Source organism: Mobula hypostoma, chromosome 10 (assembly GCF_963921235.1).
Source record: "Mobula hypostoma chromosome 10, sMobHyp1.1, whole genome shotgun sequence".
Lineage (NCBI taxonomy): Eukaryota > Metazoa > Chordata > Chondrichthyes > Myliobatiformes > Myliobatidae > Mobula > Mobula hypostoma.
This window is the reverse complement of record NC_086106.1, coordinates 131,931,980-132,220,337: the sequence shown is the minus strand read 5'-3', so window position 1 is coordinate 132,220,337 and position 288,358 is coordinate 131,931,980. Positions and strand designations below refer to the sequence as shown.

General features: G+C 42.8%; 1 protein-coding gene across 1 annotated transcript; it reads left to right on the top strand.

The window, feature by feature from the left end:
• Nucleotides 1–66,717: 66,717 nt before the first annotated feature.
• Nucleotides 66,718–268,536, top strand: LOC134353176 (tripeptidyl-peptidase 2-like). Its single transcript, XM_063061169.1, has 29 exons — nt 66,718–66,880; nt 79,302–79,430; nt 83,114–83,209; nt 97,290–97,394; nt 98,082–98,206; nt 100,374–100,537; nt 103,104–103,258; nt 104,698–104,774; nt 118,676–118,803; nt 134,344–134,443; nt 149,947–150,095; nt 154,194–154,309; nt 154,910–155,081; nt 156,565–156,722; nt 161,172–161,248; nt 167,258–167,364; nt 169,918–170,072; nt 174,423–174,539; nt 182,148–182,248; nt 188,574–188,670; nt 209,388–209,525; nt 223,954–224,198; nt 227,899–227,977; nt 234,905–235,053; nt 238,576–238,663; nt 241,030–241,160; nt 252,085–252,295; nt 264,364–264,483; nt 265,683–268,536. The coding sequence occupies exons 1-29, from the start codon at nt 66,725–66,727 to the stop codon at nt 265,770–265,772; spliced, it is 3,735 nt and encodes a 1,244-aa protein (XP_062917239.1). The 5' UTR covers nt 66,718–66,724; the 3' UTR covers nt 265,773–268,536.
• Nucleotides 268,537–288,358: the final 19,822 nt, after the last annotated feature.

Below are 288,358 nucleotides of genomic sequence, written 5' to 3'. Positions count from 1 at the left end.
CAAGGGAGTTGTGGAGGGAGCGATCCCTGCGGAAAGCAGAGGTGGGGGGGAGGGAAAGATGTGCTTAGTGGTGGGATCCCGTTGGAGGTGGCGGAAGTTATGGAGAATTATATGTTGGACCCGTAGGCTGGTGGGGTGGTAGGTGAGGACCAGGGGAACCCTATTCCTAGTGGGGTGGCGGGAGGATGGAGTGAGAGCAGATGTGCGTGAAATGGGGGAGATGCATTTGAGAGCGGAGTTGAAGGTGGAGGAAGGGAAGCCCCTTTCTTTAAAAAAGGAGGACATCTCCCTCGTCCTGGAATGAAAAGCCTCATCCTGAGAGCAGATACGGCAGAGACAGAGGAATTGCGAGAAGGGGATGGCATTTTTGCAAGAGACGGTGAGAAGAGGAATAGTCCAGATAGCTGTGAGAGTCAGTAGGCTTATAGTAGACATCAGTAGATAAGCTGTCTCTAGAGATAGAGACAGAAAGATCCAGAAAGGGGAGGGAGGTGTCAGAAATGGACCAGGTAAACTTGAGGGCAGGGTGAAAGTTGGAGGCAAAGTTAATAAAGTCAACGAGCTCAGCATGCGTGCAGGAAGCAGCGCCAATGCAGTCATCGATGTAGCGAAGGAAAAGCGGGGGACAGATACCAGAATAGGTTTGGAACATAGATTGTTCCACAAAGCCAACAAAAAGGCAGGCATAGCTAGGACCCATACGGGTGCCCATAGCTACACCTTTAGTTTGGAGGAAGTGGGAGGAGCTAAAGGAGAAATTATTAAGAGTAAGGACTAATTCCGCTGGACAGAGCAGAGTGGTGGTAGAGGGGAACTGATTAGGTCTGGAATCCAAAAAGAAGCGGAGAGCTTTGAGACCTTCCTGATGGGGGTTGGAAGTATATAGGGACTGGACATCCATGGTGAAAATAAAGCGGTGGGGGCCAGGGAACTTAAAATCATTGAAAGGTTTAAGAGCGTGAGAAGTGTCATGAACATAGGTCGGAAGGGATTGAACAAGGGGGGATAAAACCGTGTCGAGGTATGCAGAAACGAGTTCGGTGGGGCAGGAGCAAGCTGAGACAATAGGTCTGCCAGGACAGGTAGGTTTGTGGATCTTGGGTAGGAGGTAGAAACGGGAAGTGCAATGTGTGGGAACTATAAGGTTGGTAGCAGTGGATGGGAGATCCCCTGCTACATATTGGCGAGACCCGACACAGACTGGGAGATCGTTTTGCTGAACACCTATGCTCTGTCCACCAGAGAAAGCAGGATCTCCCAGTGGCCACACATTTTAATTCCACATCCCATTCCCATTCTGATATGTCTATCCACGGCCTCCTCTGCTGTAAAGATGAAGCCACACTCAGGTTGGAGGAACAACACCTTATATTCCGTCTGGGTAGCCTCCAACCTGATGGCATGAACATTGACTTCTCAAACTTCCGCTAATGCCCCACCTCCCCCTCGTACCCCATCCATTATTTACTTATATACACACATTCTTTCTCTCTCTCTCCTTTTTCTGTCTCTCCTTTTTCTCCCTCTGTCCTTCTGACTATACCCCTTGCCCATCCTCTGGGTTTTTCCCCCTCCCCCTTTTCCTTCTCCCTGTGCCTCCTTTCCCATGAGCCTCTCGTATCCCCTTTTGCCTATCACCTGTCCAGCTCTTGGCTCCATCCCTCCCCCTCCTGTCTTCTCCTATCATTTTGGATCTCCCCCTCCCCCTCCCACTTTCAAATCTCTTACTAACTCTTCCTTCAGTTAGTCCTGACGAAGGGTCTCGGCCTGAAACGTCGACTGTACCTCTTCCTAGAGATGCTGCCTGGCCTGCTGCGTTCACCAGCAGATTTGATCTGTGTTGCTTGAATTTCCAGCATCTGCAAAATTCCTCATGTTTGCCAGTTAGTGAGCTAATTGGTCATTGTAAATTGTCCTGGACTAGGAACTGTACCGCTTTGGACAGTATCTAAAAAAAAACAATTTTTGTCAGAGCTGAGATTTCACAATATTAATTGCAAAATTTTACCAAAGTTGTGTTTTGAAAAACAAATCCAACCTTTTCTGTGAAGGTTGCAGAATGTGATGCTTGTCTGAGACAGAAATCTGCGAGCTGATCAGTAACCCTGTAATTAGTGGTGTGGTAATGAGCCAGTTGGCAGGTACACATAGCAAGCTTAACTGGTCCCACTTTGATAAACGATTGAACAAAGAAACAGACTGCTAGCGAGAGGCATCGTTAAACCACGCACGATTTATCTCTTGGAGCTAGATGAAAGCTAAGTCTTTAGTTTTTGTTCCTACCACAGGCCAATTTGAAATGTGGAAGGATATTTAACCTTTGATAGTCCTTCTTCTTCTGAAGCCCATCACTCCTCCTGGAGCATAGGCTGCCGACAGTAGTTTGCTAGAGTCTTCGGTCCTGGGCCGAAGTTTGATCAGCCCTGTGGCTTCCATTTTCACCACACGACTTCACACATCTTCTAGGCGAAGATCTTTCCCCTCCTAGTGATGAGGTTTCTGGAGCTTCGGTTGACAACAGGACAGGATTGCTCGTCCCGTACCCAACACACTTCCTTTTGTAGCCAGGCTTGGCACCATCCATGGCAGATAGTTCTGGGCTTATTAAATTTCTTCACCAGTGCCAAACCTTCTCAACATTCATTCTCATTCAGTTTCTTCAGGTCAACAACAAAACTAGGCTGGAAATTGGAGTGAAGACAGAAACAGCTGTGATGATGAGGCAGATATTGTTCATGACTCAACACAAGAGATTCTGTAGATGCCGAATTTCAGAGCCAGACACACAAAGTGCTGGAGGAGCCCAGCAGGTCAGGCAGCACCTATGGAAATGAATGAGCAGTCAATATTTCAGGTAGAGATCCCTCATCAGGACTGGAAAGGAAGGTGTAAAATGCCGGAATAAGAAGGTGGGGGGAGGGGAAGGAGGACAAGCTGGAAGGTGATAGGTGAAGGCAGGTGGGTGGGGGAGACGGATGGTGAGAAGCTGGGAGGTGGAAAAAGTAAAGGGCTGGAAAAGAAGGAATCTGATGGGAGAATGATTTAGCTTCGAGAGTGATTCATGGGAGAAAGGGAAGGAGGAGGGGTACCAAGGGAGGTGATAGGCAGGTGAGAAGAGGTAAGAGGCTAGAGTTGGGAATTGAGGAAGAGGGAAGTAGACGGGGGGGAATTACTTGAGGTTGGTGAACTCAATGTTCCTGCTATCAGGTTAGACGGAATGAAACGTTGCCCCTCCAACCTGAGAGTGGCCTCAGTCTGGCAGAAGAGAAGCCCATGGAGAGTTATGTCGGAGTGGCAGTGGGGATTGGAATTGAAGTGGTTGGCCACTGGGAAATCCTGCTTTTTAGCGGATGGAGCGAAGGTGCTTGACAAAGCAGCTCCCCCGCCGCCCCCACCCCCAATCTACAGTACATTGGGTATGTCATCCTTCCAATCTGAGAGAACAATCGTCACTGGAATCACTCTTCTCTGCTGTCCTCTACTGATCTGAGCAGTTGCTTTAAACAATGAGTTACCCATGGATATACGATTGCATCAGTCAGATTGGGCTTTACTGAGACACCCAATGTCCATTACTATGCAAAGCAACAATACAGATGTTCATTTCTGTTTGCATGCTCTTTATTCGCTTGGTCACCACATCCTGAATTGCAGGTAGATCGCACTAAAGCAACAAACCAAATTGCCAGAAGAAAATCAAACATGAATACAGTTGAATGTAAACTGAGATGTAGTTCATAAGACCATAAAATTCAAGATTCAGGATTGTTTAAGTTATTTTCAGTACACAAATGTAAAGGAGAACCAAATAATTGTTACTGCAGATCCAATGCAGCACAAAAAAACACAACAGGATAAACAACACAATTATTTTAAAAACTCAATAAATATAAATACATAAGATAGCTTATTTACAGAGACTGATGGGACGTCCATAAAGTGACACTAGACACAGGAGTGTCAGTACTTAAGGTGACTGATAGGAAATGATAAAGTAGTCATGGTGGGGGTGGGTTGGAGGGTGGAGGTATTGATCAGCCTGACTGTTTTTGAGTCTGGTGGTCCTGGAGTGGATGCTATGTAGCCTCCTCCCTAATGGGAGTGGGACAAACAGTCCGTGAGCAGAGTGGGTGGGATCCTTCATGATGCCCTTTTCTGGCACATTTCTGTATATGTGTCCTTGATGGCAGGTTGACGGGTACCAGTGATGCCCTGGGCAGGATTGTGCACTCGTTGTATTGTAGCCGTAAGATCATACGACATAGGAGCAGAATTCAGCCATTCGGCCACCAAGTCTGTTCCCTCATTTCATCACGGTTAATTCATTTTCCTTCTCAACCCCATTCTCCAGCCTTCTCCCCATAACCTTTGATGTCTTGACTAATCAAAAACCTATCAGATTCTGCTTTAAATACACTAAGTGACTGGGCTTTCATAGCTGTCTACAGCAATGAATTCCATAGCTTAACCAGCATCTGGCTAAAGAAACTCCTCCTCATTTCTGATCTAAACAGACGTCCTTTTATTCGGAGGCTGTGCCTTCCAGTCCTGGACTCACTCACTACATGAAACAATTTCTCAAGGGCAGCTTCTATCCCACTGTTGAATGGATCTCTAACATGATAAATATGAACTCCTGATCTAACATGTACATTATTGTCTACCATTTTCTCTGTAACTGCAACACTTCATTAGTGTGGAGGAATGTAGGGATCTTGGGGTCCATGTCCATTAATACCTCAAAAGTTGCTGCACAAGAAGACACAGAGTGTTTTGGCCTTCATTAGTTGGGGGTTGCATTCAGGAGCCATGAGGTAATGTTGCAGCTCCATAACACTCTGGTTAGACCACACTCAGAATATTGTGTTCAGTTCTGGTCACCTCATTATAGGAAGGATGTGGAAGCTTTAGAGAGGGTGCAGAAGAGATTTACCAAGATGCTGCCTGGATTAGAGAGCATGAGGATAAGTTGAGTGATCTAGGCCTTTTCTCTTTGGAGTGAAGGAGGATGCAAGATGGCTTGATAGAGGTGTATAAGATAATAAGAGGCATAGATAGAGTGGCCAGCTAGTGCTTTGTTCCCAAGGCGGAAATGGCTAATACAAGAAGGAATCATTTTAAGGTGATTGGAGGAAAATATCAGGTGGATGTCAGAGGTAAACTTTTTACACAGAAAGTGGGGAGTGCATGGAACGCCCCAACAAGGTGATGGTAGAGCCAGATACATGTAATGTGGTCAAACTGCATTTGGAGAATTCTGAGCAGTTTTGGGCCCCTTACCTAAGAAAAGGTGCTGATATTGAAGAGGGTCCAGAGAAAGTTCATGAAAACAATCCCAGGAATGAAAGGGTTAACTTGTGAGGAACATTTGATTGCACCAGCCTGTTTTTGTTGGGAGTTTAGAACAATCAGGGGAGATCTTACTGAAACCAATCAATTGTGGTGAGGACGTTTCCTACAGTATAGTGGGAGGGCCTAAGGTCAAAGGGCACAGCCTCAGAATAGCAGGACTTCCATTTAGAACAGAAATGGGGAGGAATTTCTTTAGCCAGAAGGTGGTAAATCTGTGGAATCATTGCCACAGATGGCAGTGAAGGCCAAGTCTCTTGGATAGACCTGTGGACTGAACTCCTGCCTCAGCAAGGACCTGGACCCATTGCAGTTTGCCTATCGCCACAATAGGTCAACAGCAAATGCAATTTCATTGGCTCTCCACATGGCTTTAGACCACCCGGACAATACAAACACCTATGTCAGGATGCTGTTCATCGACTATAGCTCAGAATTTCAGAATCAGGTTTATTATCACCAGCATGTGATGTGAAATTTGTTAACTTAGCAGCAGCAGTTCAACGCAATACATAATCTAGCAGAGAGGGAAAAAATAAATAAATAAAATAAAACATAATAAATAAACAAGTAAAACAATTATGTATATTGAATAGATTTTTTTTATGTGCAAAAACAGAAATACTGTACTGTATATTAAAAGAAGTGAGGTAGTGTCCAAAGCTTCAAAGTCCATTTAGGAATCGGATGGCAGAGGGGAAGAAGCTGATCCTGAATCACTGAGTGTGTGCCTTCAGGCTTCTGTACCTCCTACCTGATGGTAACAGTGAGAAAAGGGCATGCCCTGGGTGCTGGAGGTCCTTAATAATGGACACTGCCTTTCTGAGACACTGCTCCCTGAAGATGTCCTGGGTATTTTGTAGGCTAGTACCCAAGATGGAGCTGACTAAATTTGCAACCTTCTGCAGCTTCTTTCGGTCCTGTGCAGTAGCCCCTCCATACCAGACAGTGATGCAGCCTGTCAGAATGCACTCCATGGTACAACTATAGAAGTTTTTGAGTGTATTTGTTGACATGACAAATCTCTTCAAGCTCCTAATAAAGTATAGCTGCTGTTTTGCCCTCTTTATGCCTACAACAATATGTTGGGACCAGGTTAGATCCTCAGAGATCTTGACACCCAGGAACTTGAAGCTGCTCACTCTCTCCACTTCTGATCCCTCTATGAGGATTGGTGAGTGTTCCTTCATCCTACCCTTCCTGAAGTCCACAATCAGCTCTTTCATCTTACTGTCATTGAGTGCCAGGTTGTTGCTGCGGCACCACTCCACTAGTTGGCATATCTTCACCTGGAACCTACCATCCTTCCCAACCTCCCCCCACCTAATTTACAGGGCCTCTGCCCCTTCCCCCTACAGTCCTGATGAAGGGTTCCGGCCCGAAACATGGACTGATCTTTTCCACGGATGCTGCCCGACCTGCTGAGTTCCTCCAGTGTGTTGTGAGTGTTGCTCTCACTCCTGTACGCCTTCTTGTCACCACCTAAGATTCTACCAACAATGGTTGTATCATCAGCAAATTTGCAGATGGTCTTTGAGCTGTGCCTGGCCACACAGTCATGTGTATACAGTGAGTAGAGCAGTGGGCTAAGCACATACCCCTGAGGTGCGCCAGTGTTGATCGTCAGCGAGGAGGATATGTTACCACCAATCCCCACAGACTGTGGTCTTCCGGTTAGGAAGCCGAGGATCCAATTGCAGAGGGAGGTACAGAGGCCCAGGTTCTACATCTTCTCAATCAGGATTGTGGGAATGATGATATTAAGTGCTGAGCTGTAGTCGGTGAATAGGTGTTTGTGTTATCTAGGTGGTCTAAAGCCGTGTGGAAAGCTATTGAGATTGCATCTGCCGTTGACCTATTGTGGCGATAGGCAAATTGCAATGGGTCCAGGTCCTTACTGATTTAATACCATCATTCCCACAACCTTGATTGAGAAATTGCAGAATCTGGGCCCTGTACCTCCCTCTGCAATTGGATCCTCAACTTCCTAAGCGGAAGTGCATAACCTGTTTGGATTGGTGATAACATATCCTCCTTGCTGACAATCAACTCTGGCACATCTCAGGATGTGTGCTTAGCCCACTGCTTTACTCTCTGTATACACATGAATATGTGGCTAGGCATAGCTCAAATACCATCTATAAATTTGCTGACAATGCTACCATTGTTGGTAGAATCTCAGGTGGTGACGAGAGGGTACACAGGAGTGAGATATGCCAACTAGTGGAGTGGTGCCACAGCAACAACCTGGCACTCAACGTCAGTAAGACGAAAGAGCTGATTTTGGACTTCAGGAAAGGTAAGACAAACGAATGCATACAATCCTCATAGAGGGATCAGAAGTGGAGAGAGTGAGCAGTTTCAAGTTCCTGGGTGTCAAGATCTCTGAGGATCTAACCTGGTCCCAACATATTGATGTAGTTATAAAGAAGGCAAGACAGCAACTATACATTATTAGGCATTTGAAGAGATTTCGCATGTTAACAAATACACTCAAAAACTTCAATAGATGTACCGTGAAGAGCATTCTGATAGGCTGCATCACTGTCTGGTATGGGGGGGCTACTGCACAGGACCGAAAGAAGCTGCAGAGGGTTGTAAATCTAGCCAGCTCCATCTTGGGTACTAGCCTACAAAGTACCCAGAACATCTTCAGGGAGCGGTGACTCAGAAAGGCAGCATCCATTATTAAGGACCTCCAGCACCCAGGGCATGCCCTTTTCTCACTGTTACCATCAGGAAGGAGGTACAGAAGCCTGAAGGCACACACTCAGCGATTCAGGAATAGCTTCTTCCCCTCTGCCATCTGATTCCTAAATGGACATTGAACCCTTGAACACTACCTCACTTTTTTAAATATACGGTATTTCTGTTTTTTGCACATTTTAAAATCTATTCAATATACATATACTGTAATTGATTTACTTAGTTATTTATTTTTATTATTATTTTTATTTTATTTATTATTTTTTTCTCTTCTATATTATGCATTGCATTGAACTGCTGCTGCTAAGTTAACAAATTTCACGTCTCATGCCAGTGATAATAAACCTGATTCTGATTCGGAAGAATGGAGAGCTATGTAGGAGGGAAGGGATAGATGGTTCTCAGAGGAGGCTATAAATTCAGCACAACATTGTGGTCTCTTCTGTGGTGTAATGTCTGTGTTTAGATTACAGGGCCCAAGGACCTGCAGGCAGAGTCAACAAGCAGAATTTAAAATTCAAAGTTATGTTTAAATGGGTGCATCTGTGGTCGGGTAACTTCTGCACAGATTGGTCTGATTAGACAACTTGGAGGGTGGTTGAAGGTTCAAAGTTCAAAGTTAACTTATTATCAATGTAGATATCTACGAATGTCACCACCTGCAATCCTGAGATTCATTTTCTTGTGGGCAATGACAGTAATTACAAAGAAACACAATAGAATCAATGAAAAACTGCACACAAGATGGACAAGCAACCAATGTGCAAAAGACAACACATACATAAAGACAAAGAACCCAGAAATGATCATAATAAATAAATAAACAATAAATATCGAGAACACGAGATGAAGATTTCTGGAAAGTGAGTTCCTAGGTTGTGGGAACAGCTCAGTGATATGGTGAGTGAGGTTGACTGAAATTATCTGCTCTGGTTCAAGAGCCTGATGACTGAGGGGTAATAGCTGTTGCTGAACCTGGTGGTGTGGGTCCTGAGGCTCCTGTACCTTCTTTCGGATGGCAGCAGTGAGAAGGGAGCATGGCCTGAGTGGTGGGGGTCCGTGATGGTGTATGATTCTTTCCTGTGACAATGTTTCATGTTTTTGTGCTCAGCGGTGGGGTGGGCTTTACCCGTGATGGACGGGCTGTACCCAGTACTTTTTGTAGGGTTTTCCTTTCAGGAGCATTGGTGTGTCCATACCAGGCTGTGATACAATCGGTCCATGGTCAGGTATCTTCTGTGGAGATTGGTCTGATTATCCAGTTGGAAGCTGGATACATCACCTTTGGAAGCACCTGCAGTTTGTCAGCGTTTTTGAATGCTAATGTTCCAGGTTAGAGAAGTTCAGAACAAAATGAGTAATTTTCCTTATGTCAATATTTATAATAGAATACAGCAGCAATGAAATTTGCCAGCGCCAGAGACAGAAATGTAGTAGCTAATGTAGAGTTAGTTAATTTGAACACTATGCACTCCATCTCAATCACATTATTAAATGGCAGTGCCACTGATGTGTGCAGACGTTAAATCATGCCAACAGCCCATGGATTTTCAAAACCCAAATAATTTCCACACTGCTAATTTCTAAAAAAAAATTAAGACATTAAAAAAGACATTAAGTCTTTACAGGGTATTAATACCTTTTTTTCTTCTCTTGGGTGAGACAGTAACAAGGTCACATCTGTCCACACTGATGGAACGTTCCTGATGATACTGGTCTTTGGATGAACTGTGGAGTTCTCCTGGCATTCTGTACAATTTTTATCCCTCAACCAACATCTGCAGCAGATAATCAAGGCATCCACTCAGCACCGTGAGTGGGATCTTGCTATGCATGCTGAGTTTCTTACAAGTCACAGGACAGTGGTTGGGGCGACACAGTAATGTAGTGGTTAGCACAATGCTTTACAGTTCCACTGACACAGGTTCAATTCCCACAGCTGCCCGTAAGGAGTTGGACATTCTCCTCATGACCATGTGGGTTTTCTACGACAGTGCAAGGACGTGCCAGTTGATAGGTTAATTGGTCATTGTAAATTGTTGGAGGTTATTGGGAGGTGTGGCTCGAAGGCAGAAGGGTCTACTCTGCGCTGTATGTCAATAAGCAAACAAACAAATAAATAAATAGTGTATATTGGAACTGCTTGCTGTCATAAAGTGACTCTATTTCAATGTCACAGTTCTGCACTTGGACCGATTTCTTCATTTAAAGTCAGAGTCAAAGTGAATTTATTATTAAATTACATACACACACAACACACTGGAGGAACTCAGCAGGTCGGGCAGCATCCGTGGAAAAAATTGGTCAACGTTTCGGGCCGGAACCCTTCGTCAGGACTGAAGAGGGAAGGGGGCAGAGGCCCTATAAAGAAGGTGGGGGGAGGGTGGGAAGGAGAAGGCTGGTAGGTTCCAGGTGAAAAACCAGTAAGGGGAAAGATAAAGGGGTGGGGGAGGGGAGCAGGGAGGTGATAGGCAGGAAAGGTGAAGAAGGAATAGGGGAAAACACAATGGGTAGTAGAAGGAGGCGGAACCATGAGGGAGGTGATAGGCAGCTGGGGGAGGGGGCAGAGTGACATAGGGGTAGGGGAAGGGAGGGGGAGGGAATTACCGGAAGTTGGAGAATTCTATGTTCATACCAAGGGGCTGGAGACTACCTAGACGGTATATGAGGTGTTGCTCCTCCAACCTGAGTTTGGCTTTTCTTCCTTTTTTTACTTCCCACCCTCCCCCCACCCTCTTTATAGGGCCCCCTCCTCTACATAGCAAAAAATAGTGGGAAGTTAGTGATTAGGAATTTTTAAAAACCAATAGAAGACAACTAAAAAGACATAAGGAAGGAAAAGATGAAATATGAAGGGAAGCTAGCCAGTAATATCAAAGATGATATCAAAAGTATACTCAGATATACAAAAAGTAAAAGAGCGGTGAGAGTGGACATTGGAGTGCTGGAACATGATGCTAGAGAAGTAGTAATTGGGGACAAGGAAATGGCAGGCAAAGTGGACAAATATTTTGTGTCAATCTTCACTAGTAAAGCGTGTCAAAAAAGATAAGAAAGTGTTATTGCTATTACTAAGGAGAAGCTGAAAGGTCTGAAGGTCGGTAAGTCCCTTGGACCAGATGGACTACAACCCAGCACTCTGAAAGAGGTAACTGCAGAGATTGTGGAGGCACTAGTAATGATCCTTCAACCATCCCAAGATTTTGGAATGATTCCAGAGCACCAGAAAATTACAAATGTTACTCCAGTCTTTAAGAAGGGAGGGGGGAGGCAGAAAAAGGGAAATTATAGGCCAGTTAGCCTGACCTCAGTGGTTGGGAAGATGTTTGGACTCCATTATTAAGGATGAAGTTTCAGGGTACTTAGAAGCACTTGATAAAGTGGGTCAATGTCAGCATGGTTTCCTGAAGGGGAAATTTTCCCTGACAAATCTGTTGTAATTCTTCGAATAAATAACAGGCAGGATAGACAAAGCAGAGTCATTAGATGTGGTGTACTTGGACTTTTAGGAGGCCTTTGACAAGATGTTGCACATGAGGCTGCTTAACAAGATAAGAGCCCATGATACTGCAGGCAAGATACTGGCATGAAGTGTCAGGAACAGTTATCACCCCTCAGTCATCAAGCTCTTGAACCAGGGTGGGATAACTTCACTCAACTTCACTCACCATCATTAAACTGTTCCCACAAACTCTCGACTCACTTTCAAAGACTCTTACATCTCCTATTCTCAATATTCATTATTTATTTATCTATTATTATTATTATTTATTTTTTTATTTTGTATTTGAACAGTTTGTTGTCTTTCGCACATTGATATTTGTCCATCTTGTTGGGTGCGGTCTTTCATCCATTCTTTCGTGGTTCTTGTACTTACTATGAATGTCCACAAGAAAATGGATCTCAGGATTGAATATGGTGACATTTATGTACTTTGATAATAAATGTCACTTTGACCTTTGAAGATTGGCTGACTGTAGGGAGGCAAAGAGTGGGAATAAAAGGAGCCCTTTCTGTTTGGCTGCCAGTGACTAGTGGTGTTCCACAGGGGTCAGTTTTGGAACTGCTTCTTTTCCTGTTATATGTCAATGGTTCAGATGATGGAATTGAAGGCTTTGTGGCCAATTTTGCAGACAGGTGGAGGACCAGGTAGTGTTGAGGAAGCAGGGAGTCTGTAGCAGGACAGAAAGGTTTGGAGAATGGGCAAAAAGTGGCATATGGAACAGAGTGCACTGAAGTGTAGCGAAGTGCAAGGTCATGTTCTTTAGTAGAAGGAATAAAGACATAGGCTAATATAAAATATAAAAATCTGAGGTGCAAGAGAACTTGGGAGACCTTGTACAGAATTCCACGAAGGTTAACTTGTAAGTTGAGGCAATGGTAAGGAAGGCAAATGCAAGGACTATAGTATAAGGACTATAGTTGGTCAGACTTTGTTCGGAGTATAGTGAGCAGCTTGGTGCACTTTGTTTAAGTAAAGATGTGCTGGCGTTGGAGAGGGGCCGGAGGAGGTTTGTGAAAATGATTCCAGGAATGAAAGGGCTGAGATATCAGGAGCATTTGATAGCTCTGGGCCTGTACATGCTGAAGTTTAGTCTTTTCTATAAATGACTGTGGTTATTTTACTAAAATTGTAAGTTTTTCAACTTACTTGGTTACATTAATCAAAAACTAATATTTGTTATTCTCAAATCGTAAGTATTATTATTTTTAGTATGCTATGGTGTCGACAAGAATAACAGAAGAAAAATTAAATGCTTTGAAGAACAAAGCTTGTATAAACTTTAAGGTAGAATGGTTTTTGTAACTCATATATACTGACCCATTATCCTCATAACAAAAACAAAAATAAAAATTGGTGACTTTTTAAAATATCAAGATAGGATACATGGGCATTTGGGAACCCATGGCCTGATTAGGGAGAGCCAGCAGGGCTTTGTGCATGGCAGGTCATGTCTTACCAACTTGACTGAATTTTTTGACAAGGTAATGAGAGAGGTCAATGAGGGTGGGGCAGGTAATGTTGTCTGCATGGATTTTATTAATGTATTTGACAAAGTCCCTCATGGGAGGCAAATCCAGAAGATTAAGATACATGGAGTCCGCGGTGAATTGGCTGTTTGGATTGAGAACTGGCTTGAACATAGGAGGTGGAGGGTAGTGGTTGAGGGACTTATTCAAACTGGAGGTCTGTTATTAGTGGTGTTCCACAGGGATCTGTGCTGGAAGCTCTGCAGTTTGTATTGTATATAAATGACCTGGATTAAAATGTCGATGGGTGGGTTAGTAAACTTGCGGACAACACCATGATTGATGGAGTTAGACTATAAGGTCATAGGACATAGGAGCAGAATTAGGCCATTCAGCCCATCAAGTCTGCTCTGCCATTCCATCATTGGTGATCCTGAATCCTACTCAAATCCATATGCCATATACTTTCTTGCCATATCCTTTGATGTTCTGACCAGTATGAAACTATCAACTTCCGCATTAAATATAGCCGCATTCTTGGCCTCCACCGTAGTCTGTGGCAGAGAATTCCACAGATACACTACTCCCTGGCTAAAAAGATTCGTCCTAACTTCTGTTCTAAAAGATCACTCATTAATTTTGAGGCTGTGCCCTCTTGTTCTGGATACTCCCACCAGAGGAGCCATCCTCTCTACATCCATCCTGTCTAGTCCTTTCAACATGCAGTAGACTTCAGTGAGTTCCCCCTGCATGCTTCTAAATTCCAGTGAGTACAGGCCCAAAGCTGCCAAACGCTCATGTGTTAACCCCTTTATTCCTGGAATCATCCTTGTGAACCTCCACTGGACTCTCTCCAATGACAACACATCATTTCTGAGATATGGAGCCCAAAACTGTTGACAATATTCCAAGGAGTTGTGGATAGTGTAGAAGACTGGCAAAGAATTCAGCACGATATAGATCAGTTGCAAATATGAGCTGAGAAATGGCAGAAGGATTTTTGCCCAGATAAATGTGAGGTGTTGCACCTTGGTAGGGCAAATGCAAGGAGGCAGTACATTGTTAAGAACAAGATCCTTAACAGTGTTGTTGAGCAGAGAGATCTTGGGATCCAAGTTCATATCTCCTTGAAAGTGGCTACACAGGTTGATAGGGTGGTTAAGAAAGCTTATGGAATGCTTGTTTTTATTAGTCGAGGCACTGAGTTCAAAAGTCAGCAGGTCATGTTGGAACTTTATAAAACTTTGTTTTGGCCACGTCTGCAGTAGTGCGTACAGTTCTGGTTGCCCCCTATGAGAAGGACGTCGAGGCTTTGGAGAAGCGGCAGAACAGGTTTACCAGGATGCTGTCTGGTTTTGAGGGAATGTGCTGTCATGAGAAGCTGAATAGACTCGGGCCAGTTCCTGTGGAATGTCAGAAGCTGAGGGAAGATCTGATAGATGTTTACAAGTTTCTGAGAGGTATGGACAGAGTGGACAGGGAGTTTCCGTTTCCCAGGGTTAAAATATCTAATACCAGAGGGCATTGAAGGTGAGAGGGGGTAGTTTCAAGGGGGATGTGAGGGGTAAGTTTTTTACTCAGCGAGTGGTGGGGGCCTGGAATGTGCTGCCTGGGTTGGTGGTAGAGGCAGATACATTAGGGGCTTTTAAGAGACATTTGGATAAGTACATAGATGTAATGAAGATGGAGGGATGTGGATATGTTCCAGGTACGAGGGATTAGTGTTTGGGTGTTTTTGATTTGCTTTTCAGCTGATTTGGCACAACATTATGGGCTGGATGTCCTGTTCCTCTGCTGAACTATTCGATGCTCTAGGGGCAAATCTGCAGATGCTGGAAACACAAAGCAACACACACAAAATGCTGGAAGAACTCAGCAGGTCAGGAAGCATCTATGGAAGTGAGTAAACATTTGAGGTTTTGGGCCAAGATCCTTCTATCCCGGAACGTCGACTGTTTACCCTTTTCCATAGGTTCTCCCTGTCCGGCTGAGTTCCTCCAGCATTTTGTGTGCGTTGCTGTGGTTAGACCAGAAGATATAGGAGCAGAATTAGGCCATTTGGCCCATCGAGTCTATTCCGCTATTTCATCATGTTGATTCATTTTTCCTCTCAGCCCCAATCTCCTGCCATCACACCGCATCCCTTCATGCCCTGACAAAACAAGACTCTTTCAACCTCTGCCTTAAATATACATAAGGACTTGGCCTCCACGGCTGCCCATAGCAACGAATGCCATGGATTCACCACTCTCTGGTAAAAGAAATTTGTCCTCATCTCCATTCTAAAAGGACGCCCCTCTACTCTGAGGCTGCGTCCTTGGGTCTTACACACTCCCACCAGAGGAAGTATCCTTTTCACATCCACTCTATCAAAGACTTTCACTATTCAATAGGCTTCAACGAGGTCACTCTTCATTCTTCTAAATTTCAAAGAATACAGGCCCAGAGCCATCAAACACTCTTCATATGATGAGCCATTCAATACTGGAATCATTTTTGTGAACCTCCATCGAACATTCTCCAGTTTCAGCATATCCTTTCTAAGATAAGGGGCCCAAAACCCAAGTGAGGCCACACTAGTGCTTTATAAAGTCTAGGCATTATGTCCTTGCTTTTATATTCTCGTTCTCTTGAAATGAATGCTAACATCACATTTGCCTTCCTCACCACAGACTCAACCTACAAATAAACCTTTAGGGAATCCTACACAAGGACTCCCAAGTCCCTTTGCACCTCTGTGTTTTGTATTTTCTCTCCATGTAGAAAATAGTCAACCCTTTCATTTCTTCTACTGAAGTGCATGACCATACACCTCCTGACACTGTATTCCATCTGCCATTTCTTTGCCCATTCTCCCAATCTGTCTAAGTCCTTCTATAACTTCTCAACTTCCTCAAAACTATCTGCCCTTCCACCTATCTTTGTATCATCTGAAAAGTTTGCAACAAAGTTATCAATTCCATCATCTAAATCATTGACATAAAAAGTACAAAAGAATCAGTCCTAACACAGATCCCCGTGGAAAACCATTAGTCACTGGCAGCCAACCAGACAGATAGATATATAGAAACTTTATAGAAATTACAGTGTCACAGCAGCATTACAAGTTAAAAAAGTTAAAGTCTGCCCCGAGCCTTGTGGCCCATCAGGCCGGTGCTTATGCCAGTTTCTGTGGTGTGAAGCGACTGAATTTACGAGACTCCCCTCACCCTGGATAGGACGCCAGTCTATCGTGAGGTTAACCCCCAGCATTTGCTGGTACCCATTTTCAGCTGGGTGGACTGGAGCAGTGTGTGGTTAAGTGCCTTGCTCAAAGACATAACACGCTGCCTTGGCTGAGACTCGAACCCACGACCTTCAGATCATGAAGCCCAACACCCTAACCACTTGGCCACATGCCACACGCAGCATTACAAGTGCACAGATATAAATATTAGAAGAGAAGTAAAAAAGAATAAAAAAAATAAGTTATTTCAAGTAGTCTAACAGGAAGGGGTCATCACTTCCCCAGCTATAGGTTGATTCATCATAGAGCTTAATGACCAAGGGTAAGTCTGACCTCATATAGAAACATAGAAACATAGAAAATAGGTGCAGGAGTAGGCCATTCGGCCCTTCGAGCCTGCACCGCTATTTATTATGATCATGGCTGATCATCCAACTCAGAACCCTGCACCAGCCTTCCCTCCATACCCCCTGATCCCCGTAGCCACAACGGCCATATCTAACTCCCTCTTAAATATAGCCAATGAACTGGCCTCAACTGTTTCCTGTGGCAGAGAATTCCACAGATTCACCACTCTCTGTGTGAAGAAGTTTTTCCTAATCTCAGTCCTAAAAGGCTTCCCCTTTATCCTCAAACTGTGACCCCTCGTTCTGGACTTCCCCAACATCGGGAACAATCTTCCTGCATCTAGCCTGTCCAATCCCTTTAGGATTTTATACGTTTCAATCAGATCCCCCCTCAATCTTCTAAATTCCAACGAGTACAAGCCTAGTTCATCCAGTCTTTCATCATATGAAAGTCCTGCCATCCCAGGAATCAATCTGGTGAACCTTCTTTGTACTCCCTCTATGGCAAGGATGTCTTTCCTCAGATTAGGGGACCAAAACTGCACACAATACTCCAGGTGTGGTCTCACCAAGGCCTTGTACAACTGCAGTAGTACCTCCCTGCTCCTGTACTCGAATCCTCTCGCTATAAATGCCAGCATACCATTCGCCTTTTTCACCGCCTGCTGTACCTGCATGCCCACTTTCAATGACTGGTGTATAATGACACCCAGGTCTCGTTGCACCTCCCCTTTTCCTAATCGGCCACCATTCAGATAATAATTTGTTTTCCTATTTTTGCCACCAAAGTGGATAACTTCACATTTATCCACATTAAATTGCATCTGCCATGAATCTGCCCACTCATCCAACCTCTCCAAGTCACCCTGCATCCTCTTAGCATCCTCCTCACAGCTAACACTGCCGCCCAGCTTCATGTCATCCGCAAATTTGGAGATGCTGCATTTAATTCCCTCATCCAAGTCATTAATATATATTGTAAACAACTGGGGTCCCAGCACTGAGCCTTGCGGTACCCCACTAGTCACTGCCTGCCATTCTGAAAAGGTCCCGTTTATTCCCACTCTTTGCTTCCTGTTTGCTAACCAATTCTCTATCCACATCAATACCTTACCCCCAATACCGTGTGCTTTAAGTTTGCACACTAATCTCCTGTGTGGGACCTTGTCAAAAGCCTTTTGAAAATCCAAATATACCACATCCACTGGTTCTCCCCTATCCACTCTACTAGTTACATCCTCAAAAAATTCTATGAGATTCGTCAGACATGATTTTCCTTTCACAAATCCATGCTGACTTTGTCCGATCATTTCACCGCTTTCCAAATGTGCTGTTGTCACATCTTTGATAACTGACTTCAGCAGTTTCCCCACCACCGACGTTAGGCTAACCGGTCTATAATTCCCCAGTTTCTCTCTCCCTCCTTTTTTAAAAAGTGGGGTTACATTAGCCACCCTCCAATCCTCAGGAACTAGTCCAGAATCTAACGAGTTTTGAAAAATTATCACTAATGCATCCACTATTTCTTGGGCTACTTCCTTAAGCACTCTAGGATGCAGACCATCTGGCCCTGGGGATTTATCTGCCTTCAATCCCTTCAATTTACCTAACACCACTTCCCTCCTAACATGTATTTCGCTCGGTTCCTCCATCTCACTGGACCCTCTGGAACAGCACAGTTGTCTTCGTCTCTGTTCAGCCAAGGTGGCATGTAGAGGGTGAGAAACATAGTCCAGAATTTCCAGGACTTTCCATAAGGTCCTTTGTTCTCCCAGAGACTCCAGTATGGCCAGTTTGACAGGCAGCCTTTCTAATCAGTTTATTGAGCCTGTTGGCATCACCCGTGTGTGAGGCCCCAGTGCTGCTGATAGCCGTGTCTGACACAGAGCTCTGATGCCGTGCAAACTATCAGGCAGTCCATTATCCAGGATACAATGGAAGTGCTAACCTTCATTGAATGGAACTTTTCCCCCAGCACTGAGGGCTGTATTCCCACTCTTTGTCGCCTGCCAAATCAGCCACTGCTTTATCCATGCTAGAATCTTACCTGTAATACCATGGGTTCCTAAGTTGTTAAGCAACCTCGTATGTGGCACCTTGTCAAAGAATGGAAGTTAGATTAGTCAAAACGACATCTAAACCAGAGAATCCATAGAGATCCAGTTACCAAATTACGCAGACAGATTAAATGTGGAAATTTGTGCATGTTAACCGAAACCCCAAAAGGGCGTGACAGTACACTGTTAAGGGGAAGAACTCTAACTGATGTGGTCAAAGTGGTAATGGATAACATCTTCACAATTAAAATTAATGCTTCTATGCATTTAATGCAAAAAATTCATGGACATGTAGCCATTTGTTGTTTCTGAGATAGTTAAGACTGGTTCAATTAAGACATTCACTGATATGTTGAGCTATGAGTTTAGAACAAAAGAATTTGAAGAATTGTCAATTCTTCTTGACAGTGCTGGAACATTTCAAGCTTCTTGTGCTGACTACGTACATAGATTCAGTCCAAAGAATTCAATCAAGTGTAAATCCTAGAAGACTACAAGTGGAACATTTGGATGAGCTAATAAGGATTAAGATGTATCTGTCATCTGGATGCACAATGTATCTGGACTGTCTTCATAGACAATTGTTGTTGTTGTTCCTCTCCGTGCCTTCTGGTGCATCAGGCAGCAACTTTTCTTTAGCATTTTTGATCTGTTTCTTATGAGGCCAAGTTACTAGCTTGACGCTCCACCCAGCACGGATAGAAAGCGTGCAAGGAGCCGGTCAAATTCAACCCCGGACCACTCACCTCGAAGTCCAGAGCAGATGCCACTACAACACCGGCTAGACTGCAATAAAGACAGGTGAGAGAAAATATACAAAACCTTTCAATTAATTCAGTTTTCATTTTAAGTATTCATAGTATGCATATTACAAAAAGAATGTGTAGTTTTCAGGCCGTGTAAGAAGTTCCTGTTCAGAGCAATGGTTGGTCCATGCAGCTGTAAGGGCTGCCCAGCACAATCCTCACTGATTAGGTTTGATGCAAAACAGCTCATTTCTCTGTATGCTTGATGTTCATTTGACAAATAAAGTTCATCTTTAATCACACTGTATGATCTACGTTGCAGGGAAGGAGCGCTTTAGCAGAACATTGTGGGCATGTTGGCAGCAGAATGTGTGGCAACACTTGTGGGCTGCCACCCCACCTGCTGCTGTCTGGCTCCTCAACCATGTGCCCTCTACCCACTGACCCTACCTTTGTATTCTGCTTTCTGCCTGCTTCCTTTCCACTCCCGATGAAGGGTCTCAGCCTGAAACATCGACTATTTATTCATTTCCATAGATGCTGACCGACCTGCTGAGTTCCTCCAGCGTTTGTATGTGTTGTTCTGGATTTCCAGCATTTGCAGGATTTCTTGTGTCTATGTCTCTGCTGCTCTGAATGCTTTGTCACCAGGCCCATGTATTCGAAGAGGGCTGCTGACAATATCTTTCTCTCCAGCTGTCTCTCATGAGTTCCCGCGGCTGACAAAAAGGGAATGCCTCAAGAAGGCAGCTTCCATCCTTAGGGATTCCCATCGCCATCTTCTCATTACAGGGCGGAGTACAGGGCTACGGTAGGAAGCTTTGTCACATGGTGTGAGCAGAATTATCTGCAGCTTAATGTGAAAAAGACTAAGGAGCTGGTGGTAGACCTGAGGAGAGCTAAGGTACCGGTGATCCCTGTTTCCATCCAGAGGGTCAGTGTGGACATGGTGGAGGATTACAAATACCTGGGGATATGAATTGATAATAAACTGGACTGGTCAAAGAACACTGAGGCTGTCTACAAGAAGGGTCAGAGCCATCTCTATTTCCTGAAGAGACTGAGGTCCTTTAACATCTGCCGGACGACGCTGAGGATGTTCTGCGAGTCTGTGGTGGCCAGTGCTATCATGTTTGCTGTTGTGTGCTGGGGCAGCAGGCTGAGGGTAGCAGACACCAACAGAATCAACAAACTCATTCGTAAGGCCAGTGATGTTGTGGGGATGGAACTGGACTCTCTGATGGTGCTGTCTGAAAAGAGGATGCTGTCCAAGTTGCATGCCATCTTGGACAATGTCTCCCATCCACTACATAATGTACTGGTTGGGCACAGGAGTACATTCAGCCAGAGACTCATTCCACCGAGATGCAACACCAGGGCACCATAGGAGGTCATTCCTGCTTGTGGCCATCAAACTTTACAACTCCTCCCTTGGAGGGTCAGACACCCTGAGCCAATAGGCTGGTCCTGGACTTATTTCCTGGCATAATTTACATATTACTATTTAACTATTTATGGTTTTATTACTATTTATTATTTATGGTGCAACTGTAATGAAAACCAATTTCCTCTGGGATCAATAAAGTATGAGTATGACTATGTCATTACTACCTTCAGTAAGGACAGGATACTGCAGACACAATCTCTGCATGTTGGGAACAGCTTATTCCCCTCCACCATCAGATGTATTCTATTATGAATATTGACAAAAGGAAAATTAATCATCTTGTGCTAAACTTTTCTAACCTGAACATGAGCATTCAAAACACTGACAGACTTCAGATGCTTCCAAAGCTGATTTTCTCCAGCTTCTGAGCTGGCTGATGAGACAGATCTGATGCACTATCAATTACTCCAAAAGACTAGAAGTAGAGTAAATACTGAAAGGCTTTTATTAACAGTAAAATAGACCCACGTCCTTGCTGAGTATCTGTCCTGGACTGAGGGAGGAGCAGTGACACAATCGCCTTTATTCAGGGGTCTGTGGGAGGAGCCACAGGGGCAGTCAGCAGTGGGGCGTGTCCAGACAGGTAACCCAGTTACAACACATATATATATATGGTTTACCACAGTGCCAGAGTAAGCGTAGCAGTTCGCGTAACACCAATACAGCCTTGGGGCATCAGAGTCCTCAGTTCAGTTCCGACGTTTCCTGTGAGGGGTGTATGCTGGCACAGGAATGTGTGGCGACATTTGTGGGATGCCCCCACACACACACATCCCTAGGTGTGTCAACTGTTAACACGTGACAGACTTCACTCCACATGTCCATGTAGATGTGATAAATAAATCTGAACCCGAAACCTTGGCCCAGTCATTGCCCACAAGGTATTGGGTCTCTGGTTGGGAAGTTTCACAAGGGTGGCATACCTGATGATGCCACAAACAGAAGTTAAAGGCAAATCTCTTACCATCTCTTCTTTCAGTTAGTCCTGACGAAGGGTCTCGGCCCGAAACGTCGACTGTGCTTCTTCCTATGGATGCTGCCTGGCCTGCTGCGTTTCACCAGCATTTTGTGTGTGTTGCTTAAAGAGGCAGTAGCGGTTAGTGGAGCTGTAAGGTAAAGGACATCCTCCACGTAGAATGCGCGGATTTCCCCCTGGTGCTCTGGTTTCCTGTCGGGTGCCAGGTAGGTTCATTGGTCATAGTAAATTGTCCTGTTGATTAGGTTAAGGTTAAACCAGCATTGTTGCGGGGTGTGGGGACAGCGCAGCCCGAAAGTCCAGAGAGCCTATTTTGCACAATATCTCTAAACCGGTACATAAAATAAAATAAATCTGATGAACAATGGACTAATGAACACTACCTCAATTCTATTTTGTTCTCTTCTTGCACTATATATTTATATAAATACTCCTGATTGTAATTTATAGTTTTTTATGATTATGTATTGCATTGTATTGCTGCCACAAAGCAACATATTTCATGGCATATGCCAGTGATATTAAACCTGATTCTGAATGTAATTCTGACATGTAATAAATGTCCTCATCATCCTGGCCACAAGCACACCAGAGACCAGCACTAATTCAAGAACCCCCTGCTAGACAAGTCTTTGTGACGGGTAAATACAGATTGCACTAGGAAAAGATGCAGTTGTTTGAACAGTGCTCCAAGAAGATCATAAAATACCATGGTATAATTTCTGACATGTTCAGGATCTGCAGCTCGAATTACTGCACCAACACAATCCCAGCAGGCACATGGATTGCCATAACAATGTAGTTCAGAGTGTGAGTGTAAAAGCTGAAGCTAATTTTCCTGAAAATGTTTATAACTTTTAAGTCTTTAAAAATAATGTAATTTAAAACTTCAAAGTAAAAGTCATTTCTGTTCCTTTCTGCTCTCAGTAGTCAGTTTGTTACATACCATCTGTACCACCTGTACCTAACAAAGTGGCCACAGTTTATGTCCGTGGTCTTCTGCTGCTGTAGCCCATCCACTACAAGGTTCAACGTGTTGTGCATTCAGAGATGCTCTCCTGCACACCACTGTTGTAATGCATGGTTATCTGAGTTACTGTCAGATTGAACCTGTTATGCTTTGTAACTCCAAAACATAAACTAACTGAAAGAAAAACACAGAACCAGGGATAAACATGTGTACTTTGTTTTTACTTTAGTGTGTACTTCATTTTTACCATGTCACTTATGATGTGGTGGTGTAATGACGTATGTACAGGGGTACAGGAGCCTTAGGTCACACGTCACCAGGTTCAGAAACAGTTATTACCCTTCAACTATCAGGCTCCTGAACTAGAGAGGTTAACTTCACTCACCTCAACACTGAACTGATTCTAATAACCCAAATTGAATTTTGTAATCACAAAGAATGCTTAATCAAACAACATTTTTTCCGTATTACTGGAATATTAATGAAATATAAATACACAAAAGAACCAGTCTGGCCATTCTCCTCTGACCTCTGTCATTGACGAGATGGTTTTTCACCCACAGAACTGCTGCTCACTGGATGATTTTTTTGTTTTTTGCACCATTCTCTGTAAACTCTAAAGACTGTTCTGTGTGAAAATTCCAAGAGATCAGTAGTTTCCGAGATACTCAAACCATCCTGTCTGGCACCAACAATCATTCCGCGGTCAAAGTTACTTAGATCACATTTCTCCCCCACTTTGATGTTTCGTCTGAACAACAACTGAATCCTTTGACCACGTCTGCATGCTATTTATGCATAGAGTTGCTGCCACATAATTGACTGATTGGATATTTGGATTAATAAGCTGGTGTACAGGTACACCTAATAAAGTGACTACGGAGGGTATGATATTTACAGTACTGAGATTCTGAGGGTAAAATCAATTGATTATATGGACAGCCCTTTCTGTTTTGAACACTTCTCTCTCCCTTCAGCAAAATAAGAATAAATTCCCATTCCTAAAAAGTGGTACTTGGACCCTTCTCCAACCAGAGGTTGTTGGAAACACTTTAAATTCCTTGTTTGTACAATATCTGAGGATGTGTCCTGCGATCAGTATGGAAATGCCATTACAAATAGATGGCACAACAACACCTGTACTTTCTCAGAAGCTTGCGTAAATCCAGCATGTCATCAAAAACGTTGACAAGCTTCTATAGATGCAGGGTAGAGATTATACTTCGATGTTGCAGTGTTCACCGAGCTGGGAGACCATTCATCACCAGTCGAGGTGACATCCTCAGTGCACAGTTGTTGGTGTTTCTCTCTGGGTGTTTACATAGCCCCCTGAACACATTTATAAGGAGCTCTGCCACAAGAAAGCAGCATCCATCATTAAAGACCCCCTTCATCCAGACCATGCTCTTTTCTCGCTATGACCATTGAGCAGGGGTACAGGAGCCTTAGGTCACACGTCACCAGGTTCAGAAACAGTTATTACCCTTCAACTATCAGGCTCCTGAACTAGAGAGGTTAACTTCACTCACCTCAACATTGAACCAATTCCATAATCTACTGAGGCACTTTCAAGGACTCCACAACTCGTGCTCTCAGTGATATCTATCTCCCTATTTTTTATTTGTACGATTGTCTTCTTTTGTACATTGTCAATCTTTGTTTATGTTCATTTTTTTGTTAATTCTATTGTATTTCTTTATCTTCCCGTAAATGCCTGTAAGAAAATTAATCTCGGTAGTGTATGGCGACATAAAAATAAATTTAATTTCAACTTGGACTTTGCTTTGTCCCACAGTAATGGCTCTGGAAATTAGTCAGATATTCAGCAGCTTATCATGAGGCTGAAATACTCTACAAATTACCACAAATTACGTCATTGAAGACATTTCTGTCTGCTTCTGCCAATCATAGACTTGCTGCATTTGCACTTGAATAGCTCACAGATATTGATACAGAAAGTTAGGGCTGGTACTTAACATAAAGATCTCCTAATGATGCTTAATGTCTCTGCATTATTTCAATGGCTGCGTTTCAATAAGGGAAGAAACGAAGCTGTGGTGTCTCTTTCTAACAGATGATATTCTATCCTTAAAGATCGAAGCATTCACATTTCAATTTCTGTTTTTCTGTAAGACCATAAGTCAGGAGCAGAATTAGGCTATTCAGTCCATTGAGCCTGATGTGTTTGGTTTTTCTTTTTGTGTGGGAGGAGGGAATTTTGTTTGGTTTTTGTGTGGGAGGAGGGATTTGGGGGGTTGATGTGCCAAATCTATTTTGTTCGTTTTTTGTGCGGGTGAAGGGAATTGGGGGTTGATGTGCCTGTTCCGTTTTTGTTAATTTTTTTTGTGTGGGGAAGTTTTGATGATCATGCTGCCTTTCTTTTCTTTCTTGGTTTCAAGGCTACCCAGAAAATTGAAGAATTTCAGAGTTGTATACTTAATAATAAATTACCTTTGAACCTTTGAGTCTGTTCCATCACTCCATCATGTCTGATTTACTATCCTTCTCAACTTCATTGGCTCTTATGGACTAGATCAGTGTTCCCAACCTAAAGTCCAGGGACCCCTTGATTAATGGTAGGGGTCCATGGCATAAAATAAGGTTGGGAACCTTTGGTTTAGATGTTGTTTGACCTGTTGAGAGTTCCTGCAGCAGCTTGACTTACTGCTCCAGATTTCAGCATTGGCAATCTCTGGTGTCCCTCAGTCCCGAGGCTCTGCCTTGATCTCCAACACTCTCTCTTTCATAATATTAGAAAGTGATGGTGATTACACCCCTGGCTCTCATCCTGCTCTGCTCCATTTATCTCAGTGAATAAAAATAAATAACTATTCATCCACAGACAGTTGTTTATTACACATTATAATTGCACTTCACATTGTTTAATGGAACTCACATTAATTATTACTGCTTTGTTCTTTTCGAATCATTTGGACTTTGTTTGTATATTTCTTGCTAATTTACTCTGTGGCTTTCTTTCCTCCCACACAATCAGAGGTTTGGTCATTTCTTGCAGATTCCAGTCTTCTGCCTCATCATTCTTCCAGAAAATATTGTAAGCCTGATCTTTTAAATCTGCTATCCCTAACCTCTGTAGCCAGCCATGGATGGGTCACAATGTTCAATGGAATTTTATTTCTTAAGTAGTTGAAATTTTATTTAGAACACTGAACAGTATAGACAGTAAGGGCCCTTTTTTCCCAAAATGTCATGCCAACCTTTTAACTTATTCAGTCACCAATCTAACCTTTCTCTCCAACACAGACCTTAACCATTCATTTTTCTTTCAGCCATGTGTCAATCTAAGAGTCTCTTAAATGCCTCAAGAGACCCAAATTGTTGAGAATCCTGAAATATTTCTTTACTAACCAACTTACAAATTATTTGTAATCATCAAACACTTTCAAAGAATACTTATTGATTTATTTGTATCTCTCCTGAATTGTCATAATGTTATCATATTATGATCACTCTTCCCCAAGCAAATCCTGATTATGAGATTACTAGTTAACTCAGTTTAATCTAGCGAACAGAGATAAGTGAAATTCTAAAATAACTCCTTTCACAAATGATTACCAAACTCTACCAACTCCCATATTGTAGCTGAAACACATCACCTGTCCAACCAACTGTTTTCATTTCATATGAAAGTGTGGCAAATCTTTGCCTTAATGCCACCACATTAGGAGGTGGAAGAGCTCGAGGACTGGTGCCAGGCAAATAATCTCTTCCTCAATGTCAACAAGACAAAGGAGATGGTTATCAACTTCCAGAGAGCTGGCACCACTGACACCCCTCTCTACCTATATCGGCGGCATATCTCACACAAGTTCTCATGGTCCCAGAACACATGCTACATAATCAGGACAGCTCACCGATGCTTCTGCTTTGTGAGGAGGCTGAAGAGAGCTGGACTATGCACATTGATATTCACATCCTGCTACAAGAGCACAGTGGAGAGCATCCTAACCAGCTGCATCACTGCATGGTACGGAAACTATACTGCAGCAGACAGGAAGGCTCTATAACATGCAATCAAAGCTGCCCAACACATCACTGGCAACAGCCTACCTACCATCAAGGGCATGTGTGTGGAAAGGTGCAGGGAAAGGGCCAGTAAAATCATGAAGGATCCAAACTACCACGTTCATGGACTGTTTGTCCCACTCTCATCAGGAAAGCAATCACCACCCAACACTCTCTCCACCCACTATCACCACCCTCCCCCTCCCCCTCCCCACCCATCTCCCATCAACAATGACCAACCTCCCATTGCCTCTCCATTACCCATCACCCATCAGCCATCCATCATCAGTACCACTCCAAATCCTCACCCATCACCCATCACCCACCCTCCCTCTCCCCACCCATCACCCATCCACAATCAACACACCTTCCCCCTTCCCACCCATCCCCCATCCTCAATCACCACCACCCATCCTGAGCTGGATAATTGGTGGCAGATCCCATCTTGGCAAGACTAGAAGCGAAAGCTGCTGTCCTCAGTCAGACTGAGAGGCATCGACCACAGAGGAGTTGGGCTGTTGTTGTGTTTTTATGGCTTATTGATTGGACTGAATGATTTCTATTGAATGTTTGTGGAGTTGTCTGTTGTCTATCCTTTTTACGACCATAAAGCAGTGGAACAGAAATAGGTCACTCAGCCCACCCAATCTGCTCTGCAATTCCATCATGGCTGATTTATTATCCCTCTCAATCCCCTTCTCCTGCCTTTTCCCATAACTTTGGACAACCTAACAAATCAGGAACATTTCAATAACAGGTCAAGGCGAGGAAAGTTACCTGGGAAGAATGGGAATAGGAGGAGTGTGTGTGAGGCCGATTTTCTGTGCTCGGTGTCAGATGTGGGAGGTCCTGGAGTCTGCCAGCCTCCCAGACGGCCATATCTGTGCCAGGTGTGTCGAGCTGCAGCTCCTTAGGGACCGGGTTAGGGAACTGGAAATGCAACTCGATGACCTTCGTCTGGTCAGGGAAAGTGAGGAGGTGATAGAGAGGAGCTATAGGCAGGTAGCCTCAGGAGACAGAGAAGTGGGTAACAGTCAGGAGAGGGAAGGCCAGGAGTCAGATACTAGAGAGAACCCCTGTGGCTGTCCACCTTAACAATAAGTACTCCTGTTTGAGTACTGTTGGGGGGAAGCAACAGTGGCTGCACCTCTGGAACAGAGTCTGGCCCTGTGGCTCAGAAGGGTAGTGAAAGGAAGAAAGCAGCAGTAGTAGGGAACTCTATAGTTAGGGGGTCAGACATTAAGAAAAAGGATGTGTTGGAGCTTTTGGAAAGCATCAAGTTGGATAAGTCACTGGGACCAGATGAGATGTACCCCAGGCTACTCTGGGAGGTGAGGGAGGAGATTGCTGAGCCTCTGGCAATCATCGATGGGGACTGGAGAGGTTCCAGAGGATTGTAGGGTTGCAGATGTTGTTCCCTTATACAAGAAAGGGAGCAGAGATAGCCCAGGAAATTATAGACCAGTGAGACTTACTTCAGTGGTTGGTAAGTTGATGGAGAAGATCCTGAGAGGCAGGATTTATGAACATTTGGGGAAGCATAATATGATTAGGAATAGTCAGCATGGCTTTGTCAAAGGCAGGTCGTGCTTGACAAGCCTGATTGAATGTTTTGAGGATGTGACTAAACACATTGATGAAGGTAGAGCAGTAGATGTAGTGTATATGGATTTCAGCAAAGCATTTGATAAGATACCCCATGCAAGGCTTATTGAGAAAGTAAGGAGGCATGGGATCCAAGGGGACGTTGCTTTGTGGATCCAGAACTGGCTTGCCCACAGAAGGCAAAGGGTGGTTGTAGACAGGTCATATTCCGCATGGAGGTCAGTGACCAGTGGTGTGCCTCAGGGATCTGTTCTGGGACCCTTTCTCATCCTAATTTTCATAAATGACCTGGATAATGAAGTGGGGGGATGGGTTAGTAAGTTTGCTGATGACACAAATGTTGGGGGTGTTGTGGATACTGTGGAGGGCTGTCAGAGGTTACAGTGGGACATCTATAAGATGCAAAACTGGGCTGAGAAGTAGCAGATGGAGTTCAACCCAAATAAGTGTGATGTGGTTCATTTTGGTAGGTCAAATATGATGGCAGAATATAGTATTAATGGTAAGACTCTAGGCAGTGTGGAGGATCAGAGGGATCTTGAGGTCCAAGTCCATAGGATGCTCAAAGCAGCTGTGCAGGTTGACTCTGTGGTTAAGAAGGCATAAGGTGCATTGGCGTTCATCAATCGTGGGACTGAGTTTAAGAGCTGAGAGGTAATGTTGCAGCTATATAGGACCCTGGTCAGACCCCACTTGGAGTACTGTGCTCAATTCTGGTTGCCCCACTACAGGAAGGATGTGGAAACCATAGAAAGGGTGCAGAGGAGATTTACAAGGATGTTGCCTGGATTGGGGAGCATGCCTTATGAGAACAGATTGAGTGAACTCGGCCTTTTTCCTTGGAACGACGGAGGATGCAATGGTGACTTGATAGAGGTGTATAAGATGATGTGAAGCATTGATCGTGTGGATAGTCAGAGGCTTTTCCCCAGGGCTGAAATGGCTAATACGAGAGGGAGTAGATACAGAGGAGGTGTCAGGGGTAGGTTTTTTACGCAGAGAATGGTGAGTGTATGGAATGGGCTGCCGGCGACAGTGATAGAGTTGGAAATGATAGGGTCTTTTAAAAGACTCCTGGATAGGTATATGGAACTTAGAGGATTATGGGTAACCCTAGGTAATTTCTAAAGTAAGTACATGTTCAGCACAGCACTGTGGGCCAAAGGGCCTGTATTGTGCTGTAGGTTTTCTATGTTTCTGTGAATCTATCAGCCTCCACAGCTGCCTGTGACAATGAATTCCACAGATTCAGCATCCTCTGGCTAAAGAAACTCCTCCTCATCTCTGTTCTAAATGGACACCCTTCTATTCTGAGGCTGTGCCCTCTGGTCCTGGACTCCCCCATGACAAGAAACATTCTCTCCACATCCACTCTATCCAAGCCTTTGCAAAATAGTTACAACAATAGATGCTTTACACAAGCTGATTAATGCATTTTATTTATAAATATCTCAACTGTTAGAAACATAGAAAACCTACAGCACAATACAGGCCCTTTGGCCCACAAAGCTGTACTGAACATGTCCCTACCTTAGAATTACCTAGGCTTACCCATAGCCCTCTATTTTACTAAGTCCATGTAGCCATCTAGGAGTCTCTTAAAAAGCCCTATCGTATCTGCCTCCACCGCCGCCGCCGGCAGCCCATTCCACACACTCACCACTCTGGGTTGAACTCCATCTGCCACTTCTCAGCCCAGTTTTGCATCCTTTTGATGTCCCGCTGTAACCTCTGACAGCCCTCCACACTATCCACAACACCCCAACCTTTGTGTCATCAGCAACTTTACTAACCCATCCCTCCACTTCCTCATCCAGGTCATTTATAAAAATCACAATGAGTAGGGGTTCCAGAACAGATCCCTGAGGCACACCACTGGTCACCAACCTCCATGCAGAATATGACCCATCTACAACCACTCTTTGCCTTCTGTGGGCAAGCCAGTTCTGGATCCACAAAGCAATGTCCCCTGTTAGTAAATATTTTTAATGTCAAAAGCACTCACAAACATCCATTGACATGAACAATTCAAAGGTTCTGACAAAATGAGGGGTGTTGCCGGCTGACAGAGCCGTAGTGTGATTGCTGAATGGAGTGGAGCCTTTGCTGAGTGGTCTCTGGGCCCCACTGGGTCGTACCACAGGACTGCGGGCTGGGCTCCCCAGGGACACTGTGAGGGGAGACACGATGGGGAATTGCAGGTATGTGGTACAGTGATCAGCAAAGCAATGGAAGTTCCAGCCACTGCAGCCTCAGATAGTTTAATCCAATTCTCAGAGCAATGGCCAACTGAAGAGCTCCTACTGACAAGACACAGCCAGTTAATGCAGACCTTGTAGAATGAGGCTTAGCTGAGCTGGCCTCTGCATAGATTTCTCCAGTGTGATCCCAATCTCCTCTGATCGCTTCTGAATTCCTTTAGTGCAAATCCTTATCTCTTTCCTGTGGTGGGAATTTGGGAGATAAGATATATTTTTATCAGAGCGTTCCCATCTTCCGTTCAAGGTGATCCGGTACACGAGTGTAAAGGAGAATGAAATGTTGTTACTCCAGATCCGATGCTGCATAAAAAACACAATAAGCATAAGAACACAATAGATATAAATACATAAGTTAGTTCATATACATAGATTGATTGTATGTCCATAAAGTGATATTAAGCACAGAATTGTCCATATATATGTGATTGATAGGGAATGATAAGGTAGGTGTGGTCGGTATTGTACATGTGTAACATTTTAAAATCACACCAACTACTTGCCAGCATTTATAGATCCAGGATAAATATTTTATTATAATATGGTGTACAAGAATAATTAAATGTATGAGGGAAAAGAGGATGTTAATGGCACAGCCTTCAGCTGGATACCAGCCTGATGTGCCTGATCTGAAAGCCTCTGGTTTGGAGATGTAGGAATAAAGAGGCAAGCTGGTCATGTCCCCGCTCAGAGCCCGAAAAGAGCCTCACAGTCCATGCTGAAACCATTTAAGCTGCCTACTCCCATTGGCCTGCACTGGGACCAAAGCCCTCCATACTCCTACCATCCACGTACCTATCCAAACTTTGCCTGAATGTTGAAATCGAGCTCACATGGACCACTTGTGCTGGCAGCTCATTCCACACTCTCATGACCCTCTGAATGAAGACGTTTTCCCTAATTGTTCCCCTTAAACTTTTCACCTTTCACCCTTAAGCATGACCTCTGGCTGTAATTCTACCCAATGGAAAAATCCTGCTTGCTTTTACCCTATCTATACCCCTCATAATTTTGTATGCCTCTATCAAATCTCCTCTTGATCTTCTACTTTCTAAGGAATACAGTCCTAACCAATTCAATCTTTCCTTATAACTCAGGTCCTCTAGACACGGTGGCATCCTTGTATATGTTCTCTGTGCTCTTTCAACCTTGTTTACATCTTTCCTGTAGGTAGATGACCAAAACTGCACACAATACTACACATTAGGCTTCATCCCATCTTCTGTACTCAGTATATTGATCTATAAAGGCCAATGTGCCAAAAGCTTTCGCTACGACCCTGTCTACCTGTGACGCCACTTTCAATGAATTATGTATCTGTATTCCCAGATAAATTTGTTCTTCCACACTCCTCAGTGCCCATGTAAGACCTACCCTGGTTGGTCCTACTGAAGTGCAAAACCGCACACCTGTCTGCTTTAAGTTCCATCTGCAATACTTCAGCCCGTTTATCCAACTGGTCCAGATCCCTCGCAAGTCATAATAGTCTTCCTCACTGTCCACTACACCCCCACTCTTGGTGTCATCCACAAGTTTGCTGATCCAGTTAACCACATTATCATCCAGATCATTGATATAGATGACAAACAACAATGGACCCAGCACCGACCCCTGCAGCACACCATCAGTCACAGGCCTCCAGTCAGAGAGGCAACCACATACTACCACTCTCTGGCTTCTCCCACAAAGCCAATGTCTAATCCAATTTATTACCCCATCCTGAATGCTGAGCATCTGAGCCTACTTGACCAGCCTCTCATGTGGGACCTTGTCAAAAGCCTTACTGAAGTCTATGTAGACAACATCCACTGCCTTGTTTTCGTACACTTTGTACTCCCTCGAAAAATTAGAAAACCATAGAAACCATAGAAACTACAGCACAGAAACAGGCCCTTTGGCCCTTCTTGGCTGTGCCGAACCATTTTCTGCCTAATCTATAGGATTGTTTAGATATGACCTACTGTGCACAAAGCCATGCTAACTATCGTTAATTAGACCATGCCTATTGAGGTACTTGTATATCCAGTCACTTAGAATACCTTCCAATAACTTTCCCACAACTGATGTCAGACTCACTGGCCTATAATTTCCTGGTTTCTGTTTAGAGACATTTTTGAGGCGGATAATGAAGTGGCGGCGAGGAAGACCACCCCTCCTCCAGATGACCAGGTGCTGTGTCTTACCATGGCCGATGTAAGGAGAACCCTGTGCCAGGTCAACCCACGGAAGGCTGCTGGACCAGACAATATTCCTGGCAGAGTGCTTAGAGGATGTGCAAACCAGCTAGCAGAGACTCTCACTGACATCTTCAACATCTCCCCAAGCAGCAAGAGCGTTCCTACATGCTTCAAGGCCGCCACCATCGTCCCCGTGCCAAAGAAGTCTTCAGTATCCTGCCTCAACGACTACCGTCCTGTTGCACTCACATCCATCATCATGAAGTGTTTCAAGAGGCTCGTCATGAGGCACATCAAGTCCCTGCTGCCCGCCTCTCTGGACCCCCTGCAGTTCGCGTACCGTCCCAACCGTTCAACAGACGACGCCATTGCCATCACCCTCCACCTGGCCCTAACCCACCTGGACAAAAAAGTCACGTATGTTCGAATAACACACATAAAAGTTGCTGTTGAACGCAGCAGGCCAGGCAGCATCTCTAGGAAGAGGTGCAGTCAACGTTTTGGGCCGAGACCCTTAGGGTCTCAGCCCGAAACATCAACTGTACCTCTTCCCAGTCCTGACGAAGGGTCTCGGTCCGAAACGTCGACTGTACCTCTTCCTAGTCCTGACGAAGGGTCTTGGCCTGAAACGTCGACTGTACCTCTTCCTAGAGATGCTGCCTGGCCTGCTGCGTTCACCAGCAACTTTTATGTGTGTTGCTTGAAATTCCAGCATCTTCAGATTTCCTTGTGTTTACGTACGTTCGAATGCTGTTCATAGACTTCAGTTCAGCATTCAACACAATCATTCCTCAGAAACTGATTGGAAAGCTGAGCCTACTGGGCCTGAACACCTCCCTCTGCAACTGGATCCTAGACTTCCTGACTGGGAGACTTCAGTCAGTCGGGATTGGAAGCAGCAACTCCAACACCATCACAATGAGCACGGGGGCCCCCCCAGGGCTGTGTGCTCAGTCCACTGCTGTTCACTCTGCTGACCCACGACTGTGCTGCAACACACAGCTCAAACCACATCATCAAGTTCACCGACAACACAACCGTGGTGGGTCTCATCAGCAAGAGTGATGAGTCAGCATACAGAGAGGAGGTGCAGCGGATAACGGACTGGTGCAGAGCCAACATCCTGTCTCTGAATGTGAACAAAACAAAAGAGATGGTTGTTGACTTCAGGAGGACACGGAGCGACCACTCTCCGCTGAACATCGACGACTCCTCCGTAGAGATCGTTAAGAGCACCACATTTCTTGGTGTTCACCTGGCGGAGAATCTCACCTGGTCCCTCAACACCAGCTCCATAGCAAAGAAAGCCCAGCAGCATCTCTACTTTCTGTGAAGGCTGAGAAAAGTCCATCTCCCACCCCACATCCTCACCACATTCTACAGAGGTTGTGTTGAGAGCATCCTGAGCAGCTGTATCACGGCCTGGTTCGGAAATTGCACCATCTCGGATCGCAAGACCCTGCAGTAGGTCAGCTGAGAAGATCATCAGGGTCTCTCTTCCCGTCATTACAGACATTTACACCACACGCTGCATCCGTAAAGCAAACAGCATTATGAAGGACCCCACGCACCCCTCAGACAAACTCTTCTCCCTCCTGCCATCTGGCAAAAGGCAACGAAGCATTTGGGCTCTCACGACCAGACTATGTAACAGTTTCTTCCCCCAAGTCATCAGACTCCTCAATACCCAGAGCCTGGACAGACACCAACCTACTGCCCTCTACTGTGCCTATTGTCTTGTTTATTATTTATTGTAATGCCTGCACTGTTTTGTGTACTTTATGCAGTCCTGGGTAGGTCTGTTGTCTAGTGTAGTTTTTGTGTTGTTTCATGTAGCACCATGGTCCTGGAAAATGTTGTCTCATTTTTACTATGTTCTGTACCAGCAGTTATGGTTGAAATGACAATAAAAAGTGGTTTAACTTGGTTTGACTTGACTTTACTTAAACAGTGGAACAACATTGGCTATCCTCCAATCCTCTGGTACCTCATTCTCTTTCCTGGTAAATTCCTCAAAAAACTCTATAAAGTTGGTTAGACGCGACCTACCATGCACTAAGCCATGCTGACTATCCTTAATCAGTTCATGTTTATCCAAATACTTATAAATCCAGTCCCTTAGAATACCTTCCAATAACTTTCCCACAACGAATGTCAGACTCAGTGGTGTATAATTTCCTGTTTTCTGTTTAAGAGCCTTTTTTAAACAGCCAACAACATTGGCTATCCTCCAATCCTCTGGTACTTCTCCTGTGGCTAAGTGATATTTTAAGTATCTCTGCTAGGGCCGCAGCAATGTCTGTACTTGCCTCCCATAGGGTCCGTAGGAACACTTTGTCAGGCCTGGGGATTTATCCACCCTGATTTGCCTCAAGGTAGCGAACAGTAATCTGTACAGGGTCCATGAAGTTGATGCTGCATCGCCTCACTTCTATAGACTCTGTGTCCCTCTTGCAAGTAAATACGGATGCAAAGAATACATTTAAGATCTCACCCATCTGTTTAGGCTCCACACATGGATTACCATTCTGGTCTTCCAGAGAACCAATTTTCTCCCTAGTAATCCTTTTGCTCTTAACATTGCTGTTGAATTCCTTAGGATCCTCCTTCACCTTGTCCGTTAGAGCAACTTCATGACTTCTTTTAGCCTTCCTAAGTATTGTCTTGCATCTCTTGTAGACCGTAAGCACTGTGCTTGTTCCTACTTGTCTATAGCTGCTACACACCTCCTTTTTTCTCTTAACCAGGGCCTCAATATCTCTTGAAAAGCAAGGTTCCCTGCACTTGTTATGTTTATCTTTAATTCTCACAGGTATATAAAAGGTGTGTAATGTTTCATTTTTGAAGGCTTCTCACTTCCCTTGTACACTTTTGCCAGAAAACAGACTGTCCCAATCCACACTTGCCAGATCTTTTTTGATATCATCCAAATTGGCCTTTTTCCAATTTAGAGTCACAAAAGCAGACCAGATCTATGTTTTTGCATATTTACTTTGAAACTCATGGCATTGTGGTCGCTGGACGCAAAGTGTTCCTGCACACAAAGTTCTGTCACCTGCCTTGTCTCATTCCCTGATAGCAAATCCAGTATCACATGCTAGCTCATTGGGACTCCAATATACCGATGAAGGAAACTTTGCTGAACACAGTTGACAAACTCTATCTCATCTAGTCCTTTTACAGTCTGGGAGTCCCAGTCAATATGTAGAAAGTTAAAATCACCTGCTATAACGACCTATGTTTCTTGCAACAGTCTGCAATCCTTCAACACATTTGCTCCTCTAAATCCCTTGGACTGTTGGGTGGTCTGTAATAGAGTCCCATTAACATGATCATATCTTTCCTATTTCTCATTTCCACCCATAATGCCTCTCCAGTCTGACCTGATGGAGCACTGCTGGGACATTATCCCTGAGAAGTAACACCACCCCTCCTCCTTCAATCCTTCCTGCTTTGTCAGGTCTGAAACAATAGAACCCCGGAATAGAGAGCTGCCAGTCCTGCCCCTCCTGCAACCAAGTCTCACTAATGGCTCCAGTGTCGTAACTTCAGGTGTCGATCCAGGACCTGATTTCATCTGCCTTTCCTACAATATGACTTGCATTGGACTATGTACAGCTCAGGACACTGTCACACAATGCTCAACTTTTTGATTCCTCACTTTGAGGTCTTCCCAACATCTGTCTCCACAATCTTCCCACCGACTGTTGTGGCACTCGGGTTACCGTCCCCCTGCAACTCTAGTTTAAACCCCATCATTGCAGCATTGCTAATCATTGTTTTTCAACACCAACATTAAAATATCGCTTAATAAATGCTAAACAGTCATAGGGTCATAAAGCACTAAAGAACAGAAACAGGCCCTTCAGCCCATCTAGTCTGTGTTGAACAATGGTTCTGTCTGTTCCAATTGACTCTGGACCATATCCCTTCATACTCCTCCCAGCCCTTATCCAAACTTCTCCGAAATTTTGCAATTGAACCTGCACCCTCCACTTCCGCGGGCAGCTCGTTCCACACTCAGACCACCCTCTGGAGAAGATCCCCTTCCGGTTCCCGTTAAATATTTCACTATACACTCTTAACATAGATCAAAACACCTAAGATGTATTGAAGATTCACACGGAGACTTTGCAAGTCCTATTAGACAGTCCTGCAACCAAATCAGTTCCCTCACAGTTAAATGTGGGTATGGATATCAAGATCCCAAATTAAAAGTTTGTGCTTTGAATTGAGAAGCCAGTATGGATTTGTTAAAGCTAAACAGTGTCTGACTGAACTGGTGGCGATTTTTCAAGAAGTTACATCAAAGGAAGTGATCAGAGCAGCATTTCTACTCTGAAGAAATATTGCAAAGGTCTGTCTGCTTCTGTCACATAATGATGCTGAAAAACTAATCTACATCTTTAGATTACTACAGCGCATTCTTTATTGGCCTTCCAAAGCAATCTATTGACAAACTTCAACTCGTTCAGACTTTTAACCAAACCAGGATGAGGGAAAATATCACCCCCATCTTCGCTACTCTGCATTGGCTTCCTGTATCTTTGAGAATTGATTTTAAAGTTCTCTTACTTGTTTTTAAAACACTCAATGGTCTGGGACCAGAGTACGTCACAGAATTGTTTTCATTTTATAATTCTGCTTGAGCTTTCAGGTCTTCTGCTGATCTCTTAAATGTAAACAATCTCCCTCGAAAGTTAATTGGCAGGTCGGCTTTTTTGAACTACCTCCTAAACTGTGGAATTCAATGCCTAAAACTATAAGGGATGCAGGCTCAGTTGTCACTTTTAACCGTCTGGGGGAAGAAGCTGTTTCCCACCCTAACAGTCCCTGTCCTAATGCTACAGTACCTCCTGCCTGATGGTAAGGGGTCAAACAGGTTGTTGGACGGCTGGGAGGGATCATTGACAGTGTTAAGGGCCCTGTGTACACAGTGCTCTTGATAAATATCTCTGCTGGGTGGAAGAGAGAGAAGTCAACTGGTCAGGGTGAAATCACTGATGGTCATGATCATCCTGAGCAGTAGACAGTGAGAGCGCTGATTTATGAAACGGAAAGCTGCTGTGGGTGCATTAATTGAGATCACTGAATTGTTTTGGCATCAATATTCCTCACCTCATCATCAGTCACAGACTGGAAGCATTCCCATTACAAAGGCCAATACAACAGTGTGTGTGAAACAACAATAGCTCAGAGCCACCATTCATCTATAGAAGATTAATTTTCTGATGTCATTGCAATGTAATTTATTTGATAAAATGGGAGAGATATTTCACTTCATGCTGATTCTCACTAATGTTTTGATTTTTCCTCGCATTAATAATGATTGAAATAGTAATATATTTTATATTAAGGCCCGCTGTCGGTCGAGTTCGACCATAGCTGTGGCATCCTAGCTGTCACAACTCAGTATGCAAGCCAGAGCAGTACAATATGGAGAGCAAGCTGTTGCCCATGCAGGCGGCCGCCAGCTCCCCCCTCCACACAGCTGATGAATCCAAAGGATCGGCAGAGGCTGATGCAAGTTGGCACCAGTGGCATCGCATGAGTTGCCAGCCAGCATTGACCTGAGGGACTCCAGCTCTGAATTTTTCCTCAGGGTTTACTCCTGAAGCCTTCCTCATGAATGGGTACATCAGAAGACATGGGAGGGTTGAGATCAGAGACCCACCTGCCCGCAGCAACTGGTTTTAAGGCGTCAGTAGCCCACTTTTCTCCTGTCGGTAGAAACAGAAACAGCAGATATATTAATAATATTGTAAATTAGTATTTTATACATTGTGATTATTTTCCATTTTGGGATCTGGGCTAATGAATGATGGTCTTTGCAGATAACATGATGGTATGTGGATGGTGTAGAAGGTTGTCGTGGGTTACAATGGGGCATTGATAGGATTCAGAGCTCTGTTGAGAAGTGGCAGAAGCATTTCAGTATAGAAAAGTGTTTGGAAGATCAAACTTAATCAAACCATAGCAGTATCAAGGAATGGATGGATCTTAGGGTCCAAGTAGCAATTGATAGTGTGGTTAAGAAGGCATATGGTGTGTTGGCCTTGATTTGTCAGGGGATTGAGTTCTAGAGCTGAGAGGTAATGTTACAACTCTATAAAACCCTGGTTAGTCCACGCTTAGAGTATTGTGTTGAGTTCTGTTCAGCTCATTATAGGAAGGATGTGAAAGCTTTAGAGAGGGCACAGAGGAGATTCACCAGGATGCTGCCTGGATTAGCGAGCACATCCTATGAGGACTGGTTGAGGGAGCTAGACCTTTTCTCTGTGGAGCGAAGGAGAACGAGTGGTGACATGATAGAGGTGTACATGGTGATAAGAGACAGATTGAGTGGATGGCCAGCAATTCTTTCCCAGAATGGAAATAACAGAAAAATGGAGCAAAGGATGATGAGAGGTAACTTGATTGAGGTGTACAAGATGATAAGAGGCATAGATTGAGTGAACAGCCAGAGAGTTTTTCCCAGGGCGGAGACGGCTAATACAAGAGGACATAATTTTAAGGTGATTGGAGAAAATTATGATGCAAGGGATGACGCAAATGACATATTTCACTGTGTCTTTTGATGTATATGTGACAAGTATAGCTAATCTTCTTCAAATCCTCTTCCAGGCAGCATCCTGGTGAACCTCTTCTGCACCCTTTCAAAGTCTTCCTATAATGGGACAATCAGAAATGAATGCAATTCTCCAGATAAAGTTGCAACAAACCTTCCTGATCCTTCAAGTTTAATTATCATTCAACCATACATGAATACCCATGAATACAGCCAAACAAAGCAGCATTACTCTAGGACCAAGGTACAAAATGCTGTATGAACAGTCATACACAGTATAAAGCACATATTGGACATCTAAGAGGGCAGGCACATATAAGATATCAGTGAAATACAAACACACAAAAATATATCATCCAAGACACTGAGTCTATGAATGTTGCGGCAGTCTGCAGTCGAGCACAATACCACTTCTCTTCTGCCAGGCAGACTCTGGGGACAGCACTGACTTCGGCGTTGATGCCAGTCCACACCGACTGCAAAGCCTCTCTCCTGGGCAACTGTACGCAGGCAACACTGCAGCTTGAAACATTGACCTTGCTGTAACCAAGGCCACTCAGCTGCCCAGCCATCCACCAACAAAGCAGTGAATAGGACCTGCAGCGTTCCACGCGGACAATGTTCAACAGGGTCTCTCAATCACAAGAAAGGTAACTATGGCGACTGCTTGCTGGAAGACTGCACACCGGCTCTGCGAACCAGTGCCTCTCTGATCCAGGCAGCAGCACAATCCAAACCAAGTCCAGCTCCTTCAGTTCCTCTGCCAACGAGCAACTCGCTGAAGGGGGAGAACTGCAATAATGTCAGTTCTTAATGAACAGCAGGGTCTTTTGAGTGTAAAAAAAAATTAAAAATGACAATAACACTTCTGGTTGTCCCTGTAGAAGCCACTGCAATCAAACATGCCATCATCTTACTGAATGTCCTTCTTGTATGTGTGTTCTTGAACTCAGTACCTCAACTAATAAAGCAAGCAAGCCATATACCTCCTTTACCAACCTCAGCATTGATCGTGCTGGGTAGCACTCACATCTACTGAGATACCAGCAATGTGCTGGCATTGGAGAGAGTCCAGAGGAGGTTCATGAGAATGATCCCAGGAATATGAGGAGCCTGGAGCCAGAAGTACAGCCTCAGAATAGACGGCCATCCCATTCGGACAGAGGTGAGGGAAAATGTCTTTAGCCAGGGGATGGTGAATCTGTGGAATTCATTGTCACAGACGGCTGTGGAGACCAAGTCATTGGGCATTTTTAAAGTGGAGGTTGATAGGCTCCTGATTAGTCAGGGTGTAAAGGTTATGGAGAGAAGGTGGGGGAATGGGGTTGAGAGGAATAATAAATTATACATGATAAAATGGTGGATTAGACTCGATGGGCCAAATAGCTCAATTCTGCTGGAATGTCATTTGTTCTTATGGTCTCATTTAGAAATATTTGCAAGGTAAATAAACCACCATACCTCGATATAAGTTATCTAAAGTTATTGCTTTAACACAAGTAGAACTGCCTGCACAAAGGCCAGAGTTATGATGGAAATTACTTTCTGCCGTATGATAGCATTATACAGTGTAGTCATATCAGGTCAATAGAATAACTTCATGTTCATTGGTTCCTTAAGATTGACATAGCTGTGAGGGGGGTAGTGGAGATAAACTCCCACCATCTACGTAATGCTCCCGACGGCGTGCATCTCCAATAGCCTCTGACAACTGTCCAGCTCCTGGTCTTCACGCGTGGCTTAGCTTCGAAGCAAGGCGGAACCATTTCTACTGGCACTTTAAAACCGGTTGCTCGGGGCTGACGTGGCTCAGCCGCTCCGTTGTCAGCAACACTTGCGATGCTGCTGGTGCCAAACTATTGGTTTCTGCCACTCCCTTGGGTTTATCAGCTGTGTGGAGAAGGCCCTTAATAATGGACACTGCCTTTCTGAGACACCGCTCCCTAAAGATGTCCTGGGTACCTTGTAGGCTAGTGCCCAAGATGGAACTGACTAGATTTACAACCTTCTGCAGCTTCTTTCAGTCCTGTGTAGTGGCCCCTCCATACCAGACAGTGATGCAGCCTGTCAGAATGCTCTCCATGTTACATCTATAGAAGGTTTTGAGTGTATTTGTTGACATACCAAATCTCTTCAAACTCCTACTGAAGTATAGCCGCTGTCTTGCAAACCCTACCAGAGTTGACGTGCATCTGATGTTGCCTCCAACCTCTCTCGGAATTGTCTCTTCACTCTTGAAATAGCCCTCCACAAGTCATACTTGGTTTTCTTGTAGAGATCTGGGTCACCAGACTTAAATGCCACAGATCTGGCCCTCAGCAGACGGCGATCCTCCTGGTTCATCCACAGCTTTTGGGGAGGATTGTACAGCAAGTTTTCATAGGCACACATTCATCCACATTGGTTTTTCTGTGCTTTCCTTGTCCATACCTTCTTGGTCCTCACTACTGGTGCTGCAGTCTTCAGTCTCTGCGTATGCTCAGGGAGCAGAAGAGCAGACAGGTGATCAGACTTTCTGAAGTGTGGGTGTGGGACAGCTCAGTAAGCACTCTTGATTTAGCGTAACAGTGGTCCAGTGTGTTGTTTCCTCTGGTACTACAAGTGATTTGTTGGTGATAATTGTTTAATAACTTTTTCAAGCTGGCCAGGTTAAAATGCCCCAAGATGATGGTGAAGGCGTCAGCGCGCTGTTTCGTGCATGTTGATCCTATTACTCAGATCTTCTAAAGCCTGTTTGACACTGGCCAGAGGTGGAATGTACTCCACTGCCAAAATGTATCTCCCGGGGTAGCTACAATGGCTGGACCTTAAATGTGAGATATTCCAGATCTGGTGAGCAAAATTGGGACGTCACCGACGTATTAGTAGACCATGATGAGTTGATCATGAGGCAGACACCTCCACCTCTGCTTTTGAGAGACTCAACAGGCCCCTCTTGATGGTATATAGTGAACCCATCAATCTGAATTGCTGCCTCCGGTATGGAAGAGGTTAACCAGGATTCCATGAAGCAGAGGACACACGCTGCCCTAATGTCCCTCTGATACAGCAGCTGAGCTCTGAGACCAACTCATCCTGCAAGTTAACCTTTAGGGACTCCTGCACAAGTACTCCCATGTCCCCTTGCACCTCTGATTTTTGAATTTTCTTCCCATTTCATCATAAAGCTTTTGGCACATTGGCCTTCATAAAGTAAAAGTACTGAGTACTGAAGATGGAATGTCATGTTGAAGTTGTAAAAAATATTGGTGAGACCTAGTTTGGAGTATTGTGTGCAGTTTTGGCCACTTACCGGCAGGAAAGATGTAAACAAAGTTGAAAGGGTACAGAGAAAATTTACAAGAATGTTACCAGGTCTGGAGGACCTGAGTTATAAGGAAATATTGAATAGCTTAGGACTTTATTGCTTGGATTATAGAAGACTGAGAGAAGATTTAATAGAAGTATACAAAGTTATGGAGGCTATAGATAGGGTAAATGTTAGCAGGCTTTTTCCACTGAGGTTGGGTGGGACTACAACCAGGGGTCATCAATTAAGGGTGAAAGGTGAGAGGTTTAAAGGGATCATGAGAGGAAACTTCTTCACGCAGAGGGTGGTGCAAATGTGGATTGAGCTGCCAGTGCAAGTGGAGCATGTGAGCTTGATTTCAACACGTAAGAGAAGTTTGGATAGGGACATGGATGGTAGGGATACAGAGGACTATGGTCCCGGTGCAGGTCGATGGGAGTAGGCAGTTTAAATGGTTTTGGCATGGACTAGATGGGCAGAAGGGCCTGTTTCTGTGCTCTACTTTTCTATGACTCTATTTAGACAATAGTCCATGCGTTTATACCTTCTACCAAAGTTCATGTCCGTACACTTCCCTACACTATATTCCATCTGTCACTTCTTTACCCATTCCCCCAATCTGTCTTTCTGCTTCCTCATCACTACCTTCCCCTCTACCTTCTGTATCATCGTAGCATCTGTAAACATAGCCACAAAGCATTATCCAAATCATTGACATATAATGTGGGAAGCGGTCCTAACACAGACCCCTTTGAAACACCACTGGTTATCGACAGCCAACCAGAGTAGTCCCTCTTTATCACAAACAAGAGACATTCTGCAGACGCTGGAAATCTGAGCAACACACAAAAATGCTGGAGTAACTCAGCAGGTCAGGCAGCATCTATGGAAAAAAGTACAGTCGACGTTTTGGGCTGAGACCCTATTCCCAGTCTTTGCCTCTTTCCAAGCAGCCAGTGTTCTATCCATGCTAGCATCATTCCTGTAATACCCTAGTCTCTTATCTTGCTAAGCAGCCTCACGTGAGGCACCTTATGCCATCTGCACAAGTCCACGTGTGCACAGGTGTAGTGCAAGACGTAGCTACATTACAGGCACTGCGCAGCAGATAAACAACATTCATGAGAAAAACATCAGTTCAACATAAATTGCATGCAATATTTTGCCAAGAAGAACTTAATTAGAACAAAGAAGTCAATTTTAGTGCAAAGTGATCAAAGTGGTCATAGTGTTGCTAGAATGTATTTTTAGGTATTTATTAGGGTTGTAACAGATGGTTCAAGAACCAAATGGGTAAAAGAAAGTTTAACACAAGTAGTGTTCACCAATCAATGTCGTAAGTACAGACAACTGGCAAAAATTTTAGTAACTTAAGGGAGGACGGGATGAAAACTTGTCAGGAAATAAAATATCTTTTCCCCTGTTAGTGAGTTCTCCCAATGGATCCTATCTGATAGGATAGAATCTGATCCCTCAGTGGATCCTATCTGATAGGATAGAATCTGATTTCTCAGTGGATCCTATCTGAAGGATAGAATCTGATCTTAGTGGATCCTATCTGAAGGAACAGAACCTGATCACTTAGTGGATCCTATCTGAAAGGATAGGATCTGATCTCTCAGTGGATCCTATCTGAAGAAACAGAACCTGATCACTTAGTGGATCCTATCTGAAAGGATAGGATCTGATCTCTCAGTGGATCCTCATTGTTTACCATTACAGATGTTGATAGCCCGCCGGTGTTTTCACAGTGTTCTGCGTCCTCATTTACACTTCCTCTTTCATTTATATTGACATTCGTCACACCCCACAGTCACATGATAATTTGCTTTCAGAACCTTGGAAGATTGATTTTCAAATCCTCACAATTGAATTAAATTGACTTTATTTCTTACATCCTTCACATACATGAGGAGTAAAAATCTTTACGTTACGTCTCTGTCTAAATGTGCAATGTGCAATCATAGTAATTTATAATAATTTATAATAAATAGAACAGTCAATGTAACATAGAATACACTCAAATCAGTGTGACTTAATCAGTCTGATGGCCTGGTGGAAGAAGCTGTCCCGGAGCCTGTTGGTCCTGGCTTTAATGCTGTGGTACCATTTCCCGGATGGTAGCAGCTGGAACAGATTGTGGTTGGGCTGACTTGGGTCCCCAATGATCCTTCAGACCCTTTTTACACACCTGTCTTTGTAAATGTCCTGAATCATGGGAAGTTCACATCTACAGATGCGCTGGGCTGTCCGCACCACTCTCTGCAGAGTCCTGCGATTAAGGGGGGTACAGTTCCCATACCAGGCAGTGATGCAGCCAGTCAGGATGCTCTCAATTGTGTCCCTGTAGAAAGTTCTTAGAATTTGGGGGCCCATACCAAACTTCTTCAACCATCTGAGGTGAAAGAGACGCTGATTAACTTTACTCACCATATACATTTACGTGTTTTTGGAATTTGCTGTGGTGTATTGGTCAGGGCACGGCTTGCAACAAAAGCAACTTTCAACAATTATAGCATTCAACAAGAATAAAGAAGTATATTCAAGATTGTTTATTGATATTGTTCAATATATAAGTGTAAAGGGGAACAAAATAATTGTTATTCAGGATCAGCTTCAGTACAAGAACACAATAAATATAAATATAAAGCAATCCTATAAATCAGAATGTACACGTAGCTGTTATATACACAGACTGATTGTATGTGTGTGAAGTGACACTGGGTGATGTGGATGTAGTGGGTGGTGGTGGAGTGGCTTAGTGGGTGGATATGCTGATCAAGACAGATGTATATAAAAAATTATTTATAAGTATGGATATGGAATAAAATGTGCATAAATACATACACAGCAGCATGTAATTACAATGTAGAGGTAAACAGCACAACATTATAGGTAGTGGTTTAATGTGTTTCAAGTGCAGTGCAGTAAGTGAGGTAATAGAGAGGGGTGGGGAGGCTATCTAGAATGATTGATCAGAGTAACTGCCTGGGGGAAGAACCATATCTATAAGATGGTGTGAAGTTTCCATTTTCATAGCCCTGTAGAGCTTTTCAGAAGGAAGCTTTAAGAAAAGGCAGCTGGCAAGGTGGGTCGCGTTGTCCTAGACACATGCAAGTCCTAGAGTGATGCAAGCCTGTAGCCAATGGCCTTTTCTACTGCCCTGACCATTTGCTATAGTTACCAAACATTGCGTGAGGATGCTGCACCAAACCAGACAGTCATGGCTGATGGGAAGATGCTCTCTACAATGGTAGCGTGGAATTGCGCCAGTATGTTCTGGGAAAGGTGGAATTTTACCAACTGCCATAAACAGTCCATCCTCTTCCGAGTCTTTTCGTTAATGAAAATTATATGGTTCTAATAATCACTGGTCCAATAGTATGGCCTGTACAACAATTCTAGTATGTCTTTATTATCCTGTGAATGCCCGCAAGAACATGAATCTCAGAGTTGTACATGGTGACATATATATACTTTGATAATAAATTTACTTTGAACAAGGCTGTGAATCGAGTGAGAATTAGCAAGCTCATTCACTGTTACAAAAATTAACAGGAACTGCTACTGTAAGAAGCTGACCTATTAGACTAAATTTAACACAATGTAAAATTGTTCCCTCCACCACAGATCTGAGCTAAATCAGAGAAACTCCAGCGCGGATTATAATTTTGATCAATGTGACATCCAGCCAATCAGCTTGCAACCTGGCATGTTAACCTTTCAATCTATTGCAGCAGAAAATAAAATTGGCAGGTGCTAATGGACGGAAAAAGATAGTTGTTTAAGAGTGTGTATAATGGGGCACTTACAAAGCAATGTTTACAATATTTAATTATATGTTTACTTGTGTATTGCCAATGACAGGACTGTTGTTGGCAAAGTCTCAGATGGGGAGGCGTAGGTGAGTGAGATATGTCAGCTGGTCAAGTGGTGACACGATGACAACATCAGTGAGACCCAGGAATTGATTGTGGACTTCAGGAAAGGGAAGTCAGGAGACCTCATTCAGGGTTCAGTGGTGGAAAATATGAACAGCTTCAAGTGTTTGGGAGTCAACATCTCAGAAGATCTTTCCTGGGCCCAACACATTTCAAGATGGTACTGGCGATGTATGATGATATTTTGCGGGCAGCTCACAAAAACTGCTAGATATTCCACGAGATATACTTCTGAATTACAATCACTGCAATCTGCAGCCTGTAATTCCCCTCTAAGAAACGTATCTTTGAACCGTCTAAATTGGGGTCCCCAACCCCTTTTAAGCCCTTCCCATTAGGTGAGGAGCCAATAAGACCCTGGAAATGAACTAGTGATTTTACGGATCAGAAGAGATGGTGCTGGGATGGATTAAAGTGTCAATGCCCTAGAGTGAATAACGGACTGGTGTTAAGCCCCTCTGCTCTGTTCAAACCAAGATCACCCATCAGGCCTATCCTGTCTTCTTGTGTTTGACCAGTCTCCCTCTCTTCCCACTATTACCATCAGTTGGGAAGTGCTGGAGTCTGGAGTCCCACACCATCAGCTTCAGGAACAGTTGTCCCCCGACAACCATCAGGCAGGAGGTGCAGGAGTCCTGGGGTCCCACATCATCAGGTTCAGGAACAGTTGTTCCCCTACAACCATTGGGCTCCTGGACCAGTATGGATGGCTTCACTCTCCTCAGCGGTGAACTGACTCCACAGCCTATGGATTCATTTTCAGAGATTCTGCAGCTCAAGATCTCTGTGTTAATTGATTACATTTTTTTTTATTAATTGCACAATTTATCCTCATTTGCACCTTGGTTCAGATGGTTCCATTTACTATCAGAGAATATATACAGTATACATCCTGAAAAACAGAAGAACCCCAAAGTCCCCTCTCTCTCCTCCTCCACCCATTCAATGGAAAGCATCAGTACCCACCACCCTCCAAGCAACAGCAAGGCCCCCAAAGAGAGACCATGATCTGCAAAAACTATTGATTACCTGATAGTTTGACAGGCTACACACTCTCTCTCTCACTAATTAGGAAAAGAGAGTTGTCACCCATTTCTGAGTGAAAGTGGAGACCAACCAACAGTTGCTGTTACGAAGTTACAGCCTGCTGCATCACTTTTTATTCCGAGATTCTCTGACTCGAGAATCGGCAGCAAACTCTCAGCTTGTATTGAGAGCATCCTGAGCAGCTGCATCACTGCCTGGTTCGGAATTTGCACCATCTCGGATCGCAAGACCCTGCAGCAGATAGTGAGGTCAGCTGAGAAGATCATCAGGGTCTCTCTTCCCGCCATTACAGACATTTACACCACACGCTGCATCCGTAAAGCAAACAGCATTATGAAGGACCCCACGCACCCCTCATACAAACTCTTCTCCCTCCTGCCATCTGGCAAAAGGCACCGAAGTATTCGGGCTCTCACGACCAGACTATGTAACGGTTTCTTCCCCTAAGTCATCAGACTCCTCAATACCCAGAGCCTGGACTGACACCAACCTGCTGCCCTCTACTGTGCATATTGTCTTGTTTATTATTTATTGTAATGCCTGCACTGTTTTGTGCACTTTATGCAGTCCTGGGTAGGTCTGTAGTCTAGTGTAGTTTTGTGTTTTTTCTTATGTAGATCAGTGTAGTTTTTGTATTGTTTCATGTAGCACCATGGTCCTGAAAAACGTTGCCTCATTTTTACTTATGTTCTGTACCAGCAGTTATGGTTGAAATGACAATAAAAAGTGACTTGACTTGACTTGACTTGGCAGCAAACTCTCCCCACCATTGAGAGAGAGAGAACTTGACAACAGAGACCTCGGTCCACAGGATCCATCGCCATGAAATGCTGATGTTTCTTCCCTGCGACGCCTCATTTGGTGCAACCGGCCTGCACAGGACTGCACCCCAGCGTCTTCCGTACTGGGCCTGCAGAATATCAGAAGATGACCAGTCGGTCTGTGAGCTCTAAGAGTGAGAGCTCATCCGCTGTGAAAAACCATAGCTTGAGTGCCGTTGCAAATCAGGGACTTCGATAGAGCCCCAACCACCTAGAAAAGGAAAAAAAGAGACATTAAAGAGAGGAATTTACGCTGTTTCCGCAGATGAGTTTGAAGAAGCAGGCATTGGGTGCCATCCTAGTTCTGCCTCATTGGGTATTTGTCAATCTATGTTTTATTGGTTCTATTGTAGAGTATTTCTTTGTTTTTCTGTGGGTCCCTCAGGGTTGTATACAATATACTTTGATAATAAGTTTACTTTGAACTTTGAACTTTTAACTTGAGTTTCATGTAGTCATGAATAAGGCACAGCAGCTATATTTCATTTGGAATTTGAGGAGATTTTGTATGTTATCAAAGACTCTAGCACTGGATTTGCACATTTCTACTGGTGTACCTTGGAGAGAACACTTTGACTGGTTACATTACTGTCTGGTATGGCGGGGCCACTGCAAAGGATCGGGGGGAAAAGCTGCATAGGCTTGTAAACTCAGCTGGCTCCATCATAGGCACGAGCCTCTCCAGATTGTGGACACCTGCAGAAGGTGGCATCCAGCATTAAGGACCCCATCACACAGGATATTTCCTTTCCTCATTGCCAGCATGAGGGAGGAGGTACAGGAGCATAAAGACACACACTTAACCTTCCTCTCTGTCATCAGATTTCTGAATTGTCAATGAACCCCTGAACTCACTATTCTGCTTCTGCATTATTTAGTTATTTTTGTAACTTATGGTAATTCTTGTGTTTTGCACTGTGCTATTGCAAAAAACAACAAATTTCACAGCAAACAACAGGAATTCTGCAGATGCTGGAAATTCAAGCAACACACATAAAAGTTGCTGGTGAACGCAGCAGGCCAGGCAGCATCTCTAGGAAGAGGTGCTGCCAAATTTCACAGCATATGTTCCATAGCGGTTAGCGTAATGCTGTTACAGCCCAGAGAGTCTGAGTTTAGAGTTCAATTCCAGTGCCATCTGTACGTTCTTCCCGTGAGTGCGTGTGATTCCTCTGGTGCTCCTGTTTCCTCTCTGTCCAATGACGTACCAGTTAGTAGGTTAATTGGTCAGTGTAAAGTGTCCTGGTTAAATCGTGGGTTGCTGGCTGCACATCTCAGAGGAATGGTAAGGTCTGCTCAGCCCTGTATCTCTCAATAAATAAACAAACAAGTAAATAGGTAGTTAGATAGATAAACTCATACCTGATTCTGATTCTGTCTAATGTTGGCATGACTACACCTGTGGCCCCCAGCAAATCCTCACAGAGTGCTGGTTGTTGATGCAAAATGACTCATTTCACTGACTGTTTTGAAGTTTTGATGTACCCCGTGACAAATAAAACTCATCTTTAATCTCTAATCATAAAAATATGTCCTGTGGGAGACTGGCATTAAGATGAAATAATAGCAGAACATTTGAACAGTCCCATCGGGCAGCGGTGCACCTATAAAGTTGACAACTGAGACCCCACTAGCATCAGTGTTTGGATATTTGTTGGTTATGCTCCCTTGGAAGTACAGATAAAGTAATAAACCTACAGAGAACAGTAAAAACCACCAAGAGGATCACCAGGGTCCCCCAACCCTATATTTGTGACATTTAGGCAGGAGGAGAAGATGGCGGTGCGACGCAGCGTGCGCAGCTCTCCAGTGAAAGGATATCGTATTTGTAAGTAGGATGCCGTGCACAATTCTGATTTGATGGAGACAGACGTGAGAAGCACAGAGGAACATCTGGAGAAACTTCTGAAATGCCTGGTTTGCTGCCGCTGCTACTGTGCGATCGAATCTCTGGAGGGAAGGCCCCAAAATCCTCGGCTTTGCCTGCTGCTGGCGGCTGGCGGCTGGGGCTGGGGTCGAAGCGTTCGGTAGAGATGGCGCTCAGTACCCGGTGTCAGAGGGCTGATCGGAACTCGAAGTTTTCGGACGACTCAGAGTCAGACTGTGGTCGGGCAGGGCAGGGAGAGTTTTCTTCCTTCTCCCGTCTGCGTGAGATGTGGGACTTTCGAGAGATTTTGAACTTTTTTACTGTGCCATGGCCTGTTCTTCATCAAGTTATGGTATTGTTGCACTGTTGTAACTATATGTTATAATTATGTGGTTTTTGTTAGTTATTCAGTCTTGGTCTGTCCTGTGTTTCTGTGATATCATACTGGAAGAATATTGTGTGATTTCTTAATGCATGCATTACTAAATGACAATAAAAGAGACTGCATGTCCTCATAATCTAATCTAATCTAATTTACCAGGAGTGTTGTAGACAGAGGGCCCAAAGCATTGCTGAGGATCCCTACCACCCATCCCACAACCTCTTTGACCCACTACCATCAGGAAGGAGGTACAGGAGCATCAGGACTAGGACTGCCAGACTGGGTAACAGCTTCTTCCCTCAGGCTGTGAGACTAATGAATACTTTGCCATCACCGAGGTCTCGTCACTAAGACAGCGAGCTGTTTACTAAACTGTTTACCTGTGCTGTGCACTACATGCATTTTGAATTATATTTATTAGCTTATTTGTGGTGATATTTTGTTTAATGTTCTGTGCATGATATATGTTTTTGTGTGTGCACTCTGGTCTGGAGGAACATTGTTTTGTTGAGTTGTATATATGTACAGCCAGATCACAATAAATTTGAACTTGAACTTGAAACCTTTGGAATGAATGGAAGGAGCAACCAATTGTAAAGGTCAGTCCAGGGGTTCCCCACATGGGATCCACGGACCATTTGGTTAATGAAACAGTTCCATGGCATAAATAAGGTTGGGAACCCCTGGTCTAGTCAGATATGGAGATATCTAGTTAGCCAGGGAAATGCAGTACAAGAAATTTGATCTTGAGTAATTCAACCTGATGAGACAAAGGAGAATAACACACACAAAATGCAGGAGGAATTCGGCAGATCAGGCAGCGTCAATGGAGAGGAAGTCAATGTTTCAGACTGAAATCCTTCATCAGGACTGGAAAGGAAAGTGGCAGAAGGGAGACAAATGAGAGGAAACATTGTAATTACACTCAGGGGACACTTTATTAGACACCTCCTGTACCTAATAAAGTGGCCATTGAGTATATGTTCGTAGTTGTCTGCTGCTGTAAGCCATCTGCTTCAAGGTTTGACATGTGGTGCATTCAGAGATGTTCTTCTGCACACCTCTGTTGTAATGCATGGTTGTTTGAGTTACTGTCGTCTTACTGAGAGCTTGAACCAGGTCTGTATCTACTGGTTCTCCTCCGACCTCTCTCATTAACAAGGTGTTTTTACTCACAGAACTGCCGCTCACCAGATGTTCTTGTTTCTCACACCATTCTCTGTAAACTCCAGAAGCTGTTGTGTGTGGAAATCCCAGGAAATCTGCAATGTCCAAAATACTCAAACCACCCCATCTGGCACCAATGTTCATTCTACGGTCAAAGTAACTTAGATCACATTTCTTCCCCCATTCTGATACTTGGTCAAGACAACAACTGAACCTCTTGCAACACACATAAAATGCTGGAGGAACTCAGCAGGCCAGGCAGCATCTATGGAAAAGTGTACAGTTGATGTTTCAGTATGAGACAGGACTGGAGAAAAAAAATGAGGAGCAGATTTAAAACATGGGGGATGGTAAACACAAGGTGTTCAGAGAATCTCTCTCTCTCTTTCTCTCTCACCCCCCTTCTCCCCCTTCCTTCTCCAGCCCCCCTCCCCCCCCGTACCTCCTCCTTAATGGTGGCAATGAGGAAAGGAAATACCCTGTGTGATGGGGTCCTTAATGCTGGCTGCCACCTTTTGAAGATGTCCACAATCTGGAGAGACTCGTGCCTATGATGGAGCCAGCTGAGTTTACAACCCTATGCAGTTTTTTTTTTCCCAATCCTTTGCAGTGGTCAGATGCTGGAAATTTTAGAGCAACACACACAAATGATGTAAGGTGAAAGAAGCCAGAATAAGATTAATAGAGGGGAGGAGTACCAGCTGGCCGATGATCGGTGAGAGATGAGTGATCTACATTAGTCCTGACGAAGGGTCTCGGCCTGAAACGTCGACTGCACCTCTTACTACAGATGCTGCCTGGACTGCTGCGTTCACCCGCAACTTTGATGTGTGTTGCTTGAATTTCCAGCATCTGCAGAATTCCTGTTGTTTACATTAGTCTTCATCAAGGAATACTGCTAGAATCTTCACGAAATAACTAAACTTTATGATATTATGATATTTCCCCACTGATGCTAGCTCCACTTAACCAGATTTATTTTCCTCAAGCAAGTCCAGCATCACCACCTTCCTCAATGGGACAGATCAAGAAAGTTCTCCTGAAGACAACTCTCATCTCTCCCCTCTGTTATGCCTGTTGCTGTCCCTGTTCACATTTGGAAGCTGCACATTATCAAGTTTTACAATTTCCTTGCAAATTTCCTCATTGATAGCTCTACCAGTAGTTACAGACCTACAGATGGTCACAGAAGTGTAATGTTTTCCTTACTTCTAAACAGGTGGTTTCTGTCCTTGAATGTTCCTGGACAGATAGATATACACACATACATTGTACTGCTCTTCTTGTGTGTCAAGTAGAAAGTACACAAGTCAGCAGTAAGCTAAACTCTACTCAACTGAACATGGGAGTCAGGATATAGCGTCCAAGCTCCAGGTGCTTTATTGGGCAGTACTCACAGAAATAATTGAACCAGAGAAAAACAGAGAGAGAAATAGAAATGTACCATAAGTACTTAATGGAGCAAAATTATGACGATTAAGTCTCAATTTCATAAGAAATCAGAAATATATAAAACTAGAGTTACATGCAAAGTTTTCAAAAACATACACAATATGAATAAACAACAGTTTAAAGTATGCAGGAATATTAATATCATATAGGCATTCCTTAAATTACCAAGTGATTGACCCAGATCTGGGCCGTACCCTCCAAATATCCGGACCTGCCTCTTGGTTTTTTGCACTACCTTACTTTCCATTTTTCTATTTTCTATTTATGATTTATAATTTAAATTTTTAATATTTACTATCGATTTGTAATCCAGGGAGTGGGAAGCGCAGAATCAAATATCGCTGGGATGATTGTACATTCCAGTATCAATTGTTTGGCGACAATAAAGTATAAAGTGTGGTATACCGATAATCAGGAATAAACTTTTACATAATATTAACATAAAATATTGCTCAGCTGGTGTCTATGAACTAGACACTTACAGATGATGACTTCTATGTCACAAATGAAAGAAAAACAGCATAGGATTATGCACACGTGGTTCCGTCTGAATGAAAAACGATTAAAAAACAAAAAATGGCTGCCTTCCTGTTGTGGTCCAAAGGGATTTCAAAATAAAAGCCAGCAGGGTTATTAGTTAACAAATAAAAGCCTCAAACACACACACACACACACACACACACACACACACACAAACGCCCCATCTCCTTCTGTCGAGGAACCAACTAGAGAGCAGGCTATTCTGGACTGGGTTTTGAGCAATGAGGAAGGGTTAATTAGCGATCTTGTCGTGAGAGGCCCCTTGGGTAAGAGTGACCATAATATGGTGGAATTCTTCATTAACATGGAGAGTGACATAGTTAATTCAGAAACAAAGGTTCTGAACTTAAAGAGGGGTAACTTTGAAGGTATGAGACGTGAATTAGCTAAGATAGACTGGCAAATGACACTTAAAGGATTGACGGTGGATATGCAATGGCAAGCATTTAAAGGTTGCATGGATGAACTACAACAATTGTTCATCCCAGTTTGGCAAAAGAATAAATCAAGGAAGGTAGTGCACCCGTGGCTGACAAGAGAAATTAGGGATAGTATCAATTCCAAAGAAGTAGCATACAAATTAGCCAGAGAAAGTGGCTCACCTGAGGACTGGGAGAAATTCAGAGTTCAGCAGAGGAGGACAAAGGGCTTAATTAGGAAGGGGAAAAAAGATTATGAGAGAAAACTGGCAGAGAACATATAAACGGACTATAAAAGCTTTTATAGATATGTAAAAAGGAAAAGACTGGTAAAGACAAATGTAGGTCCCCTGCAGACAGAAACAGGTGAATTGATTATGGGGAGCAAGGACATGGCAGACCAATTGAATAATTACTTTGGTTCTGTCTTCACTAAGGAGGACATAAATAATCTTCCAGAAATAGTAAGGGACAGAGGGTCCAGTGAGATGGAGGAACTGAGTGAAATACATGTTAGTAGGGAAGTGGTGTTAGGTAAATTGAAGGGATTGAAGGCAGATAAATCCCCAGGGCCAGATGGTCTGCATCCTAGAGTGCTTAAGGAAGTAGCCCAAGAAATAGTGGATGCATTAGTGATAATTTTTCAAAACTCGTTAGATTCTGGACTAGTTCCTGAGGATTGGAGGGTGGCTAATGTAACCCCACTTTTTAAAAAAGGAGGGAGAGAGAAACCGGGGAATTATAGGCCGGTTAGCCTAACGTCGGTGGTGGGGAAACTGCTGGAGTCAGTTATCAAGGATGTGATAACAGCACATTTGGAAAGCGGTGAAATGATCGGACAAAGTCAGCATGGATTTGTGAAAGGAAAATCATGTCTGACGAATCTCATAGAATTTTTTGAGGATGTAACTAGTAGAGTGGATAGGGGAGAACCAGTGGATGTGGTATATTTGGATTTTCAAAAGGCTTTTGACAAGGTCCCACACAGGAGATTAGTGTGCAAACTTAAAGCACACGGTATTGGGGGTAAGGTATTGGTGTGGGTGGAGAATTGGTTAGCAGACAGGAAGCAAAGAGTGGGAATAAACGGGACCTTTTCAGAATGGCAGGCGGTAACTAGTGGGGTACCGCAAGGCTCAGTGCTGGAACCCCAGTTGTTTACAATATATATTAATGACTTGGATGAGGGAATTAAATGCAGCATCTCCAAGTTTGCGGATGACACGAAGCTGGGTGGCAGTGTTAGCAGTGAGGAGGATGCTAAGAGGATGCAGGGTGACTTGGATAGGTTGGGTGAGTGGGCAAACTCATGGCAGATGCAATTTAATGTGGATAAATGTGAAATTATCCACTTTGGTGGCAAAAATAGGAAAACAGATTATTATCTGAATGGTGGCCAATTAGGAAAAGGGGAGGTGCAACGAGACCTGGGTGTCATTATACACCAGTCATTGAAAGTGGGCATGCAGGTACAGCAGGCGGTGAAAAAGGCGAACGGTATGCTGGCATTTATAGCAAGAGGATTCGAGTACAGGAGCAGGGAGGTACTACTGCAGTTGTACAAGGCCTTGGTGAGACCACACCTGGAGTATTGTGTGCAGTTTTGGTCCCCTAATCTGAGGAAAGACATCTTTGCCATAGAGGGAGTACAAAGAAGGTTCACCAGATTGATTCCTGGGATGGCAGGTCTTTCATATGAAGAAAGACTGGATGAACTGGGCTTGTACTCCTTGGAATTTAGAAGATTGAGGGGGGATCTGATTGAAACGTATAGGATCCTAAAGGGATTGGACCGGCTAGATGCGGGAAGATTGTTCCCGATGTTGGGGAAGTCCAGAACGAGGGGTCACAGTTTGAGGATAGAGGGGAAGCCTTTTTGGACCGAGATTAGGAAAAACTTCTTCACACAGAGAGTGGTAAATCTGTGGAATTCTCTGCCACAGCAAACTGTTGAGGCCAGTTCATTGGCTATGTTTAAGAGGGAGTTAGATATGGCCCTTGTGGCTACAGGGGTCAGGGGGTATGGAGGGAAGGCTGGGTTCTGAGTTGGATGATCAGCCATGATCATAATAAATTGCGGTGCAGGCTCGAAGGGCCGAATGGCCTACTCCTGCACCTATTTTCTATGTTTCTATGTTTCTATGTTTCTCCTTCCTTAGAGCTAGTTCTCTTCTTTATCCAGGAGAATTTCAAACATGTTTCTACACTTTTAAAACACTGTTATTCCCAAGATATTACAGTCCCTTTTTAGGAGTTATGTTATTCCAACTGTTCTATTGTAATTCACAGAACATCGTTCTTTCACCTTATTAGTTTGCACTTGGATCTTTGCTGTCTTTAAATTTATGTTTCATTGATTGGAAGAGATTTGTTGTGGACTGTTTAATATCCTCAGTATAGCAGCCATCAAGAGTTCCAAATTGCTCACTCTTTCAAGATCTGAGGATGGATGTTTTTTCTTGTCTCCTTTGAGATTCGTTACTACTCTCACTGGGGCTAGACAAAGTTATCACCATCTGTATTAATAGACCAGCAATTAGAGTGCAGGGTAACATTCATCTAGAAATGCACTACCAGGTTTTGATGAGCTAAACTGGAAGAAATTATTTCTGCTCATTGTTAAGCTGATAAAATTCAAGGGAGAGATGTCGACATTAATAAACCACTTTAGCTCTTCATTGTTTATGGCTTCTCATACCACAGATGCTGAGTGCTTCAATAGTTTGTGTTTTTATTGTAAATTTCCAACACCTGCAGATTTTTAAAATAATTTTATTTACTTCTGAAATACAGTTACACCAGTGCAGTGTTTCAGGGTTGCTTGTTGGTGGTACTAGAGATTCAAAATTCTAAATTGTTTAATCTCATTTCCAGTACTCAAGTGTAAAGGAGAACAAAATAATTATTACTCTGGAACTGATGCAGCACAAAAACACACAATAAGATAAAGAACATGTAGCCTGGGGAAAAGTACACACTCAGGACCACAAAGACTTTATCGGGTTTTAATTCTTTTATCGGTTTTCGACGTTTAAGTGCCAGAAGAGAGTCTCAAAATAAAACGAACGAATTTAGAACCAGTTCTTGCCGTTACAATCTCAATTTAACTTTCGACCCATACCCTTGTGTATTGTCAGAATTGTGTATGCAGTATGGGTGTATGGGGTGTCAGGGAGGGGTAGCACCTCTGGTGGGAGAACATGTCGTGTCCTTTTCAGGGCGGTTAGTCCACCTTTGGTCCCCACCTGGCACTCAGCTCTCACCTGTGGCTCCCCGTAGCTGTTTGCATGCGACAGCGGCCACACCCCGGGCAATGGCTTCGACAAGCCGGCTAAACCGGGTGAGGGTAGCCGACGGGTCTCAAACCCTCGGTGTGATAGGGAGTTGTCTATCCCAGCATGTGAAGACAGACTCCGGCGGATTGAGCGGACGAGACCAATGGAAGGTCCAACGGTCAAGAAGGCGGTCTCTGCAAGCATCGTGGAACATGTAGAGCAGGACAAGACACAGAAGACGTCCTGGTCATCCACTGCGCCTAGTCCCATCTCCAGCCGTCTAGACTCTGTCTTGCCACTGGATCCAGATGGGAATTGGGAAGAGAGAGTGAGGCTGACGCTGCGCAACTCTCCCTCACTTAAATCCAAATCACGCGCTAGTCTCAACTCCATCATTATGGTGTCGAGGTCCTCATCGACGCCAACGATGGACGAACAACAACAACAGTACGCAGTATAAAAATACCAGAACTAATACTGTACTAATACGGTAGAAATACGGTACAAATACGGTACCGGCAATCCTGAAGGAACACAATACAAACAACATTAGAATCCCACCCACCCTGCATCTTATACATAACAGTGAAAAATGTAAGCGAATACATCTCATCTAAGACGTACACACGTGCTGAACTTCCAAACAGAGACTAAACATTCACGTTACACTGTTACATGCACAATCAGTCCTGATACAATAAAGTTAGACAAAAGGTACACTTTGGCACAACTTTTACAAGGCATTGCCTGGTAGTTAAATTACAGGCAGACTGACCTATTTGGATGGTGAGGAACTTGGTATAAACCACACTACCTAGCGTTGATTTCTTCACTCGTGGAAATCTAAAGCATCCACATGTAAAACATGGCAAATTACCAATATTCTCGATCTGCCAACAAGTATAAACGAATTCACATGAATATTGTCAATTAATGCTCACCTTTCCTCACCATGCCCAGCACACTCTGGGAAGAACCCAATTCCAACGCCTTACCATGTCTTCAGCAGAAAGCAAAATGTTCTCCTCACTATCCTGCGCGTGCGTAATGACATCACTGTCTCCCTTAAAGGCACAGACAACTATTCCAGCATTACCCGGATGGATGCCAAAGTACACTTTTAACGATACTGAATAAGATCCGACGGTCACCTGGTTACAAACATGATGATAAAAAACAATAAATATAAATACATAAAATAGCTTCTATACACAGATCCATAAAGTGATGTTAGGCACAGGAATGTCTGAACATAAGGTGACTCTGACAGGAAATGATAACGTAGTGGTGGTGGAGGACATTGAGAGGTACAGGGTGGTCCTGGGTGGAGGTGTTGATCAGCCTTACTACCTGCGGAAAGTAACTGTTTTTGAGTCAGGTGGTCCTGGAATGGATAAAACATAGCCTCCTCCCTGATGAGAGTGGAACCAACAGTCCATGAGCAGGATGGGTGGGATCCTTAATGATGTTACTGGCCCTTTTCTGGCAACTTTCTGTATATACAGTACGTCCTTGATGGCGGGTAGGCTGCATTGGGCAGTTTTGATGACTCGTTCAAAGAATTATACTGCAAGGAAATGGACTTTTTCAGCCCAAATCCCCCAGTTAGTATTACTGTAAACCATTGGTAGGATCTGCTGCTTAATCTTGGCAAAGTATGTGTGGGAACTCTCCATTCACATCCCAAAATAGTTTCAATAATGACGACTTCAAATTGTCAATTATTATCATGTTTGGTCTTCAGAATCAAAATCAATTGGGAATAAGTTGGGGAATTAGTTGTTTTGCAGCAAAAAGAGAGCAATACATAAAATATATTCTAAATTATAACAAGAAATATATTTTTAAAATTAAACAGGTGCTGCAAAAAGAAAGCAAAAATAGTGAGACAGTGTACATGGGTTCATTGTCTCTTCTAAAATCTGATGGTGGAGGGGAAGAAGCTGGTCCTGAAACATTGAATGTGTGTCTTTAGGCTCCTGCACCTCCTACTTGATGGTAGCAATGAGAAGAGGGTATTGATGGGGGTCCTTAGTGATGGATACCACATTTTTTGAGTCATCACCTTTTTAAGATGCCCTGAGGGGGGTAGAGTGCCCATGTTGAAACAGACTGAGTTTACAACTTTTGACAGCATTTTCTGATCCTGTGCAACAGCCCCTCTGTACCAAATAGTGATGCAACCAGTCAGAATGCTCTCTGTTGTACATCTGTAGAAATTTGCAAAAGTCTTTGGTGACATACCAAATCTCCTCAAACTCCTAATGAAATGTAGACAGCAGGGCTTCACTTCCAGATGAGCTCAATGTTCACTTTGACCTTCAAAACATGGAGGAACCATCACAAACTCCCACACCACCCAATGGTCCTATGATTTCAGTCTCTGATGCCACCCAATGGTCCTATGATTTCAGTCTCTGATGCCAACAAGCTGTAGCCTTCAGGAGAGAGAGCTTACGAAAAGCATGGGGCCCAGATGGGATACCTGGCCAAGTACTAGAGACCTGTGCTGGTTAACTGGCTGGTGTGTTCACTGAGGGTCTTTAACTACTCACTTCGGCAGTGTGAGGTGCCCATCTGCTTCAAGCAGGCTTCAATTATACTGGTGCCCAAGAGGAATGTGGTGACCTGCCTCAGTGACTATTGTCCAGTGGTACTTACATCCACAGTGATAAAGTGTTTTGAGAGGTTGATGATAATATATATCAACTCATGTCTGAGAAGTAATTTAGATCTGCTCCGTTTTGTCTACCAGAGCAGCTGGTCCACAGCGAATGCCAACTCATTGGCTCATCACACAACTCTGGAACACCTGGACAGTAAAGGTGCATACATCAGGATGCTGTTTATTGATTTCAGCACAGCATGTAATACCATCATCCCCTCAAAACTAACCAATAAGCTCCGCGAACTTGGCCACAATACCTCCTTGTGCAGGATCCTGGATTTCCTCACTTGTAAACCCCAGTCAGTTCAGATTAGCAACATCTCCTCTATGATCTCCAAGGCTGTGTGCCTAACCCCCTGCCCTACTCACTATACACCTATGACTGTGTGGCCAAGTACAGCTCTAATGCCATATACAAGTTTGCTGATGACACCACTGTTGTGGGTGAGTCAAAGGTGGTGATCAATCAGCACACAGGAGGGAAATTGGAAATTTGGCTGAGTGGTGTAGTAACAACAAACCTCTCACTCAATGTCAGTAAGACCAATTAACTGATTGTAGACTTCAGGAGAGGGAAACCAGAGGTCCATGAGCTGGTAATCATTGGAGGAGCAAAGGTGGAGAGGGTCAGTAACTTTAATTTCCTGGGTGTCACTATCTCAGAGGACCTGTTTTGGACCCAGCACATGAATATAATTTCAAGGAAAGGATGATAGCTCCTCCACTTCTTCAGGAGTCTGTGGAGATTCAGCATGTCATCAAACAAACTTCTTTAGATGTGTGGTGGAAAGTGTGCTGACTAGGTGCATTACGGCCTGGTCTATTCAACTCACTGCATCACAGGTTAAAGCCTCCTGACCATTTAGCACATCTACATGAAATGTTGCTGTGGAAAAGCAGCATCCGGTATCAAAGATCTCACCACCCAGGCCATGCTCTGTTCTCGCTGTTGCCATCAGGAAGAAGGGATAAGTCCCTCAGGACTCACACCACCAGGTTCAAGAACAGTTAATAACACCTCAATCATCAGGCAGTGAACCAAAGGGGATAACTACTCTTGCCCCATTATTGAAATGTCCTCACCATCAATGTACTCATTTTGGAGGACTCTTCATCTCATCTCATGTTCTCAATATTTAATGCTTATTTATTATTATTATTATTATTTCTTCTTTTTGTTTTTGCACAGTTTGTTGTCTTACGCGCTCTGGTTGAATGCCCTGTTGGGTGGTTTTTCATTGATTCTCTGATGGTTATTATTCTATTATGGATTTATTGTGTACACGCTCAAGCAAAAGAATCACAGGTTTGGATATGGTGACATAGATGTACTTTGACAATAAAATTTACTTACTTATTTCATCTCTTCTGCCTACACAACGTCCTTGTTCTTCCATTTTCCTCTCATTTTCAATTCAATTCAATTTATTCATGTGCCTGTCTAAACATCTCTTAAAAATCCCTAGTGTATTTTCCTCCACCAACACCCCCCCAAGAGATGCATTCCATGTACTTAGCACTTTCTGTGTAAAAACATGCCTCTCCCATCACCTTAAATGCAAGCTGTCTGGAATTAGACATGTCTAACCTATCCGTGCCTCTCATAATTTTATAAACCTCCATCAGATCTCTCCTCAGCCTCCATCACCCCAGAGGAAAAAAATCCAAGTTTGTCCAACCGCTCATTATAGCAGATGATCTGTAATCCAGGCAAATCCTCTTCTGAACCCTTTCTAAAGTCTTGACATTCTTCTCACAATGAGGTGACCAGGACTGTATTGCAATACCCCAGATGCGGCTGAAGTAGAGTTTTCTAAAGCTGCGGTATAACTTCCTGACTTTACGCTGTGGAGGTAAGGCAATAGTTGCTGTTTTGGACCAGGAACTGCTTTTTGACCGGAGGCATTGACCATCCCTCTGCCTGACCCACTGAGTTTCTCCAGAAGGCTGCATTTTGCTTCAGATTACAGTCACTTGTGTTTCAATTCCAAAACGTTGAAAATGAGGCTACTCCCACTTCTTGTCATGTTCTGAGTTCCCTGACCAATTACAAGCCCACAGACAGAGTGATCATTACTAATGGAATACTGTTCTTAAAAATTCTAACATGGTTTTTAAATTTCACTCATTTTTTGAGAGATACAGCGCTGACACCAAGCCGCACCACCCAGCAACCCACTGGTTTAACCCTATCCTGATCATGAGACAATTTACAGTGACTAATTACCCTACTAACCAGTACATCCTTGGAATGTGGGGGAAAACGGAGCACCCAGAGGGAACCCATGCAGACATGGGAAGCAAAGTACAAACTTGCTTACAGAGGACACTCGAATTGAACTCTGAGCTCCGACGCCCCAAGCTGAAATGGTGTTGCGTTAACCACCACACTATTGTGGAATCCTTTATAATTGATATGTATCTTATTAATTTTACTCCACAATTAACTCTAACTCATTCTTTGCATGGTGTACGGAAGGAATATTGGTGAAATGGTCGATTAAAAATTCCATTTTAACACGCATATCACCGGGTGACAAATTATATCCTGTTGCAGGATTCCAACACAAAATATCAATTACTATTCCCCACAGATGTTGCTTGTCTCACTGAGTTCCACCATCAGTGTGTTTATTGCTCCCGATTCCAGCATTTATAGTCTTTCGTATTTCCAAATTATATCAAATATTTAAATCTTCACTATTAAAGCGGACAAATTGTTAGATTTGTTTTAAAGATGGAGTGATACTTTTTCAATTGTAAAGCAAGATCAGCCTTCTGAAGAGTGAACCGTCAGAAAACATCTGGCCTGGTGCAGATCAGCTGGCAGGGTATCTTCAGACATTTTAATCTCTTCCTGCTTCAATTTGTGGCTCCCGTCTACTTTAAGAAGACCACGATCGTCCTGGTCGTCATCATCATCATTATGTGCCGTGTTGTATGACATGGGCGATCGTGGTCTCACGACCATGATTGTACGTGGAAAATTCTGCAAAAGTGGTTTGCCATTGCCTTCTTCTGGGCTGTGTCTTTACAAGATGGTTAACCCCAGCCATTATCAATTCTCTTCAGAGATTGTCTGTCTGGTGTCACAGGTCACATAACCAGGACTTGTTATGGCAAGACTTTCATATGATGAAAGACTGGATCGACTAGGCTTATACTCGTTGGAATTTAGAAGATTGAGGGGGGATCTTATTGAAATATATAAAATTCTAAAGGGATTGGAAGGCTGGATGTAGGAAGATTGTTCCCGATGTTGGGGAAGTCCAGAACGAGGGGTCACAGTTTGAGGATAAAGGGGAAGCCTTTTAGGACCAAGATTAGGAAAAACTTCTTCACACAGAGAGTGGTGAATCTGTGGAGTTCTCTGCCATAGGAAACAGTTGAGGCCAGTTCATTGGCTATATTTAAGAGGGAGTTAGATATGGCCCTTGTGGCTACGGGGATCAGGGGGTATGGAGGGAAGGCTGGTACAGGGTTCTGAGTTGGATGATCAGCCATGATCATACTGAATGGCGGTGCAGGCTCAAAGGGCCGAATGGCCTACTCCTGCACCTATTTTCTATGTTTCTAAGTTTGTGATATGCACTCGCTGCTCATCCACCATCTGCCCCAATGGCTTCACAGGACCATGATCGGGGGTGGGGGGAGAGCTGGGGTGTCGATGCTAAGCAGGGTGCAACACCTTCCCCAAGGGTAACCTGCAGGCCAGCAGAAGGAAGGAGCTCCTTACACCTCCTTTGGAACAGATGTATCTCCACCCCACCACCCAATCCTTCTGGTACCTGAGCAAGACAATAAAATGTCCCTTAACAATGATAGCCCAGTGGCTCGGACTTCTACCATCATGACCTGTTTTGAAAGGATATACAGTATTTCTGATTTTGCACATTTTTAAAAAATCTATTTAATATACATATACCATAATTGATTTACTTGTTTATTTATTATTATTATTTTATTTTTTTTCTCTACTAGATTATGTATTGCTTTGAACTGCTGCTGCTAAGTTAACAAATTTCACATCACATGCCGGTGATAATAAACCTGATTCTGATTCTGTTCATTGTAAGCAGCCTCCCCTCCATTGCCTCGGTTTCCACTTCTCACTGCCTTACTAAAGCAGCCAGCAAAATCAAAGATTCCCACCCGCCCCATCTGGCAGAAGGTACAAAAGCCTGAAAGCTCATACCAACAGACTCAAGGACAGCTTCTACCAGCTGTTATAACACTATTGAAGGCTTCCCTAGTCTGATAAGATGGGCCTCACAATTAACGTTCCCTCTAATTTGTAATGACTAGAGTGCGCAAAAATCTTGTGCTGTGTGATTTTTTGCCCAGTGATAACATGTGTGCACTAAATTTTATATACATATGGAGGTATTCATTTTAACAGCTAGCAAAACACCGCCAATAAGGACTTTACTCTCCTTTGGGTTTGATCATTTTCGCTCTCGTTCATTTGCACTCTCACGAAACATATGCAGCAGGTAATGAAGGATTTTCTCACTGAAGTTTCAGCACACTGACCGTATGTGGTTTGTTAAATGATGCTTTACAAAGTCAAGTTTCCAAATATCACTCCACTTCTTCCCACTTGCAAATTCTTCAGCAACTTTTGCATCGTGGCAATACACACAGGTAACACCAGTTTCTGTCGTATACATAAATATTTCTTGTAGATGCACGTTCCTGACCTCGTGAGCTTTCGGTGCAGGAGTTTTTGCTGTTTCATTAAGCCATTCTATTCTAAATGAACTAGCAGTTCTTTTGTGCTTCATGACCTTTGCTTCTTTGGAATTCGAAATAGTGAATCAATAATTTCTTCAATGAAAACATTATAAATAAGCCAGTTCTGAAATCTACAGACAACTTATTGCAAACTCCACATTGTCAACCCTGTTCGTATCAAAAACCAAGAAAGGAAATGTGATTGTGTGCAATTGTAAAATATACTGAACATGCCAACGAGTTAGAGGGTGACAACCTTTTGTGCGCAGTTTAAATTCCTCTGTGTGGTGGCAGCAAAAGATGTGTGTGTGCACACCTTAAAGGGAACATTACCTACAATCTATATTGTGACCTTGTACCTTATTGTTTACCTACACTGCACTCTCTCTGTAGCTGCTACACTTTATTTTGCATTGTTATTGCTTTAACTTGTTCTACCTCAGTGCAGTGTGTAATAAAGTGATATGTATGAAAAGAATGTCAGACAAGATTTTCACTGTATCTTGGTATTTTTGACAATAATAAACCAGGGCCAATTTCATCAATTGCATATAGGTTCAAAGGTTTATTTGTTATAAAAGTATATGTCTATATACAAGTCTGAGATTCATCTTCTCCAGATAGCCATGAAACAAAGAAAGAACATGAAAGTAATTCGGAGATAAACATCAAACCCCCCCCCACTGCACAAAATGAAACAGCAATCTGATTGTCAACTCCCAAACCCCCTCCCATGCACCAAACAGAATAAGAAAATTGACCCCTCAAATCCCCTCCCCCCTGCACAAAATGGGAAAGATGCCACAAAAAAAACACAGAATGTAAAAACCATAGTTCTGAAAAAGCCCACAGTCCATAAACGGAACAGTCTAATGCATAAACGCAGAATCACGATAACATCCTCTGACATCATTGAAAGAAAGCTGGATATTCTCTCCATCGGTATCTGCCATTATCAATATGGTATGATTCAATTGTTATGAAAATACTATCTCATTTGTGTAAGTATGAACAATGTGAACAGGGAAACCAACTAATATCAGTTGAGGATTAACGCTGGCCCAGAAATTCCAGTGGGCACTCCTGCCACACACTCTCCACTATCCCCGATCCCACTTGACTCAGCCGCCCATTGTCATCTCCTCTCCCCGTCTCCCCATTCCCTCCCCTATTGCCCCACTCCCTCCCCTTTTGACCCATTCCCACCCCTCCCTTCTCTATTGCCCCACTCCCTCCCCTTTCTACCCATTCCCACCCCTCCCCTATTGCCCCACTACCTCCCCTTTCTACTCATCCCACCCCTCCCCTATTGCCCCACTCCCTCCCCTTTTGACCCATTCCCACCCCTCCCTTCTCCACTATTGCCCCACTCCCTCCCCTTTCTACTCATTCCCACCCCTCCCCTATTGCCCCACTCCCTTCCCTTTTCCCCATTTCCACCCCTCCCCATTCCCTCTCCTATTGTCCCACTCCCGCCCCTTTCTACCCATTCCCACACCCTCCCCTATTCCCACGCCCTCCCCTTCTCCCCACTCCCACCTCTGCATTACCAATCCATCCCCTTCTCCCCACTCCCTCCCCTTCTACTGCATTCCCCTCCCTTCCCATCCCTCCCCTCCCGTTTCCCCCTCCCCGAGGCCCCGCCCCAGTTGCCATGGCGCTGCCCCGCGGAAGTGACGTCAGGCAAGGCGCGATGGCGGCGAGCAGCAGTTTTCCGTTTCAGGGGCTGTTGCCCAAGAGGGAGACCGGCGCGCTGTCCTTTCTTAGCCGGCGGCCCGAGAGTGACGGCCGCGGGGTACTGATCGCCGTGCTTGACTCGGGGGTGGACCCGGCGGCGCCGGGGCTGCAGGTATCACAGCTGCGGGGGTGGCCTTTGCCCCATCCTCACTGTCTTCCTCCTTCTACCCCCACCCTCACCCTCTCGTCACTATTCCACCCCGCCCGTGCCTCCCCACCACCACCTCCTTCCTCTGCTCTCGCACCCTCTGCTGTGCAAGCTTCACAGGGTGCAGAGGAGATTCACCAGGATGCTGCCTGGATTAGAGATCGTGCCTGATGAGGGCAGGTTGACTGAGCAGAGCTTTCTCTTTGGAGTGAAGAAGGGCGAGAGGTGACTTGCTAGAGGTGTACAAGATGATAAGAGGTATAGATAGAGTGAATAGCCAGAGACTTCTTCCCGGGGTTTCAGTGGCTCATATGAGGCAGCATAATTGTAAGGCGTTTGGATGAAAGTAAAGGAGGATGTCACAGGTAAGTTTTTCATAAGAATTTGTTAAATGTCCCAAATGTATCTGCCTGTAGCTGGTAGAGCATTCCACTCATTAACTACTCTCTGTGTAGGCACTTGCAGGATGGGAAAATGGAGGGCAGTGGTAGGAGGGATGGGCTACATTGATCTTAGTGCAGGTTCAGCACAACATTGTGGGCTGAAGGGCCTGTACTGTGCTATAATATTCATTGAACTGGAATGACTTGTCCATTGTGGGCTTGTTACTAGAACAGCAAGCTATTTACAGTTTACCTGTGCTGCACACTATATGCATTTTATTAACTTTCTGGTAATATTTTGTTTTCTGGGCTGTGTGTGATGTAGGATTTGTGGGTGCACCATTGTGTGGAGGAATGCTGTTTCATTTGGTTGTATACATGTACGGTCAGATGAAAACAAGTGAACTTGTCAGCCCTTTGAGCTGAACAGTCACTTCCAGTGAGCAGATAGGTTTGCCAGTGCAGAATGACAAGAACATTAACAAGGAATTAAACCACACTTTTGTTGTGTTCATATAAAACATGTGGACCTGATTGCTGACATTAATTTACAAAGAAGGCAATATGAGCCTCACTGTGTCAAGAGGGTAAGAGTACACCATCTGTGCTTATGATCGCACTAAGAATGCTTATCTTGACCCGGAATAGTGGGTCGCTGGAAATCGATTTGGTCCATTTATTTCCCTTGCCTGGCTGTGCCTGAATTCAAGACTCTGACAAGCCATGAAAGCATGCAATCACTAGAAAATGCACAGCTAACTGGCAAACCCCCAGGACTTGCAGGTGATTTGTCTGCAGTGATTTACTGTAAGACTTATAAACAGCTGAGTTTGTTTGACACAACTATCATTTTTGAGGCTTTTAAGTGTTGTTAAGTGACAAAGAATGCTAACTCCTGTGCCTGCAGATGGCAGTACCCAAATTGTTTTGACTTCAAAAAGGTAGCATCGATCATTAAGGACCCCCACCACCCAGAACATGCCCTCTTCTCATTACTACCATCAAGGAGGTGGTACAGGAGCCTGAAGATACACACTCAACAATTCAGGAACTGCTGCTTCCTTTTTTTGCTCTCTTTTTGTACTCTTGCTCTTTTCACTAAAATTAATTTATATATTTTTTTGGTGTAATTTTTGTATTTTTTCATCATGTACTGTTGCCGCAATGAATCCCAGAAGTTCCTTCAGGAACATAAGGTGTAAAAGAGAGGTGAGAGTGGATATTGGACTGCTGAAAAACAACGCTGAAGAGGTGGTAATGGAGGACAAGGAAATGATGGATGAACTGAATAAATATTTTCCATCACTCTCCACTGTGGAAGACACTAGCAGTACGGTGGATGTTTCAGGTATCAGGGGTCATGAAGTGTCTGAAGTTACCATCACCAGGAAGAAGGTTCTTGGGGAAATTGAAAGGTCTGAAGGTAGATAAGTCACCTGGACCAGATGATGTACGCTCCAGAGTTCTGAAAGAGGTAGCTGAAGAGATTTTGGAGGCATTAATAATGATGTTTCAAGAATCACTAGATTCTGGAATGGTTTCAGAAGACTGGAAAATTGCAAATGGCACTCCACTCTTCAAGAAAGGAAAAATTATAGACCAGTTAGTCTGACCTCAGTGGTTGGGAAGATGTTGGAGTCAATTGTTAAAGATGTGATTTTGTGGTGCTTGAAGGCATATGATAAAATAGGCTGTAGCATGGTTTCCTCAAGGGAAAACTTATGTGACAAATCTGTTGGTCTTCTTTGAAGAAGACTTTACTGGTGAGGCCTCACTTGGAGTATTGTGAGCAGTTTTGGGCCCCTTATCTTCGAAAGGATATTCTAAAGCTGGAGAGGGTTCAAAGGAGGTTCACCAAAATGATTCCAGAATTGAATGGCTTGTCATATGAAGAGTGTTTGATGGCTCTGTGCCTGTATTCACTGGAATTCTGAAGAATGAGAGGTGACCTAATTGAAAGCGATCGAATGGTGAAAGGCCTTGATAGAGTGGATGTGGAGAGGATGCTTCCTATGGAGAGAGTCTAAGACCGGAGGACACAGCCTCAGAATAGAGGGGTGCCCTTTAGAATGGAGATGAGGAATTTCTTAAACCAGCGAGTGGTGAGTCTGTGGTATTTGTTGCCACAGGCAGCTGTGGTAGCCAAATCTTCATGTATATTTGAGGCAGAGTTGACGGATTCTCGATTGGTCAGGGCATGAAGAGGTACCAGGGAAAGCAGGAGATTGGGACTGAAAGGAAAAATGGATCAGTCATGATGAAATGGCCTAATTCTGCTCCTAAATCTTATGGTCTTAGTACAGGTGTTGTGCTCACTGGAGAAAAGTTTCACTGCCATTTTTGATGTTAGGTTTGGCGTTTTCGAAATTAATGGCCTGCAAAACCTGCCACAACTGTTGTCTGTCCAGTGATCCCTAATTTAACATGGAATTGCCTTTTTGTGGGATCTGATTTAACATGGAATTGCCTTTTTGTGGGATCTAATTTAACATGGAATTGCCTTTTCATGGGATCTACGGGAACTACAGATCAATGGGTTTACTGAACACCGTTAGGATACATCTTTAGAGTCTTTCAAAAGCAGAGATAGAGGAGTATGCCTCATGATCAACTCTTCTTGATGCACAAATATATCAGTGCTGTCCCAATTCTGCTCACCAGACCTGGAATACCTAGCAGTTAAGTGCCGTCCTTTTTACCTACCATGGCAGTTCTCCTGGGATCATTTTGGTAGCAGTTTACATTCCACCTCAGGCCAGTGTCAAGCAGGCTTTAGATGATCTGAGCAATGGGATCAAAATGCACAAAACAGCACACCCTAACACCTTCATTGTTTTGGGGGATTTTAATCAGGCCACTCTGAAAAAATCACTAAGCAACTACCATCAACAGATCACTTGCAATACCAGAGGAAACAACACACTGGACCATTGTTAAACCACCATCAAGAATGCTGACCGTGCTATTCCACACCCTCACTTCAGGAATTCTGATCACCTGGCTGTACTTCTACTCCCTGAGTACAGGCAGAGACTGAAAACTGCAGCACCAGCAGTGAGGACCAAGAAGGTATGGACAAGGGAAACACAGGAGCTCCTACAGGACTGCTTTGAATTGGTGGACTGGACTGTATTCAGGGATTCATCTTTGAACCTGGATGAGTATACTGCAGTTGTTACCTACTTCATTAAAACCTGTGTGGATGAGTGTGCCTACAAGGACTTACTGCACATTCCCAAACCAAAAGTCGTGGATGAACCAGGAGGTACGTCATCTGCTGAAGGCTAGATCTGTGGCATTCAAGTCTGGCAACCCAGGCCTGTCCCAGAAATATGATTTGCGGAGGGCTATTTCGAGGGTGAAGAGACAATTTTGAAGGAGGCTGGTGGCAACATCAGATGCACGACAACTCTGGCAGGGCCTGCAAGACATTACTTCCTACAAAGCGAAACCCAATAGCATGAATGGCAGTGATGCTTCACTACCAGATGAACTCAATGCCTTCTAGTCCTCATTGAAAGGGAGAACACAACTACAGCTGTGAAGATCCCTGCTGCACCTGATAACCCTGTGATTTATGTCTCAGAGGCCGACGTTAGACTGTCTTCAAAGAGAGTGAACGCTCACAAGGCGGAGGGTACTGATGGAGTACCTGATAAGGCTCTGAAAAACTGTGTCAACCAACTGGCGGGAGTGTGCAAGGACATTTTCAACTTCTCACTGCTACAGGCGGAAGTTCTCACTTGCTTCAGAAAGACAACAATTATACCAGTACCTAAGAAGAAGAATGTCAGCTGCCTTAATGATTATCACCTGATAACGCTCACATCTACAGTGATGAAATGCTTTGGGAGGTTGGTCATGACTGGACTGAACTCCTGCTTCAGCAAAGACCTGAACTCATTGCAATTTGGCTATCGCCACAATAGGTGCAATCTCAATGGCTCTCCACACGGCTTCAGATCACCAGGACAGCACAGGCACCTATGTCAGGATGCTGTTCATCAGCTGTAGTTCAGCATTTAATGCCATCATTCCCACAATCCTGATTGAGAAGTTGCAGAACCTGGGCCTCTGTAACTCCTGCAATTGGATCCTCGACTTCCTAACTGGAAGACCGCAATCTGTGCGGATTGGTGATAACATATCCTCCTCTCTGATGATCAACACTGACACACCTCAGGGGTGTGTGCTTAGCCCACTGCTCTACTCTCTCTATACTCATGACTGTGTGGCTAGGCATAGCTCAAATACCATCTACAAATTTGCTTACGATGCAACCATTGTTGGTACAATCTCAGGTGGTGACGAGAGGGCGTACAGGAGTGAGATATGCCAACTAGTGGAGTGGTGCTGCAGCAACAAACTGGCACTAAATGTCAGTAAGATGAAAGAACTGATTGTGGACTTCAGGAAGGGTAGGATGAAGGAACACATACCAATCCTCGTAGAGGACTCAGAAGTGGAGAGAGTGAGCAGTTTCAAGTTCCTGGGTGTCAAGATCTCTGAGGGTCTAACCTGGTCCCAACATATCGATGTCATTATAAAGAAGGCAAGACAGCGGCTATACTTTATTAGGCCTTTGAGGAGATTTGGCATGTCAACAAATACACTCAAAAATTTCATTAGATGTACTGTGGAGAGCATTCTGACAGGCTGCATCACTGTCTGGTATTGGGGGGGGGGGGGGGGTGGCCTACTGCACAGGACCGAAAGAAGCTGCAGAGGGTTGTAAATTTAGTCAGCTCCATCGTGGGTACTAGCCTACAAAGTACCCAGGACATCTTCAAAGAGCAGTGTCTCAGAAAGGCAGCGTCCATTTTTAAGGACGTCCAGCACCCAGGGCATGCCCTTTTCTCACTGTTACCATCAGGTAGGAGGTACAGAAGCCTGAAGGCACACACTCAGCGATTCAGGAACAGCTTCTTTCCCTCTGCCATCCAATTCCTAAATGGACATTGAACCCTTGGACACTACCTTGATTTTTTTGTTAAATATATTGTATTTCTGTTTTTTTTTTGCAGGATTTTTGATCTATTCAATATATGTATACTGTATAAAGTATATTGAATAAGATTTATTATTATTTAAATTTTTTTGCTACTATATTATGAATTGCATTGAACTGCTGTTGCTTTGTTAACAAATTTCATGTCACATGCCAGTGATAATAAACCTGATTCTGATTCTCATGTTTTGCTGGAAATTTCATCTGATAATGATCAAGTCAAGTTCAAGTTTGTTGTCACCTGCAACGATTCAAGTCAAGTTCAAGTTTACTGTCATCTGACTGTAAATACAGTATTTTGTTGTCACCTGCAACGATTCAAGTCAAGTTCAAGTTTACTGTCATCTGACTGTAAATACAGTATTTACAACCAAATGAAAAATGTTCTTCTGGATATGGTGCACCAACAAAACATCTTTCATACACAGCACATAAAACAAAATATTACCGCAAATAGTTAATAAAATATAATTCAAAGTGCAGTAGTGTGCAGCACAGGTAAACGGTAGATGCCTCATTGTCCTAGTGATAAGACCTCAGTGGTGACAGGGGATTCATTAGTCTCACAGCCTGAGGGAAGAAGCTGTTACCCAGTCTGACAGGCCTAGTTCGGATGCTCCTGTACCTCCTTCCTGATGGAGTGGATCAAAGAGATTGTGGGATGGGTGGTAAGGATCCTCATTACTTTCTCAAAGAAAATCAGTCAAGTTATAACATAAAACCTTATTAGAAACTAACTTGTAAAAACTTGTTATATCCCTCTCCTTTTTGGAATAATAGAGAAAAGAATTATAGAAATGTGTGCCCAGAAAATTAGCCGTTTTGACCTACCTTATCCAAGCCAACCACGATGCCTAGTAACGCTAATTGCATTTGTTCGCAATAGGCATGTGTCCTTAATGCCTTTCCTATCGAAGAATATGTCAAAATGCCTGTTAAATGTAGTAAGCCATTGGTTAACAATGTCATTAAACATTTCAGTCACTTGGCATTCAGGTTGAGGGAGTAGTTAGACATTGGCTTGGCAGTAGAAACAGAGGGTGATGGTAGGTGTGGCAGTGATTGGTGCTTAGTCCATTGTTTGTCATCTATATCAAAGATCTGGATGATATTGTGGTAAACTGGATTAGCAAATTTGAGGATAGCACTAAGTCTGGGGGTGTAGAGGACAGTGAAGAAGGTTATCAAAGCTTACAGCATGATCTGGACTTGATTGCCTAGAGTGTAGGAGATTAAGGGGAGATTTAATAGAGGCATACAAAATTATGAGGGTTAGATAGGGTAAATGCAAGCATGCCTTTTCCACTGAGATAAGGTGGAACTACAACAAGAGGTTGTGGGTTAAAGGTGAAATGCTTAAGAGGAACATGAGGGGGATCTTCTTCACCTAGATGTTGGTGAGAGTGTAGAACAAGCTGCCAGTGCAAGTGGTGGATGTGGGTTCTGAGTACATGAATGGGAGGGCTGTGGTCCGAGTGCAGGTTGATGGGACTATGCAGAGTGATAGTTTGGCATGGAGTAGATGGGCAGAAAGGGTTTGTATGCTGTAATGCTCTATGACTTAGTGCTGCACTATTTTTTTCTGGCAGAGCCAGAGAAGATTGAAAAGTTGTTCGCAAGAGTCACGGAAATTTCCTTCCTTTCTTTGAACAACCTGATTGCTGCTTTATCTGGGTTGGGTGATTTATTCACCAGATACTTCCTCTTACAGAGTTTCTGCTATTCAATGTATCATTCTTGTCATCCGCAACTGCGACTTTGGTACCATCTCCCATGTTTCCAAAGACAACTGTATCGTTTTCAGATTTTGCTTAGGTTGTGAACCCTTACTGTTAACTCCAGGGTAGGAACCCCCTGGCTGAGATCGATGTGGTGGGAGTTATTGGGTAGATTCATGGTGGCTCCCCTAATTCACCAGAAAATACTGGATGGAAAGCTTCCAGGGGAGCATGAAGTTTACAAAATAACCCAAGATATCGGTGACCTCCCTTTCTGAAGCAGAACCTCAGGATCTGGAATTGATACACACAAAACAGAGCAGATTACTTTGTCTCCAGATGGCAGCAAGTTTTTGCTCAACACATTTGAAATTACATTTACTATCAGAGTATGTACTATATATCATAGACAACCGTGAATTCCATCCTTCTGTAGACAGTCACAAAGCAAAGAAACGGTAGAAAACACATAAACCCCACACAACAAAGACTGTCAAATATCCAGTGTGCAAGAACATCAACTGCAGAGTCCTAAATATTAGTCACCAGCCATTGAGCCAGTTCAGTGCTGAAGCGAGTGCCAATAGATGCAGGCCACAGCTACTGAGACAGTTTAGCGCTGACGCGAGTAAAACTTCATGAAGTGGTGAACTGAACACACGATTGTCCTTTGTCAATGGCTTCGATGCTTAAATGGCTAAACATCTGTTTGTTTTCCGCTGTCGGTCCCAGGTCCCACCGCTCCCCCCCCCCAACATTTAGTCACAGGGCTATTTGCCATGTGATTTAGAACCAGATTAGTTTATTGTCACGTACTTCAAAGGGCAGTGAAATTTCTTGCTCACATGAAGCAATATACACAACAATCAATACAGCAACAATAAGGACAAAACAGTGAAATTGTGTGAGGTACTGTAGAGCAAACTGGAATGCTGCAAAGCAAAATGCTAATGGAAGAGCTCCATCCATTCTGTGCTGAGCTATTAATCTGCCTACTCCAATCGATCTGCGCCTGGACTATAGCCCTCCATATCCCTCCCATCCATGTACTATCCAAATCTCTCTTAAAAGTTGAAATGGAATCTGAATCCACCACTTTCGCTAGCAGCTTGTCCCACACGCTTTCCACCTTCTGAGTGAAGAAGTGCCCTTTGTGTTCTGCTCAGACATTTCTCCTTTCGGCCATAACCCACTAACACTTGTGGTCTTTGCAGAACAGTTGCCATACTAAGCTGTGATGCAACCAAGTAGGATGGTTTCTGTAGTGAATCTGTAAAAATGGTGAACCCTTGGGGAAATTCCATATTTCTTTAGTCTTCTGAGGTGGACATTGGTGAGCTCTCTTTTGACCAATACGTGCATGTGGCTGGACCAGGACAAGTTGTTGGCCATGTCTACACCTAGGAGCAAAACTCAACCTCCAACTCAGAACCATTGATACATATGGGATATGGTACTCCATTTGCTGAAGTCAATGATCAGCTCTTTTCATGTTGTTGACATCAAAGTATGTATATGTCACCATATACTTCACTGAGAATCTCTTTTTTGCAGGCATTCACAGTAGATACAACGAAACACAATAGAATCAATGAAGAAGTATATCGATATTGAGGGAAAGTTTATTGTCTTGGCACCATGCCACAAGATACCCCCCCTCCCCTCTTGTGACCCTGTTCCTTCCTGTTCTGCATCTCATTGTTGTTTGAGATCCTGCTCACCACTACGGTGGCACAATTTGCAAACTTGAAATTGGAATGGGAGCAGTATTTGGCCACCCTGAATGTATAAGGGAGTATTGTAGGGGGATGAGGAGACAGCTATGAGCAACGCTGTGGTTGTGTTTGTAGGTAATTGTAGGTGTTGTTGCTTATCATTAATGGTTGCAGTCTGTTGGTGAGCAAGTCAAGAATCCATTTGCAGAAAAGGGGTACCAAGTCCTAGGTTTATGAGTTTGGAATTATGGTATTGAAGGTGAAGCTGTAGTCAACGAATAGGTGTCTGATGTGGATGTCTATGTTATCTAGATGCTCCAGAGATGAATGTAGGTCCAGGGATATGATCCTGCCATGGACCTGCTTTCGCAATTGACGTATTTCAGAGGGTCTAGATGACTGCGTCGATGTGCGCCATGACTATCCATTTTGTGCTTGCTTCCTCTTGAAACAAGTATGCCCCTCTCTAAACTCTTCTGATCTTCTACCCTTCCTCTCAGTGGGGAGAGGTGCACAACAAAGTGCAGATACCTATTTAACTTTTCCTGCTGCACTGTGGTTTTGATTTGAGTCGGCATGGAGTTTTGCTTTCCATACAGTTGGGGTTGAATTTTCTGGGGAGTACTTGGTTTATGGTTTATTTCTGGAGGATGGACAGAAGAAATTTGCAGACATGCCTTTCATTCACATGTACAGTAAGCACTCATCTGCGGTTTACAAACAGGTTTCGATATTAGACGCACTGCTTCTCATTAGCAATGGAAAATTCCATTTGGAGTATTTACTTACAGCGTAATACAGTGTGAAATAAGTCCTTCTGGACCTTTGAGCTGCACAGCCCAGCAACCCCTGACAACCCCGATTTAACCCTTACCCAATCACAAGACAATTTACAATGACCAATTAGCCTATAAACTGGAATGTGTTAGGAGTTTGGGAGGAAACTAGAGCACATGGGGGAAACCCACCTATTCCATGACAAGGACATATAAACTCCTTACAGAGAATGCTGGAATTGAACTCCAAACTCCGACATCCTGATCCATAATAGCATCAAGCTAACTACTATGCTACGTACCATTTGTGACAGATTTGTTGTATGAATGAGTGTTGTATGGAGGTGATGAAGTGGGTCAATTTCAGGATGAAACTTATTGCATACGGTCCACAGAACAGTGTATTGCTCATTTTACCCCCTACTATAACAGTCTGCAAAATGTCACCCCAAAAACAATAGTTAGAATGTGAATCATACATAACTTAAATCACTGCATCTTTATTCAAATTATAAACACTGTTTTGAACTTTTAAGTCTATTTAATAGAAAGTTATGGTCAAACTTGTCCCAGTACAATGCTATTAATTATTGTCTGCTCAGGAGTAAGATAATATGTCATTAAAGAGCAAGTGCTAACCTTGTAGCAAAGTAGAAAAAGAGTTTGGTGAGTAACGGTGTTTGGGTGCATCATCAGCTCGTCTGTGGGTTGAAACTGAAGATCGGAGCACTAAGGTCGATTGGAAGTCCAGAAGTCGAAACATTATTATTTTAAATAAAGTTGAACCTGAATTTGATAGGCTTGAGTATCTTATTATTTGAATTTACTGAAGTCATGGCTTTCTAATGATAGAGATTTATTTGGCATAAATGTAGAAGTCCTGTTGTGATGAAATGTCTCACCCAAAATGTAAGTGTTCCATTTCGCTCCGTAGATGCTGCCTGACCCGCTGGATTCCCACAGCATTGTACCTCCTTTTGCAGCTGGGTGCTTGACTTCCTCATTATCAGCAGACCTCTGAGTGAGGGTTGGTAACAACATTTCATTTGAACTTCAACATGGGCACCTCAACGCTGTGTGCTTAGCTCTCTGCTATACATGTTTAAGCATAGCTCCCATGCCATCTTCTAATTTGCTGATTGTTGGATGACTCACAGGTAGTGATGAGTTGGCTAGGATAGGTCACCTGATGCTGCAAAACTCAAAGCTAGCAAAACTAAAGTGATGATTGTTGACTTGAGAAAGAGGACGAAATGTACCTGTCTTCATTTTGGATTGGCAGTAAAAAGTCAGCAGCTTTAAATTCCTTGACATTGCAGTCTGGTATGGCATTTCAAATGTGCAGGAATGTATGAGAGGGCAGAGAGTAGAGCACTTTCATGGGGCACATTCCTTCTCATTGGTAGTATCATCAGTGGGCACTGCCTCAAGAAGGCAACATCGCTTCTTGGCCTTTTGGCCAAGATCAAGTGTATCTATCAGAAAGGTCCCCCAAATCTGGACCATGCCAACTTCTCGCAGCTGCCATCGGGCAGGAAATACAGAAGCCTGAAGTACATGCATCTATACAGTTCTTGAACCAAATGTTTCTTGTGAATGCTACTTGTCTGGTGCCTTGTACCTGTCTTACTGCAAGAAAGTATTTCATTGCAACTGTGCATACGTATACTTGTGTAGACGATAGTAAACTTTGATATTTTGTGGGTTGCTCCAGATTTCCAGCATCTGCAGTTTCTCTTGCTTCTCCAGAATAACCTCCTTTTGGTAAACCAGTCTAACGATCAATTCACAGAGAATGGTATTCAACATACTGTTAAATTTTGATAGGAAAACATTATTTTGTGTGCTTGCCAATGTAATCCTATAACACGTCAAAGATTTGAAGGTCGAGACTGGTTTTGCAAAAAATTAGTTTATTAGAACAAAAATTTAAAGTCTAAGGCTATAGATTTTGTGGATTGTATAGGATATTAAAGTTCAAAATAAATTTATTATCAAAGTACATATATGTCACCATATATAACCCTGAGATTAATTTTCTTGCAGTATACCCATAATAGAATCATAACCATAATAAAATCAATGAAAGACAGCTTGGGCATTCAACCAGAGTGCAAGAGACATGAACTGTGCAAATACAAAAAGAAAGAATAATAAATAACCAATAAATATCAATAACATGAGATGAAGAGTCCTTGAAACTGAGTCCATTGGTTGTGGGAACATTTCAATAATGGGGCTAGTGAAGTTGAGTGAAGTTATCTCCGTTGTTTAAAGAGCCTGATAGTTGATGGGTAATAACTAACCCTGAACCTAGTCATGTGAGCCTTGAGCTCCTGTACCATCTTCATGATGGCAGCAGCAAGAAAAGAGCATGTTTTGGGTGGTGGGTGTCCCTGATGATGGATGTCACTTTCCTGCGACAGTGTTTTGCATAGATATGCTCAACAGTGAGGAGAGTTTACCTGTGATGAACTGGGCTGTATCCAGTATTTGTAGGATTTTCAGTTCAAGGGTATTGGTGTTTCTATACCAGGCTGTGATGCAGCCAGTCAATACACTCTCCACTACACGTCGATAGAAGTTTGTCAAAGTTTGAGGTATCATGCTGAATCTTGACAAACTCCTAAGGAAGTAGAGGTGCTGTCCTGCTTTCTTATCATGGTATTCATTTTTCTGTATGGTTGCTTGTGAAACAGTTCACATCTGTATTTCAGATCTTGGGAGGACTGAATGCGAATGAATTGTTTGATTTGCTGACTACATTTTTTTATATATTGTTCAGGTGACAACGGATGGAAAACCAAAGATTATTGACTTCATTGATGCTTCTGGAAGTGGTGATGTGAATACTTCCACTGTTTTAGAAACTAAGGATGGTGAATTGGTTGGTCTTTCAGGAAGAACCCTCAAGGTATCAATAATAAAATATCAATGTTCACTTCTGTAGTGTGTAGCTTTTGCACAGACATTGCTCCAGTACTGCCTCGTTTGAATTGTGAGAAAATCCTTGACAATGCTGCAACTACATCAGTTTCCATTGCATGTATTACTTTCATCTTATGGTATAATATGATTAGGAATAGTCAGCATGGCTTTGTCAAAGGCAGGTGTTGTCTTACGAACATGATTGAATTTTTTGAGGATGTGCTAAACACATTGAGGGTAGAGCAGTAGATGTAGTGTATATGGATTTCAGCAAGGCATTAGATAAGGTACCCCATGCAAGGCTTATTGTGAAAGTAAGGAGGCATGGGATCCAAGGGGACATTGCTTTGTGAATCCAGAATTGGCTTGCCCACAGAAGGCAAAGAGTGGTTGTAGACGGGTCATATCTTCATGGAGGTCAGTGACCAGTGGTCTGCCTCAGGGATCTGTTCTGGGACCCCTTCTCTTCGTGATTTTTATAAATGACCTGGATGAGGAAGTGAAGGGATGGGTTAGTAAATTTGCTGATGACACTAAGGTTGGAGGTGTTGTGGATTGTGGCTGTCAGAGGTTACAGCGGGACATCGAAAGGATGCAAAACTGGGCTGAGAAGTGGTAGATGGAGTTCAACCCAGGTAAGTGTGAGGTGGTTCATTTTGATAGGTCAAATATAATGGAGGAGTATAGTATTAATGGTAAGACTCTTGGCAGTGTTGAGGATCAGAGGAATCTTGGGGTGCGAGTCCATAGGATGCTCAAAGCAGCTGCGCAGGTTGACTCTGTGGTTAAGAAGGCAAATGGTGAATTGGCCTTCATCGACTGTGGGATTGAGTTTAAGAGCCGAAATGTAATGTTACAGCTGTATAGGACCCTGGTCAGACACCACTTGGAGTACTGGGCTCAGTTCTGTTCACCTCACTACAGGAAGGATGTGGAAACTATAGGAAGGATGCAGAGGAGATTTTCAAGGATGTTGCCTGGCAAGTGAACTTGACCTTTTCTCCTTGGAGCGGTGGAGGATGAGAGGTGACTTGATAGAGGTGTATAAGATGATGAGAGACATTGATCGTATGGATACACATACTTTTTCCCAGGGCTGAAATGGCTGGCCCGAGAGGGCACAGTTTTAAGGTGCTTGGAAGTCATTGCAGAGGAGATTCAGGATAAGATTTTTACACAGAGTGGTGAGTGCTTGGAGTAGGCTGCTGGAAACGGTAGTGGAGATGGATATGATAGGGTCTTTTAAAAGACTCCTGGGTACGTACATGGAACTTAGAAAAATAGAGGGCTATGGGTAACCCTAGGTAATTTCTAAAGTACATGTTCGGCACAGCAGTGTGGGCCAAAGGGCCTGTATTGTACTGTAGGTTTTTAATATTTAAATTATTAAGTGATTTTTGATCAGATTGCTTATTGCTTTGCAGGAAGTATAGGAATTTGATTTATGTTCAGAATTGTAGAGTGGTTAAATTGCTGTGCAGTTAGTATAGTAACTTATATTTATGTTTGGAATTCTATAGTTTGTTTGAATTTCTGTTGTTCCATTCTGTGTCACCCTGCCTGCGCTTGATAAAATTAAACTGTATTTCATGCATCTCTATTGATTCTGCACCCAAGGCGCAAGCTGAAGATCATGCTGTTTGGTGACCGTTTTTGCAATTTGAATTTTCAAAATTTTATGCTTTTATGGTTTGAGACTTCACAAGATCTGGAAAATGTGCAAGGAATATATTTTTAAATTTATTAATTCTCAATTAATTTTGCCTATTTCCCATTTTCAAGTCTTATGCATTTGGTGTATGATGGTGCATTTGGAAACAGACTGAAGTTCAGTAGTCAGCGCGGTAAATGCTGGATTAAGTGTGCAGTGTTCTACAGAATTTCTTGCCATCTTCCAGTATGAAACAGCAATGTATCACAGTTTGTTATGGTAGGGTTTTTGTGCACAGCTTGCTGAAGAATCAAGTTCGTTTATCGTCGTTCAACTGTACATACAGTGGCATGCAAAAGTTTGGGCACCCCTAGTCAAAATTTCTGTTACTGTGAATAGCTAAGTGAGTAAAAGATGAACAGATTTCCAAAAGGCAAAAAGTTAAAGATGACACTAATATTTTAAGCAAGAAAACTTTTTTATTTCCATCTTTTACAGTTCCAAAATAACAAAAAAGAAAAAGAGCCCAAAACAAAAGTTTGGGCACCCTGCATGGCAGTACTTAGTATCACCCCCTTTGGCAAGTATCACAGCTTGTAAACGCTTTTTGTAGCTAGCTAAGAGTCTTTCAATTCTTGTTTGGGGGATTTTTGCCTATTTTTCCTTGCAAAAGACTTCTAGTTCTGTGAGATTCTTGGGCCGTCTTGCACGCACTGTTCTTTTGAGGTCTATCCACAGATTTTCGATGACATTTAGGTCAGGGGACTGTGAGGGCCATGGTAAAACCTTCAGCTTGCGCCTCTTGAGGTAGTCCATTGTGGATTTTGAGATGTGTTTAGGATCATTATCCTGTTGTAGAAGCCATCGTCTTTTCATCTTCAGCTTTTTTACAGACAGTGTGATGTTTGCTTCCAGAATTTGTTGGTATATAATTGAATTAATTCTTCCCTCTACCAGTAAATGTTCCCCTTGCCACTGGCTATAACACAAGCCCAAAGCATGACCTTTGCTCATTGCGGCCAAAAAGTTCTATTCGAAAGGTTGAAAGGAACATCTAAACAAGCCTGATGCATTTTGGAAACAAGTCCTGTGGACTGATGAAGTTAAAATAGAACTTTTTGGCCGCAATGAGCAAAGGTATGTTTGGAGAAAAAAGGGTGCAGAATTTCATGAAAAGAACCCCTCTCCAACTGTTAAGCACAGGGGTGGATTGATCATGATCTGGGCTTATGTTGCAGCCAGTGGCACGGGGAACATTTACTGGTAGGGGAAAGAATGAATTAAATTAAATACCAGCGAATTTCATCACACCATCTGTTTAAAAAAAAAGCCGGAGATGAAAAGAGGATGGCTTCTACAACAGGATAATGAATCTAAACACACCTCAGAATCCACAATGGACTATCTCAAGAGGTGCAAGCTGAAGGTTTTGCCATGGCCCTCACAGTCCCCTGACCTAAACATCATCGAAAATCTGTGGATAGATCTCAAAAGAGCAGTGCATGCAAGACTGCCCAAAAATCTCACAGACCTAGAAGCCTTTTGCAAGGAAAAATGGGCGAAAATCTCCCAAACAAGAATTGAAGGACTCTTAGTTTTCTACAAAAAGCGTTTACAAGCTGTGATACTTGCCAAAGGGGGTATTACTAAGTACTGCCATACAGGGTGCCCACACTTTTGCTTTGGGCCCTTTTTCTTTTTTGTTATTTTGAAACTGTAAAAGACGGAAATAAGTTTTCTTAAAATATTAAAGAAATGTGTCATCTTTAACTTTGTGCCTTTTGGAAATCCGTTCATCTTTTACTCGCTTAGCTATTCATAGTAACAGAAGTTTTGACTGGGGTGCCCAAAATTTTGCATGCCACTGTATGTATATAGCTAAATGTTCCTCAGGAACCAAGGTGCAAAATATACTGCATGCAGCACATAAAATAGTATTAATAGATAATATGTAAAAGTTGTAGAATGCTGTGTATTCTTTAGTCTTTGCACTGACTACTGTTTATCTTTTGATTTAGATACCATCAGACTGGATCAACCCTTCAGGGAGATACCATGTTGGTATCAAGAATGCCTTTGATTTCTATCCTGTGCCACTCAAGGAAAGAATTCAGGTAAGAAGACTAGATTCCCTAAGTAAAGTCTGGATAGCACAGTGCATCTCTGCAGCAAATTTTGCAATTAGACCAGTTGAGTCAGCTATCAAGGGAGATGCTTATTCAGGGTTTCAGTTACAGAAGTTTTTCACTGGGGGCTGGATTGGACAATTGGGGAAGTGGAGTATTTGGAACATATTGTTCTCTTGCTTTTATTATGGAAAATAGAGAACAACTTGCATTTATATGTCTGTAGCATCACAAGGTGTTTTATAGAAATAACACGCATGAAATGCTGGCAGAACTCAGCAGGTTGAGCAGCACCTATGGAGAAGAATAAACAAGCGCTGTCTTGGGCCAAAACATTGACTGCTTATTCTTCTGCATAGATTCTGTACGTCCTGCTGAGTTCCTCCAATGTTTATGTTTGTTCCTCTGGATTTCCAGCATCTGCAGCCCCTTTTATTTCTTAGGAATGTTTGCAATGGAGTTTGATATTAGCCTGTGTGGACTAATTGTCAGGATAGGGTGGCCAAAAGGACCAGGGGAATGCAGGCACGTTAGGATGTGGGGATCTAGAGTGCTGCATGCAATCCAGCATGTGTGTGTATTACTTGTAATATTCCTCATCCATGGATGATGTGAGCCTCTCACTACAGAAACAGTCCCTCACTAGGGTTGAGATCACCTTCAGCATTATTAAATAGTCATTACTACATGGAGTCTCATGTTGAGGAGCTGTGTCAGGTGTAAATTACTTGCTCTTGCAACCACTTGAGTGCAAACACATTCCAACCTGACACCAAATCCATCAGTTATTTACTTTCATTGTATCCCCAATTCAAACCCTAATGTGTTCCCTTTTATTTATTCAAGATTCAAGACTTTTTAATGTCATTTCCAATACACAAGTGTAAAGGAGACAAAATAATTGTTACTCCGGATCTGATGCAATACAAAAAAAACACAATAAGATAAAAAACACAAACACGAGGAAATCTGCAGAAGCTGGAATTTCAAGCAACACACGTAAAAATTGCTGGTGAACGCAGCAGGCCAGGCAGCATCTATAGGAAGAGGTACAGTCGACATTTCGGGCCGAGACCCTTCGTCAAAGACCACGATAATAGTAAAAAAAAAACCCATAATAAATATAAATGCATAAGATGGCTTGTATACATTAATTGTATGTCCATAAAGTGATGCTAGGCACAGGAGTGTCTTTTCATAAGGTGACTCTGACAGGAAGTGATAAAGTAGAGGTTGTGGATGGGTGGGGTAGTGGGTGGAGGTGTTGATCAGTCTTGCTGCTTGGGGAAAGTAACTGTTATGAGTGCTTTATGCTGGGAGTGGATATAGGAAGGCCTCTGAAAGTACACTATATGTTTAATGTCATGTGAATCATTGGGATTATTTCTCTCCTGAATTTTCCTGAGATCCATTTTCTTGTGGGTATTCACGGTAAGTAGAAAGACAATAGTAAACACAATAGAATCAATGAAAAAACCAGCATACAGGAGGAAGATTGAGAATCTGGCTGAGTGGTGCCACAACGAAGACCTCTCTCTCAAAATCAGCAAAACCAAAGAACCGATTATTGACTCTAGGAGGAGGAAACTAGAAGTCCAAGAGGCAGTTTTTGTCAGTGGATCAGTTTTGGAGAGAGTTAGCAACTTCAAAGTAAATATACTTGTTTAGCAAGCTACTAGAAAGGCAAATAGATAGTTAACCTTTATTTCAAGTGAATCAAGACTCCAGAGTGATTTATGGAGATCACATTTATGTGTGGTTTTGGTCTCATAACTTGACAATGTCCTCTTGCAGATTATTGATATTAACTTGAGAATGCCCTGCTAGAGTCAGCGCAGTGTAGGTCCACCATTTTGATGCTTGTAATCGATGGTGAAGCGAGATTGAGGAAGGCTGGCCAATGTCAATGATCATTAGAGGATAGTTTTGACATTTTCCTGGGAGGGGGGAATGACTAATATGAAGGGGCATAATTTTCAGGTACTTGGAAGAAAGTTAAGTCAGAGGTAGGGCTTTTACATAAACAGTGGTGAGTGCATGGAACTTTCTGCCAGAGTGGTGGCAAAGGCAGATACATTAGGGACATTTATGAGATTCTTAGATTGGCACATGACCCTGTTTCTGTGCTTTTATTTTCTATGAGTATGATTCTATGGATGAAAACAAAAAAATGGAGGGCTATGGTTAGACTGATCTTAGAGTAGGTTAAATTGTCGGCAGAATATCATAAGCCAAAGGGCCTTTGCAATACTGAACTGTTCAATGTTAAATGGCAAGAAGGATTTAATGTGCTAATTCATTAGAGGTGGAAAGTTAACATACTTCTTGAGCGAGCAAGTAGGAAGGCATTTAGACAGTTTACCTTAATTTCAAGTAAAGTGAGACTGGAGTGATTTACAGAGGTTTTCTTTTCTTTTCTATGTGTGGTTTTGGTCTTCTAGCTAGAGAATACTTCTGGAGTCGGGGCAATGTAGATCCATCATATTGATTCTTGTAATGGGGTGGTGAAGAGAGATTGAAGATGGCTGGCCAATATCAATTTAAAAGGTGACTTTTATCCAAGTTCAGTTGTCATTCAACCATACATAAAATACAACCAAAAGTACAGCACAGAAACAGTCCTTCAGCCCACCTAGTCGGTGACAAAAGCATTTAAGCTGCCTACTCCCACTCCCATTGAACTTCACCAGGACCATAACCCTCCATATCCCTACTATCCATGTACCTATCCAAACTTCTCTTAAACATTGAAATCGAGCTCACATGCACCCTTGTGCTGGCAGCTCATTCCACACTCTTATAACCCTTTGAGTGAAGACATTTTTCCCTCATGTTTCCGTTAAACTTCTCTAGTTTCAACCTTAACCCACGATCCCTGGTTGTAGTTCCATCCAACCTCAGTGGGAAAAACCTTGCATTTACCCTATCTAAACCCCAGATAATTTTGTATACTTGTCATATCTCCTCTCAATCTTCTATGTTCTAAAGCATACAGTCGTAACCTATTCAATCTTTCCTCCAGGCCCAGCAACATCCTTATAAATTTTCTCTGCACTCTTTCAACCTTGTTCACCTCTTTCCTGTAGGTGACAAAAACTGCACAGTATACTCCAAATTAGGTCTCATCAACATCTTATACTACTTCAATATAATATACCGTCTTCTGTACTCAGTATATTGATTTATGAAGGCCAATGTGCCAAAAGCTTTCTTTATGATCCTATCTATCTGTGACACCACTTACAATGAATTATGGACCTGTTTTTCTAGATCCCTTGTTCGACCACACTCCTCCGTGTCCTACCGTTTACTGTGTAAGACCTACTCTGGTTGGTCCTACTGAAATGTAAAATCTCACACTTGTCTGCTTTAAATTCCATCTTTCATTTTCAGCCCATTTTCCCAGCTGATGCAGATCCCTCTGCAAGCCATGATAGCCTTCCTCACTGTCCACTACATGCCTAATCTTGGTGTCATCCACAAATTTGCTGATCCAATTAACCACATTATCATGCAGATCATTGATATTAATGACAAACAACAAAGGACCCAGCCACGATTCCTGCGAGTCCACCATTAGTCACAGGCCACTCTGGACTCTCCCACAAAGCCAATCTCTTAATTCATTTTACTTCCTCATCCTGAATGCCAAGTGACTGAAACTTCTTGAATGTCCTGTTATGTGGGACTTTGTCAAATGCATTACTAAGGTCTATGGAGACAACATCCACAGCCTTGCCTTCATCCACTTTCCTGGTAACTCCCTTGAAAAATTCTTTAAGATTGTTTAGACATGACCTACCATGCACAAAGCCATGCTGGCTATCCTTAATCAGTCCATATCTCTCCAATTACTAGTATATATCCGACCCCTTAGAATATGATCAAATAACTTTCCAACAGCTGATGTCAGACTGACTGACCTACAATTTCCTGGTTTCTTAGAGCCTTTTTTAAACAGTGGAACAACATTGGCTATCCTCCAATCCTCTGGCACCTCTCTTGTAGCTAAGAATGTTATAAATATCTCTGCTAGGGTCCAGGCAATTTCTGCACCTGCCTCCCTTAGTGTCTGAGAGATCACCTTGTCACGCCCTGGGGATTTGTCCATCCTGATTTACATCAGGGTAGCAAATACCCCTGTAATCTGTACAGGGTCCATGAAGTTGATGCCTCTTTGCCTCACTTCTGTAGACTCTGTATCCGTCTCCTGAGTAAATATAGATGCAAATAATTCATTTAAGATCTTTCCCATCTGTTTTGACTCCACATGTTACCAACTAGTCTTCCAGAAGACCAGTTTTGTTCCTTGCAATCCTTTTGCTCTTAACATACCTGTAGAATACCTTAGGATTCTCCTTCATCTTGTCTGCTGGAGCAACTTCATGCCTTCTTTTAACCTTCCTGATTTTCTTGTGTTCTCTTGCATCTCTTGTACTCCATAAGTACCTCATTTGCTCCTACTGGCCTATACTTGCTATACACCTCCTTTTTCTCGTAACCAGGGCTTCAATAGCACTTGAAAACCAAGGTTCCCTACACTTTTTAACTTTACCTTTTATTCTGACAGGCACATACAAGCTTTGTACTATCAAAATTTCGGTTTTGAAGGCTTCCCACTTTCCAAGTACACCTTTGCCAGAAAACAGCCTGTCCCAATCCACAAATGCCAGATCATTTCTGATACCATCATCTGGGAACAAGGTGTAAAATACAGTGCCAATAGTTACACACAGCACGAAGTACTGTCGCGTGACCAGCAACAATGAATATATATTTGAGTCAGGTTTTATAAGCAAACATCTATTAAACTCTGCTCACCAATAGCGAAAAGTATTCAAACGACTAACTTAACCGGAAGTTAACGGCTATACGGCAAATCTTGAACTGTTCTTAAAGTGGTAAATTCAAACGCAGTCTTAAAGTGGTAAATTGGAACACAGTCTTAAAGTGATTTACACAGTCAATAAGGAGAGACTTCTCTGGAAACAGATTTTCTCGAAGATGTGACCTTACTGCTGCTTCTCCAAAGGATTCCGGACGAAGGAAATAAAACAGCTTAAAGGAACTGACCTTTTCCTGGCGAATGAACACTGCAAAAAACCTTCCTGATCTTACAGGGGTTGTCTCCGATGCAGGTCACTATTTCTGAACTAAGATTCAATAAGGTCAATCCTGTATTAAACTGCCGAACGACACCAACTTTACTCAATCCTTCAGGTTCCCGTACTTTAATAAGATCTTCACTCTCCAATACTAGACTTACAATAGAAAGTAAAACTCCACTTTAAAATGAAACTGTGTCATGAGACGAATACGCAGCATAATGGTGTAACTGATGAATTAAACAACAAACTAAACTGTGTAACAACAGGGGTTTCCAGTTACATACCTGTTGAGAACATGTCATCATGTGACCTCACACTGGCGGGAAAATTGCGTCACCCCACCATCACAAGACCCATTACATCATACTCACAAGATACTCAATTACCTCATGGTCATAAGACAGTTACAAGATACCCACAAGGTATGTAACACCTCCCTCCAAAAAAGGAAAATTTTGGTCTTTTATGAGCAAAGTTTTAACAACTAACTGTTACAAAAAAAATACAAATGTATAAAATCTACAACATACACAATATACACAGTATTATCATACAGCACCTTGCAAACTAATATACGATAGGAGTGTTACAAATGTTAAAATACCACTCCATAAAAAAATTTACATTGTACATTCAACATCTAGTTAGACGGTCAGCAATCACATTATCTTTACCTTTAATATGAGTTATCAAAATATTATACTCCTGTAACATCAAACTTTGTTGCTGAATTGGAGTTTGATTTATTTCCTTAACCATTTTCTTTAACTGAGCCTGGAACTACAACATAACCAAGGTAGGTTACCGTGGCATGACCAAATTCACTTTTAGCTAAATTAATAGTTAAGTTAGCTTTTGAAAGCTTTTCAAATAGTTTTTCCACCGCAGTAATATGTGCTTCCCAAGTATCATTTCCTGTAACTAAATCATCAATATAGGCATCTGCATCTTTTAACCCATGAATTACAGAATTAATCATCCTCTGGAAAGTACCTGGTGCATTCTTCATCCCAAAGGGAAGAACATTATATTCATAAAACCCAGATGGGTTTACAAATGCAGAAATCTACCTCTGTCCATCAACGGAACACACCAATAACCTTTTAACAAACCAATCTTTGTAAGAAACTTTGCTTTTCCCACTTTATCCACACGATCATCCATTCTAGGGATTGGATACACATCAGTTTTTGTCACAGCATTCACCTTCCTGTAATCTGTGCAAAACCGAATACTATTGTCTGGCTTAGGCACCATAACACATGGAGAACTCCAATTCGAATTAGAAGGACTAATAATATTATTCTCTTACATATTCTTAATTTCTTGTTCAGCAAGTTTACATGATATGGATGTTGCTTTGTGGGTTTGGCATCTCCAACATCTACATCATGTGAAGCTACTGTGGTTCTTTTAGGACATCTGGAAATAAATCTCTATATTTAAAAATTAACTACTTCATTTGCTGCCTCTGCTCTGGCTGTAAATGAGCTAATTTCTCATCAATATTTTCCAGAATTGTTGAGTTTGGTAACCTGGCAGAAATAATGTTGGGTTTAAAATGAGTTTCAGATGAATCATCCATTAGGTTCCCAGTGGGATCAGACTCATCATTACTGACCACAACAGTCATAGCAGCGGACTGTTTCTCATAATATGGTTTTATCATATTTATATGACAAAGCTATGTTGGCCTTCTTCGGTCTGGTGTTTTTATCACATAATCCACATCATTAACTTTAGATATAACCTCATAAGGACCATGAAATTCAGCTCGTAAAGGGTTCGTTTGCACTGGGAAAAGAACCAACACCTTATCTCCAGGCTTAAATGACCTAATTCCATCTTCCTTATCATACCAAGTTTTCATTTTCTCCTGAGCCGATTTTAAATTTTCCTTAGCTAAGCTACAAGCTTTATGCTTTCTTTCCTTAAATTTTAAAACATAATCCAACAAATTAGTATGTACCTCTTTATTAATCCACTGTTCTTTTAACAAGGCCAAAGGTCCTCTAACTCTATGCCCAAAGACAAGTTCAAAAGGACTAAAACCTAGGGATTCCTGCACTGACTTCCGGACTGCAAATAGAAGTAAATGTATGCCCTCATCCCAATCATTTTCATTTTCCACACAATACGTCCTAATCATAGTTTTGAGGGTAGAATGGAATCTCTCCAAGGCTTCTTGCGATTATGGATGGTATGCAGGCGAGGTAATCTGTTTTGCTCCCAGTTTATAAACTATCTGCTGCAACAATCCAGACATAAAATCACTACCTTGATCAGATTGTATTTCCTTAGGCAACCCAAAGTAAGTAAAGAATTTTATAAGAGCCTTTATTAGAGTTTTAGCCATTATATTCCTAAGTGGTGTTGCCTCTGGAAACCTAGACGCTGTGCACATGATGGTCAGCAAATATGCCCAGTTTTGGTTTTTGGCAATGGGCCTACACAATCTATAATAGTTTTTGAAAATGGTTCACCAAATGCAGGAATAGGTTGCAGTGGGGCCACTGGAGTAACTTGATTAGGTTTACCCACAATTTGGCAAGTATGACATGTTCTGCAAAATGTTGCCGTATCTTTTCTTAAACTAGGCCAGTAAAAATGTTTAAAAACCTTATTCAGTTTTCTTCACACCTTGATGGCCACCCAAAGGCATACTATGAGCCATAGTTAAAATCTCATTCCGATAATCTTTAGGAACTACTACCTGGTGAAAAACTTTCCATTCCTCACTTGCAGGAATTGTAAGTGATCTCCACTTCCTCATTAATACTCCCTTCTCAAAATAATATCCTATTGACACCCTCTCAATTTCACTATCTGGAAGAGCTTGTTCCTTTAATTTGATAATCTCAGGATCTCTACTCTGCTCTGCTATCATTTCCTTCCGAGATAAAGACAAATCTTCATGGTCAGACTTACTACAAGAATCTTGATCAAACAATGAAGGTAAGAAAGTTTCTGACACTTCCTCAAAATTCGAATCTCTCGTTGAACAGTCAAGGGCAACAGGCCCATCCTGCACATCAATCTTTTTAGCCATAGCTCCGGTTACAACACAGGAGGAATCCGTGTTTGAAATCCATCTTTGGTTCCTCAGAAATATGCTTTATTGTCAAATGCACTTCAGGAAGAACTTGTCCATCTGCTAAGTCATTTCCTAACAATAAAGAAACATTATTCATGGGTAAACTGGCTTGTAGTCCTACTTTAACAAGTCCTGTAACTAACCCTGACCTTAAATTTACTTTATGCAAATGTACAGGCATAAGGGCACTCCCAACACCTCATATATAGTTTACCTCATTAGTGTCAGACTTATCACTAAAGTTTAGAACACTGTCTGACATAAGTGACTGAGAAGCTCCACTATCCCTAAGTATTTTTATTGGCACTGGAGTGGATCCCTCTTTCAAGGATACAAATCCATGGGTTATAAAATGATCATATCCCCTCTTAACTTGGTCAGACTCTGTCAAAGCTTCATTTGTATTTGTCGAACCCTGTGGATTTACGGGTATTTCAATATGTTGCACACAAGCATCTGGGACTGCCTCCTTCTCCTCCTTCTTCAATCGGAAACAGTTAGCTATTATGTGACTAGGTTTCTTACAATAATTACAAATAGGACCAAAATGTCTTTCCTTAATGTGTTTCCCTTCATCCTTATCTTTCTCACTAACTTCTGATTTAATTTATGGTTTACCTTGACTCTCTGTGCTGTTTTTCCTTTTAAAAGTTCTACCTGAAGGAAATATACTCCTGTGGTTTAAAGCATACTCATCTGCTAATTTAGCAGACTCCTGCAATGTAGCAGTGTCCCTCTCATTTAAGTATGTCCTTACTTCAACAGGGATGCTCCTTTTAAATTCCTCCAATAAAATCAACTCTTTTAAGTTATTATATTCCCCATTCACATTTTTAGAAGAAACCCATCTCTCAAATCACACAGATTTATCGTAGGCAAATTCCACGTAAGTTTTTTCCACAGATTTCTTCAAGCTTCTGAATCTTTCTCTATAGGCTTCCGGAACCAGTTCATACGCTTTTAGTATATGCTGCTTCACGATATCATAATCAAGAGCTTGGTCAGCAGTTAAAGCTGTATAAACTTGTTGTGCCTTGCCTCTAGTTACACTTTGTAACATCACTGGCCATTTATCTTTCGGCCACCCTGAAATCAGAGCAACAGTTTCAAAACATTGGAAATATTTGTGCACTTCTGCTTCATTAAATAAATGGAGGAGCCAATGTAACTTCCCGACTAGCAACAAACTGTTTCCAAGAACCAGAGGACAGATTCTCCATCTTTAATTTCAACATCGCTCACTCAAACTCCCTCTTTCTATCTGCTTCTCTAGCTTCGAATTCCTTCTGTTTATTTGCAGCTTCTAACCGACTTCGTTCCAATTCAGCTTCTAATTGTTTCTGTTTTAAGTTAGCTTCTACTCTAAGCTTTTCTAACGCTACCTGTTCCAGGTGCAACTGGATCGCTGCTTTACTTACAGGGAACCTATCTAACTCCGCTTCATCAAAAACTCCCGAATTTATATATTGTTCTGCGATTTTCCTCTGAATTACCGGCTTTGTTGTAACCTTCGAAATTCCTTTAAGGTCCAACCTTCTAGCAATCACGGATACATCATCCTTTTTTGCCTTCCCTAATAACTCCGGGTCTGGCGATGCCATAAACTCGTCGATATTCATTGCTGCGGAATACCACCCAAAGACCAATCAAACCAAAGGATCGGGTATTTCCCTTTTCCAAATCAGATTGATAACTCAACAAGCACTTAAGCTCAAAATCAGAACAATTCAGGACAAGCCCCCAATTTTGTCACATGACCAGCAATAATGAATATATATTTGAGTTAGGTTTTATGAACAAACAAACATTTATTAAACTCTGTTCACCAATAGCAAAAAGTATTCAAACGACTAACTTAACTGGAAGTTAACAGCTATATGGCAAATCTGGAACAGTTCTTAAAGTGGTGAATTCGATCACAGTCTTAAAGTGGTAAATTCGAACACAGTCTTAAAGTGTTACACAGTCAATAAGGAGAGACTTCTCTGGAAACGGATTTCCTCGAAGACTTGACATTACTGCTAATTCTCCAAAGGATTCATGATAAAGGGAATAAAACGGCTTAAAGGAACTGACCTTTTCCTGGCAAATGAACACTGCAAAAAACCTTCCTGATCTTACAGGGGTTATCTCAGATGTAGGTCACTATTTCTGAATGAAGATTCAATAAGGTCGATCCTGTATTAAACTGCCGAGCGACACCAACTTTACTCAATCCTTCAGGTTCTTGTACTTTAGTAAGGTCTTCACTCTGCAATACTAGACTTACAATAGAAAGTAAAACTCCACTTTAAAACAAAACTGCGTCATGAGACGAATACGCAGCATAACAGAGTAACTGACGAATTAGACAACAAACTAAACTGTGTAACAACAGGGGCTTCCAGCAGGACTAAAAAGAAACAAGACCTGACAAAGGGCGGATGAGCTCTTTGTGAGCCAACGGCCATCTTCCGTGGAAGAGGTTAAAGCCTCACCACGTATCTATGAACTGTATGCTCTGCACCTAGTTAGAAGAGACATGATGAACTTGGGCGCTGCACCATGTGCCTGGACCTGCCCAAGGCCACCGCCTAAGGAAGGGCCGAGCTTGAAGAAGCGGCCATTGGCTGGAGGCCGACACGGCCTCGGGCTCAATTTCAGCGGCGGGCGGTGCTAAGGCGGCCAGCGAGAACAAACTGGAGGAGAGGCTGTACTCAGTGCTGTCACAAGATCGAAGAAGGTGGAGGTGCATAGCCGCCAACCCCTGTTGAGAACATGTCATCACGTGACCTCACGCTGCCAGGAAAATTACATCACCCCATCATCATAAGACCATTACATCATGCTCACAAGATACTCAATTACATCATGGTCATAAGACAGTTACAAGATACCCACGAGGTATGTAACAGTACATATAGTACATATAATTACAGTAGCTCCCTTGCCGTCAGTCCTGCCAGTGAACTGGACTTGTAGTATTCTACTTTAGCAATGTCCAACAAGGTCTTGCAATCTCAAGAAGCACATCCGAGACGATCATTTGCACCATTTGTTGGACTACCCAGTGCCTCCACCGTCCTCCTTGGGTGGCTGTAGCAGGCAGCAACATGGAACCCAACAAATCCAGTTTCACTGCTATCAAGCAACTCGTTGATGGGTAGACCTTCATTACATGTTCTTAATATCCAGCAGTCTCTTGCAATTGTAAAAAAAATAGTAATGGGTGAAAAATTACACCTTTGTTTGGGCCCAGAATGACTGTTGTGACCGAGTGCACCATTTTCCTTGAGCCACATATTCATTAAATTGATTTAATAAACCAAATTGGCAGTATACTGTGGAGGATGAATTGCATGCAAAATAGTATTCCAGAGTAGTATGTGAGGAGCCAGCAAAAAAATACATCATGTTTCATTTTGTGAGGAAAGGTCACTGATGATCTGGCAATTAAGGCATTTTGAGGGAATAGTAATTATGATCCAATTAAATCTTGCACTAAGGTTTGAAAACATTTGAGCAACACACACAAAATGCTGAAGGAACTCAGCAAGCCAAGCAGCATTTATGAAAAAAGTACAGTTAACCCTTTGGCAGGACTGAAGAAAAAATGCTGAGGAGTAGATTTAAAAGATGGGGGAGGGGAGAGAGAAGCACAAGATGATAGGTGAAACCTGGAGGGGAAGGGATAAAGTAAAGAGCTAGGGTGTTGATTGGTGAAAGAGACGGAAGGCCATGGAAGAAAGAAAAATGGGGGAGGAGCACCAGTGGGAGGTGAAGGGTGGGCAAGGAGATGAGGTGAGAGAGGGAAAAGGGAATGGGAATTGGTGAAGTGGGGGGGGGGAATGTGGGCTCTTACTGGAAGTTTGAGAAATCGATGTTCATGCCATCACTACCCAAACGGAATTCAAGGTGTTGTTTCTCCAATTTAAATGGGGCCTCCTCACGACAACGGAGGAGGCTGTGGATGGATATTTCGGAATGGGAAGTGGAATTAAAATAGGTGGCCACTGGGAGATCCTGCTTGATCTGGCGGACAGAGCATAGATGCTCAGCAAAGCAGTGTCACAATATACAGGAGGCCACATCAGGAGCCCCAAACTCAGTAAATGACCCCAACAGACTCACAGGTGAAGTGTCGCCTCACCTGGAAGGACTGTTTGGGGCCCTGAATGGTGGTAAGGGAGGAGGTGCAGGGGCAGGTATAGCCTTGTTCCGCTTGCAAGGATAAGTGCCAGGAGGGAGATCAGTGAGGAAGGACGATTGGACAAGGGAGACGTGTAGAGAGCGACCTCTGCAGAAAGCAGAAATTGAGGGGGAGGGAAAGATGTTCTTGGTGGTGGGATCTCTTTGGAGGTGATGGAAGTTTCAGAGAATTATGTGCTGGACGCGGAGGCTGGTGGGGTGATAGGTGAGGATAAGAGGAACCCTATCCCTGGTAGGGTGGTGGGAAGATGGGGTTCTCCCACATGAGGCCTGCGAAATAATGATGCCCAGGATCCTGAATGTTGAAACAGTGCTAACTGCAGAGATGGCGAGTGGGTAGAGAGGAGAGACATTTCTCTTGAAGGTGAAAAACATCTCCGTGGTTTTGAGGCTCTTTGTTCCAAGTTGTTGTGATTGTACCAGGACACGAACTAGTTTACTTCCTGCTGGTACTTGGATTAATCATCTTTGGTGATTAGACAAATTAAGGGCCGCATCATCCAGAACAAGTCCTCTTCTCATTGCTACCATTGAGGAAGTAGATTTCTGAATGGACAATGTCCCCACATACAATATCTCACTAATTTTTTCTCTCCCTTTTTGCTCTACTTATTTAAATTTAGTTTATATGAGAGAGAGGGAGAGATTTCTTATTGTAATTAATATTTTTTATTAAGTGTTGCAGCAGCAAAACAACAAATTTTGCGACATATGCCAATGATTTAAACCTGATTCTGATTGGTCCAATGACAGTGGTGTCATCCTCAGACTTAATCACTTGTGTAATTATACATGGGTATTATTTCATTAAGACTGTCAATGAATCTTAAGGCTAGAAATTATGAAATAATTATGTATTTGGCCAGTCTGTTTTTTTGCACCGCTAGTTGGTATTACAAGGTTTGTTTTTATACATTAACAATATTTAGGCATTGTCGGAGAGTTATAGAACACTGTAGAACAGAAATAGCCCCTTCTGCCCATCCAGTCCATACTGAACTATTATTTTGCCTAGACCTATCGACCTGCACCGGGCCATAGCCCTCCGTATCTCTCCTATCCATGTACCTACCCAAACCTCTCTTAAATGTTAAAATCGACCCTGTATCCACCACTTCCACTGGCAGCTCGTTCCACACTCTCACCACCTTCTGAGTGAAATAGTTCTCCCTATGTCCCCTTTAAACTTTTCACCTTTCACCATTAACCTCTAGTTCTAGTCTTGCTCGCTCTCAGTGAAAAAGGCCGGTTTGCATTTACCCTATCTATACCTCTCATAATTTTGTATACCCCTATAACAAATTTCCCCTTATTCTTCTACATTCTAGGGAGTAAAGTCTTAACCTATTCAATCTTTCCCTATAATTCATCAACATTGTAAACTTTCTCTGCACTCTTTCAGTCTTGTTTACATCTTTCCTGTAGGTAGGTGACCAAAACTGGACACAAACTTGTTCTAAGCTATATCTTTCTTCCCAGTGGCATAGGACAGTTTATAGAGTCATAGTCATAGAAAAGTACAGCACAGAAACAGGCCCTTTAGCCCATCTAGTCCGTGCCAAACCATATAATCTGCCCAGTCCCATCAACCTGCACCGAAGGAACATGCATATTTTCCCCCTGATGCTTTTGTTCTTTCATGCCCTAATTTTGTGCCTTTGCCCACCTTTGCAAACAGCAAGAGAGACGGGAGAAGCGATGGGATCCTCTTCATCGTGTGGCTGTGGCAGAAGCACACCGAAGGCTGACGGAATTCAACAAAAACACCGCAACTCTATCTCAGGTAGGGTCGATGTACGTAGATCCCTCAGGGCTGCCGCACAAGTTGATGGGTGGTTAAGAAGGCATATGATGTGTTGGCCTTCATTAGTTGGAGGATTGAGTTCAAGTGCCATGAGGTAATGTTGCTGCTCTGTAAAGCCCTAGTTGGACCACACTTGGAGTGTTGTGTTCGGTTCTGGTCACCTTGTAATAGGAAAGATGTGTAATCTTTAGCGAGGATGTAGAAGAGATTTAGGAAAGCAAAGTACAGTGGATTCCAGTTAACTGAGCCATCATTAATTGGGGCAGCTGCTTATTTGGGATAACTATTAAAGAACAAAGACTAATCGAGAAAATAGTTGGGATTCCCTTTGTTTATTTGGGACACGATGCTGCTTAATTGGGGCAGGAGACCGTTGACAAACAGTTTCTAACTAATGTCAGACTATACACTTTTGTAGTTGTTAGGTCTTACACCGTGCTTAGAATGAACGGTTTTTAAATAGCGTCAGTCGCATGTGGCTATGTACGTGCTTCTGTTTATTTATTTCTGCCTTGAGCTTGACTACTTTGGTAAAAAGAGAACTATACATTCTCCTTCAGTCTCTTCCAGGACAGGGGTCTTTTACCCTGACATCATTCCAGAGGGTAGAGGATTGTTTTGCAATTTGAGTGCTAATATCTCACCTTGGAATTGGACTTTCAACAGGAAGAGAAGCTGATACAGGAAGATCTTCAGTGCCAAATTGATCAGTTGGATATACAAGAGAAGAAATATTCTGACCTTGGACCTGTATATGACTGCTTGGTTTGGCATGATGGAGAGAGTTGGAGGTGAACTCATTTTACGTCATTTCTGATGCTAGGTCATTAGACCTTTGTATGTTTTATTTGACACCATACAATTCTGACAGTTACAGCCAAGTTCTGAAGAACAATTTGCATTTCCCAATATTGAAATTATGCCTTATTTGAAATTCTGATTAAATATTTATTTTCAGTAATGACTCAGAGCACATTTTTTAATAAAAGCTAATTACAATAACTTATCTAATTATTATGAAGAATTGACTTGGAGGCAAAGGAAGTTCACGTAATTGCAGCAACATATCTTCAGAAGTTGTGTCACAGTTCTAAAAGAGATTACCAAATTTAAGTGAACTTTGTGATTGAATTGTGTGGACTATAAGACACAAGTGCAGAATTAGGCCATTTAGCCCTTTGAGTCTGCTCTGGAATTCCCACGTGGCTGATTTGTTATCCCTCTCAACCCCATTCACCTGCCTTTTTCCTGTAACCTTTGACCCCTTACAATTACAGAACTCTTGACCTTCGGTTTAAATATACCCAATGACTTGGCCTCCACATCCATCTGTGGCAATGAATATCACAGATTCATCAGTACTATGTGTATGTACATATTACATTTACACAGTGCTGTACGCTAACCTTACTTATGGCTTACTCCAGATTCACCCTGTGTTTACATGAGACAGTGGCGTTAATGACAATATCCTGATTGCCCAGTGAAAAGTCAGTTTTGATGTGAATAGACAAATGGGACTGCCTGCCTGGGAAACACAGTCAACATGGATGAGTTAGGCTGAAGGGCCTGTTTTCATAAGGCCATAAGACATGGGAGCAGAATTGGGCCATTTAGCCTATCGAGTCTGCTCTGCCATTCAATCATGACTGATCCTTTTTTTTCCTCTCCTCAGCTCCACTCCCCGACCTTCTCCCTGTAACCTTTGATGCCGTGTCCGATCAAGAGCCTATCAAGTTCTGCCTTAAATACGCCCAATGACCTGGCCTCCACAGCTGCCTGAGGCAATAAATTCCACAAACTCACCACCCTCTGGCTAAAGAAACTTCTCTGCATCTGTTTTAAATGGATGCCCCTCATTTGCCACTTTCTTACCCATTTTCCTAATCAGTCTAAGTCCTTCTACAGCCTACCTGTTTCCTCAGAACTACCTGCCCCTCCACTAATCTTTGTGACATCTGCAAACTTGGCAACAAAGCTATCTATTTCATCATCTAAATCAATGATATACAGCATAAAAAGAAGCAGTCCCAACACCAACCCCTGCGGAACATTACTAGTCACTGGCAGTCAACCAGAAAAAGATCCTTTTATTCCCACTGGCTGCCTCCTACCAATCAGCCAATCCTCTAACCATGCCAGTAACTTCCCTGTAATAACATGGGCTCTTAACATGGTAAGCAGCCTCATGTGTGGCACCTTGTCAAAGGCCTTCTGAAAGTCCAAATGTACAATATCCATTGCACCCCCTTTATCTATCCTACGTGTATGCTTCTCAAAGAATTCCATCAGGTTCGTCAGACAAGACTTTCCCTGAAGGAAACCATGCTGACTGTGCCCTATCTTGTCCTGTGTTACAAATACTCCATAACCTCATTCTTAACAATGGATTCCAACTTCTTCCCAACCGCTGAGGTCAGGCTAACTGGTCTATAATTTCCTTTCTGCTGCCTTCCTCTTCTTAAAGAGTTGAGTGACATTTGCAATTTTCCAGTCCTCTGGCACCATGTCAGAGTCCAATAATTTGAAAGATCCTTACGAATGCCTCCACCATCTCTACTGCTACCTCTTTCAGAACCCTAGGATGCAGTTCATCTGGTCCAGGTGACCTATGTACCTTTGGGTCTTTCAGCTTTTTGAACACCTTCTCCCTTGTAATACTCACTGCACTCACTTCCCTTCCCTTATACCCTTCAACATCTGGCACAATGAAGTGTCTTCTACAATGGAGACTAATGCAAAATTCTCATTTACTTCATCTTTCCATGCTGTAATTCTCTGACTCTATAAATCTTTGGGCACCTCCTTGATCTAATCTCTTTCAAATTTAAAGATAATCTTCATTGTCATATATGTATTGAAATATACAGTGAAGCATGTCATTTGCATCAACAGCCAACACAGTCCAAGATGTTTATCCTTTTGCTTCTCTCATTTTTTTTCTCTCCCTCTTGGTAGAGCTTGTCTTGACACCAGTGAATGTGGAAACCTGAGTAGCTGTCGAACTCTAAGGAGCTACAAGGAAAGCTATGAATATGCACAGCTGGGTAAATCAGAAATGCTGAATTACTCCATCAATATTTACGATGATGGCAACACTCTTTCCATTGTCACAAATTCTGGTAAGCCTGCAACAGAAAGGAATTTATTGTTTTTTTTTAATGTACAGAAGTAAACCATCCCCATGCTTCCAATCTACAGAAAACAACCCTTGGAATCGCTTGAATTAAGATTAAGGATGTTGTATCCTGATGTGTTAGTGATCCAAAGGTTCTTCAGAAGTTGAGAAAGGGGCATTAAACAAGTTCAAGTTTATTGTCATTTGAGGTACATATATACTACCAGAAAAAGCAACGTTCCTTTGGACCACAGTGCATCCACAAAACATACATCGCACAGCAGATAAAACAATATTACTATGAATAAGTTAATGAAATACAATTTTAAAAGCATGTAGTGTGCAGCACAGGTAAACAGTACAGTAAACTGTAAACAGCTCAGTGTCCTAGCAACGAAACCTTGGTGGTGGCAGGGTATTCATTAGGCTCACAGACTGAGGAAAGAAGCTGTTACTCAGTCTGATGATCCTAGTCCTGACGCTCTTGTATCTCTTTTATGAACTTTGCTAAAAACTTGTTGCTTACGGCTGTTTTATTAAATGCCGCAAAAACAAAAAGCAAATGAGAGAGAACAAAGAAAAGATAAAGGGAAAGATCAATCATGGCTGTCAGCTACTCAGACAGAAATTCCAGTGATAACAATTATTCCTTAAAATAGCCAGATTCCAGTGCGTGACACCTGCTACTGAAAACTAAGAAACTTCCAGAAAAATACCGAAGGAATATATCATAATTTCTGGAAAATTTACTGGACAATTGCACAGGTGTCATGGTAGCACAGCAGTTTTCACAATGTTTTTGTAGCTCAGGGCATTGGCGTTCATAGTTGCAATGTCATTTGTAACGAGTCTGTACGTTCTCCCTATGGAATGTGTGGGTTTTCTCAGGGTGCTCCAGTCTCCTCCCACAGTCCAAAGATATACTGGTAGGTTGTTAATTTGGGGATTGTAAAGTGTCCTATGAATAGGCTAGGGTTAAATTGGGTGTTACTGGGTGGTGCAGCTTGTAGGGCCTGTTGTTCGCTGTATCTCAATAAAAAGGTAGGGTATAAAGGTGATTATATAAAATTACAAGCAATCATTGGAAATTAAACTGCAATTCGACACCCAACCCAGCAAGATTATAAGGATATAATCTCACATGCAACACGTTGTTGTGATCATTTGAAAGGGCTTTGCAAGCGTCGTCAGCAGTAACTTTCACTGAGAATGAGATGTGTACCTGAGAAGGAAAAAGGTGTAAGTCATAAAGAAACTGCTTGGGGAAGCAGGGTTGACTGAACAACTCTATTGAAGTATAAACAGAGGAGAATCTGCAACGTTTGTGTGTGTGGGTGTGTGTGTATAAAGGCCTAGATAGATGATGATGATGACATTAACTCAGACCAAAGGCCAGCGTCGGGCATTTTTCATGCCTTACAAGGTGCGGAATGAGAGACTGTCTGGCGTGTCACTCCACACACAGACATTTTGCAGTACAGTATGTTTCTTTATTTTACGAGGTGGAGTTGTGAGCTCAACAGTCAACCCGGCACGGATGGAAAGCATACTCCGAAACGGCCCGATTGGATTCGAACCCAGGAACCTCCGTTTCGGAGTCCGGCACTGATGTCACTGCGCCACCAGCCGACAATAGAGTGACTTTGAAAGGATATTTCCAGTAATGGGAGAGTAGAGTTTAGCACAGCCTTGGGATACAAAGATGACCCTTTGTAACAGAGAAGTGGAAGAGGGTGCCAGAGGGTGGTGAATCTGTGGAATTCATTGCCATGTACGGCTGTGGAGGGCAAGTCATTGGGTGTATTTAAAGCAAAGTTTGCTAGATTCTTGATTAGTAAGAGCGTTAAAGGTTTTGGGTAGAAGCTAGGAGAATGAGCTTAGGAGGGATAATAAATCTGCCATGATGGAATGGTGTAGTTCAGCCATGATGGGGCGAATGGCCTACTTCTGCTCCTATGTCTTCTATTAACTCTACTAAAGTGCTGTGGAAACACAAAGGAGTGCAGATGCAGGAATCTAGATATAAACTAAACTACTGGCATAACTCGTGCTGATTGTTTTGTGGTGGATCCTTGCCGCCCATCCCATGATCTCCTTGACCCACTACCATTAGGAAGGAGGTACAGGAGCATCAGGACTAGGACTGCCAAACTGGGTAGCAGCTTCTTCCCTAAGGCTGTGAGACTAATGAATACCCTGCCATCACAGAGGTCTCGTCACCAGGACAACGAGGTGTTTACTGGATTGTTTACTGTTTACTGGTGCTGTGCACTACATGCATTAAACGTATTTAATGTTTTAACTTATTTAACTTATTTGTGGGTGCAATGTGGTCCAAAGGAACGTTGTTTTGTTTGTTTGTATGTATGTACAGTCAGGTAACAATGAACTTGACACAGGGTCTTGACCTGAAATATCGAATATCCTTTTGCTTCCACAGATGCTGCTTGATCAGCTAAGTTATTCCAGTAGTTTTGTTGTTCTACCAAATTGCTATTTTTTCACAGGATGGGATGAAGGTCTTGCTAAATGATAGTATGTAAAAGATGTTTTATTTTACATATGAACAGGATCCCATGGGACACATGTGGCTGCAATTGCTGCTGGGCACTTTCCAGAAGATCCAGAGAGGAATGGCGTAGCTCCTGGAGCCCAGATTTTGGCCATTAAAGTGGCTGACTCCAGGTTAAACACGATGGAAACTGGGACCAGCTTAATCCGTGCCGTGAGTGACCTTCTCTTAAAGCCCATGAAGTGATAGTGAAATATAGCACAGAGGCTGTTTGGCCCATCTAGTCCATGCTTTAAACCATATAAATTGCCTACTTCCATCGACCTGCACCGGGCTATAGCCCTTCATATCCCTACTATCCATGTGCCTTCCAAACTTCTCTAAATGTTGAAATCAAGCTTGCATGCACACCTTGTCCTGGCAGCTCATTCTACACTCTCACCACCCTCTGAGTGAAGAAATTTTCCCTCAGGTTCGCCTTAAACTTCGCACTTTTCATCCTTAACCCATGGTTATAGATCCACCCAACCTCAACGGACAAAGCCTGCTTGCATTTACCCTATCTATACTATCTACTACAGTTGATGTCAGAAATTTGCATACACCTTGGCCAAATACATTTAAACTCAGTTTTTCACAATTCCTAACACTGAATCCTAGAAAACATTCCCTGTCTTAGGTCAGTTAGGATCGCTACTTTATTTTAAGAATGTGAAATGTCAGAATAATAGTAGAGGGAATGATTTATTTCAGCTTTTATTTCTTTCATCAGTTTCCCAGTGGATCAGAAGTTTACATACATTTTGTTAGTATTTGGTAGCATTGGCTTTAAATCGTTTAACTTGGGTCTAACGTTTTGAGTAACCTTCCACAAGCTTTTGACAGTAAGTTGCTGGAATTATGTTCCATTCCTCTGGACAGAACTGGTGTAACTGAGTCAGGTTTGTAGGCCTCCTTTCTCTCACACACTTTTTCAGTTCTGCTCACAAATTTTGTATTGGGTTGAGGTCAGGGCTTTGTGATGGCCGCTCCAATACCTAAAACTGCTTTTTTGAGGAATAGAGAGCATGTCTGTAGGGTGAGTACTTTGTTCTGGGTGTCAGATGTGGTAGTGCTGGGAATCTTTCAGTCTCCCAGATGGCCACATTTGCACCAGGTGCACCGAGATGCAGCTCCTGAGAGACCGTGTTAGGGATCTGGAGCTGCGACTTGATGACTTACAGCTTATTAGGAAAAGTGAGCAGGAGATAGATGGGAGCTACGGGGAGTAGTCAACCCCAAGGCTGCAGGAGTTAGACAAGTGGGTGACTGTCAGGGAAGGGAAGGGAAGAACTCAGATACTGTTGAAGTCAGAAGTTTACATTCACCTCGGGGTCCTCCAGTTTCTTCCCACAGTACAAAGACATACCAGTTGATTGTTGTAAATTGTCTGGTAAATTAGGCTAAGGTCAAATAGGTGTGTGGCAGGGCAGCATGTGGGTCCTGAAGAGCCTGTTCTGTATTGTATCTCTAAATTAATAAATTATGACTGGCATTGTAAAGTCTCCTGCTAACCACTGTGCCACCCCCTCTATACTCAATGTTGCAATAATTAATAACACATAATTGTGTAATATGTAAATTGAGCTTCATGTTAATCCTTCACTTTTCAGATGATTGAGGTGATCAATTACAAGTGTGACCTTGTCAATTACAGCTATGGTGAATCAGCTCACTGGGCTAACTCTGGGTAAGTGGAAATCAATTGTGGCCTACACTGGTCTCAAATGGACATATGCTAAACTCTTTAACGTGCAGTGCCATTGACAAATTAGTTATAGCAACAGGAAGCTCTTAAGCTGCGAATCTCCTTTTCTGTTTATGGAGCTATGTCACCATAGTTCTCGTCCATCCATTATTATTCAGTACGGAGCCCATATGCAACATCCAGTTTGGAAATGGGCTGTACCACCAACCAGGCAATGTTGATATTGCTGCTCTGATGCCCCTTCCTCTATATGAATATATTTCTCTGTTCCTTCCTCTCTTGACTGTTCAGCTTCTCCTTAATTGTATCCAATTGTATTGGTTTATTGTGGTCACATGTATAAAAATCAGGTTAATATCACTGGCATATGTCATGAAATTTGTTTTGCAGCAACAGTACAGTGCAATACATAGAGTCAGAGAAGGGTACAGCACAGAAACAGGCCCTTTGGCCCGTTTGGTCCATGCCAAGCCATTTCAACTGCCTACTCCCATCAACCTGCACCGGGACCATAGCCCTCCATACCCCTACCATCCATGTACCTATCAAAATTTCTCTTAAATGTTGCAATTGAACTCACGTGCATCACTTACTCTGGCTGCTCATTTCACATTCTCACAACCCTCTAAGTGAAGAAGTTTCCTCTCATGTTCCCCTTAAACTTTTCACCTTTCACCCTTAACCCATGACCTCTAGTTGTTGTCCCACCCAACCTCAGTGGAAAAAGTCTGTTTGCATTTACCATATCTATTCCCTCATAATTTTATATATCTCTATCAAACCTCCTCTCAATCTTCTAAGTTCCAAGGAATAAAGCATTAACCTATTCAATCTTTCCTTATAACTTGGGTCCTTGTAAGTTTTCAATGTACTCTTTCAACCTTATTTACTACTTTTCTGTAGGTAGGTGACCAAAACTGCATATAATACTCCAAATTAGACCCAACATCCCATCCCTTTATTCAATACTTTGATTTATGAAGGTCAATGTGCCAAAAGCTTTATTTATGACTCTGTCAACCTGTGGCATCACTGTCAATAAATTATGGACCTGTATTCCCAGATCATTTTGTTCTACCATACTTGTCAATGCCCACTGTGTAAGACCTACCCTGGATGGTCCTACCAAAGTGGAACACCTCGCACTTGTCTGCATTAAATTCCATTTGCCATTCTGCATTGGCCATGTAGACATAAAATGGCATGCAAAAGTTTGGGCACCCCTGGTCAAAATCTCTGTTACTGTGAATAGCTAAATGAGTAAAAGATGACCTGATTTCCAAAAGGCATAAAGTTAAAGATGACACATTTCTTTTATATATTAAGCAAGATTACTTTTTTATTTCCATCTTTTACGGTTTCAAAATAACAAAAAAGGAAAAGGGCCCGAAGCAAAAGTTTGGGCACCCTCCATGGTCAGTACTTAGTAGCACCCCCTTTGGCAAGCATCACAGCTTGTAAACGCTTTCTGCAGCTACCTATGAGTCTTTCAATTCTTGTTTGTGGGATTTTAGCCCATTCTTCCTTGCAAAAGACTTGTAGTTCTGTGAGATTCTTGGGCCGTCTTGCATGCACTGCTCTTTTGAGGTCTATCCACAGATTTTCGATGATGTTTAGGATCATTATCCTGTTGTAGAAGCCGTATGTGTGTATGTATATATCTTTTCATCTTCAGCTTTTTTACAGATGGTATGATGTTTGCTTCCAGAATTTACTAGTATTTAATTGAATTCATTCTTCCCTCTACCAGTAAATGTTCCCCGTGCCACTGGCTGCAACACAAGCCCAAAGCATGATCGATCCACCCCCGTGCTCAACAGTTGGAGAGGGGTTCTTTTCATGAAATTCTGCACCCTTTTTTCTCCAAACATACCTTTGCTCATTGCGGCCAAAAAGTTCTATTTTAACTTCATCAATCCACAGGACTTGTTTCCAAAATGCAACAAGCTTGTTTAGATGTTTCTTTGCAAACTTCTTACGCTGAATTTTGTGGTGAGGATGCAGGAAAGGTTTTCTTCTGATGACTCTTCCATGAAGGTCATATTTGTGCAGGTGTTGCTGCACAGCAGAACAGTGCACCACCACTCCAGAGTCTGCTAAATCTTCCTGAAGGTCTTTTGCAGTCAAACTAGGGTTTTGATTTGCCTTTCTAGCAGCAATCTTACGAGCAGTTCTCTCAGAAAGTTTCTTGGTTTTCCAGACCTCAACTTGATCTCCACCGTTCCTGTTAACTGCCATTTCTTAATTACATTGTGAACTGAGGAAACGGCTACCTGAAAACGCTTTACTATCTTCTTATACCCTTCTCCTGCTTTGTGGGCATCATTTATTTTAATTTTCAGAGCGCTAGGCAGCTGCTTAGAGGAGCCCATGGCTGCTGATTGTTGGGACAAGGTTTGAAGAGTCAGGGTAGTTATAAAGCTTTGAAATTTCCTTTATAATATTTATAAAGCTTTGAAACGATGATTGTGAACAAGCCGTAGCCCTAACAAGCTAATTAAGGTCTGAGACCTTGGTAAAAGTTATCTGAGAGCTCAAATCTCTTGGGGTGCCCAAACTTTTGCATGGTGCTCCTTTCCTTTTTTTCACTCTAAAATTGTACAAAACAAAAATAATACACTAATCTTGCTTAAAATGTTGAAAAAAATGTTTCTTCTTTAACTTTATGACTTTTAGAGATCAGTTCATCTTCTACTCACTTAACTATTCACAGATTTTGACCAGGGTGCCCAAACTTTTGCATGCCACTATACGTATGTGTATTATGTATATATTTGGGAAAAGTAGTGCAAAAACAGAGCAAAAAAATGGCAAGATGGTGTACATGGGTTGATTGTCCTTTCAGAAATCTGATAGTGGAGAGGAAGAAGCTATTCCTGACACATTGGCTGTGTGTCTTCAGGCTGCTGTACCTTCTCCCTGATGGTAGCAGTGAGAAAAGTGCATGTCCTGGGTGATGAATGTCCTTAGTGATGGATGTACCAAGGTACAATGAAAAGCTGGTCTTGCATGCTGTTTAAATAGGTAAATTCATTACACAGTGCTCTGAGCTAGAGCATGGTAAAACAATGACAATGCAGAATAGAGTGCGGAAGCTACCGGAAAAATGCAGTGCAGGTAAACAAAGTCCAAAATATAACAAGGTAGAATGTGAGGATGTGTCCATCTTGTCATACAAGAGGTCTTTCAGGAGTCTGATAACAGTGGAATAGAAGCTGTCCTTGAGCCTTGTGGTGTGTGTTTTCAGGCTTTTAAGTCTTCCCAACAGCTCCTAACAGCTAAGTTTCATGCATGACATTGTCCTTTCATATTGCTTAAGTCATAGTGAAGTAACCTGTGCTGCAAAGTACAGTAAGCATAAAACTTGTTTGTTTTCAGTGGCCTTTTCTTTGATAAAGTCTGCTCAGTGTGTCATAATTTTAATTGCAGATAGGAATCAGCCAGTTAACTGATGTTTAGTATTTCAGCAGGTTGGCAAATTAACGAATGTTAGCAAAATAAATCCTCACATTCCTGTTAACTGAAGGGCTGTCTGCAGAAATGGTAGACTAACCAGAAATGTGAATGAAATTAACCTCTCATGATGTTTTTGAATGGAGGCCAGTGTCATCACATCTGACTTTTCCTTTGAGATTTGCTACTTATGGTGAGAGGCACTGTCTACCTCTGCCTACTAGCCAGACTCGCAAAGTGATTTTATATTCATTTTACTGCACATGCACCCTGCCAAATGATTATGGTTGAACTGTCCCAAGCTTCATCGCCCCTTCCTGCCAGCTCTCCATAGTGCTCAATGCTCAATTACTCAACATATAGTGAATACAGCCCAGTCTATCATGGGTAAAGCCCTCCTCAGCGTTGAGCACATCGACATAAAGTATTGTCGCAGGAAAGCAGCATCCCACCACCACGGGTGCCTCAGGACTCACTGGGTTCGGGAAGCTATACTCAGCCATCAGGCTCTTGCACCAAAAGGGATAACTTCACTCAACTTCACTCGCCCCATCAGTTGAAATGTTTCCACAACCTATGGAGTCACTTTCAATGATTCATCTTATGTTCTTGATATTGCTTATTGATTTATTGTTATTACTTCTTTTGTTTTGTATTTGCAGTTTGTTGTCTTTGTCTCACTGGTTGAACACCCAAGTTAATGCAGTCTTTCATTAGTTCTATTATGGTTGTTATTCTATTATGGATTTCTTGAATATGCCACAAGAAAATGAATCTCAGGGTTGTATATGGGCGTGCGCACACACACTTACTTTTTTCACGACAAAACCCTGTTATATTAAAACTGATTCAGAGGCTGTGTCCACTATATGTTGAGTAATTGAGTATTGAACACTATGGAGAACTGGCAGGAAGAGGAGATGAGGCTTGGGACAGATCAGCCATGATCATCTTGAATGGTGGAACTGAATCCCTGCCCACTTTCATGTGCGTTGTCTGACAGTACGTTCCCTAGTGTAAATGATGCCTCTGTTCTCAGACCAGTGGTGGGTCTCAAGCAGTAATTTTGGGACTTTACTTAAGTTCCAAACTTGCTGATTTGAGGCAAAGGTTCACTTTTCTGTACATAATTGTTCACAAAATCCAGGTTTTCAAGTCATTGCTGACAATCCATTCTAATCATCAATTAAACTGTCCTTTATTCTTCTAGGGATGTGATTATATTATGTGGCTAGAACAAAGAAACTTAAAAAAATTTATAGGTTTGCATCTTACTCATAATTTTCTTTCTCACTGAGCTTTGAAAGCTTGGATGTTTTAATCTCTGCCTTTTTAAGTCACATTGATGTAGCTGAGGATCAAATCCTCTTCATTGTTTTCCCTCTCAACAGCATCTGAGAACCTGAAAATAATTTTTTATCTATTTTGATTTCCACCTATAAACCAATCCTCTGTTGTGCTCAATGTGCTGTAATTTCATGTGACACTTTATCAAATGTTTTTAAAAAATGCAAAGGAACAATGTTTTTTTCCTTTTTTAATTGATTTCACTCTTTTCTAAGAAAAAAATCTCCCAGTCTCATGCCTATTTATCTTTTCCTTTCACCCTGCCCCTCATTTAAAATAATTTATTTCACATTCATAAACATAAATGTCAATGTTTTCCCAAGCTAACCTTGTTTCTCACTTTCATCTTTGCTATCTTTAATACAGTTCCATTTGAAATACTTCCCGCAATTCTCTTGTAACTGATATAGTAATTACTGCCAGGATAACCACAAATTGTTATCTGACCATTCATCTCACAACTGAAATGTTGGAGTAAAATGCACTTACGGGTGTACTGAAAGGGGGAGGGGGGAAGCCCAGAGGATGGGCAAGGAGTATAGTGAGAGAGACAGAGAGAGAAAAAGGAGAGAATGAGTGTATGTACATATCTATATCTATCTATCTATCTATCTATATATATATATACACACACACACACACACACACATATATATATAATATATTACATGTATTATATATATAAAATAAATACCCTCTCACTATACTCCTTGCCCATCCTCTGGGCTTCCCCCTCCCCCTTTTCTATCTCCCTCGGCCTCCTGTCCCATGATCCTCTCATATCCCTTTTGCCAATCACCTGTCCAGCTCTTGGCTCCATCCCTCCCCCTCCTGTCTTCTCCTATCATTTTGGATCTCCCCCTCCCCCTCCCACTTTCAAATCTCTTACTAGCTCTTCCTTCAGTTAGTCCTGACGAAGGGTCTCGGTCCCGAAACGTCGACTGTACCTCTTCCTGGAGATGCTGCCTGGCCTGCTGCGTTCACCAGCAACTTTGATGTGTGTTGCTTGAAATTCCAGCATCTGCAGATTTCCTCGTGTTTGCGTTTATAGGATTAAATGCCTGTGGGAAGAAGCTTTTAAGATCTTATGAAGCCTTTGTTTCAATAGCCCAATAGCACTTTCGAGAAAGGAGCTTTTCGAAAATTCATCTTGCTGGGTGTGTAGCATCTGCAATGAATCTTCCTGTGTGCTTCTATGTCCTGCATTATTGTAGACTGCAGCCAATAATAGTTTCTGCTGACCTGATAGTTTGCTGTATTTTTCACATATTGTGAGTTGAAGGAAGTGAGCCCCTGGTGAGCAAAGGAAAGGCTTTAAAAGTTACTTCAAATCCCTCATAAATCCAACGTTACATAGCAGAAATCCAACGTTACATCTAAAAACTGGGAAGACATTCCACTCAATAGATACACCTAGAGGAAATCTGTTTAAGAGGAAGCTGCACTGTTTGAGAACCATCTCCACTCTGCTGCAGTGAATAAGTGGTAGCTGTGAAACGAAAGGCTGAACAACCAAAAGACCCAACCACTAACCACAGCCACAACTTACTCTTGCCCACATGCACCAGAATATGTGGATCCCGGATCAGCCTCTACAGTCACCTGAGGACTTCTCAATAGACAACTCCTGAGGAGAACATCATACTTAACTTGAATGATCGCACTAGTATTACTACTACTACTGTGAGAGGATGCTGCACCAAACTAGTCTGTAAGGAGCTTGTAAGTTCATTGCATAACAATGTGGATTTCCTTCCAAATTCCAAAGATGTACAGGTTAGAGATAGTAAGATGTGAGCATGCTATGTTGGTGCCGGAAATATAGTGACACTTGTAGCTTGCCCCTCAGCACAATCCTCAGACTGTGTTGGTCATTGATGCAAATGATGCTGTATGTTCTGATGTTCCACCGTACATGTGACAAATAGAGCTAATTTTTAATATTTATCCTTTGGATTCCATAGCACAATCCCTGACATACACCACAATTCTTCTTTTTATGCTCTTACCTATTTACTTTGCCCAATCAACATGCAAGTTAAAATCTTACATGATAGTTGCGGTTCCTGTCAAACATGCCCTAGATATTGGAGACACAAGAGAGTGCAGATGATGGAATCTGGAGCAACAAACAATTTACTGGGAGGAATTCAGTGGGTCAAGTCGTGTCTTTGGTAGTGGGATGGTGCTCGAGAAGGAATTGTCAACCTGCATCAGAGGCCTCTGTGGGCCTGCTGGCATCTGTACTGGGTTAGGAGCTACATAGTAGGGGAATTGAGGGTTATGGGGAAAAGGCAGGTAGATGGAGCTGAGCTTACGGACAGATCAGCCATGATCTTATTGAATGGCAGGGCAGGATGGCCTGCTCTTGCTCCTATTTCTTATGTTTTTTTTAAATTTAATTTTTATTTGGATAAGGAATTCACAATTATCATGTACTTTTTTCACACATATAACCTTTTCCATTTTTTTATATGTACAAAACCACAATTATTTATACATTCTTAAGTAGACATTGAGATGATATAAAAGGAAAATAAACATTTAAATAGATAATTATGTACTGTGATAAATCTAACCTATTAGGCTAAGTAATGAAATTAGTTGTTAAGAAAAATGGTAATAATAGTTTCCATACAACCCTTCTGGACCATTTCCACTGGTCCAAAATGTTGCATACAAGCCTATATACCAACCATTGTAGGTGTTTATATCCCAATTTGTTCGTGCTTGTTCCTGCCCGCAGACATAATTATCCAATCCCTATGTACTTATTTACTTAATTTTTTCATTTTTTTTTATCCCTTTCCCAAATCTTTCCCTTTACTTGTGTTAATTCTCTATTTTCCAAAAAAAAACAACAAACATTTAGACTAGGGGTGCTTACGTTAGCAATATTACTGTGTTGATGAGAAGAGCAATATAAATCATTAGGAGAGTCATCTAAAGTCTGCTCGCATTGGGGTTATATATTCAATCCATTTATTCCAGATTTGATAAAATATGTGAGTTTAGCCTCCATAGTGTTTTCCTCATTTTCCTTTCCAGGATTAGAGACATAGAGACTGGGCTATGATCCGACAGATCAATTGTTGCAATATTACAGTTTTTTATCCTGAGTCTATCTGTATTAAAGATAAAGAAATAGTCTATCCTTGAATAGGCTGAATGAGGGAAAGAGTAATATGTATAATCTTTACTAGTAGGGTGTAATTCCCTCCAGACATCTATAATTCCCAACTCCTCCATCAATGAATTCACTTTCCGAGTCAGAGGTTTATTCTGAGTAACTATTCTTGAAGAATCTAATATAGGATTTAATCTAATATTAAAATCCCCTCCACAAATTACTACCCCTCGAGAACTGACCATTAGGTCAAAAATGTGTCTATAAAATGACCATTCACTACCTGGAGGAGCATAAACATTCAGCAATGTTATTTCTGTACCTTCTATTCTTCCTGTGATTTTTACAAACCGTCCTTCTTTGTCTCTAGTCTCTGAAATATGTTCATAATTAAGAGTACTTGATATTAAAGTAGCTACCCCTCTTTTGTGACTCAATTTATATGATGAATAAAATACATGCTTAAAGCCCATTCTTTTTAATTTTCCATGTTCAGATTGGCTCATATGTGTTTCCTGGAGGAAAGCTATTTGTGCCCTCTCTTTTTTCAATTTAGACATAATCTTATTTCTTTTAATTGGATTCAAAACCCCATTAACATTATAGGAAATTATTTTTACCAATTCAGTTTGCATTTTTCTCTAGTAGAAAAAAAGCACTCTCCTTTTCTAACCAAACAGCAATCCCTTCTCAACAGTAAACCAAGACATATAACCACACCCTAGACATTTCTGAACGTATAACATATGAAAATTTTCCCCGACTTCCCACAGTGAGGCCTGAGCACCGACCCGCCACAGTTCAGAGGGATAGCCTCTATCTTCACCCTGTGTTAGAGGGCCCTCAGCAGTTTGAATAATCATAAGAGAATTTTCTCCTATTTATGTCTCAACCATATTGCTATCATTCAAGTTATTCCGCCTAGTTTATTTTCAGTTACCAGTTTTCATTTTACTTTTAAGTCCGATTTACTCTTTTCAGTCATTTCTCTTAATTAATCTGATTCTCTGTACATTCGCGTCTGAATATTTGCAGCTTTTCCTTGTAGTTTGACACTCTGGTTCGAGTGGAGCGTCCTCGCCCCACTAACTGCCACGACTTCAGCCGAATCATCTCCAGTAGCGACTCCGGTTGGGTGATAACTTTAATAGGTAGTCCCCGGTCCGCCAGGTCCGACGTTGCCTCTTCCACCGTAGCGTAAGTTTTTGTCCCTTCGTCGTAAAAGACTCTCAGCCGAGCTGGATACAGGGTCTGGAATCTGATGTTGTTTTCCTTCAGGACTCTCCATGTTTCCGTATATTCCTTCCGTCTGGCAAGAATCCCCGGTGCGTAGTCGTGGTCTAAACTGATTTTGCAGTTGTTCCACGTGAAACCTTTCTTTTGCCATGCTCTTTTAAGCACCTCTTCCTTCGTTCTGTAATTGAGAAATCTGATCAGAATCGATCTGGGCTGGGCGCCTGCCGGAGGCTGTGGTGCCAACGCGCGGTGAGCCCTTTCTATCTGTAGGTCTTTTGCGGCCGGTATATCAAGGTTCTCTCTCAGCAGCTTCTCTATGAAGGGAATCATCAATCCGGGTTTACCTTCGGTTCCTTCGGGAACTCCGTAGATCCTCACATTTTCCCTTCTCGAGCGGCCTTCTTGATCTATTAGTTTCCACTGGAGTTGGTCTTGTAGCTCCAGCATTTCTGCTATCACTTCCTCGGCGTTTTGTAGCTTCTCTTCAATTCCAACAATCCTCGCTTCGGCTTCATCTATCCGCGAGTTAGTTTTTACTATTTCTCCTTTAATATCTTCCAGCTGTTTGCTGTTATCTTGTCGGAACTCACGAATCTCTCCGAGAATCAAAGACAGAGTCACCGATTCCCCCTCATTATCTCCGTCCTGGCTTGCCATGGGAGAGCTAGGCCCGTCGCCTTGCTGCATCTCTTTATGTTTATCAGCTTTCGAAGCAGACTTTTTATTCTTGTTCTTAGACATCATCCTTGCCCCTTTTATTAATATAGTTATGCAATATTAAGTATTTGTCTAAATTCGATTTTGGGGCAGTTTACCTTCTTTTTTGTCGAGAGACCTTTTCCTTACGCCGCCATTCCCTTGATGACCCGGAAGTCCCCCCCCCCCTATTTCTTATGTTCTTAACCCCTCCCATTGGTACTGCCCTTTGCTGTTCACTCAGTAGAAGATAAGCTGGACCAGGACAAGATCCTATGCACTATCAATTTTCAGGCAATGCCACTGAGGGCCTTGGGCTATATTATTTTTTTTATGACTTAATGACTGTATGCTTTTCTCCTGTCATAACCGTATGTGCTGTGTGTTGCTGGTACTGTGCTTTGCACCTTGGCCCCAGAGGAATGCCATACCATTTGGCTTATTCACATATGGATTAATGATAGTTGAACTTGAGCTAACTCCATATACTCACCTCCTCCACCCTTTGCCCTATTTTTTTCATATTTAGTTCAAAGACCCATTTCGGATTTAGGATAGGCATTGGATATCTTGAGTTATTTGTGACTGTATTTCTGCTACTGTAACAATAAGTGCTATGTGCTCTGTGCTGCTGGTACTTTGTTTTGTACCTTGGCCTCTGAGGAACACTTTCATGTGGCTGTATTCATGTATGGTTGAATGACAAACTTGAACTTGATCGTGGGAACAAATTCCACAGATTTACCACCATCTGACTAAAGTAATTTCTCCGCATCTCAGTTCTAAAAGGATGTCCTTCAATCCTAAAGTTGTGCCCTCTTGTCCTTGAATCCCCTACCATGGGAAATAACTTTGCCATTTCTAATCTGTTCAGACCTTGTAACATTTGGAATGTTTCTATGAGATCTGCCCTCATTCTCCTGAACTCCAGGGAATACAGCCCAAGAGCTGCCAGACGTCCCTCATACGGTAACCCTCTCATTCCTGGAATCATTCTCATGAATCTTCTCTGAATTGAGTCTGCTCCGCCATTCAATCATGGGCTGATCCTTATAGAGCCTCAACATCACATCCCAGCTCTTATATTCTATACCTCTAGAAATGAATGCCAACATTGCATTCGCCTTCCTCACAACTGACTCAACCTGCAGGTTAATCTTTAGGGTATCTTGCAGAAGGACTCCCAAGTCTCTTTGCATCTCTGCATTTTGAGTTCTCTCCCCATCTAAATAATAGTCTGCCCATTTATTTCTTTTTCCAAAGTGCATGACCATACACTTTCCAACATTGTATTTCATTTGCCACTTCTTTGCCCATTCCCCTAAACTATCTAAGTCTCTCTGCAGGCTCTCTGTTTCCTCAACACTACCTGCTCCTCCACCTATCTTTGTATCAGCGGCAAATTTAGCCACAAATCCCTTAATACCGTAGTCCAAATCATTGACATACATCGTAAAAAGTAACGGTCCCAACACTGACTGCTGTGGAACTCCACTTGTAACCGGCAGCCAGCCAGAATAGGATCTCTTTATTGCCACTCTCTGGTTTCTGCCGATCAGCCAATGCTCCACCCATGCTAGTAACTTCCCTGTAATTCCATGGGCTCTTATCTTGCTAATTAGCCTCATGTGTGGCACTTTGTCAAAGGCTTTCTGAAAATCCAAGTACACCACGTCTATTGCATCTCCTTTGTCTACCCTGCTTGTAACTTCCTCAAAGGTTTGCAGTGGGTTTGTCAGGCAGGATCTTCCTTTCAGGAAGCCATGCTGGCTTTGATATGAGTCACCAGCTTCCTCTCATAATTCACCTTTATCTTCCGAATGACCTTCTTTGTTTCCTTCTGCAAGTTTTTAAAAGCTCCCCAATCCTCTATCTTCCCACTGCCTCTGGCTTCGTTTTATGCTCTCTCCTTTGCTTTGACTTTGGTTCTGACTTCACTTGTCAGCTACGGTAGTGTCCTTCTTCCCTTTGATAATTTCTTCTTATTTGGAATATACCTGTCTTGCACTCCCCTCATTTTTCACAGAAACTCCAGCCATTGTTGCTCTGCTGTCCTTCCTGCAAATATCCCTTTCCTGTCAACTTCTGCCAGTTCCCCTCTCATGCCATTGTAATTTCCTTTATTCCACTGAAATACCGATACATTAGATTTTATTTTTTTCCCTCTCAAATTTCAAAGTGAACTTGATCATATTGTGATGCCTGTTCCCTCAGGTTCCTTAACCTTAAGCTCTCTTATCACCTCGGGATCATTGCACAACACCCAATCCAGCACAGCCGATCCCCTAGTGGGCTCAACAACAAGCTGTTCTGAAAAGCCATCCCTTAGACGTTCTACAAATTCTCTCTCTTGAGGTCCCTAACACGGTCTCTCAGGAGCTGCATCTCGGTGCACCTGGAGCAGGTGTAGCCATCTGGGAGACTGGAAGATTCCTAGGACTCCCACATCTGACACCCATAGCAAAATACTAACACTACCAACATGCACTCTAATCCCTCAAAAAAAAACAAAAAGCAAAGTCCACTTACCCACTTACCTTGCCTGAATGAGCCAAAGCCTATCAATCCTACTCCCTCCACTGGCCTACTCCCAACAACTGGCCTCCCCGACAATGGACGCTCTGCTTATCCCTTCGGTACTTTTATTTAGTTCGTCGAGCTTAGCTGCTGCCGCTGATGGGCCCCGCACAATGGACTAACGCCCGCAAAGCTCTCGTTTTAAATCACCGCCTCTGACCTGCGTGAAGTACTCGTTCGTCGAGCTTAGTTGCCGTCGCTGATAAGCCCTGCACTTGCCTCCCATAGAGTCCAAGGGAACACCTTGTCAGGTCCTGATGATTTATTCACCCTGATTTGCCTCAGCGTAGCATACATCTCCTCCTCTGTAATCCGTGAAGTTGATGCTGCTTTGCCTCAGTTCTGTAGACTCTGTATCTGTCTCCTGAGTAAATACAGATGCAAAGAATGCATTTAAAATCTCTATCTGTTTTGACTCCACCCATGGATTACCATTCTGGTCTTCCAGAGGACTAATTTTGTCCCTTGCAATCCTTTTGCTCTGAACATATCCTCTTCACACTGTTACCATTGGGAAAGATTTTTAACTCTACCTCACTACTTTTTTTATTTTTGTTTTTTTGCGCTACTTACTTTAACTATTTAATAGACACACATATATGCGTGTGTGTGTATGATTTTTTATGTACACACACACATATTTAATGTAACTCAGCATTTTTCTATATATCAGTTTTTTCTCTATATTTATTTATCATGTAATTCTTTGTACTGCTGCCATAAAGTTAACAAATTTCATGACATATGCCGGTGATAATAACTCTGATTCTGATATCTGTGGAATCCCTTAGGATTCTCCTTTACCTTTTCTGCTCGAGCAACTATGTGTCTTTTAGCCTTCCTGATTTCTTTCTAAGTTTGGGAATGTACAAACTCCCATAGGGTGGGAATTAAACCTGGATCAGTGGTGCTGTACATTGTTGCACTAACCATCATGCTACTGTGCAGTTCTCCGAATGGTTGTGATGTCGGGAGATGAGAATTGTTCACACAGTGACCTGAAGTGTAGTGACTGAAGCAGCAGTGGAAGTAATTTCAGCTGCAACTTCTAATACGAAATTGGGTCAATATAACAGGAGAAATTCTGGGGATTGTAGTAGTAGCAGATGGAAGTGGGATTAATTGAGACATGCCATCTTATTACTATCCTCAGGGAGGAGGTACAGGAGCCTGAAGGCACACACTCAATATTTTAGTAATGGCTCCTTCTCCTCCACTGTCAGATTTTTGATTGGACAATGAGTTCTACCTCATTTTTTTCCCTTTTTTTTTGGTTTTCTTTCTGCACTATATATTTAATTAATTTTTTTCGGATATATTTCTTATTGTTATTTTGTACTGCTGCTGCAAAACAACAAATTCCATGATGTACTCCAATGATATTAAACCTGATGCAGGTGACACTGAACCTGTATTGATGATGTTGGCTTTCTAATTTTTCATCCAGGAGGATATGCAAGGTGATTGAAGAGGCGGTTCTGAAGCACAACATTACCTTTGTGTCCAGTGCTGGCAATAATGGACCCTGTCTGTCCACAGTTGGTGCTCCAGGGGGTACTTCCACGTGTATCATTGGTAAGTTCGAGAACATCGTCGTTGGTTGTCAGTTGTATCTGGCTATGACGGAGGAACCTGTGCAGGAGAATATTTAAAATGGAAAAGCAGTTGCACTGGGGCAGTTTCACTCTCTCGACCTTGGAAGTCTGGGTGCAGTGGATCCGGGTAGTCATTACAACTGGGATCTTCCTTTATTGCTGCAGATGGCCATCGCTGCTTCTTTGCCTTTTCATGCCCTTTGCTCACCACAAAGTATTGCAGAACTGCCTTCCTAGCCATTGGATCTCTCCAACCAGTCCGCTGGAGCTGATTTCACATGCTAGGACAGGCATGACCCTATCTCACCGGGGTGTGAGGTCCGCCAGCGACCTTCACCTGGTTTAGTCCGCCTGTCAAAGAAGTGTACTGGGGTGTAGTCGCTGTCACATGCAAGCAGCTACTTGGAGCCACAGGTGAGAGTTGAGTGTCTGGTGCGGCCCAAAGGTGAGTGAGCTGCCCCAGAGTGGACATGACAAGCTCCTTCGCCAGAGGTGCTACCCCAACCTGAATATCGCATGTACCACAATTGTGAGAATAGACCTCATTAAACTGATCAGAATAACTCACTTTCCTAAAGTAGTTTTATATTTGCTTTCCTGGTTTGAGTTGACACACTCAGCTTTTAAAGTGTTTCTGCTGCTGTTAATTTCATCTTCTACGTGCTATGGGACATTAATAATTGGACATATGGCAAATATAGTCATTGATACGTACAGTGAAATGTGTCAAACGTTGACTGATAGTTTCCACGGATGCTGCCCGACCTGCTGAGTTCCTCTAGTGTGTTGTCAGTGAAATGTGTCGTGTGTGTTAATGACCAGCACAGTCTCAGGATGTGCTGGGGTATCCTGCAAGTATTGCCATGCTTCCAGCACCATCATAGCATGCCCACAGGTTATTAACCCTAAATGTCCTGTCTTTGGAATGTGGGAGGAACCCAGAGCACCCGGAGGAAATCCATGTAGTCTCAGGGAGAACATACAAACTCCTTACAGACACCAGCGGAAATTGAACCCCAATCAGTGATTGCTGCCACTGTAAATTTGCTTCTTGGTGTAGAAGATCATAAGACATAGGAGCAGAATTAGACCATTCAGCTCTTTGAGTCTGGTCTGCCATGCCATCGTGATTGAATTATTATCCTCCTCAGTCCCATTCTCCTGCCTTCTCCCTGTTACTTTTGATGCCCTTGCTATTCAAGAACCTATCGACCTCTGCTTTAAATATACCCAATGATTTCGTTTTCACAGCCTGTCTGTGCCACTGAATTCCACAGATTCGCGATGCTCTGGCTAAAGAAACTTATCTTTATCTCTGTTCTAAATGAACATCCCTCTATTCTGAGGCTGTGCTCTCTGGTCCTAGACTCATCCATGATAGGAAACATCTTCTCTATGTCTACTCTTTCAAAGCCTTTCAATATTTGGTAATCCTGTCCTTGTCAGATATATTGTCATGTACCTCCTCTGGACCCTTTCCAATGCCAGTACATCACTTGTATATGATGCCCAAAAGTACTCACAATACTCTACGTGCAGTCTGTCATCCTTGCTTTTATTTTCTAGTCCTCTCAAAATGAATGCTGGCATTGCATTTACCTTCCTTACCACTGACTCAAATTAACTTTTAAGGAATGCAGCACGAGGACTTCCAAATCCCTTTGCACCTCTGATTTTTGAATTTTCTGCCTATTTAGAAAATATTCCACGCCTTTATGCTCTCTACTGTAACTGTACACTTCCTGACACGAATCCATCTGCCACTTCTTTACCCATTCTCCCAGTCTGTCCAAGTTCTTCTGGAGACTCCCTGCTTCCTCAACACCACGTGCCCTTCCACCCATCTTTGTATCATCTGCAAGCATGGCCACAAAGACATTGTCATCTGGTTAATTGGGCTGTCAGTCAATCGGGGTAGCTGCTTATTTGTGAAAACAGCTGGGGTTCCCTTTGTTTAATTGGGACACTATGCTGCTTAATTGGGACAGGAAAATGTTGCTGAACAGTTTCTAACAAGTTCAATTTTAATTGCCATTAACCATATGTGAATACTCATGAATGCAGCCAAATGAGACAGCATTACTCTAGGGCCGAGATACACTGTACCAACAGTCACTCACAGCACAAGGTGCAAATAGCACAAACAAGACAGCAAACATGTATAAGATATCATTAAATTAAAGTCACACAAAAAAAATTTATAGTGCATGACCCTGAGTCCATGAATCTTGCAGAGGTCTGCAGTCTGACCCCTGCAACACTTGGCTTGTCTTCTGCCGAGTGAACACTTGGGGGCAGCACCAACTGCAGCTTGAACGCGGCACCTGTGGTGGAGTGCACTGACCCCTCTCTCCTGGGCAGCTGCAAACAGGCAGCACTGTGGCTTGAGGCTTAGTCCTTGCTCTGGCCAAGGCCATGCAGCTCCCCCACTATGCCCCTGCCATACGCCAGTAATGGGACTTGCAGCATTCCTGATTAATAATGTCCAACAGGGTCTTGTGAGTACGAGAAAAGTGACTTATGATGATCAGTCGTTGTTAGACTGTATATCACCTTCATGTACCACTCCTCCAATGCCTCTCTGATAGAGGCAGCAGCAAGATCTGCACCTTCACTTTCCAGCTCCTTCACTTCCTCCACCAATGAGCAACTCCTGCAGTATTTAAGTTCTTAATGTCTGGTAGTGTTATGTGATCATTAAAAATATATTTTAAAAGGACAACAAGACCTTTGATTGATCCTGTAGAAGTCTGTGTGAATGTACACTCTGCCATCTAAGGAGGATCAGACCTGTGCACTTGTGTGGTGGTTAGACACTACACCATGCTTAGAGCGAACAGTTTTTAATAGTGTCTGTTGTGTGGGTTTGTGTTCAAAAAGCAATGATTTTTGTCGCTGATAGTTGGCGAGAAATAAGCAGCAAGACATTTCAGAACTGTTTTGCTCACTGCAGTTTCAAACATTCAGACTTGGAGATACCAGAAATGGCTGGGAGTGAAACATAGAAACATAGAAAACCTACAGCACAATACAGGCCCTTTGGCCCACAAAGTTGTGCTGAACATGTCCCTATCTTAGAAATTACCTGGCTTACCCATAGCCCTCTATTTTTCTAAGCTCCATGTACCTATCCAAAAGTCTCTTAAAAGACCCTATCGTATCTGCCTCCACCACCGTTGCTGGCAGACCATTCCACGTACTCACCACTCTCTGACCCCTGCTATCTCTTCTGTACCTACTGCCCAGCACCTTAAACCTGTGTCCTCTTGTGGCAACCATTTCAGCCCTGGAAAAAAGCCTCTGACTATCTACATGATCAATGCTTCTCATCATCTCATGCACCTCTATCAGGTCACCTCTCATCCTCCGTGGCTCCAAGGAGGAAAGGCCGAGTTCACTCAACCTGTTCTCACAAGGCATGCTCCCCAATCCAGGCAACATCCTTGTAAATCTCCTCTGCACCCTTCCTGTGGTTTCCATATCCTTCCTGTAGTGAGGCGCCCAGAACTGAGCACAGTACTCCAAGTGGGGTCTGACCAGGGTCCTATATAGCTGCAACATTACCTCTCGGCTCTTAAATTCAATTCCACGATTAATGAAGGCCAATATACCATATGACTTCTTAACCACAGAATCAACCTGCGCAGCTGCTTTGAGTGTCTATGGACTCGGACCCCAAGATCCCTCTGATCCTCCACACTGCCAATATAATATTCTGCCATCATATTTGACCTTCCAAAATGAACCACTTCACACTTATCTGGGTTGAACTCCATCTGCCACTTCTCAGCTCAGTTTTGCATCCTATCAGTGTCTCGCTGTAACCTCTGATAGCTCTCCACACTATCTACAACACCTCCATCCCTTGTGTCACCAGCAAACTTACTAACTCATCCCTCCACTTCCTCATCCAGGTCATTTATAAATATCACGAAGAGTAAGCGTCCCAGAACAGATCCCTTTGCCTTCTGTGGGCAAGCCAGTTCTGGATCCACAAAGCAAGGTCCCCTTGGATCCTATGCCTCCTTACTTTCTCAATAAGCCTTGCATGGGGTACCTTATCAAATGCCTTGCTGAAATCCATTTACACTACATCCACTGTTCTTCCTTCATCAATGTGTTTAGTCACATCCTCAAAAAATTCAATTAGGCTCGTAAGGCATGACCTGCCTTTGACAAAGCCGTGCTGACTATTCCTAATCATATTATACCTCTCCAAATGTTCATAAATTCTGCCTCTCAGGGTCTGTTCCATCAACTTACCAACCACTGAAGAAAGACTCACTGGTCTATAATTCCCTGGGCTATCTCTACTCCCTTCCTTGAATAAAGGAACAACATCCGCAACCCTCCAATCCTCCAGAACCTCTCCCTGATTCAACGATCATCACCAGAGGCTCAGCAATCTCCTCCCTCGCCTCCCACAGTAGCCTGGGGTACATCTCATCTGGTCCTGGCAACTTATCCAACCTGATACTTTCCAAAAGCTCCAGCACATCCTCTTTCTTAATATCTACATGCTCAAGCTTTTCAGTCCGCTGCAGGTCATCATTACAATCACCAATATCTTTTTCCATAGTGAATACTGATGCAAAGTATTCATTAAGTACTTCTGCTATGTCCTCCGGTTCCATACACACTTCCCCACTATCACACTTGATAGGTCCTATTTTTTTACATCTTACCCTCTTGCTCTTCACATTCTTGTAGAATGCCTTGGAGTTTTCCTTAATCCTGCCTGCTAAGGCCTTCTCATGGCCCCTTCTGGCTCTCCTAATTTCCTTTTTAATCTCCCTCCTTATTAGCCTTATAATCTTCTAAATCTCTAACATTACCTAGCTCTCTGAACCTTTTGTAAGCTTTTCTTTTCTTCTTGACTAAATTTATTACAGCCTTTGTACACCACGGTTCCTGTCTCCTACCATAACTTCCCTGTCTCATTGGAACGTACCTATGCAGAATTCCACACAAATATCCCCTGAGAACATCTGTTCCCAATTTAAGCTTCCAATTTCCTGCCTGATAGCCTCATAATTCCCCTTACTCCAATTAAATGCTTTTCTAACTTGTCTGTTCTTATCTCTCCAATGCTATTGTAAAGGAGGTAGAATTATGATCACTATCTCCAAAATGTTCTCCCACTGAGAAATCTGACACCTGACCAGGTTCATTTCCCAATACCAAATCAAGTACAGACTCTCCTCTTGTAGGCTTATCTACATATTCTGTCATGAAACCTTCCTGAACACACCTAACAAACTCCACTCATCTAAACATCTTAAAATCTCCCATCACGACAACTCTGATATTATTACACCTTTCCAGGATCTGTTTCCCTATCTGCTCCTCGATATCCCTGTTACTATTGGGTGGTCTATAAAAAGAACCCAGTACAGTTATTGACCCCTTCCTGTTCCTAACCTCCACCCACAGAGACTCTGTAGACAATCCCTCCGTGATGTCCACCTTTTCTGCAGCCGTGACACTATCTCTGATCAACAATGCCACGCCCCCACCTCTTTTGCCTCCCTCCCTGTCCTTTCTGAAACATCTAAAATCCGGTACTTGAAGTAACCATTCCTGTGCCTGAGCCATCCAAGTCTCTGTAATGGCCACGATGTCATAGCTCCAAGTACTGATCCACACTCTAAGCTCATCTGCTTTGTTCACAATACTCCTTGCGTTAAAATAGACACAACTCAAACCGTCCATCTGAGCGCGTCCCTTCTCTATCACCTGCCTATCCTCCCTCACACACTGTCTACAAGCTTTCTTTATTTGTGAGCCAACTTCCTCTTCCCCAGTCTCTTCAGTTCGGTTCTCACCACGCAACAATTCTAGTTTAAACTCTCCCCGGTAGCCTTAGCAGACCTCCCCGCCAGGATATTGGTCCTCCTTGGATTCAGGTGCAACCCATCCTTTTTGTACAGGTCACACCTGCCCCAAAAGAGGTCCTAATGATCCAGAAATCTGAATCCCTGCCCCCTGCTCCAATCCCTCAGCCACGCATTTATCCTCCACCTCATTCTATTCCTATACTCACTGTCACGTCGCACAGGCAGTAAACCGGAGATTACTACCTGTGCGGTCCTGCTTCTCAACTTCCTTCCTAACTCCCTGTAGTCTTTTTTCAGGACCTCTTCCCTTTTCCTACCTATGTCATTGGTACCAATATGTACCATGACCTCTGGCTGTTCTCCCTCCCACTGCAGGATATCTTGGATGTGATCTGAAACATCCTGGACCCTGGCACCTGGGAGGCAAACTACCATCCGAGTTTCTTTCCTGCATCCACAGAATCACCTTTCTGACCCCCTAACTATCGAGTCCCCTATCACTACTGTCTTCCTCTTCCTTTCCCTACCTTTCTGAACCACAGGGCCGGACTCTGTGCCAGAGGGACGGCCACTGTTGCTTCCCCCAGGTAGGCTGTCCCCCCAACAGTACTCAAGCAGGAGTACTTATTGTCAAGGGGTACAGCCACTGGGGGTACTCTCTAGTACATGACTCTTTCCCTTCTCTCTCCTGACTGTTACCCACTTGTCTGTCTTCCATGGCCCTGGTGTGACCACCTGCCACTCCTCTCTATCACCTCCTTGCTCTCTCTGACCAGGCGAAAGTCATCGAGCTGCATCTCCAGTTCGCTAACTCGGTCCCTTAGGAGCTGCAGCTGGACACATCAGGTGCAGATATGGCCGTCCAAGAGGCTGGGAGACTGCAGGATCTCCCACATCTGACACTGAGCACAGAAAACTGGCCTCACACACATACTATTTCCTGTCCACAATTAACACAGGTAGACCTACCTCGCCTCGTTACTGCGTAAGCCTGTTGAGCCAAAGCTCTACCACTCTGCTGCCTGCTGGATATGGCGGTCTTCTTTTTAAACTTCTCCTGCTCTACTGGCTGACGTCACGCGCTTGCGCAGTCTTGCCTCTCTTTTACCCCGAGTAGTAAAACTGCTTTTGCTCCGGAAATCCTTAGCCGTTCACTCACAGCTTTCTTGCTCCGAATCAAAAATTAAGCAACTTCACTACTCCCATCAGGCTAGGAACAATGAAGGCTTTGAAGGTATCAAAATCATCTCGAATGTTAGTGAGGATTTGGAACTTGCAAACATTGGTAACTTTGTATGAAAGCAGTCCATTATCTGTATTAGGTGTCTGTGCTGATTTTACTTATTTACAGTCAATCAAAGGAATACATTGAATTCCTTCATCAGTAACTATTAGGAATTAATACTCAGTCTTTTAGTAGTATTTGTAGTGTTCTAATTTGTTTTGAATATCATTTAACTACATAAACTTTTAGTTGGTTAAACTGTAGTTTGTCTTTTTAATGCCTTTTTATCTCTTTCCGTGAAACAAAATGCACTGGTCCCAAAGTGTCTAATTAACCAGAATCCACTGTGTTCATTAAGCAACATGCTCTGCTCTATTTCAACATCTGAAACAACAGATTAAAATTCAGAAACATCAGTCGTCATTGTGGCTATCCCTCGAAACATCTGTATATCTACAGTGGCATGCAAAAGTTTGGGCACCCCTGGTCAAAATTTCTGTTACTGTGAATAGCTAAGTGAGTAAAAGATGACCTGATTTCCAAAAGGCATAAAGTTAAAGATGACATATTTCTTTAGTATTTTAAGCAAGATTACTTTCTTATTTCCATCTTTTACAGTTTTAAAATAACAAAAAAGGAAAAGGGCCCGAAGCAAAAGTTTGGGCACCCTGCATGGTCAGTACTTAGTAACACCCCCTTTGGCAAGTATCACAGCTTGTAAACGCTTTCCGTAGCCAGCTAAGAGTCTTTCAATTCTTGTTTGGGGGGTTTTCACCCATTCTTCCTCGCAAAAGGCTTTTAGTTCTGTGAGATTCTTGGGCGGTCTTGCATGGACTGCTCTTTTGATGTCTATCCACAGATTTTCGGTGATGTTTAGGTCAGGGGACTGTGAGGGCCATGGCAAAACCTTCAGCTTGCGCTTCTTGAGGTAGTCCTTTGTGGATTTTGAGGTGTGTTTAGGATCATTATCCTGTTGTAGAAGCCATCCTCGTTTCATCTTCAGCTTTTTTTTACAGATGGTGTGATGTATACTTCCAGAATTTGCTGGTATTTAATTGAATTCATTCTTCCCTCTACCAGTAAATGTTCCCCGTGCCACTGGCTGCAACACAAGCCCAAAGCATGATCGATCCACCCCCATGCTCAACAGTTGGAGAGGGGTTCTTTTCATGAAATTCTGCACCCTTTTTTTTCTCCAAATATACCTTTGCTCATTGCGGCTAAGAAGTTCTATTTTAACTTCATCAGTCCACAGGACTTGTTTCCAAAATGCATCAGGCTTGTTTAGATGTTCCTTTGCACACTTCTGTCGCTGAATTTTGTGGTGAGGATGCAGGAAAGGTTTTCTTCTGATGACTGTTCCATGAAGGTCATATTTGTGCAGGTGTTGCTGCACAGTAGAACAGTGCACCACCACTCCAGAGTCTGCTAAATCTTCCTGAAGGTCTTTTTCAGCCAAATGGGGGTTTTGATTTGCCTTTCTAGCAGCGATCCTACGAGCAGTTCTATCGGAAAGTTTTCTTGGTCTTCCAAACCTCAACTTGACCTCCACTGTTCCTGTCAACTGCCATTTCTTAATTACATTACAAACTGAGAAAACGGCTACCTGAAAATGCTTTACTATCTTCTTATATCCTTCTCCTGCTTTGTGGGCATCATTTATTTTAATTTTCAGAGTGCTAGGCAGCTGCTTAGAGGAGCCCATGGCTGCTGTTTGTTGGGACAAGGTTTGAGGAGTCAGGGTATTTATAAAGCTTTGAAATTTGCATAACCTGGCTTTGCCTAACGATGACAGTGAACAAGCCATAGCTCTAACAAGCTAATTAAGGTCTGAGACCTTGGTAAAAGTTATCTGAGAGCTCAGATCTCTCGGGGTGCCCAAACTTTTGCATGGTGCTCCTTTCCTTTTTTTCACTCTAAAATTGTACAAAACAAAAATAATACACTAATCTTGCTTAAAATGTTGAAAAGAATGTTTCATCTTTAACTTTACGACTTTTAGAGATCAGTTCATCTTCTACTCCCTTAACTATTCACAGTAACAGAAATTTTGACCAGGGGTGCCCAAACTTTTGCATGCCACTCTATATCTGTCACCTCAGTAGGCTCCAACCTTATAAGTAGAGTCTGTTGAGATAATTAGGGAGAAACTACAGATAGTGGAGTCTGGGATTAGGGCACCGAGTTGTAACACGTAAATACTGTTACTTCATGGTAAAGTTTATAAACATTCTACGAAGGATGATTAAAGTTGAAATCCTCTCCCTTAAATTCACGTATAGTTGATTAGTTTTAAATATTATTCCAATTGGCTTTTTGGTTTGGAACAAAAAAGGAAGAGAGATGACTTGATAGAACTTACAAGATGATGAGAGACATAGATAGAGTGGATAGCCAGAGACTTTTCTCCACCAGGGTGAAATTGGCTAATATGAGAGGGCATAATTTTAAGGTGATTGGAGCAGAGTATAGAGGGGATGTCAGATGAAGGCATTTATACACAGAGTGTGGCAGATATATTGGGGACATTTAAGAGATTCTTAGAAGCAATTGGATGATAGAAAAATGGAGGGATATGTAGAAGGGAAGGGTTAAATTGATCTTAAGGTACGTTAAACAGTTGGCACAACATGTGGACCAAAGGACCTCCACTGTACTGTAAGGTTCTATGTTCATTCTGAAATTGATGGATTTTGCTCTGCATACATGCGATTAAGGGATAAGGGGAAAAGACGAGAATATGGAGTGAGGTGACAGAGTTGCCTTGGTTTTTCAATGTGGTCCGGTTGCTGTTCCTACAAAACAACACTGAAATACTTCTATTATATCAGGACTTGAGGACCTGAGTTATAGGTAAAGTTTGAATAGGTTGAGACTTTATTCCCTAGAGCATACAAGAATGAGGGAAGATTTGATAGAAATATAGAAAATTATGAGGGTATAGATAAGGTAGGTATAAGCAGGCTTCCTCCACTGAGGTTGGGAGATACTAGAACCAGAAGTCATGGGTTAAGGGTGAAAGGTGAAATGTTGAAGGAGAACATGAGGGGGAGCTTTTTCACTCAGGGTGGTGAAAGTGTGGAATTCAGTGCCAACAGAAGTGGCAAATGTGGTTTCAGTTTCAACATTTGCATAGGTACAAGGATGGGAGAGGTATGGGTGGGGGGGGGTCTATGGTCGAGGTGCGAATCGATGGGCTTGTTTCTGTGCTGTAGTGTTCTATGATTCTTTATGTTGTGATTGTGGTAGCCTAAATACATTGAGTGGCAAATGTCAAGATTATCTGTTTTCAGTGATGCTCACTGAGAAAGCAGGAGGGATAGGAAATTTTGGCATTATGTTTTACACATCACGGGTGCAGTAACTCAGCCAGAAATTTTAAAACATCCTGAGCAAATGGTGAATCAATTTGAATATAAATCTAATCTGTCAACTGGTTGCAGCTCGTCAGTGGAATCCAATTTTCACTCATGGACCTGCAGGGAAGGAAACGTTGTAGCTACCTGGTCTGCCCCAAATATCAAAGAAAACAGATTACTTGCTTGTGAACATAAGGGTGAAGGTTACAGGCAGCACTGCGAGTGCCCCATCCATGGAATGTATTGCCTGAGATTATAGTAGAGGTAGATGGATATTAGGGACTTTTAAAAGACGTTCAGATAGGCGCATGAGTGTGAGAAGAATGGAAGGATATGGACATTGTGGATCAAAAGGCCTGTTCCGGTGCTGTACTGTTCTACAGGGATATTGTCAAGTATTGTTTGACTCCAAACCAAACTATGTTAGGGAAGGTGCCAAAGCACTTGGTCAAAGTTTTGTTAAGGGTGAAGAAGAAGACAGAGGTAAAAAGTGAGGGAAAGTATTTCAAAACTTTAGACTTGGGTATCTGATGGCATGGCTACAGTAGTTCAGCAAATAAAACCATAAGACATAGGAGCACAATAGGCCATTCAGCCCATCAAGTCTGCTCCACCGTTCCATGATGGCTGATTCCTGGATCTCACTCAACCCCATATATCTGCCTTCTCACCATATCCTTTGATGCTCTGACTGATCAGGAAACGATCAACTTCCATGTTAAATGTACCCACAGACTTAGCCTCCACCACAGTCTGTGGCAGAGCATTCCACAGATGCATTACTTTCCACAGATTCCACAGATTCATTACTTTCTGACTAAAAAAAAATTCCTCTACCTCTGTTCTAGAAGGTCGCCCCCTCAATTTCAGGGCTGTTCCTTCTGGTTCTGGATGCACCCACCATAGGAAACATCCTCTCCACATCGACCCTATCAAGTCCTTCCAACATTCTGTAGGTTTTAATGAGATTTAACATTCTTCTAAATTCCAGTGAGTACAGGCCCAAAGCTGCCAAATGCTCCTCATATGTTAACCCCTTCATTTCCATAATCTCCCCTCGTGAACCTCCTCTGGATTGTCTTCAATGACAACACATGCTTTCTGAGATATAGGGCTCAAAACTGTTGACAATACAGTACTCCAAGTGGGGCCTGACTAGTGTCTTATAAAGGCGCTCAGTATTATTTCCTTGCTTTTATATTCTATTTCCCTTGAAATAAATGCCAACATTGCATTTGCATTCCTTACCATAGACTAAAACTGTAAATTAACCTTGTGGGAGTCTTGCATAAAGACTCCTAAGTCACTCTTGCACATCTGATGTTTGAACCTTCTTCCCAGTTAGATAATAGTCCACGCTATTGTTCCTTTTACCAAAATGCATTATTATACATTTTCCAACACTGTATTCCATCTGCTACTTTTTTGCCTATTCTTCCAATTTGTCCAAGTCCTGCTGCAATCGCATTGCTTCCACAGCATTACCTATCCCCCCACCTATCTTCATATCATCCATAAATTTTGCCAGAGATCTGTCAATTCCATTATCTAAATCATTGACAAACGATGTGAAAAGTAGCGGCCTCAAAACTGAGCCCTGACGAACACCACTGTTCACTGGCAGCCAATCTGAAAAGGCCCCTCTGCCTCCTGCCTGTCAGCCGTTCTACTATCCATGCCAGTACCGTTCCTGTAACGTCATAGGGTCTTGTTAAGCAGCCTCAGGTTTATTATCACTGGCAGGTGGGATACTAGAACCAGAAGTCATAGTGAGGCAGTGTTCAAGGATTCAATGTCTATTTAGGAATCAGATGGCAGAAGGGAAGGAACTGTTCCTGAATCGCTGAGTGTGTGGCTTCAGGCTTCTGTACCTCCTTCCTGATGGTAACAGTGAGAAAAGGGCATGCCCTGGGTGCTGGAGATCCTTAATAATGGAAGCTGCCTTTCTGAGACACCGCTCCCTAAAGATGTCCTGGGTACTTTGTAGGCTAGTGCCCAAGATGGAGCCGACTAAATTTACAACCTTCTGCAGCTTCTTTTGGTCCTGTGCAGTAGCCGCACCGCCCCCCCCCCCCCCCCAACGCCCTATACCAGACAGTGATACAGCCTGTCAGAGTGCTCTCCATGGTACATCTATAGAAGTTCTTGAGTGCACTTGTTGACATACCAAATCTCTTCAAACTCCTAATGAAGTATAGTCACTGTCTTGGCTTCTTTATAACTACATCAATATGTTGGGTCCAGGTTATATCCTGAGAGATCTTGCCACCCAGGAACTTGAAACTGCTCACTTTCTCCACTTTCTGATCCCTCTGTGAGGATTGGTATGTGCTCCTTCGTTTTAACCTTCCTGAAGTCCACAATTAGCTCTTTCGTCTTACTGACGTTGAGTGCCAGGTTGTTGCTGCGAAACCACTCCACTAGTTAGCATATCACACTCCTGTACGCCCTCTCGTCACCACCTGAGATTCTATCAACAATGGTTGTATCATCAGCAAATTTATAGATGGTATTTGAGCTATGCCGAGCCACACAGTCATAGGTATAGAGAGAGTAGAGCAGTGGGCTAAGCAAATGCCCCTGAGGTACACTAGTGTTGATCATCAGCAAGGAGGAGGTGTTATCACCAATCTGCACAGACTGTGGTCTTCCAGTTAGGAAGTCAAGGATCCAATTGCAGAGGGATGTACAGAGGCCCAGATTCTGCAACTTCTCAATCACCTTAACAAACGCCTTCTGAAAATGCATGTAAATGACATCCAGTGCCTCTCCTTTGTCCAGCCTGCTCGTTACTAACAGATTTGTCAGGCAAGATTTCCCTTCACGGAAACCATGCTGACTTTGACTTCATCTGATGCTGATTTTATCATTAGTCTCCATCCTGCACCTAGTGAACTATTTCCAGAAACTTGAGCCATCCCTGCTCTGCTGCCAGACCCGCCAGTATCCTTCTCCATTCCACTTGGGCAAGCTCCTCTCTCGTGCCCCTGAAATTCCCTTTATTCCATTGTGATACAGATACATGTGACTTATGCTTCTCCCTGTCATACTGCAGTATAAATTCAATCATATTATGATCACTGCCTCCTAAGGGTTCCTTTACGTTAAGCTCTTTAATAAGATCTAGGTTATTACACAAAAACCCATCTAAGATAGCCTTTCCCCAAGTAGGCTCAAGCACAAGCTGATCTAAAATGCCATCTCATAGGCATTCAATAAATTACTTCTCTTGTGATCTGACACCAACCTGGTTTTCCCAACCCCTTGCATGTTGAAGTCCCCCATTACAATTGTGTCTTTACCCTTATTACATGCCTTTTCCAGCTCCCTTTGCATTCTTAACCTCACATCTTGGCGACTATTTGGAGGCCTATATATGATTCCCATAATTGTTCTTTTTTTACCCTTGCAGTTTCTTAACTCCACCCACAAAGATTCAACATTCTCTGACCCTCTGTCACCTCTTTCTATAGCTGTAATTCCATCTCTTACCAACAGAGCCACACTACCGCCTATGCCTTCCTGTCCTTTTGTTACAAAGGCTCCCAACTATGGCCTTCTTTCAGCTACGACTCAGTGATGCCCACGACATCATACCGACCAGTCTCTACTTGCACCACGAGTTTGTCCACCATATTCCAAATGCTATGGACATTTAAATACAGCATCTTCAGTCCTGCTTTCTTCACCCTTTTGAATTTTGCCTCTGTGGAACAATTTAACTCTGTGCTCTGTCTGCATTTGCACCCAATCATTGGCCTGTCCTTCCTTCCATCCACATTACATCTGTCATCTACATGTAAACCTGCTGTCTCATCCTCAGCTCCATCATACTGGTTCCCATCCCTCTGCCATTTCAGTTTAAACCACTCCCAACAGCTCTCGTAAACCTGCCCATAAGAGTATTGGTCCCCATCAGATTCAAGTGCATCCCATCCCTTTTGTACAGATGCAGCCTGCCCCAGAAGAGGTCACAATTATCCAGAAATCTGAATCCCTGCCTCCTGCTCCAATTATTGAGCCACGCATTTATCTGCCACCTCATTCTCTTCCTATCCTCACTGTCGCTTGGCACAGGCAGCAATCCCGAGATTACAATCCTTGATGTCCTGCTTCTCAGCTTCTTTCCCAACTCCCTGTATTCTGTTTTCAGAGCCTTCTCCCTTTTTCTGCCTATGTTGTTGGTACCAATATGTATCACGACTTCTGACTGCTCACGCTCTCTTTTTAGGATATTGTGAACGTGTTCAGAAACATGGTGGACCCTGGCACCTGGGAGACAAACTACCATCCGTGTTTCTTTTTTGCATCCACAGAATCACCTATTTGTCCACTAACTATAGAGTCCCCTTTTACTGCTGCCATCCTCTTCACTTAGGGTCAGGGATTTTTTACTCCTCAAGTATATTAAGGATGTAAGTAGTAAAGTCAATTCAATTTCCTACCTTTCTGAGTCACAGGACTGAACTCAGTGCCACGAGGGATGACCACTGTTGCTTCCCCCAGTTAGGTCATCCCCAAAATGGAGTACTTATTGCTGAAGGGAACAGCCACAGGGATACTCTCCAATATCTGACCTTCTTCCTTCCCTCTCCTGACAGTCAATCATCTATCTGTCTCCTGTAGTCTTGGGGTGACTATCTCCCTGTAGCTCCTGTCTATCACCTCTTCACTTTCCCTAACATGCCGAAGGTCATCGAGCTGCAGTTCCAGTTCCTTAACACGGTCTCTAAGGAGCAGCATCTCAATGTAGCTGATGCAGATGTGGCCATCCGGGAGGCTGGTAGTCTCCCGGAAACCCCACATTTGACACCGAGAACAGAACACTGGCCATGTAGACATACCCCTATTCTCTCAAGAGTTAAATAAGAAAAAAGAAATAAGGAATAAATTAAGGAATAGAATTGGAATTAATCAAATCTCCAGCAACAGATCTTGAATGGTAAAGGAAAAATGAAATTAAAGAGACAGTGAAATTTGAACAGGCCGAGGTAAATTTTTAAATCAAGTGGCATATCCATCTTTGATGAAACTGTTGATCCTCTCTCTGAGCAGTGTTAAGATTATTGGAAATGATGGTGCCTAACTTGTGTTATTAGGTGTTGGTGCATACGTCAGTCCAGATATGATGGTGGCCGGATACTCTATGCGGGAGAAGTTGCCAGCTAACCAGTACACGTGGTCATCAAGAGGACCTTGGTAATTGCTTATTATCCTTCCTACCTTGTGTTGAGTAACAATATTAGTGTGATCTCTCAAGTTGAGTGGGATGTTCTCCAAAAGGGGTTGTCTATTTGTGGGTCTTCAGATGGCCATAACAATCCTATATGCTAAAAGGTTTTCTCAGTAATAATGTGTTGACACTCAAAGGAATTATACTCTCAGTGGGCACCTGATTAATGCAACTATCTGATCAGCCAATCATGAGGCAGAAACTCAATACATAAAAGCATGCAGACATGGTTAAGAGGTTTAGCTGTTCAGACCAAACATCAAAAAGGGGAAGAAATGTGATCTAAGTGATTTTGACCATGGAATTATTGTTGGTGCCAGACAAGATGGTTTAAGTACCTCAGAAACTGCTAATCTCCTGTGACTTTCATGCATAGCAATCTCTAGATTTTACAGGGAGACAAAACATCAGTGAGCTGCAGTTCTGTGGGGGAAAAAATGCCTTTTTAATGAGAGGTCAGAGGAAGATGGCCAGACTGGTTCAAGATGACGAGGCAACAGTAGCTCAAATAACAGTGATGTGTAGAAGAGCATTCTTGAATGTACAGCACATTGAACCTCTAAGTGGATGGGCTACAGCAGCAGAAGACCACGAACATACACCCAGTGGCCACTTTATTAGGTACAGGAGGTAAAGTGGCCACTGAGTGTATTTTCTAACTAACTTGTAGCTGAGCTAGAGAGAACACAGGAACACAACAGCCATTTTATCCCCTCTAACTTGTTCTGCCATGCAATGAAATAACTGATCCTTGTCTCACTCTTTGTTTAAGTTCGGTGGTTTTTACCCCGTCCAACAAAAAATATCACAAAATATTTAGCTTCCAGATTTTTGAGATGTCTTCTAGATTTCTTCTATTTTTTATGTTTACCATAGTGGGGGAGTCTAGGATCAGAGGGCACAGCCTCAGAATACAAAGACATCCCTTTCAAACAGAGATGAGAAACAATTTCTTTAGTCAGAGGCTGGTGAATCTGTGGAATTCATTGCTTCAGATGGCTGTGGAGGCCAAGTCGTTGGGTATATTTAAAGTGGAGGTTGTTAAGTTCTTGTTAGTAATGGCGTCAAAGATTTACGGGTACAAGGCAGGAGAACGGGGTTGAGAGGGATAATAAATCAGCCATGATTGAATGGCAGAGCAGACTTGATGAGCTCAATGGTCTAATCCTGCTCCTATGTCTTATGTCATATGCTTCCTCATATCGTCAATACATTTTGTTATCTCCTTAAAAAATTTAGTTGGTCAGACTGTGGGGTGCAGATGCATTGTGCTGGACACCAGAATCCTCTTGCTGTTAGAGCTTAGGTACAACATTTAGACACAGTATTTTTACTTTATCATCAGCCTCTGAATCTGTTTCCAATCTGCGGGCAATCAAATAGTACAGTTGGGTTTAATTCTGTTTACCCAGTCCATGCTGACTGTCAGGTGCACTCCTTAGGAAGCTGCATCACTGCATGGTACAAGACAAGAAGGCTCCACACTGGGTAGTGAAAACTGCCCACTGCATCATCGGTGCCAGCCTTCCCACCATCAAAGAGAGATATATATATAGAAAGGTGCCGAGAAAGGGCCAGTAACATCATGAAAGATCCCACCAACCCTGTTCATGTGCTCATGGACTGTTTGACTGTTTGTCTCACATTCCATCGGGGAGGAGTCTACATAACATCCACACCAGGGCCACCAGACTCAAAAACAGTTACTTTCCCTAAGCAGTAAGGCTGATCAACACCTGCACCCACTAATTCCACCACTACTTCATTAATTCCCGTCAGTCACTTTCTGGACATACAATCAATCTATGTACATAAGCTATCTCATGTATTTATATTGTGTATTTTATTGTTATTATTATTGGGTTCATATCTTTTGTGTTTTATTGTGCTGTATTGGGTCTGGAGTAACAATTATTCATTCCCCGTATACTTGTGAACTGGGAATGAGATTAAGCAGTCTTGATCCTGAATCTCATGCTGTTATCTTGCAGCATGGCAGTTTGTGCCCTGCAGTAATTAAGACATTGACTCTTCGAAAGACACAGTAGGTAATGAAGAATAAGGCTGAGAAAGAAAATGAAGATCAAACAAAAGAATGGTCGTGAACAGCAGTGATCCATTGTTTGTAGATCCAGACTAAGCTTAAGTATTAAGCTTAACCCAAAGGATTAAAAAAAATTGTTGTTACACCTGAGTTAGAACACAGAACATTACAGCCCACGATGTTCCGAACTTTTAACTTCAAGGTCATCTAACGCTTCCCTCGCACGTAACCCTCCATTTTTTTTTATCATCCATGTGCCCATTTAAGAGCCTCTTAAATGTCTCTAATATATCTGCCTCTACCACCACCCCTGGCAGGGCGTTCCATGCACTTAGCATTCTCTGTGTAAAATATAGTTAAATGTGTTGTTGGCATCAATAACCACATCTCAAGGATGTGCTGAGGGGCAGCCTGCAGGCAGTGCCAAGCTTCTGATGCCAGCATAGCATGTCCTCATCTTACCAGCCCTGACCCATGCATCTTTGGGATGGGGGACGAACAGGAGCCTCCAGAGAAAACCCACATGGTCACAGGGAAAACGTAGAAAATTCTTTGCAGACGGTGGCAGAATTCAACAAGGGTCACTGTCGTAGTTGAGCATAACGCTAATCCCTATGCTACTATGTTGGGCATGACAGCCACAACAGGCCACTCTTGTTTGGTAAACTTGCTGGAATTTTCTGGAGTAAACAGAGGGTACTCCTTCAGTGGATCTACGATGGGTGCTTTGTTTCATGTAGCAGACAGCATCTCCAACAACAGCATCCTCTCTTACCTACTTCTGACAAAGAATCTTTCACCTCGCGTATCATGATTAGCGCTTCCCAAGGGTTCCTTTACCTTAAGCTCTCTAGTCAAGTCTGGTTCATTACACAACACTCAATTCTTACTGTGGACCTGGAGAGGCCACTGCATCTGAGCATGTCACTTTCTTATCAGAATTTCTTACTGGATTATCCAATAGGAAGGATAAATGAGCTCGCATCCGGATGACGACCAGTCAAGGAAGCTTGATCTTATTGAGCATTTGCAGGGTTTAATTGCAGCCTGCAGCTGAGTGTGGATCTCACTTGGGTAAGTCCGCATCTTGGACACCTCCAACAGATGATGCCTCAAAATATGGCATCTGTCATTGAAGGCCCCATCACCTAGGACATACTCTCTTCTTGCTGCTACCATTAAGTAGGTGGTACAGGAGCCTGAAGACACACACTCAGCATTTCAGAAACAGCTTCTTCCCCTCCACTAGCAGATTTCAGAATGGACAATGAACGCATGAGCACTTCTTCATTATTTCTTTTTGTGCCTCTTATTTAATTTATTTAATGTATGTGTGTGTATGTATGTATATATATATGTGTGTGTGTATATAATCATATCAAAAGCACTCTCTCCCTTCCCCGCATCCCCAGAAGTTTTCATGTTTTAGTGTTTTACAACATTTGAATCACAGTGGATTTAATTTGGCTTTTTCAGACACTGATCTACAGAAAAAGTCTCGTGTCAAAGTGTAAACCGATCTCTACAAAGTGATTTAAATTAATTTTAAATATTACTCTGAGCACCAGTGCCCCATAAGGCTGTGTACTCAGCCCCCTGCCTTACTCACTGTACAGCCAGGATTGGTGTAGCCAAGTTTCCATTGAACTCAATATATAAGTTTGCTGATGACACAACAATTGTAGGCCGTATCTCGGGTAATGATGAGTTTGAGTACAGAGAGGAAATTAAGAACCTGGTGGCATGGTGCGAAGACAATAACCTATCCCTCAATGTCAGCAAGACGAAGGAATTGGTTGTTGACTTCAGAAGGAGTAGCGGACTGCACAACCCCATTTACGTCGGTGGTACGCAAGTGGAACAGGTCAAAAGCTTTAAATTCCTCGGGGTCAATATCACAAATGACCTGACTTGGTCCAACCAAGCAGAGTCCACTGCCAAGAAGGCCCACCAGCGCCTTTACTTCCCAAGTAAAGAAATTTGGCCTGTCCCCTAAAACCCTCACTAATTTTTATAGATGCACCGTAGAAAGCATTCTTCTAGGGTGCATCACAACCTGGTATGGAAGTTGTTCCGTCCAAGACCGGAAGAAGCTGCAGAAAATCGTGAACACAGCCCAGCACCTCGGACTCACTTTACACTGCACGCTGTCGGAGCAGTGCTGCGTGGATAATCAAGGATATGACCCACCCAGCCAACACACTTTTCATCCCCCTTCCCTCCAGGAGAAGGCTCAGGAGCTTGAAGACTCGTATGGCCAGATTTGGGAACAGCTTCTTTCCAACTGTGATAAGACTGCTGAATGGATCCTGACCCGGATCTGGGCCGTACCCTCCAAATATCCGGACCTGCCTCTCGGTTTTTTTTGCACTACCTTACTTTCCCTTTTCTATTTTCTATTTATGATTTATAATTTAAATTTTTAATATTTACTATCGATTTGTACTCGGAGCACGAAGCACAGAATTAATTATCGCTGTGATGATTGTACGTTCTAGTATCAATTGTTTGGCGACAAAGTGTAAAGTAAAACACAAAATAATTCATTGCATAAGTATTCGCCCTCTTTAATATGACACACCAAATCATTACTGGTGTAGCCAATTGGTTTTAGAAGTCACATAATTAGTTAAATGCAGATCACCCGTGTGCAGTCAAGATGTTTCAATTGATTGTAATTAAAATACACCAGTATCCCAGCAAAAGCTACACCATGAAGACAAAAGAACACTCCAAGCAACTCTGCGAACAGGTTATTGAAAAGCACAAGTCAGGAGATGGATACAAGAAAATTTCCAAGTCACTGCATATCCCTTGATGTACAGATGTGTCAAGAGCAGGCTGTCCTCAAAAACTCAGTGACCGTGCAAGAAAGGGACTAGCGAGGTAGGCTACCAGGAGCCCTATAACTCTGGAGGAGTTACAAGCTTCAGTGGCTGAGAAGAGAAAGGCTTGTGAAGGTAGAGGGTAAAATGAATGCAGTAAAATACAGGAAAATCCTGGAGGAAAACCTGATACAGTCTGCAAGAGAACTGTGACTTAGGAGATTTGTTTTCCAGCAAGACAATGACCGCAAGCATAAAGCCAAGGTTACACATACAACATAGTTAATGTCCTGGAGTGGCCAAGTCAGAGTACAGACCTCAATCCAACTGAGAATTTGTGGCTAGACTTGCAAAGGACTGTTCACTCACAATCCTCATGCAATCTGACAAAGCTTAAACAGTTTTGTAAAGAAGAATGGGGAAAAATTGCTGTGTCCAGATGTGCAAAGCTGATAGACACCTATCCACACTGACTCAAGGCGTATTTGCTGCCATTGGTTCATCTACAAAAGGGAGTGAGTAATTATGCAATCGGTTATTTTGTATTTAATAAAATTTAGACCAATTTGGAGAAATTTGTTTCACTTTGACATGAAAGAGACTTTTATGTTGAACAATGTTAAAAAGGCCAAATTAAATCCACTGTGATTCAATGAAAAACTTCTTGGGGGGGGGTGTGCTTAATACCTTTTATAGGCTCCACACAAACGCTATAATTCTATTTTATAGTATTTTTTTATTATGTATTGCACTATACTGCTGTCACAGCACAACAAATTTCACGGCATATGCCAGTGATATGAAACCTGATTCTGAATCATGATCACTGAGTATTTTTATTTCAGCATCATTTCCCTGCTGTCTACCTTGCCTGGATTTATTTGCAAAGGCTGTCGAGCAGTTGGTGTCTCTACTTTTGTTAAATACTGGCCAATTTCTTGTTGTGTCCCTCCTGGCATGTCTTCTGTGTGTTACCAATTAAAGTTGTTTGAGTACAAAAGTGAAAAATTAATTGATCCCCCAGGTGATCTGATAGCTCTGCAAATAACTGTAGGGAGGAAAAAAATCATCAGGAAAATTATTTTAAAATCAAATGGAACTCAAAGAGCCATTTGTAAGCTGCTGAGTGTTTAATGTTCTGTCGCTCCAGTGTAACCACTTGTTTCTGTTGGTCGACTTTTACCATTGATGTTGTGTCCTAGCTGCCAGGGCAGTACAATATGGAGAACAAGCTATGGCCTATTCAGCACGCTCCCCCTCTCCACGCAACTGTTGCGTCCAAAGGAATGGCAGAGACAGATGTAGATTGGCACCAGCAGCCTCACAGGTAAAGCCAGTCAGCATTGCATTCCACATAGGACTTCTTAGGGACTCCAGCTCCAGATTTCTCCTCGGGGTTTACTCCCAAAACCTTCCCCATGAGTGGGTACAGCCACAAGGCAGTGGGGTTTTAGATCAGAGTATTCATTCGAGATAAGCTGCTAACCGTGGCTGATGAGCCCCATCTGCCCGGAGCAACTGGTTTTAAGCACCAATACCTGCCTTTGTCCCTTCTCCCTCAGCAGAAGTGGTTCCACCGAGCTTAGTAGCTAAGCCACACGTAAAGACCACGATCTGGTCTTGGCAGTTAAAGGGTACTTGAGATGCACGCCGTTGGGAATGTTTAGTGAGTAATAGGAGCTTTATCCTCATTACTAGACTCCCTCCCCCAGGCTTTGACAATCTTAAGGAGCGCCCTTCCTTGCTGTCAGCTTTTTTTAGACGGTGATTTGTAGATTGAGCCTACCCAGCCACCATGCTGCTTCTTTTTTGTAGGGTTATTACTTAGAAATTGGTTCACATGCCAAACAGTGACCTATGGCTAGAAAGTTTTTATCAGGCTTCTGAACCAGTGTGAATAACTTCATTCACCTCAACACTAAACTGATTCCATAACATAGACTCACTTTCAAAGACTCTACAACTCATCATTATTTATTTACTCTTTTTCATTTATTTGCAAGATTTGTCTTTGCACATTGACTGTTTCTCATTCTTTGTTATTTATAGTTTTTCATAAATTCTATTGTATTTCTTTATTTCCTGTAAATACCTACAAGAAAATAAATCTCAGGATTTTGTGTGGTGACACATACATTGACAATAAATTTACTTTGAACTTTGAGCCAGTACATTTTGCCTAAGGCAGGGCAACACTTTGAAGAGTTAAATCAAAAGTTGGTAAGTTTTCATTGGTTTGATGTGAAAATAAAAATTAACCAAGCGCATGGTTCCATTTACTAATGGAAGGGCTTCAACCCACAAAGTCGCAGAGTATACAAACCCACAAAGTCGCGGGCAGAGCATACAAACTCTTTACAGACGGTGCTATGAATTGAACCTATGTCGCTGGCTTTGTAATAGCATTATGCTGACTGCTATCCTACTGTGCCGTCTATGAGCTGGATGATTCAGCACTATTGAGCTACTACGCCAGAAGGTTTGACCAGACACATTGCAACCGAGATGGAATTTCTTCCTTTTCTATTTTAATGTCTGCGATTGACCTCTGTTCTATTTCCTGTTTAATAACTTTGATCAATATATTTGCTTCTCTTTGTAGTTTTACCCATCTATATTTCTCTATCGCACTACAGCAAACATTCTGCTTCCAAGTTCTCATACAGAACTGTGCAAAAATTTTAGGCGCATCTAAATAGATAGGGTACCTCAGACTTCTGCATACAGCTGTATATTGTTTAAAATAGGAAGGTGATGGGGAAACAACTAAGAGGACTTAGCTGTGTATTAGGTGTTATTTGATAACTAGATAGATATAATATATAGTACGGTGCAAAAGTTTTAGGCACTCTAGCTGTGTACACGTGCCTAAGATTTTATCCTCCACTGACTTCACCTACTGTCCTCATTCAGTTTGAAATTCCCTCTGTTAAGCATGTAGATAGCTGATAGAGGATCATTTGCAAAGGTATGGGAGAAAAGATATCTTGCATCTCTTCTAATACTAACCTCTCAAATATCCTCGCTGTCTCTCCACTCCACTGGTGATGAAACATATCAACTCCTGCCTGAGAAGCAACTTGGATCAGCTCCAATTTGCCTACTGGCATAACAGGTCAAAAGCAGATGCCCGCGCAACACACACAAAATGCTGGTGGAACTCAGCAGACCAGGCATCATCTAGAAAAAGAGTACAGTTGACGTTTTGGGCCGAAACATTGACTGTACTCTTTTCCTAGATGCTGCCTGGCCTGCTGAGTTTCTCCAGCATTTTGTGTGTGTTGCTCAGATTTCTAGCATCTGCAGATTTTCTCTTGTTTGCAACAGCAGATGCCAATTGATTGACTCTTCACTCAACCCTGGAACATTTGGACAATGAAGATGCATACATCAAGATGCTCTTCATTCAATGCAGTTTGGCATTCAGTACTCCCATCTCCTTAAAATTAACCAATAACCTTCAAGACCTTGGTCTTAATACCTTCTTGCGCAAGTGATCCTTGATTTCCTCATTTGCAGACCCAACACTGTCATTGGCCGAATCAAAGTTAGTGACGAATCGTATAGGAGGGAGTTTGATAATCTGACTGAGTGATGCCATAACAACAACCTTTCATTCAATGCCAGCTAGACCGAGGAGCTGATTATTGACTTAAAGAGGAGGAGACCAGAAATCCATGAGCCTGTTCTCATTGGGTGACCAGAGGTCGAGGGGCCAGCAACTTTATATTCCTCAAATCGTTTCAGAGGATCTGGCCTCGGTACAACACTAAGTGCAACTACAAGGAAAGCACAGTAGCACCTCTAGTTTCTTAGAAGTTTGCCTAGATTCGTCATGACATCTTTTTTCTGCCAAAGTGCATAACCATACACTTTCTAACATTGTACTTCATTTGCCACTTCTCTGCCCATTCTTCCAATCTACCAAGTCACTCTGCAGACTCTCCATTTCCTCAGCACTACCGGCCCCTCCACCTATCTTCGTATCGTCAGCAAACTTAGCCACAAAGCCATCTATTCCATAATCCAGATTGTTGATGTACAATGTAAAAAGAAGCGGCCCCAACACTGATCCCTGTGGAACACCACTGGTAACCGGCAGCCAACCAGAATAGGATCCCTTTATTCCCACTCTCTGTTTCCTGCCAATCAGCCAACGCTCTATCCACGTATGTAACTTTCCCGTAATTCCATAGGCTCTTATCTTGTTAAGTAGCCTCATGTGTGGCACCTTGTCAAAGGCCTTCTGAAAATCCAAATATACAACATCCACTGCATCTCCCTTGTCTAGCCTACTGGTAATTTCCTCAAAAAATTGTAATAGGTTTGTCAGGCAGGATTTTCCTTTAAGGAATCCATGCTGAGTTCTGCCTATCTTGTCATATGCCTCCAGGTACTCTGTAACCTCATCCTTGACAATCGACTCCAACAACTTCCCAACCACCGACGTCAAGCTAACAGGTCTATAATTTCCTTTTTGCTTCCTTGCCCCCTTCTTAAATAGCGGAGTGACATTTGCAATCTTCTAGTCTTCCAGAACCATGCCAGTATCTATCAACTTTTGAAAGATCAACGCTAATGCCTCCGCAATCTCCACAGCTACTTCCTTCAGAACGCGAGGGTGCATTCCATCTGGTCCAGGAGATTTATCGACCTTTAGCCTATTCAGTTTCCTGAGTACTTTCTCTGTCGTAATTGTGACTGCGCACACTTCTCTTCCCTGCCAGCCTTGAGTGTCTGGTATCCTGCTGTCTTCCTCAGTGAAGACTGATGCAAAATACTTGTTCAGTTCCTCTGCCATCTCCTCATCTCCCATTACAATTTCTCCAGTATCATTTTCTATCGGTCCTATATCTACTCTCACCTGTCTTTTACTCTTTATATACTTGAAAAAGCTTTCAGTATCCTCTTTGATATTATTTGCTAGTTTCCTTTCATAGTTAATCTTTTATCTCTTAATGACCTTCTTGGTTTCCTTTTGTAAGGTTTTAAAAACTTCCCAATCCTCTGTCTTCCCACGAATTTTTGCTTCCTTGTATGCCCTCTCCTTTGCTTTAACTTTGGCTTTGACTTCTCTTGTCAACCACGGTTGCATCCTTTTTCCACTTGAAAATTTCTTCTTTTTTGGAATATACCTGTCTTGCACATTCCTCATTTTTCGCATAAACTCCAGCCACTGCTGCTCTGCCGTCTTTCCCGCCAGTGTCTCTTTCCAGTCAACTTTGGCCAGTTCCTCTCTCATGCCACTGTAATTTCCTTTACTCCACTGAAACACCGACACATCAGATTTCGGCTTCTCTTTTTCTAATTTCACAGTGAACTCAATCATGTTATGATCACTGCCTCCTAAGGATTCCTTCACCTCAATCTCTCCAATCACCTCCAGTTCATTACACAATACCCAATCCAGTACAGCCGATCCCCTAGTGGGCTCAACAACAAGCTGTTCTAAAAAGCCATCTCGCAGACATTCTACAAATTCTCTCTCTTGAGATCCGGTGCCGACCTGATTTTTCCAATCTACTCGCATGTTAAAATCCCCCACAATTATCATAACACTGCCCTTCTGACAAGCCTTTTCTATTTCTAGTTGTAATTTGTAGTCCACATCCCTGCAGCTGTTTGGAGGCCTATAAATAACTGCCATCAGGGTCTTTTTACCCCTGCTATTCCTTAGCTCAACCCATAAATATTCTGTACCTTCCGATCCTATATCGCCTCTTTCTAACAATTTAATATCATTTCTTACCAATAAAGCCACGCCTCCCCCTCTGCCTACCTTCCTATCCTTCTGATACACCGTGTATCCTTGGTTGTTCAGCTCCCAGAGACATGCATCCTTTAGCCAGGTCTCAGTGATGGCCACAATATCATACCTGCCAATCTGTAGCTGTACAACAAGATCATCCACCTTATTCCTTATGCTGCCTGCATTTAAGTACAACACCTTAAGACCAGTATTTGATACTTTTCGCTTTGATTTCACTGCAACTTTATTGCACTTCAGCTCATCCCAATGGCTACACATTTGCCCCATCACCTGCCTGTCTTTCCTGATATTGATGAAGGAAGAGCAGTAGATGTAGTTTATATGGATTTCAGCAAGGCATTTGACATGGTGCCGCATGCAAGGCTTATTGAGAAAATAAGGAGGCATGGGATCCAAGGGGACAACAACACACATCAAAGTTGCTGGTGAACGCAGCAGGCCAAGCAGCATCTGTAGGAAGAGGTGCAGTCGACGTTTCAGGCCGAGACCCTTCGTCAGGACTAACTGAAGGAAGAGTGAGTAAGGGATTTGAAAGTTGGAGGGGGAGGGGGAGATCCAAAATTATAGGAGAAGACAGGAAGGGGAGGGATGGAGCCAAGAGCTGGACAGGTGATAGGCAAAAGGGGATACGAGAGGATCATGGGACAGGAGGTCCAGGAAGAAAGACGGGGGGGGGGGGGTCCCAGAGGATGGGCAAGAGGTATATTCAGAGGGACAGAGGGAGAAAAAGGAGAGTGAGAGAAAGAATGTGTGCATAAAAATAAGTAACAGATGGGGTATGAGGGGGAGGTGGGGCCTTAGCGGAAGTTAGAGAAGTCGATGTTCATGCCATCAGGTTGGAGGCTACCCAGACGGAATATAAGGTGTTGTTCCTCCAACCTGAGTGTGGCTTCATCTTTACAGTAGAGGAGGCCGTGGATAGACATGTCAGAATGGGAATGGGATGTGGAATTAAAATGTGTGGCCACTGGGAGATCCTGCTTTCTCTGGCGGACAGAGCGTAGATGTTCAGCAAAGCGGTCTCCCAGTCTGCGTCGGGTCTCGCCAATATATAAAAGGCCACATCGGGAGCACCAGACGCAGTATATCACCCCAGTCGACTCACAGGTTAAGTGTTGCCTCACCTGGAAGGACTGTTTGGGGCCCTGAATGGTGGTAAGGGAGGAAGTGTAAGGGCATGTGTAGCACTCGTTCCACTTTCACGGATAAGTGCCAGGAGGGAGATCAGTGGGGAGGGATGGGGGGGACGAATGGACAAGGGAGTTGTGTAGGGAGCGATCCCTGCGGAATGCAGAGAGAGAGGGGGAGGGAAAGATGTGCTTAGTGGTGGGATCCCGTTGGAGGTGGCGGAAGTTACGGAGAATAATATGTTGGACCCGGAGGCTGGTGGGGTGTAGGTGAGGACCAGGGGAACCCTATTCCTAGTGGGGGTGGCGGGAGGATGGAGTGAGAGCAGATGTACGTGAAATGGGGGAGATGCGTTTAAGAGCAGAGTTGATAGTGGAGGAAGGGAAGCCCCCTTCTTTAAAAAAGGAAGACATCTCCCTCGTCCTAGAATGAAAAGCCTCATCCTGAGAGCAGATGCGGCGGAGATGGAGGAATTGCAAGAAGGGGATGGCGTTTTTGCAAGAGACATGGTGAGAAGAGGAATAGTCCAGATAGCTGTGAGAGTCAGTAGGCTTATAGTAGACATCAGTGGATAAGCTGTCTCCAGAGACAGAGACAGAAAGATCTAGAAAGGGGAGGGAGGTGTCGGAAATGGACCAGGTAAACTTGAGGGCAGGGTGAAAGTTGGAGGCAAAGTTAATAAAGTCAACGAGTTCTGCATGCATGCAGGAAGCAGCACCAATGCAGTCGTCGATGTAGCGAAGGAAAAGTGGGGGACAGATACCAGAATAGGCACGGAACATAGATTGTTCCACAAACCCAACAAAAAGGCAGGCATAGCTAGGACCCATACGGGTGCCCATAGCTACACCTTTAGTTTGGAGGAAGTGGGAGGAGCCAAAGGAGAAATTATTAAGAGTGAGGACTAATTCTGCTAGATGGAGCAGGGTGGTGGTAGAGGGGAACTGATTAGGTCTGGAATCCAAAAAGAAGCGTAGAGCTTTGAGACCTTCCTGATGGGGGATGGAAGTATGTAAGGACTGGACATCCATGGTGAAAATAAAGTGGTGGGGGCCAGGGAACTTAAAATCATCGAAAAGTTTAAGAGCGTGAGAAGTGTCACGAACATAGGTCGGAAGCGATTGAACAAGGGGTGATAAAATAGTGTCAAGGTATGCAGAAATAAGTTCGGTGGGGCAGGAGCAAGCTGAAACAATGGGTCTACCTGGACAGGCAGGTTTGTGGATCTTGGGTAGGAGGTAGAAACGGGAAATGCGGGGTGTGGGAACTATAAGGTTGGTAGCAGTGGATGGGAGATCCCCTGAGCGGATAAAGTTGGTGATGGTGTGGGAGACAATGGCCTGGTGCTCCTTAGTGGGGTCACGATCGAGGGGTAAATAAGAGGAGGTATCCGCGAGTTCACGATCCAAGGGGTTTTGTTTGGATCCAAGGGGACATTGCTTTGTGGATCCAGAATTAGCTTGCACACAGAAGGCAAAGAGTAGTTGCAGAAGGCTCATATTCTGCATGGAGGTCGGTGACCAGTGGTGTGCCTCAAGGATCTGTTCTGGGACCCCTTCTCTTTGTGATTTTTATAAATGACCTGGATGAGGAAGTGGAGGGATGGGTTAGTAAATTTGCTGATGACACAAAGGTTGGGGGTGTTGTGGATAATGTGGACGGCTGTCAGAGGTGACAGTGGGATGTTGAAAGGATGCAGAACTGAGAAGTGGCAGATGGAGTTCAACCCAGATAAGTGTGAGATGGTTCATTTTGGTAGGTCAAATATAATGGCAGAATATAGTATTAATCATAAGACTCTTGGCAGTGTGGAGGTGACCTGATAGAGGTGTATAAGATGATCCCAGAGGGATCTTAGGGTCTGAGTCCATAGGACACTCAAAGCTGCTGCGCAGGTTGACTCTGTGGTTAAATAGGCATGTGGTGCATTGGCTTTCATCAACCATGGGAATGAGTTCAAGGGCCGAGAGGTAATATTACAGGTATATATGACCCTAATCAGACCCCACTTGGAGTACTGTACTCAGTTCTGGTCATCTCTCTACAGGAAGGATGTGGAAACTATAGAATTGGTGTAGAGAAGATTTACGAGGATGTTGCCTGGATTGGGGAGCATGCCTTATGAGAATAGGTTGAGTGAACTCAGCCTTTTCTCCTTGCAACGACAGAGGAGAGGTGACCTGATAGATGTGTATAAGATCATGAGAGGCATTGATCGTGTGGCTGGTCAGAGGATTTTTCCCAGGTCTGTAATGGCTAATACAAGAGGGCACAGTTTTAAGGTGCTTGGGAGTAGGTACAGAGGAGATGTCAGGTGTAAGTTTTTTACACAGAGAGTGGTAAGTGTGTGGAATGGGCTGCCGGCGACGGTGGTGGAGGCAGATACCATAGGGTCTTTTAAGAGACTCTTAGATAAGTATATGGACCTCAAAAAATAGAGGGCTATGGGTAAGCCTTGGTAATTTCTGAAGTAAGTACTTTTTCAGCACAGCATTGTGGGCTGAAGGGGCTGTATTGTGCTGTAGGTTTTCTAAGTTTCTATAAATAAATGAAGATATATTGAGAACATGAGTCCTTGAAAGTGAGTCTATGGGTTGTGGGAAGATTTCAATAATGGGGCGGCTGAATTTATCCCTTTTGGTTCAAAGGCCTGATTGTTGAGGGGATAGTAATTGTTCTTGAGTCTAGTGGTGTGACTCCTGAGACTTCTGTACCTTCTACCTGACGGTAGCAAATCACCCAGGTCCAGCTCTCTTCTCGAGAAGAGAGCATGACCTGGCTGATATGTTTCATCACCAGCCTCTCAAACACTTCACCGCTGTGGAAGTAAATGCTACAGGATGATAGTCTTTGAGGCTGGTTACTACGTTGTCTGCTTCAAGCAGGTGAGTAGCTCAGACTACTGAAGCACAAGGTTAAAAATCGTAGTGAGCACTCTAGCCAGTTGATCAGCAGAAGTCTTTAGTACTGAGGCAGGTACAGCGGCTGGGCTAGATGCTTTCTGTGGGTTCACCCTCCTGAAGGCTGCTCTCATGTTGGCCTCAGAGACTGAAGTCACAGGGTCATTGGGTGCTGTGGGAGTTCATGATGATTCCTCCATGTTTTGATGATCAAAGCGAGCTTAGAAGGCAAAGATGTCATCTGGAAGCAAAGGCCTGTTGTCGCCTGTGTTGCTTAATTTTACTTTATAAAAAGTGACAGCGTTCAAGCCCTACCTCAACTGTCGAGCATTCTTCATTGATTCAAGTGGTGTAAGTTAAATTAACTTTATCAAGGGTCAACTTTATTCACTATATACATTTACACGTGTTAGTAATTTGCTGTGGTGTGTTGGTCAGGGGACAACGTGCAACAACAAAACAATAACATTCAATGAGACCGGAAAGGAAGGCGGAAGATGCCAGAATAAGAAGGGGGGGAGGGGAAGAAGGACAATAGGTGAAGCCAGGTGGGTGTGGGAGGTGGATGAAGTAAGTGATAGGTGGAAGAGGTAAAGGTTGGAGAAGAATAAATCTAATAGAGGAGCGTTTTAATAGCCATGTTAAAGTTTTTGTTTTAATAGCTCCTAATATTTTTGTTTTAAACAGCATGCTTGTCATGGAATTCTGAAATTCTACAATTTTGGTATCATCTGTCGGATTGCATGCTGCATGTTCTTTTGGGACGAGGTTGAATTAACATATTTTGTTTGTCTTCACTTAGTGTTGATGGAGCACTGGGAGTGTGCATCACTGCCCCGGGAGGAGCCGTGGCATCTGTCCCGAACTGGACACTGTGTGGCATGGAGCTGATGAATGGGACCTCTATGTCTTCTCCAAATGCTTGTGGAGGCATTGCTGTCTTAATCTCAGGTACGCTAAGATAGTTTGTAGAGTTATTGCTTCCCATTTCCCCTGCAGAAACAGACAATGTATCACACAGGGAGTCCTTTTGCTGTTATATCTTTGCCAGTCATAAAAAGGAATAATCTAGTCTAACTCCACCTTCTGGAGCTTAATCCACAGCCCAGCAGGTTATGGCTTTTAATATATATATAATCATGCGTTAATTAAACATGAAACACACATCAAAGTTGCTGGTGAACGCAGCAGGCCCGGCAGCATCTCTAGGAAGAGGTACAGTCGACGTTTCAGGCCGAGACCCTTCGTCAGGACTAGTAGGAAAATAGGAAAACAGATTATTATCTGAATGGTGGCCGATTAGGAAAAGGGGAGGTGCAACGAGACCTGGGTGTCATTATACACCAGTCATTGAAAGTGGGCATGCAGGTACAGCAGGCGGTGAAAAAGGCGAACGGTATGCTGGCATTTATAGCGAGAGGATTCGAGTACAGGAGCAGGGAGGTACTACTGCAGTTGTACAAGGCCTTGGTGAGACCACACCTGGAGTATTGTGTGCAGTTTTGGTCCCCTAATCTGAGGAAAGACATCTTTGCCATAGAGGGAGTACAAAGAAGGTTCACCAGATTGATTCCTGGGATGGCAGGACTTTCATATGAAGAAAGACTGGATGAACTGGGCTTGTACTCGTTGGAATTTAGAAGATTGAGGGGGGATCTGATTGAAACGTATAAGATCCTAAAGGGATTGGACAGGCTAGATGCGGGAAGATTGTTCCCGATGTTGGGGAGGTCTAGAACGAGGGGTCACAGTTTGAGGATAGAGGGGAAGCCTTTTAGGACCGAGGTTAGGAAAAACTTCTTCACACAGAGAGTGGTGAATCTGTGGAATTCTCTGCCACAGCAAACTGTTGAGGCCAGTTCATTAGCTATGTTTAAAAGGAAGTTAGATATGGCCCTTGTGGCTACAGGGGTCAGGGGGTATGGAGGGAAGGCTGGGTTCTGAGTTGGATGATCAGCCATGATCATAATAAATGGCGGTGCAGGCTCGAAGGGCCGAATGGCCTACTCCTGCACCTATTTTCTATGTTTCTATGTTTCTATGTTTCTATATCTAACACCTTTCTGGCTAAAGAAGGACAGCACAGTAGTGTAGTGGTTAGCACATCACTTTACGGTACCAGCAAAGATCTCATCAAGAATACAATGTGCAGTGCTGAAGGAGGTGAAAAAGAACCTGAGGGTATCAGCAAAAGATTTGCAAGATCTCTAGAACTTGCTAAAGTCCCTGTTCATGTGCGAATTATAAGAGAACGACTGAACAGGAATGGTATTCATGGAAGGACACCATGGAGGAAACCACTCCTCTTCAAAACTAACATTGCTGCACATCTCAAGTTTGCAAAACACCTGGATGTTCCACAGCACTTCTGGGATAATGTTCTATGGACAGATGAGACAAAAGTTGAACTTTTTGGCAGAGGTGCACGTTGCTATGTTTGGAGGAAAAAGGGCACTGCGCACCAACACCAAACCCTCATCCCAACCGTGAAGCATTGAGAGAACAATGAATTCAAAATTGTATAAAGACGTTTTACAGGAGAATGTCAGGGTAGCGGTCCATCACCTGAAGCTTAATAGAAACTGGATGATGCAACAAGACAATGATTTGAAATACAAGCGTAAATCAACAACAAAATGATTTTAAAAAGAAGAAAATTCATGTTTTGGAATAGCCAAGTCGGAGTCCAGACCTTAACCCAATTGAGATGCTGTGGCACGGCCTGAAGAAGGTTGTTCATGCAAGGTATCCCAGAAATATTGATAAGCTAGAACAGTTTTGTCTGAAGGATCAGTCTAAAATTTCTCCTTGCCTTTGGGCAAGTTTGATCAGCAGCTACAGATAACGTTTGGTAGAGGTTATTGCTGCTAAAGGAGGTTCTACCAGTTATTAAATACAAGGGTTCACATACTTTTTCCAGTCTGGACTGTGAATGATTAAACAATAAGCAAATGAAGGGTACAATTGTTTGTGTGTTATTAGTTTAGGCAGATTGTGTTTGTCTATTATTGTGACTTAGATGAAGATCAGACCACATTTTATGAGTAATTAATGCAGAAAACCAGATAATTGCAAAGGATTTACAAACTTTTTCTTTCAACTGTACCTTTATGAAATCTCCCCTCAATCTTCTATGTTCTAGGGAGTAAAGAGTAAAGTTCTAACCTATTCAATCTTTATAGTTTTATAAAACTATGTCCTCAAAGTTTTGATTGGAAAGGACCCTTCATACTTAATCCATCAGGTCCCTCATTACTAGACACCTTGGTTAAATCATTCATCCACATTCCCTGTTCCAAAGGAATTAACCATTGCTCAGAGGTTCTGTTTATTAGTCCTGATAATATTCTCAAAATTCTTCTTTGTACCTGTATTGGGGACCAAAATTGTGCACAGGATTTTGTATTATCTTCCCAGTCCTGACAAAGCCTTTAATGCTATAAGCCTCAGCTAGCAAAAGAAAGTATTCTGTTAACTTTTTGGAGTCATAGAGTACTACAGAACAGAAGCAGGCCCTTTGGCCCATTCAATCTGTGCCAAACCGTTACCCTGTCTAGTCTCCTCGACCCATGGAGTCATTCTTAACTACCTTTTAGATCTGTCCTGCTCTGTTTCAGGACTTGTGGTGGGCCAGTAGTCATTTACAGACCAGATGAACAAAATTAACAGATTTCACAGTCCTACAGCATGGAAACAGGCAATTTGGCCATTGAGTCTGCACCAACCGTACAGTGTTCCTTTACTCGAATGCCACACCATTCCCATTTTATATCTCCATCAACTTCACACGCTAGAGCCAATTTACGGCAGCCACTGAACCTCCAACCTGCACGTCTTTGAGGGGTGGGAAGAAAGTTGAACATCCAGAGGACACAAATACATTCACCATCCACACAGACAGTGCAGAGATCAGGGTTGAACCAGAGTTTCAGGAGCTGGCAGCATCAGTTACACCAGTTCTGTTCTGTAGTACTCTATGACTCTTTGCTTGTTTGTTTATTTATTTATGTTACTATTTATTATTTATGGTGCAACTGTAACGAAAACCAATTTCCCCCGGGATCAATAAAGTATGACTATGACTATGTTATTTAGAGATATGGCATGGAACAGGCCCTTCCAGGCCACCAAGCCATGCCGCTAGCAACCCACCTATTTAACTCTAGCCTAACCATGGGACAATTTACAATGGCCAGTTAACCTACTAACCGGTGCATCTTTGGACGATGAGTGGAAACTAGAGCTCCTGGAGGAAACGTACACACACATGGGAAGAAGGTACATAATTTCTTACGGAGGACGCCAGAATTGAAGTCGGAACTCCAGTGTCCTCAGCGCTTACTGTTGTGCCACTCTTCTGCTCTCCTGTTAATGGAACACTCGTGTTCCCCATTATAGATGCAAGCTATTAATCCAAATGTATTTAATTAACTAAATTTCATACCCCTAGCCTTCCTGCCGAGGTTCAAATTCAGTGGCCCAAGACCATAAGAGAGGAGCAGAATTAAACTACTCTGTCCATCAAGTTTGCTCTGCCATTCCATCATGACTGAGTTATTATCCCTCTTAATCCCATTCTCCTGCCTTCTCCCTGTAACCTTTGACTTCCTGATTAATCAAGAACTTATCAACCTCTGCTTTAGATATACCCAGTGACTTGCCCTCTACCAGTCGTCTGTGGCAATGAATTCCACAGATTCACTACCTTTTGGATAGATTCACTGCCCTCTGGACTGCAGATACTTGTTTAGTAATTGAATCACTCTGGAAACTTAAAAACTTAAGACAGCATCAGTGAAAAGAGGAACATTTTCTGAAAATCAAGTAAAACTCCTGATACAAAATTTTATGGTTCTGTTCCACCAATTAACTTTTTTTTTCCACTTTTGACTTAATCTTCTTTGCTGGGTTCACTGTGAGTTTACTGGACACTTACTTTTCTTTCCACTTGGTGTACAAAGTTTATGGTTGTGTTGCTTTCTGTTCATCCTGCTTTTTTTTTACTGTGTCACCTTTTCAGTGCCCACCTCACTGTTGTTTTCACATTAGGTTTGAAAGGGAATGGCATTGGTTATACCGTGCATTCAGTGCGCCGTGCTTTAGAGAACACAGCAATGAAGGTGGACAATGTTGAAGTGTTTGCACAAGGCCATGGAATCATTCAGGTAAACGAGATGTGTTACCCTTCTTTCTGAAGATACTTTGCCTCAGTTGTTGATGTCTTCATTCATTCATTCAGAAATTTCAAAAATGCATTTGTCTTCATTGGGTAAAGGCATGATGGTAAGTCTGTGCTGGATTGGGGGCTGGCTCCCCCGTCCGCGATGCCCTCTAGTGTTCGCTCAGTGGAAAACAAGACGGATTGCGGTTTTCTGTAGCTATACTTGCACGTGATGATCGGACTTGTTCTTGCAGAAACGTAGCTCCAGGACCACATCCTATGCACCATCAGTCATCAGGCTATGGACTTGTGCTGACAAGATTATTATTATTTCTTTTTTGTGACTGTATGTGTTGTGTGTGACAGTTGGTGCTGTGTTTTGCATCTTGACTCTGGATGAGCGCTGTTTCATTTAGCTGTTATATGTGTATGATTGAATGACATTAAACATGAGCAGACGGAGTGATGTGCAGTTTCATAAAGATAATTGGGTGGATGTAGGCAGCTATTGTTGGTGAGTTATGATAATACAATTAAAGTGAGCCACACTCTCACCTTAGCCCTGTTCCTTATTATAACATAGCCTTTAATTTCTTCCTGTCAGATTGATAAAGCCTATGACTACCTCAGCCAAAATGTCTCAGTAAAAAGCAGCCATTTGGGCTTCAATGTCAAGATATACCACTGGCGTGGAATCTACCTCAGGGAGCCAGCATATCTGTCTGTGCCAATTGACTTCTCTGTTTCCGTGGAGCCAGTCTTTCCTGAAGACACAGGTAAGGAGAAAGCAAACTTCTTTGTAAATATAGTGGGATGTATGGTACCGTAGCATTTAGCAGTATGGTACTTTACAGCGCCAATCACCACTGTCTGGAAGGAGTTTGTATGTTCTCCTCATGAACCACATGGGATCCCCCCGGGTGCTCCAGCTTCATCCCACATCCCAAAGGTGTACGGGTGAGTAGGTTAATTGGGCAGCACGGGCTCATTTGACCGGAAGGGCCTGTTACAGTAGAACAGTCACCACAAGTGTCACTGCACGCTCTGGTGCCAGCTGAGAATGCCCACTAGGTTCAGCAGAACAACACGAACAACAACAGCAAAACAAGCCCCATTCCTCCCTCCCTCCCTCTCACCCACCCACTCACACACACACACACACACACACACACACACACACACACACACACACACAGTCCGCTTACACTAAGACAGGCCGCCTTTGGCCTCCAGTTTCTAGTGGACTGTTGGATTTGCAGACATTTGGCCTTCAACTTCCTCAGTGGGCTTGTAGAGATTCACAGACATTGTGCACTGACTTCCCCAGTGGATTCACAGAGATTCACAGACTCATGCCTCCAGCCATCTTTGGCCTCCAATCTCCAGTGGACTGGTGGATTCATAGACATTGGGCCTTGACTTCCCCAGTGGAATTGCAGAGACTCACAGATATTGAGCCCTGATTTCCCCAGTGGAATTGCAGAGACTCACAGACTTTGTGCCTTGACTTCCCCAGTGGAATTGCAGAGACTCACAGATATTGAGCCCTGATTTCCCCAGTGGACTTGCAGAGATTGACAGACATTGTGCCTTGACTTCCCCAGTGGAATTGCAGAGACTCACAGACATCGAGCCCTGATTTCCCCAGTGGAATTGCAGAGACTCACAGACTTTGTGCCTTGACTTCCCCAGTGGAATTGCAGAGACTCACAGATATTGAGCCCTGATTTCCCCAGTGGACTTGCAGAGATTGACAGACATTGTGCCTTGACTTCCCCAGTGGAATTGCAGAGACTCACAGACATCGAGCCCTGGTTTCCCCAGTGGAATTGCAGAGACTCACAGACTTTGTGCCTTGACTTCCCCAGTGGAATTGCAGAGACTCACAGATATCGAGCCCTGATTTCCCCAGTGGACTTGCAGAGATTGACAGACTCAGTGCTCTGGCCATCAGGCCCTGACTTCTGGACTTCCGATCAACCTTTGGGCTACGATTTGGACTTCTGGGAATGCTGTTAAATGTGTCGTTTGTGTTATTGACCAACACAGTCAGAAGTGGATGTGCTCTGGGTGGCCTGGAAGTGTCACCGTGCTTCCAGCATCATCATAGCATATCTATGATTTACTAACCATAGACTGTACATCTTCTTTCTTGGAGTGTAACACTAACCATGACGCTACATTGCCACCCTAAGTTTAGTGAGTCCAAGTGACTGGTCATGTAGACACCTGAAGTGCTGTTTTAATTTAAATCGGTAGATAACAGTGAGAAGATTGGTCTGCAGATACACCTGGCTTTGACGTGCAATGCATCCTGGGTGCAGATTCCTTCCCACCTGGAGCTGATGAACCAGTCACGGCGGGTGACAATCCGGGTGGATGCCCGCGGTCTTAAGGAAGGGTCGCACTACACCGAGGTTAGTCCTGTGCTCTGTCCACTGTTTTATCCTTTTGGAGCTAGTGTTTGTTGCGTCAGGGTACAATCATCTCACTTTGAAGAAAGGGTGTTGGCTGAGAGAACGTGAATGTGTCCCCTTTCAAATCACAAACATGAGATTCTGCCGATGCTGGAAATCTAGAGCGCGCACACAAAATTTTGGAGGAAATCAGCTGGTCAGTCAGCATTGATGGAGGGGAACTAACGGACAATAATTTGGACAAAGACCCTCAGTGCTAATGTAGCATCTTGGCCTGAAAGTTCAAGGTTGAGGGCTTATTCTTCTTCATAGATGCTGACAGACTGCTGAGTTCCTCCAGAGTTTTATGGGTGTTGCTCCCATTTCAAATGGATACCTTGATTAATCTAACCCCAATCCTAACCTTCAATAGCAAGTAGAGGCCAAGGGCAGCCCCAAGAAGATAGATAATCACCCTGGAATGTTAACTCCGTTTCTGTCCACAAAAGCTACCTGACCTGCTGAGTGTTTTTAACATCTTCTGTTTATATTTCAGCTAAATGGAATATTATTTTCTTTTACTTGTGAAATGGCTAGAGTACAAAAAATAGGGGAGTCTTCTACTATTATATGGGCTGTGGGTAGTATCCACGTGAAATTTTGGTCCCCCTAAAATCCAGAAAATTATAAGGCTAGCTGGAGGAAGTTTAAGAATGAAATTAGGAGAGCCAGAAGGGGCCATGAGAGGGCCTCGGCGAGCAGGATTAAGGAAAACCCCAAGGCATTCTACAAGTATGTGAAGAGCAAGAGGATACGACATGAGAGAATAGGACCTGTCAAGTGTGACAGTGGAAAAGTGTGCATGGAACTGGAGGAGATAACAGAGGTACTTAATGAATACTTTGCTTCAGTATTCACTACGGAAAAGGATCTTGGCGGTTGTAGTGATGACTTACAGCAGACTGAAAAGCTTGAACATATAGACATTAAGAAAGAAGATGTGCTGGATCTTTTGGAAAGCATCAAGTTGGATAAGTCAACGGGACAGGATGAGGTGTACCCCAGGCTACTGTGGTAGGTGAGGAAAGAAATTGCTGAGCCTCTGGCAATGATCTTTGCATCATCAATGGGAATGGGAGAAGTTCTGGAGGATTGGAGGATTGCAGATGTTGTTCCCTTATTCAAGAAAGGGAGTAGAGATAGCCCAGGAAATTATAGACCAGCGAGTCTTACTTCAGTGGTTGGTGTGTTGATGGAGAAGATCCTGAGAGGCAGGGTTTATGAACATTTGGAGAGGCATAATATGATTAGGAATAGCACATTACAAGCCCTTCGGCCCACAGTGCTGTGCTGAACATGTACTTTAGAAATTACACCCTACCCTCGTTATATGTAGGGGATATGTTCCTCGAAGTCGATACATAATGTGAATAATTATTTAAATGGAGAAAGTAGGGATGCGTTCTTGAGGGCTTCCTAAATATTTTATATGTAATTTATTCACATTTTCATACTAATACGACACAAAAGCAGTACCATAAGGCAATATTTGTATTATATTTCAGCAACTTAAGTGATATTCAATGTAATAAATCATAGAAAGTTAACATACTAGGGTGTACAGTACTCACCAACAGTGGCAGGTGTGTTCACTCTGGGAGATGAGTGGTTGTTGTGGTGTCGGGCAGCTTTACATGGATGAGGTGGATGGTTGTGGTCATCAGGATCATCAAGGACAGCAAGGGGTGAAGGAAGACTCACAAAACTCTCAGTACTGCCGGCAGCAGGGGATGACACCGGATGGGAGAAAGTGGTGAGGATTGTTTGCTTGGCAGCATTTTGTTTTTCAGCATAAATTTGCTTGTAGGGAAGAAGGGTTGACTGCAGGGAACGACTGAAATGCTGACTCCGTTCTAAACTTGGGTCCATGTCCATCGCCATTTGTGTCAAGTGTTCCACAGCCTTAAAAAATTCTGCCAGTTGCTTCAGAGTGGAAGACCTGACCTCTTTCCAAGGTTCATCAATGTTGTTGATGGCATGTCTAATGCTGAAGGACTTCCACCATTCCCTCACCGTTGGTAAACTTCAAAATCGTCTGTTGCTTGCAGCATCTGAGAGACAGTTTGCTGTAAAAAAATACGCCTTGAATGTGGATATCACACTTTGGTTGAGTGGTTGAATCAGCGATGTTGTGTTAGGTGTCAGGAAATGCGCTGTTATGTTAGGGTGAATGCTGTCCAAGTGTTTAGGATGGGCTGGCGCATTGTCAAGCAACAAAAGAACTTTAAAGGCAAGATTCTGTTCCCGGGAGTAGCGTTCAACTTCAACAGCAAAATGATTAGCGAACCAATTTCTAAGATTTGACCAGTGACCCATGCTTTCTTGTTAGCTGCCCAGTGGACAGGAAGTATATTCTTACTCAAACCTTTAAGTGCACAGGGGTTTAGTGAACGGTAAACTAAGAGAGGCTTCATCTTACAGTCTCCTTTGGCATTGGAACACATAAGCAAAGTCAATCTATCTTTTGCTGCCTTGAAACCTGATGCAGTTTTTTCAGCCTTACTTATGTAAGTGCGTTTCGGCATACACTTCCAAAAAAGCCCGGTCTCGTCTGCATTGAACACCTGCTTTGGTGTGATGCCTAACTCAGCTATCATAGCCTGCAACTGCACAGGGTAGTGTGCCAGAGCTGTGTTACCTTCACCTGAGGCTGCCCTGTTTATAATTTCCAACTATTTTTCCAAGTGTTAAAGCGGTTCTCTACCGCTTGGCTGATGGCCCAGGACTTGACATCGAATGCTTAGGAGTTATAGTTAAATTAGTCAAGCACAAAATCACTGCACCGTAGGTAAAAACACAAAAGTTTAAGAGCACATCCATACGTTGCCAAAACCAATGCGAGACTGGTGGGAGTGAGAATGTGAGGCGTGCGCACGTGACTTGTTTTGGCGGGAAAGCGGTGCTTCTCGTGCCAACAGTGAGACTATGAGGCGTGCGCACATGACTTGTATTGGCGGGAAAGCAGTGCTCCTCACATAACTGAGTTTTGGATGCATATAATGAGAAGTTGGTAGACATAGGTTCCTCGCATAACTGTGAATTCGCATTGTCTGAAGACGCATGTAACTAGGGTTACCCTTAGCCCTCTATTTTTCTAAGCTCCATGTGCCTATCCAAGAGTCTCTTAAATGACCCTATTGTATCCACCTCCACCACCGTTGCTAGCAGCCCATTCTACGCACTCACCACTCTCTGTGTGGAAAAAAACACTTAACCCTGGCATCTCCTCTGTACCTACTTCCAGGCACCTTAAAACTGTACCCTCTCATGTGAGCCATTTCAGCCCTGGGAAAAATCCTCTGACTATCTACATGATCAATGCCTCTCATCATTTTATACACCTCTATCAGGTCACCTCTCATTCTCTGTCGCTCCAAGGAAAAAAGACCAAGTTCACTCAACCTTTTCTCATAAGGCATGCTCCCCAATCCAGGCAACATCCTTGTAAATCTCCTCTGCACCAATTCTATGGTTTCCACATCCTTCCTGTAGTGAGATGACCAGAACTGAGTACAGTACTCCAAGTGGGGTCTGATCAGGGTCATATATACCTGTAATATTACCTCTCGGCCCTTGAACGCATTCCCACGGTTGATGAAAGCCAATGCACCATATGCCTATTTAACCACAGAGTCAACCTGCGCAGCAGCTTTGAGTGTCCTATGGACACGGACCCCAAGATCCCTCTGATCCTCCACACTGACAAGAGTCTTACCATTAATTCTATATTCTGCCATCATATTTGACCTACCGAAGTGTACCACCTCACACTTCTCTGGGTTGAACTCCATCTGTTACTTCTCAGTTTTGCATACTTTCGAGGTCCCGCTGTAACCTCTGACAGCCCCCCACACTATCCTCAACACCTCCAATCTTTGCGTCATCAGCAAATTTACTAAGCCAGGAATCCTGGCTATTTTCTTGATTAGTTTTTGTTCTTTAAGGGTTGTCCCAAACAAGTGGCTGCTCCGATTAATCAATGGCTCAATTAATGAGAATTTAATGTACAAACGTTTGTAGTTAAGGGACGACACAATAACTTACCTCCTGGATTGAAAATTTGCCTTATTTCAGTCATAAGGAAACTTTGAGCAGGTTGTGTCTCTTCATTAGTTAAGAATATTGAGACATGACCTTATGAAATGTATAGGATTCTTAGGGGGCTTGTCCATTCAGAAATCTGAGTTTTAGAAGAGGGGTTCCCGAGGTAAAACTGAGTTGAGTAGGTAGTCCTTGCTTGAATGTAATGGATCTTTGGATTCTCTACTCCAAATATTAAAGGATTACAGAGAATAGACAGAAAAGCAAAACTGAGGCCAAGATCAAATCATCTGTAGTGTTAGTAAATGGGGAAACAGACGATATTGTGCTCCCTTTTCTAATGTCCTTTTCTTTTCTCTCCTTCTTCAGGTCATTGCTTATGACACAACAGCTCCCAGTGCTGGCCCTTTGTTCCGAATTCCTGTCACAGTTATTATCCCTTCGAGGTTTGTGCAAACGAGTGTTTGGCTTGTTCTTGTGAACCCATACGTGCTGAGATTATGCTATCTGAATAAAGAAAAAAATGGAGGGCTCTGCAGGAGGGAAACGTTAGATGCATCTTGAAATACGTTAAAATATCAGCACAATATCTTGGACCAAAGGGCCTGTACTATTCTATTTTTTATGTTCTCTGGGCTTTGGTTCCCAATCCTTGGGAGTACAGTGCATTCACCCTATCTATGTGAAACACTGCATGAAAATTGTACCGGGCCACAGGAGTAAAACATAGAACAGTGCAGCACAATACAGGCTCTTCAGTCCACGATGTTGAGAATATGAAACCCATTTTATTGGGTGAACATAAGGTTAATCTGATCCCACATAGCCCTCCATTTTTCTAGCATACACGTACCTATCTAAATGTTTCTTAAATACATAGAATAGTACAGCACAGTACAGGCCCTTTGGCCCACAGTGTTGTGCCGACCCTTAAACCCTGCCTCCCATATAACCCCCCACCTTAAATTCCTCCATATACCTGCCTAGTAGTCTCTTAAATTTCACTAGTGTATCTGCCTCCACGACTGACTCAGGCAGCGCATTCCACGCACCAACCACTCTCTGAGTGAAAAACCTTCCTCTAATATCCCCCTTGAACTTCCCACCCCTTACCTTAAAGCCATGTCCTCTTGTATTGAGCAGTGGTGCCCTGGGGAAGAGGCGCTGGCTACCCACTCTATCTATTCCTCTTATTATCTTGTACACCTTTATCATATCTCCTCTCATCCTCCTTCTGTCCAAAGAGTAAAGCCCTAGCTCCCTTAATCTCTGATCATAATGCATACTCTCCAAGCCAGGCAGCATCCTGGTAAATCTCCTCTGTACCCTTTCCAATGCTTCCACATCCTTCCTTTAGTGAGGTGACCAGAACTGGACACAGTACTCCAAGTATGGCCTAACCAGAGTTTTATAGAGCTGCATCATTACCTCGAGACTCTTAAACTCTATCCCTCAACTTATTAACTACCCTATCTACCTGTGAGGAAACTTTCAGGGATCTGTGGACATATACCCCCAGATCACTCTGCTCCTCCACACTACCAAGTATCCTGCCATTTACTTTGTGCTCTGCCTTGGAGTTTGTCCTTCCAAAGTGTACCACCTCACACTTCTCCCGGTTGAACTCCATCTGCCACTTCTCAGCCCACTTCTGCATCCTATCAATGTCTCTCTGCAATCTTCAACAATCCTCTACACTATCCACAACACCACCAACCTTTGTTCCGTCTGCAAACTTGCCAACCCAGCCTTCTACCCCGACATCCAGGTGGTTAATAAAACTCACGAAAAGTGGAGGTCCCAGAACCGATCCTTGTAGGACACCACAAGTGACAACCCTCCAATCTGAATGTACTCCCTCCACCACGACCCTCTGCTTTCTGCAGGCAAGCCAATTCTGAATCCACCTGGCCAAACTTCCCTGAATCCCATGCCTTCTGACTTTCTGAATAAGCCTACTGTGTGGAACCTTGTCAAATGCCTTACTAAAATCCATATAGATCACATCCACTGCACTACCCTCATCTATATGCCTGTTCACCTCCTCAAAGAACTCTATCAGGCTTGTCAGACACGATCTGCCCTTCACAAAGCCATGCTGACTGTCCCTGATCAGACCATGATCCTCTAAATGCCCATGGATCCTATCTCTGAGAACCTTTTCCAACAGCTTTCCCACCACAAACGTAAGGCTCACTGGTCTATAATTACCCAGACTATCCCTATTATCTTTTTTGAACAAGGGAACAACATTCGCCTCCCTCCAATCTTCCAGTGCCATTCCCATGGACAACGAGGACATAAAGATCCTAACCAGAGGCTCAGCAATCTCTTCCCTCGCCTCGTGGAGCAGCCTGAGGAATATTTCAGCGGGCGCGGGGGACTTATCCGTCCTAATGTATTTTAACAACTCCAACACCTCCTCTCCCTTAATATCAACAAGCTCCAGAACATCAACCTCACTCATATTGTCCTCATCGTCATCAAGTTTCCTCTCATTGGTGAATACCAAGTAGAAGTATTCATTGAGGACCTCGCTCACTTCCACAGCCTCCAGGTACATCTTCCCACCTTTATCTCTAATCGGTCCTACCTTCACTTCTGTCATCCTTTTGTTCTTTACGTTATTGAAGAATGCCTTGGGGTTTTCCTTTGCCCAATTCACCAAGGCCTTCTCATGCCCCCTTCTTGCTCTCCTCAGACCCTTCTTAAGCTCCTTTCTTGCTACCCTATATTTCTCAATAGACCCATCCGATCCTTGCTTCCTAAACCTCATGTAGATGTCCCTAATGTATGTGCCTCTCCCACCTGGCAGATTATTCCTTGCACCCACCACTCTAAAAGTCTTACCAGGGATACATATATTAGGGACACTGAAGACACTCTTAGATAGGCACTTGGATGAAAGAAAATTGAAGGGCTGTGTGAGAGGGAAATGTTAGATTGGCCTTGGAGTAGCTTAAAAGGTTGGCACAACATCGTGGGCTGAAGTGCCAGGATTGTGCTACAGTGTTCTATGTCCTTAGTAGGATGCCACTGTCAATAATTGTTAAACTCTATTGAAGGACAGTCAGAGATTGGTTTTGTGAACAGAAAACACCAGCAATGATTTCAATTATTAATTCATTAGTTATAAATATGCATACATTAAATGTGTTAGCTTCAAAATAAAATTATGGATTTTGCAATCATTAAGAACTGGTTTTGAACCTGCTTTCTGTGGTACTAATGAGTGTGGTTAAAGAAGATAACTCTACTGTCAACATCTCCTTTAAAGATCAGAGAAAGATCAGAGTTTGGAGTTAATCCAGAAGTGACTAAGGATAGATTCAAGAGGGAAAATGGGAATTGCTAGATGGATATAAAGATAGATTGGGTCCTCGGGTTGAGATTCTAAACTGGAAAAAGGCCAAATTTGAAGAAATGAGAAAGGATCTAAAAAGCATGCATTGGGACAGTTTGTTCTCAGGCAAGGATGTGTTTGGCAAGTGGGAGGTATTCAAAGGAGAAATTTTAAGAGGGCAGAGTTTGTATGTTCCTGTCAGGATTAAAGGCAAAGTGAATAAGAATATGGAACCTTGGTTCTCAAAGGATATTGGAACTCTGATAAAGAAGAAGAGAGAGATGTATGACATGTATAGAAAACAGGGAGCAAATAAGGTGCATGAGGAGTATAAAAAGTGCAAAAAAATACTTAAGAAAGAAATCAGGAGGGCTAAAAGAAGGCATGAGGTTGCTTTGGCAGTTAAGGTGAAGGATAATCCCAAGAGCTTCTACAGGTATATTAAAAGCAAAAGGATTGTAAGGGATGAAATTGGTCTTCTTGAAGATCAGAGTGGTTGGCTATGTATGGAACCAAAAGAAATGGGGGAGATCTTAAATGGGTTTTTTGCGTCTGTATTTACTAAGGAAACTGGCATGGAGTCAATGGAAATAAGGCAAACAAGTAGTGAGGTCATGGAACCTATACAGATTGAAGAGGAGGAGGTTCTTGCTATCTTGAGGTAAATCAGAGTAGATAAATCCCCAGGACCTGACAGGGTATTCCCTCGGACCTTGAAGGAGACTAGTGTTGAAATTACAGGGGCCCTGGCAGATATATTTAAAATGTTGGTATCTACATGTGAGGTGCCGGAGGATTGGAGGATAGCTCATATTGTTCCATTGTTTAAAAAAGGCTCTAAAAGTAATCTGGGAAATTATAGGCCGGTAAGTTTGATGTCGGTAGTAGGTAAATTATTGGAAGGAGTACTAAGAGATAGGATCTACAATATTTGGATAGACAGGGACTTATTAGGGAGAGTCAACATGGCTTTGTGCGTGGTAGGTCATGTTTAACAAATCTATTAGAGTTTTTCGAGGAGGTTACCAGGAAAGTGGATGAAGGGAAGGCAGTGGATGTTGTCTACATGGACTTAAGTAAGACCTTTGACAAGGTCCCGCATGGGGGGTTAGTTAGGAAGATTCAGTCGCTAGGTGTACATGGAGAGGTGGTAAATTGGATTAGACATTGGCTCAATGGAAGGAGCCAAAGAGTGGTAGTGGAGGATTGCTTCTCTGAGTGGAGGCCTGTGACTAGTGGTGTGCCACAGGGATCAGTGCTGGGTCCATTGTTATTTGTCATCTATATCAATGATCTGGATGATAATGTGGTAAATTGGATCAGCAAATTTGCTGATGATACAAAGATTGGAGGTGTAGTGGACAGTGAGGAAGGTTTTCAAAGCTTGCAGAGGGATTTAGACCAGCTGGAAAAATGGGCTGAAAAATGGCAGATGGAGTTTAATACACACATGTGTGAGGTATTGCACATTGGAAGGACAAACCAAGGTAGAACATACAAGGTAAATGGTAGGGCACTGAGGAGTGCAGTAGAACAGAGGGATCTGGGAATACAGATACAAAATTTCCTAAAAGTGGCGTCACAGGTAGATAGGGTCGTAAAGAGAGCTTTTGGTACATTAGCCTTTATAAATCAAAGTATTGAGTTTAAGAGTTAGAATGTTAAGGTGAGGTTGTATAAGGCATTGGTGAGGCCGAATTTGGAGTATTGTGTGCAGTTTTGGTCACCAAGTTACAGGAAGGATAATAATAAGGTTGAAAGAGTGCAGAGAAGGTTTACAAGGATGTTGCTGGGACTTGAGAAAGTGAGTTACAGAGAAAGGTTGAATAGGTTGGGACTTCATTCCCTGGAGCATAGAAGAATGAGGGGAGATTTGACAGAGTTATATAAAATTATGATGAGTATAGATAGAGTGAATGCAAGCAGGCTTTTTCTACTTAGGCTAGGGGAGGGTAAAAAACAGAGGACATGGGTTAAGGGTGAAGGGGGAAAAGTTTAAAGGGAACATTAGGGGGAGCTTCTTCACATGGAGGGTGGTGGGAGTGTAGAATGAGCTGCCAGGTGAAGAGGTAAATGTGGGCTCACTTTTAACATTTAAGGAAAACTTTGACAGGTACATGGATGAGAGGTGTACGGAAGGATATGGTCCAGGTGCAGGTCAGTGGGACTAGGCAGAAAAATGGTTCGGCACAGCCAAGGAGGGCCAAAAGGCCTGTTTCTGTGCTGTAATGTTCTATGGTTCTATGGAAAAAGATCCCATAGTTGATTCGGGGAGTCATGTGGAGTTATTGACTAATCACAGTGATGAGTAGGTATCTTTGAATCTACGACAGACCCAAACAGACAGAGGCAACTCCCAGGAGGAGCTTTGGGAATCAGAGGTTCAAAATCCGTCCCTGTTTCTCCGTGGCTGCTCACTCCCCATCTATAGCTTAAATCATTCAGGTGTTGAATCCTAAGATATTCTGAAAAAAATTTAATCACCTCACAGTTAGTATTAATTCAAATTTAAGTTTATTGTCATCTGACTGTACATATATACAACCAAATGAAACGATGTTTCTCTGGTGCACACACAAAACATGTATCTCACACAGCACATAAACCAAAATATTACCACAAATAAGTTCATAAAATATAATTCAGAAATGCATGCAGTGCGCTGCACAGATAAATAATAAACAGCTCACTGTCCTAGTGAGGAGCCCTTGGTGATGCCAGGGTATTGATTAGTCTCGTAGCTTGAGGGAAGAAGCTGTTACCCAGTCTGGCAGTCCTAGTCCTGATGCTCCTGGACCTCCTTCCTGACAGCAGTGGGCCAGAGAGATTGTGGAATGAGTGGTTGGGATCCTGAACAATACTCCGTGTCCCTCGTCTGCAAAAATTCTCAGTGAATGTCATAAATAGAGGGGAGGGAGTCTCCGGTGATCCTCTGATTATTAGAACAAAAGCCATAGGTTGAGCATGAGTCCAGAATTCCCACACAAGAGGAATCATTCAATAATGTCAATGGAAGCGACTGCAAAGTTTGCATTTGTGGCTTTCTTCTATTCACTGACGTTGTAGATAATAAAACTATTTTAATTGTTCTCCTTCCTCCGTGTGGCTCCAGGGTAAATGCAGGTTGTGAATACAAAATTGAGCAAAAAGATGTTGCCTTCAAGCCTGGAGACATCAGAAGAGAATTTATTGAAGTACCCCAAGGAGCTACGTGGGCTGGTGCGTGATACATTCCTGCTAATTTTCTTAGATATGTTATAGCTCAAGTCATTCAGCTATATTTATTTATTTATTTATTTAGAGATACATCATGGAACAGGCCCTTCTGGCTCTTTAAACTGTGCTGCGCAGAAATCCACTGATTTAACCCTAATCTAATTATAGTACAATTTGCAATGACCAATTAACCTACTAAGTGGTACGTCCTTGGACTGTGGGAGGAAACTGGAGCAGCCAGAGAATCCCACGCGGTCACAGGAAATAAGGTACAAACTTGCTTGAAGAGGAGGCTAGAATTCAACTCCGCCCCGCGCTGCAATAGCGTTTTGCTAAATACTGTGCTACCATGGTACCCCTAATAAACACAACAGATGGATCTGGAAAAATGATAGAACATCAGTAATTCAAACATCTTCCAAGAATTCTTGAACAAAAACTCATTCTTGTGCTGTGACTGTAACTGGTCATCTGTAGTTGCACTTGATAGAGTGTTGGCCATGATTTGCTGTCCTGGGCTACCATTCCTGAGCCCAAATTGATGGTAAGATGTAAGATAGTAGTAGGCAGTCGTCGATCCCAAGGGTTCTTGGGTTTGCTCCTCTAGTGGACTGTGGACTGTGTCCTCTCCGGGGCACAAGCCCGGGTGGGAAGATTTGAAGAGCCGGCTGTTGCCCATGCGGCGGGTTCCCCCTCTCCACATCACTGATGTGGTCAAAGGGAAGGGCAGGCGCCGATGCAGCTTGACACCAGTGTCGTCGTAGAGGTTGCCAGAGTGAAGTTGTTAACAACATCAAGCTGCCTTAGAGACTCCAGCTTCCACTGGGTTTTCTCCTGAAGCCTTTCCCATGGGTGGGTATGGCCGCAAGGCAGCAGAGGTTTAAAATCAGACTTTTCCTTCTCCAAAGGTAAGATAGGATAAAGATGAGAGGTAAAATAGGATAGAGTTAAAATAGGCTGGCGGTAAGTGGTAAGATAGGTTAGAGGTAAGTGGTAAGATAGGATAGCGGTAAGTGGTGAGATAGGTTAGCGGTAAGTGGTGAAATAGGATAGCGGTCAGTGGTGAGATAGGCTAGCGGTAAGTGGTAAGATAGGTTAGAGGTAAGTAGTAAGATAGGATAGCAGTAAGTGGTGAGATAGGATAGCAGTCAGTGGTAAGATAGGATAGCGGTCAGTGGTAAGATAGGATAGCGGTCAGTGGTGAGATAGGTTAGCGGTAAGTGGTAAGATAGGTTAGAGGTAAGTGGTGAGATAGGATAGAGGTCAGTGGTAAGATAGGATAGCAGTCAGTGGTAAGATAGGATAGCGGTCAGTGGTGAGATAGGCTAGAAGTAAGTGGTGAGATAGGTTAGCGGTAAGTGGTAAGACAGGCTAGAGGTGATAGAGAAGAGGTAAGATCGGGTAGGAGTAAGAGGTAGGATGAGATAAAGGTAAGAGGAAAGATAGGGGACTTGAGGAAGATTGTTTTGACCTTGATGAAGGTTAAAATCTGGAACTCAATGCCTGACGGGCTGGTGGAGCTGGGATACTCCATTACCATTATAAAGCATTTAGATAACACTTGCATTGCCAAAACATAGAAGATTACAGACATAGTGCTGTTAAATGGAATTAGTATAGGTCAAAATTTAAAGATTAATGTTTCTGTCACATATATGTCTAAACGTAGAAACGTACAGTGAAATGAGTCATTTGCATGAACGACTAGCATAGTTCGAGGATGTGCCCTGGGGCAGCTTGCAAGTGTCACCAGACTTCTGGTGCCCACAATTTACTATCTTTGACCTGTACGTCTTTGAAATGTGAGGGGAGACTGGAGCACCCAGAGGAAACCCATATCGTCTCAGGGAGAGTATACAAACTCCTTATAGAGAGCTAGAGGGAATTAAACCCCAATTATTGGCACTGGAAAGCGTTACATTAATTGCAGTGCTGGTGTGCCTATACTAATAGAATGCTGATGCAGACACAGTGGAGCAACAAGTGAGAGTAACAAATCTAAGCCTTGGGTTTCAGAGCATCTGTGAGGGCCCTTATCCTCCTCATCTCTCTGCACTGGTTTGGTACCATGTTGTTCCTGTTGTAATATTAACAGTTAGAAATGCATTGTATGGATACTGCGGTTAACACAAGTACAGGTAATATAGGGGTTGATCTTCTTGGAGCTATTAATTCATGCCTCTCTTAGGAACTTGTTTCCAGTGGTGTACAAGGCATAGATCATGTGGAGAGCCAGAGACTGTTCCCTTGGGCGGAAATGGCCAATAAGAGGGACATATTTGTAAGGTGATTAGAGGAAAGCATAAGGGGGATGTCAGATGTTTTTTTTAACAGAGATTAGTGGGTGCATGGAACGCTTTCATATGGATATGGTAGAGATAGATGTGTTAAGGACATTTAAGAAACTCTTAGGTTGGCATGTGGATGATAGAAAAATGGAGGGCTATGTAAGAGGGAAGGGTTAAATTAACCTTAGAGTAGGTTAAAGGGTCAGCATAATTATCACGGGCAGAAGGGCCTGCGCTGTGTTTTAATGTTCTATGTTCTATGTTCCAGAGATAACTTTAACTTCGAGGTCGGAAGACAAAACATCGGAGTTTGTAGTGCATGCTGTCCAGCTTCAGAAACTTAAAGCCTTCCGGGTGCATGAATTTTACCGACACCTGTACCTGTCGGAGAAAGCTACCGCAACGGATAGTTTTGCAGTCCGTGTGAGTATTGCACCACTACTGGTTGCAAGCACGTTCCGAAAATCCGTATTCTTATTTCGATTTTTGTTTTAATGAATGGACTGAAACTTCATTACCAGAAGGTTATAAGGCATAGGTGAAGAATTCGGCCATTCAGTCCATCAGTCTATTCCTCCACTTGATTATGGCTGATTCGTTATCCCTCTCAACCCCATTCTCTACCCTTCTTCCCGTAACCTTTGACACCCTTACTAATCAAGAACCTGTCAATCTTCCCTGTAAATATAACCAATGACTTGGCCTCCACAGACATCTGTGGCAATGAATTTCACAGATTCACCACCATCTGGCTAAAGAAATTCCTCATCTCTGTTCTAAAGGGATGTCCCACTATTCCAAGGCTGTGACCTCTGGTCTTCGACTCAACCACTTCAGGAAACATCTTCTCCATATCCACTGTATCCAGACCTTTCAATATTCAATGGGTTTTAATAAGATTCTTCCTTATTCTTCTAAACTTTAACAAGTACAGGCCCAGAACCATCAAACACTCCTCATACCTTAACCCTTTCATTCCTGTGATCATTCTCATGAGCATCTTCTGGAGCCTCTTCAATGCCAGCACATCTTAGAAATGGGGCCCAAAACTGTTCACAGTACTCCAAATGCATTTCGATTTCCCTGAAACAATCCAATTATATCCATGTTGACTATTTTTTAATTTGTGCCCTAATGCCTGCGAAGGTTGTTGAATATGTTTATTGATTTCTTATTCTACAAATTAATATTTTAAAATTCGACCTGTGCAAATGATGTGATGACTGAAGGGGTCAATGAAGTGTTTAGTTATAGTTTTCAAAGTAAATTTATAATCAAAGTACAGATGCATTACTCAAGTTCAAAATTATTTAATGTAATTTCCAGTGCACAAGTGTAAAGGAGAATGAAATAGTTGTTACTCCGAATCTGATACAGCACAAAAAAACACAAAAGATAAAGAACACAATAATAAAAAAAACACAATAATTATAAATGCATAAGATAGCTTATGTAGATTGAGCGTATGTCCATGATGTGACGCTTGGCACAGGATGTCTGTACATAAGGTAACTGATAGGAGATGATAAAGTAGTGGTGATTGGGGGTGTGGATGGGTGGGTTAGGGGGTGGAGGTGTAGATCAGTGTTACTGATTGAGGAAAGTAACTGTTTTTGAGTCTGGTGATCCTGGTGTGGATGCTATGTAGCCTCCTCCCTGACAGGAGTGGGGCAAACTGTCCATAAGAAAGTATACTACTGTGAGATTCATTTGGTGCAGACCTTTAAGGAAAAAAAGAAATTCGGTAGAATTTTTGAAAAACTATACATGAACAAACAAAGACTGACAAACAACTAACATGCAAAAGAAGACGAACTGCAAATAAAAATGAGACTGAGAGCACGAGTTGTAAAGAGTCCTTGAAAGTGAATCTGCAAGCTGCAGGTTCAGTCTAGAGTGGTGGTGATTGAAATTATCCACGCTGGTTCAGGACAATAATCTTCCTAAATCTGATGGTGTGGAATGTACGGGGGGTGATTGATAAGTTTGTGGCCTAAGGCAGGAGGAGTCAATTTTAGAAAACCTAGCACATTTATTTTTCAACATAGTCCCCTCCTACGTGTACACACTTAGTCCAGCGGTCATGGAGCATCTTTGTAGAAGTGGTCCACAGCAGGGGTGATTGATAAGTTTGTGGCCTAAGGTAGAAGGAGATCAGTTATTAACTTCAAACTTTCTGCATTTTCACGCAGAGTTGAACTGCACGTGCATGTAACAAGAGCTGTATAACTCATTTCTTTCTACCGTAGACCACAAACTTATCAATCACCCTTGCTGTGGACCACCTGGAGTTCCAAGACGTTCTCGTTACATGCACGTGCAGTTCAACTCTGCGTGAAAATGCAGAAAGTATGAAGTTAATAACTCATCTCCTTCTACCTTAGGCCACGAACTTATCAATCACCCTTGCTACGGACCACCTTTTGGAGGTCCAAGACGTCAAATTCTACAAAGAAGGGATCTGTATGCTCAACGACCACCGGACTAAGTGTGTAAATGTAGGAAAAATAAATGTGCTAGCTTTTCTAAAATTGATTCGGTCTCCCTTAGGCCACGAACTTATCAATCACCCCAGGTAAGTCTCATGTACCTCTGGGAGCAAAGGGAAGAAATGCTGTGTGTAAGAAAGTATTGACTCTGAGAGCAAGTTCAGCCAGACAGAGTGGAGGAATGGTGGATGAAGCCTGAGCAGCAATTCAAGGAGCTGGTGGGGTAAACAGGTTGTTGTGCTGAGTGGCAAGGAATTTGAGGAACTGAATGTCTGAACAAAAGTGGATGTGATGCCACAGAGAATGTAGACTTTTGGATGGAGAAAAAGCCGGAGGAAATGAGTTGTTCAGTGAGGGGGAGCAGACAAATAGTTGGGTGTCAGGAGAGCAGAGATGGGATGCGGTGAAATGGTACCTCTCCATAGGAAATCACCAGAGGTGATTTGGTGGGCAGCGATAGGGTTTTAGTCCAGAGAACATAGAAGGAGTTAAATAGGCAATAAGCAGCTCAAGACATCTACAAAGAACATTGCCACAGGAAAGCAGCATCTGTCATCAGAGACCCCCAGTAACCAGGACATGCTCTTTTCTCACTGCTGCCATCAAGAATAAGGTGCAGGAGCCTCAAGACCCAAACCACCAGGCGCAAGAACAGTTATTGCCAATCAACTATCAGGCTCTTGAACCAATGGGGATAACTTCACTCACCCCAACACTAAACTGGTTCCATAACTTGTGGACTCACTTTCAAGTCTGTATAAGTTTTATATATATTTATTGCTTATTAATTAGTATTGTTATGAAGAAGAAGAAGAAGAAAGCTCTTAACTCCGAGTGGAGTCATCGGGACGCCGTCATGACGGTGTTTTTTTTTAGCAGGCTTTCTTATTTTTACGAGGCTGAGTTGCTAGCTCGACGCTGAACCCAGCACGGATAGAAAGCGTGCAAGGGAGCCGGCTGGACCTGAAGTTGGGAGCCTTTGCTCTGAAGTCTGGCGCTGATGCCACTACGCCACCAGCCGGCCATTATTGTTATTTTGTTTTTGTATTTGTACAGTTCATTTTATTTGCATGAGAATTTTTATTACAGCATCATCATGTACTACTTTGAGAGTCATATTTTTGTGGCCATTCACAGTATAAGAAAGAAATATTTATTTATTTCATTTTGCGATACAGCACAGAACAGGCCTTTCCGGGCCTTTGAGCTGCACCATCAATTGTCCCACCAATTAAACAGTAGTCTGATCACAGGACACTTTACAATGAGAAATTAGACTACTAACCTGTACGTCTTCGGACTGAGGGAGGAAACTGGAGCACCTGAAAAAAACCCATGTGCCCAGAAAGGAACGTAAAACTTGCTTACAGATGTCACCAGAACTGAACTCCAAAATCTGACACCCTGAGCTGTAATAGCATCACCATAACTGCAAGGCTACCGTGGCACCCCATTCAATTACAATAGAGTCAATTAAAAACTACACACAAAGACTGACAAACAACGAATGTGCATAAGAAGACAAACCTCCCGGCAGGAGGAGAAGATGGCGGCGCGATGGCAGCGCATACGGCCACTTCGGTGATGATATCTGTTATCTGTCAAGTAGGGGACCATGCACAATTCTGATTTGATGGAGACGGACGTGAGAGTACGGAGGTATATCTGGAAAACTTCTGAAATGCCCGCTTCGTTGCCGCTGCTACTGTGTGGTAACTGGAATCTCCGGAGCTGAAGGCCTCGAAATCCTCGGCTTTGCGTGTTTCAGCGGCCGGGGAGAGGTCGAAGGCGCTCGTCCGAGGATGGTGCTCGGGAGGCTGGTCGGAAGCTCGGAGTTTTCAGACGGATGGACTTAGTGTCGGCTGTGGTCAGGTGCTTCCAAGGTATCGGCAAGTTGACGGTGCCTGGAGGTTTATGGCAGGGAGTTTCTCCCTTTTGCTGCCGCTATCGGGGACTCGGGAGTCGATCGACTCGGGGACTTTGAGACTTTTTTTTACTGTGCCTATGATCTGTTCTTCATCAAATTATGGTATTGTTTTGCACTGCTGTAACTATATGTTATAATTATGTGGTTTTGTCAGTGTTAGTCCTTGGTTTGTCCTGTTTTCTGTGATATCACTCCGGAGAAACATTGTATGATTTCTTAATGCATGTATGCATTTCTAAATGACAATAAAAGAGGACTGAGTGTTCTCATAATCTAATCTAACTGTGCAAATACAAAACAATAAGTAATAAATAACTCTGAGGAAGTGAATGAAAATAACCTATTCACTTTTTGTAGGAAGGAGGGACCATTGAGGTTTGCATTGCTCACTGGTGGTCGAGCCTGGGCCATACTGCCATTGACTACACCATTTCATTCCATGGGCTGAAATGCAGCACTGATGTAGTGCACATTGTAAGTATTGACTTCTCTGCTTTTTTAATATTAGAATATATAATAGTACAACACAGGAACAGCCCCTTCAGCCCACAAGATTGTGCTGAACCAATTAAGACCATAAGATATAGGAGCAGCATTTGGCTATTTGGCCCATCGAGGCTCCTCAGTCATTTCATCATGGCTGATCCAATTTTCCTCTCAGCCCGAATCTGCTGCCTTCTCCCTGTACCACTTCATGCTCTGACCAATCAAGAACCTAACAACCTCTGTTTTAAATATGCCCAGTGACTAGGCCTTCACAGCTACCCGTGGCAAACAATTCCCCAGATTTACCAAGCTCTGACTAAAGAAGCTCCTTCTCATCTCCGTTCTAAAAGGATGCCCCTCTATTCTGCGACTGTGTCCTCTGGTCTTAGCCTCTCCCACCATAGGAAACATCTTTTCCACATCCACTCTCTCAAGGCCTTTCACTATATGATAGGTTTCAATCAGGTCACCCCTCAGTCTTCTGAATTCCAGTGAATACAGGCCCAGACCCATCAAATTCTCTTCATATGACAAGCCATTCAATCCTGGAATCATTTCTGTGAACCGCCTTTGAACCCTCTCCAGTTTCTGCACATCCTTTCTAAGACAAGGGACCCAAAACTAGTTAAGGCCACACCAGTGCTTTATAAAGTTTCAACATGTATGCATAAGAACTCCCAAGTTTATTTGTGCCTCAGTTTTTTTCTATCTTCTCTTTTCTCTCCATTTAGAAAATAGTCAACCCTTTCATTTCTTTTACCAAATGCATGACCATACACTTTCCAACACTGTATTCCACCTGCCACTTCTTTGCCCTTTCTCCCAATCTGTCTATCCCTCTGTGGCTTCTCTACTTCCTCCAAACTACCTGCCCCTCCATCTATCTTCATATTGTCTGCAAACTTTGCAACAAAGCCATCAATTCCATTGTAACCCCCAGGTTCGGTGGGCTGCGTTAGTCTAGGGAAAGGCACTCTCCGGCCCGCCAATCTTGTGATGTTTTCCCCTGTTACAAATCAGTACCACAAAATAACAAACAGTGCACCATATGCAATTAAATGATTGAGCTTTATAATTCTTAATTTAACTAGAGGGTTAGTATAGAAAACAAAAAGAAAAGGGCCCATTTTAATGGAACAGTGTAATGCACAGTTGGAGCTCATGATTTTCCTGTCCATTCGTTCTCCATTGATTTCCTCCAGGCATCGTTGACTCCCAACCCCATTCCACGTCCACTCAGTCCTGCAGTCTACAACCTCTCCATTCTGGTATCTTCTCTCTAACATCTTCCACTGAGCCAAAGCCCGCAAATCCCTTCTCTCAGACACACAAGAAAGAAACAATATGCCTCTCATTGGATGGCACACATTCAAAAGCCCCTGTTATCTCTAGTCATAACTCAAACACTGCTGCTACAGAGAAACTATTACATTAACAGTAAAACCTTACGGAGCATTACACCATCATCCAAGTTATTGACATATAATGTAAAAAGAATCAGCCGTAATGCAGTCCCCTGTGGAACACCACTAGTTACCGCAGCCAACCAGAAAAAGCTCCCTTTATTCCTGCTCTTTGCTCTCCTGCAATCAGCCACTGCTTTATCCATGCTAGAATCTTTCCTGTAATACCCTGGATCCATAGCATGTTCAGCAGCCTCATGTGTGGCACCTTGTTAAAGGCCTTCTGAAAATCCAAATACAAAGCAACAACCAATTCTCCTTTGTTTATCCTGCTTGTTATTTCTTCAAAGAATTCCAACAGATTTGTCAAGCAAGATTTTCCCCTGAGGAGACCATGCTGACTACAGCCTATTTTATCATGTGCCTGAGACCTCAATCTTAATAATTGACTCCAACATCTTCCCAACCACTGAGGTCAGACGAACGGGCCTATAATTTCGTTTTTTCTGCCTCTCTCCCTTCTTGAAGAGTGGAGTGACATTTGCAATTTTCCAGAATCTTGTGATTCTTGAAAGATCATTATTAATGTCTCCATGATCTCTTCAGCCACCTCTTTCAGAACCATGGGGTGTACGTCATCTGGTCCAGGTGACGTATCTACCTTCAGACCTTTCAGCTTCCCAAGACCTTTTCTTTAGTTATGGTAACTTCACTCACTTCATGACCCCTAACATCTGGAACTTCCACCATACTGCTACTGTCTTCTACAGTGAAATTGATGCAAAATACTTATTCAGTTCATCTGCCATTTTGTTGTCTCCTATTACTACCTCTGCAGCATCGTTTTCCAGCGATCCTGTCCCTCTTCCCTGTCTTTTACAGTTAAATTAGCAAACAAGTGGCTAACTAAACTAATCTTTATATCCATATCCTTCCACTTCCCTCACATTTATGTGCCTATCTAAACACCTCTTAAAAGTCTAATGTATCTGCCTCTCCCATCACCCCAGGCAGCATATTCCAGATACCCACCACTCTCTGTGTAAAAATGTTACCCCTCACATCTCCTTTGAATGTACTACCTCTCATGTTAAATGCATGCCTTGTAGCGTTCAATATTTCAAATATACGACATTTTCTTAGCAGTCTGTTCAGATAATAAGCTTTGGGAATTACTCATTTTTGTACCACTGTTTATGGCTCGAGGATGCGTCTTTGTTAAAATTCTTTCCCTCAAGTTTTATTTCAATGGCTTCCTTTACTGGGCAGTCCCAAAAGCCATTGATATGGCACAGTAGTTTTGTGCTGTCAAAGTCGATTGAATGCAATGTTCTGCTACCGCATCAAGGAGCACTTGAGGTGTATCTGTTTGGGTTACCTGGAGAGATCAGCGGTAGCAGAACATTGCATTCTCAATGGCTATAGGATTGACTTCGATGGTCCAAGAAAACTGTGTCACACCAGTGCCTTTTGGGGCTATTTGGTAAAGGAAACCTTTAAAATAAAACTACAGGAAAAGGATTTTAACAAAGACGTAGGTCTCACTCTAAGTAAGAACTGCAATTTGATTGTAAACAAGGTGGGAGAGCGGAAATCTGATAGGGACAGACTATGGGGATATAAATACCATCGAGCTAGATCCCTGATGAAGCTGGTAGTTTGTCATCAAAACATCGGTTATCGGAGTATGGTGCCAACGCAGTAGAGAGTTCTCACGCATGTCCAGTGAAGAGCTTTAAAAACGCCGTCTCCATAAAACAGGTGTGGGAGCAGTTGTAGGAGTGGTTTGAGTCAGAGCTGTAAGTCTTTGACTCAGCAAGGCTTCAGCGAGAACAAGTGGAGGTAAAGTAAGTAGTTAAGTTCATTCCCTATTTCTAATTTTTTTTTTACTTATTTAACTCTTGAGAGAATAGTGGGTATTGTATGTCTACATGGCCAGTGTTGTATTCTGTTCCGGGTGTCAAATGTGGGGTTTCCGGGAGACTACCAGCCTCCCGGATGGCCACATCTGCATCAGCTACATTGAGATGCTGCTTCTTAGAGACCGTGTTAAGGAACTGGAACTGCTGCTCGATGACCTTCGGCATGTTAGGGAAAGTAAAGAGGTGATAGACAGGACTGCAGGGAGGTAGTCACCCAAGATTACAGGAGACAGATAAATGATTGACTGTCAGGAGAGGGAATGAAAAAGATCAGATAGTGGAGTGCATCCCTGTGGCCATCCCCCTCAACAATGAGTACTCCATTTTGAGTACTATTGGTGGGGGTGGGGGGACCTGTCTTGGGCAGCAACAGTGGCCGTGCCTCTGGCACTGAGCATGATCCTGTGGGTCACAAATGTAGAGAACTGAAAAGGATGACAGCGGTACTGGGGGACTCTATGGTTAAGGGGACAGACAGGCACTTCTGTGTATGCAAAAAAAAAACATGGATGGTAGTTTGCCTCCCAGGTGCCAGGGTCTGTGATGAACGTAGAACATACACCATAGAAATTTACAGCACATTACAGGCCCTTCGGCCCACAATGTTATGCCTCCATGTACCCTACTCTAGAAACTGCCTAGAATTTCCCTAGCGCATAGCCGTCTATTTTTCTAAGCTCCATGCACCTATGTAAGAGGCTCTTAAGAGATCCTATCGTATCCGCTTCCACTGCCGCCACTGGCAGTACAATCCACGCACCCACCACTCTCTGTGTGAAAAACTTACCTCTGACAACGCTGTCCCCCCTTGTGTTAGCCATTTCTGCCCTGATCAGTGCCCCTCATCATCTCATACGCCTCTATCAGGTAACCTCTCATTCTCCGTCGCTCCAAGGAGAAAAGGCCAAGTACACTCAACCTATTCTCATAAGGTACGCCCTCCAATCCAGGCAACATCCTTGTAAATCTTCTCTGCACTCTCTCTATACTATCCACAGCCTTCCTGTAGTGAGGTGACCAGAACTGAACACAGTACTCCAAGTGGGGTCTGCCCAAGGTCTTATAAACTGTAACATTACCTCATGGCTCTTGAACTCAGTCCCACGGTTGATGAATGCAAACACACATACGCCTTCTTGCACAGCAGCTTTGAGTGTCCTATGGGCACGGAACCCAAGATCTCGCTGATCCTCCACATTGCCAAGAGTCTTACCATTAATATTATATTCTGTCTTCAAATTGGACCTACTGAAATGAACCACTTCACACTTATCTGAATTGAAGTCCATCTGCCACTTCTCAGCCAAGTTCTGCATCCTATGGATGTCCTGCCAACAACACTCCAGACTATCCACAACACCCTCAACTTTTGTGTCATCAGCAAACTTACTAACCCACCCTTCTACTTCCTCATCCAGGTCAGTTATAACAATCACAAAGAGGAGAAGTCCCAGAACAGATCCCTGTAGAACACCACTGGTCACCATCCTCCATGCAGAATACAAACCAGCTACAACCACCCTTTGCCTTCTTTGGGCAAGCCAATTCTGGATCCACAAAGCAAGGTCTCCTTGGATCCCATGCCTCCTTACTTTCTGAAGGAGCCTTGCACGGGGAACCTTATCAAATGCCTTACTGAAATCAATATATACTACACCCACTGCTCTACCTTCATCAATGTGTTTTGTTACATCCTCAAAGAATTCAATCAGGCTCATAAGGCACAACCTGCCCTTGACAAAGCCATGCTGACTATCCCTAATCAGATTATGTCTCTCCAAATGCTCATAAGTCCTGTCTCTCAGGATCTTCTCCAACAATTTGCCTACCACTGAAGTCAGACTCACTGGTCTATAATTTCCTGGGTTATCTCTACTCCCTTTCTCGAACAAGGAAACAACATTTGCAACCCTCCAATCTTTCAGTATCTCTCCCGTCCCTATTGTTGACGCAAAGATCATCGCAAGAGGCCCAGCAATCTCCACCTTTGCTTCCCACAGTAGCCTGGGGTATATCTTATCTGGCCCCAGTGACTTATCTAACTTACTGCTTTTCTAAGTCTCCGGCACATCTGCTTTCATGTCTATGTGCCGAAATGTTTCAGTCTGCTGTAAGTCATCCCCACAATTGCCATGGTCTTTTTCCCTGGTGAATACTGAAGCAAAGTATTCATTGAGTACCTCCACTACCTCCTCCAACTCCATGCACACGTTTCCACTATCGCACCTATAGGTCCTCTTCTTACACGGCTCATTCTCTTGTTCTTCACACTCTTGTAGAATGCTTTGGGGTCTTCCTTAATCCTGCTCACCAAAGCTTTCTCATGCCCCCTTCTGGCTCTCCTAATTCCATTCTTAAGCTCCTTCCTAGCAACCTTGTAATTTTCTAGAGCTCTAACAATACCTAGTTTCTTGAACCTTTCGTAAGCTTTCCTTTTCTTCTTAACTAGATTTTCTACATCTCTTGTACACCATGGTTCTTTAACTCTACCATCCTTTCCCTGCCTCAATGGAACATACCTATGCAGAACTGCATGCAGATGTTCCCTGAACATTTGTCATATTTCTGCCATGCATTTCCCTGAGAATGTCTGCTCCCAATTTATGCTCCCAAGTTCCTGCCTAATAGCATCATATTTCACCCTACCCTAATTAAATATTTTCCCAAATTGTCTGCTCCTATCCTTCTCCAGCACTATGGTGAAAGAGATAGAGTTATGGTCACTACCTCCAAAATGCTCTTCCACTGAGAGATCTAACACCTGACCGGGTTCATTTCCCAATACCAGATCAAGTACAGCCTCTCCTCCAGTTGGCTTATCTACATATTGTGTCAGGAAACGTTCCTGAACACAATTGAGAAGCTGGACCTCAAGGGTAGTAATTTCGGGTTTGCTGCCTATGCCACGTGACAGTGTGGATAGGAATAGAATGAGGTGGCTGATGAATGCGTGGCTAAAGAGTTGGAGCAGGAGGCAGGGATTTAAATTTCTGGTTTATTGGGACCTCTTCTGGGGCAGGTGAGCTCTACAAAAGGGATGGGTTGTACTTGAATCAGAAGGGGACCAATATTCTATCAGGTAGATTTACTAGAGCTGTTGGGAGTGGTTTAAACTAAGATGGGAGCCAGTATGATAGAGATAAGGATGAGCAAGCAGGTTTACAAGTAGATGATAGGTGTAACATTGAATGTAAGGAAGGACAAGCCAATGATTGGATGTAAATGCACACAGAGCAGAGTTAAGTTACACCTCAGAGGCAAAATTCAAAAGGGCGAAGAATGTAGGACTGCAGATGCTGTATTTAAATGCGTGTAGCAAGCTCGTGGCGCAATTAGAGATTGGTCAGTATGAAGTTGTGGGCATCACTGAGTCGTGGTTGAAAGACGGCCATAGTTGGGAGCTTAACATCAAAGGATATACTTTGTATTTCTTAGGACAGGCAGGAAGACCTAGACAGTGGTGTGGCTCTGTTATTAGGAGATGGAAGTACATCTTTAGAAGAGGTGACATAAGGTCAGAGAATGTTGAATCTTTGTGGGTTGAGTTAAGAAACTGCAAGGGTAAAAAAAAATCATCTTGGGAATCATATATAGGCCTCCAAGTAGTAGCCAAGATGTAGGGTTGAGATTGCAAGGGGTGCTGGAAAGAGCATGTACTAAGGGTAATGGCACAATTATAAGAGAGGGGTAGTGGTAGGGGCAAATATATTAAGAACATTCAGGAGACACTTGGATAGGCATATGAATGGAAGAAAAAGGGAGGCCTATGTAGGCTTATGCTCGATCAACCTCTCATAAGCTAAACTTTCTAATCTAGGAGGCATTGCATTGGTTGTCAGCACAACATTGTGAGCTGAAGAGCGTGTATTGTGCTTTAATGTTCTATATTCTATGAATGAATACTTGTGTTGTCTGTGAAAGGACTCAGAAGAAGTAAAGCAGTGTGAATGTGTGCCTTCACTTATTTTGTTCATCCTACATATAATCTTAGATCAGGTTGGTCTCCAGATACGAGGAGATTGAGAGGTGAACAACATTTTCACCCTTTGGCACTGAAGTCCACGTTTTGAGAGAAAAGCATTTTCTTTATTGAAGCTGTAAAGGACAGTTTGCACTCTTAGATAATAAATGTAATTGTAAGTAGAAGTGTGATTTGAGTATTGAATGTTATTCTGTAGGATGTGTAACTTTTCACCAGTAGATTCAGTTAACAACTGTGCTTGCTTTTACAGAGAAATAGAAGTATTAACCCTATCTCTGTTTCTGTCTAGCATGCCTCTGAAGGTATTGTGCGATTTGATACCACAGCTTCAATGAAATATGAGGAAATTTCCCCTGTCTTCACTCTCAAAACCTGGGTGCAGACGCTTCGGTAATGTAAATGTTGTACTCAGTATAAATGCTCATGTGAAAATGTCAGAGCAAGCCACACCGTAATGGTGTGCTGGGTCTGTTTGTGATGTTGTACATTTATTTATTTATTATTTATTTTCAGATACAGTGCAGAACGAGCCCTTCCGGCCCACTGCGCCGCTTGCCCAGCGACCCACCTAGTCTAATCACAGGACAATTTACAATGCGCAGTTAACCTACTAACTGGTCTGTCTTTGGACTAGGTGAGGAAACTGGACCACCCGAAGGAAGCCCACAGAGTTCATGGGGAAAATGGGGAAAATGTACAATCTCCTTACAGGTGGCGCTGGAATTGAACTCTGAATTCTGGAATGCCCCGAGCTGTAATAGTGTGGCACTAACCGCAGTCCCTCCCTGCCCCCCCACAGTTGTTGATAGTTATATTATCATCATACTAAGACGTAAGACATTGGAGCAGAGTCAAGCCACTCAGCCCATCGAATCTAATCCACTATTTCATCAAGGCTGATTTATTATCCTTCTCAAAAGATTTGATTTTTGCTTTTTGTTAGTGCTGTATCTCTGAGTCAGGAGTTTGCACTTTGGCCCATTCCTATAGTGGGGGAGTTTAGAACATCTCTTTAGAACAGAGATGAGAAGGGATTTCTTTAGCGGAGGATGGTGAATCTGTGGAATTCATTGCCACAGGTGGCTGTGGGGGCCAGGTCATAGGGTATATTTAAAATGGAGGTTGATAGGTTCTTGTTTAGTTGGGGCATCAAATGTTACGGGGAGAAAGCAGGAGAACAGGGTTGAGAAGGATAATAAATCAGCCATGGTGAAGTGGTGGAGCAGACTCAATGAGCAGGATGGCCTAATTCTGCTCCTCAGATTCTGGTCTTATGCCCAGAGACACCAGCATTAATCTTGTCTGACTCTTCTTTTGCAGTACAGAGGGACTGACGACCTTATGGAAGTAATTAAACTCTTAGGTGTAGATAAAGGATCCCATGGGACGATTAAAAGGAAGAATAGTTGGAGGAAGATTGGTCTTTGACGTTCCAACTAATATAATATCATTAAAATGTTGTTTAGTTACTTCTATATCTTTGCTCATGGGGAAAGTGACTACATTACAATAACTTCATTTCCAAAAGTAATTTGGTGGTTGTAAAGCATTTTAGAATGACTCAAGGTCAAGAATGATACTATAAACATGTCATGGAAATTTCTAAGTGGATTGATCACACTACATTTATGTTAATATTCTTTAATAAGGAGTGATACCTAACAATGAAAGCACCCTGCTCATGAGACTTTGGTGTCACAGTCTGAAAATTTTGTTGTGTCGCTCACGGGGCACGGACAGTGTAGGCTATATCCTTCACCCTTTCTTTCTCTGCAAGTAATTTGCTGGCTTTGATGCTTGTGTCAGACTGGGTAACTACAACGTTTCCTTCCCTGCAGGTCCAGTAGTGAGAATTGGATTCCATTGATGAGCTGCAACCAGTTGACAGATTAGATTTATTCAAATTGAGTCACCATTTGCCATGGGTGTTTTAAATTTTCTGGCTGAGTTACTGCACCCTTGACTAGTAGAACATGATGCCAGAATCTTTTGTCCTGCCTGCTTTCTCAGTGAACATCACTAAAAGCAGGTATTCCTGACACTTGTCATTCAAGAGCTTTTGTATATAGGCTGTCACAATCACAAGATAACGATATAGAGTTATAGAGAACTACAGTATAGAAACAAGCCCTTTGGCCCATCTGCTCCAATGCCATATTTAAGTTTGCTGACAACACCACTGTCATTGGCTGATCAAAAGTGGTGGTGAATCGGTGTATCGGAGGGAGATTGAAAATCTGTCTGAGTGGTGCCACAACATCTCACTCAATGTCAGCAAGAACAAGGAGATTATTATTGACTTCAGGAAGAAGAAACCATGAGCCAGACCTCATTGGGAGATCAGGGGTGGAGAGGGTCAGCGGCTTCAAATTCCTTGGTGTTATCATTTCAGAGGATCTGACCTGGGCCCAGCACATAAGTGCCATTACGAAGAAAGCATGGCAATGCCTCTACTTCCTTAGAAGTCTGCGAAGATTCTGCATGTCATTTAAAACTTTGACAAACTTTTGTAGTTGCATGGTGGAGAGTGTATTGATTGGCTGCATCACAGCCTGGTATGGAAATACCAGTGCATGGAATGGAAAATCCAACAAAAAATAGGCCCAGTCCATCCCCACCTTTGAGCACATCTCCATGGAGTGCTGTCACAGGGAAGCATCGTCCATCATCCGTGACCCCCACCATCCATGTCATGCTTTCTTCTCGTTGCTGCTGTCAGGAAGGAGGTAGAGGAACCTCATGGCTTACACCGCCATGTTCAAGAACAGCCCTCAACCATCAGGCTCTTGAACCAGACGGGGTAACTTCACTCACCCCAACACTGAACTGTTCCCACAATCTGTGGACTCAGTTTCAAGGACTCTTCATCTCATGTTTTCTATATTTATTGCTTGTTTATTTTTATTATTATTATTATTATTTATTATCTTTCTTTTTGTATTTGCGCAGTTTGCTTTTTTTTCATTTTGGTTGCTTGCCCATCCTTTTGGGTGCAGTCTTTCATTGATTCTGTTACTACTTGTATTTACTGCAAAGGCTTGAAAGAAAATGTAGCTCTGGGTTGTATATTTGACATATGCCTGGTGACATGTGCTGTTGCCTGGTGTCTCAGGGCTGGGTGTGTTTACACCTGCACCACGCCCTCCCATTGGCACTCCTTCTCTGCCACCTGTCCCACACCCCTCTTGCGGTGCTCCACCCTCACCATTCCCAATATCCTAGAAGCTCACTCTCCACTCCATGTTGACAAATACAGTACTGTATAAAAGTCTTAGGCACCTCAACTATGTGCATGCACCTAATTCCTTTGCACAGTACTGTATTTGTGCCTAAGACTTTTGATGTCCTGACAAACCAGGTAAGGTCATTTGATTTCTAACAACTGGTTTATTGATAATTACAGAATGTCTCTCTGGTTTCCACTCACTCTCCTCTCCCTTCCCCTTTTCTCAGCCATGATCTCCTCTCTCCCTGCCCCCTTCCCACTCTCAGTCCGCAATAGAGACCCACATAAGAATCAGTTTTAACATTACTCACATGTGTCATGAAATTTGTGGGGGTTTTTGGCAGTAGTGCAGTGCAATACATAAAATTACTGCAGTATTGTGCAAAAGTCTTAGGTATCTTAGAGATGTATATGCCAAATACTTTTGCATAAACATGTACTTTGATTATAAATTTACTTGGAAATTTGATGTTTATTTGCCTAGTCCCATTGACCTGCACCAGAACCACAACTCTCCATTCTCCTTCCATCCATGTACTAAACAAATTTCTCTTAAATATTGAAATTGAGTTGCAGACTCACTACCCTCTGAGTGAAGAAGTTCCCCCTCATGTTCCCTTATATATTTCACCTTTCACCCTAAACCTATGACCTTTAGTTGTAGTCTATCCCAAACCTCAGTGGAAAAACCTGCATGTATTTACCCTATCTATACCCTTCATAATTTTGTATACCTCTATCAAATCTCCCTCATTCTTCTCTCTAGGGAATAAAGTCCGAACCTGTCCAACCTTTCACTGTAACTCAGGTCCTCCACTCTTGATATAATAGAAGTATTTCAGTGTTTGTGCAGGGCTTTGTAGGAACAGCAGTTGGACCATGTAACAAGACTGAGGCAACTCTATCACCTCCCTCCATATTCTCTTTTCCCTGTATCCCTTAATACCTCGCATGCAGAGCAAAATCCATCAGTTTCAGATTGAATGTAGAACGTTGCAGCACAATACAGTCAACAATGTTGTGCTGACCTTCTAACCTACTCTAAGCTCGGATTAATCCTTCCCTCCTACTTAGCCCTCCATTCTTAGGTGCCTCAGTAATGTAGTGGTTAGTATGACACTATTACAGCTTACCCCGTTCTGGAGTTCAATTCCAGCGCCATCTATAAGGAGTCTGTATGTCCTTCCCATGGAACGTGTAGGTTTTCCTCGAGTGCTCTAGTTTCCTCTCACAGTCCAAAGACTTGCCAAGTAGGTTAATTGGTTATTGTAAATTGTCCAGTGATTAGGTTACAGTTAATCGGGTTTGTCGGGGGTTACTTGGTGGCGTGGCCCCTGTAAGGGCCTTCTCAGCATTGTATTGCTAGATAAATTAAATACAAACATAAATAAATAGTTTTTTTTTATCAACTGTGCCTACCTAAGAGTTTCTTAAATGTCCCTAATATATTTCCCTCTACCACCACCTCTGGCAGCATGTTCCATGCACCCACCACTCTCTGTGTATATAAAACTTAACTCTGACATTCACTCTATATTTTCCTATAATTAGCTTAAAATGATGTCGTCTCATATTAGCCATTTATACCCTGAGGGGAAAATGTCTCTGGCTATCCACTTGATCTGAGCCTCTTATTATCCTCTATCAAGTCACCTGTCATCCTCCAATCTAAAGAGAAAAGCCCTAGTGAACAATATTTAAACTGAACAATTGACTATTTGTGGGAGAGCATTTCAGCTTTGGCCATCCTTTGTAGAATGTTTACCATGAAACTTCACTGTGAAATTGTGAGCTGTTTTGGGCCCCGTAGGAAGGATGCATTGAAACTGGAGAGGGTTCAAAGGAGATTCACAAAAATAATTCCAGGTTTGAATGGCTTGTCATATGAAGAGCATTTGATGTCTCTTGGTCTGTATTCACTGGAATTCATGATACTGTGGGGTAAACTCATTGAAACCTATCGAATGGTGAAAGGCCTTGATAGCGTTGATGTGGAGAGGATGTTTCGTAAGGTGAGAGTGTCTAAGACCAGAGGACACAGCCTCAGAATAGAGGGGCATCCTTTTAGAACCGACACAAAGAGGAATTACTTTAACCAGAGAGCGGTGAATCTGTGGAATTTGTAGAGGCCAAGTCTTTATGTATATTTAAGGCAGAGGTTGATAGATCCTTGATTAGTCAGGTCATGAAGGGATACGGGGAGAAGGTAGGAGATTGGGGCTGAGAGGAAAAATGGATCAGCCATGCTGAATGGTGGAGCGGACTTGATGGGCCAAATGGCTTATTTCTGCTCCTATGTCTTATGGAAATGTCTGTGTTGAAGTTTTAGGCTATGTGCCCTATTAGTAGTTTCTAACTATCACAGCAGTTAACGTTTATAAGTTTAGAACATCCTGGGGTGAAGGGTAAAGCTATACAGATGTTTGTTAATTTAAAGCTATTGTTTTAGGTGTTTAAACAGTGCAGAGCATGTCACAATGTACACAGTAGATAAAATTACAGTGGATTCTGGTAAATTGGGACACAGCAGGACCTGACTTTTGGCCCAATTAAGTGGCTGTCACAATTAGCCGAAGTTTCAAGAAAACAGTTAAAAAGGTATTTTAAAAAAAAGAAACTAACAAATCACATACTTAATTGATATACAGAATCAATTATAACACTAGCAATACTACTACAGTGCTATAAGGCTGTGTATTAGTTCCTCATAGTTATTGATGGAGGAATTCATCCAGTGTATGCTGTCATGTTCTTTTGATTGACTAAAGGAACAAAATTAGCACAGACACCTAGTGGAAATAGTGGATTGCCTTCGTACAATGCTTTTGACAATTCCGTCCTCCAAATTTTCACTTTCATTGAAAGAAGATGATTGTTGATACTTTCAAATTCTGCTTAGTTCCTAACTTGAAGTAGTGAAATCGTTTCCTTTTCACTCCTGGCTGTTTTTGGAATCTCCAAGCCTGAATGCTTGAAATCGCAGTGAGCAAAACAGTTCTGGATTGTCTTATAGCTTCTTTCTCGCCAACTGTCAGTGACAAAAATCACTGCTTTTTTAAAATAAATGCACACAACTGACACTTTTAAAAAACTGTTTGCACTAAGCGCTGTGACATGGCTAATGGCCACAAAAGTACACGTGACTGATGCTAGTTTGAAACTGTTCAGCAACAGTCTCCTGTCCCAACTAGGTGGCATGGTGTCCCAAATAAACAAAGGGATCCTCAGCTATTTTCTTGATTAGTTTTTGTTCTTTAAGAGTTGTTTCAAATAAGCATCTATCCCGATTAACTGATGGCCCAATTAACCAGAATCCACTCTCTTTGCTATTTGTAACTGTTTCATTAACAAATAGCTATCTTCCTTCAGATGGGAGGTGTCCCATTTGAATTCAAGTGTTACATGATGAACATCTAAGAATTGCTAAGAATTAATGTGTTTGTATTTAAATATTAAAGCAGAAATGTAACTCCATACCCCTTTCTACAGGCCAGTGGATGCTAAAACAAGACCTTTAGGCTCTCGCGATGTCCTACCCACTAACCGACACCTATATGAACTGGTCTTGACCTACAATTTCAGCCAGGTAACTGATTATAATAAAAATTTCTCCTACGATGCTTTCCATTAGGGTTTAATGTTACCAGCTACAATGTGAACTGTGTACATGCAGTAGTTGTCCACATTCTGAATGCACTGCCAAAGTAAACGGAGATCAGTTTTACAAACCTCAGTGTTCTGTCAGTTAGAAAAATGTGGAAAAAGAAATGCTGGGATTGGGATTGCTCTCCTTTGTGAGGTCTCTAGACTTACGAGTCAATTACAGAATGGCTGGCACCATGCATTAGAATATATTGATGCTGAGCCTTGCTACGTTGGTGCCAGAATGTGTGGCGGTACTTGCTGGCTGCCCTCCAACACATCTTTAGGTGTGTTGGTTTTTTAGTGCAAACGATGCACTTCACGGTATGTTTCACTGTACATGAGGTAAATCTGAATCTGATTTGAATGGGAAGGGAAAGTGATTGTACTGTCAATAGTTGGACTGTCTACCTTGGAACCTACCTTCTGAGATGATACAGCTTCTTGGTCTACAGCTTTGAAAGAAACAAGAAGGAAGGGGCTCAGTGTCAAGTTTATTATCACTGACCTATAGAACATAGAACACAGAACAGTACAGCACAGGAAGAAGCCCTTGGGCCCACAATGTTGTATCGATCCAATTAAATTAATCATCAAATGGACAACCAAACTAATTCCTTCTCCCTACACAATGTCTGTACCCTCCCATTTTTCTTACATTCATGTGCCTATCTAAATGTCTCTTAGAAGTCTCTAATGTATTTGGCTCTACCATCACCCCAGCACAAACCAGACACCCACCACTCTCTGTGTAAAAAAAAAAACAACTTGCCCCTTGCATCTTGCATACCCTCTGGCATTAGACATTTCAACCCCGGGAAAAATATACTGTGTGGATTATCCATGCCTCTCATAACCTTATAAACCTCTATCAAATCTCCCCTCAACCTTGCCTCTCCAGAGAAAACAACGTAAGTTTGTCCAACCTCTTGTTATAACACGTGATCTCTAATCCAGGCAACATCCTGGTAAAACTCTTCTGCTGTACCTTCTCCAAAGTCTCCAACATCCTTCCTATAATGGGGCAACCAGTCTGTATGCACTATTCCAGATGCGGCCTAACTAGAGGTTATAGAGCTGCAATCTTATGTCGTGGTATTTGTTGTTCTGTAGCAATTCATAAAGTAAATTAAGTTACAAAAATAAATAAAATAGTTCCAAAGGTGAATAGCAAGGTAATAAAAGGATATAAATCCAATGAAGTTAGACACCAACCTTTTTGGTTCAAAGTGATGCTGCTGTAATCTGACGTATCAAGTGATGACTGAAGATTCTCTTCCAGAAAACAGGACTTCACTTTTGTCAGAAGTAGAGCAAAGCTACCTGGCATTTTGGGTCTAATTTGCTAGTGTTTAAAATCATGGCTGATCCGTGGGTGATTTTCATTCAATATTTTCCACTGAATTTACATGTTTCTTGATTCCTTTAACGGTCAAAAAATCAGTCAGATTCAGTCTGAAAACATGCAAGTCCAGCATGTAGATGCCATTACAAATAAAGCATGGCAGCACCTCTAATTTCTTAGAGGTTTGCAAAGATTTTCATGTCATTTAAAACTTTGACAAATTTCTATAGATGTGTGGTGGAGAGTAAATTGACTGGCTGTATCACAGCCTGCTATGGAAACACCAATGCCCTTGACAGACAATCCTACAAAAAATAGTGGATATGTCCCAGTCCATCAAGGGTAAAGCCTTCCTCACCATTGAGCACATCTGCATCTAGCGCTATCGCAAGAAAGCAGTATCCATCACCAAGGACCATCCAGGCCATGCTTTCAAGACGTATAACTGTTCCAGTGCACAGGGCACATACTTTTTATAATACTGAAGGTCAGATAGTCAAAGTTCAAAGTAAACTTATTATCCAAGTATATGTCTCTATATACCACTCTGAGATTCCTTTACTTGCGGGCATTCACAGTATCTACAAAGACAAACAATAGAATCAGTAAAAAACTGCACACCACAAAGAAGGACAAATAACTAAGGTACAAAAGCAACAAACTGCAAATATAAATAGAGAAAAAAGTAATATTAATAAATAATAAATTTTGAGAACATGAGGTGTAGAGTCTTTGATAATGTGTCCATAGGTCTACGTACAGGCTATATGGAAAATGGAAAAGAAAAAGAAAAAAATGTATACATATAATATTCTTTGTAATATAAAGGAAAATGGAGGACTCTGTGGGAGGGAAAGGTTAGATTGATCTTGGAGTAGGTTAAAAGGTCAGTACCACATCATGGGCCTGTACTGTGCTGTAATGTTCTATGTTCTATTTAACAATATTCCAGGTTCCTCTTCCCATACTGAAGAGATTAACCTGGCGTTCCCTCATCTACCACTTCCTTATCCATTCACGTAATTTGCCCAAACCCATTTGCTGAATCTCTGTGTCCTGAACATAGCCAACTTTCCACACCTATGGAAATCAAAACATTCCAGATGTTAGAAATCTGAAACTAAAACAGAAAATGCAGGAACCACTCAGGATATCAGGGAGCAGCTATGGAAAGAGTAAACATAAGAGATTTTGCCGATGCTGCAAATCCAGACCAACACATACGAAATACTGGAGGAATTCAGCAGGTCGGCTATTTATTCATTTCTTTTTAAATCTTTTTATTAAGTAAGTATACAAAAAGGTAAGCCATATAGACACTAATACATTGTTAGAATATAATAAAATTACAGAAAATATTAATACAAAAAAAATACTACAATGTAATTTAAACATAATATACCAAGGTAACATAATAGTATACTAATTTTATATATATATATATATATATATATCAATAGAGAAAAAGAAAAAAAAACCCCCCAAAAAAAAACCCACCGTGCAACTAACTAAAAGCAACGCAAAGCAATGGGCTAACTTGAAACCAAACAGAGTTAAACTTAAAATCACGTCCTCAATCCCGACCTCCATTAAAAACAGTGAAAAAAACAAGAAGGGTATATATTACATTAAATGAAAATATCGAATAAAAGATCTCCAAGTCTGTTCAAATTTAAAAGAGGAGTCATAAAGATTGCTTCTAATTTTCTCCAAGTTCAGGCATAATATCGTCTGAGAAAACCAAAAAAAGGTAGTTGGAGCATTAAGCTCTTTCCAATGTTGTAAGATACATCTTTTCGCCATTAAAGAAAGAAATGCAATCATTCTACGGGCTGAAGGGGAGAGATTACTGGAAATTTTAGGTAGTCCAAAGATAGCAGTAATAGAGTGAGGAGAGATATCTATATTCAATACCTTGGAGATAATATTAAAAATGTCTCTCCAAAAAGTTTCCAAAGTAGGGCAAGACCAAAACATATGAGTTAAAGAGGCTATCTGCCCCGGACATCTATCACAAAAAGGATTAATATGAGAGTAAAAGCGCGCTAACTTATCTTTGGACATATGTGCTCTATGAACAACTTTAAATTGAATTAGGGATGTTTAGCACAGATAGAGGAAGTATTGACAATTGTAAAATCTGCCCCCAGTCATCCACAGAAATGGTAAACCCCAATTCCTGTTCCCAATCTACCCTAATCTTATCAAATGGAGCTTTCCTAAGTTTCATAATAATATTATAAATCATAGCCGATGCACCTTTCTGACATGGATTAAGGTTGATTATAGTATCTAAAATGTATGTAGGAGGGAGCATTGGAAAGGAAGAAAGTATAGTACTTAGAAAATTTCTAACTTGTAAATATCTAAAAAAATGTATTCTTGATAAGTTATATTTATTAGATAATTGTTCAAAAGACATAAGGGAACCATCTAAAAATAAATCCAAAAACCGTGAAATACCCTTAGTCTTCCAAATTTGAAAAGCACGATCCGTAAAAGAGGGAGGAAAAAATATGTTACCTAAAATAGGAATCGCTAACCCAAATTGATTAAGATCAAAAAATTTTCTGAATTGAAACCAAATACGCAAAGTATATTTAACTATCGGGTTAGACACCTGTTTAAGGCGTTTCCAATCAAGAGGAAGAGAGGAACCTAAAATGGAGCCAAGTGTAAAACCCTGAACAGATTGTAATTCCAATACTACCCATTTAGGAATGGATAGTATAATGTCGAATATTAATTGCCCAATAATAAAATCTAAAGTTAGGTAATGCTAAGCCTCCATCTCTCTTAGCTTTCTGTAAATGTATTTTACCCAGTCTCGGGTTTTTGTTCTGCCAAATAAATGAAGAAATTTTAGAGTCAACTTTGTCAAAAAAAGATTTTGGAACAAAGATTGGTAACGCCTGAAATATATATAAAAATTTTGGCAAAAAAAACATCTTAACTGCGTTAATACGACCAATCAAAGTTAAATATAAAGGAAGCCATTTAGATGAAAGTTGAGTAATATGGTCTATTAATGGTAAAAAGTTAGTCTTAAATAAATCTTTGTACTTACAAGTAATTTTAATCCCAAGATATGAAAAATAATTATTAATCAATTTAAATGGAAATTTATAATATAAGGGAAGTTGTTTATTAATCGGAAAGAGTTCACTCTTACTAAGATTTAATTTATAACCTGAAAAAAGACCAAATTGTGCTAATAACTCTAAAACAGCCAGGATGGATTTTTGAGGATTAGAAGTAAATCATCAGCATAGAGTGATAATTTATGGGACTTTAAGCCCCGAGTTATCCCAGTAATATTTGGAGATTCTCGAATGGCAATTGCAAGAGGTTCTAATGCAATATCAAATAATAAGGGACTAAGAGGACAGCCTTGTCGAGTACCTCGAAAAAGAGGGAAAAAAGGTGAACTTAAAGAGTTAGTACGGACCGAGGCCACAGGAGAATAATATAAGAGTTTAATCCAGGATATAAATTTCAAGCTGAAATTAAACCTTTCAAGCACTTTAAATAAATAAGGCCATTCTACTCTATCAAAAGCTTTCTCGGCATCTAAAGAGATAACACACTCAGGAACATTTTGTGAGGGAGTATAAACGATATTTAACAGTGTACGAATATTATAAAAAGAGTAACGACCTTTAATAAAACCCGTTTGGTCTTCCGAAATAATAGAGGGAAGTACTTTTTCTAATCTATTTGCTAATAACTTAGAAAAAACTTTAGAATCAACATTTAATAAAGATATTGGTCTATAAGATGCACATTGAGCAGGATCTTTATCCTTCTTTAATATTAAAGAGATTGACGCTCTATTAAAAGATTCAGGAAGTTTACCAAGTTTCGATGAAGCCTCAAAAACCCTACAGAGCCAAGGGATTAATGAAGGAGCAAAACATTTATAAAATTCAACGGTAAACCCATCAGGGCCAGGAGCTTTCCCCAAATTCATAGAGAAAATAACATTCTTAATCTCATCCATGGTAATAGGAGTATCTAACATAGAAGCCATATCCTGTGAAATCTCAGGGAAGTCTAAATTATCTAAAAAATCATTCATATATTTAGAATCTCGAGGAGGCTCTGATTGATATAAGGAAGAGTAAAAATCACAGAAGGTTTGATTAATCCCCACATGATCAAGTATAAGTCGATCATTTTGGTTATAAATCTGATTAATTTGAGATTTAGCATAATTAGACTTCAATTGATTAGCCAACAGTTTACCAATTTTGTCACTGTGTACAAAAAGTTCACTTCTTGTTTTCTTTAATTGGTTTACAATCGAGGACGAGAGTAATAAACTGTGTTCCATTTGAAGTTCAGTTCTTTGTTTATATAACTCCTCAGAAGGAGCTATAACATATTTCTTATCAATTTCCTTAATCTTGTCCACAATTACCAACTCCTCCTGCTTCTGCTTCTTCCTCAAAGCAGCAGAATACGAGATAATCTGACCACGAATATAAGCTTTAAAAGTATCCCAAAGAGTGTTAACAGAAATATCCTCTGTATGGTTAATTGTAAAAAAAGATCAATCTGTTCATTCATAAAGTTAACAAAGTCCGAGTCCTGAAGCAACAGCGAATTAAAACGCCATTGTCTATTATTTTGTATATTGGCCAGAATTTTAATAGAAAGCTTAAGTGGAGCATGATCCGAAATGGTTATAGAATCATAATCACATTTAATCACTGAGGGAATAAGACAAGAATCAATAAAGAAATAATCAATTCTTGAATAGGAATGATGAACATGTGAAAAAAAAGAAAAATCTTTTTCCTGAGGATGCAAAAAGCGCCAAATGTCCGTCGACCCAGAATTAGAAAGAAATGAATTAATCAAAGTTGCAGATTTATTAGGTAAGGTCCGTAAAGGAGCCGAACGGTCCAAAGCTGGAGACAAACAGGTATTAAGATCTCCGCCCCAGATCAATGAAAACTCATTCAAATTCGGAAACTGATTAAATAATGATTTATAAAATTCCAATCAATCCATATTAGGAGCATAAACATTAACCAAAACTACTTTTTTATTAAATAATAAACCACTAACCAATAAAAATCTACCATTCGGATCAGAAATAATATCATGTTGTATAAAAGTAACCGAGGAGTCTATAAAAATAGAGACGCCTCGAATCTTAGCATTGGAGTTCGAATGAAACTGTTGTTCCTTCCAGAATTTAAAAAAACGTAGTCTGTCCCCCCTCCGCACATGGGTCTCTTGTAAGAATAAAATTTGTGCTTTAATTCTCCGGAACACTTTAAAAACTTTTTTCCTTTTAATAGGATGATTAAGACCATTAGTATTCCAGGAGACAAAATTAATAATAGACTCCATAAACCCTAAAGTCAACCCACAACAAGGAGGATTGACGATAGGCTCGACCCACGAACCCGGAGAGGGAACAGAACATACAAGATATACCGGGAAGAAGAACGCAACCCATACTTCAATAATGTATATAGCCCAAGAAGAAAGAAACTAAAAAGTGAAGCCCCTCCCACCACCCCCCACCCCATGTCCCGAAAGCTAAGTCTAACGCAGACCAGCCCGAAAGAAGTGAGCACTAAAACTACCCCCATGACTTCCGGTATACGCTCCCTAAAAAACAGTGTAAATATAAAAAAGATCAGCTGATTATAAAACAGTAAAAGAATAAAAAAAGATAACTCAATTAAAATAAACACATAACAAAATAAAAGCCAGAAAATATATGAAAAAAAAACCGCAATAAACCCCAGACCCATAAATAAACAGAACAACAAAAAAGAAATAAGATTATTAACCTAAACTAGTTATAAAAACCTACAAAACAAAATAGATTTTAAAAAAAACTACAAAATTTAAGGCCACAAAGGAAATACGTAAAATGACAATAAGGAAGTAACCACCCAGAATCCCCTGGGAAAAAGAAAGAAATGACGCAGTTAAAAAGAAAGTTTAGCAACTATATTAAGTAATCAAAAATAAACTTTTCTGCCCATATAAGGCAAAAAAAAATTAAGACCGACAAATTCACAGCCTCCGATCAGCGGAGATAGTTAAAAAATTACAATTAAGGTGTTGATGGTGAAAATTGATCCAAATAACTCTGGGCATCCGATGGAGAGTCAAAAAAAACGGAGAGCTCCATCCAACGTACGAATCCTTAGACGTGCAGGGTAAAGCAGCGCTGGTTTTAAATCCATCTTGTAGAGTTCTGACATCACAGATCTGTAACGAACCCGTTGATCCCAGATTGGTTTACTGAAATCTTCCTCGAATCGGAATTTAAGATCCAGAAAATCAATGAAACCCTTAGATCGAACGAATCGAAACAGTTTCTCCTTGTCTTGAAAGTAATGAAACCGTAAAATAACATGTCGAGGTCTATCTGACCTAGGCGAGTATGATGGAACTCTGTGAACACGATCCAATAACGGTGGTTGGTCAGGAAATACAGTAGGAAATGCATCTTTTAAAAGTTGAGAAAAATACTTCATAGGGTTATCAGATTCAACAGCTTCACGCACCCCAATCATTCGTAGATTCTGCCGTCGCATTCTAGATTCTAAGTCAGAGTTTTTAAAGGTCAGAAAATCAAGTTTCTTCTTCATTACATTAATTGTTTCTTCGATTTTCCCCATCTTAAGCTCACTTTGTTGTGTGGATTTTTGAAGATCAGTTATAGCCGACTGATGTTCCGTAATAGATGTTTGTATCTTATCGATTGAATCGGCAATTTTCTGGAACTGAATTGAAATTTCTGCATGAATCAGCTCCGTAACAGAGGTTGAAATTTCCCTTTGAATTAACTCCGATATAGCTTTCAAAGTCACCGGTGGTTCAGTCGGAGGGAAATCGGTACCTTTCGGTTTAACCGGAGGTTTACCATCCTTCCCGTTTTTCCCATTCCTAGACATAGCAGATCTTAAACGCATCCAGTTATCGAAGAGCCCAATTTAATTCAAAGTATTGTAAAAGTTAATGCCTTAATGGTTACTTAAAATATAACTGATCAGAAGAAAAAAAACTCAGAGGTAATGGAGCGAGTCAAGAACGCGACTTTACTCCATGAGCGCTACCGGAAGTCCTGGCTATTTATTCATTTCACTGAAAATGAATAAGCTATTGTTGTTTTGGTCCAAGACCCTATGTCTGAACTGGAAAAGAGGGGAGAAGGAGCTAGAATATGAAGGTGGGGGTGAGGGGAATGAGGACAAGCTAAAAGGTGATAGTTGAAGCCAGGTGTGGGGGGATGGGGATGAAGTAAGAAACTGGGAGGTGATGGTTAGAAAAGACAAAGCGCTGGAGAAGAAGAAATCTGATAAGAGAGGGGAGTAGACTGTGGGAGAAAGGGAAGGATGAAGGGCACTAGGGAGAGGTGATGGGTGGTTGAGAAGAGGCAAGAGGCCAGAGTGGGGAATAGAAGAGGAGAGGGGAGAAATGATCAGAATTTGAAGATATCAATGTTCATATCATCAGGTTGGAGGCAACCTAGACAGAATATGAGGTATTGCTCCTCTACATGAGAGTGGCCTCATCGTGGCAGAATAGGAGACCATGGACCGACATGTCGGAATGGGGATAGGAATTAAAATGGTTAGCCACCAGGAAATCTTACTTGTTGCAAATGGAGTGAAGGTGCTGGACAAAGAAGGCTCACAGTCTACCTAGGGTTTCACCAATGTAGAGGAGGCCAGATGGGGATCATCACATACAATAGGTGACTATCATGGGGAGAGAACATCCATCTCTCTCTCTCTCTCTCTCTCTCTCTCTCTCTCTCTCACTCACTCACTCTAGTGGAAATGGTGGATCTGCTCAAGATTTCCAGCAACTGCAGAATTTCTTGTATTCAAGAGAAAGGTTTAATGTTCCATTTCAAAATTTTCTGTTTGACCTTCCTACTAAGATTTATGTTGTCAGCAAACTGCAAATACATTAATTTTTCCCTTTGTCTATATTAATGCAAATAGCCGATGTCTGAACACAGTGACCCATGCACGTGCACATGGGAAGAACATATAAAATTTCTTACAGAGGATGCTGGAATTACCTCCAAACTCCGATGCCCTGAGCTATAATAGCGATCCACTATCCGCTTCGCTACCATAGTGCCCAAGCGCTCCCTGCATACCCACCAAAGAATCAGCAAAATATTGAGTGGACTCTTAAATTACTTGCCTAAGAGTGTTTAAATTGCAGCTGTTCTGTCCAACATTGGACATTCGTAATTACAGTTTATGATATTAAGCACAGTAAAGAAATTCTAATATATATCAGTGAGTTGTGATTTAGAAGGGTGTTCTGGAAGTACTGTTCTCACTTTGCTATTCTTGTTCAACAGCAAAGTAGATATATTATCAAAATTTGTCTTAATACTACCTTGAGATTCATTTTCCTGCAGGCTTTTACAGAAAAATAAATACAAGTTTTTATGAAAACTATACATAAAGGTTGACTAACAATCATTGTGCAAAAGAAGACAAAATGTGCAAATAACAGAATTAAACTGGGAATATGGCCTTGAAAGTGAGCCTGCAGGTTGTGGAGCAGTTCAGAGTTGTGATGATTGAAATTATCCACACTGGTTCAGAAGACTGATGGTTGTAGGATAATGACTCATTTCGCAGTATACTTTTTTATTTTGCACCGTTTGTCATCTTTTGCACGTAGGTTGTGTGGCTGCCTGGTGTGTAGTTTTCTCAGTGATTTTATTATCTTTTTTTTGTATTTACTGTGAATGCCCACAAGAAAATGAATCTCTGGTTAGTATATGCTGAGGTATACGTACTTTGTTAATAAATTTACTTTGAACTGTTCCTGAGCATGGTAGTGTGGGTTCTGAGGCTCCTGTATCTCCCTCCAGTGGCAGTAGTGAGAAGAGATATGGTCTGAATGCTGGGGATTCCTTGATGATGGATGCTGCTTTCCATCATCACCGCTCCGTGTAAATGTGCTTAATAGTGGGGAGGGTTTTTCCTGTGATGGACTAGGCTGTATCCACCGCTTTCTGTAGACTTTTCCATTCTTGGGCATTGATACTTCCATACCAGGCCATGATGCAACCAGTCAGGATGCTCTTTACTATGCAGCTATAGAAATTTATCTGAGTTTTAGGTGACATGCCAAATCTATCCAGACTTCCAAGAAAGTAGAAACACTGTCTTGCCTTCGTCGTTCATCTGACTGGCAAGGGTCACAGACAGTTACTGCAGTGCACCTTGGAAATAATTTTTAATACAGTGAGAAGAGAGCCCATGGTATTACAGGAAAGTTACTGACATGGTTAGAGCATTGGCTGATTGGTAGGAGGGAGCGAATGGGAATAAAAGGATCCTTTTCTGGTTGGCTAACAGTGACTCGTGGTGTTCTGCAGGCGTCAGTGTTGGGACTGCTTTTTTTTATGTTGTATATCATTGATTTAGATGATGGAGTAGATGGCTTTGTTGCTAAGTTTGCAGATGATATGAAGATTGGTGGAGGGGCAGGTAGTGTTGAGGAAAAGCTGTAGAAGGACTTCGACAGATTAAGAGAATGGACAAGAAAGTGGCAAATGAAATACAATGTTGGAAAATGCTCGGTCATGCACTTTGGTAGTAGAAATAAATGTGCAGACTATTTTCTAAACAGGGAGAAAATCCAGAAATCTGAGATGCAAACGGACTTGGGAGTCCTTGTACAGAATACCCAAAAGGTTAACTTGCAAGTTGAGTTAGTGGTGAGGAAGGCAAATGCAATGTTAGCATTAATTTCAAGAGGTCTACAATACAAGAACAGGGATGTTATGCTGAAGATTTATAAGGCACTGGTGAGGCCTCACCTTGAGTATTGTGAACAGTTTTGGGTTCCTCATCTACGAAAAGATGTACTGGCATTGGAGAGGGTCCAGAGGAGGTTCACTAGGATGATTTCAGGAAACAGTGATCATACGAAGAGCATTTGATAGCTCTGGATCTGTACTCGCTGGAATTTAGAAGGATGTGGCGGGGGGGGTCTCATTGAAACCTTTTGACTGTTGAAAGGCTAGACAGAGTAGATGTGGAAAGGATGTTTCCCATGGTGGGAGAGTCTAGGACAAGAGGGCACAGCCTCAGGATAGAAGGGTATCCATTTAAAACAGCAATGCAGAGAGATTTCTTTAGCCAGAGGGTGATAAATTTGTGGAATTTATTACTCCAGGTAGCTGTGGAGTCCAGGTCGTTGGGTGTATTTAAGGCAGAGCTTGATGGTTCTTGATTGGACATGGCATCAAAGGTTATGGGGAGAAAGCCGGGGAGTGGGTCTGAGGAAGGGAGTACCAGCCATGATGGAATAGTGGAGCAGACTCGATGGGCCAAATGGCCTAATTCTGTTCCTATGTCTTATGGTCTTATGTGGAAGTTCATTTGATAAAGTTAAAGTCATGTTTATCGTCATATGTACATATACGTGTATGCATAGCTGCAGTAAAAATCCTCATCAGAGGCACAAAATTCACAAGGAAAGTATATAGTAAATGGATATTGTATATATTTAATAAAAAATTTAATATTTAAGTAACATGTAATCAAAATTAGCGCAGTGGATTCTAGTTAATAAGACCATAAGACGTAGGAGCAGAAGTAGGCCATTTGGCCTATCAAGTGTGCTCGCCATTCAAGCATGGCTGATCTATTATCCCCCCCCCCCCCCTCAGCGCCACTCCATGGCCTTCTCCCTGTAACCTTTAATCCTGTGGCCAATCAAAAACCTATCTGCCATAAATGTAACAACTTCACCAACCTCTGGCTAAAAAAATGTCTGCACATCCTTGTTTTAAATAGATGCCCCTCTATCCTGAGGCTGTGCCCTCTTGTCCTAAACTCCCCTACCATGGGCAACATCTTTTCCACATCTATTCTGTCCAGGCCTTTCAAAATTGAAAAGGCTTCAACGAGATTCCCCCCCACCCCAATCCTTCTAAATTCCAGTGAGTACAGGCCTAGAGCCATCAAATGATAACCCTTTCATTCCCAGAATCATCCTCGTGAACTCTTCTGAATCCTTTCCAATGCCAGCATATCTTTTCTTAGATGAGAAGCCCAAAACTGTTCATTACACTCAAGATGAGCCCTCACTGGTCCTTATAAAGCCTCAGCATCACATCACTGCTCTATATTCTCAGCCTCTAGAAATGAATACTAACATTGTATTTCCCTTCCTCATCACCAACTCAACTTGCAATTAACCTTTCCATCTCAGATATTTGGGTTTTCTCCCATTTAGAAAATAGTTTGCACATCTATTTCTTCTACCAAAGTGCATGTCCATACATTTTCCACCATTGTATTTTATTTGTCACTTTCATGCCATTCTCTTAATCTTTCTAAGTCCTTCTGCACCCTTCCTGTTTCCTCAACACTACCTTTCCTCCACTAGTCTTTGTATCATTTCCAAACTTGGCAACCAAATCTAAATCATTGATATACAGGTTTTTAGATTAGATTATGAGGACACTCAGTCCTCGTTTATTGTCATTTAGAAAGGCATGCATTAAAAAATGATACAATGTTCCTCCAGAATGATATCACAAGAAACACAGGACAAACCAAGACAAAAACTGACAAAACCACATAATTATAACATATAGTTACAACAGTGCAAAGCAATACTGTAATTTGATAAAGAGCAGACCATGGACATGGTAAAAAAAAAAGTCTCAAAGTCCCGATAGCCTCCTTATCTCATGCAGACGGTAGAAGGGAGAAACTGTCCCTGCCATGAACCTCCAAGTGCCGCAAACTTGCCGATACAGCACCATTGGAAGCACCTGAGCGCAGCGGACTCTGAGTCAGTCCGAAAACTTTGAGCCTCCGACACAGCCTCTCTGAGCACCATCCCCTGCCGAGCGCTTTGAACCCGCCCCGGCCGCCAAGCAACAAGCAAAGCCGAGGACTCGGGGTCTTCTCCTCCGGAGATTCTGGATCACACAGTAGCAGTGGCAGCGAAGCAGGCATTTCAGAAGTTTCACCAGATGTTCCTCCGTGCTCTCACGTCTGTCTCCATCAAATCAGAATTGTGCACGGCACCCTACTTGACAAATAACAGACATCACCACCGGAGTGGCTGCCGCGAGCTGCGTCGCGCCGTCATCTTCTCCTCCTGCTATCCGAAAGTAGAGCGTTCCTATGACACCTTTCGTAAGCCGAAATGGCGTAAAGCAAAGAAGCAATTACCATTAATTTATATGGGAAAAATTTTTGAGCGTTCCCAGACCCAAAAAAAACCTACCAAATCATACCAAATAGCACATAAAACCTAAAATAACACTAACATATAGTAAAAGCAGGAATGATATGATAAATACACTGCCCATATAAAGTAGAAATAATGTATGTACAGTGTAGTTTCAGTTATCAGAATCGGGAAGACTTAGCCAAAACCAATTTGTAGAAAAACATCGACACGTAGATGTGCACACACCTGCCCGCGCAAGGCTTCACGGTCATGGTAGTCTTTCTCGGGGTAAACACAAGTTTAAAGTGGGCGCCTTTTTTCGTAAAAGCGAAAATCCTCTTTCGATTACCGCAAACAGGTACTAATGTAGGTCTTTTGTAAAAGCGAAGTGGCGTAAAGCAAACTTTCACCAAGCGGGGGACACCTGTACAGCATTAAAAGAAGCGATCCCAACACTGACCCCTGTGTTACACCACTAATCACTGGCAGCCAACCAAAAAAGGATCCTCTTATTCCCACTTATTGTCTCCTACCAATCAGCGAGTGTTCTAACCGTGCTAGTAACTTTCCTGTAATGCCATGGGCTCTTGACTTTGTAAGCAGACTCATGTGTGGCAGCTTATCAAAGGCCTTCTGAAAGTCCAAGTAAACAACATCCACTGCATCCCCTTTATCTATCCTGCTTGAAATCTCCTCAAAGAATTCCAACAGGTTTGTCAGGCAAGATTTTTCCTTAAGGAAACCATGCTGACTTTGTCCTGTTTTATCCTGTGTCACCAAATACTCCATAACCTCACCCTTAATTGACTCCAAAATCTTCCCAGCCACTGAGGTCAGGTTAACTGGTCTGTAATTTCCTTTCTGCTACCTCCCTCCTTTCTTAAAGACTGGAGTGACATTTGCAATTTTTCATTGCTCCAGAACCGTGCAACAGTCCAATGATTTTGAAAGATCAATACTAATGCCTCCACAATCTCTACTACTACCTCTTTCAGATCCCTAGGCTGCAGTTCTTCTGGTCCGGGTGACTTACGGATCCTTATGTCTTTTTCAGCTTCTCCCTTGTAATAGTAACTGCACTCACTTCTCTTCCTTCACACCCTTCAACACTTCACTGCTATTGACTTCCACAGGGAAGACTGATGCAAAACATTTATTTAATTTGTATGCTGTCTCCTTGTCACCCATTATTATTTCTCTGGCCTCATTTTCGAGCAGTCTTATATCTACTCTCATCTCTCTTTTATTTTTTATAAACTTGAAAATTATTTTTCTTTCCACCTTGATATTGTTTGCTAGCTTGCTTTCATATTTCACCTTTTCCCTTTTAATAATTCTCTTAGTTGCTTTCTGTAGGTTTTTAATAGCCTCCAATTTGTCTATGTTCTCGCTAATTTTTGCTTTGTTTTATGCTCTCCCTTTTGTTTTTAACATCACCTTTGACTTCCCTTTTCAGCTATGGTTGTACTATTTTGCCATTTGAGGATTTCTTTGTTTTTATCCTGCACCTTCCTCATTTTTCCCAGAAATTCCAGCCATTGCTGCTCTGCTGTCATCCCTGCCAGCATTTCCTTCCAATTTACTTTGGTCAACTCCTCTCTCATACCATTTTAATTTCCTTTACTCCACTGAAATACTGCTCTCGAAGGTTTCAAAGGTACATTTAATGTCAGGGAAATGTATACAATATACATCCTGAAATGCTTTTTCTTCGCAACCATCCACGAAAACAAAGGAGTTCCTCAAAGAATGAACGACAGTTAGATGTTAGAACCCCAAAGTCTCCCTCCCCAGCTCCCCTCTCTCCTGCAAGTAAGCAGCAGCAAGCAGCAATGCCCCCTCCCCCCGCAAACAGCAAAAAAAAGCATCGGCACCCGCCCCCAATCACTCAAGTGTGAGCAAAGCAGCAGCAAAGACATAGACTTGCAGTTGCCCTAAAGACTTTGCGTTTCACCCAGTATTCGACATACCACAGGCTCTCTCTATCTCTTCCTAATAAAGGAGAAAGAAGTGTCTCTATTTTCACAGTGAGTGGGGAAACATAACAAACAACTCGCTGGTTTGCAATGTTAAAAGTCCATTACGTTGCTTTTTTTATGGAGCTCTGTGCCCAAAGATCTGGGCACACAGCCGTAGATGTTCCGACTCCCCTGATGACACACGGGTCTTCTGCCGTGACACCGACCTTTGATCTGTCCGTCTCCAAAGCCCCGAGATCTTTGGCCTCCAATGCCGAGCTGGACTCTTACGCCGAGCCCTTGGTGTGCTGAACAGCAATAGTCAGTTATGAAACCCCAAGAGCAGGTCCCATTCCTGCAAAGAACCACAGTCATCGTGTAACTCCAGGTCAGGGTCTTCAAAAGAACCCTGAAAGGGAAAAATAAAGATATTAAAGATGGAAATAGAGCTGTTTCCGAAGATGTAACCAAAGGAGTTGCCGTTTAGCGCTATCATTACTCTGCTCCGCCTCCACCACATCAAACTTTACCTTCTCCCTATCAAATTTAAAGTTGAACTCAGTCGTATTGTGGTCACTGCCTCCTAAGGGTTCCTATACCTTAAGCTCCCTAATCGCCTCCAGTTCATTACATAACATGCAATCCAGTACAGCTGATCCCATAATTGACAAACTGCTCTAAAAAGCCATCTTGTAGGCATTCAACAAATTCACTTTCTTGATCCATTACCAACCTGATTTTTCCTATCTACCTGCATGTTAAAATTTCCCGACTACCATAACATTGCCCTTTTGACATCTCTTTTCTATTTCCCATTGTAATCTTTAGTCCGCATCCCAGCAAGACAGCGGCTGTACTTCATTAGGAGTCTGAAGAGATTTAGCATGTCAACAAATACCCTCAAAAACTTCTATAGATGTACTATGGAGAGCATTCTGACAGGCTGCATTACTGTCTGGTATGGGGAGGGGGGGCGGTGGCTACTGCACAGGATCGAAAGAAGCTGTCAGCTATTCAGCTCCATCTTAGTCACTAGCCTACAAAGTACCCAGGACATCTTCAGGGAGCAGTGTCTCATAAAGGCAGCGTCTATTATTAAGGACCTCCAGCACCCAGGGCATGCCCTTTTCTCACTGTTACCATCAGGTAGGAGATAGGGAAGCCTGAAGGCACACACTCAGCGATTCAGGAACAGCTTCTTCCCCTCTGCCATCCGATTCCTAAATGGACATTGAACCCTTGGACACTTCCACACTTTTTCTAGTATATAATTTTTCTGTTTTTTGCATGTTTTTAAAAAATCTATTCAATATACATATACTGTAATTGATTTACTTGTTTATTTGTTATTTTTTTATTTATTATTATTTTATTTTCTCTGCTAGAGAAAATGTATTGCATTGAACTGCTGCTATTAAGTTAACAAATTTCACGTTACATGCCGGTGATAATAAACCTGATTCTCATTCTGTTTGGAAGCCTGTATATAACTGCCACCAGGGTTCTTTCACCCTTGCAGTTTCTTAACTCAACCTGCAAGGATTCACCATCTTCCAAGCCTATGTCACATCTTTCTCATTATTTGATGCCATTTTTTAAATCACAGATCCACACCCCCCTCCTCCCCACCCCCCCCCCCACCCGCCTACCTTCCTATCTTTCCAATACAATGTGTAACCTTGGACATTCAGCTCCCAACTACCACTGTCCTTCAACCACGATTCAGTGATGGCCACGACATCATACCCGACAATCTGTAAAAGCGCAACAAGATCATCCACCTTATTTCCAATCGGCTTTCCTTTTCTGACAGTCTGACTGTACACTACCTTTGCTTTTTTTTTAGCCTCTGTCCTATCCTGAGTCCTTTCACTCCAGTTCCCAGTCCCTGCCAAATTAGTTAAACCCTGCCCAGTAGCTCTAACAAACTTCCCCGCGAGAATATTGGTTTCCTTCGGGTTCAGGTGTAACCCTTTCCTTTTGCACAGGTCATACCTCCCCCAGAAAAGATCATAACGATCCAAGAACCTGAAGCCCTGCCCCCTGCACCAGCTTCTCAGCCACGCATTTAACTGCCAAATCATCCTGTTTCCACCCTCACTGGCACATGGCACAGGTAGCAATCCAGAAATTACTACCTCGGAGGTCTTGCTTCTCAACTTTCTGTCTAAATTCTCTCTTCAGGACCTCTTTGCTTTTCCTTCCTATGTCATTGATACTAATATGTACCAAGACATTCGACTGCCCTCCCTCCCCCTCCAAGATGCTCTGGACGCGATCTGAGATGTCCCTGATCCTGGCACCCTGGGAGGCAACATACCATCCAGGTATCCCATTCACATCCACAGAATCTCCTGTCTGTTCCTCTGACTGTTGATTCCCCTATCACTACCGCACTCCCCTCTTCATTGGGACCAGTACATTTTGGCTCAATTAAGCGGTCGCCCCAATTAATTGAAGTTTCATGGAAATAGTAAAAAAAAAAGTATAAAAAAGTCAAACTGCTGTTTAATTAAGTAACAGTTTATGTATTTAACTGAAATATAGAGCAACTTATAACACTAACAATACTACTATAGTACTCTAAAACTATGTATTAGTTCCTAATAGTTACAGTGGCATGCAGAGGTTTGGGCACCCCGGTCAAAATTTCTGTTACTGTGAATAGTTAAGGGAGATGAACTGATCTCCAAAAGTCATAAGGTTAAAGATGAAACATTCTTTTCAACATTTTAAGCAAGATTAGTGTATTATTTTTGTTTTGTACAATTTTAGAGTGAAATAAAGGAAAGGAGCACCATGCAAAAGTTTGGGCACCCCAAGAGATTTGAGCTCTCAGATAACTTTTCCCAAGGTCTCAGACCTTAATTAGCTTGTTAGAGCTATGGCTTGTTCACTGTCATCGTTAGGAAAGGCCAGATGATGCAAATTTCAAAGCTTTATAAATACCCTGACTCCTCAAACCTTGTCCCAACAATCAGCAGCCATGGGCTCCTCTAAGCTGCTGCCTAGAACTCTGAAAATTAAAATAAATGATGCCCACAAAGCAGGAGAAGGCTATAAGAAGATAGCAAAGCGTTTTCAGGCAGCTGTTTCCTCAGTTCGTAATGTAATTAAGAAATGGCCGTTAACAGGAATGGTAGAGATCAAGTTGAGGTCTGGAAGACCAAGAAAACTTTCCAAGAGAACTGCTCGTAGGATTGCTAGAAAGGCAAATCAAAACCCCCCTTTGACTGCAAAAGACCTTCAGGAAGATTTAGCAGACTCTGGAGTGGTGGTGCACTGTTCTACTGTGCAGCGACACCTGCACAAATATGACTTTCATGGAAGAGTCATCAGAAGAAAACCTTTCCTGCATCCTCACCACAAAATTCAGCATCAGGAGTTTGTAAAGGAACATCTAAACAAGCCTGTTGCATTTTGGAAACAAGTCCTGTGGACTGATGAAGTTAAAATAGAACTTTTTGGCCGCAATGAGCAAAGGTTTGTTTGGAGAAAAAAGGGTGCAGAATTTCATGAAAAGAACCCCTCTCCAACTGTTAAGCACGGGGGTGGATTGATCATGATCTGGGCTTGTGTTGCAGCCAGTGGCATGGGGAACATTTCACTGGTAGAGGGAAGAATGAATTCTATTAAATACCGGCAAATTCTGGAAGCAAACATCACACCATCTGTAAAAAAAAGCTGAAGATGAAAAGAGGATGGCTTCTACAACAGGATAATGAATCTAAACAGACCTCAAAATCCACAATGGACTACCTCAAGAGGCGCAAGCTGAAGGTTTTGCCATGGCCCTCACAGTCCCCCGACCTAAACATCATTGAGAATCTGTGGATAGACCTCAGAAGAGCAATGCATGCAAGACGGCCCAAGTATCTCACAGAACTAGAAGCCTTTGCAAGGAAGAATGGGTGAAAATCTCCCAAACAAGAATTGAAAGACTCTTAGCTGGCTACAGAAAGCATTTATAAGCTGTGATACTTGCTAAAGGGGGTGTTACTAAGTACTGACCATGCAGGGTGCCCAAACTTTTGCTTTGGGCCCTTGTCCTTTTTTGTTATTTTGAAATTGTAAAAGATGGAAATAAAAAAAGTAATCTTGCTTAAAATATTAAAGAAATGTGTCATCTTTAACTTTATGTCTTTTGGAAATCAGGTCATCTTTTACTTGCTTAGATATTCACAGTAACAGAAATTTTGACCAGGGGTGCCCAAACTTTTGCATACCACTGTATCAAAGGAGGAATTCATTCCGTGTATGCCACTGCGTTTTTTTGATTGGCTGTAAATGAACATAATCAGTGCAGACACCTAGTACAGATAATTGTCTGCCTTCATACAATGCTTTCAATGATTGCATTCTCAAATCTTCACTTTCATTGTAACATTCAAGATGATTGTCGATACCTTCAAATTCTTTATAGTACCTAACTTGTCAATCCATTTCATTTTCACTCATGACCATTTTTGAAAAAAAGTAAAGCTGGTCTTATTTCTGGCCAACTATCATACACAAAAATCACTGCTTTTTGAATGTAAGCACGTGCAACTGATGCTATTTAAAAACCATTTGCGCTAAGCACAGTAGAGGTGAGTGCAGGGGAAGGGCATGTTTTTCTCTTGTGCCTATTTGTGTTCTGCTGAATATTGTGGACATGCTTTATTACTGCTAGAATGTATGATGATGCTTGTTAGCAGCCTCTGGCACATCCTTACGATGTGCTGATTATTAACGCGTGTTTGATGTACATATAATTAATCAATCTGCATTTGAACAATGAGAACAAATGAAGAAACAAAAATAAAGTTGATTGTGCCATTTCTTGGATTTGCTGTGAATGCCCACAAGAAAATGAATCTCAGGGTTTTATATGGTAACATGTATGTACTTTGATAATAGATTTACCTTAAACTTTGAAGACTCCCCCAGCACATCCTTGGACAGTATTGGTAATTGATGCAAAAATGTCACGTCACTGTATATTTCAATGTACATGTGACAAATGAAGCCAATTCTTATATATGTGCTGAATGAGTGTAGTTGGGACCTGGGAAAGGATACTGTTGTCAGTGCACTTATCCTGCATATCCTGCCAGAGCAGGTTCAAGAGAATGAACTTTGATCATTGGTTTTCCCTGTGTGTTGTTATTCCAGGCCAAGTGCAGCGAGGTGATCCCCAGCTGCCCTCTCCTCTCCGACCTGCTATATGAGTCCGAGTACGACAGTCAGCTGTGGATGCTGTTTGATCAGAACAAGAGATTGATGGGATCGGGCGATGCGTATCCTGACAGGGTAAGAGTGGAGTTTATGACAGAATAATGTCATCCCTGCATTGATCTGATACGAAGAGTACAGCTCGAAGCATTAGCAATCACTGTGAAGAATCACTTTAGCCAGAGGGTGGTGAATCTGTGGAATTCATTGCCACAGATGCTGTGAAGGCCAAGTCAGTGGTATATTTATGTGAAGGTTGATAGGTTCTTGATTAATCCAGGCACAAAGGTTATGGGGAGAAGGCAGGAAACTGGGATGGAGGAGGAAAATAAATCAGCCATGATGAAATGTCAGAGCAGACTTGATAGGCCAAATGCCGTAGTTCTGCTCCTTTGTCTCATGGTCTTAGAGTTTTAAGTGAGACCTTGGTTGTCAGGGGAATTAGGAGCGGATATAGGCCATTGACCTTTGAGTCCTCTCACTATTCAGTAAGGTATTAGTTGAACTGATTACAACCTTGTTTCCCCATTGCCTTAAAACTCTACTTCCTCCCACCACCTTGCTTTAGTATAGCAGTTAGTATATCACTTTTACAGCACCAGCAACCTGTGTTGCCTCCAGGTGCTCCAGTTTCCTCCCACATTCCAAAGATGTGTGGGTTAGAGATTGTAAGTTATGGGCAGGCTATGTTGGTGCCAAAAAAATGGTGATTACAAAGGAAAAAGTGCTAGGCAAACTCTAAGATCTTAAGGTAGATATAAGTCACCTGGACCAGATGGACTACATCCCAGAATCCTGAGAGAGGTTGCTGAAGAAATAATGGATGCATTGATCATGATCTTTCAAGAATCACTTGATTCTGGCATGGTCCCAGAGGACTGGAATATTGCAAATGTCTCACCATTCTTTAAGAAGGGAGGAAGGCAAAAGAAGGGAAATTATAAGCCAGTTAACCCAATCTCAGTGGTTGGGAAAGTGTTGGAGTCTATTATTAAGGATGAGATTTCAGGGTGCTTGGAGACTTTTGATAAAATAAGTCAAAGGCAGCATGCTTTCTGTAAAGGGAAATCTTGCCTGAGCAATCTGTTACAGTTCTTCGAGGAAGTAACAAGCAGAGGGGACAAAGAGGAGGCAGTGGATGTCATTTACTTGGATTTTCAGAAGGCATTTGATAAGGTGCCACACATGAGGCTGTTTAACAGGATAAAATCCCATGGCATTACAGAAAAGGTACTGACATTGATAGAGGAATGGCCGATAGGCTGAAGGCAGCAAGTGAGAATAAAGAGGGCTTTTTCTAGTTGGTTGCTAATGACCAGTGGTGTTCTACAGGGGTCTGTATTGGGACCATTATTTTTCACATTGTCAGTGATTTGGATAATGAAACTGGTGGCTTTGTGGCAAAGTTTGTAGATGATACGAAGATAGGTGGAGGGGTAGGTAGTACTGAAGAAGCAATGCGATTGCAGCAGGACTTTGATAAATTAGAAGAATGGGCAAAAAGTGGCAGAATGGAATACAGTGTTGGGAAATGTATGATGATGCATTTTGGTAAAAGGAACAATAGTGCAGGCTGTTATCTAAATGGGAAGAAGCTTCAAGCATCAGAGGTACAGAGGGACTTAGGAGTGCTTGTGCGAGACTCCCAGAAGGTTTATTTACAGTGTGAGTCTATGGTAAAGAAGGCAAATGCAATCTTGGCATTTGTTTCATGGGAATAGGATATAAAAGCAAGGAAATAAGGCACTTATAAGACACTAGTCAGGCCACATTTGGAATATTCTCAACAGTTTTGGGCCTCATATTTCAGAAAAGAAGTGTGGTCATTGGAGAGAGTCCAGAGGAGGTTCACAATGATGATTCTGGGAATGAAGGGTTAACATATGAATTGAATTACATTGCATTGACTTTGTTTCTTAGATCCTTTACATACATGAGGAGTAAAAATCTTAACGTTACATCTCCATCTAAATGTGCAATGTGCAATCGTAGTAATTTATAATAAATAGAATAGTCAATGTAATATAGAGTACACTCAAATCAGCATGAGTTCATCAGTCTGATGGCCTGGTGGAAGAAGCTGTCCTGGAGCCTGTTGGTCCTGGCTTTTATGCTGCAGTACTGCTTCCCGGATGGTAGCAGCTGGAATAGATTGTGGTTGGGATGACTTGGGTCTCCAATGAAATCTTGTAAATGTCCTGAATCATGGGAAGTTCACATCTACAGATGTGCTGGGCTGTCCGCACCTCTTGCAGCAGAGTCCTGCAATTAAGAGGGGTACAGTTCCCATACCAGGCAGTGATGCAGCCGATTAGGATGCTCTCAATTGTGCCTCTGTAGAATGTTCTAAGGATTTGGAGGCCCATACCAAACTTCCTCAACTATCTGAGCTGCCGGGGGGGGGGGGGTCACGTGATGACGTGGGATTGAGACGTGTAAATCCAGCTCTCCCGCAACAAATCAGTAAAGTACCGTTTAAACAAAACAAAGTTAATAGATATTTTCTGAAAACTATTTATAAACTTTGTAAGACTACTTTACGATATGCCTCCTAAACCGCAACAAAAGAAGTCTGCTGTTGCGAAGCAGCCACGAGAGGGGAAGAAAAAAGGGACTACTGCAACGATGGAGCCTCGGACTCAGGTTGGATCTCCTTCGGTAGAACAGGGAGCAATGGCGGTGGTAACGGGTTCTTCAAAGATGACACCGGAAATGCGCATGCGCAAAGAAGAGCTCATGCGCAAATCGACACAACGCAAACTACAAGAACCGACACCCACTGCAATTGAAAATGACTCAGAGTCAGAATTGGATTCTGCAGAGAACACAGATGAAGAAGAGGAGGAAGAATTGGAAGCGATTGGAAGTAAAGGAGATGATAGAGACATAAGAGAGGCTATATTGCAATTAACGGCTGAACTAAGAAAAGTAAGAGAAGAGCTTAGAGATACGAAGATGTGCTATAATAAAGTTATGGAAAGACAGGACAAAATGGATAAGAAGCTTTAAAAGATGGAAAGATCAATGGGGCATATGAATGATAGAGTGGAAAAAACAGAAAATGATCTGCTAGTCTGGAACTCGGAAAGAAATCGACTCTTGGAGAAAGTGGACATGTTGGAAAATTTCAGTAGACGTAATAATATTAAAATTGTTGGTCTTAAAGAAGGTACGGAGGGAGAAAAACCAATAGAATTTTTTCAAAAATGGATTCCGGATGTTTTGCAAATGGAAGAGGAGGTTCGACCAATTGAAATTGAGCGGGCACATAGAGCTCTAAGACCAAAACCAAAAGATGACCAATATCCACGATCGATTTTAATAAAATTCTTAAGATTTTAAGACAAGGAAAGGATTCTACAGGCAGCTGCTCGAGCTGCCAAGGATAGAAAAGGGCCATCGATAATTAAAGGGAACAAAGTTTTTTTCTACCCTGATATAAGTTATGAACTTTTGAAGAGAAGGTAGAAATTTAATCCAGTGAAAAAAACCCTATGGGATCATGGTTATCAATTTATACTGCGTTATCCTGCAACCTTGAAGATTTTTTTGCCTGATGGAGAAAAAAGATTTTTTGATGACTACCAGAAAGCAGAGCAGTTTGTGTGAGATTCTCTGAATATTCACCAGATACAAGAACAAATCCAGGGGAGCGAGATAGATTGAAGATGAAGACTGGGTTAAAGAATGGACTTGTTGGATTTTTGAAGCTGAATGAATGTATAAATATATCATTAATTATACGAGGGGGGTAAGAAAGGTTAAAACTGGAGGAATATTAGTTGGGAATAGTAACATTAATTTTGCCTATATATATATAATTTTTTTTTGTTGCGGGGGAGCTGGAAGAAGCACTGATCGATTGCTACGATAATCATGTGTGCAAGCGTGGCTTTTGCCACGACCCGTAAAATGGAGGAGGGTAGTGTTGTGTATCTTTTCATTCACAACATTAGTGGGAGGGTATTTTGTTTTTTCTTTTTTTGTATTCTTTCTATCTTTTCTTTTTGCCTGGAAGGTTGGGAGGGAAACACATAGCAACATAGTGAAGTTTAAAGGGATTCCCCAAGGAACTATGAGAGTTGAGAAGATAAGTAATGTTTCAGATTGGAGTAACTTTGTTAAGAATAATGACTAATTTATTGAATTTTTTGAGTTTTAATGTTAATGGGCTTAATGGACCACACCTGAATTTTATAAAAAAAATTTAAAGATTTATTATTTCCTCTTTTTATGGAACTAATACGTCAAGCAGAAAAAATACATAAACTTCCAGAATCTTTTTCAACAGCGATCATAATAGTATTGCCAAAAAAAGACAGAGACCCTATGAAACCAACATCATACAGGCCTATTTCTTTATTGAATACGGATTATAAAATAATAGCAAAAATTTTATCGAATAGATTATCTAAATATTTACCAAAATTAATACATATGGATCAAACAGGATTTATTAAAAATAGACAATTGGCAGATAATGTAACCCGGCTACTCAGTATAATTCATTTGGCACAAAAAAGGGATGAGAAGAGTATAGTAGTAGCTTTGGATGCAGAAAAAGCATTTGATAGATTAGAATGGGATTTTTTATTTAAAGTATTAGAAAAATATGGGTTAGGAACATCTTTTATAAATTGGATTAAAACTTTAAATTCTAACCCTAAAGCTAAAGTAGTGACAAATTCTCAAATTTCAACACCATTCCAGTTAAAAAGGTCAACTAGACAAGGTTGTCCATTATCACCTGCTTTATTTGTACTGGCGATAGAGCCATTAGCAGAACTAATCAGAATTGATCCAGATATTATGGGTTTTAGAGTTAATCAGGAGGAATATAAAATTAATCTTTTTGCCGATGATGTTTTGATCTATTTAACAAACCCACAACATTCATTACATAAATTATCTTCTAGATTGGATGAATATGGGAAGGTATCAGGTTACAAAATAAATTGGGATAAAAGTTAAATTTTACCTCTTACTAAAGGAGACTATAGTCAATGTCGATTAGTAACCCAATTTAGATGGCCGGTAAATGGTATAAAGTATTTAGGTATAAGACTTGATAATGATGTAAAGAATTTATATAAATTTAATTATTTACCACTGTTGAAAAAAATTCAAGAAGATTTTGACAAATGGATGATACTACCAATAACATTAGTAGGTAGAGTCAATGTTGTAAAAATGAATATATTTCCTAGATTACAGTATTTGTTTCAAACATCGCCAATACAATTGCCACAGAAATTTTTTCAAGAGTTAAATAAATGTGTGAGAAAATTTCTTTGGAAAGGTAAAATGTCAAGAATATCATTGGAAAAATTGACATGTAAATTTGGGTTAGGAGGGTTACAACTTCCAAACTTTAAAAACTATTATAAAGCAAATCAACTTAGATTTATTGCATCTTTCTTCGATGATCAAAAACCAGCATGGATTAAAATAGAACTAGATAAGATAGGAGAAAATAAACCTGAAGATTTTATATATAAATGGGAATCTAAATGGATACGGGAAAAGAAAGAGTCTCCTATATTAACACATTTGATTGATTTATGGAATAAGATAAATGTTGATAATGAAACACAGGAATCTCTATTAGCAAGGAGACCTTTGTTTCAAAACAGACTTATTCCTTTTACAATGGACAATCAACTTTTATATAATTGGTACCAAAAAGGGATTAAATTTATAGGAGATTGTTTTGTATGAGGTATATTGATGTCATTTGAACAATTAAAAGATAAATATAAAATATCTAATAATACTTTCTTTTGTTACTTTCAATTAAAGGCTTACTTAAAAGGTAAGCTGGGTCAAACAATGTTTTTGCCAAAACCTAATGAAATTGAAATTTTAATTCAAAAAGGGAAAATTAAAAAATTTATTTCTTGTATGTATAATTTGATTCAAGAACAGACAATTAAACAAGGAACCCATAAGTCAAAGCAAAAATGGGAAACAGATTTGAATATTAATATTGATGAAACAAATTGGTCAAGACTCTGTCTTGACAGTATGACAAATACAATAAATGTTCGACTTAGATTAGTACAATATAATTTTTTACACCTATTATATATTACACCACAAAAAATAAATAGATTAAATTCAAATCTATCTGATAAATGCTTTTGGTGTGATCAAGAAATTGGTACTTTTTTACATTCTACTTGGTCTTGTTTTAAAATTCAACCCTTTTGGATAAATTTAAGAGTCTTATTGGAACAAATTACTGGAACTCAGCTTCCACATAACCCTGTATTATTTCTATTAGGTGATATTGAAGGGATAAAACCGAAACTTAAATTGAATAAATATCAGAAAGAATTTATAAAAATTGCATTGGCAGTAGCTAAGAAGACTATAGCAGTTACTTGGAAATCTGATTCGTATTTAAGTATGGATCGTTGGAATAATGAAATGGCTAGTTCTATTCCACTTGAAAAAATTACTTATAATTTAACAGATAAATATGTAACATTTTTGAATATTTGGCGCCCTTATTTACAAAAGATAGGATGGCATATTTAAGTGCTCCGATAAAGACCTTGGTCCCTTGGGGAAAGTAACGAATAATTATACCAAATTTATTTTGAATCCCATGGAGCATGTGGAAACCTTCCAACACCCAGGTGGCTCTTTTCTTTTTTCTCTCTTTCTTTCTTTTTAGGTAGGACTATATATATGGCGGGGGGGGGAGGGTTAAGGGGAGGGGGGAGGGTAGATTTTATCTTTTCATGTATTCTTTTTGAAAACTCAATAAAAATTATATTACAAAAAAACTATCTGAGCTGCAAGAGTAACTGTTGTGCCTTTTTCACCACACAGCTGGTGTGTACAGACCACATGAGGTCCTCAGTGATGTGGATGCCGAGGAACTTAAAGCTGTTTACCCTCTCAACCCCAGATCCGTTGATGTCAATAGGGGTTAGCCTGTCTCCATTCCTTCTGTAATCCACAACCAGCTCCTTTGTTTTTGCGACATTGAGGGAGAGGTTGTTTTCTTGACACCACTGTGTCAGAGAGATGACTTCTTCCATGTAGGCCACCTCGTTATTGTTTGAGATAAAGCCAATCAATGTAGTGTCATTGGCAAATTTAATTAGCAGATTGGAGCTGTGGGTGGCGACACAGTCACGGGTATACAAGGAGTAAAGGAGAGGACTCAGTACACAGTCCTGAGGGGCTCCTGTATTGAGAGTCAGAGGGTTGGAGGTGAGGGAGCCCACTCTTAATACCTGCTGGCCATCTGACAGGAAGTCCAGGATCCAGATGCACAAGGCAGGGTCAAGGCCACGGTTGAGCTTCTTATCAAGAGTGGATGAAACTATGGTGTTGAATGCTGAACTGTAGTCCAAGAACAGCATTCTCACATAAGCATCATTCTTCTCCAGATGTGTAAGGACAGTGTGTAGAGCAGTGGCTATTGCGTCATGGGTTGATCGGTTGTGTCGGTAGGTGAATTGTAGGGGTCCAGTTTGGTTGATAGCAAGCTGCAGATGTAGTCCTTGACCAGCCTCTCAAAGCATTTGCTTATTATTGAGGTGAGTGCAACAGGACGCCAGTTGTTTAGGCATGGTACCTTGGTCTTTTTAGGTACAAGGACAATGGTGGATAATTTGAAGCATGAGGGCACTCTACACTGGGAAAGGCAGAGATTAAAAATATCAGTAAACACACCTGCCATTTGTGCTGCACACATCCCGAGTACTCGACAGGGAATACTGTCCGGTCCCGCAGCCTTGCGACTGTTAGAAACATCTGCATACCTCAGGTTGCAGGTTGTAGTGGAGGCTTTCCTCGGAGGCTCAGAGTTAGTAACATTGAACTGAGCGTAAAAGCAATTGAGTTCATTTGGGAGAGAGGCCACGATGTTGGTGGCACCACAGCATTTGGTTTTGAAGTCTGTGATGGTATGCAGCCCTCACCACAAGTCACGTGCTATTCGTTGTGAATCATGACACACAGGAGCATTTGGCTGCTCTGGGCCTGTATTCACTGGAATTTAGAAGAATGTAGGGGGATCTCATTAAAACCTACCGAATGTTGAAAGAACCATCTGGGGTGGATATAGAGAGGATGTTTTCTCTGATGGAGGTGTCTAGAACTAGGGAACAGCCTCAAAATTGAGTGACGACCTTTTAGAACAGAGGTAAGGAGGATTTTTCTTTTTGGCCAGAGAGTAGTGAATCTGTGACGTGCTCTGCCACAGGCTGCAGTGGAGGCCAAGTCTGTGGGTATATTTATGGCAGAAGTTGATAGTTTCCTGATCAGTCAGAACATCAAAGGATATGGCGAGAAGGCAGGTGAATAGGGTTAAGTGGGATCTGGGTTCAGCCATGATGGAATAACTGAGCAGACTCCATGCACTGAATGGCCTAATTCTGCTCCTGTGTTTTATGGTCTTACGGTCACTTGTGGGCTGCTCACAGCACAACCTCCTTGACACAAACACAATAGACTTTGGTCCTGACTCAGTATACTGAAATATATTATATATTACACAGTCCCTTGCCTTCACCCTATATATTAATGATTTCAACTTCAATATTGAACGAATGATGTTGTTCCCAGAGGACACAAGCATTGTCAGGAGTGGAGTGGTACTTGAGATGTGTACAGCTGTGTCCTGGACAGATCAATAGGAAGGCACTGTTTCCTTTACTTGAGGGATCAAAATGCAGAAGCACTGAATAAGGGTAATTCATTAAAGGAGTCGAATCATGTTTAATATCACTAGCATATGTTGTGAAATTTGTTGTTCTGCATTTTGCAGCAGGAAATTGTAATACATAATAATAAAAGCTATAAATTACAATAAGTACACATAAAAAATAAGTTCTTCAAAAAGAGAGGAAAATAATACTGAGGTATGACTGGGGTAGTCATAGTCATACTTTATTGATCCTGGGGGAAATTGGTTTTCGTTACAGTTGCACACTAAATAATAAATAGTAATAAACCAGAAATAGTTAAATAGTAATATGTAATTTATGCCAGGAAATAAGTCCAGGACCAGCCTATTGGCTCAGGGTGTCTGACCCTCCACGGGAGGAGTTGTAAAGTTTGATGGCCACAGGCAGGAATGACTCCCTATGACGCTCTGTGTTACATCTCGGTGGAATGAGTCTCTGGCTGAATGTACTCCTGTGCCCAACCAGTACATTATGTAGTGGATGGGAGACATTGTCTAAGATGGCATGCAACTTGGACAGCATCCTCTTTTCAGACAGCACCATCAGAGAGTCCAGTTCCATCCCCACAACATCACTGACCTTACGAATGAGTTTGTTGATTCTGTTGGTCTCTGCTACCCTCAGCCTGCTGCCCCAGCACACAAAGCAAACATGATAGCACTGGCCACCACAGACTCGTAGAACATCCTCAGCATCGTCCGGCAGATGTTAAAGGACCTCAGTCTCCTCAGGAAATAGAGGCGGCTCTGACCCTTCTTGTAGACAGCCTCAGTGTTCTTTGACCAGTCCAGTTTATTGTCAATTTGTATTCCCAGGTATTTGTAATCCTCCACTATGTCCACACTGACCCCCTGGATGGAAACAGGGGTCACCGGTACCTTAGCTCTCCTCAGGTCTACCACCAGCTCCTTAGTCTTTTTCACATTAAGCTGCAGATAATTCTGCTCACACCATGTGACAAATCGTATCCCTGTACTCAGCCTCATCTCCCTTGCTGATGCGTCCAACTATGGTTCAATGTCCATTCTGAAATCTGATGGTGGGAGGGGAAGAAGCTGTTCCTAAAATGTTGAGTGTGTGTCTTCAGGCTCCTGTACTGCCTCTGTGATGGTAACAATGAGGAAAGGGGAAGTTCTGGGTGATGGGGGTTCTTAATGATGGACGCCGCCTTTTCCTGAGGCATTGCTGGATGATCATCGATGCTGAATGAGGGAAATGAGAACTTCCTTCTCTCTACCTAGGGAAGGTTAGGGTATGGAATGGATGGCCTGAATCTGTGCTAGAGGCTACCAAGTCCTGATTGCATTCAGGTACAGGAGGTGTAATTGAAAAACCGGTATATACTTGTCCGTAAATGTAGTGCTGGAAGATGAGATTAGACTGGAGAGCTCCTTACCAGGGTCAGAAGGCCTCTTTTGTCAGAAATTGTTGACCTTCTCTTAGCTCATTCTTAGAGAAATGTTTTGACAACTAACCTGAACTGTTAAGCCTGTGTTTCTCCTCTCCACAGTTGCATATTGACCTGATAAGTATTTTCAGCATTGCATTCTATTCCAAATTTCCAGCTTCTTTCAGAGTCACATAGAGTAAAGATTGTGGAAGTCTCTATAAATTGAATCAGTCAACCGTATGTGCTCTGTGCCAAGCTACAAGTTCAAAGTCACTTACTTGCACAAGAGTTTTAATTGGTTTGGGGGAAAAATCGGAAACTTAATAAAAAAAACAACTGAATGTTCATGGTAGGTTTTAAGTCCATGTTCTCTGAATTATTAGTTCAAGTCATTCAACCACATACAGGTATACCACCAAATGAAACAATGTTCCTCCAGACCAAGGTGCACAACACAGTACATATAATTCTCACACATTACATAAAGTAATACAGGTTGAGTATCCTTTATCTGAAATTCCAAAATCCGAAAACCTCTGAAATCCCAAAACATTTTGAGCGCTGACACGGTTTCACAAATGGAGAATTCCATAGGTCACTGGGAAGGTTCCAAGGCAATGCTCAGGTCTCTGCGCACCACAGTAATGAATAGAAGCTAATAAAGAATAGAAAAACACTACAGAAAGCTAAAAATGAAGATCTCGAATACGTACTGAAAGAGTGGATTCATCAGAATGAATATTTGCCTCTTAACGGTATGCTGATCATGAAACAAGCAAAGATCTATCACGCCAAACTGAAAATTGAAAGTAATTGTGAATGTTCAGCAGGTTGGTTGCAGAGATTTAAGAAAAGGCACGGCATTGAATTTGTAAAGATTTGTGGTGGTAAAGCGTTTGCTGATCACGAAGCAGCAGAGAAATTCATTGATGAGTTTGTCAAGTTCATCGCTGATGAAAATCTTACACACCGCATCAGTACATATGAACAAATATAAGACAAAGATAGCTTATAAATTCGGAGTCAATCCCAAGCAATCTCATTATATATTCCAAAATCCAAAATCTGAAAGACTTCTGGCCCCAAACATTTTGGTTGAGGAGTACTCAACCTGTATTACCACAGACAATAATATATATTCCAGAAGATTGACACTTAGTATAAGGTGCATTTATGATGCAAATTAAAACATAAACCATGTTGGCACTTCATAGGTGATGAAACCTGGGTGGTGGCAGGGAGTCCAATAGTCATATGCCCCGGGGGAAGGAGCTGTTTTTCATCCTAACAATTCTTATCCTAATGATCCAGTACCTCCTGCCTGATTATTACTTGATTTTTATTTATGTTTATTTATTTAGACATATAGTGCAGAACAGACCCGTCCGGCCCAACGAGCTGCACAGGCCAGTATCCCACCTGTTTAACCATAGCCTAATCAGAGGACAATTTACAATGACCAATTAACCTACTAATTGGTATATCTTTGGACTGTGGAAGGAAACCCATGTGTTTCAAGGATAGAACATACAAACTTACAGACAGCACTGAAATTTAACTCCAACACCCTGAGCTGTAGCAATGTCATGCTAATCATTAGGCTACTGTGGCGCCCATTACTGCTCCTACAAAGGAAATCACAACACCAGCTTGGCCATGTTCAAAGGTTCATCTATTTCAACGCATGTATCATTATACAACTCTGAAAGCTATTCCATGCAACACACACAAAATGCTGGAGGAACTCAGCAGGCCAGGCAGCATCTATAGAAAAGAGTACAGTCGATGTTTTGGGCCGAGACACTTCGGCAGGACTGGAGGAAAAAAGATAAGGAGTAGATTTAAAAGGTGGAGGAGGGGAGAGAAAAACACAGGGTGAATGGTGAAACCTGAAGGGAGAAGGATGAAGTAAAGAGCTGGAAAATTGGTGAAAGAGATACAGGGCTGGAGAAGGGAGAGTCTGATAGAGGACAGAAGGCCATGGAATAAAGAAAAGATGGGAGGAGCACCAGAGGGAGGTGATGGGTGGGCAAGGAGATAAGGTGAGAGAGGGAAAATGGGATGAGGAATGGTGAAGGAGAACGGGGGTTCAGGGGGGGCATTACTGGAAGTTCGAGAAATCGTTATTCATGCCATCAGGTTGGAGGCTATCCAGATGGAATATAAGGTGTTGTTCTTCCAACATAAGTGTGGCCTCATCATGACAGTGGAGGAGGCCATGGATGGACATATTGGAATGGGAATGGGAAGTGAAATTAAAATGAGTGGCCAACTGGGAGATCCCACTTTTTCTGGTGGGTGGAACGTAAGTGCTCGGTGAAGCTGTCTCCCAATCTACGTTGGGTCTCACTGATACACAGGAGGCCAAACTGGGAGCACCGGACACAGTATATGACCCCAAAAGACTCACAGGTGATGTATCGCCTCACCTGGAAGGACTGTTTGAGGCCCTGAGTGGAACTGAGGGAGGAGGTATAGGGACAGGCATATCACTTGTCCTGCTTGCAAGGATAGTTGCCAGGAGGGTGATCAGTGGGGAGGAATGAATGGATAAGGGAGTTGTGTGGGGAGCAATCCCAGAAAGTGGGGGGAAGGGAAGGATGTGCTTGGTGCTGGGATCCCATTGGAGATAGCAGAAGTTCTGAAGAATTATGTGCTGGATGCAAAGCCTGGTGGGATGGTAAGTGAGAAGAGGAACCCATCCCTAGTAGTATGGCAGGAGGATGGGGTGACAGCAGACATGTGTGAAATAGAATAGATGCGGTTGAGGGCAGCATTGATAGTAGAGAAAGGGAAGCTCCTTTCTTTGAAGGAGGACATCTCCTTTGTTCTGGAATGAAAAGCCTCATCCTGAGAGCAGATGTGGCAGAGACTGAGGAATTGAGAGAAGGGAATGGCATTTGTACAAGCAACAGGGTGGGAGGCGGGTATAGTCCAGGTAGCTGTGAGAGTTGGCGGTTTTGTTATAGACATCAGTAGATAAGCTATCTCCAGCGATAGACAGAGATATCAAGGGGAGGGAGGTGACAGAAATAGACCAGGTAAATTCAATAGGTTTCAATAGCTACATTTAATGTCAGAGAAATGTATACAATATACCTCCTGAAATTCATTTTCTTTGCAGACATCCTTGAAAACAGACAAGTGCCCCAAAGAATGAATGACAGTTAAAACATTAGAATGCCAAAGCCGCCCAAAATTCTCCCTCCCCCACACAAGCAGCAGCAAGGAAACAACCCACCCCCACTTCCACCAGAAAAAAAGCATCATCACCTTCCACTGAGTACTCATGCGTGCAACATAGCATCAATAAAGACACAGACTTGAGTACCCAATGACTACTCGTACACCCGGTAATTCAACATAACGCAGGCTATCTCTCTCCCCTCCCAATAAGGGAAAAAGAGGTGTCCTGTTTCACAGCGAGGGGAGGCATAACAAACAACTCGCTGGTTTACGATGTTAAAAGTCTGCTGCGTCACTTTTTCCGAGCTCTGCACAGAGTCAGCACCAAAAAGGCACAGCTCTCCGGACACCCAACCCCGAGCAGCTAACCTGCTGCTCCTGATGCTCTGTGTTTTCCTGTGACGCTTCAGTCGGGGCACCAGCCCAGAATCAGCATGTCCCCAGGGCCATGAAAATCTGGAATCCTGAAGGCATGCTCATCTCCCAGGCCTTGTCCTTAAAGCCACCAGTCTTGAGGTTCTGAGAGTGGGTTCCATTCCTGCAAAGAACCGGTCAGAGTGTAATTCCAGGTCAGGCTCTTCAAAAGACCCCCCCAACACCTCGAAAAGAAAAAGAAAGAAATATCAAAGATAGAAATAGAGCTGTTTCCGAAGATACAAGCAAAGGAGTCGCCTTTCAGCATCATCTTGACTTCGCCCCGTCACCCTGAAGGCAGGGTGGAAGATGGAGGCAAAGTGGATGAAGTCGACAAGTTCAGTATGGGTTCAGGAAGCAGCACCATTGCAGTCGTCGATGTTGTGTAGGAAAAGTGTGGGGCAGTCACCAGTGTAGGCTTGGAAAATAGACTGTTCCAAGTAGCCGACAAACAGGCAGGTATAGCTGGGACTCATGCGAGTGCCCATGGCTACCCTTTTTGTTTGAAGGAGGTGGGAGGAGCCAAAGGAGGAATTCTTAAGAGTGAGGACAAGTCCTGCTAGGCAGAGGAGAGTGGTGGTGGAGGGGAACTGGTTGGGTCTGATGTCCAGAAAGAAACAGAGAGCTTTGAGGCCTTCCTGGTCGGGGATGGAGGTGTATTGGGACTGGATATCCATAGTAAAAATAAAATGACAAGGGCCAGGGAATCTGAGATCATTGAAATCCACCACCTGAAATGTATTTCCTTTGCTCCTATAATTAATCAAGATTCAAGCTAAACTATCATTAAGTACTTTACATTTCTCCGCAGTACTCACTGAAGTTGGACAAAGGGGACTATGTGATTCGCCTCCAGATTCGGCATGAGTCGCTGAGCGAGCTGGAACACTTAACAGACTTGCCGTTCCATATCAGCCGCAAGCTCCCAGCCCCGTTAAACCTGGATGTATACCGGACCCACGTCAACGCCCTGCTCAACAAGAACAAGTGTGGCAGCATTACGCTGGATCCAAAATACACCATCCCATTCTACGTCACCACGTTGCCCGATGACAAGTAAGAAATTAGAACAAAGTGGAGTTGACTAAATCACATTGCTTAAGGCTTGAGAAAGTTTGGTGATTTGTGTGCAGTTGTGGTCACCTACCTACAAGAAAGATATCAATAAGATTGAATACCATAAGACCATAAGATATAGGAGCAGAATTAGGCCATTTGGCCCATCAAGTCTGCTCTGCTTTTCATCATGACTGATCCAATTTTCCTCTCAATCCGAATCTCCTACCTTCTCCCCATAACCCTTCATGCCCTGACCAGTCAATCTATTAACCTTTGCCTTAAATATACATAAAGACTTGGCCTCCAAAGCTACCTTTGGCAAAGAACTCCACAGATTCACCGCTCTCTGGTTAAAGAAATTGCTCCTCATCTCCATTCTGAAAGGACACCCCTCTATTCCGAGGCTGTGTCCTCTATCAAGGCCTTTCACCATTTAATAGGTTTCAATCAGGTCATCCCTCATTCTTCTGAATTCTAGTGAATACAGGCCCAGAGCCATCAAACGCTTTTCATATGACAAACCATTCAATCCTGGATTTAATTTTGTGAACCTTCTTTGAACCCTCTCCAGTTTCAGCACATCCTTTCTAAGATATGTGGCCCAAACCTGCTCACAACATTCTAAGTGAGGCTTCACCAGTGTTTTATAAAGTTTCAACATTACATCATTGCTTTTATATTCTAGTCCTTTTGAAATTAATACTAGCATTGCATTTGTCTTCCTCACCACAGACTCAACCTGCAAATTAACCTTTAGGGAATCCTGCACAAGGATTCCCAAGTCCCTTTGTGCCTCACTGTTTTGTATTTTCTTTCCATTTAGAAAGTAGTCAACCATTTCATTTCTTCTATTAAAGTGCATGACCATACACTTCCTGACACTGTATTCTATCTGCCATTTCTTTGCCCTTTCTCCTAATCCAAGTCATTCTGTAACCTCTCTACTTCCTCAAAACTGTCCTTCCACCTATCTTCATACCATCTGCAAACTTTGCAACAAAGCCATCAATTCCATTGACTTATAACTTAAAAAGAATCAGTCCCAGCCCAGACCCCAATGGAACACCACTAGTCACTGAGAACCAGTCAGAAAAGGCTCTGTTCCTTCTCTTTGCCTCCTGACTGCTTTATCCATGCTAGAATCTTTCCTGTAATACCATGGGTTCATAGCTTGTTAAGCAGACTCTTGTCAAAGATTTCTGAAAATCCAAGTACATAACATCAACCTATTTCCCCTTTGTCCATCCTGCTTGTTACTTCTTCAAAGAATTCCGGCAGATTTGTCAGGCAAGAGTTTCCCATGAAGAAGCCTTGCTGACTACTATGGCCTATCTTATCATTTTGCCTCCAAGTACCCTGAGACCTCATCCTTGATAATCAACTCCAACATCTTCCCAAACACTGAGGTCAGACTAACTGGCCTGTAGTTTCCTTTCTTCTACTTCTCTCACTTCTTGAAGAGACATTTGCAATTTTCCAGTCTTCCAGAACCATTCCAGAACTTAGTGATTCATGAAAGATCATCACGAATGCCTCCCAATCTCTTCAGCCACCTCTTTTGAAAAAAGGACCCAGTGGATCATCAGGGACTCCAGCCACCCCAACTACAAACTTTCTGCTGCTTCCATCTGGCAAACGGTACCACAGCTTTAAGGCCAGAACCAACAGGCTATGGGACAGCTTCTTTCACCAGGCCAACAGATTTATCAATACACATTGATCTTATTGCATATCTGACTGTACATTGTATCCTATTGTACATACATGTATACAATCTTAGTGTTTGGGCAATATCCTCCCAGATTTCCCTTCCGTATTGCTTATACATTGTGACAGAAATGTAACATCAAGATTTTTACTCCCTCACTGCGAGATGGATGCAAGAAATAAAATTCTAATTCAGAAGTCCGGGGTGGACACCATCTGGTCTAGATGACTTATCTACCTTCAGACCTTTCAGTTTCCCAAGAACCTTCTCTCTAGTTATGATAACTTCACACACTTGATGATTCCTGATATTTGGACTTTCTACAGTGAAGACTGTTGCAAAATACTTATTCACTTATTCTGCCATTCCATCATGGCTGATTTATTTTCCCTCTTAACCCTGTTCTCCTGTCTTGTCCCTGTAACCTTTACTATTGAGGAACCTATCAAATTCCACTTTAAATATACCCTGTGATTTGGCCTCCACAGTTGTCTGTGGCAATGAATTCCACAGATTTACCATCGTCTGAACAAAGAAATTCCTCTTCATCTCTGTTCTCAAGGGACATCCTCAATTCTGAGGCTGTGACTTCTGGTCCTAGACTCACCCAATTAGGAAATATCTAGGCCTTTCAATATTCAATAGATTTCAAAGAGATCCCCAGTCATTCATCTAAACTCCAGTGAGTACAGGCCCAGAGCCAGCAAACGCTCCTCATCTGTTAACCCTTTCATTCCTAGGTTATTCTCATGAACTTCTGACAAGATGAGTGTACAAGGTGGTATCCTCTCCCAGGTTAATAGCCCCACGTCCCAATTATACTCATTCGGTACACGCTGGGTATATAAGAATTAGCTTTATTTGTCACATGTACATTGAAACGTACAGTAACATGCCATTTTTGCATCAATGACAAGCACTGCCTGCAATTGTGCTGGGGACAACTGGCATGTGGCACCACTCCTCCCAGTACCAGCAAAGCATGTCCATAACTTATTAACCCTAACCTCTGACAGTTTTAAGATGTTCTCAAAATCTCCTTGACAACGCATAACATTCCCACTTCCTTTTGGGAATTCCTGACCTGTGATTACTTAAAATGCAGCATTTGGAATGACATTGAGAATCTCCAATCCATTAGGCAGGAGCACAAAGATACTGAGTGTAATCAGAAATGAGTTCATTATTACTGACATTATGTGGTGAAATGTGGTATTTTGCGGCAGCAGTACAGTGCAATATATTTTTTAAAAAATTATAGGTAGCAATAAGAAACATATATTTAAAAAATAGTGAAATAGTGTTCATTGATTCCTGGACCATTCAGAAATATGATGACAGAGGGGAACAAGCAGCACTGAGTGTGAGTCTTCAGGCTCCTTTACCTCCCCCTTGATGGTAGCAATGAGAAGAGGGCATGTCACAGATGGTGAGGGTCCTTCATGATGAATTCCACCTTCTTGAGTCATTGCCTTTTGAAGAAGTCCCTGATGGTGGGGAGGGTTGTGCCTGTGATGGGGCTGGCAGAGTTTACAACCCACTACAGTTTTTTCCCATCCAGTTCAATAGAGCATCCATACCAGACAGTGATGCAACCAGTTAGAATGCTGTTCGCAGTACATCTGTAGAAATTTGCTGGTCTTTGGTGACATATTAAATCTCATCAAACTACTAATGAAATATAGAGGCTGGCCTGCCATCTTTGTGTGAGGAAAAGATTGCACAACAAAGGGAGATGAGAATGATAAAGCTGCGATAGTTTGTCCACTCACAGAAGAAGCAGTTTCAACTTGTATTCTGTCCATTGACCTCCATTCTGAGGTGAGATGATCTGTGATCCTCCTTCCTTCCTGTCCAACCCCACTGGAACTTCGGCTTGGCTCTCGGTGTCAACTGTTATATCACTCTAACTGGCTGTGTTTACTGTTTCTGCTGTGTCTTTATGCCCATGAATAAGGATGATGTTAATTCCTTCTTTTTCATCTGCAGAGTTCCCAAAGGAATTGATATTGGCTGCTATCTTATGGGAACACTCACCCTTTCTAAAACTGAAATGGGCAAGAAAGCTGTAAGTATTGTTTTTTATCCTCGCTATCTCGGCACTGGCCAGCCTAAACTCCTGCAGTCTACATTGCATGTTAGTTTGTTAATAAGAGTTTTGGTAACCAGCTGCTGCCAGATTTAGCTGTTAGCATAGAACACTACAACACAGAAATGGGCCTTTTGGCCCACCTTGACCCTGGCAAACTATTGATCTGCCTAGCCCCATTAACCCATAGCTCTTCAAACCCCTCCCACCCATGTACCTATCCAAATTTCTCTTAAATGTTGAAATCGACCCCGCATCCACGGGTTCCACTGGTAGCTCATTCCACACTCTCACCACCCTCTCCCCTTAAACATTTCAGCTTTCACCCTTAACCCGTGATCTCTAGTTGTAGGCTCACCCAACCTCAGTGGAAAAAGCCTGCTTTCATTTACCCCATGTATACCCCTATCAAATCTCTGCACATTCTCCTGCCCTCTTGGGGAAAAAAGTCCTGATATATTCAACCTTTCCCTATAACTCAGGTCCTCAAATCCCAGCAACGTCCTTGTAAATTTTCTCTACACTCTTTCAATTTTACTTACATCTTTCCTATAAGTAGGTGTCCAGAACTATACACAATACTCCAATGTCTTATACAACTTCAGCATAACTCTACAATTCCTAGAATATGGAAACCTTTCAACGAGGCTCTGTTGATCAAATTTTGCCTGACCTTTAACATTTATTTAATATGGAACATAGAACATCACAGCACAGTACAGGCCTTTTGACCCAAAATGTTCTGCCAACCTTTTAACCTACTCAAAGAACAATCCAACACTTCTCTCTGGCATAGGACCCTATCTCTCTATCATCCATGTGCCTATCTACGAGTTTCTTAAACATCCCTGATGTATCTGCCTCTACCACTATCTCTAGCAGGGCATTCCATGTACTCATGAGGTGTGTTTAAAAAAAAACTACTTCTGGCCTCCTCCCCACCCCCATACTTTCACTTTAAACTTATGCCCTTTTTGCCTTAGGCATTTTTAATGCCTGTGTAACGCTCAGCTATATTGGCTCGTATGTATCTCGGAGAAATCCCGCCTGAACGCTTCCCGCCAGGCTGGTTACTGTACCCCTGCCGCCCAAGTCAATCCCAAATGTCAATCATCAGCCAGCACACACAGTACATTTTATCAAGTACACTTTTATAGATATTATTAAGTCTATGAAATTAATATAAGTTCGATACAGAAATAGAAGGAATGGGAAAAGGTGCCAGACTTATCAAAGTCCAAGTTCTTCGCGCGCAACCGTTAGAGCTCAATTGATTCCTGACGACCACCCGGATCGTGTCAACTCACGGCTTGGGACCTCCCTGAGTGATCGACCGGAGCCTCTCCGCACGTCTGCCGTCCTCCCCGACTCTCCGCCGTCCTCCCTGTCTCTCCTACGACTCCCCGTCTCTCCGCCAACCACCCCGTCTCTCCGCCGTCCTCCCCGTCTCTCCTCCGACTCCCGGTCTCTCCACCGTCCTCCCCGTCTCTCCTCCGACTCCCCGTCTCTCCTCCGACTCCCCGTCTCTCCTCCGACTCCCCGTCTCTCCTCCGACTCCCCGTCTCTCCATCGTCCTCCCCGTCTCTCCATCGTCCTCCCCGTCTCTCCATCGGCCTCCCCGTCTCTCCATCGGCCTCCCCGTCTCTCCTCCGACTCCCCGTCTCTCCTCCGACTCCCCGTCTCCCCTCCGACTCCCCGTCTCCCCTCCGACTCCCCGTCTCCCCTCCGACTCCCCGTCTCTCCACGGTCCTCCCCGTCTCTCCTCCGACTCCTCGTCTCTCCACCGTTCTCCTCGTCTCTCCACCGTTCTCCTCGTCTCTCCTCCGACTCCCCGACTCTCCTCCGACTCCCCGTCTCCCCTCCGACTCCCCGTCTCCCCTTTGACTCCCCGTCTCTCCACCGTCCTCCTCGTCTCCCCACCGTCCTCCTCGTCTCCCCTCCGACTCCCCGTCTCTCCACCGTCCTCCTCGTCTCTCCTCCGACTCCGTCTCTCCACCGTCCTCCCCGTCTCTCCTCCGACTCCCTGTCTCTCCATCGTCCTCCCCGTCTCTCCATCGTCCTCCCCGTCTCTCCTCCGACTCCCCGTCTCTCCATCGTCCTCCCCGTCTCTCCATCGTCCTCCCTGTCTCTCCGTCATCCTCCCCGTCTCTCCATCGTCCTCCCTGTCTCTCCGTCGTCCTCCCCGTCTCTCCTCTGACTCCTCATCTCCCCTCCGACTCCCTGTCTCTCCACCGTCCTCCTCGTCTCCCCTCCGACTCCCTGTCTCTCCACCGTCCTCCTCGTCTCTCCTCCGACTCCCTGTCTCTCCACTGTTCTCCCCGTCCCTCCTCCGACTCCCCGTCTCTCCATCGTCCTCCCCGTCTCTCCTCCGTCCTCCCCGTCTCTCCTCCCACTCCCCGTCTCTCCTCCGACTCCCCGTCTCTCCACCGTCCTCCCCGTCTCTCCACCGTCCTCCTCGTCTCTCCTCCGACTCCCTGTCTCTCCACTGTCCTCCTCGTCTCTCCTCCGACTCCCCGTCTCTCCACCGTCCTCCTCGTCTCTCCACCGTCCTCCTCGTCTCTCCTCCGACTCCCCGTCAAAAACCCCGTCCACAGTCATATGAGACAGCATTATCACATACCATGAGCACCCATTGGCTGATAGCACCCTGCTGTCTGTTTTAACCCAAGTAAATTTCCAGCTAGAGACTTTCTCAGCATTTAACATAACAAGAAAGCCATTTTAATCCACACACGCAGCAGTTTAGAAGATTAACATAACAAAGAAGAAACCCCAAACACCCACAACTATCAGAAAACTTTATGGGATACAAATTTAAACACCAACTGAAAATCTATTTACTTAACCTGGTTTATAACTAATACCACTTCATCTTATTTTCATGTTTGCACTTTTATCCCATTGTAAAGCTCCTTGAGTTACACTGTCTGTCTGAAAAGTACTCTATAGATAAAGTTATTATTATCATAAAATTTCTAGTAGGCCTGCCACTGTCCTGCACTGTAGGCACTTTAAACCACTTGTTATAATGCTGTTTACATTCTGGTAGTTATGTACTGTATTTATAAACATTTTATTCCCTATCCATCCTTTAACCTCTAACTTTATTTTTTACATAATTTTTATAATTGTTGAATGTTTTTGTTTGTGCATGTAACGTCCTGACCAACACAGCACAGCATGTTCCTAATACACGTAAATGTATATGGTGAATAACTCTGATCGTTGATCCTTTTAAAAAAAAAAGTCTTCTCAATTTTTCAGTTGACCACCAGTATTCGCACCTGTAGAGTTCCTGAATTCCATTGCCCTTTGCTCCACATTTGGCTTCCATTCTTTCTGAGGCTTCACACTCTGGACTATCTTCCACCTTCTCTTCTCCCTTTTCCTCAGAACTGAAGCTATTGCCCAGAAGGAAGGAAAATCATAGTTATTTGGAAGATTGTTTCCACTGTCTGGGTCAGTACTGATCTCTTTGGCCCATGATGCTGTGACGTCCTTTTAAACTACTCCTCACTCAATCTAACCCTTCCCTCCTACACAGCCCGTAATCCTCCATTTTTCTTTCATCCATGTGCTTCCTAAATGTTCCTAATGTATTTGCTTGTACCACCAATTCTGAGAGTGTTTTATGCACTTAGTGCTCTCTGTTTAAAAAAAAAATGTTTACTTCTGACATCTCCCCTAAACTTCCAACCATTCCCCAAGTATTAGCCATTACTGTTCTGGGAAAAAGATGCTGTCTATATCTGTCTATGTCTCTTATCGTCTTGTACATCTCTGTCAAGTCACCTCTCATCCTCCTTCGCACTAAAGAGAAGCACCCTAGCTTGTTCAGCCTTCCTTCACAAAAATGTGCTCTCTAATTTAGGTAGCATCCTGGTAAATTGCCTCTGTACCCTCTCTAAGGCTTCCACATCCTTCCTATTATGAGGTGACCAGAACTGAACACAATGCTTCAAGAGTGGTCTAACCAGGGTTTTACAGAGCTGCAACATTACCTCGCGGCTCTTGAACTCAATCCCCTGACTAATGAAGGCCAATATTCCATACACCACCTCAGCCACCCTATCACCTTGTGTGGTGTCATTAAGTGTTTCCTTTTGTATATTACAATACGAAAAGTACTCCTTTGGTTATAAAATTCTTTGTGACATTGAATTCATGAAAGAAGCTGTTTTTTCCTTGTGCTTGATGTTGCGTTTTTTCTTTACTCTTCTGGAACCTGAAAAGTAGAGGCCAATTGCTCTTAATAACCAGTCCCTGCTGGCTGCTGTTGGTGACTTTTTCACTTTATGATTAAACTCTGCTGTGATCCAATATAACGCAGAGCAGCCAGAACCTGGAGTGAAGCACTGAATGTCCTTTCAAAGGGGTAATGTCTGTATGGAACAGCTTTTCTACTGGAATGAGTTTATTATTGTCACATGTACCGAGATACAGTGAAAAACCATAATGTATAAGACCATAAGTTTTAGGAGTAGAATTAGGCCATTTGGTCCCTCCAGTCTGCTCCGCCATTTCCTCATGACTGATCCATTTTCCCTCTCAGCCCAGGTCTCCTGCCATCTCCCTGTATCCTTTCATGCCCTGGCTGATCAGCTTTTCAGGCATACTCTTCATACAGATCAAATCATTGCACAATGTATTTAGATAGAGCAAGGGAAAACAATAACAAAGCAACACACAGAATGCTGGAGGAACAGTAGCAATATAGAATAAGGTGTAACAGCTACAGAGAAAGTGCAGTGCAAGTAAACGATAAAAGTACAAGATCATAATGAGATAGATTTTGAGGTCAAGTGTCCATCTTATCATACTAGGGAACCATTTAATACTCTTGTAACAGTGGGTGGAAGCTGTCCCTAAGCCTAGTGGTACGTGCTTTTAGGCTTTTGTATCTTCTGCCCGATGGGAGGATGGAGAAGAGAAAATGTCCAGGGTGGGTGGGGTCTTTGATTATGCTGGCGGCTTTACTGAGACAGCGAGAAGTGTGGACAGAGTCATTGGAGGGGAGGCTGGTTCCTGTGACGTGCTGAGCTCTGCAGTTCCTTGCTGTCATGTGCAGAGCCATTGCCGTGCCATGCAGTTATGCATCCAGACAGAATGCTTTCTGTAGTGCATCAATAAAGATTGGTAAGGGTCGATGGGAATTGCCAGACTTATTTAGTTTCCTGAAGAAGTAGAGGCGTTGGTGAACTTTCTTGACTGTGACATCAATGTGTTTTTTTGCAGTAGAAAGGTGCTACAAGCTGAACAAAGGTCCTACAATTCTTACAGCTGAACTGCACAATTGTTTTTGCAAAGCACAGATGTTAAGTTGAAATTTTACTCCTTGTGTCGATGATTCAGTCTGGCTGGTTCGAGGTTTCGTAACTGCGGGTGGTCATTCTGATAGGAAGTAGATTTCATGGTTCTGTTCACAGACTGAATTAATCAGCCGTGCTCTCTGCACCTGGCAACTCTGGTCAAGCTCTTCATCTTTCTTCAGCTTGTTCAGTCGAAAGAATATTATACTGAGTTTTTTTGCATCTGGCAGCAAATCCCAACACCGTGCATCGCTGTTGCCCTTTTGACTCGGTACAATATATCAAGTCATAGAATCATATAGCATACAGAGGCCCTTTAGCCCAGGTCATCAATGCTGACTTGCTGAGCTAGTCCCATCTGCCTATTTCAGCTCCTATGTCTTATAGCCTTATATGCTGTCAAGCAGATATTTATCAGACCACTTGGTATGATATTAGAATTCAGGAAAAAACTACAAATGACAAAGACTGATAGATAATCTGTTGTTATATTGAATGTAGAAATTTGACGTGCCAATGGATCCCACCGTCCTTTATATTTTCCTTGAGACTTCATTCACAATTTTGAAGATCTCGGATGAGCTGTAAGATAGTATTAGACAGCCATTATCCTTACCCCTAAACTCAGTGTCCCTAAAATAGCTGGATATCAAATGAATTGATAGATCGATAATTCAAAGGTTCATTTATTATCAAAGTTAACAGCTAAAATTCTTCAATTCTCCGGGTAGCCATGGAAACAAGAAAGTAAAGAATGGGAGGACAATCATCAACCCCAAACTCCTTCCGCACAAAAGATAACAAACATAAACAGAACAGGCACATTGACCCCCCCCCCAAAATCCCTCCTCCCACACAAAAACCAAGCAAAATGGAACAGGCGCATCAACCCCCAAATCCCTCCTCCTGCACAAAAAAGAAACAAAAAACATAGATCGACCCCCAAATGCCTCCTCCCACAGGGAAAAAAACTAATGAAACAGATAATTGATCAAGTTGATTTGATTAGAGGTATACAAAGTGATAAGAGGCGTAGATTTAGTTGGAAGCCAGAGACTTTTCCCCAGGGCAGAAATGCTAATACGAGGGGTCATAATTTTAAGGTAATTGTAGGAAAGTTATAGGGGGGATGTCAGAGGTAAATTCTTTACTGAGAGAGTGGTGGATACATGGAATACGCTTGCCTGGGTTGGTGGTAGAGGCAGATACATATGGGCACTTAAAAGACTCTTAGGTACATGGATGATAGAAAAATGGAGGGATGTGTAGGAGGCAAGTGTTAGATTGATCTTAGAGTAGGTTAAAAGGTCAGCACAACATTGTGAGCCGAAGGGCCTGTACTGTGCTGTAATGTTTGGTGTTGTATGAACTTTGAGTAAACCTTTCACTGCCGAGAACCTTCCAGTGAAATCAGAAGGTGAGGTGGCAAATGAAGTTACACAAATTCAGATTCTTGCCTTGTGCTGCTGTCACTGAAATGTCATTTGGAGTTGTGATCAGTCTCTGGGCTGGAGCTTGCACGTGTAACTCTGATTCGGTGGTGAGCTTGTTGCCAAGTGAGCATTACCATGCATACTAATAGTGTAATTATTTTCAGGACGTGCACACCGTGTTCTACCACCTGATACCCCCTCCAAACAAGATGAAGAATGGCAGCAAAGATAAGCCATCCAAAGAAAAAGAAAAAGACCCAAAGGAACTGTATGAGGAGGCTTTAAGAGACCTCAGGATCCAATGGCTGCCCAAGTATGTAACGCAAATTCAGCCCATCAAAACCAATCTATTAAGAGCTAAGGGTCAGCTAAACAGGATGTGCAGCTCATTGTGAAGGTGGAAGCTGATGGTCCCTGCAATGATCTTTCTTCAGGATGAATCCATGCTAGAGGTTTCAGTGTACTCAAGACAGGGGCATGATGTGGGGCTGTATTCTTCTGTGATCATGTTAGTGACAAGAAGGCATAGTCTGTCAATTGTTGCGGGGTTAGTTTTATTTATTTTTATTTATTGATACGGCACAGTAACTGGCCTTTCCAGCCCAATGAGCCCACACTGCCTAATTACCCCCAGATGACCAATTAACCAACTAACTGGAAAGTGGGAGGAAACCAGAGCACCCAGAGGAAATCCATGTGGTCACAGGGAGAACGTACAAACTCCTTACACTAACTCAACCACCCCTGATGCACATTCCATGCACCCACGACTCTCTATATATTAAAAAAAACTACCTTTTACACACCCTTTTCCGATACTGTCCTCCAGTCACTTTAAATTTGTTGACTCTCATCTTAGCCATTTCTTCCCAGGTAAAAAGCGCTGGCTGTTCACTTTATCTATGCCTCTTATTGTATCAAGCGATTTCTCATCCTCCTTCATTCCAAAGAGAATGGTCGTAACTCGCTCGACATGTCCTCTTGAGGGTAGAGTACACATAACGTGTTCTCTAATCCAGGTAAATCTACTCTGCACTCACTCTAACGCTTTAGAATCTTATTAGATTAGATTATGAGGACACGCAGTCCTCTTTTATTGTCATTTAGTAATGCATGCATTAAGAAATGATGCAATTTGTTCCTCCAGAATGATATCACAGAAACACAAGACAAACCAAGACTTAAAAAAAAAACTGACAAAAACCACATAATTATAACATATAGTTACAACAGTGCAAAGCAATACCTTAAGTTTAAGAGACTACTAGACAGGTATATGGAGGAATCTAAGGTGGGGGCTTATATGGGAGGCAGGGTTTGAGGGTCGGCACAACATTGTGGGCCGAAGGGCCTGTACTGTGCTGTACTATTCTATGTTCTATGTAATTTGATGAAGAACAGACCATGGGCACAGTAAAAATAAGTCTCAAAGTTTCCACATCCTTCCTATAATGAGGCGTCCAGAACTGGACACAATAGTCCAAATGTGGTGTAACCGAGTTCTATGTAACTACAACTCAATTCCCTGATTAACGAAATCCAACACTTCATACATGTTCTTAACCACCCTATCAACTTGCACGCCAGCCTGAGGGGATCTATGGACGTGGACCCAAAGATCCTTCTGTACCTTCACTCTAAGAGTCCTGCCATTAACTCTGTACTCTACCTTTAAGTTTGACCTGCAAAGTGAATCACTTCACACTTTTTCGGATTGAGCTCCACCTGCCAGTTTAAAGTATCATCATCTTCATTATGTGCCATGTCGTATGAGGTAGTCATTCATGGTCCCATTACTATGATTATTCTTGACAAATTTTTCTAAGAAGTGGTTAGCCATTGTCTTCTGAACAGGGTCTTTACAAGATGGGTGATGCCAGCCATTATCAATACTCTTCAGAGATTGCCTGACATCAGTGGTCTTGTAATATGCACAAGCTGTTCATACAACCATCCACCACCTGCTTCCATGAGTTCATGTGACCCTGATCGGGGGGGTTAAGCAGGTGCTACACCTTGCCCAAGGATGACTTGTAGGCCAGTGGAGGGAAGGAGCACCTTACGCCTCCTTTGGTAGAGACATATCTCAACCCCACCACTTGAGTATAAAATATTATTTAAAAAAAACTAGAAACTGAAATACTGATTCTGCTGCTGCAAAGTCTAGAATTGAAGAGCATAGTTTTGGGATAACGATCCTGTGATCCAGGATTGGGATAAGACAGTATTTACCTCAGCACATTGTGCTTCTTGGAATTCTCTAGCCTAGGGAGCTGTGGCTCTTCATCGTTCCATTTCATTTGACACTGAGATTGATGAGGTAATCGTGAAAAATAGGGTAATGTGAGAGGTGAGATGAGTTTGGGTCGGAATAGTAGCATAGCACTTAGTATAACACCCTTACAAACCCAGTAAGCTGGGTTCAGTTCTGTAACTATATGTAAGGAGTTTGTACGTTTTCTCAGTCACAGCATAGGTTTCCTCGGGGTACACCAGTGTGCTCCCACATTCCAAACACCTGCAAGTTAGTGGGTACATGGGCAGAGAGGGTTCATTATGCCAGAAGAGCCTGTTACCATGCTGTATCTCTTAAAGTTCTAAAGCCAGTTCATGGAAATTTATGTTCTGCTCTTGTTATACTTAAAAGTTTGCTTTCATCTTTATTTCTTTTCGATTGATATTTGATCTCTGAACCCTTGAAAAGTAGTTCAAATTGAATAACCTTCCTGTCCATTCAACCTGAAACTGTACCCTTATAAGGTGCAGCCTTTTACCCTGAAAGGGTGGTTGTATGGTTGAGTAAGTTTGCAGATGATATGAAGATTGGTGGTATTGTAGATAGCATAGAAGACTGGCAAAGAATACAGCAAGATATAGATCAGTTGCAGATATGGGCAGAAAAATGGCAAATAGAGTTTAACCCAGCCAAATGTTAAATGTTGCACCTTGGTAGGTTAAATGTAAAGAGACAGTAGAGGGATGAGCGGAAGGATCCAAGTTCGTATCTCCCTGAAAGTAGCTACACAGTTTGATAGCATGGTTACAAAGGCATATGGCATGCTTGCCTTTACTAGGCGAGGCATTGAGTTCAAAAGTCAGGAAGTTATGTTGCAGCTTTATAAAACTCTAGTTAGCCTAATCTGGAGTATTGCATACTGTTCTGGTTACTCCTCTGGTTAGAGGAAAGATGGCAAGGCTTTGGAGAGGGTGCAGAAGAGGTTTATGAGAAAGTTGCCTGGATTAGAGGGCATGAGCTATAACGAGAGGTTGGACAAACTTGGGTTGTTTTCTCTGGAGCAGTGGAGGCTGAGGGGAAGAGTTGATAGAAATTTATAAGATTATGAGAGGCATAGACAGAATAGACAGGCAATATCTTTTTCCTAGGGTTGAAATGTCTAATACCAGAGGAAATGAATTTAAGGTGAGGGGGGGTAATTTCAAAGGAGAAGTGAGGGGCAGGTTTTTTACTTGCAGGTTTTTTACTTGACAATGCTGGGTGCCTGGAATGTGCTGCCTGGGGTGGTGGTAGAGGTAGATACATGAGGGATTTTTTTGGAGACGTTCAGATAGGCACATGAATGTGAGGGAAATGGGATGATATGGACATTGTGTAAGCAGAAGGGATTAGTTTAGTTGCTATTAATTTAATTGATTTGGCACAACATTGTGGACCAAAGGGCTGGTTCCTATGCTGTACTGTTCTATGCACCCATTCTGTAATTTCAGCTGCTGGAGATCCAAAGCTTTCAGCAACTTGCCAGTTCTGTGTGGGGAACCTGTCTCTCCAAAACAGTGACAGACCCAGATTATCTCTGAACTTTATCTTCTCTCACAGACTGGAACAACATGAGGAACTGACATCAATGTACCCTGAAAACTTACCTGTACATATTGCTTACCTCACCAGCCTTGATTCTGGAAAGGTACGTTGTCTCTTGCCTACTTACTTTCGGGGGGGGGGGGGGAGGTATGTATGTCAGAGGTAGGATATTTTTACACAGAGTGCTAGATGCATGGCCTGAGGTGGTGGTAGATGGAGATGCATTAGGGGCATTTAAGAGACTCTTGGGCACATGAATGATAGAAAAATGCAGGGCTATGTGGAGTGAAGTATTAGATTGATCTTAGAGTAGGTTAAAAGTTCAACACAACATCAAGGGCTGAAGAGCCTTTACTGTGCTGTAATGTCGATGTTCTACGTTTATTGTGGGGGTGGAACTGGACTCTCTCATAGTGGTGTCTGAAAAGAGGATGCTGTCTAAGTTGCATGCCATCTTGGTCAATGTCTCCCATCCACTACATAATGTACTGGGTGGGCACAGAAGTACATTCAGCCAGAGACTCATTCCACCGAGATGCAACACAGAGCGTCATAGGAAGTCATTCCTGCCTGTGGCCATCAAACTTTACAACTCCTCCCTTGGAGGGTCAGACACCCTGAGCCAATAGGCTGGTCCTGGACTTATTTCATAATTCACTGGCATAATTTACATTTTACTATTTAACTATTTATGGTTCTATTACTATTTATTATTTATGGTGCAACTGTAACGAAAACCAATTTCCCCCGGGATCAGTATGACTATGACTATAATAAGATCATTCATATTCTTCCTGACTCCAGAAAATTTAGGTCTATTCTACCCACTCTCACCTTAATGAACAATCTGCCCATCCCAGCATTTAATTTAGGGAATCTTATCTTTTTTTATTTAGAGACGCAGCGTGGAACAGGCCTTTCTAGCCAACAAGCCACACAGCCAAGCAACCAACTGATTTAACCCTAGTCCAATCACATGACAATTTTACAATGACCAATTTGTACATCTTTAGACTAAGCGAGGAATCTGAAGCCCTGGGAGGAAACCCACACAGTTCACAGGGAGAACGTACAAACTCCTTACAGATGGCGCAGGAAGTGAACACTGAACTCTTGACACCCTGAGCTGTAATATCGTCATGCTAACCGCAACGCTACCTTGGCACCCCTAAGTAGCATTGCAGTTAGCATTGTAATAGTAGTGCAGTACTAAGGCAAATTCAGCTTTCCCGAGTTATGCAGTCCTCAAGGACTGCATCAAGACTTCGCTGCCTATACCTGCTGTAACAGTGCCAAAAATGTTCTTAATTACTTTGTGTTCTTGATCTACTCTTATTCACTTGATGCAGTTATAATTCAGTTTATAATTCAGCTGATTTAACAATTGACATGCCTTCGAAATCTTCAGCCTCCAACATCTAGGAGCACAAGGTCACTTAGGAACCCCATCACGCCAACGTTCTAACTTGACAGCCCCTTCATGGTTTGTGGGGTAGAATCCTGTAATCCTGCTACTGATGTATCTTTAAAAGAGCATTGTAGAATAAGGTGCAAATGCTGGCCTTAGCAGTAAATTGGCTTATTATTGTCACATGTACTGAGGTACAGTGAAAAACTTGTCTTGCATAATGTACAGTACATACAGTACAAGGTAAAGTAATAAAATGCAGAGTAAAATGTAACACAAAGTGCAATGCAGGTAAACAGTACAATCATAATGATTATAAGGTCCAGAGTTTATCTGACTGTACCAGGGAACTATTCAATACTCTTATAACAGTGGGGTAGAAGCCATCCTTGAGCCTGGTGGTATGTACTTGTAGGCTTTTCTACCTTCTGCCCAATGAGAAGTGGGAGAAGAGAGGGTGGATGGGGTCTGTTTGTCAGGAAGATAAGGATCCCATTGCAGAAGGAGGTGTTGACTCGTAGGGTCTGGAGTTTTTGTAAGAGTTTGCTTGGAATTACAGTAATAAGTTGAAGCTGTAGTCAATAAACACTAGTCTAACTAGGGCATCTTTACTTGTTTCAGCAGTAGGCAATTGAAGTTGTTTAAGGCTGGAGTTGATGCAAGGCATGACCAACCTCCAGAAACACTTCATGATGGCAGATGTCAAAGCGACTAGGTTGTGTAGGCATGTTATCCTGATTTTCTTAAGTAAAAGAATTGATTTTCATTTGTACTGTTAATTCTGTTGTGCTTTTTTTAGGTGAATTTGAATTCTCATACTGCACTGTTGCATTTCCATTATCTCTATTGACAGATACCGCAGAGGAAATTAGCAAGTCGGCAGCATTTGTTGAGGCAGAGGAATAATTGACATTCCTTTCTAGAATATTGCTCCAACCTGATCCCTTGTACTAATTCTCTCCACTGCCCCACTGAACTATTCTCACCCAAAAGCTTCCTTTTGCCTCTTCTCAAGGCTGCCTCAGTGGGCACTCAGTTGACAGGTTGCTTTCCATTCCTAGGAACGGCTGAAGAGGCTAGATGAAATCATTCAAGCTGCTGATGTGGTTATCTCACACATTGACCAAAAAGCCTTGGTGACTAACTTGGTCATGAAGACTGACCCAAGACCAGATGCTGCAGCAATCAAAAGGTATGTGCCTAAATGTGTGTGCAAACAATAGCCCATGAAAAGGCTGGGGAGATTAGGATCATGGATTAACTTTATCTTCCATATACCTTACTGCCTGTTACACTGCTGCTGTTTAGGGCAGCAATGAAGGTCCTCCATCTCTGTCTGTCCTGGGCCATCAAACCTAATTTTGTCTTAGTTTTGGCAGTGTTCAGTCCTTCCTTCATCATACCAGTAGTTTCCTTTGGTTTTCACTACTGTCAGTCGTACAAGCCTTGGGTGGAGACTCAGGAATACTGTCACACACAGATGTAGAAGGATTCTTCATTTCTGTTTCCATTACAGTTTTGTTTTATCAGTCAGGCATTAACCCGGAGCTGAACCTCCAAACCTGGAGGACTGGTGGACCACTCTTAGTCTGGCCTCTACCCTTTGACCCTTATGGCATGAGTGACCTACCAAGAGTCAAAGCACAAGGCCCTGACTCCAGCCAACATAGCTCTCTGATTCATTGAGGCACAGAAGCCTCCAAACCCTTCAATAAGGGTATGGTCCTCATGGAGGATATACATTTACATGTCTGAGGAATTCGCTGTGGTATGTTGGCGCAACAAGCACAACAAAAAAAACAACATTCAACAATTATAAAGAATTATATACAGAGAGGTTAATAGTACGGTTAGAATAAAGTGTGCACAAATGCATAAATATCAGCATGTACTTACGATGTAAACAGTATTAAAAAAGTGGTTTAAACGGTTTACTGTGCAATGCAATGATTGAGGTAATAGATATGGGATGGAGGGGCGCGAGTAGCTAACTAGAATGGTTGATTAGACTAACTGCCTTAGGGAAAAGAGGTTTAAGGTGGCATGAAGTTTTTGTTTTAATAGCCCTATAGTGCTTTTCAGAAGGGATCTTTTAGAAAAGGCAATATGTGGGCGGATAGTGTCTGAAATGATTTTTTTTCTGCCTGCTTTGTCCTGGACACATACAAGTCCTGCAGTGATGATAGACTACAGCCAGTGCTGACCTGACTGCATGCTGTAGTTGGCTGCCTCCTTGCTTTTATATTCTGGTCCTCTTGAAATGAATGCTAACATTGCATATACCTTCCTCACCATAAAGTCAACCTGCAAATTAACATTTAGTGAATTCTGCACAAGTCCATTTGCACCTCAGTTTTTTGTATTTTCTCTCCGTTTAGAAAATAGACAACCCTTTCATTTTTTTCTACCGAAGTGCATGACTTTCTTCCTACAGAACTCCAACAGATTTGTAAAGCAAGATTTTCCCTTAAGGAAACCATACTGACTGCAGCCTATTTTATCATGTGCCTCCAAGTACCCTGAGACTTCATTCTAATAATCGAATCCACCATCTTCCCAAACACTGAAGTCAAACTAGCTGGTGTTATAGTTTCCTTTCTTCTGCCTCTCCGTTCTTGAAGAGTGGATTGACATTTGCAATTCTCGAGTCTTCCGGAACCATTCCAGAATCTAGTGATTCTTCAAAGATCATTACTAATGCTTCCATAATCTCTTCAGCCACCTCTTTCAGAACCCTGGGGTGTATACCATCTGGCCCAGGTGACTTATCCACCTTCAGACCTTTGAATTTCCCAAGAAGCTTATAAGGCTAGCAGGAAGGAGCTTAAGAATGAAATTAGGAGAGCTATAAGGGGCCATGAGAAGGCCTTGGTGAGCAAGATTAAGGAAACCCCCAAGGTATTCTACAAGTATGTGAAGAGCAAAAGGATAAGACATGAGAGAACAGGACCAATCAAGTGTGACAGTGGAAAAGTGTGTATCGAAACGGAGGAGATAGCTGAGATACTTAATGAATACTTTGCTTCAGTATTCACTACGGAAAAGGATCTTGGAAATTGTAGAGATGACTTACAGCAGATTGAAAAGCTTGAGCATCTAGATATTAAGAAAGAGGATGTGCTGGAGCTTTTTGAAAGCATCACGTTGGATAAGTCTCCGGGACCGGACAAGATGCGCCCCAGGCTACTCTGGGAGGCGAGGGAGGAGATTGCTGAGCCTCTGGCGATGATCTTTGCATCATCAATGGGGGCAGGAGAGGTGCCGGAGGATTGGGGGGTGGGGGGGTGGTTGCAGGTGTTGTTCCCTTATTCAAGAAAGGCAGTAGAGATAGCCCAGGAAATTATAGACCAGTGAGTCTTCCTTGAGTGGTACTTGAAAATCTTCTGAGGTGTATATATTTCAATGCTAGGAGTATTGCGGGGAAGGCGGATGGGTTGAGGGCGTGGATTGACACGTGGAATTATGATGTTGTAGCAATTAGTGAAACTTGGCTACAGGAGGGACAGGACTGGCAGCTTAATATTCCAGGGTTCCGATGTTTCAGATGTGATCGAGGTAGAGGAATGAAAGGTGGAGGAGTAGCATTGCTGGTTAGGGAAAATATTACAGCAGTGCTCAGGCAGGACAGATTAGAGGGCTTGTCTACTGAGTCCTTATGGGTGGAGCTGAGAAACAGGAAAGGTATGGCCACATTAGTGGGATTGTATTACAGACCACCCAATAGTCAACGAGACTTGGAAGAGCAAATCTGCAGAGAGATAGCAGGCAACTGCAGGAAACATAAAGTTGTGGTGGTAGGGGATTTTAATTTTCCATACATTGATTGGGACTCCCATACTGTTAGGGGTCTAGATGGTTTAGAGTTTGTAAAATGTGTTCAGGAAAGTTTTCTAAATCAATATATAGAGAGACCAACTAGAGGGGATGCAATATTGGATCTCCTGTTAGGAAACGAATTAGGGCAAGTGACAGAAGTCTGTGCAGGGGAGCATTTTCGTTCCAGTGATCATAACACCACTAGTTTCAATTTGATCATGGACAAGGATAGATCTGGTCCTAGGGTTGAGGTTCTGAACTGGAAGAAGGCCAAATTTGAAGAAATGAGAGAGGATCTAAAAAGCGTGGATTGGGACAGGTTGTTCTCTGGCAAAGATGTGATTGGTAGGTGGGAAGCCTTCAAAGGGGAAATTTTGAGAGTGCAGAGTTTGTATGTTCCTGTCAGGATTAAAGGCAAATTGAATAGGAATAAGGAACCTTGGTTCTCAAGGGATATTGTAACTCTGATAAGGAAGAAGAGGGAGTTGTATGAAATGTATAGGAAACAGGGGGTAAATCAGGTGCTTGAGGAGTATAAGAAGTGCAAGAAAATACTTAAGAAAGAAATCAAGAGGGCAAAAAGAAGACATGAGGTTGCCTTGGCAGTCAAAGTGAAGGATAATCCAAAGAGCTTTTACAAGTATATTAAGAGCAAAAGGATTGTGAAGGATAAAATTGGTCCTCTTGAAGATCAGAGTGGTCGGCTTTGTGCGGAACCGAAGGAAATGGGGGAGATCTTAAATAGGTTTTTTGCGTCTGTATTTACTAAGGAAGCTGGCATGAAATCTATGGAATTAAGGGAATCAAGTAGTGAAACCATGGAAACTGTACAGATTGAAAAGGAGGAGGTGCTTGCTGTCTTGACGAAAATTAAAGTGGATAAATCCCCGGGACCTGACAGAGTGTTCCCTCGGACCTTGAAGGAGACTAGTGTTGAAATTGCGGGGGCCCTGGCAGAAATATTTAAAATGTAGCTGTCTACGGGTGAAGTGCCGGAGGATTGGAGAGTGGCTCATGTTGTTCCGTTGTTTAAAAAAGGATGGAAAAGTAATCCGGGAAATTATAGGCTGGTGAGTTTAACGTCAGTAGTAGGTAAGTTATTGGAGGGAGTACTAAGAGACAGAATCTACAAGCATTTGGATAGACAGGGACTTATTAGGAAGAGTCAACATGGCTTTGTGCGTGGTAGGTCATGTTTGACCAATCTGTTGGAGTTTTTCGAGGAGGTTACCAGGAAAGTGGATGAAGGGAAGACAGTGGATATTGTCTACATGGACTTCAGTAAGACCTTTGACAAGGTCCCGCATGGGAGGTTAGTTAGGAAAATTCAGTCGCTAGGTATACATGGAGAGGTGGTAAATTGGATTAGACATTGGCTCGATGGAAGAAGCCAGAGAGTGGTGGTAGAGAATTGCTTCTCTCAGTGGAGGCCTGTGACTAGTGGTGTGCCACAGGGATCAGTGCTGGGTCCATTGTTATTTGTCATCTATATCAATGATCTGGATGATAATGTGGTAAATTGGATCAGCAAGTTTGCTGATGATACAAAGATTGGAGGTGTAGTAGACAGTGAGGAAGGTTTTCAGAGCCTGCAGAGGGACTTGGACCAGCTGGAAAAATGGGCTGAAAAATGGCAGATGGAGTTTAATACGCACAAGTGTGAGGTATTGCATGTTGGAAGGACAAACCAATGTAGAACATACAGGGTTAATGGTAAGGCACTGAGGAGTGCAGTGGAACAGAGGGATCTGGGAATACAGATACAAAATTCCCTAAAAGTGTCGTCACAGGTAGATAGGGTCGTAAAGAGAGCTTTTGGTACATTGGCCTTTATTAATCGAAGTATTGAGTGTAAGAGCTGGAATGTTATGATGAGGTTGTATAAGGCATTGGTGAGGCCGAATCTGGAGTATTGTGTTCAGTTTTGGTCACCAAATTACAGGAAGGATATAAATAAGGTTGAAAGAGTGCAGAGAAGGTTTACAAGGATGTTGCCGGGACTTGAGGAACTCAGTTACAGAGGAAGGTTGAATAGGTTAGGACTTTATTCCCTGGAGCGTAGAAGAATGAGGGGAGATTTGATAGAGGTATATAAAATTATGATGGGTATAGATAGAGTGAATGCAAGCAGGCTTTTTCCACTGAGGCAAGGGGAGAAAAAAACCAGAGGACATGGGTTAAGGGTCGGGGGGGGGTGGAGTTTAAAGGGAACATTAGGTGGGGCTTCTTCACACAGAGAGTGGTGGGGGTATGGAATGAGCTGCCAGAAGAGGTGGTAAATTCGGGTTCTTTTTTAACATTTAAGAATAAGTTGGACAGATACATGGATGGGAGGTGTATGGAGGGATATGGTCCGTGTGCAGGTCAGTGGGACTAGGCAGAAAATGGTTCGGCACAGCCAAGAAGGGCCAAAGGGCCTGTTTCTGTGCTGTAGTTTCTATGGTTGGTAAGTTGATGGAAAAGATCCTGAGAGGCAGGATTTATGAACATTTGGAGAAGCATAATACGATCAGGAATAGTCAGCATGGCTTTCTCATAGGCAGGTCATGCCTTACGAGCCTGACTGAATTTTTCAGGCATCTGGAAATTGCTCCCAACGATGAACCAGACTTGACATCATTTTCTGACCTCAATCCAATAGAAAATTTGTGGGCAGAACTAAAAAAGCTGTGCGAGCAAGGAAACCTACAAACCTGACTCAGTTACACCAGTTCTGTCTGGAGGAATGGAACATAATTCCAGCAGCTTACTGTCAGAAGCTTGTGGAAGGCCACCCAAAACGTTTGACCCAAGTTAAACAATTTAAAGGCAATGCTACCAAGTACTAACAAAGTGTATGTAAACTTCTGACCCACTGGGAAAGTGATGAAAGAAATACAAGCTGAAATAAATCATTCTGTCTACTATTATTCTGACATTTCACATTCTTAAAATAGTGATCCTAACTGACCTAAGACAGGGAATGTTTTCTAGGAGTAAATGTTAGGAATTGTGAAAAACTGAGTTTAAATATATTTGGCTAAGGTGTATGTAAACTTCTGACTTCAACTGTAGCTCTGCATTTTTCTATCAATCATGTGCGTATCTAGCAGTTTCTTAAATGCTCCTAATGGCCTCTACTACCATGCCTAGCCGTATTCCATGCACTCACCACTTACTGTGTAAAGAACTTGCCTCTGACATCCCCGTAATACTTACCTCCAATCATCTTAAAATTATGCTTCTTGTATTATCCATTTCCGCCCTGGGAAAATGTTTCTGACTGTCCACTCTATCTATGCCTCTTATCATCTTTAATCTTCCCTCACTCCAAAGAGAAAAACCCTAACTCGCACAACCGTTCTTCATAAGACCCGCTGTTTAATTCGGGCAACATTCTGGAAAGGCTATTTTGCACTCTCTCTAAAGCTTCCACATCGAAATTAAGACTGCTGTTTACATCATCCTGAACATTCTAAATGTCCTCCTGTTGTTCAATGCTCAATGTGATTAGAGACATAGAAACACAGAAAACCTACAGCACAATACAGGCCCTTCAGCCCACAAAGCTGTGCCGAACATGTCCTTACCTTAGAAATTTCCTAGAGTTACCCATAGCCCTCTATTTTTCTGAGCTTTGTATACCTGTCCAGGAGTGTCTTAAAAGACTCTATTGTATCCGCCTCCACCACTGTTGCCTGCAGCCCATTCCACGTACTCACCACTCTGCGTAAAAAAACTTACCCCTGACATTTCCTTTGTACCTACTTCCAAGCACCTTAAAACTGTGCTCTCTTGTGCTAGCCATTTCATCCCTGGGAAAAGGCTTCTGACAATCCACACGATCAATGCCTCTCATCATCTTATATACCTCTACCAGGTTACCTATCATCCTCCGTCGCTCCAAAGAAAAAAGGCCGAGTTCACTCAACTTATTCTCAAAAGGCATGCTCCCCAATCCAGACAACATCCTTGTAAGTCTCATCTGCACCCTTTCTATGGTTTCATATCCTTCCTATAGTGAGACGACCAGAACTGAGCACAGTACTCCAAGTGGGGTCTGAGCAGGGTCCCTCCAAAACTCAATCCCACGATTGATGAAGGCCAATGCACCGTATGCTTTCTTAACCACAGAGTCAACCTGCACAGCAGCCTTGAGTGTCCTATGGGCTCGGACCCAAAGATCCCTCTGATCCTCCACACTGCCAAGAGTCTTTCCATTAATACTATATATTCTGAATTAAAATTGACCTACCAAAATTTAAAGTTTAAAGTTAAATTGGGTAGATATATGGACAGGAAAGGAATGAGTGCAGATAGGTGGGAATAGGATAGGGTTAGAGTTCGGCATGGACTAGAAGGGCCAAGATGGCCTGTTTCCGTGCTGTAATTGTTATATGGTTATATATCGTTATAAAATGAATCACCTCACACTTATCTGGGTTGAACTCCATCTGCCACTTCTCAGCCCATTTTTGCATCCTATCAATGTCCCACTGTAACCTCTGACAGCTCTCCACACTATCCACAACACCTCCAACCTTTGTGTCATCAGCAAATTTACTAACCCATCCCTCCACTTCTTCATCCAGGTCATTTATAAAATTCATGAAGTGTAGGAGTCCCAGAACAGATCCCTGAGGCACACCACTGGTCATCGACCTCCATGCAGAATATGACCCGTCCACAACCACACTTTGCCTTCTGTGGGCAAGCCACTTCTGGATCCACAAAGCAGTTTCCCCTTAGATCCCATGCCTCCTTGCTTTCTCAATAAGCCTTGCATAGGTACCTTGTCAAATGCCTTGCTAAAATCCAGATACACTACATCTACTGCTCTACCATCGTCAATGTGTTTAGTCACATCCTCAAAAAATTGAATCAGGCTCGTAAGGCATGGCCCGACTTTGACAAAGCCATGCTGACTATTCCTAATCATATTATGCCTCTCCAAATGTTCATAAATCCTGCCTCTCAGGATCTTCTCCATCAACTTACCAACTACTGAAGTAAGACTCACTGGTCTATAATTTCCTGGGCTATCTCTACTCCTTTTCTTGTGTAATGGAACAACATCCGTAACCCTCCAATCCTCCGAAACTTCTCCTGTCCCCAATGATGATGCAAGGATCATTGCCAGAGGCTCAGCAATCTCCTCCCTCACCTCCCACAGTAGCCTGCAGTACATCTCATCCGGTCCCGGTGACTTATCCAACTTGTTGCTTTCCAAAAGCTCCTGCACATCCTCTTTCTTAATATCTACATGCTCTAGCTTTTCAGTCTGCTGTAAGTCATCCCTACAATCGCCAAGATCCTCTTCCTTAGTGAATACTGAAGGAAAGTACTCATTAAGTACCTCTGCTATCTCCTCCGGTTCCATACACACTTTTCCACTGTCACACTTGATTGGTCCTTTTCTCTCACATCTTATCCTCTTGTGGCCCCTTTTGGCTCTCCTAATTTCTTTCTTGAGCTCCTTCCTGCTAGCCTTATAATCTTCTAGCTCTCTATTATTACCTAGTTTTTTGAACTTTTCATAGGCTCTTTTTTTTCTTCTTGACTAGATTTCCAACAGACTTTGTGCACCATGGTTCCTGTACCCTGCCATCCTTCCCCTGTCTCATTAGAACGTACTTATGCAGAAATCCATGCAAATATCCCCTGAACATTTGCCACATTTCTTCCGTACATTTCCCTGAGAACATCTGTTTCCAATTTATGCTTCCAAGTTCCTGCCTGATAGCCTTATATTTACCCTTACTCCAATTAAACGCTTTCCTAACTTGTCTGTCCTATCCCTGTCCAATGCCATGGTAAAGGAGATAGAATTGTGATCACTCTCTCCAAAATGCTCTCCCACTGAGAGATCTGACACCTGACCAGGTTCATTTCCCAATACCAAATCAAGTACAGCCTCTCTTCTTGTAGGCTTATCTACATATTGTGTTAAGAAATCATCTTGAACACACCTAACAAACTCCACGCCATCTAAACCCCTCGCTGTAGGGACATGACAATCGATATTTGGGAAATTAACATCTCCCACCACGACAACCCTGTTATTATGACACCTTTCCAGAATCTGTCTCCCTATCTGCTCCTCGATGTCCCTGTTACTATTGGGTGGTCTATAAAAAACACCCAGCAGAGTTATTGACCCCTTCCTGTTCCTAACTTCCACCCACAGAGACTCAGTAGACAATCCCTCCATGACTTCCTCCTTTTCTGCAGCCGTGACGCTATCTCTGATCAGCAGTGCCCCCACCTCTTTTGCCTTCCTGTCTGTCCTTTCTGAAACATCTATAGCCTGGCACACAAAGTAACCATTCCTGCCCCTGAGCCATCCACATCTCTGTAATGTCCACAACATCATAGCTCCAAGTACTGATCCACGCTTTGTTCATAATACTCTTTACATTAAAATAGACACAGCTCAAACCATCGGTCAGAGCGCATCCCTTCTCTATCACCTGCCTATCCTCACTCTTGCACTGTCTCCAGGCTTTCTCTATTTGTGAGCCAACTGCCTCTTCCTCCGTCTCTTCAGTTCGGTTCCCACTCTCCAGCAATTCTTGTTTAAACTCTTTCGTTTAGCCTTAGCAAACCTCCCCGCCAGGATATTGGTTCCCCTGGGATTCAAGTGCAACCCGTCCTTTTTATACAGGTCACTCCTGCCCCCTGCTCCAATCCCACAGCCACGCATTTAGACCATAAGACAAAGGAGCAGAAGTAGGCCATTTGGCCCATCGAGTCTGCTCTGCTATTTTATCATGAGCCATCTCACTCTATTCCTATACACACTGTCACGTGGTACAGGCAGTAATCCCAAGATGACTACCTTTGTTGCCCTGCTTCTCAACTTCCTTCTGAACTCCCTGAAATCTGTTTTCAGGACCTCCTCCTTTTTCCTGCCTATGTCATTGGTACCAGTATGTACCACAACCTCTGGCTGTTCTCCTTCCTACTTCAGGATATCTTGGAAGCGATCAGAAACATCCTGGACCCTGGCACCTGGGAGGCAAACTACCTTCCGTGCTTCTTTCCTGCATCCACAGAATATCCTGTCTGACCCCCTAAATATAGCGTCCCCTATCACTGCTGCCATCCTCTTCCTTTCCCTACCCTTCTGAGCCACAGGGCCTGACTTGGTTCCTTCCCCCAGGTAGGTCGTTCCCCCCCCCAACAGCACTCAAGCAGGAATACTTATTGTCAAGGGGTACAGCCACAGGGGTACTCTGTAGCCTCTGACTCCTGCCCTTCCCTCTCCTGACTGTTACCCATTTACCTGTCTCCCCAGGCCCCGGTGTGACCACCTGCCTATAGCTCCTCTCTATCACCTCCTCACTCTCCCTGACCAGACAAGGGTCATCAAGCTGCAGCTCCAGTTCCCTAACACGGTCCCTAAGGAGCTGCAGCTCGACACACCTGGCGCATATGTGGCCTTCTGTGAGGCTGGGAGTCTCCCGGACTTCCCACATCTGACACCGAGCACAGAAAGCCGGCCTCATACACATACTTCCTGTCTGTATTCTATTCAGGCAACCTACATCGCCTCGACCTGTTATCACCGAAGCCCCGTTGAGCCAAAGTCTTCCTACTCTGTCTTCCTCTACTCTCATGCCCAATCTATACAGCTGTCTCCTTTTAAACTCTTCTTGCTATTCTCACTGGCTGACGACCACGCACTTGCGCAGTCGTGCCCCAATCAAACTGCTGAAGAAATAACCGTCTCTGTTTAAACTCTTCTTGCTTTTAAATTCTGGTGAATTGGTATATTACTACCTCAAGCTTATTGCCTTTTCCCTCAGTTACCCAATAGTAAATGCAATTAGCAAAAAAAAACAAACTGCTGAAGGAACTCAGTGGGTCAGGCAGCATCTGTAAAGGGAAATGAACAGTCTACATTTTGGGTCGAGTCCTTCATCAGTTGAATTTGCTGATAGTTCAGCAATCACACGTAGAGATTTAAGAAGTTAATTGTCATTCTTCGGTACACGAGTAAAGGAGAACAAAATGATTGTTGCTCTGGACCCGATGCAGCATAAAAAAACAAACTAAGCATAAATAGCACAATAAATATAAAAGCAATCCTATAAAACACAATGTACACATAACTATTTGAGTGTGACTGTATTTGTACTCAAGCCACTTCAGAGTTTGGTGGTGAGCAGATGTAGTTTGAGATAAGCTTACAAAGCAAGAGATATAAATGTGTTGCAATGAAAGGATTATTTCTGCTGGTTAGTGGTTGATATGTTCTTCAACCCTCTACCTCGTTAACAAACAGCTCTGGAGCTTAGACTGAATCATTCTCTTTTCAGTGAGATGGAGAAACAGAAGTCAGCACTGATCGAAGCTCTCTGTGTGAAAGGGTGTGCCCTGGCTGATACATGTCTTCAATCCCAGTCACAAAGTGAAGTGGCTTCAATCAGATCGGTCGGTCAGAATGAGGATGAGGCAGATGACGTATCCAGGAGTCTGACGGAAACGTTCCACGATGTCCAAAAGTGGATCGATCTCACTGACAGTAAGGTAAATAATAGACTTGACTTCTGTCTTGTCGAGCCATGTGTTTCAAAGTATTACCTTTGCATGTTTCTAAACCGTACTAGCAATAGCCCCATCCAATAGTATTGTTCTCATTGAATCACTCCGTGTTACTGGAGTCAGTCTGGACAACATTCTCAACCAGTTACAAGTGCATTTATGAATAATCCCAGGAATGAAAAAGTCTAGAAGAATGAGGGGGAATAATATTGAAGCTTATCAAATATTCAAAGGCCTAGATAAAGTGGATGTGGAAAGGATGTTTCCTATAGTAGGGGAGTCCAGGACGAGAGGGCACAACCTCAGATAGAGGGATATCCATTTAGAACAGAGATTAGAAGGAATTTCTTTAACCAGATGGTGATGAATATATGGGATTCGTTGTCACTGACAGCCGTGGTGACCAAGTATATTTAAAGTGAAGGTTAATAGGTTTCTGATTAGTAGGGGCTTCAAAGGTTAGAGGGAGAAGGCAGAAGAGTGGAATTGAGAGGGATAATAAATCAGCCATGATTTCCCTCCTGTAGCCTGCAGCTCACCCTTGGGCAAGGTGTGGTACCTGCTTCGCCCCCCAGTCAAGGTCATGTGAAGCCAAGAAAGCAAGTGGTGAATGGTCAAATGAGCAGCTGGTAAATATCACGTCCTGGTTATGCAACCAATGACGCCAGGTAGAAGATCTCTGAAGAGTATTAATAATGGTTGAGCTGACCCATCTTGTAAAGACACTGCCCAGAAGAAAACAATGGCAAACCACTCCTGTAGAAAAATTTGCCAAGAGCAATCATGGTCACAGAGACCATGAGTGCCTACGTCATATGACATGGCACATAACGATGAAGATGGAATAGTGGAACAGACTCGATAGGTCAAAGGCCTAATTCTGTTCCTATGTCTCATGGTCTTATGGCATTCTTGCCTTGTTGTCGAGATCCAAAACTGCCCATAAACCTGGTACAATTACAATATTTCCTTAAAACACAGAAAGTTCCATATTCCCTTAAAGCATAGAATATTCCTGGATGTTAACATGTCTGTTGTTTTGGGCTCAGCACATAAATATAATCACATGTGTCTTTACTTTCTTTGGAGGTTAAAGAAGTTCAGCTTGTCACTGAACACTTTTAACAAACTTCTACAAATGTATTGCTGAAAGTATCTGTCTGTTTGCATCATGACCTCGTACAGTAATTTGAATGTGCAGGAGCATAAGAAACTGCAGAGGGTTGTGGACTTTGCCCAGTATGTGATAGGCACATCCCTCGCTACCGTTCATAATATCTACTGGAGGTGTTGTAGGTTCCCACCATCAGGCCATCTTTCATTCAGCAGGACGTACAACAGCCTGAAGTCGTGTTCAAGAACAACTACTTCCTTCAACCATTTAGTTCTTGAACCAACCAGCGCAACCCTAATCACTGCAGTTTAATAACATTATGACCACTTTGATTATTTTGCACTAATGTGTCTTTTTTTAATTGTTTAATCTATATTTTTCACTTCTGGATGCTGCTTACCTGATGCTCTGTGCCTGTGATGCTGCTGCAGGTCAGGTTCTCATTGCACCTGTGCACACGTGGACATGCAGATGACAGTAAACTCAACTCATGTTATTGAGGAAACCATTTCAATATCCAGTCTAAACTGGCTCACAGAGCAATCCTATTCCCCATTAATTTTTATATAACCCATCCTTCCCCACTCCTCTCAATTCCCTCTACCACTCAGATACACTCCAGTGGCTAGCCAAGACCATAAGACATAGGAGTAGAATAAGGCCATTCACACTACGAACTACCAACCTGCATGTGTTTGTAATGTACAAGGGAATGAGAAGAAAAGGAAGTGCAGTCACAGGGAGAACATGCTCACATCTCAACATTCAAGATTGTTTAATGTCATTTCCAGTACACAAGTGTAAAGGCAATCAAAATAATTGTTACTCTTGATCTAATGCAATACACAAAAAAACAATAAGATAAAGTTGTTTGTTATGTCTCCCCTCTCGCTGTGAAACGGACACACCTCTTTTTCCCTTATTAGGGCGAGAGAGAGCCTGTGGTATGTCGAATTACCTGGTGAACGAGTAGTCTTTATGGTACTGCAAGTCTGTCTTTATTGATGCTTTGCTGCTGCTTACACGTGGGAGGGGGGAGCTGTGGGGGGGCTTTGGGGTTCTAACATTTAGCTGTCATTCATTCTTTGGGGCACCCCTCTGTTTTCATGGATGGTTGCAAAGGAAAAGAATTTCAGGCTGTATATTAAATACATTTCTCTGACATTAAATGTACCTTTGAAGCACAATAATAATAATAAAAACAAAAAATACAAATGCATCAGATAGCATATATGCTCAAATTGTATGTCCATAAAGTGGTGTTGGACACAGGATGTCTGTACATAAGGTGACTGACAGGAAATGATAAAGTAGTGGTGCTGGGGGTGTGGAGGGTGGGTTAGTGGATGGAGGTGTTGATCAGCCTTACTGCTTGGGGAAAGTAACTGTTTTGAGTCTGGTGGTCCAGGCATGGATGCTACATAGTCTCCTTGCTGATGGGGGTGAGACAGACTCCCTGAATAGCGTGGGTGTTCCTAGTGTGAATGCTTCGTAGCCTCCTCCCTGATGGGAGCACACCACTTGCTGTATGGCTGCCAGTCTTCTAGATTTGGGCTGATCCATACCCAACCTCATTGTCCAACGGTGTTACCAATTAGTTCGGCACATTGTGGGCTGAATGGCCTATTCTATGTTTTATATTCTAACTCTGGTCTCTGTCGGACACAATGCCATCCCAAAACGTTCCGCAGTCTTTTGAATGGATTTTCAGAATTCACTATCCTATAATCTGTTCACGTTCAGTGACGGGCATTGATGGAACATTGGTACTTTAATGTTGTCGACAGGCTGTTGAGCTGTTTCATGATCTACAGCATATTCTGGGTTACTGTAGCAACTATGCTGATTATTTTTGTGTACGTGCTGGGTTACCCTAGCAACTTATACCTCTTTGGAGGCCAGGAGCATTTTATATTTATGCAACATTGCACGCAGTTGAGCAGCACCCTTCCCATACATCAGAGGCAGACAACGACACAGGAGAATCAGTCCTCACTGCATTTCATTTCCAATTGATGCTGCTGCTGATCCTTAAACGCTTACATACCTTCCTGACATACAGTTACTCTCTCTGCCCTGAAGGCTGCATATGTGGAATTGTGTAAGATCAGTATAGCTAATGATTGATCAGACCACTGAGTTAGGTGGCATGCTAGTGTAATGGTTGGCGTAACTCTTATTACCAAGCAAGCAACCCGGGTTCAAATCCGCCACTGTCAGTAAGGAGTTTGTACATTCTCCACTGCCAGCATTTACTTGTTTAACATTTTAAAAATATTCTTTTATCAAACATGGTCTCAAGGTATCTCAATTAAATCTCAAGGTAGTCTATTGTGACAAATACATACTTTGACAATAAATTTAGTTTGCACTCTTAATCTTTGAGGTGTAGTCTCACACAGCAATATACAAATTGTCAGAGGACTTCCTGACTGACAGTAACGGCCATCAGCTGTCTTCCTGACTGCTTGCTCTATCTATGCATATATTATGATGCTTCTAAATACAACCACTTGTTTATGAAGTTCTCTGAGAGGATGGCACAGTCACGGTTAGTGTAGTGCTCTAATAATTCCTGCAGTTGTCTGTAAGGAGTTTGTACATTCCCTCCATGACTGGGTGCTTCAGCTTCCGCTCACATTACGAAGACATATAGACAAGAAGATTAATTGATCGTGTGAGTGAAAGTGGGCAGCATGAGCTCGTTGGGCCAGAAATGTGCTGTATCTCTAAATCTAAATGGAAGACACTTGATGGAATGGTATACAATACTGCACTTCACTGTATGTTTCAATGTATATGTGACAAATAAAACTGATGTTTAAAATCTGTCTACAGCACAGAAACCAGCCTTTGATCTCGGCTGGTCTCTGCTGGTGTTTAGGCAGTGCACACACTTCACCCAGACTGCCAGCACAACTGTGTAACTTTTTCTCTCTTTTGGATTTGCATATTTCCCTTTAAATCTGTCTACAATACTTGTGTAGTCCAGTCTCCAGTCCTTGTAGCAAAATCAAACCAGAATATACTGGAACACTCAGCAGTTCGTACGTGATCTGTCCAAAGAACAGGAGTCGGTGTTTCAGGTCAAAAACCCTGCACCAGTCTACCCACGAGTGAAAATATGTCTTCTGTCACTTTCTTATATTTAGAAATTCCAGAAAATATGGGCACATACTGTATACCCTATGTTGAAACTGGCAAACCATTTTGTTATCTGAGGCCACCACCAAGTTCACACAAGCTTCTTTTGTCCGACACAGAACTGTTCTAGCCTCTTCAATCTTATTGGTATGGAAAACATCTAAATCCTGTTGTCAAGCATCCTTCTAAATCTGACACCTCCGAAGTCTAAAATCCAGATCTTGGCACAGTCCTCAAGTTTAAATAATGCCTGCTTTTCCATTCTGGCCCTCTAAAATCAAACCTCTTCATTAGCTGCGTTTCTTTGACTTTGTTAACTTGTGTATTTCCCCAACTCTTAGACCATTGGACATAGGAGCAGAATTAGGCTATTCAGCCCATTGAGTCTGCTACACCATTCCATCATGGCTGACTTATTATTCCTCTCCACCCCATTCTCCTGCCTTCACCCTGTAATGTTTAACACTCTGACTAATTAAGAACCTATCAACCTCTGCTTTAAGTATACCCATTGATTTGGCCTCCACAGCTGTCCGTGGCAATGAATTCCACAGATTCACAATCCTGTGACTAAAGAAATTCCTCCTCATTTCTGTTCTAAGTGGACAGGTTTGTATTATAAGGCTGTGCCTCTTGATCCCAGACTCCCCCACTATAGGAAACATCCTCTCCACCTCCACTCTATCAAGGTCTTTCAATAATTGATCGGTTTCAGTGATATTCCCCCCCCCCCATTATTTTAAACTCCAGCGAATACAGGGTCAGAGCCATCAAAAGCTCAAACGTAATTCTTTTCATTCTTAGAATCACTCTTTTGAACATCCTCTGGACTCTCTCCAATGCCAGCACATCTTTTCTGAAATAAAGAGCCCTAAACTGCTCACAATACTCAATTGCAGTTGACTAATGCCTTATAAAGCCTTAGTATTGCATCATTGCTCTTATATTCTAGCCCTCTGAAAACATATGCTGCCACCATATGGCCTTCCTGACCATCGACTCAACCTGAAAAGAAGGAGCAGTGGGCCAAACGTAGGCAGCTGGTACTAGTGGGTTGGATGTTTTAGTCAGCATTGACTGGTTGGGTTGTAGGGCCCATTTCCATTCTGCATTACCCTGGACCAATGTCATCAAATCGGCTTTACAGGTAATTTATCTCCTTGCTGCTGGAGGCAATTTGCATTGTGTGAATTGGCAGCGGGCCTCCAGTGATACAGCAGTGACTTTTCAAGATTCAAGACTCAGCAATGTCATTCCCAGTACATATGTATAAAGAAGAACGAAATAATTGTTACTACGGAACTGGTGCAGCACAAAAAAAAACACAATATGCATGAAGAATACCATAATAATTTAAAAAACACAACCAATATACATAAGAGAGCCTACATTGATTGTATGTCCATCAAGTGACACCAGGCACAGGTGTGTCTGTGGAAATGATAAAGAAGTAGCGGTAAGAGGTGGGTTATTGGGTGGAGGTGTTGATCAGCCTTAGTGCTTGGGGAAAGTAACTGTTTTTGAGTCTGGTGTTCTATGTGTAGACTGCGTTGCCTCCAGCCTGATGGGTGTGGGACAAACAGTCCATGAGCAGGGTAACATCCTTCTTGATGTTACCGGCCCCTTGCTGGCATCTTTCTGTACATATGTCCTGGATGACGTGTATGCTGGTCCCATTGATGCATTGGGCAGTTTTGACTTCCTCTTTTAAAGCCTCACTGTCATTCATGGAAGTCCTTGTGCAGAACACCCTAAAGGGTAACCTGCATGTTGAGCTGGTGGTGAGGAAGGCAAATGCAATGTTAGCATTCATTTCAAGAGGTCTACAATACAAGAATAGGGATGTTATGCTGAAGATTTGTAAGGCACTGGTGGGGCCTCACCTTGAGTATTGTGAACAGTTTTGGGCTCCTCATCTAAGGAAAGATATGCTGGCATTGGAGAAGGTTCAGAGGAGGTTCACAAGGATGATTCCAGGAATGAAAGGGTTATCATACAAGGAATGTTGGTCTGTACTCATTAGAATGTCGAAGGATGAGGGGGATCTCATTGAAACCTTATGAATGTTGAAAGGCCTAGACAGAGTAGATGTGAAAAGGATGTTTCCCATGGTGGGAGAGTCTAGGCTAAAAGGGTACAGCCTCAGGATAGAGGGGTGTCCAGTTAAAACAGAGCCACGGAGAAATTTCTTTAGCCAGAATTTGAGGAAGTTATTACCATGGGCAGTTGTGAAGGCCAGGTCATTGGGTGTATTTGAGACGGAGATTGATAGATTCTTGATTAGACATGGCATCAAACGTTACGGAGAGAATGCCGGGGAGTGGGGCTGAGGAGGGGAGAAAAGGATCAGTTACAATTGAAAGGCTGGATCAGAATTAATGCGCCAGTGGTCTAATTTTGCTCACATGTCTTATGGTCAAAGTGCAGTTTCAGTACCACGCAGTGATGCAGCTTGTCCGGATGTTCCCGGCTGTGCACCTGCAGAATGATGTGGGTATAGATGTGCAAAGTCGGGCTACCTTCGGCCGCCTCCTCATTATTGTGAGGCATTCTGAGCGGCCAAAGGTACAATAGAAATGTAGCTTCTTCCCTCTGCCCTACTTCCTGCCCTAGGGTATTTGAATAAGTCCCTCCATGGCACAGCAGAAGCTGTTAAACGGTAACTTATTACCTTCTGTGTTTGTGGAATCTTGTCAGGTTTGTGTAAAGAGTTGCAGTAGCGATTTCATGGTGCATAATAACATAACAAATAGAACAGGCGTAGACCATTCAGCATCTCGCGCCTGCCCCACCACTCAATGACATCAAGGCTCACCTTAAGGCAGCACAGTAGTGTCGCGATTAGCATGGCGCTATTACAGCTCAGGGCGTTGGAGTTCAGAGTTCAATCCCAGCGCAGTCTGTATGTTCTCCCAGTGATTACGTTGGTTTCCTACAGGTGCACCGGTTTCCTCCCACAGTCCAAAGACGTACCAGTTAGTAGGTTAATTGGTCATTGTAAATGATCCCATATTAAGGCTAAGGCTAAATCGTTGGCAAAGGCTAACTGCTGACGAGACATCAACCATTTCAACTTCACCACCCCTCTCTCCAATTCCATTGGTCATTGTAAATTCTCCCATGTTTAGGCTACTTTACTGAGGCTGAGCAACATCTATCAGACAGCTCCTTTTGTTTACCCCTTGAACAGGATCCCACTAAGGAGCACAGGGCCTTTGACTCCCACCCCATCACTGACCTTATCAATTCTGAGGATCTCCCATCTACTGCCAGCAACCTCATAGTTCTTTCACCCCACACCTCCCGTTTCTACTTCCTACCCAAGGTCAACAAACCTGTATGTCCAGATAGACCCATTGCTTCAGCTTGTTCCTGCCCCACTGAATTTATATCTGCATACCTTGACTCAGCCTTATCCCCCCTGGATTTAGTCCCTTCCCACTTTATAACACTTCACACACTTTTGATCTTTTCAATGATTTCAAATTCCCTGGCTCCAAGCATCTTATTTTCAGCATGTATGTCCAGTTCCCATCCCCCAACAGGAAGGCCTTAAAGCTCTCCGTTTCTTTCTGGACTCCAGACCCAACCAGTTTCCCACCACCGCCGCTGTCCTCCATTTAGTGGAAGGTGCGCAGCAGCTTTGAATGTCCTATGGACATTGACCTTAAGATCTCGCTGATCCTCCACGCTGCCAAGAGTATTACCATTAATATTATAATCTGTCTTCAAATTTGACCTACCAAAATGAACTTGTAAAAATGCTATCCTCTTCTCTCAATTCCTCCATCTCCGCCACATCTGCTGTGAAAATGAGGCTTTTTGTTCCAGAACAGCAATGTCCTTCTTCAAAGAAAGGGGCTTCCCTTCCTCCACCATCAACGCTGCTCTCAACCACATCTCTTCCATTTTGCGCATATCTGCCCTCACCCCATCCTCCCGCCACCCACCAGGGTTAGGTAACCTCTTGTCCTCACCTACCGCCCCACCAGCCTTCGTGTCCAACACATAATTCTCCGTAACTTCTGCCATCTCCAATGGGGTCCCACCACCAAACATATCTTTCCCTCTTCCCCACTTTCTGTGTTCCACAGGGATTGCTCCCTGCACAACTTCCTTGTCCATTCATCCATCCCCACTGATCGCCCTCCTGGCACTTATCCTTGCAAGCAGAACAAATGCTACACCTCCTCCCTCACTACCATTCAAGGCCCCAAACAGTCCTTCCAGGCCTTCCAGGTGAGGCGACACTTCATCTGTGAGTCTGTAGGGGTTATCTACTGTATCCAGTGTGGCCTCTTGTATGTCAATGATACCAGACGTAGATTAGGAGACTGCTTCGCCGAGCACCTATGCTCTGTCTGCCAGAAAAAGCAGAATCTCCCAGTGGCCACCTATTTTAATTCCACTTTCCATTCTCATTCCAACATGTCCATGCATGGCCTCCTCTACTGTCATAATGAGGCCACACTCAGGTTGGAGCAGCAACACCGTATATTCTGTCTGGGTGGTCTCCAACCTGATGGCATGAGCATCAATTTCTTGAACTTCTGGTAATGACCCCCCTCCCCCTCATTCTCTATTCCCCATCCACTTTTCCCTCTCCCACCATATCTCCTTGCCTGCTCATCGCCACCCTCTGGTAATCCTCCCCTGTTTCTTTCTTTTATGGCATTCTGTCCTCTCCTATCAATTTCCCCCTTCTCCAGCCCTGTACCTCTTTCACCAACCAACTTTCCCAGCTCTTTACTTCACCCCTCCCACTCCCAATTTCTCCTATCACCTTGTGTTTCTTCCTGCTCTCCCCTCACCTTCTAACTCTGACTCCTCATCTTTTTTTCAACAGTCCTGCTGAAGGGTCTCTGTCCGAAACGTCAGCTGTACTCTTTTCCATAGATGCTGCCTGGCCTGCTGAATTCCTGCAGCATTTTGTGTGTGTTGCTTGCATTTCCCTTGTTTGTGGTTAAATTGTTGAGTTGCTTGAGCAATGGCCCCAAGGGCCAGAAAGGCCTGTTCCTCAGTGGCATTATCTAAGGTATGGCAGGTATGGCACGTGTCCTGGACGCGACTTGAAGGGGTGGGGGGCACTGAGCAGTTTCTATTAAAGTCAGACAAGCCATCTTCGGATAGCAAAAAAAGAATTTTCTTCAGATGTATGATCTGTCTTTGATTATCATGGGTGAGAAGCACTAAGATGGCCTTATTTCAGAGCATTGTGTACGAAGACCATGAAACGTTTCTTCACGAAGAAGAAGGACAGTGGAGCTGAAAGATGTCAGAGATGAAAGAAACGAATTGCTGATGAAAACTTGAGAGATGCCGGGTTAACAGCTAAGGAGGAAATCGAAAGAGTCATGAAGGGAACACTCGACCGTCTTCACAGAGAAATGGACGAAAGGTTCGCTCGTTTGCATGACACTTACTTCTCGATGTCGAGGGACTGTGTTATGGTGCCGACAGTAATGACCTAAAGAAGAAGTGCAAAAGTTTGGGTGAATTGTACAGCTCTGATGTTGATGGACAGCAGCTATATGAAGAAATTTTAGATCGCAGAATGTTGCTATTAAGGCGGGTCAACATGAAAATATCAAACCTGAAGAGCTTCTTGAATTTATTGTTGGGTATGGAGATAAGAGCGTCTTCCCCAATCTTCGCATTGCTATTCAGATAATGCTAACCATCGCAGTTTCCATTGCCAGCTGTGAGAGATCATTCAGCAAGTTAAAACTAATACTTTCGTATTTGAGAGCCTCCATGGGTCAAGATGGACTCTGTGATCTTGCTCTGCTGAGTGTAGAAAGAGAAGAAACTGAAAAAACTGACTTTCATCACATCATAGACCAATTTGCATCAGTGAAAGCAAGGAAGGTGCAGTTATAATCTTCATGTAGTGCCATAATTTGTTAATTAAAAGATTAACGAGCTTGACTTGTATTTTTGAGCTGATATTATGGTAAAGTTATCTAAAAGATGGGTGTCAGATGTTTGGACAGTGGCGCAATTTCAGTGCTTGCCATGGGTGCTATTTTCCGTAGATACACCCCTGCTGTTCCTCACTGTAACTCTGCCAGCACATCCTTGGGTGTGTTGGTTAATACAAATGACACATTTCACTGTGTGTTTTCATGTAAATATGATAAACATGAATCTGAATCTATCTTCCTCATTTATGTCCCTGTCTAGTTATCCCTATAACATAGAGATTTCACCATCTCTTCCAGCAGTGAGATCCAGATATCAACCCCTCTCTGTGGGGTGGGGGAAGATTTTCCCTTCAAATTCCCTTTCAAGTTCCTTCCACCTCTCCTCATGATGGTCTTTGTTGTCCTCCAAGCCTTTTGTCTGTCCTGTACAGAAAAAAGTGCCCTCATGTTGGAGTTGAACAGTGAACTTAGCACACCCTAACAACTCCTTACTCCTTGTTTTGATATCCCTGCCATGGGGACAAAAAGGTTTTGACAGTTGTCCCTATGTCTGCCTCTTGTATTTTTGTGTATTTTTTTTTTGGCGTGTGGCTGCATGTGTGCAAGTCTGTGTGTGTGCGCGTGCACGGCTGTGCGTGTGCGTCCGTCTGTGATGACATCTTTTTCATGGCTTTTACAAGGTGCGGAGCGAGAGAGAGACTGTGTGGCACGCCGCTCCTCACACAGCCATTTCGCAGTGTTCTTCCCTTTATTTTTTACGAGGTCGAGTTGCGATCTCGACACTTAATCCAGCGCGGATGGAAAGTGTACTCAGAAGCGGACCCGACTGGTTTTGAACCAGGGAACCTCCGTTCCCGGGTCTGGCGCCGATGTCGTTGCGTCACCAGTCGGCTTGTGTACTTCTTTATGGAACTGATTCCAAACCTGATAAGCTCACTCTAAAACACGTTCACAGTAATATTTATTTACTTATTTAGTATTACTTGTAATTGTTTTTTGTTTTTACAGTTTTTCATCTTTTGCACATTGATTGCCAGTCTCTTCTGAGTGTAATTGTTCATTGATTCTATTGTATTTCTTTGTTTCACTGTGAATGTCTGCAAGGAAATGAATCTCAGGGTAGTACATGGTGGCATTTGTGTCTCTTCTTAAGCCCATCACCCCTGCTGTGGCATAGGCCACCGAGGGCAGCTTGACAGACTTCTCTGTTCTGCACTGTCAGTCCTGTGGCTTCTGATTTCACCACACAACTTTGTATATCTTATTGACAAAGGATCTTCCCCTCTTAGGGATGAGGTCTTTGGAGCTTCTACTGTTATATCTGTTGCTCTGGGTTTTTACAAGATGCCCATGCCCAACCCTCCCCCTTTGGCACACAAGCTTAAAAGTTCATATATGTCACCACATACACCCTGAGATTCATTTTTCTGCAGGCATACTGAGCAAAGCTATAGAATAGTAACTATAACAGAATCACAAATCATGCAAACAATAAAAAAAACAAACAGTACACAGAACATGAACAGCAGTGTCCCGAAAAGTGGCACAGAGCCAGTCCAGGAGTCAATGGCTGCAGGCCACAGCCAGGTTCAGTGCTGAGGCGAGCGCTGATGGCTACAGGTCACAGCCAAGTTTAGTGCTGATGGCTGCAGGCCATAACTACAGGGTCAGTTCAGCACTGAAGTGTGTAAAGCTTCACAAAATAGTGAGCTGACCACCAGTACACCCTCTGCTCTTGAGCCTGACACCTGAATCTTTTTAATCTAGAAGAGGATATTTAAGGGGAGGATATATTATTGGGGAATGCATTACCTATGGGTGGATTTGTGAAGTACTGCTGGTGTTTTCATAGTGCACCTTTCTGTTTCCAGGCACTGACTTTTGCGTATAAGCATGCATTGGTGAAGCAGCATTTTGGACGTGCATTGAAGTTTGCTACAAAAATTGTTGAGAATAAGCCAAGCCAAGAGAACTGGAACAACTGTATTCAGGTTGGTGCAAACGTCCTTTGCTCACAAGTGAGGAAAGATGAGCCGATCCAAGCTGCCCTCACGTAGTACAGCTAAACTTGCATTCCCCACGGACAGGGTGGTGCCTGTTTCCCCCGTCTCATGAAGAGACTGTGAAGCTGGGATTGCCTGAAATATTGACTGTTTATTCCCGTCCTTAGATGCTGTGTGACCTGCTGTGTTCCTCCAGCATCTTATTTGTGTTGTTCTGAATTTCCAGCATCTGCAGTCTGTTGTGGTTTATCACCCAGAATGATTCCTGGAATTAAAGGGTTAATCTTTGGGAGGGGTGTGGGATGGGGAGATTTGGCTGGATGGGAGATGTTTGTATGCAACGACCATGTGGAGAAATTACCCAAGCCTTGTGCCAGACCCCTCACTCTGCTCTTAGTGTTCCCGGCACTCAGACATCAACACAGGATGAGATAGGTAATTTCACACAAGACCACAAGCATGTTTTTTTCATACAGCGAGTTCTAAAAGTGCTTGAGTTGGATTTCATTTATTGTTCGTGACTTCACTGGAAGTCGCAGTGAATTGAGACGATTCCTCTCGTCTCTCCTATCAGATTCCTCCTTCTCCAGCCTTTTACCTTTTCCACCTATCACCTCCCAGTTTCTCACTTCATCTCCCACTCACCTGACCTCACCTATCACCTTCTTGTTTGTATTCCTTCGCTTTCCCTCATCATCTTATTCTGGTATCTTCCCCCTTCCTTTCCAGTCCTAATGAGGGATCGCTGCCTGAAAAATTGACCATTTATTCATTTCCTGACTGACCTGCTGAGTTCCTCCAGCATGTTGTGTGTGATGCTCTGGATTCTCGGCATCACTGCTTAGCACAATGCTGTTACTGCTCGGGGCAACAGAGCTTGGAGATCAATCCCGGCATCCCCTTTAACAAGTCTCTGAACGTCCATGCTGTGAAATGTTTGGATTTTCTCTGGGTGCTCTGGTTTTCTCCCATAGTCCAAAGACATACCAGTTAGTAGGTTAATTAATCATTGTAAATTGTCCAGTGATTAGGTTAGGGTTGAATCGGGGTTGTTCAGGGTTGCTGGGTGGCGTACCTGGAGGGGTCTATTCCACACTGTGTCTATAAGTAAATGAATATCTGCAGAATCTCTTTGTGTTTATAAATTGCGTTGATGATTGTGTCAACTAACATGTTTTCTCTTATAGTTGATGAAGTCCCTGGGTTGGGAGCACTGCGCCTCTCTCTGCGAGAATTCTCTGCTGGTGATGTACCCTCCGGATTATGTTCCCTTTTAATTCATATCTGTGGAGTGAAGAATATCGAGTGCTTATTTAATCAGGATTGGTCCGTGAGGACCCAGATGGATGATTGGAGTGGACTTTATGTTTGGATTATTTTCATATGTCGCCTTCTTTTAAAAAAAAAAAATTGGACTGTGGTGGAATCTACAAGATAATTGTGTGTGGTTGGTGTTAGGAAATCTTCAGGTTTTGTTTGCCAGCTGTCGAGGAATCTTCTCCCTTTGTGACATTGCCCAGGCTGTGTTTCGGAAAAGACAGGGACTCCTTCAGGTTTGTCAGAATTCCATCACCATCCAACATCCTTCCTTCAATCCCGGTAGATTTCTTCATGCCTTCCTCTCAGAACCACAAGAAACATGCTCTTCTTTCTATTTGGGAATCGTGCACCAGCAGTGTTAGCGAATCCAAAGGAGGCATTGGGGTGTTGTATGTGATGGGGTCTGGCCTTCCACAGTGTGGCCAGAACCTGGCCTGGGACACCTGAAGAAGGGGGAACAGACCAGGGAGATTTTGAGGAAAGAACAGTCAGGGGGAAGCTAGCTGTCTTTGCAACCTGATGTACCATCCAGTCGATCAGTTCCATAACTCTAAATGACAAATGCCCATCAAAAATCTACCAATGTCAATCTAACAATTGCCCTTCAGCATTGGCAGCTGTTGGGATAATGTTTCTCCTGTCCAACATATACAACATGCTGGAGGAACTCGGCAGGTCAGGCATCATCTGCGGAAATGAATAAAGAGTCGACATTTCAGATCGAGACCCTTCTTCAGGACTGGCAAGTGAGGGGAGGGGCAGGACTACAAGCTGCAGGTAAGGCTGGGTGGGTAGGTAGGAGAGGGGGCGATGAAGTAAGTATCAGAATCAGGTTTAATATCGCTGGTGTATGTCATGAAATTTGTTTTGTGCCAGCAGTAAATGCAATACATAAAAATTAAAAATATAAATTACAATAAGAAATAAATAATGAAATAACAAATACAAACAGAGCAAAAAAAAAAGAAAAAAATAGTGAGCTAGTGTACATTGTCCGTTCAGAAATCTGATGGCGGAGGGTAAGAAGCTGGTACTGAAATGTCGAGTGTGTGTCTTCAGGCCCCTGTATCTCCACTTTAGTGGTAGCAATGAGAAGAGGGCATGTCCTGGGTCAACTGTGTATTCCCCCTCAAAAGATGCCTTGTGAACAGATATGCTGAAAACTCCCCACCCTCCCCAAACCCCCGAATGAATCGTAGTAAAAGCAGTTTCCACTACCCCACTCCAGAACTTCAGCTAGGTGTATGTGGCCCTGAGTCACTTTTGTGCCCTGATGTGGTCTCTACTTCCTGTGCAACATTGCATCTGCCCAGCAGTTATACTGGTGGTATTACACAGCAGGTCAAACAGCATCTGCAGGGGAGGGATTGTTAATGTTTCAGACTGAAACCCTGCATCAAGACTGGCATCAGGACTTGTAATTTCTTCCAACCCCAGCAGCAGTCTCCACAGATGCTGCTCAACCCGCTGAGTTCCAAGAACAAATTGTGTGTAGCCTCAGATTCCAGCATCTGTGTCTTCACTGTTTTTTGGCCACATTCTCCTGGAAGCTATGGTAGCACGATGCTGATACGGCAGGGGTGTCAGAGTTTGGAGTTTAATTCTAATGTCCTCTGTACAGCCACCCTATGTCCATAGATGTACTGGTTTGTATGTTGATTGGCCATTGTAAATTGCCTTGTGATAAGGCTAGGATTAAGTAAGTGGATTGCTGGGCAGTGCAGTTTGTGGGGCCGGAATGGCCTATTCCACTGTATCTCTGAATTAAAAAAATAAGAATTATCTTGGTAAACGTCATCATGAAGCTGAGACAGATGTGAAGATACCGCCTTTCCCTGCTGCCCCGGCTGGGTCTATATCTGACTCCAGAACCAGGAGAGCAACTGTTGAGTCTCCTCTTCAAGGATGTCCAGCAAAGTATTCAGTGCAGAACCACGACTGTCACCTCCACCAATAACCATTACACCCGCAGGAAAAACAAACACGTTAAATTGTCAACCACTGAAGTGTGAATTAGGCTGTTGCCGCCAATTCTGCAGGATGTTTCCTTGTTCCATTGTCCCATAGTTGTCAGAACTTGTCTTCCTGTTCACCGAAATAACTCTGCCCTCCAGCTACCCTCTTCCCCCACCCCCAGTGTCCCTCCCCATTCCAGCTTCCCTCACTTTTGATGAGACAGGGATTTACAAACACTTGAGACTCTAGCCGAAATAGCCTGGCTGAGACAAACAACTCGGTAGCCTGAGACAATCCATTAGCTGGTAAAAAACAACATTGGTCTGTCATGGAATTGGATAAATATTTTTACGTTGCTTTTGTTGTGCAATGCAGGTTTTAATATGAAATAATTTCAGCTGTTATTTATATAAATGCTGTTTAATTATATCTAGGACTGCATGTTGTTGCTTTCCACGTGATCATTATTTCAAAACAAGAAAAGTATATTCTTTATACCGCGCAGGGGAAGAAGGAATATCCCCATTGTGCCTTCAGATGTGGAGCAGCCTTTTGTAAATGCATATCAGTGTTTATCAACGAATGATCAATGTGCTAATTAAGGACTGGTGGATCTCATTTCTTACCAGTGAAGGAAATGTGTTGCCCTGTGACATTAAGGAAAGAAGACTACTTCATATAAACTTCCTGACAATTGTGATTATGCATTCTGCAAAAATTACTAAATATTCCAACCAAATAAATCATAAGTTGTTTAACAGATGAGTGATTTTATGTTCCTGTTCTCTGGAAATGAAGATTCATAGAAAGCAGTTCAGCATTGCAGATGTTGGATGCTTGGACTGCAAGAGGTTTACAGACCCATAGTTCTTTGGAAGTGGTATCGCAGGTTGATAGGATTGTAAAGAGACATTTTGTCACATTGGCCTGTATAACTCAAGAGTACTGAGCACAGGAGTTGGGAGTTACATTGAAGTTGTATGAGGTGTAGATGGTGCTAAATTCAGAGTATTGTTTGCAATTCTGGTCACCGAAGTGAAAGATATCAATAAGATTATAAGACTACAGAGAAAATTTACAAGGATATAGTCAGGACTTGAGGACCTGAGTTACAAGGATGGAATGAATAAATTAGAACTTTATTCCCTGGAACACAGTAGATTGAGGGGAGATTTCATAGGGGTGTACAAAATTGAGGGGTATAGGTAGGGTAAATGCAAGCAGGCTTTTTCCACTAAGGTTGGGTGAGAATACAACTAGAGGTCATGGGTTAAAGGTGAAATGTACCTATCCAAATTTCTCTTAAATGTTGAAAATAAACCCACATCTACCACTTCCACTGGCAGTTCATTCTACTCTCATCACCCCATTCAGAGGGTGGTGAGAGTAGAATGAACTGCCAGTGGAAGTGGTAGATGTGGGTTTATTTTCAACATTTAAGAGAAATTTGGATAGGTACATAGATGGGAGTGGTATGGACATGGACAGGTCTAGGGCAGAATAATGGTTCGGCATGGACTAGCTGGGCCAAACTGGTCTGTTTCTGTTCAATAGTGCTCTGAGAGTCTGTTGAAAGAGCTGCCCATGTGTTGTTGCAATGCCCAAGGCAGCTCCGCTGTCTTCTAAACGTGATGCTTTCCAAATCACAACCCTTTGATTTTTTTTTAATCCAGGTTTTGCCTCTGGTTCTAATGCAATATTAGGTTTGGAGGGATGGCTTGGGGGGAAAATGGGGAGTCAGCGATCTGTTTAGGGACAGGGATAGAGTGAGTTTGAGGTTTTCTTTGCGTGTTGCACCAGACAGTCAGCCATTCTTGTCTGGCGCGTGGTGTCAGGATTGGTCTCCTTTTGGATTAACCAGGTCACGATATGAACGTTCCTGACTCATGTTTTTTATTTTACAAGGCCGAGTGGCTAGCTCAACGCTCAACCCGGCACGGATAGAAAGCGTGCTCGGGGGGTGGCCCGACTTGGATTCGAACTCGGGAACCTTCACTCCGGAGTCTGGTGCTGATGCCATTGCATCAGTTAGAGGTAGGGGGCACTAACAAAGAGTCAGGGACAGGAGCGATGGACATGCCTGTTTCTGTACTGACTTGAATTCTGAGTATGACTGGCTATCATTTGTAGGCAGGCTTATAATCGTCTTGCCTTCTCTTCTGAAGCATTTTCTCAAGAGCCTTTACAAAGGATCTCATACACATCACTCACACTGTGCTTTTCAACCCTCCCAGTCTGCTTTCAGTTCAACGATGGTCCCTTAATCCTGGTTTTGACCCCTCTTTTGAGCCAACAGCCCTTTTGGGAAGCGAACTCCAGTGATAGTCTCTCTCTGGCCACAGCAGAATATCCCAGCAATGCAAAGTGTATGAAGCACGAGAGAATGGCTAGAACTTGTGGACATACAATGAAGGTAGAGTGGCTGACCTGCTCCCTCTGCTGAAGTCGAACAAAGTGTGCAACCTCTACATTGTTCTGATACTGATTGGATTTCACTGACTTAAGAATAATGGCATTATCAACTCAAACACCGTTACTTCTTCAGTGTCCCGAAGCAGTCGACTGCAACAAGCTAGTGACTGTTCATTCCCCTTCAGAGATGCTGTGTGCGTTGCTCCACATTTCCAACATCTACAGAATCTCTTGCGTTTATGATTTGCCGCTCTGCTGTGAAGCCTCTTTGAGGTATGCCTGCCCTGAAAACATTTAATTAGACCATAAGACAGAGGAGCAAAATCAGGCCAGCTGGCCCATCGAGTCTGCTCCACCATTCAATCATGGCTGATCTGTGTCTTCCCCTCCTCATCCCCACTCTGCGGCCTTATCAAAACAAGGTTCTCCAAGGAGTTGTTACAGTGTGTGAAGTTCAGGCTGTTCACTGTACAACTCCAACGTGAAGGCAATTTTTATGTACGGGACAGAAAAAAGGCTTGGAGGACAACAAAGATCATCATGAGGAGAGGTGGAAGGTACTTGAAAGGGGATGTGAAGGGAAACATTTTTCCCCACTCCACAGAGAGTGGTTGATAGCTGGTCTCGCTGTGGGAAGAGATGGTGACATCAGATACAATCTCTATGTTTAAGGGAGAAGTAGACAGGTACATAAATGAGGAAGGTAGATTCAGCTTCATGTGTTTATCACATGTACATGGAAAGGTACAGTGAAATGTGTCACTTGTATTAACCAACACACCAAAGGATGTGCTGGCAGAGTTACAGTGAGGAACAGGTCTTTCCGGCCCCTGGAGCCATTCTGGAAGCAACTCAACGACTTAACCTTAGCCTAAAAATGGGAGAATTTACAATGACCAATGGAATTGGAGAGAGAGGTGGTGAAGTTGAGACGGTTGATGTCATGTCGGCAGTTAGCCTTTGCCAGTGATTTAACCTTAGCCTTAATATGGGATCATTTACAATGACCAATTAACCTACTAACTGGTACGTCTTTGGACTGTGGGAGGAAACCGGTGCACCTGTAGGAAACCAACGTAATCACTGGGAGAATGTACAGACTTGTTACAGACTGCGCTGGAACTGAACTCTGAACTCTGACACCCTGAGCTGTAATAGCACCATGCTAACCGCGACCCTACTGTGCTGCCTTAAGATGAGCCTTGATGTCATTGAGTGGTGGGGCAGGCGCGAGATGCTGAATGGTCTAAGCCTGATCTATTTGTTATGTTAATATGCACCATGAAATCGCTACTGCAACTCTTTACACAAACCTGACAAGATTCCACAAACACAGAAGGTAATAAGTTACCATTTAGCAGCTTCTGCTGTGCCATGGAGGGACTTATTCAAATACCCTGGGGCAGGAAGTGGGGCAGAGGGAAGAAGCTGCATTTCTATTGTACCTTTGGCCGCTCAGAATGCCTCACAATAATGAGGAGGCGGCCGAAGGTAGCCCGACTTTGCACATCTATACCCACATCATTCTGCAGGTGCACAGCCGGGAACATCCGGACAAGCTGCATCACTGTGTGGTACTGAAACTGCACTTTGACCATAAGACATGTGAGCAAAATTAGACCACTGGCCCATCCAGTGGGCTCTGTCTTTCAATCATGGCTGATTCTTTTTTCCCCTCCTCAGCCCCACTCCCCGGCAGTTTCCCCGTAAGCTTTGATGTCGTGTCCAATCAAGAACCTATCAATCTCTGTCTTAAATACACCCAATAACCTGGCCTCCATAGCTGCCTGTGGTAATAAATTCCACAAATTCACCACCTTTTGGCTAAAGAAATTTTTCCTCATCTCTATTTTAAATGGACGCCCTTCTATCCTGAGGCTGTGCTCTTTTGTCCTAGACTCCCCCACCATGAGAAACATACTTTCCACATCTACTCTGTCTAGGCCTTTCAACATTCAAAGGTTTCAATGAAATCCTCACCTCATCCTTCTAAATTCCAGCGAGTACAGAGCCAGAGCCATCAAACATTCCTCGTATGATAACCCTTTCATTACCAGAATCATCTTTGTGAACCTCCTCTGAACCCACTCCAGTGCCACCACATCTCTTCTTAGATGAGGGTCCCAAAACTGTTCACAATACTCAAGGTGAGGCCTCACCAGTGCCTCATAAGCCTCTGCATCACATCCCTGCTCTGGTATTCTAGACCTCTTGAAATGAATGCTAACATGGCATTTGCCTTCCTCACCACTGACTCAACCTGCAAGTTAACCTTAGGGTGTTCTGCAGAAGGACTCCCAAGTCCCTTTGCATCTCATATTTTTGGATTTTTTTTTCCCCTTTTAGACAATAGTCTGCTCATTTATTTCTTCTACCAAAGTGCATGACCATGCATTTTCCAACATTGTATATCATTTGCCAATTTCTCGCCCATTCTCCTAATCTGTCTAAGTCCTTCTGTAGCTACCTGCTTCCTCAACACTACCTCCCCTTCCACCAACCTGCAAACTTGGCAACAAGGCTATCTATTCTGTTATCTAAATCAGATACACAGCTTAAAAGAAGCAGTCCGAACACTAATCCCTGCAAAACACCACTCGTAAATGGCAGCCAACCGGAAAAGGATCCTTTTATTCCCACTCGCTATTTTGAACCAATCAGCCAAGGTTTAACCATGCCAGTAACTTTCCTGTAATACCATGGGCTTTTAACTTGGTAAGCACCTTCTCAAGGGCCTTCTGAAAATACAAATACAGAACATCCAATGCATTCCCTTTATCTATCCTACTTGTAATCTCAAAGAATTCCAGCAGGTTCATCAGGCAAGATTTTCCCTTAAGGGAATACATCTGACTTTAGCTTCTCCTTCAATTTCAGGGCGAATTCAATCATATTATGATCATTTGATCCTAAGAGTTCTTTTACCTTAAGCTCCCTAATCAATTCTGGTTTATTAAACAACACCCAATCAAGAATAATTGATCCTCTAGTGTGCTCAACCACAAGCTGCTCTTAAAATGCCATCTCGTACACACTAGAAATTTCCCCTCCTGGAATCCAGCATTAACCTGATTCCCCAATATACCTGAATATTGAGGAACCCATGACTATTGTAACATTGCCCTTTTGGCATGCAATCTCTATCTCCCTTTGTAATTTGGAGGCCATATCCGTATTACCGTTTGGGAGTCTGTATACAATTCCCAGCAGGGTCTTTATACCCTTGAAGTTCCTTAGCTCTATCTAAAATGATTCAACACCTTTCAACCATATGTCACCTCCTAGTGATTTGATTTCATTTTTTTTTTACCAACAGAGCAATACCTCCCCCTCTGCCTTCCTTCCTGTCCTTTCGAAACAATGTATATCCTTGGACATTCAGCTCCCAGCTATAATCTTCTTTCAGCCATGGATTCAGTGATGCCTACAACATACTTGTCAGTAAATTCATCTATCTTATTCAATATACTGCGTGCATTCACATACAACACCTTCTGTCCTGTATTCACCCTTTTCAATTTCGTCCGCCTTTCATGTTGCAACTCATCCTGTTAACTGCAATTTTGTCCTATTAATTTCGCCACTCCTCACCACACATCACCTCTGTTTGTAAATCAGTACTTCATCTTCAGCACTATCATCTGTTTTCTTACAATACTTCTTGCATTGAAATATATGCAGCTCAGGACACTAGTTGCACCATGCTCAACCTTTTGATTTCTATTTTTGTCTGAGGTCTTACCAATATTTGCTTCCATAACCTCTCCACCAACTATTCTGGCAATCTGCTTCCCATCCTGCAACTCTAGCTTTAACCCCACTGTGCAGCATTAACAAACTTTCCTGCTGGGTTATTAGTCTCCCTCCAGTTCAGGTGCAAATCACTCCTTCTGAACATGTTCCACCTTCCCTGGAAGAGAGCCAAGTGATCCAAAAATCTTATGCCTGCCCTCCTACACTATCTCCTTAGCCACGTATTAAACTGTATTATCTTCCTAGTTCTGGCCTCACTAGCATATGGCATGGGTAGCAGTCCTGAGATCACAACCCTGAAGGTCCAGCCCTTTAAGTTAGTACCTAACTCCTTGAACACCCTATGCAGAACCTCATCACTCGTCCTACCCATGTCATTGGTATCTACATGGACGACAACTTCTGGCTGTTCACTCTCCCACTTAAGAATGCTGAGGACTTGATCGGAGATATCCCAGACCTTGGAACCCGGGAGGCAACATACCATTCAAGAATCTTATTCTGTCCCACAGGAAATCTCTTTGGTGCAATTTTAGTGAGATCCTCTCTCACTGTTCCCCGTCTGTGGTCTCTGCTGCTCTCTGACTGTTTGGTCCTTCTCCCCTCTTCCCCCATCTTCTTATTCTGGCTTTCTCCCCCTTCCTTTCCAGTCCTAGAAGGATCTTGGCCCAAACATCTGACTGTTCATTTCAATTGATGCTGTCTGACCTCCTGAGTTCCTTCAGCATTTTCAGTGTATTGCAATGTGCTAGACTGCATGATTAACAATGTTGCTGGTAAGATTTGTTTGTGATTAATCAGAATATTCATAATTTGTTTTTTAAAAATTCTAAGTTTGTCACGGTCCCAACTGTTAATTCCCCATTTTCTCCTAATTTCCTTTGATGGCGACACACCTGGTTTTCATCAAGACCTGCAGCATAAGAACCCCGGCTTTGCACCCATTAGTTGCCAGATCATTGGTTTTGCCAGTGTGGTAATTACGTTTCCCTGCTGCTTAGGATTGTGTGTTCTAAATTTTGCTTCAGTACCGAGATTTACCTGTGAAACTCAGTCTCTCCGTGTCAAGATAAGTTTTCTAAGCTCTACCCAGTTCCAAGGATTACCTGTGTAACTCAGTCTCTCCATGTCAAGAAAAGCTGTGCCTGCCTCCTGCTTTCCTGCACTCCCTCCTGTTTGCCGTTCAACTGTACAAAATTGCTAAATTTCTGAATTTCTAATAAGCTGAGTATTGCACTGCTTGGCTCAAATCAGATCATACACAAATCGTTGAAGGTGATGGATCAAAACAAACAGACACTTAAGATGAAGACGAGATTCTGGAGGTACTGCCGAAGGGTTTCAGCCTGAAACGTCAACTGTACTTTTTCCATAGATGCTGCTGGCATGCTGAGTTCATCCAGCATTTTGTGTGTGTTGCTTGGATATCTAGCATCTGCAGATTTTCTCTGGTTTGAGATTCTGCAGATGCTGGAAATCCAGAGCGACACTCACAAAATGCTGGAGGAACTCAGCAGGTCAGGCAACACCTATGGAGAGGAATAAACAGTCAATGTTTCAGACCGAGATCCTTCATCGGGAATGGAAAGGAGGAGAGAAGATGCCAGAGTAAGATGGTGGGGAGAGAGGGAGGAGGACAAGCTGGCAGGTGATAGGTGAAGCCAGGTGGGTGGGAGAGGGGGATGAAGTGAGAAGCTGGGAGAAACTGGTGAACAAGGAATCCGATATGAAAGGAGTTAACCAGGAGAGAGGGGGAGGAATGAGGGGCGCCAGGGGGGAAGTGGTAGGCAGGTGAGGAGAAGAGGTAAGAGGAAAGCCAGATTGCAGATGCTTTGGAGTTGTTTTACACATTGATAGCATTAAAGTTGTACTGTGGGTCACCCTGAAGATACTTGTAAAGGTTCACTTAAAAATTATGACCTTCAGATGCAAGGTTCAAAAGTCAGTGCTCGTGTTTCCCATTGTAACATCAAGAAAGCATCCTGTCGGGATGCATCTTGGCTTGATGTGGCAAATGCTCTGCATTGAAACACAAGAAACTGCAAAGAGTTGTGGACACAACTCAGCATATCACAGGAACCTAAATCAGGTTGAAACAGTACAGAGAAAATTTAGAAGGATGGTGCTGGGTCTGGAGGACATGAGTTGTAAGGAAAGATTGAACAGGTTAGGATTTTATTCCTTTGAACATAGATGATTGAGAGGAGATTTGATGGAAGTATACTAAATTAAGAGGGGTGTACATGGGTTAAATGCAAGCAGGCTTTTTTCAATGAGGTTGAGTGGCACTACAACTTGAGGTCATGGATTAAGGGTGAAAGATGAAAAGTTTAAGAAGAGCATGAGGGGAAACTTCTTGAGAGTGTGTGGAATTAGCTGCCAATGCAAGTGATGCATGCAAGCATGGATTCAATGTTTAAGAGAAGTTTGGATAGGTACATGGAGGGCTATGGTCCTGGTGCAGGTTGATGAGAGAAGGCAGTTTAAATGGTTCAGCATGGACTAGATGGGCTAAAGAGCCTGTTTTGTGCTGTTTTTTTTTCTATGACTGACTCCAACCGGTCTCCATTTCGTGGACTCTGTCTACACTTCCTGCTGCCTCAATAAAGCAGCCAGTATAAAGAAAAGCAAACACAAGGAAATCTGCAGATGCTGGAAATGCAAGCAACACACATAAAAGTTGCTGGTGAACACGGCAGGCCAGGCAGCATCTCTAGGAAGAGGTACAGTCGACGTTTCAGGCCAAGACCCTTCGTCAGGACTAACTGAAGGAAGAGCTAGTGAGAGATTTGAAAGTGGGAGGGGGAGGGGGAGATCCAAAAAGATAGGAGAAGACAGGAGGGGGAGGGATGGAGCCAAGAGCTGGACAGTTGATTGGCAGAAGGGATATGAGAGGATCATGGGACAGGAGGCCTAGGGAGAAAGAAAGAGGTATAGTGAGGGGGACAGAGGGAGAAAAAGGAGAGAGAAAAAGAATGTGTGTATATAAATAAATAACGGATGGGGTACGAGGGGGGGTGGAGCATTCGCGTATGTTTGAGAAGTCGATGTTCATGCCATCGGGTTGGAGGCTACCCAGACGGAATATATGGTGTTGTTACTCCAACCTGAGTGTGGCTTCATCTTTACAGTAGAGGAGGCCATGGATAGACATATCAGAATGGGAATGGGACATGGAATTAAAATGTGTGGCCACTGGGAGATCCTGCTTTCTCTGGCGGACAGAGCATAGGTGTTCAGCGAAACAATCTCCCAGTCTGCATCGGGTGTCGCCAATATATAGAAGGCCACATCGGGAGCACCGGACGCAGTATATCACCCCAGCCGACTCACAGTATAAGTGTCGCCTTACCTGGAAGGACTGTCTGGAGCCCTGAATGGTGGTAAGGGAGGAAGTGTAAGGGCATGTGTAGCACTTGTTCCGCTTACAAGGATAAGTGCCAGGAGGGAGATCAGTGGGGACAGATGGGAGGGATGAATGGACAAGAGAGTTGCGTAGGGAGCGATCCCTGCGGAAAGCGGGGGGGGGGGTGGGGAGGGAAAGGTGTGTTTAGTGGTGGGATCCCGTTGGAGTTGGCGGAAGTTATGGAGAATGATATGTTGGACCCTGAGGCTGGTGGGGTGGTAGGTGAGGACAAAGGGAACCCTATTCCTAGTGGGGTGGCGGGAGGATGGGGTGAGAGCAGATGGCAGATGTTCATGAAATGGGAGAGATGTTTTTGAGAGCCGAGTTGATAGTGGAGGAAGGGAAGCCCCTTTCTTTAAAAAAGGAAGACATCTCCTTCGTCCTCGAATGAATAGCCTCATCCTGAGAGCAGATGCGGCAGAGATGGAGGAATTGTGAGAAGGGGATGACATTTTCGCAAGAGACAGGGTGAGAAGAGGAATAGTCCAGTTAGCTGTGAGAGTCAGTAGGCTTATAGCAGACATCAGTAAATAAGCTGTCTCCAGACCTGCCCTCAAGTTTACCTGGTCAACTTTTCCTCCAACTTTCACCCAGCCCTCAAGTTTACCTGGTCCATTTCCGACACCTCCCTCCCCTTTCTAGATCTTTCTGTCTCTATCTCTGGAGACAGCTTATCTGATGTCTACTATAAGTCTATTGACTCCACTTTAGATATACCAAATGACTTGGCCATTTGAGAGGATAAATTCCACAGATTCACCACCCTGTTGCGAAAGAAATTCCTCTCAACTCTGTCCTAATAGACGTTCCTCTATTCTGAGGCTGTGTCCTCTGGTCCTAGACTTCCCCCACTATAGGAAACATCCTCTCCACATCCACTCCATCTCGGCCTTTCAGTATTCAATTGTTTTCTCTGTATTTTTGTACATGCGACAATAGCAGACCAATTGACCCTGCCAGTTTCATCACGGATTTTGTTTATTACCTTGAAAATTGTAATCCAGTCCTGTGACCTCAGAAACAAGCTGTTGAAGGAAGTATAGCAGCGGTTGGCCTCCAGCCATGTTCAAAGTACAAAGCATGTTTATTATCAAAGTGCGTACTCTATCTGTCACCATTCCTACCCTGAGATTCATTTTCTTACAGGCTTTCACAATAAAACAAAGAAATGCAATAGAATCAATGAAAAACTCCACACAAAGACTGACAAAATATTAATATGCAAAAGGGGATGAATTGTGCAAATACATCTGATCTGATACGAGGCCTCTGTCGGTCAGAGGTGACCATGGATATTGTGTCCTAGTTGTCTAGATACACAATCCTGGACGGTACAATATGGAGAGCAAGCTGTTGTCCATGTAGCAAGCTCCCCCTCTCCACGCATCTGATGAACCCAAAGGAACGGCAGAGACTGATACAGTTTGGTATCAGCAGCATCACAGAAGTTGCCAGTCAACATTAAACTCAATGTAGGACTGCCATAGGGACTCCAGCTCCGGATTCTTCACTCAGGGTTTACTCCCAAAACCTTACCCATGAGTGTGTATGGCTGCAAGGTAGCAGAGGTTTGAGATCAGAGTTTACCTTCTCCTAGATGATCTGCCAACCACGGCTGATGAACCCCTTCTGCCAAAAGTAACGGGTTTTAAGCCACCAGTTAACCTGCCTTTTCCCCTTCTCCTGGCAGTAGAAACAGTTCCACCATGCCTAGAAGCTAAGCTACACGTGAAGGCCAGGAGCAGGACTTGGGTGTCAGAGACTATTTGAGGTGCATGCCTTTGGGAGCTTGCCCCCATTACCAACCCCCAGCCATAACAACCTTAAGGAAATAAATAATAAGAACATGAGTTGTAGAGTCCTTGATAGTGAGTCCATAGTTGTGGAATCAGTTCATAGTTGAGGTTATCCACATTGGTTCAATTTCCGGATGGTGGAGGGCTAATAACCGTTCCTGAACCTGGTGGTGTGGACCCTGTATCTCCTGTACCACCTCCTTGATGACAACAGTGAGAAGAGAAGAGAGTATGGCCTGGATAGTCGGGGTTCTGGATGATGGATGATGGATGCTGATCTCTTGCAACAGCACTTCATGTAGATGTGCTCAATGGCAAAGCGTGGTTAGGTAAGTGGGGGCTTGATGTTCAGTGAGGACTCAAAGGGCCAGTTTCTGTGTTGTGTGACTATTATACACAGAAAGGTGATGGAAAAAGGCCAATAACATCATGAAGGATCCCACCCACCCTGCTCATGGACTGTTTCTCCCGTTCCCATCAGAGGGGAGGTTACGTAGCATCCACGACAGAACCACCAGACCTAAAAACAGTTTCTTTCCCCAAGCAGTAAGGCTGATCGACACCGTCACCCATCATCCCACCCCTCCACACCCCCAACCAGCACTACTTTATCATTTCCTGTTCGAGACTCCTGTGCCTAGAGTTACTTTATGAACCTACAACCAATCTACAGTGTGTGTGTGTGTGTATATATATATATATATATATATATGTATATGTATGTGTATGTATGTATATGTATGTATGTATATGTATGTATGTATGTATATGTATGTGTATGTATGTATATGTATGTGTATGTATGTATATATATGTATGTGTATGTATGTATATATATGTATGTGTATGTATGTATATATATGTATATGTATGTATGTATATGTATGTATATGTATATGTATGTATGTATATGTATGTATGTATATGTATGTATGTATGTATATGTATGTGTGTATACACACACACTATCTTATATCTTATGTGTTTATGTTTATTTTATTTTTTATTATCGTGTTATTTATCTTAATGCTGTTTTTTGTGCTACATCGGATCCTGAGTAATTATTATTTTGTTCTCCTTTACACCTGTGTACAGGAAATGACATTAAACAATCTTCGATCATGAATCTTGAATCTATTACTCTAATTACCATATGGCCAAGATGTGGATACAAAACTTACCTGTCTGCTGGGAAATTTAACCAGGTAATTAAATAAATTGGGAATGAAAAGCTGGCATCAGGAACTGTGACATGAGACTCCCAGAACATGACAAAATCGCATTCGGTTTATAACGTCCTTTGGAAGGTCCAGCCTGTGTGTGACATTAGACACTGCAATGTGGTAAAGTCCTCACTGCCCACTGCCCACTGTTTAAGAGTTGGACAATATATGGTGACATTGCCAGGCATCCCATATCACATGAATAAATGTTTTTAGTTTAAATTTTATTTTAAAAAGATATCAATACTCAGCTACAAAAGGATCTGATTTCAATTGTTCATCAAGTATAAAAGACGTGAGAGTGGGTAGCGGACTGCTGGAAAGTAATGCTGGAGAGGTAGTAATGGGTGCAACAAATGGCGGATGAACTGAATAAGTAAATTACAACAATCTGCACTGTGGAAGACACTGGCTGTATAGTAGAAGTTCCAGGTGTTGAGGGCATGAAGTGTGTGAAGTTACCATAACCAGATAGGACGTTCTTAGGAAATGAAAAACTCTGAAGGTAGGTAAGTCACCTGGACCAGATGGTGTACACCCCAGAGGTCTGAAAGGGATGTCTGAAGAAATGATGGAAGCATTAGTAATGATCTTACAAGAATCACTAGATGATGGAATGGCTCCGGAAGACTGGAAAATTGCAGATGTCACTCCACTCTTCAAGAAGGGAGAAAGGCAGAAGAAAGGAAACTATAGGCCAGTTAGTCTGACCTCAGTGGTTGGGAAGATGTTAGACTCGATTTCTAAGGATCATGTGTCAGGATACTTGGAGGCACGTAATAAAATAGGCCATAGTCAGCATGGTTTCCTCAAGGGAAAAACATGCCTGACAAATCTGTTGGAATTCTTTGAAGAAATAACAAGCAGGATAAACAAAGGAAAATCACTTAATGTGTATTTGGATTTTCAGAGGCCTTTGACAAAGTGTCACACATGAGGCTCCTTAACAAGCTACAAGCCCATGCTATTACAGAAAAGATTCTAGCATGGATAAAGCAGTGGCTAATTGGTAGGAGACAAAGAGTGAGAATAAAGGGAAACTTTTCTGGCTGGCTGCTGGTGACTAGTGGTGTTCCATAAGGGATCTGTGTTGGGACCGATTCTTTTTACGTTATATGTCAATGATTTGGATGATGGAATTGATGGCTTTGTTGCAAGGTTTGTAGGCAATATGATGATGGGTGGAGGGGCAGGTAGTTTTGAGGAAGTAGAGAAGCTACAGAAGGACAGGCAGATTAGGAGAATGGGCAAGGAAGTGACAGTTGGAATACAGTGTTGGGAAGGCTATGAACATGCACTTTGGGAGAAGAAATGAAAGGGTTGACTATTTTCTAAATGGAGAGAAAGTACGAAAACACTGAGGCACAAAGGGACTTGGGAGTCCTTGTGCAGGATTTCCTGAAGGTTAATTTGCAGGTTGACTCTGTGGTGAGGAAGGCAGATGCAATGTTAGCATTCATTTCAAGAGGGCCTCAATATAAAAGCAAGAATGTAATGTTGAGACTTTATAATGCACAGATGAGGCCTCACTTGGAGTATTGTGAGGGTGTTTCAGCTGCTTATCTTAGAAAGCATGTGCTGTAACTGGAGAAGGGTCAAAGAAAGTTCATGAAAATGATTCCAGGATTGAATGGCTTGTCATATGAAGAGTGTTTGATGGCTCTGGGCCTGTATTCACTAGAATTCAGAAGAATGAGGGGTGACCTCATTAAAATCTATTGAATGGTGAAAGGCCGTGATGGAATGCATGTGGAGAGGATGTTTCCTATGGTGAGAGAGTCTGAGACCAGAGGGCACAGCCTCAGAATAAAGGGGCATCCTTTTAGGATGGAGCTAAGGAGAAATTTCTTTAGCCAGAGGGTGGTGAATGCGTGGAATTCTTTGCCATAGGCAGCTTTGGAGGCCAAGACTTTATGTATATTGAAGGCAGAGGTTGATAGATGCAGGGGAAGGCAGGAGATTGGGGCTGAGAGGAAAATTGGATGATCCATTTTGAAATGGTGGAGCAGATGCAATGGGCCAAATGGCCTCACTCTGCTCCTATAGCTTATGGGATATGGAATCAGACTTACTACCACAGACACATATCTTTCCTGCGGTAGGGTTTTGGCCCAAAATATCGACAGTACTCTTTCCCATAGATGCTGCCTCGCCTGCTGAGTTCCTCCAGCATTTTGTGTGTGTTGTTCGGAATATCTTTCCTGGAACTTGTTATTCACCGTCATCTTGTTCCCTATGGCTTACAAGTCCATTCTTGTGTCTCTCGGTTTGGACCCACTGAGGATCACAGGTACTCTCGTTGAATTGTCTGCTTTTACGCGCCACCCTCTCCGCTGTGCAGAGATGCCTGGTGGCCCTGTCTCAATCTCTGCCACAGCTTCGAGCCTTCTCTCTCCTTCACCTTTCGTGGACCTGTCTGGCTTTTCATTCTCTGCCAGATGCATGTCGGTTCATGGCCTCCTCTTGTGCCGTGATGAGGCCAGCCTTGGGGTGGAGGAGCAATACCTTATATTCCATCTGGGTAGCCTCAGGCCTGATGACATAATTTCTCCTTCTGGTAAGAAAGATTTCCCTCCCCCTCATCTGTTCTCTATTTCACACTCTGGCCTCTCTCTCCTCACCTGCCTATCACACCCCCCTGGCTCCCTTTCTCTTTCCTTTCACCTATCATTCACTCTTCTCTCCTGTTGGATTCCTTTCTTTCCAGCCCTTTACTTTTCCTATCCATCTGGTTCTCCTATCACTTTCTCACTATCCTCCCCCTGCCTTTTTATTCTGGCGTCTTCACCCTTCCTTTCCAGTCCTGAAGAAAGGTCTTGGACCAAAACATTGACTGTTTATTCATTTCCATAGATGCTGCCTGACCTGCTGAGTTCCTACAGTATTTTATGTGTGTTACATTAGAAAAGTTAAGTGTTTTTAATTTGATGTTATTTATTTAGAGATACAGCACAGGCAGCCCCTTCCAGCCCGACAAGTTGCACCACCCAGCCACCCATCTATTTAACCCTAGCCTAATCACAGGACACTTCAGTGACCAATTAATCTACTGACCTGTACATCTTTGCCTGGAGGAATGCACGTGCTTCACAAAATGGATGTACAAACTTCTTACAGATGGCACCGGAATTGAACTCCTAACTCTGATGCCCCAAGTTGTAATAGTGTCATGCTAACTGCTACAAACTTGTTCTTAGTGCTCAATCCTTGTGTTTAAATCAGGTATTTTCTTCGAAACACACTAATTATTTGCCCTGTAGTATTGTCGATGGACTCTAATTAACTCTCTTTGTTCAGTCTCTGGGGCTGCAGTAAAAACTCCAGAAATAAATTTCACTCAAAGTGCAAAGCAAAATTTATTATCAGCATCCATACGTATCACCACTTACAACCCTGAGATTCTTTAACTTAGCAAATCTATAGAACAGTAACTAAACAAGATCAATGAACAACAAACTGTGTAAATGCAAATATAAATAAATCACAATAAATAACAAGTATGAAATAACATGAAATGAAAGAGTCCTTAAAGTGAGACCGTTGGTTGTGAGAACACCAGAAATCGAATCAGCATATTTATTCCCTTTTGTTCAAGATCCTGATGTTGAGAGGTGGTAACTGTTCTTGAACCTGGTGGTGTGAGTCCTGAGGCTCCTGTACCTTCTACCTGATGGCAGCAGCAAGAAAAGAGCTTGGCCTGGGTGGTGAGGATCTTTGATGATGGATGCTGCTTTTCTACGGCAACATTTCATGTAGAGGTGCTCAATGGTTGGGAGGCTTTTACCCATGACGTACTGGACCAAATCCACTATCTTTTGTAGGCTTTTCCACTTTTTGTAGGCATTTGTGTTCCCATTCCAGTCCATAACACTGTCAGTCAGCACACTTTCCACCACATATCTATAGAAGTTTGTTTGCCAAGATTTTTAATGACATGTTGAACCTCCACAGATTCCCAAGGAAGTAGAGGTGCTGCCGTGCTTTCTTGCAATTATATTTTTATGATGTGTCTAGAACAGGTCCTCTGAGATGGTGACACCCAGGAATTTAAAGTTACTGACCCTCTCAACCTTGGACCCTCTGATGGGTACAAGCTCTTGGACCTCTGGTTTCCCTCTCCTGAAGTCTACAGTCAGTTCCTTGGTCTTATTGACATTGAGTGAGAGTTTGTTATTACACCTCTCAGCCAAATTTTCAATCTCTCTCCTGTATGCTGATTCATCACCCCCTTTGATATGGCTCACAGCAGTGGTGTCATCAGCAAACTAAACTCCAAATAGCTTTCAGCTTTTAGAAACTTAAGGAAGTTTGACATGTCACTGCGGATTCTGACAAACATCTACAGATGTACTGTTCAAAGTATCCTGACTGGTTGCATCATGCTCAGTTCCAGCGCTCAGGAACGTTAGAAGCTGTCGCCAGTAGTGGGCTCTTTCTGATACTTCACAGCTTATCTCTCTTGACCAGTTCTCTAACAGGAGGTGCTGCCTCAAAAAGGCAGCATCCATGATCAAAGATCTTTGCTATCTGGGCTATACTAACTCTCTCACAGACATCATTGGGGTTCATGAACTGCTCAGAAATCTGATGATGGAGGGGAAGACATTGTTCCTGAAACATTGAGTTTGTGTCTTCGGGCTCCTCTCCCTCCTCCCTTAATGTACCAATGAGACAAGGGCATGATGGATGCTGCCTTTTGGAGGCATCACCTTTTGAAGGTGTCCTTAATGCTGGGGAGGCTGATGCCCATGATGGAGCTGGCTGAGTTTATCACCTTCTGCAGCTTTTTCCGATTCTGTGCGATCGCCCCTCCTTACCAGACAGAGATGCAACCACTCAGAATACTCTCCACAGTAGATCTGTAGAAATTTGCGAAGTCCTTGATGACATACCAAATCTGTGATCAAGTGTGCTTTCCTACATTAGGAAGGATGAGTTGTTCGTCCATAATGATGGTGTCGAGACTAGCGCGTGATTTGGATTTAAGTGAGGGAGAGTTGCGCAGCGTCAGCCTCACTCTCTCTTCCCAATTCCTATCTGGATCCAGTGGCAAGACAGAGTCTAGACGGCTGGAGATGGGACTAGGCACAGTGGATGACCAGGATGTCTTCTGTGTCTTGTCCTGCTCTACACGTTCCACGACGCTTGCAGAGACCGCCTTCTTGACCGTTGGACCTTCCATTGGTCTCGTCCGCTCAATCCGCCGGAGTCTGTCTTCACATGCAGGGATAGACAACTCCCTATCTCACCGAGGGTTTGAGACCCGTCGGCTACCCTCACCTGGTTTAGCCGGCTTGTCGAAGCCATTGCCCAGGGTGTGGCCGCTGTCGCATGCAAACAGCTACGGGGAGCCACAGGTGAGAGCTGAGTGCCAGGTGGGGACCAAAGGTGGACAAGCCACCCTGAAAAGGACGCGACATGTTACCCCACCAGAGGTGCTACCCCTCCTTGACACCGGCAGGAAGGATACACATCCGATGAATTGAGTGCGGCAAAGGTCCACTTGTTTGTGTCCTGGGACATCAGGTTTACAGGAACAAGAGGTCATCTCATCGAGGTGTATAAAGTTTTTCCAAAGCTCGGCCAACAGGATGATTCCCTGGATGGGATGAACGGAAGCTAGTGGTTCTCAAGGTAAGGCATCGTAGCAGTTTGTGTAATGTTTTACAGTGCCAACAAGCTGGGTTCACTTTCACTGCTGTCGGTAAGGAGTTTATACGCTCCCCCTGTGACAGTTGGCATTTCCTCCCATGTTCCATAGACGTATGAATTAGGGCTAGTAAACTGTAGGCAAGTAATGTTGGCAGCAGAACTATGGTGACAGTTGGGGGCTGCCCCCACCATATAGCTGGATTGAGTTAATCACTGATGCAAACCATGCACTTCACTGGATGTATCAATCTGTATGCAACAAATGAAAATACCTCTAACCTAATATCGAAACTATTTGTCCATTGAATCCGATTCCTTTGACGCATGGATCTACTTCATCTCTCCTGTTCCATAAGAATCCCGGACATCAAGCTGCTTTGGACATTAGAAGATGAAAGGCCGGTGTTACGTCCCAACAGGTAACGGGAGGTTCCGGGTTTAAATCCCGGATGAGCCCCCAATTTATGTTACATCCCCAAGTTGGCTGTTGTCTAGGGGTGTCAGGGTAGCAACGTAAAAACAAGACCACCCTCAGTGTGGTGTGTTGTTTGTGATGGGAAAAAGACGAGGCAGACACAGGCAGTCTATTTTGCAGTATATTTACATGTATTTACAGAAGTGATCCAGACCAACCTAATCCAACGGAGTAATCCAAGATCCAAAATCCATAACACAGGTCAGAACATGAGGACTACAAGTTTGTTAATATGAAATCTAATGTGATTCTTTAATGGTCAATTCTCCCCTGTGTGTGTGTATGTGTGTGTGTCTGTCTGTCTCTCTCTCTCCCCCTCCCTCCCTCCTTCCCTCCCTCTCTCACTTCCTCTTCCTTCCCCCTCCCGTCCTCTTCCCGGATGCCAGATTTTTGAAATTGTGCTCTCCAAATCCCGATTGGAGTAGCCCTGACAAGGGGGCAGGTCCAGCAGTGCTTTAAATGGAGATGAGAGGGACTTGGCTCACCCGAAGCAAGGAAAGCTGGATGGAGAGAGAACAGATAACAAAAACATGGACACACGTGGGCGCAGACATGTAACAGTTGGTTACACACTGTACACCAGCAGTCAGATTCAATGAAACCTATTCAAGCTCTCTGGTCTGAGTCAGTTGGATCTGATTAGGAAGAGTTATTTTCCATTTTTGCTTTTGTTTCATAATTCCATTCAATCAATTTAAGTTTAATTGTCATTCAACCATATATAAATACTCATTAATACAGTCAAATGAGACAGCGTTACTCCCAGGTCAAGGTGCAGAAGACAAAACCAACAGTCATACACAGCACAAAGCACATATAGCACATATAAGAGAGATATAGCCACTTAATAAAAGAGTCCAAATTCAAACCATCCAATACCGTAGAAGTCTGCAGATGACACATCAGAGCTTGACTTTTGCTGAGCGAACACGGGGGTGCAGCACCGACTGCAGCCGACCTGCCACGCCACACCACCTCCAGGGGAGCACACTGACCTGACGCCTCTCAGCAGCAGCTGGAAACAAGCAACACTACAGCTTGAGGCCTAGTCATCAAACATACAAGATAGCAAGCACATATAGGATATGTACTTAGATTTTCAGAAGGCCTTTGACAAGGTGCCACACATGAGGCTGCTTAGCAAGGTAAGAACCCATGGAATTACGGGGGAGTTACTGGCATGGGTGGAGCATTGGCTGACTGGCAGAAAATAGAGAGAGGGAATAATGGGATCCTATTCTGGCTGGCTGCCGGTTACCACTGGAGTTCCACAAGGGTCAGTGTTGGGACCGCTGCTTTTTATGATGTATGTCAATGATTTGGACTATGGGATTAATGAATTTGAGGCTAAATTTGCCGATAATAGGTGGAGGAGCGGGTACTGTTGAAGAAGCATAGAAACTTAGATCGTTTAGGGGAATGAGCAAAGAAGTGGCAAATGAAATACAGTGTTGGAAAGTGTATGGTCATGCACTTTAGTGGAAGAAATAAACGGGCAGACTATTGTTTAGATGGGGACAGAATTCAAAATGCAGAGCTCCAAAGGAACTTGGGATCCCTTGTGCTGGATACCCTAAAGGTTAACCTCCAGGTTGAGTCGGTGGTGAAGAAGGCAAATGCAATGTTGGCATTCATTTCTAGAGGTATAGAATATAAAAGCAGGGATGTGATGTTGAGGCTCTATAATGCACTCCTGAGACCAGACTTGGAGTATTGTGCGCAGTTTTGGGCTCCTTAATTTAGAAAGGATATACTGACATTGGAGAGGGTTCAGAGAAGATTCATGAGAATAATTCCAGGAATGAAAGAGTTACCATACGAGGAACATCTGGCAGCTCTTGAGCTGTATTCCCTGGAGTTCAGGAGAATG

Coding starts and splice junctions, on each gene's coding strand:
- LOC134353176 (XM_063061169.1), top strand. CDS start 66,725: ATGGCGGCGAGCAGCAGTTTTCCGTTTCAGGGGCTGTTGCCCAAGAGG. Junction 174,540..182,147: donor GCACTGATGTAGTGCACATT/GTAAGTATTGAC, acceptor GTTTCTGTCTAG/CATGCCTCTGAAGGTATTGT. Junction 224,199..227,898: donor ACCACGTTGCCCGATGACAA/GTAAGAAATTAG, acceptor TTTCATCTGCAG/AGTTCCCAAAGGAATTGATA.